Raw genomic sequence first — 211,144 nt, 5'->3', positions numbered from 1 at the left:
TTAGTAAGTGATTGATTTAGCTTATTTATCCATTTGTACTTTCATTTAGGTATAAAGATGGCAGCGGTTGCCGACCTGTATACGAGCTTGCTCTAAAAATTTCAGTCCCGTTAATTTTTTTCTTCACCCTAGTTTTTACCGCTTTGGTTTGCAAGTTAAAGTATAGGCACGATAAAAAAACTAGAAAGACTAGCACTAATAAAATTTCAAGTCGAAAGAAAATATTTCTTAATGTTATTTTTACTCGACCTTAAGCAACATTACTCTGTTTATCTTCTTTTTTTATTATATTTAATGTTATTGTTATTTAATTGTTTTATTTCTATTGTTTTTTTTTATTTAACGTCCGATATTGCCTCATTTTTTTATTGTGTACTGATTTCGAAACTGTTGAAGTTTTTATCGTTTTTGTTATTAAAAATTTTAAAAATCATTTTAATTTTATAAATAACAACAACAAGAAGCGATGTCATTCCGAGAAAAGGTTGTAATCTCCTTTGTCTGAAAAATAGCAACCTAATTATGAGATCATAAAGACAATTGGTGACGTATAAACGCTTTAACGTGCAATTAGCTAAGGCAAGTGACTAAAGCTTTATTTTAAATGCCGCCAGGTTTTCCTGGCCGCGACCTTTCTGTTTGTCGCAATTTAAATTTCGTGCAACATTAAGTAAACTACTGTTTCTTTCGAGCGATTTCGTGAACTAAACTAGAAATTTGTTAAAATTCCGCGGAAGTGCTAGCCAGCCTGCAATTAGACCTTGTTGCGTTGGCCTCAAGACATGTAATTGCGGTTTTGAGGCTATTGTTTTAGATAGTAACCAACATTCAAAATGGACAGGTAGCCATATATACAATTAATAGCAACCAAAAAGCACCTGCCTAGTTTTGTTTACGAAAAAGATGAACATACCTGTTAATATCATTTCTCCTTTTTGTGGAAGCTCTTTCAATTAAACTTTTTCATTGTTGTAAAACTCTATCTGAGGTTATTCTTTTTACAACGAATAGGCTATATACCTAACTCTGTAACACTAACAGCTGTTTGGCTAAAATACGCACACGGGTAGCCAGAAAGCGCTTCTAAAGTTGTTTTTCAAGAGAAAACTGCATTCCATCCTTAAGCCAGAATTAGTTACGCCTCGCCTCGCGTATTCCCTGCTTGATCGTGCCACAGCTACATAGCAAGTTATAAGCTATATTTATATTATAATGTATTTAAAATACGACCCTAGAAACAATATTTTATATAACTAAATGTTAAATTAGTTGGCTATAAATGACCTTATTGCCTTAGTAAAAATCACCATAATTTTTTTACAAAGTTAAAAGTGTTTTATATATTTTTTAAACACAAAATGAAATTTGATTAATAATGAATACGAATCTACCTAAAGCATTATTAGGCACCATTTGATATATTTTATTCATTCTAAATAGAAAAACATGTAAAATAGATAGACATGTACTCTTTTTATATATATCTTTATCCTCGATGTGGAAAGGTTGACCGCACGACTTAAACATAAGAGTAACGTTAGTTACTCCGAAGTTACTTTGGCAGTTTGGGGTATTGTAGATTATAATTGTTCGATAATTAAACTTCTGATTAAGTTTTGGCTCAGCAGAAGTTTATAAAGTTTATAATGCCTCACTCAAGAGCGCTACAGCATGAGAGTGGTGGGAATTGAACCCACGAACTCATGTGGGGAGCAGGTGCTCTTACCACCACACCACGCTGCCATTTGTGACCATAAGCAATTTTTTTCCCTTTTTAACTTGAAATGCTGCCTGAACAATATTACAAAACGTTACACAATTTCAGCACGCCTGGGTCATGATACTATTCACATGATACAAAAAATGAAATTTTACATCGAATAAAACAGCAACAAAAACAGTTCTAAATAATATGATGGGCATAAGATGAGCTCAAAAACAATTTTACATTCACAACTGACAATGTATAATGTTATTAACTGGTACTTTGCCCCAGTTCGTTTTGTGCATTTGCATGTTCATTCACAACAATAAGATTTCCATTCTCCGTTGCTGTTAGTGACTTTGATTTTTCGGCCACGTGGTTATTTGGTAAGCTTGCAGTCTCAGACGAGCTACATTCACTGTTTTCACCAGAAGCATGCTTGTTTTCAAATAATATATCATTATCCTGACGATTTATCTCGTGTTCATATTCCTAATAAAATTTAAATTAAAACAAATTAGAAAAAAAACAATAAAAAATACTTATTGGTAATTTTGTATTAGTTTCACTATTTCACCTTTTTCAAAAATCAAAATATAAAATTAATACTTCTCTATTTAACTGCTGGACCTCTACAGCAAGATTCAAGTTATAAAAGTCATTTGTCCGAGCAATAATTTTGTTAAACATTTGAGTTAACTCGGTAAAAGATGGTCGAGAATGGGCTCGCCACTTCCAGCATTTTGTCATAATTGAAAACCTGAAAATTATTAAAAAGCAAATAACTTAAATTCACAACAAACATACCTTAAAAAATCAATTCACGAGTATGTATCACACTACACGCCTTAAAAAACGTGCACTCTAGAAAGTAAGTGATTTTGTATAAACAAACATTGAGTTCATGTTTATAAATGTTTCTGTTTTCGACATTAACGATTTTGCTTTAATTAAAAACAATCGTGATCTTGTAATAACAAACCTACCTACTTATGTTTTACGTTTATAGAATTTGTTTACATTAGAGTCTGTTAACGAGCCAAGTTAAATAACATTTTTTGTTTAACATTATTTGTAAAGTTTATCAGGTATTTATTTTCTTACATTTTAACTGAGCACGTGCTCGGCCGTTCCATTCGATATCCTCCTTTTAATTTATCCAACAAATCCTCCCCCGAAACTCCAGGATGTGGCATGCAACCCAACGTCACCATCTCGTACATTAAATTCCCGAACGACCACCTATGACGTCATAATAAAATTATATTATTAAGATAATAACAAACATGTCTCTTATGCTAAAAAAAAATTAAAACTTACACGTCACTCTTGCTGGTAATAGGAACTTTGCCGTTCATCATTCTCTCTGGACTAATCCATTTAAACGGAACTAAACGTTCTGTTTGACCCTGGATAACACCGTATCTATAATAAACATAAACAATTATATATGTTATATTACACTTCGATTACCTGGTCAAGCTTAAACAGTTTATCTAAAAAACAAAAGACAAACCTATACACGTCATTAGCGAGTCCGAAGTCGGAGATTTTACATATTAGATTTTCGCCAACTAAAATATTTCTAGCTGCCAAGTCACCGTGAATTATTCGAGTTTTTGTCAAATATTCCATTCCAAGCGCCACCTGTCGAGCCATTTGACACAACGATTTTTCGGTCACGTGATAAGCTGGGTCGTTCAAGCATTTTGATGGCTAAATAAACACCAATCAAAACATAACAAAACAAGAAAATATAAAATAATTTAACAACTCTTACCTCTCTTGCGTCCCATAAAAAGTGAAGTAGGTCACCATATTTCAGAAACTCAGTGACCAGCAAAACTGGTTTTTGTGTGGTACAACAACCAATCACACCAAGTACATTTTGATGGTCTCCAACATTTAACATAAAACCAATTTCGGCAAGAAATTCCATTAAGTCAGCCTTTTCGTCTAAACCATCTGAAATATTTACATGTAAAATTGTTTGATGAAAGTTTTTACATAATATTGCAGCATTTTATAATTTTAAACGCTTACCTTTCACTGTTTTAATTGCCACAGAAACTCCCATTTCTGTATATTCGTTGCCTTCAACCAAATGCGTGCTAGCACTGTCTAAAAACGTTCCATGATATACAACACCGTAATTTCCTCTGCCTATAATGTCCCCAATAGTTATTTTTGATCTTTCTAATTCCCATTTGTCACCAAAGGTCGGCTTGCAAACATTCTATTAAAGGTTTTTATACATAATTTGTGCTTTGAAAATTATACAGTATTTCTATGTTGAGATTGGCATACCTAAAGAACCTAGATCTACCTTGTACTTAATGTTATTTTATCGACTTACCGAAAGTAAATTCATTTCTGTGCCATCTGGCAGGTTGTAAATAAGAGTATCGTTTGAAACAAACTGGGACCATTTGATATCGTGTTTGTACGCTCTGTACAGTCGTATCCTCCATGCAACATATGTAAGAATTAGCAAGACTACGATGATGACTGGTATTACTATTTTAATAACTTTGCTTGCAATATTTTCACAGCCATCATAACTAAAATATAAAAAATGTAACCCTTTATTACATCTTTAAAAAATACCTATTATTTGAAATCTGTGTAAGGCTTGATTTATCTTTGCATACAAAATTGAATTAACTTTTATATGCTTTTCATAGGGTTATATCTATAAATGCGCGACAGTTTTTATTTACCCATTTCCACTGAAACCTTCAGGGCACGCGCATGTAGCGTTAAGGGAAGGTGCAGGGTTGTCAATACAAACTGCGTGTTGTCCGCAAGTTGAAATATTTTGATCGCAGTAGTTAATATCCGTACAGCCAGTTCCATACAAAAAGCCTGCAAAACCAAAAAAATTATTTTTTTAGATATTTTTGCTATTTACAATCATTATTTGAACTTAGAAATGTCTAGATTTATTTTCGTGTGTATATAAAAAAAATATTAGCCCGCAAATCGCTTACACTTTATCCTTTTTTGAAAAAAGATAAAGGTTCATTAGAGCTATTTTAGTTAACCAAACTCACAGACTATCAGTTTATACCCCAAAATAGATGGGGATTTACAAACAAAGAGAAATCAAAAACGTTTAAAAAGCACAACAAAGACCGCTTTATTTTAAACTTACGCGTAGTGGTATTTTCTCCATTTCCAGTAAAGCCTTGTGTACAATTACAAGTTGCATTTAATTTTTTCGAACTAGCCACGTCCATTGTAGTACAAGTGGCGTCAACGTCGCAATAATTCCATTTCGGGTCACATGCATTAATTGCTAAGTAAACAAATCATGTTAATGTTAGACCTCCGCGTTTTTAGGTTTGGTCACTAAGTTGATTTATAAACTGAGTAAACATAAACGCAAATAAACACAAAAAACATGTAATATTGTTTGTAATACTAATTAAGTGTATTATTTTTAACTCTGTGTATTTGTTGCATTTGGGAATTCTATGCTAACGATTTCCTTCATGTGCCTTAAAACTGAGCAAAACAATACCTGGAATTACAAATCTAACACTAGTACGACAAGCTCCCTCGTTACATCTGTAAAGATCACTTTTAACACTATCATAATAGGAAGTAATTTGAAGGTCGTAGGTTTGAGATGGATATAGTTGAGTTATAGTTGCCCGATAAATTGTTGTCACGTTGTCGCAATCTGCAGTATTACCAGGTGGCGTATAGGGCTCAGAAACTTGATTCTAAAATAATACTCGGTCATATAGGCCCAATTATGTTTTCCAATGTTTTTGTATCAACGTTAAAACAAATACTTTTTTGCATAAATGTAGCTTACAGTAACATAAGCAGGCAAGAAATCACCCTCCAGGCCAACAAGTTCTGTTCTAGGATACAAATAAAAAGATAGCAAACCATCAGAATTTACAGGTGGTAACCAGGATACTGAAATATTAACAGTCCCTTCGTCAAAGTCTATCCCAGTAGGTTCGCTTAATGTAATATTTCTTGCCAAAATATGTGGTATTTCTAGGTCTAAAAATCCAATGTTAGGAATAGCGTTAACATTTTTTCTAATAACCCTGTTCAAACAATCCCACTTTTTTAAGTTTGTATAAACATTTTTCTCAACAAAACTTACCGCAGCAAAGTCGGGTAGCTTCTGCAAGGTTATTGGTATGATGTACCAACGAACTTATGCAATCAGTGTGTCCTTCAGATACAAAGTTGTGCCTTTCGTCTGGAGGTCCACGATGTACAGAATCCCTAAACAAAATATTAATTTTCGATAACCAAAAATTTTTATTTTTTTTTAATGTATTAGTATGAAAAATGCAATATTTACATATATTTAAAAAAAAACAATTTTTTCATCTTATATTGTGATCAATATTGTAGCACTTACCTGTAGTATGGATATATATGAACAACATAAAATGTGTGAAAATCAACATTAAATTGCAGAAATCGGATATCCTAAATTTAAACAAGGCCTTACTATTACTTAAATAATAAAAAAAACTATATCTAACTGTTACAATTATTTTATTTAAATTTTTTTTAAATTAAAAAATAATTAAAATAAAATGAACGCTTACGCTTGGCACGGAAACATATTTTAGATCCTCTAAGTAATAATTTCCTGTTCCTTTACAAGTACTCGAAACTAAATCACAGTCGATGTCACAAAAACATTGTGATGACGTCACAAGGTCACTGCACAGAGAAGTATTGTTGGTACAAGATGACGCATTAGGAGAACGTACCCAAAAGTGATCGTACCTGTAACAATAGAAACATGGATATAAATTTTTTTTAAATTTTTTTTATTTTAATTCAATAAAGTAATTCTGTTTCTTACAGTGGCAGCTAAATTCTAGCATGGAACATAATAAAAACAACTACGTTTAATATGATTTTATTCACATTTTTAATTTTTTTTTTCTGATGTCTTACGAGCCTATAGCTAATTTCTCTCGTACGGCATTTGCTATTGCTTTCTCGTACTTCAAGGTCCTGGCGAATCCTCTCTTGCACTTTACGGTTCTAGTTAATTTTCTCTTGTACTAGCAGTCATGGCTAATTCTCTCTCGTACCTCATGGTCGTTCCCTAATTCATTTTCGTACCTTACTAATTCTCGTTCGTACCTTACAGTTCTCGCAAATTCTCTTTCGTACCTAACAATCCTAAGTTTTTTTCGAAAACCGTGAAGTACAAGTAATTTCAATATCGTTTAAAAAGTAACCATACCCTCCATTGCAAATGTTTGTTGGAAAAAGTGATGGTGGCATGGGAAACAACGATTCTGCAACATGTACGAGAAATCCATCCAATTCCAAACCTACAAAACAGAGTTAACATAAGTTTATTTTTCGTACTAAATACCAAAATCAGTAACGTAGAATTTTTCAAAAAATCAAGTTTATTTTTTAGTTTATAGTAGTTCAAGCTTACCATCTGGAACAGTTACATTCCATCTTATGTTTAAAATAAGTTGCATGTCAAGCCCTTCCGATGTGTTGTTAGTCAAAACAGCATTGTACTCGTTTGTATAGTCATAAACTATCGCCTCCCGAATTAGTTCGCCAACTAAAGCCAAACACAAAACAAACACAATAATTTTAATCGAATTAAGAATGTATCAAAAATTTATTAAAAACAAAACACACTTTAACCCTAGATATTGTAATAAATTTTATTTTCCAAAAACCGAATAGTAAATAAACTTGCCACGACACTGTCGCAATCGTCTGGTGGCACGTCGAAGTCTTATCAGAGGTGACTGCATTGCGTAGTTGTCCGTGAAAAATTTTGCATAATCTAAAAAAAAATAAACTTTAATATTATGTTTTATACCATATTTTTAACCAACTTTACACGTTCCATTATAAATAAATAATCTTTGTAGACACATGAAATTTTGCAAACCCATTGTAATTTTATGATTTTTTTATTAATATTGACATTTTTGCCTTGTTTTGTCAATGACCATTTATTTTAACCGTTCTGATAAATTAAGGTTCCCCAAGTTTTACAGCATTATTACGCTAAACTATAATTTTAACTCAGTTGGCACCTGGCACATCAAAAATGATAGTTCGTAGTATGAACACAACTAACAAAACTTTGCGCACCCCAACCTTTGATTTTTATATTAATTTTAGCCAAATCGGGATATGTCATTGCTTTATAAACACAATTTATCACCTATATTACCATTGCATAATTTTGATGCTTCGGTTTTAGAATAAGTTTCCACTAATTTCTCTGATGCCATTGCAAAGCAGGATTCTGACGGTTCAATCAATAACATGTTTTTCTTTGCTTGGTAGTTGACGTATTTTCTGTTTTCATATAAACATTTTGTGATAAGCAACACAATCAATAATTAAATAATAAGTTATTTTTCTGCATAGTCTGTTTGTATTTTTTTTTTCTATTTAGTCAATATCATTTTCTGAATTTGTATTTTTTTCAAACGTAAAAATCAAAAAAATACCTGTAGTAAACGTATATATAAAACTGGTAATTTTCCTCAAATTCGACGTTAAATTGCAAATTTCGCGTAGTCTGAAAATACAATTAAAAGTAAGAAACTGTGATATTTTTAAATACATTTGTTTGACTTAATAACATAAATGTTAATTGTGTGTTAATAACAGAAAAATTAAAAAAAAACGTTTAACCAACTCACACTTTGAACTGACGAAAACCCATTTTCTTTCATAAAAAAGTTATTTGTTCCCAGGCAGTCTGCGTCGTGTATGACATCATAAAGACAATGCGATGACGTCACATAATCGTCACAGTTTGTTGACTTTTTCGAACACGCCATACCATCAGTAGAATTGACCCAGAACGATGACGACCTAAAAGTTAACAAACAAAACGAATTAAAAATAAATACAATTTCATTGGAAAAATATTTATTTAAATTTTCAGGTTATTTTTGACTTATAAAAAAATTTCTATTAAACCTATTTACCCAGTGTCACAAATGTTGCCTGGTTCAATAGCAGGTAATGATTGATCATCCTTATCGCCTTTTAATAACACCAAAAATCCGTCGATTTTAGAACCTTTAGTATGGATAATAATATAATTATAACACAAACATATATTTTAACTTTTAATTAAGTAAAAACAATTAGTTTAAAAAAATAATTTTCTTTATTGGAAGTTAACCAAAATATAATTTGCATACCAAACTGTTTAGGTGTTTTTTTTATTTTAAAATTTCTATGAAGTTAAGTTTAATAATGTAATTCAGAATTTACAATTTCCGATTCAACCTTATAAATTTTTAACTACCAGGTAATTTAAACAGCAGTATCCGGTGCTGTTGATGTTATAGAAAAATATCAGACACATACAAATTTTACAACACTACGTAAAAACTTAAACATTAATTAAGCTAACATAATATTCTCTAATTTTTTGTAGTTTAACCTTCGGGTACTAATAGTTTCCAAGAGACTTTTAGTTTTGGTTGAATTGTTTGATGGTCAATGTTAACTGAGTACTCATATGTTATTTCCTCAATATTTGCCTTTGGAAGAATTCCTAAATTAAACAAAATTAATGATTTTATGTTTTTAAGGTTTTCTTTTACTAGTATAGTTTCTTTAAGTTTATTTAAAATTGTTGTAAGTATATTATTTATAGTTACCTTGTTTGCAAAGGGATAGCTCTGCGTAAACATTACTTAAAGAAAAAACAATCACCAACAAGAATGCGATCTTCATATTTTTTTGTTACCTTTTTTTGTTAAAAACTTTAATTTACGAAATTTTTATGACTATTTTGTTAAACTTAACATAATCCTAAATAAACAAAAAAACATTTAAAGAAAACATATTTTATTAAAATCATATATATAACTTGAACAGTATAAGCGGGCTATTTATTCCAGCTGTCTAAATAAAACCTTAAAAATGCTTTTTTTAAATTTAAATACAATCTATTTGCCAATAAAGTTTGTTAAAGTTAAAATACAAATGTACCACTTAACAAATCTTTCTTACTTGAGAGAAACCAAAGAATCGTGGGTTTGCAATTATATGTTGACTTTTTTACACTACATGCGCAAATCGTTCTACTTCGCTTAACTTAAAAATTTTTATTCAGCTGTAATCCATCAACAGAACAAAAAAAAGTTTAATGTGCTCTCCCGCTTGCGCATGGTATTGTAACGTACAACTCGGATAACCGGCAAAATGAACAAAGAAATGACGTAAATTCAGCTTAACTGAATAACAAAAATTTTGCGAAAGATTTTGAAAAACATAACCCGACACAACCTTGGAATTGGGTTTATACAATGTAGTACAGTATATATACGAATTTATATCTTAAAAATAACGTTGTTTCTAAAATAAAAAAAATTTGATTTTGCTAAAACAATTATTAATAATAAATATTGACGTTAGGTAAATGTTTAAATATTTTTTTTTAGATTAATTCGCAAAATAAATATATTTTACGAACCTAAGAATACCAATTGCTAAATCGATTATCTTTATATAATGGAGAACCGCCATCTAACCGCTTAAGGTAGATTTCATACAATTAAAAAATTCCAAATAACAAATCAGTAAAATTGTTTATTTATTTTCTAAAAAAACATCATTGTTTTTCAAAAATTTGGTTTTAAATCAGACAACGAATTTAGTCAAGCGTAAGGAACAAAAATTTTATGCCACAACATCGTGATATGTAATAGCGTTTATGACGTCATGAGGACTGTTAAGAATTTTACCCCCATTGGCAAAAACGTTTTGTTTTGATCAAGAAATCTTTAAAAGTCAATATAAAATCAAATTTTTAAATTTTTACCCTTCGCTATATTTATTTATATTTATCACCAAAATCTGCAAACATTTTTGACCATTTTAAAGAAGTTTTGTGGTTCGTAAAACGTGTAACCCCGCTTAACAATTATATATGGTTCAGAAGACAATCATAGAGCGCGTATCAACAAAATTTACAAATTGTTTTATTAATACCGCAAAACGTGCTTTGCCGTAGGCTAGCGAAAATATTAAACAACCATTTTGAATAACTTAATTGGAATTTTGACATCGGTTTTACATTTTTTTAACATTATTTTTGTTATCAGTGTTTAACTTAAAATTAAAAATGATGAGAGATCATAAGACACTTACTTATATTTTCAATACCTTATGTTTTGTAACTCGTGGTATTTTTTGTGATAAACGGTAATACAATTCTGTCCTGTTTGCGCAAAACAACTATGGTAAAGGTAAAGTAGTTTTTATCGATTCTAGCATTTTCGTTAAAATACTATTTTGTTACTAATAGTAATTTCCTACAAACTTAAAATGCCTTTCCACCTGATTCTTTCTATTTGGGTATTAAATTACTGTTCATTTTTTAATTCTTGGTTGTTGCATGTGCGAATTAAAAAAAAACGATCTTCAACACAAAAATTAACTAATACTATTTCAACTTGTCACATATAGCACATGTTATCCGAATGTGATTTACCACAAAACAGTTCAACCGCAAAGTGAAAGATACCGCAGATAAAAGTTATTATAGTCACAGAGTAAACTCCGATGACGTCAGAACCCGTTTTGGCCATTTTTGTCACAAAAATAGTAGATTAGTTTACCCATTCACGAACTTAAAAAGCTTGAATTAAAAATAAAAAATAGAAAATAGTAAATTTTAATGTTACTGTGTACATGGCTGTAGTATAACAGTCCTGACTTAACAAGTATCTTGCCATACCTAGTTTAAATCAATAAAACAGCCTTAAAATATAAGAACTTAGCAATTATATGCAATACAAATAATTTAAATAACCACTACCAAATCGGCAACAAAATCTCTTTGACTTATCATCGTTACATAACACATTTTAAAGTTTTATAAATACTACTGCTTGATTTTGTGCGACCAATAGTTTCAATTACCTAGCGTTCCACGTATGCCCGCGGCCACTAGCTCTTTTACTTACATCAAATAATTTTGTCATGTTTTCGTTTACCTAAATTCGCATACTATAATTAGTTTCTGTTAATTGGGCGATCTAGCTTGAAAACACGGACACGACATAAGCTATTAAAGGTATATTAACAAAAGACGTATTATTAAGTAGTGTTCGTTCCGTAGTTTTTGTCTAGGTTAAAGATTATGCAACGGCCTAAACAAGTCCACGTGTTTTCACCCCAAGACCCAAATTAAAAAATTGAAAAAAAAAACATCACAAAATTGCATACCATCATTTCTTGTAAATTAAGTGGCATTTTTTGTTTCTATAAAACAAACAATTTAACTATGGTATTATGCACAGTACTATACAGAATCTTTTAGTTTCAAAGTACGGATCTGGTTGACAATAGCCTGTACATCCAAATAAGCAAATGAAAAAATGTTAAATGTTATTATTATATTAACCAAAATAGGTCCTAACTAATTTTAACCTTAAACACCTCTTATTAAACTGAACAAACAATTTTAAATTATCAATCGTCTTTCGTTGATATTTAAGACCCAAGGGTTTTGTATTACCAGTAACTATAGCTTAATATTAATTTAATAGATTTATGTTTCTTGGCACCCTTTAATTTTTTTATGCTACTTTAGGGTGAGAGTTTTTTTTAATTTTATTAAGTGAAGGAAAGCTGTCGTAACGTGTTAAAAAAATACAATAACGCCAAAATTGAGATGGCGTAATGTGGCATTAGTGCGGTGCAAACCCAAAACCTTTTGGCTCGTTGTTTAACGCCATGACTGGTTTAACCCGCTTTCGGAAACCCCCAATTATTAAACGCAGGTAAAAAACGGAACCCAGTAGTAACGACAAGCGCCTTACAATAACAATAAATCTTTTGTTTCTATCGTAGTATACAATGACCTCATTCTCAAAAGTGTTGTATTTTTTCCGGTGCTTTTCGATTTTTAACGCATTGTCGTAGGCTTACTCTTTTAAATGTGATAGAGAGAACATACCAAGAGAACCCATCAAAAAGTATTGGTTTGATAAGTATAATTATTAGTATTTAAGATAATGCAAAGTGTTAAAACTAATTTTTAATTTAAACTTAGCCTTTATTTTTGGTGATTATAGTTAAAATGAGATCTAAATAGCAGTTTATATTTGTTAGCAACCTCATATTGACAAAAACAAGTAGCTAATTTTTTAATTGCACGGTTTTGTCAAACATGCCAAATAAACAGCAAAGCATTTTATTTCTTGAAGATTTTTTTTAATAGTTTGTTTCGCTGTTTAAACAATGTGTTAACTATATTTAAATTTGTTTCTGTATAATGAGGTGGTTATCTGTAAAGACAAATATACACACGCAGCATAGCAAAAAAAAGCAAATAAAAATTTAAAAAGCAATCACTATTTTGTTCCCTTGTCCACTTGCAGCCTGGTAGTATGTAATTTTTTAACGATAACTACGTAAATTTGCTTTGTGAGCTACTTAGATGTAAAAACACTTTAAGTGCTTGGCAAATGCGCAAAATTTTAGGTGGTATATTTTTACCTACATTTTTATAATAACTTTTTTTATTTAAATATAAACAAGTTTTATTTTAAAAGTTAATGATATTTAAACTGCTCTAAAAATATGTATACTAATCCAAAAGTAAGATGCCAGCCCCCAAAACCACTGGATGCCAAATATTATTGCAAGATCATCAAAAATAAGGTAAATCGAAATTAATCAATAATAAGTAAATTAAAGTAAGTTATCTTAGTTTAAAAAAGGATTAAATTACCAAAATTTTAAAAAAACTTGATAGCTAACAAAGGGGTTTTAATAACTATATATCTGCATATTGAAAATATTATTTAGAGTCTTGGAGTAAACATTACTTTGAAATCAACTCAAAATGTTTCGAGTGCAATTCCAAACAATGTAGTCTTTGTGGTAGATGTTAGCTCCAGCATGGACATGATATCTGGTACAACAACACGACTTAAACGAGTTCAAGTATAAAATCTTTGCAAATTAAAAGTATGGGCTTCTTTTAAGAAACAAAATTCTGTTTTAGACCTTTGCTAAGTCGATGATTTATCATTTAAGAAATCAGGACTACTTTGCTCTAGTGACTTTTGGGACATTTTCTACAACAGTTCTACAATCAACTTTAATGAATGAAAGTGGAAAAGTATGTTAATTTAGACTTTCAAAGAAACAAACGTAGGCCTAAATGTATACTATTTTGCAAATTACGCAATTACTATTCTAACCAGACAATTTAATTTCAGCAACTTGCAAAAAATGCGATAGACGGCCTGGTAGCCAATGGTTGCACGCATTTGAGTGCTGGACTCTTTTCGGCTTTGGATATCAACAAATAGTAAATAAAACTAAATAATATATCTATCATAAAGTCACGGTAGTCTATAATAACAAAATGTTTTGGTGTGTAATAACTGTTTCACGCATATTTTTTGTTAATAGTTCTCCAACAAACCTTAGAGACTACATTGTGTTATTTACTGACGGCGAAGCAAACGAAGGAATACTGGATGCCGATGTCCTAATTGCAAGATACAAAAACAAAGCAAGTGAATTATGCCGAGAAACTAAATGTCCTTTGTCAGTAATGGCAATCGAGAATTGTCCCTCCAGTCTTTTGGACAAGGTTTTTTATTAATTTTCAGAAAAGATAAACTGTTAAAAAAATAATAATAAAGTTGTGATTTATTAAATTGCGTTTGCTTAAATTTTTATAAGGTTTAATAAGTTATTTTTTGTTGGTTAACTATTAACTAACACAATAACTGTTTATAATTTTACATTAAAAATTGTAGTTGGCTGATCAATTGGGGAGTGACGCACTTTTTGTTATTGAAGAAAACAAAGATTTTGAAAAGGATTTGCACATTCCAATAGAACTAAGGCATTTTTTTTATCCTGACATTTTAAGTTTATTTAAATTATAAGTTATTTGTCATTAGTATGTAGAACTGTTAATCTATAATAAGTTTCACACATACATGTTTCTTAAATTAAAGTTATAGCCTTTACACACATATATTTTTTAACGTTAGTATTGGCCTAGGCTACACATATATAGTCCCTAAACACCTTTTAAATATAACTCTGTATTGACAGAAAGTCATCTCAGTTGGTGGACATAAGTCTAAAAATATCTTGCTTGCAGGATGATGTTGTTATCAAAAAACGACCACAAAAATTTCTTCAGGTGTTGTATACATAAGCCTGTAATTTTTTTTGAAAACATCTGCAAAGAACCTTATGTTTTTAGAATACCAACGTCGTGGATGGAGATATAGTTGGGTTAATATATTTTATGCATCATATTCCAAAGGAGACCGAAAAGAATTTCTACATCGTGTTGGGGTTGCCATGTGACATTGAAGAGGTAAAATTTTAAATATTAATATGATAGGGTTGTGTAAGCTAAACATAAACACATGGTAAACAATGTGGCATTTACGCAACGGTTTCAAAATGACAACACATTAGAGGGAACCAATCTCATACCAAAAAAGGATAACTATTTCAGCTTGTTTACTAAGCTTAAACAAAGTTTTGTTTACCCTAAATTAGAATAAATTTAAAAAAAACTTTTATAAAAATTTTGATTAAAACAGCAAGATGGGTTTGAGGTCCTTAAAATCGAAAGATCATACAAGAACAGTAATAATCAGTACGAAGAAATAACTGATTATGTTGAGATCAACTTGAGAACGATCAAGGAAGTTGTTGAAATGTCAGAAGGAGTCGCACCAAACTTAACAGGTAATCTTGGTAACGGATAAAAATATAATGCACACCTGGGTTGTAAAGTTTAAAACGTCATCAGTGTTTGCATTTTTAGTAAAAATTTTTTAAATTTATGAAATGTAGATGAAATTATGTCAACAACATGTGCTTATTCAATCGTGGACAGCGAAGTCAGAAACGAGATCTTTGATGTAAAAAAGGCTTTCATCAAAGTGACACAAGAAGAATGTAGATCTCTGACTGTTAATGCTTTACAAAAAACAAAAACCTCTAATGGTATATTGCCCATTTTTAAAACTGTTTATAATAACTTAGCTAAGTTTTTTTTAAAGTAAATATAGACTATACTTAAGCTTTATAATTTAGATTTGGTCTTGATTGACAATACTCAACAACAAATTGTTGCACTTAAACAATTAGTAGTAAACTTTGTTGGAAATGGCAACAAGACTGATTTGCAAATGTTTGATGGAAAAATAGAGTTATGTCTACAATCTCTCACTATTTGCAGAGCACGAAAACTAAGCAATCAAGGTCAAGGGTAGGTTTTGTACATCAGTGTTTTACCAATATTTATTTGTAATAGCGGTCTAAATTTGTTTATTAGTAAATCTCTTGAAAAATACAAGTATTCTAAACTAATTAACAATTATATAGGGTTACAGCTGCAACCCAGCACAATTCTATCTTGTCTTCTGTCGAAACTGAATCACCGACAGCACCAAGCGTTTTTGGCCCAAATTTTGTTCAGCCATCTTTGTCTAAAACTTTGCAAAAAAATCTCGGCTTAATCGTAAGTTGATTTTTAATTAAGTGTAATTAATTTAAAAAGAAAGTTTATGGAGCTTTAAAGATTACAACAATTGTTATTCTAATTTTCTTTAAATAGCAAAAGGTAATGTCCGTTGAAGTAAAGATAGAATCGGAAATAAAGGAGCTTGGCGATAATGAAAAAGAACTGGAAACAATCAACAACCAAATGAACGACGGTGAAAATTCTGGCATATCAAGATCAAAAAGGTTTAGCTTGTTGCGAAAAATCGCAGTTTTAAAGATTTCGATTGAAACGGCAAGGAAAGATATTGAAAATATAAGACATTAGTGATTTGTGTAGAAAATTTCCTTTGGATTTAAACTATGTTGTACATAAATAATTAGTTACTTCATTATTTGTATATAAATGATTTGTTACTGGATACCATGTTAAATCTTAATAAAGAATAATCTTGTTATACGATTACTTTTACTTAAATTTTCTGTACAACTTTTATTAAACTAGATTTCTCGTATCTATATTAAGAATCGTACATATTTAGTTGTTCAGCATAACGAATTAATTGCCTAAAGGTATACATAAAAATCAACATTTTTCATTTCTTATATTCTTATACAAATCAAATAAATACAATTTATTTTACTAAGAGATTTGTAGGCAGTTTACTAAAGTTAGTCAAAGTTGAACAACATACAAGATGCAATCAAATTCAAATTACTGGTCCATCAATGGTACTTTCTGGGTAAGGTAGTATTTTTAAAAAAAATAAAAAATTACTTGTAAAATAAACTAAAAACCACTGGCAAATACAAATTTAAAGTTATGTTGACTTTAAATTTGTCAGTTGCTTACATGCCTAGTCATTTCATGCCTGGTCATTTACTAATAAAAGTTTCCATATTGCCTACAGTTGGTTAGTTTAAAAACCATTTTATTTGGTAAAGTACAGTTCATTAATAAAAAAAGTACTGGTTTGATAAGTATTAGTAAGTATTTAATAATTAAAATAAAATATATTTTTTGGTTATTATATTTAAAAAGATCTAAATAATTATATTTAAAAAGGATCTAAATAGCGGAACTATATTTAAATTCGTTTCTGCATTACACAATTGTTATCTGTACAATCATATATAACCACGCAGTGTTACCAACACAAATACTACAAACTTAAATTTAATTTAGTTATGACTATTAACTAAATAGATAAACGATAGACAATAATTAATTAAAATAAATAAAATAAATAAAAATTTGCACTTTCTTTTTACCACAAAATTTTTACATTTAAAAGCAAATAAAACTTCAAAAACCAATCTATGTTTTATTCCCTTGTCCGCTCGCGACCAGGCAGTTGTATGTAAATTTTTAACAATAAACTTACCGAAAGTGTAAATTTGCTTTGTGAGCTACTGCGCTACAAAAACAGTTTGAGTGCTCGGCAAATGTAAAAAATTCTAGGTGTGGTAAACAGATAAAATATTTAAAATTTTAGTTATAAATATTTTTACCGTTTTTCTAATATGTGTTTTATTTGATGTTTGATATAAATATTAACTTGTTTTATTTAAATGAACGATAGTATTTACGTTTAAGAAAAAATTGATTCAAGAAAAAAAATTATGTATACTTCTCCAAAAGTAAAATGCCAGCCCCAAAAACCACTGGATGCCAAATATTATTGCAAGATCATCAAAAATACGGTATATTAAAATTTATAAATTAATAAGTAAATTAAAGTTGTTTATCTTAATTTGAAATTAGTGTAAATCACCAAAATTAAAAAAAAAATGGAAACTAACAAAGAAGTATTAAAAACTCCATAGTCTGTTGAATAAAAATATAATTTAGAGTCTTGGAGTAAACATTACTTTGAAATCGAATCAAAATGTTACCAGTGCAATTCCGAACAACGTCGTCTTTGTGGTGGATGTTAGCACCAGCATGGATATAGCATCTGGAACAACAACACGACTTAAACGAGTTCAAGTATAAAATCTTAATTTTATGGTTTCACTTAGCAAATTATAAGTATAGAAGCTTTTTTTAAGAAACAAAATTCTGTTTTAGACCTTTGCCAAGTCGATGATTCATCATCTTAAAAATCAGGACTACTTTGCACTGGTGACTTTTGGCGCTGTTTCCACAACTGTTCTACAATCAACTTTAATGAATGAAAATGGAAAAGTATGTTAATTAAGATTTCCAAAGTAACGATCGTAAATATTATTCTACTTTGCAAATTATGCAATTATTATACTAACCAGATAATTTAATTTCAGCAATTTGCAACAAATGCGATAGACAACCTGGTAGCCAATGGTTGCACACATTTAAGTGCTGGACTCTTTTCGGCTTTGGATATCATCAAATAGTAAATAAAACAAAATAATATAAAATAACGAAATGCATTGGTGTGTGATCACTGTTTTATGCATATTTTTTGTATAAATAGTGCCCCCACGAACCTTAGAGACTATATGGTGTTATTTACTGACGGCGAAGCAAACCAAGGAATACTGAACGCGGATGTACTTGTTTCGCAGTACAAAAACAAAGCAAGTCAATTATGCCGAGAAACTGAATGTCCTTTGTCAGTTATGGCAATCGAAAATTGTCCCTCCAGTCTTTTGGACAAGGTTTATTACCAACTTTAAGAGTAGATAAACTTTTAAAGAGATAACAATGAAGTCGTGATTAATTAAATTTTGTTTGCTAAGATTTTTATTAAATTTTAGACGCTATCTTTATCGTCGGTTAAATATTAACTAACACAATAACTATTTATAATTTTACATTAAAAATTGTAGTTGGCTGATCAATTGGGGAGTGACGCACTTTTTGTTATTGAAGAAAACAAAGACTTTGAAAAGGATTTGCACATTCCAATTGAATTAAGGTATTTTTTCTTAACACAGTACTTTAAGTTTAATTAATAGTTATTTAAAATTGAAATGTTCAAATGTTAATCACTGTATTTGTATTTTTTCAACATAAAAAATAAGTAATAGCCAAAACATATATATTTCTTAAACATTAGTAATGGCAAATACATGTTTATTTCTTGCACACCTTTTAAAAATAACTTTTTAACGACAGAAAGTCATCTCAGTTGGTGGACATAAGTCTAAAAATATCTTGCTTGCAGGATGATGTTGTCATCAAAAAACGACCACAAAAATTTCTTCAGGTATTGCTTATGCTTACTTAATTTCATTTTTATTTAACTTCTATAACAGTTGAATTATTAATGCAACATTAGTTAAAGTAGGGATCTTTATGTTTTTAGAATACCAACGTTATGGATGGAGATATAGTTGGGTTAGAATATTTTATGCATCACATTCCAAAGGATACCGAAAAGAATTTCTATATCGTGTTAGGGTTACCACGTAACATTGAAGAGGTAAAATTTTAAATATTATTATGATAAGCTTTGTGTAAGCTAAACATAAACACCTGGTGAACAATGTGGCATTTACGCAACGGTTTCTATATGACAAAACCTGACAGGGAACCAAAGGCATATATAAAAAAAGATAAATATTTAAGCTTGTTTACTAAGCTTAAACAAAATTTTGTTTGCCCTGAATTAAAATGAATTTAAAAAAAACATTTTTTTAATTAAAACAGCAAGATGGGTTTGAGGTCCTCAAAATCGAAAGATCATACAAGAACAGTAATAATCAGTACGAAGAAATAACTGATTATGTTGAGATCAACTTGAAAACGATCAAAGAAGTTGTTGAAATGTCAGAAGGAGTGGCACCAAACTTAACAGGTAATCTTGCTAACAAATAAAAATATATTACACACCTGGGTTGTAAAAATTTTATCTGTGTTTGCATTTTTAATGAAAAATTTCTTGAACTTTATGATATTATAAAGAAGCGGTTTTGTTAACGTAGATGAAGTGATGTCAACAACATGTGCTTATTCGATCGTGGACAACGAAGTCAAGAACGAGATTTTTGATGTAAAAAAGGCTTTCATTAAAGTGACCCAGGAAGAATGTAGATCTCTGACCGTTGATACTTTACAAGAAACAAAAACTTCTAGTGGTATATCGTATATATTTAAAACTGTTCGTTATAATATAACTAAGATTTTTTTTTATAATATAGCCTTTACTTAAGCTTTATGATTTAGATTCGGCCTTGATTGACAATACTCAACAACAAATTGTTGCACTTAAACAATTAGTGGTAAACTTTGTTGGCAATGGCAACCAGGCTGATTTGCAAATGTTTGATAGAAAAATGGAGTTATGTCAACAATCTCTCATTATTTGCAGAGCACGAAAACTGAGCACTCAGGGCCAAGGGTAGATTTGTATTTTAGTGTTTTCTTCTGTAATTGCGATCTTAATTTGGTAATCACTGCATTACTTGAAAAACACAAGTATTCTTAACTAATTACCAATATTATAGGGTCACAGCTGCAACACAGCACAATGCTATTCTATCTTCTGTTGAAACCGAGTTACCAACAGCACCAAGCGTTTTTGGACCAGATTTTGTTCAGCCAACTCTGTCTAAAACTTTACAAAAAACTCTGGGCTTAATCGTAAGTTGATTTTGAATTAAGTATATATATATTGAAAAAAACGTTTTGGGAGCTTTAAAGGTTACAAAGGTTGGTTATTCTAATTTTCTTTAAATAGCAAAAGGTAATGTCCGTTGATGCAAAGATAGAATCGGAAATAAATGAGCTTGACGACAACGAAAAGAAACTGGAAAAAATCAACAACCAAATGAACGACGGTGAAAATTCTGGCATTTCAAGATCAAAAAGGTTTAGCTTGTTGCGAAAAATCGCAGCTTTAAAAATCTCAATCGAAACGGCAAGGAAAGATATTGAAAATATAAGGCATTAGTGATTTGTGTAGCAAACTCGCTTCGGTTATAAACCATGTTGTACATAAATAAGTAGTTACTTCATTATTTGTTTATAAATGATTTGTTACTTGATACCATGATAAATCTTAATAAAGAAATAATCTTGTTATACGAATACTTCTACATAAACTTTCTGTACAACTTTTATTAAACTAGATTTCTCGTATCTATATTAAGAATCGTACATATTTAGTTGTTCAGCATAACGAATTAATTGCCTAAAGGTATACATAAAAATCAACATTTTTCATTTCTTATATTCTTATACAAATCAAATAAATACAATTTATTTTACTAAGAGATTTGTAGGCAGTTTACTAAAGTTAGTCAAAGTTGAACAACATACAAGATGCAATCAAATTCAAATTACTGGTCCATCAATGGTACTTTCTGGGTAAGGTAGTATTTTTAAAAAAAATAAAAAATTACTTGTAAAATAAACTAAAAACCACTGGCAAATACAAATTTAAAGTTATGTTGACTTTAAATTTGTCAGTTGCTTACATGCCTAGTCATTTCATGCCTGGTCATTTACTAATAAAAGTTTCCATATTGCCTACAGTTGGTTAGTTTAAAAACCATTTTATTTGGTAAAGTACAGTTCATTAATAAAAAAAGTACTGGTTTGATAAGTATTAGTAAGTATTTAATAATTAAAATAAAATATATTTTTTGGTTATTATATTTAAAAAGATCTAAATAATTATATTTAAAAAGGATCTAAATAGCGGAACTATATTTAAATTCGTTTCTGCATTACACAATTGTTATCTGTACAATCATATATAACCACGCAGTGTTACCAACACAAATACTACAAACTTAAATTTAATTTAGTTATGACTATTAACTAAATAGATAAACGATAGACAATAATTAATTAAAATAAATAAAATAAATAAAAATTTGCACTTTCTTTTTACCACAAAATTTTTACATTTAAAAGCAAATAAAACTTCAAAAACCAATCTATGTTTTATTCCCTTGTCCGCTCGCGACCAGGCAGTTGTATGTAAATTTTTAACAATAAACTTACCGAAAGTGTAAATTTGCTTTGTGAGCTACTGCGCCACAAAAACAGTTTGAGTGCTCGGCAAATGTAAAAAATTCTAGGTGTGGTAAACAGAAAAAATATTTAAAATTTTAATTATAAATATTTTTACCGTTTTTCTAATATGTGTTTTATTTGATGTTTGATATAAATATTAACTTGTTTTATTTAAATGAACGATAGTATTTACGTTTAAGAAAAAATTTATTCAAGAAAAAAAATTATGTATACTTCTCCAAAAGTAAAATGCCAGCCCCCAAAACCACTGGATGCCAAATATTATTGCAAGATCATCAAAAATACGGTAGATTAAAACTAATAAATTAATAAGTAAATTAAAGTTGTTTATCTTAATTTGAAATTAGTTTAAATCACCAAAATTTAAAAAAATGGAAACTAACAAAGAAGTATTAAAAACTCCATAGTCTGTTGAATAAAAATATAATTTAGAGTCTTGGAGTAAACATTACTTTGAAATCGAATCAAAATGTTACCAGTGCAATTCCGAACAACGTCGTCTTTGTGGTGGATGTTAGCACCAGCATGGATATAGCATCTGGAACAACAACACGACTTAAACGAGTTCAAGTATAAAATCTTAATTTTATGGTTTCACTTAGCAAATTATAAGTATAGAAGCTTTTTTTAAGAAACAAAATTCTGTTTTAGACCTTTGCCAAGTCGATGATTCATCATCTTAAAAATCAGGACTACTTTGCACTGGTGACTTTTGGCGCTGTTTCCACAACTGTTCTACAATCAACTTTAATGAAGGAAAATGGAAAAGTATGTTAATTAAGATTTCCAAAGTAACGATCGTAAATATTATTCTACTTTGCAAATTATGCAATTATTATCTTAACCAGATAATTAAATTTCAGCAATTTGCAACAAATGCGATAGACAACCTGGTAGCCAATGGTTGCACACATTTAAGTGCTGGACTCTTTTCGGCTTTGGATATCATCAAATAGTAAATAAAACAAAATAATATAAAATAACGAAATGCATTGGTGTGTGATAACTGTTTTATGCATATTTTTTGTATAAATAGTGCCCCCACGAACCTTAGAGACTATATGGTGTTATTTACTGACGGCGAAGCAAACCAAGGAATACTGAACGCGGATGTACTTGTTTCGCAGTACAAAAACAAAGCAAGTCAATTATGCCGAGAAACTGAATGTCCTTTGTCAGTTATGGCGATCGAAAATTGTCCCTCCAGTCTTTTGGACAAGGTTTATTACCAACTTTAAGAGTAGATAAACTTTTAAAGAGATAACAATGAAGTCGTGATTAATTAAATTTTGTTTGCTAAGATTTTTATTAAATTTTAGACGCTATCTTTTTCGTCGGTTAAATATTAACTAACACAATAACTATTTATAATTTTACATTAAAAATTGTAGTTGGCTGATCAATTGGGCAGTGACGCGCTTTTTGTTATTGAAGAAAACAAAGATTTCGAAAAGGATTTGCACATTCCAATTGAATTAAGGTATTTTTTCTTAACACGGTACTTTAAGTTTAATTAATAGTTATTTAAAATTGAAATGTACAAATGTTATTAACTGTATTTGTATTTTTTCAACATAAAATATAAGTAATAGCCAAAACATATATATTTCTTAAACATTAATAATGGCAAATACATGTTTATTTCTTGCACACCTTTTAAAAATAACTTTTTAACGACAGAAAGTCATCTCAGTTGGTGGACATAAGTCTAAAAATATCTTGCTTGCATGATGTTGTCATCAAAAAACGACCACAAAAATTTCTTCAGGTATTGCCTATGCTTACTGAACTTCATTTTTATTTAACTTCTATAACAGTTGAATTATTAATGCAACATTAGTTAAAGTAGGGATCTTTATGTTTTTAGAATACCAACGTTATGGATGGAGATATAGTTGGGTTAGAATATTTTATGCATCACATTCCAAAGGATACTGAAAAGAATTTCTACATCGTGTTAGGGTTACCATGTAACATTGAAGAGGTATGTTGTCATCAAAAAACGACCACAAAAATTTCTTCAGGTATTGCCTATGCTTACTGAACTTCATTTTTATTTAACTTCTATAACAGTTGAATTATTAATGCAACATTAGTTAAAGTAGGGATCTTTATGTTTTTAGAATACCAACGTTATGGATGGAGATATAGTTGGGTTAGAATATTTTATGCATCACATTCCAAAGGATACTGAAAAGAATTTCTACATCGTGTTAGGGTTACCATGTAACATTGAAGAGGTAAAATTTTAAATATTATTATGATAAGCTTTGTGTAAGCTAAACATAAACACCTGGTGAACAATGTGGCATTTACGCAACGGTTTCTATATGACAAAACCTGACAGGGAACCAAAGGCATATATAAAAAAAGATAAATATTTAAGCTTGTTTACTAAGCTTAAACAAAGTTTTGTTTGCCCTGAATTAAAATGAATTTAAAAAAAACATTTTTTTAATTAAAACAGCAAGATGGGTTTGAGGTCCTCAAAATCGAAAGATCATACAAAAACAATAATAATCAGTACGAAGAAATAACTGATTATGTTGAGATCAACTTGAAAACGATCAAAGAAGTTGTTGAAATGTCAGAAGGAGTGGCACCAAACTTAACAGGTAATCTTGCTAATAAATAAAAATATATTACACACCTGGGTTGTAAAAATTTTATCTGTGTTTGCATTTTTAATGAAAAAATTCTTGAACTTTATGATATTATAAAGAAGCGGTTTTGTTAACGTAGATGAAGTGATGTCAACAACATGTGCTTATTCGATCGTGGACAACGAAGTCAAGAACGAGATTTTTGATGTAAAAAAGGCTTTCATTAAAGTGACCCAGGAAGAATGTAGATCTCTGACCGTTGATGCTTTACAAGAAACAAAAACTTCTAGTGGTATATCGTATATATTTAAAACTGTTCGTTATAATATAACTAAGATTTTTTTTAATAATATAGCCTATACTTAAGCTTTATGATTTAGATTCGGCCTTGATTGACAATACTCAACAACAAATTGTTGCACTTAAACAGTTAGTGGTAAACTTTGTTGGCAATGGCAACCAAGCTGATTTGCAAATGTTTGATAGAAAAATGGAGTTATGTCAACAATCTCTCACTATTTGCAGAGCACGAAAACTGAGCACACAGGGCCAAGGGTAGATTTGTATTTTAATGTTTTGCTTCTGTAATCGCGATCTTAATTTGGTAATCACTGCATTACTTAAAAAACACAAGTATTCTTAACCAATTACCAATATTATAGGGTCACAGCTGCAACACAGCACAATGCTATTCTATCTTCTGTTGAAACCGAGTTACCAACAGCACCAAGCGTTTTTGGACCAGATTTTGTTCAGCCAACTCTGTCTAAAACTTTACAAAAAACTCTGGGCTTAATCGTAAGTTGATTTTGAATTAAGTATATATAAATTGAAAAAAACGTTTTGGGAGCTTTAAAGGTTACAAAGGTTGGTTATTCTAATTTTCTTTAAATAGCAAAAGGTAATGTCCGTTGATGCAAAGATAGAATCGGAAATAAAGGAGCTTGACGACAACGAAAAGAAACTGGAAACAATCAACAACCAAATGAACGACGGTGAAAATTCTGGCATTTCAAGATCAAAAAGGTTTAGCTTGTTGCGAAAAATCGCAGCTTTAAAAATCTCAATCGAAACGGCAAGGAAAGATATTGAAAATATTAGGCATTAGTGATTTCGCTTCGGTTATAAACAATGTTGTACATAAATAAGTAGTTACTTGATTATACCGGCATGTTAAAATCTAATATAGAAATAATTTTTTCATACAAATACTCCTACTTAAACTTTCTGTACAGCTTTCAATAAAAAAGATTTGCAGCATGAATATTAAGCAACAATTTTTTTAGTTAATTTAGTTGTTCAAAGCAAATTTAGTTGTTAAGCATAACGGATCGATTGCTTAAATGTAAATATATATATATATATATATATATATATAATATATATATATCAACATTCTTCATTTCTTATACAAATTAAATAAACACAAAAATAAAAATTAAGTTTTGAAGAGATCTGTAGGCAGTTTACAGAAGTTAGTCAGAAGTTTTACCACAAACAAGATACAAATTAGGTTTATGTTCCGAAAACAGTACTTAGTGGGTGATGTTGTATTAACTTCAAACAAAAACTAATTTGTAAAAAAAAACTGGAGACCACTGGCAAATAGTGATATTGACTTTAAATTTGTCAGTTGCCTATCTGGTCATTTCTTTATTAAATTTTCTTTATACCCTATGGTTCGTTAATTTAAAAAAACTTTTTATTTGGTATATTACACTTTATTGACAATAAATTACCAACACACTTATTTGAAAGCGTTTAATTTCATTATTCAAACCATTTGATCAACCATTATTTTAAGTTTAAGGTATATAACCTAAGAAATAATAGATGTTATGGAACTTTTACAGGAAAAAAAGCTCACCTTTCTTATGCACGAGAGAACTAAAGGCTTGCAAAAAAAGATGAAAATTAAATGCAATCATGACTTTAAACATAATAAAAACAAATCACTTAAATTGCAGTTTTGAATATAGATATATATATATAATAGTAGATTAATCTTTGCATGAAAGTTATTGTACCACAGCTGTTTTAATCCCACACATGATTTGTGCAATGACTGAGGGCCTTAAGACAAAAATATTTATAATGTTAAATAAAATCATAAAAAGTTGTTTAAAATCTATACAGTGCTTTAATTTCATACTTACATTGCATTCAATCGCAGTCTGTTTGTTTTTACACCAATAAGAAGGACCAAAAGTACAGTGGTTTACTCCAAGCATTTTTTGTGCTTCAGGGCACAACTTCAAGTGCTGAAATAAATTTAAAATTAGTATAGTTCCAAAATCTAACACTTAACAAGACTGTTTTTGATAAATTTGTAATACTTGAAAAAGTATACATTACCAAACACATGTAGTCAGGATCATCAATGTTGGCAAGCAAACTCAAAATTTCTGGAGTATATTCTTTTACCAAGTCGATGCACTAGAAAAAAACAAATAAAGTTGGTTGTCTTATTGCTCATTTATTCTTAACATATATAGCTAACTATATAGATTATAGAATTTTTTTTTAAATTCAACTTAACAAGATTTTTTTTGTACCATATCATGGAGCTGTCCTTTAACCTTGTCACAAACTGTTTCTAATTCTTTTAAAACTTCCTCTTTGGTGGAGTTAGCAGTTAACACTTTCGATAACTCCTCAAACACAAAGTGGCAAGCTTCACATTCTAAGCTGTCTTTTGACAGACTTTTTACCTGGTTATCAAGGGTTTTAAAATATTAATTTAAAGTTTGCAGCACATTGGTCAAGCATAAACTTTTCAAGTAAAATGTATTAAAAATGCTTTAAATCTATAAATGTTAATTTTAATTCTAATTTAAATAAGAAAATCAAATTTTTAAAATTAAAAATTATTTTATGATAAAAACTAAACCAATTAATTATAATTCGGATAACTTAAACAATATTACAACCTTTGTGGTACAAGCTTTTAGTTCTGTACATAATTTTTCTGGAGCAATTTGTTGTAATAATAACTTGACAAGAGCATCACCGTTGTCGTGAATAAAACTATCACATTCAGTTTTTAAGGAACTTGGTAACACATTACAGATACCTTCTACAGCTTTAACAATTTCAGCCTGAACATGAAGTAATTAAAATGCCAAAATTTTATAGTTTTTGTAATATTATTTGTTTTATTTGTGTAAATATATAACAGTTTAAACATTCTTCAAGTACCTATACAATTAAAATAATTCAAAATTTAATGTGTTTGTGCAAATAAATATTTCAAACCTCGGTGGAATTTTTACTGATGATTTTGTCCAGTTCTTGTACAATGAATTCACATAACACACATGTGCTGTCAGCACCAACATAACTCTTTAAATAAAAAATAATTTAAGTTAAATTAAAAAAAAATCATAACTCTTTTTATATCGTCACTTAACATATTTTATAACTAACCTTGGGACATAATCCTAATTCTGTGCACAACTCTTTTGGTGTAATTCCATTTGTTAAAAGCTCAATGATAAGTTGGCCATATTGTTCAACCAACTGGGAACATTCACTTTTAATGGAAGAAGGTAGAATAGAACAAACTTTTTCAACTGCTGCAATTATTTCAGCCTGATATTTTTTTTAAATAAAAGTTTTAAAAAGCTCAATTAAAAAATAAGGTCACATGTAAACAATATTTTGGATCAAAATATTTTTATTAAAAGATTAAATGTATTTTCTTGCTGTTTTTTTACAATCTATTTAATTAGAAATAAATATAGCACAAACTCTATTTATTCAAACAAAAGTTTTGTAATTGTTGCAAGTGCAAATTATATATTAAATTTAGTCATACAAAACATAAAAGAAAATACCTCTGTGCTATTTTTTTCTAACAAATTGTCTAGAACTCCAACAATTTCCGAACATAACGCACAATTATCAGCAGAAACAGCATTAAATATATAATTGAATATATGCTGTACAAAAAAACAAAATTAATATTACAGCTTACAGTAAAGATAAATAATATAGCCTTTAGTGTGCTATTTAATCTGACCTTGTATGAAGTACACAATTTTAATGCTTTGCAAATTTCCTGGGGAGGAAGTTTATTTACAAGAAGACTAATAATTGCTGGACCATACTGCTCAATTAAAGTATCACATTCCTCTTCAACAGAAGATGGCAGAAGACCACAAACTTTCTCTAATGCCGCTTCAATTTCAGCCTAATGATAAGTTTACACTAACATGTTATTAGCTGGACATAAGCTTAAAGTAATATTTAGTTGTAGTTATTTAACTTTTTTTATTGTTTAGATCAATTAAATTGTTTTTTTTCTTACCTCTGTGCTACCTTCTTCTATTAAATTTTCCAAAACACCAACAACTTCAGTACACAATGAGCAAGTATCAGCAGAAACAGTTACCTGAAGAACATGTATTGTAAAACATTGCCATAAAAATAACTTTTTTTTTAAAAGTAAATTATTTTAAATGAACAACATATTTAAATTAGAAAAAGTTACCTTTGTATTGGAACACAATCCTAATTTTGAGCACACTTCTGTAGGAGTAATATCATTTGCCAAAAGATCAACAATTACTGGTCCATATTCAGTGATTAACTGATCACATTCACTTTTAATTGAAGCTGGTAAAACATTGCAAACTTTTTCCAAAGCTTCTTCTATTTCAGACTAACAATTTTTTTAAATAAAATAATATTTATTACCAACCAGATCATAACATGTTAATTCTAACACATTTTCTTTTATTTTGACCAGTAAAAACATACTTTTTTAATGTTTAAAAATGTTAAATCTGTAACACTTTTTTAACATTTAAATTTTACAATCTATTGTAAAAAATGTGTTTTAATAAAGTGCAAAATTTTTGATGCTCCGCAATATTTAAAATATAAAGTTATTTTTTATCAATTAATATACATAGAAGTCAGAAATAAAATTACCTCTGTGCTATTTTTCTGTAACCAGCTGTCCAAAACTTTAACAACATCCATACAAACAGTGCAAGGTATAGATGATTCAATTTTCTATTAAAAACAAAAAGTATAACTAGTTTTATTAAAAAATCGCTTTCATTTTATGTTTTGCAATGCCCAATAAAATGTCAATAATTGTAAAGCTATCGTAATCTAAGTTTAAAAACCACAAATAATATGTAAAATAGAATTAAAAATGTTAATTTTACGAAAAAAAATACTGCTCAACTGACCTTGTATGAATGACACAATTTTAATGCTTTGCATAACTCCTGAGGAGGAAGTTTACTAACTAGAAGGCTAATAATTTCTGGACCATATTGCTCAATTAAAGTATCACATTCCTCTTTAATGGAAGATGGCAGAAGACCACAAACTTTCTCTAAAGCGGCTTCAATTTCAGCCTAATAATAAAATAGGTAAGCATAATATTTTGATTTGTAACATGTTAAAGCTAGACATAAATTAAAGTATTAATTATTTGCAGTTATTTAAATTTTTTATCGTATAGATCAGAAAACATCAGTTTAGCAATTTAAACTAATTTTGTTTTTTTCTCACCTCTGTACTACCTTCTTCTATTAAATTTTCCAAAACACCAACAACTTCAGTACATAATGGGCAAGTATCAGCAGAAACAGTAACCTGAAAAACATATTTTGTAAAACATAGCCAAATTGCTAACAATAACATTGTTTTTTTAAATAAATTATTTTGAATAAACAACATATTTAAATTTAAAAAATAACCTTTGTATTGGAACACAAGCTTAATTTTGAGCACACTTCTGTCGGAGTAATTTCATTTGCCAAAAGCTCAACAATTACTGGTCCATATTCAGTGACTAACTGCTCACATTCAGTTTTGATTGAAGATGGTAAAACATTGCAAACTTTTTCCAAAGCTTCTTCTATTTCAGACTAACAAATTTTGTAAATAAAATAATATTTATCACCAAACGGATCATAACATGTTAAATCTAACACATTTTTCTTTTATTTATCCCAATAAAAACGTCTTTTTTAAATATTTAAAAATGTTAAACCTTATAACACTTTTTTAACATTTAAATTTTACAATCTATTGTAAAAAATGTGTTTTTATAAGTGCAAAATTTTTAAAGTTATTTTTTATCAATTAATATACATAGAAGTCATAAATAAAATTACCTCTGTGCTATTTTTCTGTAACCAGCTGTCCAAAACTTTAACAACATCCATACAAACAGTGCAAGGTATAGATGATTCAATTTTCTATTAAAAAAAAGTATAACTAGTTTATTAACAAAATGGCTTTCATTTTATGTTTTGCAATGCTCAATAAAATGTCAATAATTGTAAAGCTATCATAACCTAAGTTTAAAAACCACAAATAATATGTAAAATAGAATTAAAAATGTTATTTTTACGAAAAAAAATACTGCTCAACTGACCTTGTATGAATGACACAATTTTAATGCTTTGCATAACTCCTGAGGAGGAAGTTTACTAACTAGAAGGCTAATAATTTCTGGACCATATTGCTCAATTAAAGTATCACATTCCTCTTTAATGGAAGATGGCAGTAGACCACAAACTTTCTCTAATGCCGCTTCAATTTCAGCCTAATAAGAATTTGATTACTAAAAAGTTTATAGCTGGACATATGTTTAGAATTATAATTATTTACAATTATCTCTAACTTTTCTTATTGTGTAATCACAAAACCTTATTTCAGCAACTTCAAGCTTTTTTTTCTTACCTCTGTGCTACTTTCTTCTATCAAGTTTTCCAAAACTCCAACAACTTCAGTACATAATGAACAAGTATCAGCAGAAACAGTTACCTGCAAAATATTTTAAATTTTGTTAGTGATAACCGTTTAGCAACTTATTTTGCATAAAAAATATTCTGAAATAAAAATTTTACCTTTGTGTTGGAACACAAGCCTAATTTCGAGCACACTTCTGTAGGAGTAATGTCATTTGCCAAAAGATCAATAATTGCTGGTCCATATTCAGAAACCAACTGATCACATTCAGTTTTAATTGAAGCTGGCAGAACATTGCAAACTTTTTCCAAAGCTTCTTGAATTTCAGCCTACCATTCAAAAAAACTATTAAGATCAGACTAGGTTAAGTTATTACATTTTGTCTCAAAAATTTTAGGTTTAACCTTTGGTTGCAGTTAAACTTGTAGGTGTGCAAAAACGTATTTTTATATGAAAACATATTCTATCTATCAATATAAATGACAGTCATAAATCAAATTACCTCTGTGCTATTTTTCTGTAACCAACTGTCCAAAACTTTAACAACATCCATACAAACAGTGCAGGGTATGGATGATTCAATTGGCTAAAAATAACAAAAAAGAATTATTAGAAAAAGGGCTTTGGTTAAAATGCATATTAAATTTTAATTTTTTTTCGTAAATATGGCCAATTCAAAGTTATTTGATGTGTATGAAGAGTCATGCATATACTTATTTAATCATTTGCCTTGTTTTTGTACTTCACCCAAACTTATATTATATTGAATAACTTTCTTTTTCATGGAAAAATTTTTTTAAATAGATTGTAGGATAAGCAAAACATTAAAATATATAAATAGTCTATTTAAAATCCACACAGAAAGAATAAAAATCAATTAAAAGTGTTTTATTTTTACCTTTTTAATGGTTACTTTTGATTCGCAAAGAAGGAGAGTCGAACAAATAATACCAGATTCCACCTCATTGATAATCATGTCAATAACTTCATCACCGTATTTTTCAACAAAGTCTTTGCATTCTTGTGAGATATCTGCGGGCAAGTATGAACAAACCTTTTCTAAAGCCTTTTCAGCAGCAGCCTGAATGTAAAAAATTTTTTGAGAAATTGGTTTGAACAATATTGACAAATCAAAAAAAAAAAAAGTTGACACAAAAAAATTTTAAGTGTACATGAATTTATTTACCGCTGTTGTATTTCCTTCTAGCATTTTGTCAAGTTCATGAACAACTATTTTGCAAACAGTACATGTAACTGGATTGTTTACCTATTAAAATAAATATTGCACAAAAGAATTTAAGAATCACAAATTTAGAAGTTAAAAAATTTTCTTTTATTTTTGTTTTAATTTTTAGTTACCTCAACTTTTGGGATTTCTTCAACAACAACCTTCTTGGGAATTTGAGGAATTCTGATTTTGTAAAAGTCACAAAAATACAACGTAGAACAAATTTGTTCAGCATCCTAAAAACATGGCAAAAAAGTTTAAAAAAATTGTTTTTAATTTATACACGACACCATTTTTTTTCCTTTATTTTGCTTACAGTTAAATGCAAAGAGTTTATTAAAAACTTAAATAAGCTACTAAAGTAACATGAACACATTCAAGTAAATTTAGAAAAAAGATAATAATAAAAACCCACTTAAACAAAACACATATACTTATAGGCCTATTAAAATATAATAACTTGTCATATAAACTTATTTAGAACTAATCAAAATTTACAATTTTATAAAGACATTATCAAAAAAATGCTTTTAATTAAAAACTTAATCTATGATAAAAAAAAATTATTCCAAAATCTTTATAAACTACAAATTTACAACAACTGTATGCCAGTAAAAATACCCACATTTTCAGCAATAAGATTCCATAATTGTGGCAGATAGTCTTTCACAAAAGCAGTGCACTAATGTAGGTTTAAGCATTAGAACTATTTAAAACACCATTTATCTTAGCTTAATTGAATTACACCAAATCAAATCACAATTGCTAAAGGGCAACATGCCGTAATAAATATGAAATCAAGAACGAAAATTAATTGACACACAAAAAAGGAATTACTTTTTGAACAAATATTTGACTACCATAATTATTATTAAATTTTGCAAATGCGATTACACCATAAAAAATAAAATTTAACTAAAATTAACAAAATAAAACCTAATTAAAATTAACATATTTTTATCAAATCAACACAAAACAAATCTATCTAAATAAAAAACAGAAACATTTACAAAAAGTTAATACCCAGACAAAATAAAAACTAGTTATCTATTTTTAATACCACTTTTAGTTTTAGTATAATTTATGGTTGCTAACAAATTTTTCTAAATTTTAACTTGCAAGGAGTCCTACTTACAAGCACATAATAATCCTTACTTGACAATAATCAAAAAAAATAACTGCTGAAGTATATTTTAAGTATATAAACCCTTAGAATGTCTTATTAAAAAAATGTAAAAATTAATGACATTAAACAATTAAATCAATTAGAAAAATCATTAATTACTTACTGCTTGTGGAATGGTCGTGATTAGTTGATTAACAAGCTTGGTTAAAGCATCTTTACACTAGAAATAATTTCGAACACAAATTGTTTAATTATTCGAACACAAAACTTCAAAATTCACAAATTATTTTAAATCAATTGTAAAAAACACAATTTATTTAAAAAAAATTTTAAATTAAGTTAAAAATTTAGTTACAAATTGTACACATGTAATTTTAACAACTGGAAAAAATTAAAACCTCGGATTTCAAAAAAAATGGATATTGATTGCAGTATTGATCAACCAATTGAACAGCTAAATTATCCTTTAAAACATAAAATTTAAAAAATTAATATTTTTAAAATTGATTTTTGAAAGCGTAAGATAAATTATGTTTATGGTCTACCAATTTTTCATAATCTGATCCAAGATTATTACACTGATCAGCTATTAACGAATTCAATTGATCCTAGTAAAAAATACTAAGTTAACAAAAAGTTTTTCTAATGGATGTTTCAAAGAAAAAGGTATTTTAAAAAGATTTAAACCTATAACTTACCAGTAATTAAGTCGAAAACCGACAAATAAATATATATAAAAAAAAACTGAAAAATACAGTTTTTTTATTCTGTTTGGCATTTTACAGATATAAACACTAGCCCAGAAAGCTTTACTTACGATAGTTGATTGGTTGTTTTGAATAATCTCCTGCCAATCTTGAAAGAAAGCTGTACAATGTGTACATACATCATCACCTACATTAGCCTTCAAAAGCTTTAAAATAAAAAAAAAATTTATTTTTTTAGAAGACAAAATATATATAAACCCAAAATTTATTTGTTATAACTTTTAACAATATATATGATATTAAATATTTTTATTTTTTATTGGACTTACAGACTGTGGTGAAGACGTACACATAAGAATTGTTGTACAAATTGTATTCACATCCTTAAAAAATTAATTATTCATTAAAAAACAATCAAGAATTTTAACTTAGCTTATGAGTATTTAAAATATTTATTATCATTGCTTTCAATTAAAACATTATATTAAATTTTACATAAAAAATTTTTTAAATTACTACAAAATCTGATAAATAATTAAAGTAGTTGAATTAAAATCAAGATATGTTTACTAGTTATGAAATATTATTTTTTTAGAAAACATTCTTTAAAAGTTATAAAACTCCATTAAAATTGTTTAATTCTAGTAAAATTATTTTTCTTTATTATACATATTGAAAAAATGTATATAACTATTTTAAATTTTTCGAAATTTCAAACCAAAAAATAAAGTAAATTCAATTTTAAAATAATTAACTTGAAATTCAATTTCAAACCACATATAATCATAATTAAAACACAGCTATTCAAGTTCCTCATTGCTGTTTGTGCTGACTTACATTTTCAGCAATGGCTTGAACAACTGATGGCACTACTTGATCCACTGCTTTTTTACACTTATAAAATAAATTTAACATTTAAATTTTAACATTGAAAATTACTTACAAGATTTTCAAATTGTGGAAGAAGATTTTCAACCACTTTGGAAATTTGCATCTTACACTAAATAAAACAGTGCATTATATTTATTAAAAAAAATCAAATAACAAATAGATAAATTTAAAACAAATTAAAATAATATTTAAGTTTTCGTAAACAAATTTCAATTATTTTTACAATACGAAGTAAACTTGATATACCAAATCGGCAATTTCTGGTCCTAGTTGGTCACATTGGTCTTTAATCAAGTCTGTTAATTCACTCTAAATATAAAATTAAAACTTGATTTATTTTAGATAAAAGTGTCTGCCATATCTAAACCTTGAATAAAGTTCCCTTTAAAAATTAAATTAAAAAAAATCAAATATACAAATAAAAAGATGACATAAAATCAAAATATTACAGATTTCTTTTTATATTTTAGTCAAATTACAACAAAAATGTCAAGCCTCCATACCACAATAGTTTGATTATTTCGTGCAATATCTTGAAGATCTTTCATAAAGTTTGTGCAATCAGTGCAGTACTTGCTACTATCTTCTAAGTTCTAAATTAGAAATTATATCAGAAATAAATAATTAAAACAGTGTAGGCGAGAAAATTAATACAGAGCATCATAACAATAGTACACTACATTAAATCTTACACAAAAAATATTTGTTTATTGTATCATTAAAAAAAATATATTTTAGTTATTTTTGTAAAAGAAATTCTGTTTTTAGCAACCGTGAATACCTCTTCAAGTGTAGTTGTAATTTCATTTGTTGCTTCTACCTCAGAATTACAGAAATAGATCTCCGTGCACACTTCTTCAGGTGACTAAAAAGAAATAAATAATTTATAATACATTATAATCAAATTTAAACAAAAATAATATTACGAAAACTATATGAGCTTTCCAGTGTCTGCATGAATTGAAACACCCTATTAGATTTATTTTTATTTACGTGTTGACAGATACTTACTGTTTCAGCAATAAGTTGCCAAAAATCAGGTAGATATTTAGAAGCCAGGTTCTCGCACTGATTTATAAAGTAGATGTTTGTGTTGTGTGTTTAATTATTATTTTAAATTGTGTTTTTTTAAATCAATTAATTTTTATTAAACACATTTGAAGCATTAAAATTTACAAAAACTAATTTGTGGTTGATTAAATTTAATCTTTTGCAAAAATTTATTTGAAACTTGTAATTTTTTTGAAAATATTCAAATTAATTTTGCTTAATTTACATAAAACCTTGTAATTGAATTTAAATTTTAACTCTTTCGTCAAAAAGTATTTGATATATCAAAATCAGAATTACAAAATAGATGTTACAACACATTAGTTTTAAAACCCAGTATTTGTTAAATTAATATTTGCACGACGTGCAAAAATAATTATGCTTACTAATCAGTAAAAAAATTGCATTTAACGACAAACCAGTCTTTTTAAACTAACAATTGTTGTTTGCAATCAATATTTAAAAGTACTTGGTAAATATACTTTGCGCCAATTATTATAATTTATTGCAATTGATTCCAAAGTATAATGTATATACATTCTTTATAAATGTATTAGCAAATATGCATTTAAATTTTGAAGGACAGTTTACATTGAAATGCTTATCGCAATTCGCACCTAATGTTTAAATAAGATTATTTGATTTACCCACCTCATGTGCGATCCGATTTAGGCAATTTTCAATCACTATTGACACATAATGAACACACTGTTTAAATAAAATCATGTGAATTAAACAATCAATTTGCTGCTGTTGCAGAATTGCAAAAAAACTTTGTGAAAAATTCCATCAACAATTAATAAAAATAAGTTTAACTTAATTGACAAAAACTAGATGTTTTTAAACTTATATTCACATAAACTTTAATAAATATTTTTTAATCTTTTGTTAATCAATTTTAATTTAATTACAAATTAAGTTACCTCCTTTTGCAAATCAGAAGGTTTCTGAAGACAGTAAAGGGCAGCCATCTTTTTAACGATGTCATGCTAAATTAGGTAATCATCAAAAAATTAATAAATGATAATTAGTCAAAATTTAGGTCTCTGTAAAACCAATTACATTTCAAATAAGCAAATGGTTAAATTTCAACCAAAATCGTAACGAAATTAATTTCGATCAAAAATCGAACAGGAATTATAGGCTGCAAAACACAATTGAGTTTTGTTTTTATGTGTTATATACCATGCTCTCCAGACCCTCTAGTTGTTTGCATTCAGATAAAACTAACTTGTTTAATGCATCCTATGTGATAATGTTTAAAAGTAAAAAAAATATATACTTTTTATTAATTTAAAATCGGGTTTTTAACAAACTTCCAATTTTTAATCTTGTCAATTTATTTTATACACCAAACAAAAACAATTTTAACCATCCATCAATATTACTTAGTTTGAAAAATTAAAAACTTACTATAATCGATTTATTATTTTTGATTATGTCCTGCCAATCCGCGAAAAAGTTTTTGCAATCCGTACACATATTATTTCCATCTTGAACCTTTAATAAACATCAAATATTGGTCACTTGTCAGTTTAACAAAATCCAAAAAGATTATTTATATACAAATTTCAAAAATGTCTTGGCAAAAATCTTGACAGAAGCATAAAATTAAAGAAAAAATAATAATAATAACATGATACCATTTACAGTAAGTTTAAAGTTTTTAAAGTTCCGGATGCATTAATAGTTTACAAAAAATAAACAACTGGACAATTTTGAGTCATAAGAACACAAAGAATATTTAAAGTATCATGTTGCTTATACAATAAATAAATGAATATACTTACCATGATGTTACTTCCTGAATTGCACATCATAATAGTAGTGCAAATTGTATCAATACTCTAAACAAAAATACAAGGAAATTGTATTAAAAAACAAATAAAATTTATGTAGGCTATAAAATAATAAGTTAAATTACAAACATTGCTCAAAAAAATTAGTCAAAACTCAAAATTTTTTCGTTCAAGGCTAATATGCATAATTCACATAACATTACTTTTCAGAGCTTTATTGCAAAAGTATTGTATAATTAAAAATAATCATTTTTAGATTAAATTAAATTTAAGATTCGGCATTTTGTCATATAAGATTACATCAGGTGACTTAAATGAGTCATTTCAATTGTTGGCAATTCATCAAAAAGCAGTCATGTTTTTTTTCCAAAAAATAAAGCTAACTGTAAGGATTTAAACAACAACAATTACGTAACCATTACAAAAATTAAGGCCCTTCTCCAAACTAAACTTAGCATTACCTTAAAAAAAAAATTTGTAAAATCAAATCAAAAATAATCAGAGCCAACATTAAAATTTTTTTAAGTTTTATAAGTAGCAAAAAAACGTTATTCATTTATTGCAATTGATACAAAAAAATGCTTTCCATTTTCACATACAAGCCAATCACAACCCAGAACAAGTTTGTTTAAATAACATTATTATGGCAAAATCTTCAATAAATTAAATTAGAGAAGGAAATCAACAAATTAAATGAAAAAAAACAAATTTAAATTTAAATTCAATTCTTAATAAATTGCATAAAAAAATTTTGTTTTGCAATAGCAGTCAATCAATTAGTGGCATTTAATTGCAATAAAAGTATTACAATTATTTAATTTTAACTCTTACGGTTGATGACAGTGTATCTAACAAAGTTGGTAATAGTTTGTCAACAGTAGCATCGCACTAAAATGATAAAAATAAAGATAAAACATGATAGTTTCAGTTTAACTCACTTCATCTGTCTGGAGATTATGAAGCATGGTGTAAGTAGCCTGCTGGAGTTTAGTCTGGCACTAAGATTTAACAATTACAAATTAAAAGAAAAATAATAGTGGTTTGTATACGCCAAAAGCATAATATATTTATTGTAGGTAACATTGATCAATTACATGGATATAATAACCTAAATAAAACTGAAAGTTCAAGTGAGATTTGATATTAATCATGCAAACTTCCTTGTTTTTTGTATTTTTTTTCTGAAGTTAGACTAATTAGTTGTGTTTTTTTATATAAGGTTTAATATAAACATAACTGTACACATTTTCAAAGTTAAAAGTAGTCACGTTAAAATATTTTACAATATAACCCATTGCTTTTTTTGTGTTGCAATATCATAAAAATCTAAAAAGTACCTATTTCAAAACTTTTTACCGATGTTTAATTAGATTAGCACACCAAAAAGGGAACCAGTAGCTAGCTGGCTGGCTGGCTGCTTTGTGTAAATAAGTCTGTTCATGTGATATTAAATTACAACTATGACGTAAAAGACAGTTTGCACTTTGGTATTTAAATTACAAATTAAATTCAAAATGGTCATATGAAACTTTTTAGTTTCGTTTTTTGATGGGTTTAATTTTTTAGAAACAACCTCTTATTTTATACATAAGTAAATATTTATATAATTTCATATAGAAACTAACCACTTCTGAGAGTCCAGGTCCCAAACTTTTACACTCCATTTTGATTAAATTCTCCCATTCTTTCTGTTGAATGTCAATAAAAAACAGAAAACAATATTAGCTTCAAGATATTAAAATTTACGATTAAGGAACCTACCTACACAAACATTACTTCTTTATATTTTTAAACAAGCGCTCTTTAGTTTTATTTGTTAAATGGTAACCAGAAAAGATGATTTTATTGATAACTAAAAGTTTTATAATTACCACAATTGATTGGTTATTCATAATCACGCTTTGAACATCTCCCATGAAGGCGTGGCAATGTGCACAATAACTACTGCCAACCTAAAAAAATGTTGAGAAAAAGACCAAGTAATTTCAGAAAAAAGAATTTTTAATGTCATATATCACTACCATTACCTACAAGCTACTTAAAAAACTAACCGCTTTTGATGGCTTAGAAACATCATCTATAAGTTGTACAGAAGCTACAGGCAACATGTTTTTTTCATATGCCTCCTAAAAATGAGGTTTTTAACATTCAATAAATAAATATATATACACAACTTACATAAATTACCAAAAAAGTGTAAATATACACCAAACATTGTATATATACATAAAAACTGCATTTTAGTTTTGAAATAAATTGTACCTTGACCATTCCTGGAAGTTGTTTTGCCATAATGTCAATAAGATCGTTTCTGGTATCCTCAGAAGTACATAATCCCATCGCTGAGCAAACGACATCACTATCAGCAAGCTAAAAATAAATCTTAGGTATATTAAAATTGAAATAACACAATAAATTTTAGTATAATGCATGATGAGTAGTTTGTAGGCTTATCCAGAGCAAAGATTTTCGTTATAATTTTTTTTGATAAAATTTGTTAAAAAAGGATTTATCCCTATGTCTTGATTGTGAATATAATTAATTACAGCATATACTTTTCATTTGCATAATTATTTTTTTAGTAAACCATAATAAAATATTGGTGTACTCACCATCATTAACAGTTCATCATAAATTAGATCAAAATCAGCATCAACAAGTTTCGTACACTAAACAAAAAAACACAAAACATTAGGAAAAAACTTATAATAAAACATATGGGGTTTTTACTAGTTGATTACCATGAAAAGATCAAATTTTGTAGATATGCATACAATGACAAAAATAAATAACCATTGGCATATCACAAAACCATTTCCGTTGTCACCGAGTTATCTCAAGTTAATACAATGGTTTTAAAAAATTTGCACATTGTTGGTATGTTATTTTAAGTTTCATTTTATACAATAAAATATTACTTCAGATGATAATGTAGAAACAGGGATTTCGGTACAAATTTTCGACAAAGCAGCTTTGATTTCTGGTTTAGTTCCTTGTTTTTTCAAGTAATTATCGACCATTTCCATACCCTCTTTGCAAATCTCACATACTTCATCATTCTAAAAGAAGATTTATATTAACTCTATAAAATCTGTATTAAGAGAGAAAGTTAATACTTAAAAGCAAATAGAAAACTGAGAAAACACAGTTAATCAAGTATAATGATACTAGTATTATTATTAGATAATTTTTGTTTGAAAGATTTGAGTTTAAACAAAAAAATACTTGTATAGGTTTGGTCCAGACTTGCTGTTTACAGTGTTGAATGGTATTGCATGTTTTGGCAGCACTGATATCTTTGCACCAATAACTTGGACCCCATGTACATTTGTCAACACCAACTAATACTCCTCCTTCAACTAAATTAAAATTAAAACTATTTTCAATATACTTAAAAAAAAAAAAAATTGATGGTTGGGAATTTGTCTGCATCTGCTTGCACAGGACATTATGCTTCTAGTAAGGTTAACACTGATGATCATTTATGACCCAATATACAATCACTTGGTAAATTTAATTACCAACATTTTAATGACATAACCAGTTTATTAAATTTATATGGCTTATTTTGTAATATAAAAAAAGAAACCTTTAATCTGAGTCAATCAAGAGTTTTATTAGGTTCACTCTTTAGTGCTTTAAATTATTTAGCTGCAACTTTATTATACCACAAACATCAAATTGTCGAAGATAGTTTTTAAGTTAAATATTGTAAAACAAAACAATTTCAACCAACCTTGGTAAGTTGCAAGTGCAAGTAGTAGAATGGCCCCAAAAAACTTCATAATATCTTTGTAACTATATACTCTTTAAAAAAAAAGCTAAAATATTAACAGTTATTATTATACTGGTAATATGGTAATATCTGGTTACGTAACAAGATGGTTTAGCTAAGTTTAAAATAAAAATACATTCTATCTGCGTATTTTTGTTGCATAAAGTGAATCCCTACTGAATTTGACACGTGTAAACATTACACATTTTAGGCACAGGTGAAATACTAAACAAAATCACATCTGTAACACACTTTACGTTTTACATAAAATACAAAAACAAAAATATTTATATACAATAAATTTTCCGGTTCAGTAAGTTTATTACACGGCGTAACAAAATCAGCATAAGTTCATTTTATTAATCTACAATATTTACTTGGGTTTATTATACCTAATAAATTGTTTATTTTAAAAATTTTTGATATTTTATAGACTAACTTTTATAAAGGTCACCTAATAATAGTCCATTTTTACAAATTTTATTATGAAAAAATAACTTCAAAGTATACAAGAAGGTGGTACCCCGTGTAAATTAACATTGCAACACTACTGCTCTATAATAAACTTAGTTGAATCTATCATGTGACCAAAACAAAGAAAAATTGCACCCAGAAAAATAAAAAACAATTTTTGCTTAGTAAACAATATTTAAACTAGATTTACATGATAAATAAAATATATATTGAAATCATTTGAGCATTATTAAAATTAATCTTTAATAATAAATAAAGATATGCATAAACAACACTTAATTAAAATTAAATTTAAAATTTTTAAAATTAAATTTTAATAAACAAATAGAAATTTAATTGAATTAACAAAGCTCATTGTGTTGTGTTTTTATGACTAAAGCACCATCTAATAATAAATAACAAAACAATTTTGTTTAATTTTTAATTTACTAAAACAAAAGTTATGCTGACTCAAAATTAACGGCTTATAAGACATTAAAATATATAATAAATATAATGACGATAACAACATGTTTTAAAATCTAAGATTTCGAACCATTTAAACGGTTTTACGCGTTCAATATTTTTTTGTTACATTTTTGTATTTATTTTTTAATCTTTACATCATATGTGTAGGATTTCACATCCTAAAAAATCAACATCAGATTTTTTCCACGCAATTAAAAAAAGTTTAATTTGTAATTTAGTGGTAAATATATTTAAAAAGTATTACCTTATGGTCTAAATAAAGACAAAAATTTTTTCTAAATAAAGACAAAAAAAAATCCAAAATTTAGTTAAAAAATAAATGCAACAACTGTCGTTAAGTGGCGCCAATGAGTGATTAGAGACGCAGGATATCTGTCACACAAAACATACACGTTAATGCAATTTAAACCCCTAAGAAATCTCAATACTTAAATAGTTTATATTTTTAAATGTTGTGTTAAACATACAAGAAAAATTATAAAAAAAAAAAACATTAAGATAAATATTGATCGTAACGTTTTTTTTATTTAAAAAAAGCCGAAATATCCTTTGCCAATCAAAATAGTAAAAATCGTTACGAAAAATGTCCGCCCCTTTCTTTAATTATGTTAATATAATGTTTCATCTGACCCCAGAAAAGAAAGGTGGAAAGCCAAAGCCATTAGCAGCGAGGCATGTGATTTCATCACGCTTGGAGGGACGTGTATTGTCCCTAAATTGATCATACGCCAGTACTATCGACAATCTTCATTTCCAACTGAGCCGCGTTAGAAGAAGTTATCATAATTTAAAAATCAAACGTGTTGATATTTAAACAGGTTAGAGCCAGCATTAATAGTACATAAATGTTAAAGAATCCGAAGTTAGGACTTACTCTCTTAGTTTAAAAATGAAACTGTTCGAGTATTTTACTGGATTTTTAATATTTTTATATTCGCTGATGCAAATTCCATTATCTTCAAGTCAAAGATCATGTCGAAATGGTAAGTTGTTCTATTTAACGAGCTTTTAGATTTTAAATAATGTTTTTATACAAAAATTATAGTAAACTACTACTTTAATTATATTTTGAATCAAATTTAAATGTATACATATCCCCAGAGTGTGGGTGTTTGTTTAGAAAGTGTGCTAAGTTAAAAAGACCTCCTTTTTGTAAAATATCTCTTTGTTGTGTAATTGTTAATGTTTGTATAGCAATATCGAAAGTTTAAAAACACCTTAAAGGGATTATGTTTTGACAAGAGATAACAAAACGGTTCTAATAAGAACTTTGGCAGGTTAACCATAAAACTGATTGATGTTTTACTTTGTAGTGCACAAGTTATTTTTTTGTTGATGAAATTTATGAAAATAGAAAATCTGTTTTTCTAGCAAATGCAAGTTTTATCCAAGATTCAATTGTAAACGTAACGACAACTTACTCCACTGAGCTATTTTCCGGGGGAGTAAATTTATTTGTAACGGTTACCTGGTCCATAAAAAAAGATGACGGTATAAAAAACATAAAAACTCAAATAAGTATATAACTTGTCGTAAAAATACTTGACTTTTAACTACTTTGGTTAATTTAATGCCATTTTTTTGATGCTTTTATTAATTATAAAACCATTATGTTTAAGATTTTGAACTAGACGGCGTTTTAGTTCGACTACGTGAATCGCAAAGCGCTTTCGGCGAAAATGTTATTTTACCAACAGACACATGCAATCCCGAGTTAGTAACTTAAATAAAACATAACCGGTATATTTTAAAGGGTGAGTACAATAGTCAGTGTTATCTATGATTAACACAATATCTTTATTTATTAGAAACGATTTTTATGTCACAACTACAAGTTTATCGTCCTGCAAGCTATTACCCAATTGCAACCCGACGACAACAACCACTGGTGCAACAACATGCATATGCGATACTGATAATTGTGACGTCACCCCTGACTTGGGATGCAGAGGACTTCGTTCCATGATTGCGCTTAACTTTATCTCGGTTCCAGCAGTAAGATGGTTTTTATTTTTAAACAATTCTCACTACTATATATTTCAAAAAAAATAATATTTTTTAGAATTCTGGTACCTTGAAGTATCAAATTGCTTTCCACCAGGAATACAGATTGGAAATGCACGCCTACTACAGGTACAATAAAATTTAATTTAATATACTAACAACTGATTCTAATAGACGTAGTTTTATGTAGAAATGTCGTCTCCTTTTCACCTATCAATGTCAACGTGGAAAACCCAAGTGGTTGTATAGAATTAGTGGAAACAAACAACAACAAGACTAACACAGAAGCCGCTCAGATATGCTGTGGTAAATACTTTTATATATCTAAAAGACATAAATAGACTTAGTAAATTATTTTTTTAATATATAATATTTTAAAGTTATTTATATTTTTAAACTTTTTCACAGAGGCCGGAATTCTACACACTACTGCTCGAAATATAAGTTTTGTGGTTGGTTACCCCAACTTACAAAATGACACAGTAAATGGAACTGTGCTCTGGCTACCTCCCATAACTCGATCAGGCCTCTTGGAAATGAAATTTGGTATATCTAGTAATGACGCAACTACTGTGCCTACAACGGGGGTAAAAAAACATTTTTACTAAAAATTTATTTATTAGTCAGCCATTTTTATATTTCTTGCATTTTAGTTTAAAATTCATGCATTTTAGCTGTCATGGTAAACTGGGAAAAAATGTTTAAATTTTGCATTTAGTCTATAAAAATATTGTGCTACACTAGCTGTGAATTGTAATTTATTTGGTATATTTCATTTTTTATAGGTTGTGGAACGCTACTTACTCAACTTAACCGACGTATCGAATAATCAATGTGACGTCATACGTTACGGGTATAGAGTGGCAGTTGGCGAATTAATTCCAGAAGTAAGTTACCAAGTCACAATAAGAGCGCGTTATAACAACACAAACTGTCCAACTACTAATTGTATTCGGAACGAAATTATAACACCAGGTAAACATGGTGCAAGAATATAAATTGTAATCTAGTTTTCCTTTGCAAACTCTTTCTAACAGACTTGTGTTCTATTTTGTTGTATAGAAATTGATTCCTGTGATCCCATGTTCCATCTGTGCGATTTGAACGCAAATTGCACGAGGCAAAGTCTACCAACAACAATAGGTGTGAGTTTAAACGTTACTTGTACGTGTACATCTGGGTACCAAGGAAACGGGTATACCAATTTATCGGGTATTTATTTGTTAAGCTGTATTTTATCCAAAACAAAAGTAAACTATAACATTATTATTGTATGCCTTAGAGATAAACTAAATACTATTTAAAACAAGGAAAACAAATTTGACATTTTACCTAGCTGTCCTTGGAACTGGATGTCAAGAAATTAATTCTTGTGCTGATCCGAACTTATGTCACCAAAACGCACAATGTATAGACAACAAGGCACCATCAGTCGGTTTTTCCTGCCGCTGTTTAGATGGCTATTATGGAAACGGGTAAAATCTACTAAAACGTTTTGTTATGTACCTTATTTGCATTTACAAAAGTTTCTTTTCGTTTTGAAAATTATTTATGTAAGGTTGATTTGCTTCATTTACATATTGATAAATACAAAACACCACCGTTAGAGTAGGCGTTTTACGTAAACCGCCGGTTAGCAGTGACTAAGCTTTTATTTATAACGACTTTGACACGTGAAATCGTGGGTCAATAATTATATTAGATCTGACTTAAAAAATGTAATTCAACACTACTACTAATGAGTGTTTTCAAGTAAAAAGTAAATAAATAATAAAAACTGGTTTCCAAGATTTATATAAATAGCTTTGAACGGTCTGGTTAGAAAAATGTAATTTCACAAATCACCCAATGCTATATAACTTGTTTGTATTACTTTAAAATTGGTTTAGCCTGCTTTATTTTTTTACAATAGATTTGACTGCAATTCAAGCCTTGTCCTTGGAATAGCAATAGCTGTTCCATTGTTCGTTATTCTTATTTTGGTTCTTGTAATTGGAGCTTGGAAATACAGAATTTACAGAATTCGTCAAAATGAACTCACATGGACTCAGTTTTTAGCTAATAAAGACCTCGTAATTCAAAACTTTCTTGAAGATTATCATAAACAGGTTTGCACAACTACATAAAACAAAGTTTAAAATATTTTGACAGCATATAACAAAAACATGAAAACGTCTTTATGGCTCTAAATGTATCAGCTTTAAAATAAATGCATTAAATAAATTAATATGATTTTTATTTCAAAAAAATATTTACTTATAGAAAATGTTTCGTTTTCAGATAAAAACTGCTTCCACGTTTGGCGATAAATGGGAATTGGATAGAAACCACATTGACCTAACTGGAGTTATAGGAAGAGGAAATTCTGGGATAGTTCACAAAGGGGTTTATACACCAAACACAAACCCTACGCTTGATGTTAAAGAAACTGTAGCAGTTAAACAACCAAAAGGTTTACTTTTTAAAAACCAAAACCCTTTTTTATTTAATTAATTAATAAATTTATACAATATCAACCACAAATAAAAAATGTTATGTTTTAGATGGCCCCGACGACGGCCAGCAGTTGTTAGATTTTATGAGCGAAATCAGCTTCATGTTAAACATTGGTTCCCATCCAAATGTGTTGGGGGTAGTTGGCTGCTGCACGAAAGAGAAGCCTGTATTGCTGGTCACAGAATATTTAAAATATGGCGACCTTAGACATTTCTTATTAGACTCACGTGAGGTAAGAATTGGCCAATAACGAATTTAGAGATTTTTTAAAGGTTAATTTTTTTATATAGCTATTTAACTTTTTTATTAATTATTTTAGCCATCTAAATCCTTGAACGACCCGGCTTATCACGTGACCGAAAAGTCGTTGTGTCAAATGGCTCGACAGGTGGCGCTTGGAATGGAATATTTAACAAAAACTCGAATAATTCACGGTGACTTGGCAGCCAGAAACATTTTGGTGGGCGAAAATCTTGTTTGTAAAATCTCCGACTTCGGGCTCGCTAATGATGTGTATAGGTAATACTTTAAATAAAAAATATTTTTTTGGTATATTACAAAGCCTATTTTATTTTAGATATGGTATAATCAAGAACAGAGTAGAACGCCTAGTTCCGTTTAAATGGATAAGTCCCGAAAGAATGATGGGAGGAAAAGTTCCGATAACCAGCAAGAGTGACGTGTAAGTTAATTTTTTTGTTATATTTTAGCATAAGAGACATGTTTGTTATCATCTTAATAATATGATTTTTATTATGACGTCATAGGTGGTCGTTCGGGAATTTAATGTACGAGATGGTGACGTTGGGTTGCATGCCACATCCGGGAGTATCAGCTGAAGATTTGTTGGATAAATTGAAAGGAGGGTATCGAATGGAACGACCGAGCACGTGCTCAGTTCAATTGTGAGTTGTTTAAGTATAAACTTTTAGCTTTTTAGGCCATATATATATATATATATAGGTAAAACATTTTGTTAAAAGGCTGTTGGTTAAAAATGGCACACGTTGCTCGAAAATATGAATATATTTCCTTATAACAAAAACCTTCAAAACAAAACAAACAAAGTGCCATTTAAAAACAAGTATACGTTTTGGCAGAAATGCCAAGTGTTTAAAATAACAAATAGGAAGGTAAATCGATTATTTCAAACCGGCGACAAAATATTATTATATCGCCACTCGCCAGATTGTTTTGTATAAACGCAATAAATAGGATTGTATTGTAAATCGCTCTAACCACCTATGTCCCATACAATCGGTTACTATATTGGTTCATTAGATGTTTTAATTTAAAACACAAAACTTGTCCAAACTTTATAATATAAACAATTTCAACCGTTAAAGGATTTACATCTAACAAAAGTTGATACCGGTATCACGATATACCGTAATTCCATTAGGCTAGATACAGCGCAAATGAGGGGTTAAATTTCCCACGTTTTTAACAAATAGTTATTCTCTTTCACTTACAGGTATTCCATTATGTCGAAATGCTGGAAATGGAAAGACTGGTCTCGGCCTTCCTTTTCTCAATTAGGAAAACTGCTCGAAGTTGCTGCAAAACGAGCAAAAGATGAAGGTTCCCTCGAATTTGTGGAGGTCAACGGCAACACAAGACTATGACGTCATAAAAAACGATTAAAACTTTTACCAACTTGTAAAGAATTAACCAACCGAGTATTGCCCCTTTATTTTATTTTTTATACCCATATTCTCTAATTTCCGTGCTTGCCCCGTGTTAAAATTGTAGCATTTGTTTAAATATGAGTTGTAAGCTATCTGAATTGCGAACTTTCTAAATACAAGCGAAAACATGAAAGAATGTTTTGTCACGACTGCGTTGAAGCTCATTAAACCAAATCAAAACTTTTACAGCCTAGAAACAACTTGCACGGGCCAGTGAAATATGTGGGTAACTAAGTGTATGGATAACAAGATGTGCTAAGCCTATACTAATTACATAAACATTTATTTAAACATCATTCTACTTGAAAAAATATTATTCAACTTAATACAATAAGATCTTTTTTTACATGTTAAGAATATAGATTTGTAACTATTCTTTGTATTCTCTGTTAGGAGGTTGTCATTTTTTAGTGTTTAACTTTAAAAGTTGCAATTTTGACGAGATTTATTTTTGTATGCTTTTAGAGCTCTCTATGGCCATCTACAGCCGAAATTACAACTCTACACAGTATTAAAATATATAAAAGCTTTAAAGCTTGCAGTGAGTTTAAGATATTAACTAGCATAAAATCTATTTTTATAGGTACAGTATAGGTGATATTAAAAATATATATAAAAATAAAAAGTTTAAAAAAACTTTAACCAATCTAGTATTCTTAACATAAATTTTCAAATCTAGCCTAAAAATACCAAATTTTAGGCACAAAAACTAATTTCTGTCCTAAAATGAAATGTTAGCTTACGAACCAACAATATTACGCATCGGGTAGCACGATCCTGATTGGATAAGTTTGAGCCAATAAGGAGTCGGGTGGATACTTGTTTTTAGTAAGAATAACCAATGAGAAAGACTCTACTCTGTGATGTTGAAAGTTAGATCCTTGGTAGTCTGCATGATCGGTTTTCTGTACTAACCTCATATACCTAATTTGAAATTTTTTAAATGGCATTAATGTTTTTTTTAACTATAGTATATTCATTCATGTTTTTGGTAGGTTATCCAATATTTGCTAATAAAACAATTTGGTAGCAGCCTATGTAATAATATTGCTTAGAGCATAAAAGTAATAGAAAAATATGGCATGGGCCTAACTGCTATTAATAAATATGGCATAGGACTAACTGCTAATAATAAAGTTAATGGCCTAAACTACAGCTCTAAGCAATATTTTACTATTAATAGATTTTGTTGAATTTATCTAACAACATAAAAGTAATACAAAAAATATAGCATACGGCTAAGTGCTCTTAATAAATTTTAAAATTTTAAATATTTGGCACAGAACAACTATTTATTTTCTTACTTTTCCTCTGATAATAAACTTTTGTCCATAATTTCTGTCATAAGATTCGGTAAAACTTGATCGAAAAGATCAGAAATTGTTTCAAACATGTCAACGTCCATCATATCTATTACAAGTGGCTTTCCAAATCTCCAAATCAAAAAAGTTAAATAATATTTTTTATTCGGATTTTTTTAATGCCAAATTTGGATTTAAATTCATGAAAAATGTAGCTTTATTTGGGCTAATTAAAAGCAGTTGATAAAACATACCTAATAGCACCAAGAAGACTTAACCTTAGCGTTTCAGTTTTCATGTCGTTGGGATTAAGAGCGCACAAGTAATTAGTATCCCTGTATTTAAGAAATAATCCACTCTGGCCGACGGGGTCAATTAATAATGGCCATTTTCCCGATTCTTTAATTCGGCAGCCAACATCACGCATCAGGACCTCGTCAAGTTCTCGAATGTTACATCTTATCCCAGGTAAATCGTCCTCACTTTTACCTATCATTGTGTTGTGCATGTTATAACACTATATTACTAAATTGTTTTATACAAAACTATTATATTATTTTAAGCTATGCGAACTATTGACCAAACAATAGCCATTCTCAGTACTTTGTGATGCCAGGGTTGGACCATATATCAATTGGTATTGGCTATAAAGATACTTCTATATACACCCTGTATATATTAGTATCTCTATGGTATTAGCATTAGCTGTATCATCAATAGAGTTAGTTAAAATGCACTTGGCTCAAAAACACGAAAATTAGAGAAAGTTTGTAATTTACCTTCATGCACCTTTTCTCTTAGTTTAAGTCTGGCTTGTTCTAAACATTCCTTTGCTTTCATGGCATTTATCTTCGCTATTTCTAAATCTTCCTCGGCTTGATGAACAGCCTTACAGGATGTACAACATAAAGTTTAACACAAAAAAATTTTAAAAACTTACCAAATTTTTTTTATTGATAGTGATTGAAGTAACTAAGGAATACATACAGCCAGAGTAACATCGAGCTTTTCAAAACCCTCTTGTACAGCAGTATCATGAACATACAAAGCCTTTTCCAATTCATTGTAGGCGCATTGTAACATTTTCTGCATTACTGAGTATTCCTTTGTTACTTCATCCAGTTCACCTTGCAGCCTGGCAAAAAACAAAATAATAATTTAAAATTTTTATTCCTTCAAAAAAAATAATAATTTAGTTCATTTAAAAGTAATATTAATTTTACTGATTAGTTTCCGCTTCTTTTTTCTTTCTTGATTCTTGGTCTCTTCTTTCTTTTTCCTCTTCCATTTTTTCCAACATAGATTCTGTGATTGTTATGTCCCAACTAACTAAAGTTTCAGCTATTTCCGGTATAGAGGCAACCTAACGAAAATTTTTTTTTATTAAAGTTCACTGATATCCCATTTAATAGCAATAAAAATATTTTAAAATTACAAATTTTGTACGTGTTCAGGTGTATTGGCATCTTGTGCAAATATTCTTGGATCAGCTCCATATTGAAGTAAGCTCTGTACTGCAGCCAAGTGGCCACCAAATGCTGCTCTATATAACGGTGTTCGACCCCATGCACCTATGCTATTAGGATCTGCACCTAAAGTTATATTAAAACAGCTAAGTAAAACAAAAACAATTTTCCTAACCCTTTTATACTAGTAATTAAAATGAATTAAAAAAACATTTAAAAACACTAAATTAATTAAAATAATATAGATGGTTTTTCTCAATTAAGCATATTTGCTACCTCTTAGAATAAGAAATGTAATAGAATCCACACTCCCACCACCTCCTGCTTCAGAAAGTGGAGTGTTCTCATTCGAATCCCGACATTCCACAACTGCCATTTGATGCATTTTCCTCGTTATTTTACCAATCTCATCTGTTGGTACTCCATTTTTTGTGTCTAACTCATCAACCTTAAAAAATATCAAAAAATATTTATTTAAATGCATGAGATGTTAAAATAGTTTGAATCACAACCTAAGCATTTAAAGCTAAAAAATTTAAGAATTCTATTACCTATTATGTACATCAAAAAAACTTAAAACACAAAAAAAACGAAAATCATGGTTACCTCTTTTAAAACTGACTCCATTTCATCTATGTCACCATCAAAAGAAGCCTCAAGCATTCTCTTTCTTCTTTTTATCTCTTCCCTTTTTCTCCTTCTCTCTTCCTCCTCCCTTTGAAATTGTTTTTCAGCTTCTTCCTGTTGTTGTTTTACCATAGCAACATAAGCCTAAGATAATATAGCCTATTTAAAAATAATAAATTTATTAGAATTTTACTTTTTAGTAAACTCAGGGTTTAGTAAACAAAAATAGAAACTTTAATTTTTGGAATTCGATACTATGCCTTTTTTTATATCTTTATCCTTGATGTCAAAAGGTCAACTGCACGACGTAATCAGATAGTCCGACCCAGTCTTGAATTGCTGTTGGCAGTTGGGATGTTATAGATTACAATTGCCTAATAATTGAACTGCTAATTAAGTACTGGCTCAGCAGGAGTTCATACCATTTTTAGCACCTTACTCAAGGGTGCTACAGCAAAGGAAATTGAACCCACAACCTTATGCGGTGTGTGCATACAGCTTTAATCTAAAATTAATAAAATTTAAATAATGAAATACTTCACGCTGAATTTTTTCCATTGTCTTTTCATATTCCTCTTTCTTGGCTTTTAACTTTTTTAATGCCAATTTAGATAAATATCTGTAACACAAATTTAGGCTAATCACAAATGTACTCGAAAATGAATTGAATAAATGTTATATGTAAAAATATAAATTTTTGAGTAGACCAATTACCTTCTTATATACTTTTGTAGAACAACAGCAGCTATTTCTTGAGGCGTCGGACCCTTTTTTACTTCTTTTTTTGGAACATCTTTACCACCTTTTACAGGTTTTTTGTTTTGTGACACAGATACAGGTTTTTTGCCAGTTGCTGCTAAACTTGGACGTTTAATAAACTTTTTAAAGTTTGTTTAACAAATAGTTTGATTTTGTTAATTAGTTAAATCAAGTTTTATAAAAAAAATAATTCATTTTTTGCCATTTTTGTTATGACATAATCATATTGTCAGAGTTACTTTTTTGAGCTATTTACCTGTTGTGGATCCAGATTTTCTAACAGCAGCAGTAGTTTTTGCAGTCCCTCTTGCAGGTACTACACGTTTTGGGGGCATGGTAATTGCAATCGGCAGATTGGTAAAAATAACTAGTAACTTTTTTATTTTTTGAAAAACATCTGAAACATAAAATATATATAAAACATTAAGTAATAAAAAGTTTACATACCTATATATCTTTTTGAAACAAACATAAATAAGACAATTTTTGCAATTAAGTGAGGCATAACATACAGCAAAAACACCAAAACCATTACGAAAATGCATTATACAACCGCGCGTTAAAAATCGCTGTTGACAACCACTTACTAATTTCAACAACAGTTATCATTAGTATTAGACAAGTGCCTTACCAAAAACCTTAACAAAACGTTTTTGCCAATAACCTGGACTGATTTTGCAACCCTAAAGTATTGTGTTAATTATTTATTAGAGTAAAAAATATATTTAATAAAAAAAAACGCCCCAAAAAGTCGACCGTATTTGACAATTTATTTAATTTAATGTGATTGATAAAAAAAACACAGTTTAAATTTTAAATTTTATAAGTTTGTAATCGAATAAAGTTTCATGTTAGAAATAAGTGCCAGCGCTTTTCCAAATTGTAATGCCATTTTCATATTAATAATTAATGACCTATCACCTGAAACGGTTTCGATTAAATCAGATTTAATACAATTTAAACTATTTCGCAACTTAAAACTGAATTTCAATATCGCAACCAGAATAATTTCATTATTAAACGATTTATTGATTTAATAAATGAATAAAAAAAAATTAAAAACGCCACGCTGTTGCGTGCACCACTGAAATTTTTACGTTTAGAGGATGTAGTTAGTCAGATATATTTTAAATAAAAATCATTTTTATGTAAATCGATAATCAAAAATATTCAACATGAAATTCAAGAAAAAAAAGTTGTACAAAACTTATAACATGAGATTTTCGTGTAATGTCATAAATATTAATCCCGTATTTTTATGTAATCGATGTTGTTTTAGTCTTATCAAATCCTTTGGGACAACGCGAATAATACAGCCATCAACTTTATATTTCTTAATTAAAATCCCTGAAAAAAGCAAATGCATTCAACGAAATAAAAAAATGAAATGAATCTCTGATTTGTATCAAAAATCAATAGAAGGCGATCAAATAAAGTGTTGCAATCAAATATGTGGACAAGACACTGTCATTTTTAAAAGAGAAAACAGTAACTTAAGGTGCGGTGAGCTATAAAGTACTTTAGTTCGCAGAAGAATATTTGCGTGAAGTTCACGCAAGACCTTTATTTACCCTGTCGTAGTGAGAGCTGCAATTTACTTTAAATAAAAAAAACGTTTTGTTTCGTTAGACTGTTAGAGGTCTAAAAGCAAAATACAGACTTTAAACAAAACAAAAAAAAAATATTTTTAGGCTAATATATTTACAAAAGGAAAAACTGAAATGAAATATTTAAAGTTTTCTAAGGATCAACGTAAGATAATCTTACTAACATTAATTTTCGTCACTGTGCCAGTTTTAACAAAACCAAATGTCGTTCAGAAAGGTGAATGAATAAAAATTAAATTTATTTTATTAAAACAAGCTACGATATTTAACTACTGAAATTAGTAACAATGTTAATGTAACTAGAAATTTAACCGTAAAGTGTATACAGTCGTGAATACGTAATAAAAATTTAAACTAAAATTAACACTTCGAACAAATAATAAAATCACTTAATACAAATTATTTGTGCAGATCTTCCTGTCGAAAAGTGTGAAATCGTAAAACAACCAAGTTTAGAGCAGAATGGTATGTTCAAAAAAGAAAGAACGGTAAAATGTGCTTGCAGATTTGGAAAAGTGGCAGGAACTCATTTGGAAGAGCCTGCATGTGTAGCAGGTATTTGTTGTTTTTAAGTTAATATTAAATAAATAAATACTTTTCCATGTGTTTATTGACTTTTGACTTTCGCTACACATTTGAAGTTCTGAGTATTATCACATATTAGCGCACAAAAAGCCGAAGCCTCGATGGCGCAGTAGGCAGCGCGTGAGTCTCATAATCTCAAGGTCGTGAGTTCGATCCTCACTCGGGGCACATTTTTAGATAATTTTTGTATTTATTTTTTAGAGTTCATTTTCTATTACCGTTTATGGTGCGATATGGAACCGTGTCTAAAAAACGAAGCATGTGTTGTTTTGTCAAATAAAAGTGGTTGGTCTTGCACAGATGGAGAAAAGACCAAACTTACTTATGTTAAAGAGAAACCTACTTATAAATAAAACTAGTCGTCGTACAAACAGCCCGGCATACTACTATTAATGTGGGCATGCACAGTAATAAATAATAGAAACCGTTCTATAAATTGTTGTTTAAATTGCAATTATTTTACATAAAAACAACATTTGCGCAACAATTTTTTTAACTCAAACTAGAAATTAGTTGGTTGGTTGTTTCTATGAACATTGGTTATTCGCATACCAATAAATTAAAAATAAAATTCATAATTTATTTTCTGTAATGCTTAACTACAGCTTTACATGCCTGAACAACTTATAAGTAAGTTTTCCTACTTTATCATGTTTTGTTTAATTGCATTAAATATAGCACTTACATATATTGAAAGAACAAGTTTGAAATTGGTTTTATTTTATTTAAATACAATTGTGGTCAGAAAGAATTGTAAAAGTTTTTCCATAAGACTGGGGGTAGCAAGGTCTTCACATTTACAGCAAAGTGAATGATAATCCATTTCCGTGGCAACAACAGTAATGCTCATTTGATCACTATACTACATAAGATGCATGAAATTAACTTCGGGATAAAATAATTTTATTCAGTCTGAATCATAAGCTTCTTGGGATACATCTGGTACATCTGAGATGACAACAGATTCATCTTTAACTGATTCTTTTAGTCTCTCTCTAATAATTTCAGCAATGGCTCGTTGGGTTCTCCTTTCAAGGCGTTCGAGTTTGGGTTTAATATCCCTCTTTAAATCCCAATCTGGCTTTCGAGGAGCAAGATTAAATATATCAACATCATCAGTTATCATTGGCATTGGTGCTTCACCTTCTAATTGGTCCTTTAAAATACATTTATGATTAAGTTAATTTTCACAAACATTTGTTTATATATTGCAAAGTATAAGAAAAAAAAACTAAGAGACATTTCTTTATATTTTATAACTAACATTCCCAACTATGTTTGTAAATACATTATTCATGAGTTTATCAGTCCTTTTACATGGCTTCTTATAAGGTAGATTTTAGTTTTTGTATCTAATCAAAGGTTAATATTAGATTAGTTAGCAAAAAAGATAAAAGTTTCACAGTAAATGTTGGCAAAATAAAATGTTTATGTTATAACAGACAAAAAAGAACTGTTTTTTAATCATAAGAAAATGTTTGAAGAATTTCCTGACATTATATTTACTAAAAACCAAGGGGTCTCTATTAGTTTCGCACGCCCTACATAAACAGGGTGTGTAACCGAAATACGGCACATGTAATTAAACAAAGAGATTGCATAAATTAAACCCTTACCCTAACCCTCACATATTTAGTTTACCCATTAACACATCTGACTCGTAAAGCGGACTAAGTTATACTCATTAAAACATATTTCAACTAATTTTTAATGTCTGGTTGAACAATTGCCATACTTAGGTTATAACGCCTTGTTAAATTCGGGCGTGCGAAAGTAATAGAGATCCAAACCAAGTATTTAATTAATTTATGTCTGTATGTTAACAACTTCTGAACTTAAAAATTAAACCTCCATGTCAATCACCTTTATATGTTCTTCAATAACACCTGGTTTCGAATCATCCAATTTCTTCTCCTTCATATCCTCTGTAATAGGTTGATAATTTCTTAACTTAAGATCAGGTTTTGGAAGTTCACCTTTATCAGTTCGTTTAGCGGAAGGTGCATCGTGTGGTTTATCACGTTGTTCTCTTAATATTTTAAGTCTTTCTTTTCTCTTTTTTGCTTCCTCTTCAAGGTTTCCTATTCCCATTATGTTTAAGTTACCGGTTACACCAAGCTAATAGATAGTTCAGCAATTATAATTAAAAAAAGAAACCTTTTTCAGTATATTTAAACAATACAATATTAACTTAAATTGCCTATTTGTCTTACTGTGTAGCAATTACAGCACCACCACCTTTCTGCCAGAAAGTTGGCAGAGAGTAGCAGAGAATTTTGCTTGGGCGGATAATTATAAAAAATAGTGATTCCAAATATTTTATAATCGTACAATACAAAAAATAACGAGGTAAAATAGCCCCTTTAAAGGGAACAAATTAAAACCAAACCTAATATAGAATAAGTTGGCAAAGTTCTTAACACTTTAAAATTAAAATAAAATTAAACAAAACATTAAAAAACTGTTAAAAACAGGAGTAAACTTTGGTACTGAACTGAAATACGTGTTATTACTAACGTCACAAATTGGGAGTTTTGACAACTTACCTATCATGTCGCTCCAATTTATTTTTGATATTTTGTGGAGGACAACGTACCCAACCACGACATATCTTCAAAAAAGTAAACAAAATATTAGAAAGTGGTCAAATGCAGGTGTAAACTTTGTATTTTCGTAATATACGCTATATAAGTGACGTCACAAATCGGGGGTTTTGATAACTTACCTATCATGTCGCTCCAATTTATTTTTGATATTTTGTAAAGAACAACGCACTTAATTACCACATATCTTCAAAAAAGTGAACAAAATATTAGAAAGTGGTTAAATACAAGTGTTAACTTTGTATTTTCGTAATATACGCTATATAAGTGACGTCACAAATCGGGGGTTTTGACAACTTACCTAGCATGTCGCTCCAATTTATTTTTGATATTTTGTAAAGAACAACGCACTTTATTACCACATATCTTCAAAAAAGTGAACAAAATATTAGAAAGTGGTCAAATGCAGGTGTAAACTTTGTATCTTCGTAATATACGCTATATAAGTGACGTCACAAATCAGGGGTTTTGACAACTTACCTATCATGTCGCTCCAATTTATTTTTGATATTTTGTAAGGAACAACGCACCCAACCACGACATACCTTCAAAAAAGTGAACAAAATATTAGAAAGTTGTCAAATACAGGTGTATACTTTGTATTTTCGTAATATACGCTATATAAGTGACGTCACAAATCGGGGGTTTTGACAACTTACCTATCATGTCGCTTAAATTTATTTTTGATATTTTGTGAAAAACAACGTACCCAACAACGACATCGTTTCAAAAAAGTGAACAAAATATTAGAAAGTGGTCAAATGCAGGTGTAAACTTTGTATTTTCATAATATACGCTATATAAGTGACGTCACAAATCGGGGGTTTTGACAACTTACCTATCATGTCGCTTCAATTTATTTTTGATATTTTGTAAGGAACAACGCACCCAACCACGACATACCTTCAAAAAAGTGAACAAAATATTAGAAAGTGGTCAAATACAGGTGTATACTTTGTATTTTCGTAATATACGCTATAGAAGTGACGTCACAAATCGGGGGTTTTGACAACTTACCTAGCATGTCGCTTCAATTTATTTTTGATATTTTGTGAAAAACAACGTACCCAACAACGACATTGTTTCAAAAAAGTGAACAAAATATTAGAAAGTGGTCAAATGCAGGTGTAAACTTTGTATTTTCATAATATACGCTATATAAGTGACGTCACAAATCGGGGGTTTTGACAACTTACCTATCATGTCGCTTCAATTTATTTTTGATATTTTGTAAGGAACAACGCACCCAACCACGACATACCTTCAAAAAAGTGAACAAAATATTAGAAAGTGGTCAAATACAAGTGTATACTTTGTATTTTCGTAATATACGCTATATAAGTGACGTCACAAATCGGGGGTTTTGACAACTTACCTAGCCAGTCGCTTCAATTTATTTTTGATATTTTGTGAAAAACAACGTACCCAACAACGACATCGTTTCAAAAAAGTGAACAAAATATTAGAAAGTGGTCAAATGCAGGTGTAAACTTTGTATTTTCGTAATATACGCTATATAAGTGACGTCACAAATCGGGAGTTTTGACAACTTACCTATCATGTCGCTTCAATTTATTTTTGATATTTTGTAAGGAACAACGCACCCAACCACGACATACCTTCAAAAAAGTGAACAAAATATTAGAAAGTGGTCAAATACAGGTGTATACTTTGTATTTTCGTAATATACGCTGTATAAGTGACGTCACAAATCGGGGGTTTTGACAACTTACCTAGCATGTCGCTTCAATTTATTTTTGGTATTTTGTGAAAAACATCGTACCCAACAACTACATATTTTCAAAAAAGAGAACAAAATATTAGAAAGTGGTCAAATGCAGGTGTAAACTTTGTATTTTCATAATATACGCTATATAAGTGACGTCACAAATCGGGGGTTTTCACAACTTACCTATCATGTCGCTTCAATTTATTTTTGATGTTTTGTAAAGAACAACGCACTTAATTACCACATATCTTCAAAAAAGTGAACAAAATATTAGAAAGTAGTCAAATACAGGTGTTAACTTTGTATTCTCGTAATATACGCTATATAAGTGACGTCACAAATCGGAGGTTTCGACAACTTACCTATCTTGTCGCTTCAATTTATTTTTGATATTTTGTAAAGAACAACGCACTTAATTACGACATACCTTCAAAAAAGTGAACAAAATATTAGAAAGTGGTCAAATACAGGTGTAAACTTTGTATTTTCGTAATATACGCTATATAAGTGACGTCACAAATCGGGGGTTTTGACAACTTACCTAGCATGTCGCTCCAATTCTTTTTTTATATTTGGTGGAGGACAACCTACCCAACCACGACATATTTTTAAAAAAGTGAACAAAATATTAGAAAGTGGTCAAATGCAGGTGTAAACTTTGTATTTTCGTAATATACGCTATATAAGTGACGTCACAAATCGGGGATTTTGACAACTTACCTATCATGTCGCTCCAATTTATTTTTGATATTTTGTAAGGAAAAACGTACCCAACCACGGCATACCTTTAAAAAAGTGAACAAAATATTAGAAAGTGGTCAAATACAGGTGTAAACTTTGTGTTTTCGTAATATACGCTATATATGTGACGTCACAAATCGGGTGTTTTAACAACTTACCTATCATGTCGCTCCAATTTATTTTTTATATTTTTGAGGACAACGTACCCAACAACGACATTCCAAAATATATTAACATAAAATGTTCATTCCACAATTTTGGAAAAAATTTGCAATTTTGTAAAGTGTCATCCTAATTAAATATAATTTTTCCAAATTTTAAAGGGTGTTTTAATAATTTAATTCTATTTAAAATAGCTAAGTAAGAAAAATTATCCACATGCACTAAAGAAGTTAAATAGGCATCGACGACGTATTTTGAAAACCAACAGATGTTGTAATTAATGTAATATTGCATTATTTTATTATGCATATCATTGGAGTGATAATAAATTATTGTTGCCAAGTCAAGCCAATGTATATTTTGATTATCAACATTTTTAAAAGCGATATCACAAAAATTGGTAACTTTAAAAAAGTATCGTATAGACCAATTAGATTCGTAATATTTTAAATGTCAGCATGTATCATCTCAATTGTTTTAATTTTTAATTGGTTTATGGAGTGTTTTTGTAATAAATTTTGTTAATCTACCGATGGTAAAGGCCGTGAATTTGATGACGTATTTTCAAATTTTAGCCTTTTCGCTGATTCGTGTAAAATCCCTTGTTTCTGCGTTTTTGCTTTTTAAATGAAGAAACCACCAACAGCGTCATTTTAAATGGGGACTTCTTTTTTGCTTTAAAGGTTGTGTTTTTGCATATGTTTTATTTTCCTTAATAAGTTTCCTACCCATTTTTAAATTAATGAATTCGCTTGAAAACTGTTTTCGGTTTCAATAATTTCTTTATGATATTGCTTTACGAAATGGTCCAAACCAGAACTACGTTTACAATAAAGATTTGTTTATTTAAGTTCCTTAAAATCTTGTTCTATTAAACTTAGAGTAAGGTTGTTGGTTAAAACCGATTGTAAAGAACAGTCTAGCATACTTTTAACAAGTGTGATTATCAAAATTGGAGCGACATAATAGGTAAGTTGTCAAAACCCCCGATTTGTGACGTCACTTCTATAGCGTATATTACGAAAATACAAAGTTTACACCTGTATTTGACCACTTTCTAATATTTTGTTCCCTTTTTTGAAAATATGTCGTGGTTGGGTGCGTTGTTCCTTACAAAATATCAAAAATAAATTGGAGCGACATGATAGGTAAGTTGTCAAAATCCCCGATTTGTGACGTCACTTATATAGCGTATATTACGAAAATACAAAGTTAACACCTGTATTTGACCATTTTCTAATATTTTGTTCACTTTTTTAAAGATATGTGGTAATTAAGTGCGTTGTTCTTTACAAAATATCAAAAATAAATTGACGCGACATGATAGGTAAGTTGTCAAAACCCCCGATTTGTGACGTCACTTATATAGCGTATATTACGAAAATACAAAGTTTACACCTGCATTTGACCACTTTCTAATATTTTGTTCACTTTTTTAAAAATATGTCGTTGTTAGGTACGTTGTCCTCCACAAAATATCAAAAATAAATTGGAGCGACATGATAGGTAAGTTGTCAAAACCCCCGATTTGTGACGTCACTTATATAGTGTTACAAGATAAGTTTGATAGTCTCGTAATTTAGCCTAACGTTTAGGTGGCGATATAATAAAGGTCCTAATTGTATTAAACCCTCACCCTTAACTGTTTAGTAGGACGAGACGATCTCCCTAATTTAGTAAAGCCTAGGATACCCCGCTTTAACGGTCCACCGTAAAAACCAAGTTAGCTAACTCTGTTATTTATATTAACATGTACGGTAGGTGTGTAAACTTACTTTTAATATTCGATAAAAACTACTAAAACAATACTTGCAATAAAAACATAAGAGTAATAAAACAGTATAAAAACAACACAACTACACCTAACCGCACCCAAGTCAGCACTAACCTTTTGGTAGGCGCTACATACAACATTCGGCGCTACATTTCCGTTTAGGGCAAGAAATCCTGATAAGGTTAATTAATTAGATATACTAGGGCATATACAGACTATCAGGTGTCAGGAGCCACTGACGCATGACAAAACATATATGTTACAATAGCGTATATTACGAAAATACCAAGTTTACACCTGTATTTGACCAGTTTCTGATATTTTGTTCAATTTTTTGAAAATATGTCGTTGTTGGGTGCGTTGTTCCTTACAAAATATCAAAAATAAATTGGAGCGACATGATAGGTAAGTTGTCGAAACCCCCGATTTGTGACGTCACTTATATAGCGTATATTACGAAAACACAAAGTTTACACTTGTATTTGACCACTTTCTAATATTTTGTTCACTTTTTTGAAAATATGTCGTGGTTGGGAGCGTTGTTCCTTACAAAATATCAAAAATAAATTGGAGCGACATGATAGGTAAGTTGTCAAAACCCCCGATTTGTGACGTCTCTTATATAGCGTATATTACGAAAATACAAAGTTAACACCTGTATTTGACCACTTTCTAATATTTTGTTCAATTTTTTGAAAATATGTCGTTGTTGGGTGCGTTGTTCCTTACAAAATATCAAAAATAAATTGGAGCGACATGATAGGTAAGTTGTCAAAACCCCCGATTTGTGACGTCACTTATATAGCGTATATTACGAAAACACAAAGTTTACACTTGTATTTGACCACTTTTTAATAGTTTGTTCACTTTTTTGAAGATATGTGGTAATTAAGTGCGTTGTTCTTTACAAAATATCAAAAATAAATTGACGCGACATGATAGGTAAGTTGTCACAACCCCCGATTTGTGACGTCACTTATATAGCGTAAATTACGAAAATACAAAGTTTACACCTGCATTTGACCACTTTCTAATATTTTGTTCACTTTTTTAAAAATATGTCGTTGTTGTGTACGTTGTCCTTCACAAAATATCAAAAATAAATTGGAGCGACATGGTAGGTAAGTTGTCAAAACCCCCGATTGGTGACGTCACTTATATAGCGTATATTACGAAAATACAAAGTTAACACCTGCATTTGACCACTTTCTAATATTTTGTTCACTTTTTGGAAGATATGTGGTAATAAAGTGCGTTGTTCTTTACAAAATATCAAAAATAAATTGAAGCGACATGCTAGGTAAGTTGTTAAAACCCCCGATTTGTGACGTCACTTGTATAGCGTATATTACGAAAATACAAAGTTAACACCTGTATTTAACCACTTTCTAATATTTTGTTCACTTTTTTGAAGATATGTGGTAATTAAATGCGTTGTTCTTTACAAAATATCAAAAATAAATTGGAGCGACATGATAGGTAAGTTGTCAAAACCCTCGATTTGTGACGTCACTTATATAGCGTATATTACGAAAACACAAAGTTTACACCTGTATTTGACGACTTTCTAATATTTTGTTCACTTTTTTGAAGATATGTCGTGGTTGGGTGCTTTGTTCCTTACAAAATATCAAAAATAAATTGAAGCGACATGCTAGGTAAGTTGTCAAAACCCCCGATTTGTGACGTCACTTATATAGCTTATATTACGAAAATACAAAGTTTACACCTGCATTTGACCACTTTCTAATATTTTGTTCACTTTTTTTAAAGATATATCGTGGTTGGGTACGTTGTCCTCCACAAAATATCAAAAATAAATTGGAGCGACATGATAGGTAAGTTGTCAAAACCCCCGATTTGTGACGTCACTTATATAGCGTATATTACGAAAACACAAAGTTTACACCTGTATTTGATGACTTTCTAATATTTTGTTTACTTTTTTGAAGGTATGTCGTTGTTGGATACGTTGTCCTCCACCAAATATAAAAAAAGAATTGAAGCGACATAATAGGTAAGTTGTCAAAACCCCCGATTTGTGACGTCACTTATATAGCGTATATTACGAAAATACAAAGTTTACACCTGTATTTGACCACTTTCTAATATTTTGTTCACTTTTTTGAAGATATGTCGTTGTTGGGTACGTTGCCCTCCACAAAATATCAAAAATAAATTGAAGCGACATGATAGGTAAGTTGTCAAAACCCCCGATTTGTGACGTCACTTATATAGCGTATATTACGAAAATACAAAGTTTACACCTGTATTTGACCACTTTCTAATATTTTGTTCACTTTTTTAAAAATATGTCGTGGTTGGGTACGTTGTCCTCCACAAAATATCAAAAATAAATTGGAGCGACATGATAGGTAAGTTGTCAAAACTCCCGATTTGTGACGTCACTTATATAGCGTATATTACGAAAACACAAAGTTTACACCTGTATTTGACCGCTTTCTAATATTTTGTTCACTTTTTTGAAGGTATGTCGTGGTTGGGTAGGTTGTCCTCCACCAAATATAAAAAAAGAATTGAAGCGACATGATAGGTAAGTTGTCAAAACCCCCGATTTGTGACGTCAGTAATAACACGTATTTCAGTTCAGTACAAAAGTTTACCCCTGCTTTTAACAATTTTTTAATGTTTTGTTTAATTTAATTTTAATTTTAAAGTGTTAATAACCTTGCTAACTTGTTCTATATTAGGTTTGGTTTTAATTTTTTTCCTTTGAAGGGGCTATTTTATCCCGTTATTTTTTGTATTGTATGATTATAAAATCTTTGGAATCACTGTTTTTTATAATTATCCGCCTAAGCAAAATTCTCTGCTACTCTCTGCCAGCTCTCTGGCAGAAAGGTGGTGGTATTACAGCATTACTAACACAGAAGAAAAAAATTAAAATATGGTTCGAACAAAAGTTGTAACAGAAAATGACATGTTCAATAATTGTTAAAATAGTATTAAAATATTATAAATTGTCGTTTAAATTAACGTTGTAAATTCTAATATGTATACATAAATAACTTCTTTTTATTTAATAAATTGTAAGGTTAAATTTTTTATTACAAGTATAAATTATCAAAGGTATTAAAAAACAATAAAAAAATTTTGTTACATGCAAATATAAATAATAACATATTGTTTAAAAATTAAAACAACCATATTTATTCAACATATTTATTCAATAAAATTCGGGTTGATTGGAGGTGGGTTGTTATAACTACAGACCGAGTTTATCTCCTCTTGCTTTTTAATGTTCATGTAATGGTGCTTTTGGAGATTAGTCACATTTTCTGGTATTGGAGGAAGGGGTCTATTCAGGCAGGGATATATACTATTAACCTAAGATACAAATGTCACATAAGTTACTCTCTAACACAATTAATAAACTTCTAAAAAAACTATAGATAAAACACCTACCGTTTTATTTTCTGTAGATTTGTGATCGTAAATCAATGAATTTAAACTTAATTTACTTTGCCTTTGATTCATTTCACTTTTTGTAACTGAATATGGATGAATTTTTGGGGGATAACATCTTATTTTAATAATAAAAATAGTGGCAAGTATCACAATGAATAAGGGGATTATGCTTCCAACAATTATTTTGATATTGTGCCTTGTTTGTACTTCTGAAAAAATGAACATAATTTTTTTAATTAAACAACAATATCAAAAATAAAAGAGTAGCCTATAAATATTTTCTCATACTTGTTTTTGTTGGTTTTGATAAAGCAACATATGGAAACTTTATTTCATAACAGCTAGGCAAGTTTGGTTGAACAGTTTTACGCTCAGTTGAATAATGAAGAACCTTATTTTCCGGATAACAGGGAGGTGCACTAAGCAAAAATAAAAACATGAACTAGGCTAAATATTAACTTTTATAAATACAAAAAAAAATTGTAAATTTATTATAACCTATAAAAAACATATTGTACCATGTTTACCTTTTACTATCAAATCTGTTTTCACAAGTAAGATAGTGGGGATTTCTGGTTCCACAGGGGCATTCACAAAACATGCCTGTCCATTGCTTAGTACATGTTCCCTTCTACATTATATGAATACATTGTATAAATATTTAAAGAAGACACATTCGATTTAATTTACAAATAGACCGATTCATATTGGTAGAAGGTAATAAAATTAATTACAAATTTAGCAGCACAGGAGCATCTAGTTCCAATGGCTGATTGACAGTCTGTGGTATTTTTTTGCTTGTTTCTTACTATCAAATGTGCGTTTGTTCCCCCAACCGTGGTCATATGAAAGAAATAGCATTGAGATGAGCCGGTGTACGCTTTGAATGGCATCTTTTTGCTATTTACCTAAAAATTGAATGGGGGGGTATCAGAGTAAATTATTAAGTTATTTTCATCCTTTCGTACGTATTAGTTAACGATTAAAGGGATACCTTTAAATTTATCATACCATGTATGTACGTTGAATAACTGAGCCGTGATCGACATTTGAGCAATTATTTGTAAGCAGTGCTTGCTCTGCAACTAAAACGTTTGCCACCTCTGGTTCCAGCTCGGTGACATGCCTCACAACATAATCCACAGTTTCTGATGGTGAAAATTCTTCAGAAAATATAACGTATCCTGCTGAATCGATTAGTATGCATCTGAAACATTAAGTTTTTTTGTAATATTCACATTTATGTATTTTAAAAACAAGAGTTCCTATTAAGAAAGATTATTATTTAAGTAAGACCAACTTGTAATTTTTAGTTTGGTTGCAGACTGGATAGATTATGGAAAGAATTGTTTGAAAATAAGAAAACAAAATGTCACTTCCTGCAACCCCTATAATTTCTTCCGTGATAGGCTGTTGATTTGACTCGTTGGCATGATTTCTAAAAAAATAAATTAGTTTAGATGAACTCCAAAAATCTTTACACAATATAAATTCAATTTTGTTAAAAAAATGTTTTCTTTGTATAGTTTAAACTTTTTTTACAATAAAATAAAAATTCTAAAAAATCTTTTAGCTTACCTTTTTTCTAATAACGCATGACTCATAGTTAAAATAAGTACACCCGTCGAAGCCAAATAAGGAGGTGTTATAACAGTAACATTTTTATTTGCAATTGCATGCTCATACCTAGAACAAAACATCATTTCAGTAAAATTAAATTCGAAAAACTGTTCTACCAACATTTACCAAAAAAAAATACCAAGGTCTTAAGACGGGATCAAAGCCTTTGGGCATCTCAACTCCAGGATAGATACGAAATAATCCCTCTTTTGTTCCAATATATCTCCAAGCAATATGTTCTTCCAGTGCGTTATTTTCGTCAATGTTATTCCATAGTTCATCGGCATACTGGGTGGCAACCACAATGGCTCGAACTCCGCTCTAGATAAAAACGTTTCAAAATAGATATACAACACTTAGTTTTCTGCAAAGTCTTAATTATGGTTTAATAACAAAATGATGCATCATGTTTTAGTAATATCGCTATATCATTTCATCTTCTTAGTAACCGGTACTACCTATTTGAACTTTTTTATTCTTCAAAATATATAAACTCACTTTAATTAGTTGTGTGTTAGCGCCTTTTCCAGTCATATAGTTAACTATTTCCAAAACATCTTGTTTGGTTTCATTTATCTGTGAACGATAAACGGGATCGAAAAATGATCGGTCGGATAAAAACACTGTACTTTGATCTAATTAAAACAAAACTTATTAATTGTGTACATTAAAAAAAAGGTTGTTTAAAACATAATAAAAAACACCTTAATTTAAATGCTGGTGATATACACAACAGTCGATTTATAAAAAAAACTTGCCCATTGCTGAATAAACGTAAATATGTCGACAAGGTTTGTTAGGAGGTATCACGTCCAGTCTGTGGTACAAAAAAGAACTTGCATTAGCTGGCCCCTGTGGTGCCAATTTCGACAGCTTGTCACCAACTGCTAGAACTACACACATCGAAAATTTGGTGTTTGGAATCTTACAAGAAAAAGTTACGTTACATTTAAGTTTAGTGGTTGGCAAATATAAGTTATGTATTCATAGCTGCAAATTGTAAAGTGGTAATTATAAGATTCGCTTACATGTTTCCAATAGTAGGTTGAGAGAACTTTTTCTTGCTTTACTCCATATTTTCTACTGTCTCCTTGTTGTAAAAATCTCGTCGCTAAGTAAGTTTTAGTTCCAGATTTGCCACTGATATAATATTTAAAATTCAATATACATAAATAATCGTTTGTTTTAATTTAACGGCTTTTTTACACAATACCTTTTCATAGATTCGAATATTGATAAAAATTCCAAATCTCTTTCAAAAGTAGTAGCTTCAACAAACACCGGGTATTTAGAATTGACATATGGAAATAGGGGGTGCTTTATGACCAAACCTAACAAAATTTACAAAATAAATAAAGTTGTTTTTAATAAAAAAGTTAAAAGTAACTTCAATTCTTTGATTCTACCTGTCTCGTCCAAAACAAATGAATACGAGATTTGGTTATGTTTAAAATATGAATCGGCAAACAATTCTTCAATCGTTACATCGACTGCGACAGCTCCAACAAAACTTCCTCGAACATAAACAGGCAAACTTGCGGTGATCATTAACCCTTGAACAAAAAAAGACCTTTACTTGTTACACCTTACATGTTTAGAAATTAACTGTTAGTTGTCTGTTTATAAATAATACCTAACCCCCAACTATCAAGATATGGCACCGTCCAGATTGGCTGATTGTGTTGCGGATTGTGATTTGCAAAATAACTAAAGTACGAAGCCATTTCTACCCTCAATTTAGTAGACTCAGTTATATGAATAAAATGTCCCCTCTACAAAATATACCATACGTTTAAAAGAATTAAAAAAGGACGTTTTATACCGTTTTTAGTAGTGGGTCGTTGAGGCTATCTTTGTGAACTATAAAGCATTAGTTTAGAAAGAAGCCTCAGTATGGGTTAAAAAGGCAATTAATAGAATAATTTAAATAAAATTACCTTTATGTCCTTTGATACATCAAAGATTCCATGTGATTCAAAGTTTTGAGTAGCCATGTCGTTTAAAATTTGAAAATCTAAACAACAACAAAAAACAATAACGATACAGTTGTTAAAGTATGTATTTTGCATGAACTAATTTTTACCCGCTTGCCCAATACCATATGTCATGATTACAACAGAATTATTGACTTTTGCATTTCTTTCTTTGATTGTTGTTAATATTTGTGCACCGCTATCTTCGTTTGATCCATCCGACATAAATAAAATGACTCGGTCTAAAAACAAAGATTTTTAATTGCAAATTAAACACACAAAAGGTAAAAAAAAAATATCGTTTTTTTTTTATTTACAAGTTTTATTAGGCAAATTTATCGTTGCATTTCGCAATTACCACACCAGCATTTTTGATAAATGAAAACAAAAAGTAAAGTTATGCATCAGTTTTTAATTTCTTTTTAGAATATTTGATAAACAGCTATGTTGTGGCAAAGCATGCCCTATGGCTATATCATGTGACTCTATTATCACCACCTTGATCAAAAACTAATAATTTAAATAGTTTAGAAAACGCAAAATATTAAAATAAACTTGTTTTTATCTCGTCAGACAATTTACGTATTATATTTTAATTTTTTTAAAGTAAAATATTTACTCACCTTCGTTATTATTTTTAGAACTTTCCAAATAATCAAAAGCTTTATTTAAAGCAGGAGTGTAAAGAGTTTTACTACCTAAAAATAATTTCACAGATAAACTTTTTTGGATTTAAAATCTAATACATTATGAAAAACGGAAAAAATAAAACAATGTTATTTACCACTTGCTTTTAGCCCGCTAATAAAATTCTTCACTTTTTCTTGATTTTGTGGTATTGCCTGGGCCAGCGAGTATTCAAAACAGGAAGAGCGAATAGTTTGTACGTCATTAGAAAATCCCAAAGCGGCAAACTTAAAATACAAACATTTAAAAAATGGCAAGAAAAAAATGAGTCCAGATTAACTAAAATCGGTAAAAAATTACACAATTATACCTGGTCCTTAGGGTTCAAGGTATCTACGACCATCTTTGCTGCTTCTTTCGCGACGTCGATTAAACTATTCGAGCCCTTTTTAGTGGACATGGAAGAACTTGTGTCAACCAAAATAACAATTTGCCGAGGGCCAGGAACATTTGTTTGAACATACCAGGGCCTAAAAAAAACAACAGACCGATTAGTTAGTTATATGCAAATTAAAGTGTTTTTAATTGCGCAACCAATTTAAACGTTTGCGCATGTTATTATCAAAACAAACCAATGACTAACAACACAAAAGTATTTTTGATTTCAAGCTTATATTTTACCATGCGAAATTTTAAATATTATTTAAGTTATTCCACAAACCGAAATCTGTTGTCGTAGCAACCGCATGATTCTTCATGCTGCGCGGGAAATGAAGTTGTTACCCCTTCTTCACTTCCAAAATATTGCCATTTTAAGGCAGGTAAATTATGTAGGTTATGCAGACATGCTTTTAAAAACTTGGTGTTGAGATGACTTGCATTGGATGATGCATAGTTGGAAATTTTTTTGCAAATATTGTTTACATTTACCTGAATTAACCAATAACTCAACGGTTGTTTAAATGATATAACAATCAAAGGGCTAATTAAACGTGATAATAAACCAACAATATGAATTAAAATTTCGTGTGTTATGTTTGGTTATTAATTCTTAATTGCATAAATTTTTAAAAATTTGTAATCAATAAAACAGAGGTAAAAATTGTTTTACTCAATTAAACACTGTGTAATATACCGGTTTTATGAATTCAGTGTTATGATGCAGTTTATTCTTATTGAGTTCGCAACAATTCTGTACTTTGTATTCTGATTGCATTTTGTTGTATGTGTTAGTGACTACACTTTTCAAATTTTGTACTACAGCAATTCGCTCTTGAAAGTTTGATTCAAGTAAGGATATTTCCTGCAAAGCATTAAATTTAGACGATTTTATACAAAAAAAAGAAAAAAACTTAAATTTAAAAATGAAAACATAAGCGATTTATATCGAGCTTTGCGTAAATGATGTAATTAAGCCACTGGCAAAAAATTTCCCGTGTGGTAATGGAAAATAACCAAATATTTTTTGACTTATCGCAACAAAATATTAGTAATTTACAACAACAGTTAAATCAATTTTATGTTTTTAATTTAATTTAAAAATTTACCGTGTCAAGCAATGTCTGGCCATCTAATTTTTCGTCGACAAATTCCAAAGTATCAAAATGTTCCTAAAAGATGCAAAAGTCATTTATTGTACATTGTTGGTTTTTTGATATTTTTTGTGAAACGGTTTCTTACCTGTATTTGCAAGTATCTGGTAGTTTTTTCAGCAAATTTCGGGAAAGTAAATTCGTTAATTTTTGGTACGTTTGATCCATCAACATATACTAAAATAAAAATCAGCAAGAAAACTTTATACACAAAATTATTCATCTTACTTATCCAGAAAACAGGATTTTTTTTACTATTTCAAAACAAATCCAAGTCTAGCTTCTTCAACTAATTATACAAATATCAAGTACACTCCTTATTTATGTATAATCCCACGCGTACTGCACGTAAGGCCTTAGGCTTTATCGATTCATGAAACTTAAACACAATGTCATTCATCCAAGAAAACATGAGCGAAACTCTTTTTTTAAAGCTTTTCTTTTTTGTATCTTTCAGTTGATTTTTAACCTTTAATTTAAGTTATACTTCTAAAATTTTCCTACATAGAACATTTAAATACTGTTAGATTTTCTTGTATAGGCCAAGGTAAGTTTAAGCGAAAGGCATTCGTAAACTACATTTTTTTCAAGGTTTAGTTATTCTGTTAAAACAAATTACCTTAAAAAGTATATCTAATTAACACTTTATTTAATACTTTGAACACCCTTAAAATATAACAACCTTCACATACGTATGTTTTATTTAATTATATTTGCAAACTAAAAATGTTTCAATATCGTTGTATTTCAAAGTGAAGAGCAGAAAACATTACATAATTACATTCGAGAGGCGGCGCAAAAAATAAATAATTACAACTGTTTACTGGATATACAGAAAACTAAATCAAAAAGATTGCTCATTTTAATTTTTTTTTTCAAGTAAAAGTTGGAACATTGAAATTTAATTCAGCCTAATTTAAAATTAAGTCAAAATTATAATTTATATTTAATTTTTCTTATGGAACATTAAGTTATATTTCCCCTTGAAATTATAAAGCAACACTGCTTCAAAGTTCATAAAGTAAGCAAGTAAATTGTAACAACGAGTTCATTTTAGTAAATGGCACTTCATTTTTGTTTGCCAATAACTAATTTTTTTATCATATTCATTTTTTTAAACAACACAAACTGCAGAAACAAATATATATAACCCAAACTTGTTTTACTAATTATATATTGACTGAAATTACAATACAACAACAAACGCAAATCGAAATAAATAAAATCAAAATTCACAGCATGCACATGGCACACATTTCTGACAGACTTTCAAGCTATAAAGTTTTGTTAAAAAAACTCATTCTGTAAAAAAACTGTTTAAATCCTGAAAGTTACACCCCATGTGGGCAGTGGTCTTCCACAAGGGCAGACAGTTGTTCAATTTTATCATTTTTGTCCTCAATTTTCTTAGAAATTTGTTTGTTGTTGGCCTTATCTTGTCTGTCAGACTGAGAAATCTCATTGACATGATTTGAGTCGCCGTTTACGAGTTTTGCTTTCGGTTCTTCGGATAATTTTTCGTTTTGGATTTTCTTTTCAGTCTGGGTAGAAAAAACAGCAGCTCGTGGAAAGAGATCTGCAAATTTCGCTCGAAATTCTTCAACAGTTTCATCAGAGACAACACCAAAGTCAAGTTTGGATTTTGAATTTAATGCAAGGAATATAGATTCACATACCTAACAAAAAATGACAATATCAAAAACAAATTTAGAATAAAATTCTTTAATAATACTACAAGTTTATCTCTAATATATTGTCTGAAATAAATGCCAAACCTTATTTAAATAATTTAAGAACTTACCTTCAAATGAACTTTTGAAAAATCTTTACTAAAATTGTAGAGTTGTTTAAGAGCTTCTGATTGGCAAGCATTGTTTAAATAATACATTGCTTTACAACCTGGATTTATGAATTTAAAAACAAAATTTATTTTAAATTACCATTTTAAAATGTATTATTATAAATAAATACATAACCACAACATACCAGCATATAGGTGGGGCAAAGACTTTGAATTCTCCTTCAAGAAATTCTCATTGAATTCAAGTGCTGTTAGGCCGTTCGAAATTTGATTAATTTGTTTAGCAATGACTTCATTTACGGGTTGTGGTAGATCAGTACTATCTTCAACTAAAATATTGTAATATATCAAATTAAAAAAAATAATAAAAAATATAATCATAAACAATTTTATAACGTTTTTTGTTGGAAAAATTGCAAGGTATTTTTATATGAATTAACTATATCAATAAAATGCAAGTTAATTTGTATAAAAATATAACAAAATTTATCTAACTAAATTAGCATAGCCAGCCTACTTTTTATTAAACCTAATTCACCTTTTTTAAGAAAATGCACTTTGCACAAATGAAATTCAGCCTGATCACCCTCTGACTCCAGTTTCATGCCTCGTAAAAGCGACCTTAACATAAGAAGCAACTTTCCTTTTCTCTCAGCAATTTGAAAGGCAAACAAATGGGTTTCCAGTGATTTGGAACAGTGTAATTCAAGAGGAAGTAAAAATCTCATTGCTTCTTTAAGCGGGTCCTCTACCTAAAGCAAAAAAATTAAAGATTAAACATTAGTATGTGCACTATAATAAATAATTGAAAATAATTTATACTTACTGCAATCAATTTTTTTTTCTTTGGAAATAATTTATACTTACTGCAATCAATTTTTCTGGTTGAAATTCAACAACTTTTTTTGAGTCAACCTCATCATCTGCTTTGTTATTTTTGTTTTGTCTAAAAAGTTACAAAACATAAATCATTTCAACCTTTTTCAACCAGCAATTATTTAAAAAAAACATATTTTTAAATTTACCTTTTCTTCCCAGCTTTGTCCAATTCTTGTTTCTTTTTCTCGTCTTGTGCTGCCTTCTTTCTTTCTAGCCTTCTTTGTTTGTTTCTCAATTTTTTAAGTTCAGCTCCAGTCATGCCTGCCTCTCTTTCTTCAGCTTCTCTGTCTCCTTTCTTATGTGGGTCATCATGTAATTGTAAATAAACCTAAAAATTAAAGCAAGATTTTAAAGTTTTTTTTTCGACAGTGTCAATTTAAAGTTTTTGTTCAATCTTGAAAAAAATACTTTTATTGCAATTCTGGCTGCTTGAAAATAGAACTTATGAGAACGCAACGAATCCTCTAACTTCAGCATTTTAATGTAAGATCTTAATGTCATTTTTCTCATACAATATTGATGGAAATCAAATTGATCTTCGATAATTTCACTAAAATGCTAAAAAGAAAAAAAAATATTATCATTTTATAATAATTGTGATACCAAACTTTTTTTAAATTTTAGTCCATTTCATGTATCATTCCCTAGATACAATTACCTAAATAACCTATTAATTTATGCTACGATGTATTTACCCGATCTATTTCATGACATTTCTTGAGGGCCTCCCCATATCTATGCTGACCTGCATGTGTTGCTGCACATTCCACCTCATACCACATACACTGCATCTCTCTCAGGTATTCATCCACACTTACATTCTCCTAATTTATAAACATTTAAAAAAAAATAAAACAAGAATAAATTTAAACAATGCTTTAACAAATACTGATAAAAATAAAATGATCTATAAATTCTGAATTATTAATAAATATATTTTTTTAATAAGCATAAAACAAAAACTTCATTTGTTAATTTGGATTTTTTATAAGCAACAAGTAGTTATTGTTTTTTATTAAAATTTATATTACATACCCTGGTAAACTTTGCAGCAATATCACTTGCTTCTGTGATCATGTCGTTTCTTATCATATAACAAGCACACTTGCAGTTCACAAATCTATCTGCTGTGTCTAATGACTGAGCCTCATCCATACTCTCCACTGCACCAGCTATATCACCCATATGCTAGAAAATTAAAAGTTTGAATATAATAAATATATGTAGTAGTGATAACTTGAACATACTAATTTATAAATAAAACATTTTAATTTTCAGTTGAAAAAAAATCGAAATCATAAAGTGTTAATTTCTTAACATTTTTGTATTGCCTTATTGTAGTACTACATAAAAATAAAGCTAATGTTTATATTTTTAAATATATTTAATTTTTGCATTTCATTTACAAAAAAATAAGAATAAAGCGCCTTACCTTCAGGACTTTAGCTTTAAGAATGTACAAATCCACTAAAGTTGGTGTATGCTCCAATGCTTCATTCAGTATTTGTAAAGCATTGTCATATTCACCAAGGGTGTCGTAATGTTGTGCTAGGAAATATCTCACCCATAGTATTGCTGTTGGTGGTTCAGTTTCATTGTCTAAAAATATTTTAAAAGTGAAATGCAATTGTATTTTAACATTTATTTATATACTCAATTTTATTTTATTTATACCATATCGATGGTTTATGTATTGTACTAAAGTAAAGTATATACATTGAATAGTATGGAAATATCATATTATGTTGTTAATAATTTACTCCCCACCAAGTTAGATTGTTTAATGTCAGCAAGCAAATAGCCAACCATGACCATTAAAAAAATTTATTCATTTCAAAATTACTCATTTTTATCCATAGTTTATGTGTATATATACTACAGAATGAATAAAAATTACCAGTTTCCGCAAGTTTTGAAAATTTTTCTATTGATTGAAGATATCCTTGCATAATTTCATAAATAATTTTAACTTTTTCGGGATCTTTGTACAAAAATTTGAGACTAGTAAAAAGAGTTGGAACTGCCCGTTTAAGTTGGGCCCTCATGACTTGGTCAACTAATGTGCAGAAGAGTTCACCTTTAAAACAAATGCACAAAAATATCAGTTTAAAAAAATTTGGGCCTAATAATAAAACTAAATACACAGTGATTACTAATTGCATGTGTTATTTTAATTCCAAAATCACTAACAAAACGGTTGCATAAATGTAACAAACCTTGAGTAAATTTTAAAGGAATTAGTTTTGGAGAGTCTGCTTTGGGAAATAATTTCGAAACAGCTTGATAAATTTGCAATTTTTCTTCTTGATTTGACACTTTGGTAACTACTTCTAATTTTTCATAATACCTTAATTAATATTAATTGCATGTTTATTAAATTATCTGTTAAAATTATTTTAAATAAAGTGGACTTTTAAAAATATTTTATTTACTTTTGATTTTAAATATTATTTACTTGTGTGGATTAAAAAAAATAAATGTTTTATTAATGTGGGTTTTTAAAAATGTTATTTACTTATGATTTTCAGGATTCCTGTAAATTAAATCAGTAAAAATTTCTTCTGCTTCATTTGTTCTACCAAGTTGTAGCAACAAATTACCTAAACATAAATGCAAATTTGTTATTAGAAACACATTTAAAAAACTAGTTAGAAATATAAATATAGAAGAGACTAAAAAGCAAAAATAACCTTTAGATTCTTGCCAGGTAAGTTTGTCGACAATTTTTTCTTTATTTTTTTCGAGATGGTCAAGTGCATTTTGATGTAAGGAAGCTTCACAGAGAATCTCAACTTGATAAAGAAGAAGCTCACTTTGCTCAAAAACAGCATCATTAGACTAAAGACATTCATTTTTATTAATCTTGGAAGGAAATTAGGTATATATATATATAAATAATTTATTTATTATTGTCTTTTTATGTGTATCCAAACAAAACATCAAAAAAATTATATATACTAAGCATGTAAATATAATACACTTTTCTTTAATGTTGTTACATTTAAGATGACTTAATTTACTTGATTTTGTGTTTTATTAAATTCCTCAAGTACTCTAAAAGCCACCATATAATCCTTGAGAAGATGATTGGAGATAGCATAACCAATCCAAGAAGCTCTTTGAGCTGGCTTTAACTGCAACAAAGCATATCGAGTATCCTGTAATGCAAGACATAAAATTCACATATATATAAATAAAATAAATTTAATTAATATTAAACATACTGCAATGTCAAACTTATAAAATCCTACTTAATTTTTAACAAAATGTAAAATTAAGTGTTTTTAAAATGTCATGGCAATCCCCTATCAAATAAAAGCACACGAAGTTTGTGGGTAATTATGATTTATTTCTGAATCTATAAAAAACAGCAACTTTACCCTATAACCTTCTAGATCTCTCATATGAACTTGTAACATAGATAAATCCCTTAATATATGAAGATTATCCTGTCAAATTAAAAAAAAAAACAATAATAAAACTTAATTTTTATTTTTTTAAACTTATATCCGTAGATAGTTAAATAACAAATATGAACAATAAATTAACCTTGTCCCATCTAAGTGCATTTCTGTAACACTTGATTGCTTCGTCATATTTTTTTTCAGATCGCTGCAACAATCCATACACATGCCAACACACATGCGACTTCAAATCATTTTTTAATCCACGTTTAACTAATTCGTAAGCTTCCTCTTTTTTGCCAACACAATTTAAGGTTAAACCTTTCATGGCCAAAGTTTCTAAAAATATGAAGAATTGGTTATAAATTTACTTTATTTGATATATTTCAAAAATTAGGATATTTTTTGCATAACACAATTATAAATTATATCTACTAAGAACATGTATAAACTTGATAGTTCCCTAAACACGATTTGTAAACAAACTTGTCCTTAAATTTAATACAAAAAATGTATCAAGTTAAACAGGAAGCATTAGGTGGTGAACAGGTAAACAACAAAATTAAAATTTTACTTAAAAAACTTTTGCATTTTTCTCAATAGCAAAATATAATATCAAAACCAATTTAAGGAACTAAAATATTTTTCTTTTCGTCTAAAATAGTATTAATCCCAAAAATTAAGTTTTATTATTTTATGTTGTTACCTCCATGTTCTGAATATTTCGGATTTGACAAAATCTGCTTAGCAAACTTTAAACCATTTTTGTATTGCTTCTGCTCATAGCATTTCTATTTAAAAAAAATAAAGTATATATTTACTTTCCAAAAAAGATAAACAAAAAATTACAGAACCAATTTTAATTTTAATAAAATTTACCAAAATCCTGTTAAACAGGGTCTTTTCCTTGGGTGGTAATGGCTGACTGGTGGGCATTTCCGTGTTTTAATTTTACGTTAAAAATAAAATAATCCAATGGCTTATAATCAGTGACCAGAATTTTGATTTTAATGCAAAATTTAACGGACCACGATTCTATTTCTCTATAATTTATATTGCCTAAAATGTAATTTTAACATAGTTACTAAATGCACAAAAAATGCCTTGATAAATCTTTAAATATTCCAAGAAACAAGAGTTTCGCAAAAGTGCTAAAACGGCAGATGCGTGCTTCACTCATTCATAACTTCTCGTTGAGAGTGACTGATGTAATTTTATATTATATGATTTTTATGTTACAAATTTTATTTACGAATATCAATAACTTTTATAGCAATTAAATTTAAAAAGAAAATTTAAATATTTATCTAAAATAAAATTATGAAAGTTACTTTACCTACAAATTAAGTATAAAAATGTTGGTTTGAAAAAAATTTGTTTGCTTAGAAAAGTTAAGTAACCACTCGGCCATAACATTTTGCCGTAAACTGTCACCATTGCGATTGGCATGATAAAGTTTTTTTGAAGTATTGAGTGTGAGTGACTCGCGAGTAGAGTAAGTTTCTACTTTAGTTTATTATTATACTTTGTGGCTGTGTCGCTTTGCCGGGTCGCAGAGTTGTATTCTATTATTGCATTGTATTAAGGGTTTATTTAATTTTTTTTATATAAAAAAATTTAGGCTACGTATATTTAATTTTTTTCTTTGCTGCTTTGGTTACAGTATTCAGGTATTGTCAAAGTATATATATAAACAAATGTAGTTTAACACGTGACCGGAAATAAAATTAGAAGATCAAAATGGGTCTTAGAAATGCATTACAGGTATAGGAAAAAACACGAACATCCTGTTTTACAAGAATTCCTTACGTCTGTACGTAGAAATCTAAAAATTTCACCGGAATTCCATTTTAATAATATTTTAACATTTTTACGCGCAGTTTTTTTCGTGTAGTGTTGTTATTAAATAGAGATATAATTAAAATAAAAGTAAAAAAGAAATAAAATAATAAAAAAATGTCTAAAATGTTGTTTACTAAACATTATTACGTCATAAAACACATTGTTGTATGAATGAAAATTGGGGACAAACTTAAATAATACTCAGGGCATGCGACAATTTTTTATTTTTAACAAAAATTTTTGCGTATAAAAGTGTCAAAATATTAGTATAATAAAATTCTGGTTAAATTTTTAGGTGTCCGTGTTAGAAATTCTTCAAATAATCAAAATAATCGTGTTTTTTCCTATACCTGTAATGCATTTTTGAGACCCATTTTGGCCTCCATGGATCCGAAAAATGATGTAACAATCCAGTTGAATCAGTTGTACTACTTGTGTTTATATATATACTTTGGGTATTGTAATTTAAAACTGACAGTATATGTTTATTAATTTATTGTATTTATTTAACAGCCACCAGGTATTTATAATTTTCTATAGGCAGATACCCCAAATCTTTTAAAAAAAATGACACCACCTGCAGTTGGAGAAAAGTCTAGCGAGGCTGCAGATCAAGCAATATGGGACAATGCTGAGGAGGAGATTGGAGAAGAGGTTCTAAAAATGGGAACAAACGAAATTGCAAGTCGAACAAAGTTGCTGGACAATGAGATTAAAATAATGAAGAGTGAAACAATGCGAATTTCCCATGAACTTCAATCCATGAAAGACAAAATAAAGGAAAATGCAGAAAAAATTAAAGTTAACAAGACCCTACCTTACTTAGTTTCAAATGTCATTGAACTTTTGGATGTTGATCCTGATGAACAAGCAGAAGAAGATGGAAGCAATATTGATCTTGATTCCCAACGCAAAGGAAAATGTGCTGTTATTAAAACTTCAACAAGGCAAACTTATTTTCTGCCCATTATCGGATTGGTTGAGGCTGAGGATATGGTTCCAGGTGACCTTGTTGGTGTAAATAAAGATTCTTATTTAATCTTGGAGAAACTTCCAACCGAGTATGACTCAAGAGTAAAAGCAATGGAGGTTGATGAGCGACCTACAGAGCAATACTCTGATATTGGTGGGCTTGACAAACAAATTCAAGAGTTAATAGAGGCTGTTGTATTACCAATGACTCACAAAGATAGATTTGAAGCTATTGGTATCCAACCACCAAAAGGAGTTCTTATGTATGGGCCACCTGGTACTGGCAAAACCTTGCTTGCTCGTGCCTGTGCTGCTCAAACAAAATCAACATTTTTAAAGCTAGCTGGACCACAATTGGTACAAATGTTTATTGGAGATGGGGCTAAATTGGTAAGAGATGCATTTGCTTTAGCTAAAGAGCGAAAACCAGCTATTATTTTTATTGATGAACTGGATGCAATTGGAACGAAAAGATTTGACAGTGAGAAAGCTGGAGATCGTGAAGTACAGCGTACTATGTTAGAATTACTTAACCAACTTGATGGGTTTGAACCTAATAATGATATTAAAGTAATTGCTGCTACCAACAGAGTTGATATTTTAGATCCTGCTTTGCTTAGATCTGGTCGTCTTGACCGTAAAATTGAATTCCCTGTTCCGAATGAAGAGGCGAGAGCTCGCATTCTGCAAATTCATTCCAGGAAAATGAATGTAAGTCCGGACGTTAATTATGAGGAGTTGGCAAGATGCACTGATGATTTTAATGGAGCACAACTTAAAGCTGTTTGTGTTGAAGCTGGTATGATTGCTTTAAGAAGGGAAGCCATTGACTTAACCCATGAAGATTACATGGAAGGAATTCTTGAAGTACAAGCAAAGAAAAAGGCAAATTTGCAATATTATGCTTAACTTTGTTTATTTTTGTATTTGTATAATTTAAAGTTCCTGAAAATATTTCTTACAACAAAAGTTCTAAAATTGTTATTGAGTTTTTTATCAGTAGTGTGCTTAGCAACAAAAGTAATATTTTTATTGTAAATTTTTAAACTCTACAACTTGACATATCTCTTGGTTTAATAGTATAGTTTTAATCATTTATCAAACTGTATTTCACTTTGTATTAAAAACCAACCATTTTTTGTTTCTATTAGAAATTAGAATCCAATAGGTTATTTGTGTGGCTAAAATGACAGCATTTGAAAATCTTGGTGTTATTCCTGAAATAGGAAAGGTCGTAAATGAGTTAGGTTGGCAGCTTCCTACTGACATCCAGGTGGAATCGATTCCACTGATTTTGGGAGGAGGAGATGTTTTGATGGCTGCTGAAACAGGATCGGGTAAAACTGCTGCTTTCAGTATTCCTGTCATTCAGATTGTCTATGAATCTTATCAAAATGCATCAGGTCATAAAGCTTCTGGTGATAAATCAGGTGATGGTATATTCGGAAAATGGCAGATGAACCAATATGACCGTGGTCCCTCTTTTTCAATTGCCCCAGATGGATTGTTATGCCAGTGCAGAGAATTGCGAGATTGGCATGGTGTAAGATCAACCAAGGCCGTCACTAGGGGAAAGTACTATTATGAAGCACACTGCAAGGATGAGGGATTAAATAGAATTGGATGGGCATTTCAAGGAGCTGACTTAAACTTGGGCACTGATAAACTCGGGTATGGCTTTGGAGGTACAGGTAAAAAATCTAATAATCGCCAGTTCGATACTTATGGCGAACCGTTCACCATGCATGATATTATTGGTTGTTACTTGGATATGGATGAGGGATTAATTAGTTTTTCGAAAAATGGAAAGGATTTGGGACATGCATTTGATATTCCCGCTCACCAACGTAATAAACCAATTTTTGCTGCATGTGTTCTAAAAAATGCTGAGATTAAGTTTAACTTTGGTTTAGAACCATTTAAGTATACATTACCACCGGGTTATATTGCACTTGCTGATGCGCCAGATAAAAACATGATGAATAGCAACAGAACTGGCTCAGCATCCAAAAGAAAAAAGAAAGCTAACAATGCCCCTTATGCTATTATAATGGAGCCTTCACGTGAACTAGCAGAACAAACTTGCAACATTATAACAAAACTGAAAAAATATGTAGAAAATCCAATAATATCAGAAGTTTTGGTGGTTGGAGGCACTCCAGCAGGAGAACAACTTAAACAAATTCAAAATGGTGTTGATATTTTAATTGGTACGCCGGGACGCATCGATGATTTCATGTCGACTGAAAAAATCGATTTGGGACAAGTTAAGTTTTTGGTTCTCGATGAATGTGATGGGTTGTTGTCAGCAGGAAATGGAGATTTAATTAAACGCCTTCATGCTAAAATACCGAACATTACAAGTGAGGGAAAGCGTCTACAAGTTATTGTTTGTTCTGCAACTTTACATAGTTTTGAAGTTAAAAATTTGTCACAGCGCATTATGCACTTTCCGATGTGGGTCGACTTGAAAGGTGAAGATTCTGTTCCTGAAACAGTTCACCATGTGGTTGTTCCTGTTAATCCTAGAACAGATCCAAGGTGGATGGGTTTAAGGAAACATATTTCAACTGACAATGTTCATGTTAACGATAATGTTGGCAGCCGGGCTCCAGAATCAAAAGAAAAATGGTCGGAAGGAATAAAAATTCTTAAAGGAGAATACTGCTTGTATGCAATCCGTGAGCATAATATGGAACAGAGCATAATTTTTTGTCGGACAAAACTAGATTGCGATAATATGGAGAAATATTTTGAAATAAATGGGGGAGGTCCAACAAATCCTGGACATCAGTTTTCTTGTGTTTGTTTACACAGTGACAGGAAACCTCATGAAAGACGTGGGAATTTGGAAAAGTTTAAAAATGGAGAAGTTCGGCATTTGATTTGTACAGATGTTGCTGCCAGAGGAATTGACATTAAAGGTGTACCACATGTAATAAATGTAACATTGCCTGACGATAAACAAAACTATGTGCATAGAATTGGTAGAGTAGGAAGAGCTGAAAGAATGGGCCTAGCCATATCTTTAGTTGCTACTAAGCACCAGGAAAAAGTTTGGTATCACAGCAATTGTAATACCAGAGGTCGCGGGTGTTATAATACAGACTTGACCAATTATGGAGGATGTTGTATATGGTATGATGAAGGCTCATTATTAGGTGAAATCGAAGGACATCTAAAATTAACAATCGAACAAATATCGCCGAAAATGGAGGTACCTGTAAACGAGTTTGACGGAAAGGTAACTTATGGAAGCAAAAAATTGAATAATTCCGGTCAAATGTACAAAGGTCATGCTGATGTACTTGCACCAACTGTTCAAGAACTACAGGACCTTGAACGCTCCGTTCAAACTTCCTTTTTAAGATTTTCAAGTAATTCCGCCAAATTGTTTTAATGCTTTATCTTCTTTCATATTAATTTGGTGCTAAATTGTAGAATATTTAAATTTTAGATAAATTTAGGTAATTAACTATTTTGGTTGTATTAAAGGTGCCTTAGTGTTAGCCAACTTTATTAATAAAGCAGCTCACTTAGTAAAATAAAAAAGAGTTCTTTTAAATTTTTTAAACATTAAGATATTTATTAAACATTACGATATTTATTCTCTTATTAATAAATCTTGTACCTATCTGCCTATAAATTCTTTCAAAAAAGTAAAGTTTTTGTTTTCGGAAAAATTTAAGTTTATGTCATTCCATCATGTCGAATATTCATTTTAAAACAGTGTTAATCATTTTTTTGATATTTTGCTACTAGAATGTAACCTACATTATTAAACAAATCAAGTACTGTGTTATGCTGTTCACATCTCAAGGTCACTCAAGCAATCTTCTAAATATTCTCAATTTATACCGCTTAAATGGAAGTGCATTCTGTGATGTTACTATTTTTGTTAAAAGTGAGAAATTTAAAGTTCACAAAGCTGTGCTAGTTGGAACTAGTGAATATTTTCGTGACAAGTTTAATAACAGTAAAAGTAAGTGTTAAAGTTGACATTTAGTTTTATTTTACTTCATAAATATTTTTATAAAAAATTTCTAATGCATTTTATTTTATTCAATATTAAGGGTTTATTTAAATTACAGGTGATAGCGTTGTACCATCGTTCAATTCCTTTTCAGTTGAAACTTTTCGCAAAGTTTTAGATTTTATCTACACATCTACAATCGAGTTAAAACCAGAAACGGTTTTAAATATTATTGAAATTGCAAGTGAACTGTGTATTCCTGATCTGATGGCGGCATGTGATGTTTATTTAAAAAAGTAAGTTGTCCTTTTTATAAAGGTTTTTACTAGCTTACTTTTATTTAAAATAATATTGTATATAGTGTATTGTACCATAAAATAGTTTTAGTAAGCCAAGCGTGGTCTATTTTTAGTAACAATTAATTTTTTTAGAATTCGTCCACCACCCAAACCCAGAAATCAAGTAATTGAAGGTGATTATTAAAATTATACCTTACATTTTAAATTGAATTAAGATGAATGACCAGTAATTCACTGTCCTTGATATTTTTATCTAACCCCATATTTAATTACTGTATTAATTTTGTTCTTGTTTTATTAATTTAAAGAATGCAAATTTTTGATTTAAATTGTATTTCTTTACCCACTGTGCAATGCTGTTTTATTGTATATATAAAAAGCTGTTATTGTATATAAAAAAAAGCAACATTTTAAAATTAAAATGAACATAGTTAATTTTTGTCTTATTTTTTCAGTTTGGATTTTTCCCAATACTGTCAAACAAGAACAAATTGAGATAAATGAAATTAAGACCGGTGAACAAGCAATGTAAGTATTTGCCGCAGGAATTTTTAAATCATTATTATTATTAAAATATTTTAAAGATTTTTAAGACTATAACAAAATACACAGGAAATCATTGATGTGATTTTGTAAAAGTATGTTACATTATTTTTTGTAGAAAAAGTGAATTTAATTTTGCTGATGAACAAGAAAAGTATAAACTGAAATTAACTCACAGCAATACAGGTGAGTTAAAATTGTTATGTAAAGTATTTTTATATCGTATAAACCTTTTTATTAGCTTTATAAATAAAAATATTCATAATAAGACAAACTTTTTCAACAAACTATTATTTAAAAAAACTTATTTTTCAGACGATGATTTTACTTGTTTGACTTGCACATTAAAGTTTTCATCTAAAGATGGGCTGCAAAGACATGTAAGAACTAAACACCCACACCGACCGCCTAATAACAAACACCAATGCCATTTATGTCCATATTCTACTCAATCAGCCTCTTATTTAGCCAAGCACAATCTTACGCATTTAAAAATCCGAAACTTTCAGTGCAAACTTTGTTTTAAATCATTTGTTCACAAGCAAAGCTTAACAACTCATATGTTAACTCATATTGGCAAAAAACCTTACAAATGTAAGCAATGTAAATGGAGCTTTGTGACCTCTGGAAAATTACTCTCACATACAAGAGCTGTACATGACAAAGTGAGGGAGTTTGTATGTGTTGTTTGTGGTTCTAAATTTTCAAGATCATCAACTTTAAACCGACACATGTGCACACATACAGGAAACTACCCTTTTGCATGCAAGTACTGTAACAAATCGTTTGTTGTGGCGGGTACCTTAAAAAAACATGAGCTTGCTCATACTGATGAAAAACCAAAGGTGGGCACTAAACCGTTAATGCGTTAATCGTTAATTAACAAAGTTAAATTTTTCGATAAAATTTAACTTTTAAGTTAACTTTAAAAATCGTTAACGGACCTGTTAACTTTCGTTAAATTGTGCTTCCGTTAAATTAAATCCGTTAATTTAATATTTTTACAAGTTTACCATGGTAATATAAAAGTATATATGTTTTATTTTGCCGTTTATTGGGTTTAATCGTTTCAATTTTAAAGGATGTATCGACGATGTATTGACTGACGTATAAACGATGTATTGACGACGATGACGATGTATTGAAATTTTAAACGATGCAGTTTTAAAACGTCATTTAAACTTACGTTCGTGTAGTTGGAATATCAACTAAGATAAAAACTGCTGTTTTTTAAAATAGGGTCGTTTCTTTGTTTGTTTTATTTAAATTTTAACGTTAACGTTTATCGATAACTACCGTTACATTTTGTTTCAATTAACTTATTAACGTTAACGAAGTTAATATACTATGTAACGAATTGCCACTTAACGAAGTTACTTTCTCGGTTAACTGTGCCCACCTTTGTGAAAAACCTTATTCAAGTAAGAAGTGTCCTTCTGCATTTCTCGTTGAATCTTCGCTTTTAGACCATGATATTAGAAAGCACACTAAATAATTTTCCAATAAATGTAAAACTTGTAAGAAGGGATTTTTAGCCTTGAAGACTATGTTTTATTTAATTCTTATTTATTTATGCAGTTTAAAAATAGAAACCATTCTGGTGTTTATTTTGTGATAAAATTTTAGTTATTTGATATCTATCTCTATGTAACCTTTTTGTTTTGCACTTATCTATTTTCAAAATACAATGCAATAAAGATTTATAAATTTACTTGTATGTACATTGCCACCCCTGTCTTTCTGTTAGAGAGCAACCTAGCCCCACTAAAGAACTAAAATTATATCTCACAATGTATTAAATATTTTTACAAGGTCCTTAACACTCAAACTTTAAAAAATAACAAAACACTTAAAGTATTTAAACATAAGTGTAAATTGTCGTACTAACTTAATACAATTGCAACCAATATGTCGCAAATAGGGTGATTTGGCAACTATCTTAGCTAGCGGTTAGGATAAGAGGAATTGGTAAAAAATTTAATAAGTGTTAAACTAATTGGGTTAGTTGGTTATTTAGGCCTACGGTGTAAGATTTGGAATAAGTTTCTCTAACTATATATACCATACCCCAACTTTCAAAAGTAAAGAGGCATTCAAATCAGTGGATATGCCTGCTATGCTCGAAACACATATCTATTAACCTAACTTTCTGATTGCCCTCTATTTCACCATTGCATTATAGGTTTTTAAAGTAACCGGTACGATAGTAATTTAAAAAACTGTAAAAAATATATGTTGAGGACATATATGGCACGGGCATATTGAGCATATCGCGGTTATCGGGCATATTGCGTATATCAGACATATTGAGCTTACCGTGCCGGGTCGACTGAAAATGAGGGAATGGAAATTGAAGGAACGGAAAATGAAGGAACGGAAAATGAAGGAACCGGAAAATGAAGGGACGGAAAATGAAGGAACCGGAAAATGAAGGAACGGAAAATGAAGGAACCGGAAAATGAAGGAACGGAAAATGAAGGAAACGGAAAATGAAGGAACCGGAAAATAAAGGAAAGCAAAAAAGGAGAGGGCGGAATCTTAAATACTAAAACGCGGAAATACCGTTGACTGTTTATTTAGGATTACTGTCATTTATTCGAGAACTGATGAGCGATAATGAGTTAATTTTTATTACCCCAGCATACCCTAACTCTCTTCTATAAAATGCCCGTTTATTTCTAAAATAATATTGACTTAAATACAAATAAACAGTCAACGGTATTTCCGCGTTTTATTTTTTTAAGATTCCGCCTCTCCTTTTTTCACTTTCCTTCAATTTCCGTTCCTTCATTTTCCGGTTCCTTCATTTTCCGTTCCTTCATTTTCCGGTTCCTTCATTTTTCGTTCCTTTATTTTCCGGTTCCTTAATTTTCCGTTCCTTCATTTTCCGGTTCCTTCATTTTCCATTTCTTCATTTTCCGTTCCTTCAATTTCCATTCCCTCATTTTCAGTCGACCCACCGTGCCTATACATTTTCGAGATACTGTTTTTTAGAAACATTCCTTGCTGTGTTGCAAGTTTGCACGGGCTGTTTTGTTTATTGGCAGGACAAAAATCTCCCAACAGTTATGGAAGAAGTAGATCAGATAATATTACATTCTTTGGCCAATATTGGCTGGTAAGTCTGTAAGTGGTTACTAGAAATAACAACAAAAAAAAACTATTAATTTTTATCAAGCAGTAATTTTTACCTATCTCAATTTAACTTTGTGGTGTAAATATGCCATACATTCTAATTTATTATGTATAATTGCATATCTAAAATATTTATGTATTATTATTTTGTTAGTGAATTTGCTTCTGGAATGGAAAGTTTAAAACAACTTAACACTGAAAATGTTATTGAAGGAACAGTGAAATGCTTAAAAATAATAAATCCTGAGTTCAAGATGTCCCATATATTCCCACCAGGTAATTAGTGGAATAAATGCTATGTGAACAATGTTGTATTCAGTAAATTTTACTTATTTTCTAGGTATGTCAGCACGATTTCGTGTTGGAACAGCCATTGCCCAAGAATGCCAAAATGCAGGTTACAGAGGAAGTATGGGTTACCAAACTTTTCTGTATTCGTCGGAAATAGATATTAGAAAAATTTTTATGTTTCTCGTGGAGAAACTTCCAAGGAAAGAAGGAGTAAAAGAAGATGCAGGTTTAAATATTGTTCGCATTTTTTTAGTTATGTTGCCGAGTGGGTGTTCATAATTTTTGTGTCAAAAACTTTGTATTTATTTGCTAAACTTTTAATTTAATAAAACTATAAAATGGTTGTTGTAGGATCAGATTCAGTTCTTAACAAACGCATTGGTCAAGTTTTAAGGGAGCATTGTGCAAAGGCATGGATGCCTTTTTACTGCACCCCCAGAAAAAACAATGGTGTTTTGTTTCGAACACAATCTTTACAAATTCCAACATATGATAAGAAAGCAGCTGAAAATTCTGGTAACAAATAAAAATGGGTTATCGATTTTTTTATTTTGTGCACTTAAACAAACACTTCACAAAAATTTTTGTTGTAATGTTTACAAAAAAGTTAAAAATAAATTATTATACTTTGTTATTTAATTTTCATATTTACAGAAGAGTCAAATGTTTTATTTGTTCACCACCAAATTACCAACAAAGAAACACTAACCCCTAGTTTGTTGGAATTAAATGTACACCAAGTATCCAACAAAATTTTAGAGCAAACATCTAAAAAGGTTTATTTTTTATAATCAGGATTTAATTTATGGTTTTAGGGGAAATAAATGTAATTGAACATGCTGCGGGTAATAGTTTACAAACATTACACTCTTTATTTTTGTTAAGTTGATTAAAATAACTAATCTTAGCTTAAATTAAAATATTTTTTTTCAATAATTGTAGAATGTAAAAAACATGAAATTTGATTCGTATTGGTGGCAACAACCAAATTTAGTAGGTTCGAATTCAATTTCAGGTAATTGTACTAATTCAAATCATTCACAGTTAACTTTTATGGCAGGCTATACTTTCACATTCTAAAACGCTGTTTATTTCCTAAAATTATTATTCTTTTGTAGAACCAGTTTCATTTTCTTCAAGTTTGGAAGATGTTATTTCTTCAATTACTGGACAAACTCAACAAGCCAAAAATTCAAGATTTTTAAATGCGAAGAAACTTCAATTTACAAAGGTACAACAAGTGTATTTTTGTTGCATTTACATAAGTCAATTATTGCGTGAAGTCGTGTTTTGTTTTAAATAAAATGAATACATATTACATTATGATAAAACTGTACTTCTACAGCCAGTAATAACTTAATAACTTGTTTAGAGCGAACCTGTTTTGACTGTGAAAGTAACTAAGAGACCGACTATTGCAAAAAAACCACAACATTTACTTAAATCTGAAAAAATGAATGACAAAATGGATAAAATACAAGCAATACAAAATCAGACTTCCAATCTTGTGAATGGTGATATAGCAACAGAGGAGGTAAATATTGCTAAAAATTAAATGTATAAAAAGGACTTTTCCAAAAAAAGTTGTAATAAATAATAGCTAAATGTAATTGTAAGGATGAGGTTGTTTCTGTTGAAATGGAGGAAGAAAAGTTTGCAAGGGAAGAAGAAGCTCTTCAGGATTTGATTGAAGCCACAGAAAACAAACAAGAAAATTTTAAAGAACAAATTAAGATGGTCCAAACTTCAATACAGCAGGTATATTGCCCAAATTTTCTTTAATATAAAACTTTATGGGTAAAGTTATTAGGTGTTATTTTTTTTAGAAAAGGTGTTTGTTGTTAATATTTTATTCTAATTACTATTATAAATCTTGACCATTTTAGATGAAACTTGAAATTGGTGACCTTGAAGCTTTAAATACCAATCTCAAGGAAAGTATTATTATTAAAGAGAAAACAGTTAAACTGTTGCCAAATGCAGAGGAAAATATTGAGAAGTTACAAGTATGTTTTTCTCATTTTAACATTGTTTATTATTATGTCTCTATTACATCACATGAATAATTACTATTTTACTTCACTTTTAAGAATTTGATCGAATCAAATAAAGAGAGATTGGTTGGTTTGGGGAAGATGTGGGAAGAACGTAAGATACCCATGATTGAAGAAATACAAACTCTGAAGGACAAATTTAATGTTTCAGAAGTATGTTCTAACATTAAATAAAATTTTTATGTTTAGTTTGTGTATATTTTTTATTTACTTTGTATGACGAAAATGTAAAAAATAATCCTATATTTAAATATGTAAGTAACTTATTAATTACTATAGTTTTAAACTATTTTATTTTATAGAACTTTCTTTGTTTAATAAAATAGAATAAAAGTGTTTATTTTTTAAAATTTTAGGTTGATGTTGATCTTAAAATGGAGGAAATAAAAATACTGAGAAGAAGAATGAAGGAGACAAGTGAAGAAACAAAAAAGAAAGAGCAGACTATAAAACAACTGGTATTTTATGTTCATAACAAATGCTTAAAATATTTTTTTTATATCTTAAAAACATTGCAACGCTAATCCAGCAAAATTTATTTTGTTAGTAAGTTAGTATTTTATGTTTAGAAAACCGAGTTGAGTTCTATGACCCAGGATATCTCTCGTCAATCGTATACTTGCAGGATTCTTGAGATAGTTGCCAGTATTCACAAACAGCAAGATGAAATTCGTAGAGTGATAAATGATATCAACAACATGCAAAAAATTATAAATCAACAGCGAGGCAGAATAGACAGAACCTTCACTGCTGCTGATGAAATTATGTTTAAGGTAAGTCTTTAATTTTATAAAAATATCTTCTAAATGGTTCATTTTTTTTAAATCACAGAAGACCAATTCTGTAATATAGAAATAAAAATGTTTTATTAACAGGATGCCAAGACTGATGATGGAGTTAGGCAAGCTTACAAATATCTTGTTGCTCTTCATGATAGCTGCACTGATCTTCTTCAAACTGTAACTGATACTGGAAGCATTATCAGAGAAATTCGAGAATTGGAGGACCAGGTTTGTCACCTTAAACTGACATATTATATTTATGTTGGTCAGGTAAAGTGATTTATAATACATTATTAATTAATGTTTTTTTTAGGTTGATATCGAATTAAACAAAAATGCAGAAGAAAATCTAAAGAAGATTGTAAAAGATTACAAAGAAATGAAAAAAGAAAATTCTGACTTAATAAAACAAATCAAAAGTCAAAAATAATTCAAGCCATATTTGCTATTCATCTGTATTTGTTATCCAATTACTTTTTTATTATTCACAAGCTCAAAGTAATGATACTAATTGGGGTTAAAATTTATGATTTTGGCTTTTGTCACTTGATCATAATTAACAATCATCTAATTTACAAATAAGCCTTATAAATTCAAAAAAAGGTGCTAGTAGCTGTAATGGTTTGGTCATCATATTAAATTATTTCAATATACCTTTATATTTTTAATTTGTTTTTAAATTTACTATTTCGCCATTTTTATAAGTGCAATAAATATATAACTAATCAAATAGTATTTTAAATTTTTATAGAAGCTTGAGCAGTTTTTCAATAAGTAAATTTTCTCCTAAAATTACCAAATTGAATTAAGTCCTGATGCTTGTTTAACCTAGTTGAAGAGGTTACCTCACATCAGCATTTTTTTTAAATACCTTTGGCAAAAATAAGTATTTATATTCTTTATATATATTTTAGGTTTTAAATAGTATTGGCTAACTTAAAAACCCAATTGACAATGCTAAAAAGTTTTTTTTAAATCCTAATAGTTATGGAAAAAAAATTGACAACTCTTTATTTTTGTCAACTAGTTTTGTAAACTAGTGCATACTCCTTTTACTAATTTTGAAGCGTTAAACAAAATGTCATTGCGCAAAGATATATTAAAGAACAAGTTACCCCCAATAATAGCAGGTCCATCGTTACCTCAATCAAATAGAAAGTAAGTATTTTTGATAAACTTTAAAATAATTAGTCTGTTAGGTACAGAATGGACAAACTGAAATTAACAGGCAGACAGGCTAATTATTTAACCGGCAGCGTGGTGTAGTGGTGAGAACTGTTGCTACACCACACATGTGGTCGTGGGTTCAATCCCCACTGATCTCATGCTGTAGCTCCCTTAAGTAAGGCGCTAAAAACGGTATGAACTCCTGCTGAGCCAGCACTTAATTCAGCAGCATAGTTACCGGGCAATTATAGTCTCTATAATATCCCAGTCTGGAAAGTAGGGCAACGTGCACGCACAAGATTTTTTTCATTAAAAAAAATGTACGCCTGGAATTAGCGTTTTGCACGCCTGGTGTCTTAAAAAAATGTGCACGCACAGTACTGACGCCTAACTGCCTAAAACACGCTAACATATGTCACGCGTGCACGCCTAGACTGGAAATTTTGGTACGCATGCACGCACGGTCACACATTTTTTTACGCTGGCACACACGAGATCTCGTCGAAAACTGCCCTACTTTCTATGTTTAAGTCGCGCATTCGACTTTCCCACATCGAGGATAAAGATATATACAAAAAAAAAAAAATTTTTAAAAGTACAGAAAGTAATAATACCGAATGACGATTTGCGGAATCGTGTGGTGTCTGAACATTAAAATAATTTGCTGGACAAGACGGAATTTTTGTACTTTGCTGTAGTATGCAGGAAAAAAAATCGGATATGTAAATATACACATTCTAACACTATTATTTTTTTAGCTTTCAAGGTAGAAAAAAAGATTATTCTTTAAAACCTTGGGAAGAATTTTTTAACGGTAGTCGAAATATAGAAGTTGGAAATAATAGTTTTAATATATATGAGCGTGGAAACAGTGGAGTTTTGATTGTACTTTTACATGGGGGGGGATTTTCTGGATTAACCTGGGCATTATTTTGTGTAAGTTAGTTAATATTACCAGTTTTTGTTTAAAATCCCTAATGTAAATATATATACATATAATCATTTACAAAATTGTATATTATTTTATTAGAAAAGTATTGCATCACTGCTAACTTGCCATTGTGTTGCCATTGATTTAAGAGGTCATGGATTGTCCAAAACAGAAGATGATTCTGACCTATCTGCTCATACTCTAGCCTGGTAATTAAGCGGTAGGAATATTAATTGTTTGTAAATGTTTTTAACTCAATCAAATTTTAATTCTAAAAATCAAGATATAAATAAATTTTTGTCTATTAAAATAAGACTCAATGTCTAAATTGCAGTTGTTGTTTTATTTACAGTGATGTGTGTGAAGTTATCGATGCTCTTGATTTAAATGAGAAAGTTGTGTTGGTTGGTCATAGTATGGGTGGAGCTATAGCTGTTCATGCTTCCTCCCTAGATAGAATCAATCGCTTAGCTGGGTTAATTGTTATTGATGTAGTAGAAGGTAAAAATAACTTGAATGCCTTATCAATTAGTATAACAATCCACATTTTAGTTCGTAAATTATTAAAAAAAATATGCTATACATATATATAAATTCCTTAAATTTTATTTTTTATACATACAGAAGGCAGAACTAAACTAAACATATATATGTTGGTTAATAACCATAGTTATCCTACCTATAATTTGGGCAATATTTTTGCTGTCATTTATTTTTACAGCTTTGGTATCTTGGTAATAATACTGTTGCATGTTTATTTTAGGAACTGCGTTAGATTCCTTGCATATGATGCACAGTATTATTTCAAACAGACCTGTCATGTTTAGATCGATCGAACATGCCAATGAATGGTGGTAAGTATTATAAATATATTTTTTTCTCAAAACTTAAAATTAAGTATCTCTCTTGCATTTCATTAATGTATGAATAGAAAACTAATTGGTTTAGTTAACTTTTGTGAAATAAGCTATAAATTTTTTTTGTATATATTATATTGTTAAAAATGAGTAAAACATTTTATTTTTTGTAGTGTTAAATCTGGTTACATCAGAAACCTTGAATCTGCTCGAGTTTCAATGATCGGCCAATTAATAAAGTAAGTATTTTCATAACTTTTTTGATAAATTTATTTAAATTTTTCATGCACCAGTAACAGTTACAAGTTTACCTATACAACAATTTAATGGTGCGGTAGAAAATAAACATTTTTTTAAAACAATATTTCGTTTTGAATTTTGGCATAGATATTAAATATTTATACACAATGATTATGTTATAAGATGTTTATAAAACATGAAATGAGCCAGAACAACATTTAATTTAAAAATTAGTGTATGGTCTTTTATATTACATCATGCACATACAAAAGAAAAAGTTTTTTACATAAGAGTTGACGTGTAACTATGCATCAATTGCGAGTTAAAATAAATAGTTCAAAAATAAGTAAAATTAAAATAAAAATGTATTAAAAAAGGTAAACGATAAAAAGATAATAATATTTAAATTTTAAAACATTTGTTATAACTATGTACCGTAAATCCGCGAAGGCAAATTTATTTTGCCTTTACAAAATAAGTGCATGGCAGGATGCTAAAATACTGCTATTTGCAACTTTGTACGAGATTTATATAAAATCTCCCATTTAACATTGTTCAAGTTTTAAGTAATTTTTGTATAAGCCAAAAGTCTTTATAAAAATAAACTATTTAGAAATTTAAGTAGTTTATATATATATATAATAGTTGTCTTTTAACTTAAATTCTGATTCACTGGCAGGATAAATTAGAGAATTTTGTAAGAGTATCCAATTTCAATTCTCCCTTCTTTTGATTAGCAGTTTTCTTACTCTTTTCCGTTTCTTCAACCTCTTCCTTTATTTGTTCGGGGTGATTATAAACCGCGTGGTTTTCGACCCACGCTTTAATATTTTCAATGTCCATTCCGTTAAATTGAGGGTGTAGTTCATTGTGAGAATAAGAATCATAGAAATTGATCGGGGTTGACGAAGTTGAGGGAACCCCAGATGAGCGCTTGCTTCCTGTCGAAGTTAAATCAGTGGAAATACTTCTAAAAATTTTCTGCGGTACATCTGTGCCGCCTGGACATCGTCGGTTCAGCATTTCGCGATGCCATTGTCCAGTTTTGGTCTTTAATTCGCTGCAAAAACAATTTTATAATCAGATTATCTATAACAAAAAAGATGCAGGGTATTTTAAAGGGTAAAATAAGCCTTTTAAATAAAAATTTATTTATTTTATTTCGGTTTTTCATGCATTAATGATATACAAAAAAATATTACAATATTGCGACGGAAAATAATGTGTTTTGTATATGTTTTAAGTAATGTCTTTAAAAACTATTAAACTTTAGAAATGATTTAAGTGATAAATATAAATACCATTCAGCCTTTACACTTCTTTGATCAGTCATTCTCTCCAATTGGACTCTCACTGCAAGCTGCAACACCCTTCTTTCCTCTAATTCTCTAACAACATTGTTCCTTTGCAATACCTAGAAATTACATAACAAACTTATACCCAGCTCTCCTTATGCTAAAAATATTTTCTTAGGGTATTTTTCTCTTACCTTTAAAATTGTGGCCTTCTCCCAATCTTCAATTTCATCCAAATTTATCATTGGTACTGGTGCATACATTTTAATATTACAATTTTAATTAAAATGCCTAATTTTGATTTTACTTTTTCTAGAACACAGGAACCATATCATAATAAATTTTCTCTTTTTGTCACAAATTGCTTACTTCTCAGAAATCGACTGTCTGGCATCGAAACTAAATTTTACATGTTTTCGTAATTTAAAATAAATGCAAATGAAATTACACTTATTCTGTGTAATTAGACTTCAAAGTATGATGCGTCAATTATTTAGTTTATGTACATACAGTTAATCATCTTTTACGTCCATAACTATCATGATTTTTAAATAAACATAGACATTGTGTTTTAAAATACATTTTGGGTCAGTTCTTGATTTATTGTTATGTTTCATACCATATACGTAGTCATTTAAAATGTTAAATATTGTTTACTAAACTTTAAAAGATCACACTGAACCTAAACCAGGATACTGTTTTATATACATAGCATCGTTGGTCAAATTTAACATATAAAACAAATTTATTTAAAAACCTTGAAGATTAATATTTTTTATAACTGTAATTTAACATTTAAAAATATTGACTCAAAAGTTTCTAACAGTTGCAAATTTTTTTTAGAGAAAATCTAAAAAGTCCAACCAATATTTCAACTTCAAATAATTCAAGTTTAACTAGCATAAGTGAAGAACCAAAGCCTTCCACTGATAACAAAAATCAAAGGTAATTATTTTATGCTGCTCTGTGTAAAATGGATTTAAAAACCCCTTGTCATTTATCTAATAAATCAAAATTTACATTTTATTGTTTAATTTATTTAATAAAATTAAAAGGTAAATATTAATTAAACTGTTGCGTAACCAAAGTAATTAATAAAACTCGCCAAATGGTTTTATAATTTCCTGTCTAATAAATTAACTGACGATAGCTTACCTTTAAACGTGCATAAATACATTATACCTCTACCCCTATTATATTAACACTATTGGCTTTACTAAATAAAACAATACAAACTTACGCGAGAAATTTTTTATTTACTCATTTGCCCTGAGGTGATTTTTTGCACTTTCTTTTGTAAAGCGGTTATTTTGTTATTATTTAAAAAATTTTATGACTAAAAGTCATATTTAATAGAAAATATACTAAACTAGGTCAATTAGAAAAAAATTGACAATAAAACAAAATTTTTAAGTTTCGTTTAATCACAATTCCATTGAATTAAAAAACACTGTGTCAACAAGGGTGCTTTAAACCAACTGTACCCCACCCAACAGCGGAAAGTTTGATATTTATATAACCTTCTTCACCATTTCCTCTATATAGGTACACACTTTTTTTCAATTAATTACCAGGCACGAGTTGACATGTACCGGTAATTGTATTTGTAAATACAACCGCTAAATAAAGTCGCTTTTAATATCAACTGTCTGTTTAATATATAGACTTTACACCCTCCTGGTTTTCGTAAAAAAATCGTGAAAGTCTATTCATTACACTGTCAGGGTGACTCGACTAGTTTATCACGATTGAGACATAAATTTTCTAAAAATTTGAGAATTAAAAATAAATTAAGTTCTTTTTACTGCCTCTTGTAACGTCATTTCACATTTCATTGACGCCTATCCAGACCCCTAATTGAATTTTTATAGATTTTTAAAACCCTGGTTTAGATTGTAAAATTTAAAATTTTTTTAACATTCGATATATACATTGAAATATTTGTTTAGCAATATACAAAAAAGCAACATTGTTTATATTATAAATATTGCACATGATTAATTAGTTTTCCTGAGTTTTGTCATTACAAAAAAAAATTTTTGAATAAAAATCTTTTTTTAAGCATGACAGAATTAACCCAAATAGATTAAGTTAGTTGCTTATGTCTTGTCTAACCTACTTTTTTATTTTATATCTTTTTAATTTATGAACCGCTTAGCTTACTTGTTTCATATTTACTTTTTAATCAAACATATATACCTTTAATAAAAAAACTAAGTTGTAGAATAAACCTGCATTTTAATTTAACTTTCAATTCTTGAGTTTGTTTTGTTATCTTATATCTTATGACCTAACACGCAGAGTGAAATGAAAAAAATGGCGTCATTAAAAAAAGTGTGTGGTTTGCATTATTCTTTTAATCCTGGAATTGCCCAAATTCCTTTATGTGATTGTGCAGAGTTATTTTTAGTTGTGTCGTGTACTGGTTTTTTGGTTATTTATATTATGACACTATTGCAGCAATACCATGATGATGATATAGCATTTTATGAGTTGGTGGTATTAATTCTGGCCATATTAGGTCATTAAAATTCCTGTGTGGTATAATAAAACAGTTTTTCAATTTTTTTTGAATATACCCTTATGCCACAAAAAAATTTTTTTCAAAGATAATTTTTTTTCAATTTTAAAGCCCACAAGAGTCGTCTTACACCTGGAGAATTGACTTGGCAAAAACTGAAAAATATTGGGAAGGCTGGTTTAAAGGATTATCACAACTCTATTTATCCATTCCAGTTCCTAAAGTGTTAATGTTAGCAGGTATAATAAAGTTATTTTAATATTTTTTTACAATTTTAAGACATGGTTGGTTATTTACATAAGAGTTAAATATTTTGTTTCATTAATTACACTAATGGCATTTTTTTAAAGAATTTGTTCCAGAAAATATGATGTTTAGTTGTTTATTAACTTATTAAATGCCATTAAATTGTTTTGGGGCCTGATACAGTAAGTCTATCAATCAAAAACCATTAAATAAATAGAGAGAGGAACTCAGTATCGCAATTTCCCTGAATAATTTCCTCACACTAAACCAATCAATTAATTTAATAATAAATAATCATTAAATAAATGCATTGTGGTACCTAATGATATATGGGACAAATGTAGAAATTTATTAAACACTTCCCCCCCATCCCCTATGAATGACATCATTTTTGTTATGAATAAATCTTGTATTTTAACAGGAACAAATCGTTTAGATAAAGACCTCACCATCGGGCAAATGCAGGGCAGGTTTCAAATGGTGGTAGGTTCATTATTTAAACTTATTTACCCTACTACACAGCCTCATTAGGCCAGTTTTATTTAAATTAATCTTATATGTCCAAATCACATTAGTTATATAAGCAAATTAGCTAATTCGGAATTTTATGTATAAGCCTGAATCTAAATGCATTTTTTATATTTTTATTGATAATGATTTTCTGTCAACTTTTATGCTCTCAATATTATAGATAGTTTACATTTTATATAACCTTGTGAGTTTACATAATGACATAAACACTAGTATGTAAGTTTTTTTTAAAGGTATTGCCAAAAAGTGGACATGCCGTTCATGAAGATGTCCCTGATAAGGTTGCTGAAGCAATTTCCACTTTTCTTAAAAGACATAAAATTGTTACATAAGTTTGTTTTTATTTTAGGTATTGCATAAGAATCTTGATTATTTCTTGTTTTAAAATAAAAAAATGATTTCTAAAATTTATTAAGGGCAATATTAAAGGACTAGAAAAAATAGTAGACATCAATTATAAATAGGAAATAAATACTTAATGAAGGAAATTGGGCATTCGATTTATAAAAACAGTGTACTGTTTCGAATGCACTGTTTTGTGAGAAATGTTTTAAAAATATATTTGGTAGGGCTTTAGTTAAAGAATATTACTTGGTTTTTAAGTAAAATCAGTTACAAACAATTTTTGTTTCCATTTAAAAATTTTGTAAGTTCTTGACTAAACTTATAGGCTGGAAATCCAACCACATTGTTATAATCTCCATCAATTTTTTTAACCAGCATTGCACCTAAACCTTGAATACCATATGCCCCAGCTTTGTTTCTAAAAAAATATATTAACTAAGTTAAATTGGTCAAAATAAAATCTTATATTACAAAGCCTGATAAAAAATGCTTTTTATGTTTGAAATGACATTTTTATGTTCAAAATATTTTCTACTTACAATGGTTCAGTGCTTTCCACATAACTGTTTATTTGATCTGATGACAATTTTCCAAACTCAACAAGTGTAGTTTCTTCAAATACAATCTCACCAAATTTACTATTCTGGACATAGATGACTGCAACTCCAGTACACACCTTATGTGTTTGGCCGCTTAAGGAGTGTAATGTTGATTTGGCAATATCTGCTTTATGAGGTTTACCTATAATTTTTCCATTGTGTATCTATTGATTTATTGTGAATATAGTTTATAACCATGTTAAAAATGGTAATATTTAAATCTTGTTAATGGATTATATTCAATTGTATTTAATTCAATAAAAAAGAATACAATTTTAGGGTTTAGTTTAAAAAAAGGTCCTTACTATAACAGTATCAGCTCCAATTACGATAACATTTTCATCAGAATTTCTGTGAAGTTCTGCCACAGCAATAGCTTTACTGTGGGCAACAAGTTTAACATAATCAGTTGGATTAGAAAAAGATTGTTTGTCAACTGTTTCCTCGTCAAATGGAGAAGGTTGGATTTGAAAGGAAATTTTCTAGAGACATGTAATAAAAGTATCAAGAGATGTATAGTAGTAGTTACTAGTTATGACATCATCTATTTTGTAATCTTAAGTACTTGTTACACTTGCAGGGCCCTATTTGTACCATGTTACAGTAACAATATATCAAACATTGTAATGTTAAAAAATAGAAACCGACTTTATATATTTTTAAACAATCCTTTAACATTATTACTAGTCAAATAATGTGTTTTCTAAGCTCTTAATATCTGAATTATAATTTTAAGTTTGAGACTAGAACTTACAAGTTGCTCTAAAATTTTCCTTCTTTGGGGTGACGAACTTGCCAACACAACTTTTATTCCAGAAAGAAGCTCTTTTATTGGTGAAATCATGTCTTACATATAAATTTAGTTTAATTACTGTAAACAGACAAGATTAAAAAAATATCAAATTGTTGTGATATTTAAGAAAAAAATACGTGACATATACACGATTGGACTGGTTGACAATTACATACACGTGGGTATCGTGGTGCATAAAAATAATTTAAAATCAACAACCTAAGGTAAAACCCCAAATAACCCTTAAAATTTTAGAAAAGACGTCTTCCTGAGTTAAATTGTTGTTTTAACTTGTTTAGGAATTAGTTTAGGGAAAGCCCCAAAATGTATTTGTTTATTTTATTTTAAATAAAAAAACAATAGATACGTTTCAGGTGCCAAAAGATCAGAGATATATATTATATATTTCAATGAAAAAAAGATTAATGGGATACATTTACCTAGCTTCTTTTTCTAAAATAAAACTTTACCTAATTTAAAATTGATCGAGACAAAAATTAATCCAAACTTCTTGATTTACTTTATAAATAAATACTCTTTCTGAATTTTAATTCATTTACATTTTAAATTAAATTATTATATACAAAAAAAACTTAACAAATTTGTTGGTAATCAAAGAACAATATACAAATGTCAATACAAATATAGTTATATGCATGCAATAATTTAAATCTTCAAGTGTTCCAAATTGGCTTCATTGCGAAATAGACACGATCGAATAAAAACTGCTTAGTTTTTCTGTACTCAGTATCAGTTTTATGTATCCAATCCAGCAAACCAATTGTTCCAAAACATTGATTGAACCTTGAGCAAAAAGTAATACTCTAGCTAGACTACTTCATTGTTACACATGTATTTAATACAGTATTAACTTACTTATTTTTCGATATAAAGGTAGATATAAAAATTACCTAAAATGATGAAAATCGTGAAATTCTGGTGAAGGAAATCCAGGTAAATGATAACCACTGTGGTGGATTGTTGACACAAATGATGCAATTGTAAACCAAATCCACGACGTGGACAAATGACACCCAAGCACAATAGGAGAGACCAAGATGGGTAGCATATTGACAAGCTAAATGTACATACATAGAATTAGTTTTAATTGTTGTCTCTTAGGTGCTATTGTTGTACCAAATGTTAAAGAAAGACAATTCAATAGCTAACAAATTGTTAATTAATATTAATTAATTGTTTACCACGTGTTCAACTGGATGTGCATATACAACTGCAAGGCTGATTGGAGCAACCCATTCGTGATGTAACTTATGAAATCTTTTGTAAAATACTGGATGGTGCATTAACCTTAAAACGTTAAAATGCGCTTGGTAAAATAAAGCCTCACTACGTGTTAGTCCAAATATAATAATGCAACTACAGACTACCTGTGGAAATAATAAAATCCAAACTCTTGTACGATAACCAAGATGGCAAATTCGATCAAAAATATTTTAAAAGTTGGCAGATCTTCAGTCTTATAAGTCATTCCGAACCAAGTAGTAGCTGGGTAACTTAATAATATCATCACAGAGGAAATCGCCTGATTTACGTTAACCACTTTGATACATTTGTCAAACAATTTTTTGTTTACCTTAAATGAAATTATAAAAAAACGTTTACAAGTGTACCCACTTAGATATATAAACAACAGATTATAGTTACTACCCCATTTTACCGGTATATTTTTGTCTTGTTGGATCTTATATTTGTGTAAAAACTTTGGTTTTCCAGTAAGGTCCAAATAGATGAAAAATGCGTTCGTTAACCAAAAACTAATGGCAAGTGTTGCCATTGTACCTTAATGAAACATGAAAAAAGGCTAAACTATAGTTTTAAAATAAAAATCATAAACTAACTTCAGTTATGTATTAAGTATAAATGGAATACAGAACATTGTTGGATTTTACTACTTACCCAATGTAAATAAAAGAAAATGATTGTATCCAAAAAGTTTAAGCACATACTCCCATATTCCGCTATAGTACACCCCAATTGTTTTTATAATACTAAAAAAATACAAAACCGTTAAAACCACATGCAATTCAATAGAATTTAATAATTTATGATTGCAAAACCCACCTTGGTATAATGTTAAACTTCCAGCCAGCAAACCCTATAGTAGACCATAACAATATTACTAACAAATTCATTTTAATTTATATTAAATTTAAAATTTTATACTATTATGCAATTAAATATTAAAAACTCAAATATATATGTAATAACTTTATTGCAAGCCCTTTTGTAAGTTGATTACATTGCGTTTAGCATACTTTACGATTAAATGAATAATTGACCTTCGATCCTGCTCAACCATTACTTTGTTTGGTTAAGAATCTAAATATTTACATTCCTGTGTTAAAATGTAACTTGTTTATCAAACTAATATCTTTGAAAAATATGATACAAAAGCAAAATATCTGTTTTATTAGTCAAGATTTTTGGCATATTTTGTTTAGGACTAACTTTAAACAAAAAATATACCTTAACTCTAAGAAGCATTTGTGTTTTTACTGCTAAGCAATTAAATAAAACAAAATTTAGGCTTATTGCAACACCACTTTTATTTTTCTAATCCTTATTGCACCATTACTACATACAGCCTTTTTTAAAGCAAAGTTTAAAACAAGCACCAAAAATAATTCAGATAACATAAAAATTATGTTTAAATGTTGCGATTATAGAAAATCCTTTTAAAATTTAATTTAACTTGATTTCTCATCTGGAAATTGTTGGGATATTGGCGTAAAACCGTAATACGTTTTATGACGCTTGGCTTGTACAGACTTCTTGAACTGAACATCAGTTTTGTGAAACGAGTCCAACAATCCATTTGTGCCAAAACATTCGGTAAATCTGAAAAAGAAAGAAATACATTTTGCTCACAAAGCGATTCTTGCTAATAACATAATATTTGTTTTATAACAATATATTACATTGTCATAAAACAACGGGCATATATCTATTTGTAGAGTAATTATATATTGTAATGCTTAATAACAACGTTTTAAAAATACTAAAGCTTACTTTAAATGATGATAGTCATGAAATTGTGGGGATGACATCACTGGAAAATGATAGTTGCAATGATGCAAACAAGTTTCGAACTGAGCTAGAATAAGCCACGCCCATGTTGTACTGATATGAGCTCCAACTACAATTGGTCCAACTAGTAATGGAAGTGCATTGGACACCTTTAATCCAATAAAAAGTTTAAAGATATTATAAATTTTGTAATTAATGACAAGTTTTTTAAAGATTTAATATGATAATATGTGACGACATTTTTTATGTAATAAATTATGTTATTTCATTATTTGTTATATAGCTTTGTTAATTACAAAACAAAGACAGTTGGCAAAAGCAAAGGTATGTCAAACAACTTACAATATGTTCCAACGGATGTGCATACGACGCGGCAATACTTATCGGAGCTATCCAATCATGGTGCATTTTATGAACATGTTTGTAGATCATCGGGTGATGAAACATTCTGAAACATATGTTACAGGCCGAAATATTACTTCATTTATTTGAATGCAAGAACAATTCTATATTAATTTTGTGTTGATGTCAAAGTTGATCATGTAATTGAGTAATGTTCAATGCATTTATTATGGAAATAAACATATGTTAAACTTATCATGCTTAGGCATTTTTACCTGTGCGAATAATAAAATATAAACTCGTCAATTAAAACAAATGCGACAAGGTGTAGAAAAGCGACTGGTGGGGACGGTAGAGGGTTGTTAGCGCTCATTCCTTTCCATTTCATCAAAGGATAAAGCATAAATATCATTGCACATGACATTAGTTCGTTTCTGTAGGCCACAAAACAACAGTGCAGAAATCTTTTGAATTCCACCTTAAATAAAAAATGTATGTTTAACTAAATGCGGGAAACCATTAAGTTTATTTAAAAATTAAAATGCATGAATAAATGAACTATTTTTTCATAATATGTTGGCTAACCGGTTTGTTTTTATCCTGCTGAATTTTGTATTTGTGCAAAAATTTAGGAGCCCCTGTTGAATCCAAAATCATAAAAGGAAAATTGACCGTGCAGAATGCAAGAAATAAAACCAACGAAGTACCTGTAATATATTTATTTTTAAAGCTATTTATTTGCTCGCAGGACGATTAATAATTGTCCAACTATCGTGTTTACTTTATTGTTTTATTTGCCTTTAAAGCACTTTTATATTTGCTTAACTATACAGTCTTATAAATTATTACAAAAGGGTTAGATTATCAAAAAAATAAATTTACTTTTTTAAATTTCTTACCGAATGTCATTACCCAATATTCATCGTTTCCAAATAAATTTAAAATAGAACTCCACTTGTCTTCAAAGTAATTGTGGATATTATTAATATATTCCATGTTTAACACTTTTTTGTTTCACTAAAAATTTAAAATAAAGCATTTTTTATAGCTAACACAATAATACTGTATGTCAAATAAGCTTAAACAAGTAATTCTCAAAAAATGCTTATCATAAAACACTTTTAATCAAAAAATAAATACCGTATACTGCTATGAGAATGTTAGCTAACTTCTATAAGCCTTAGCCTATGTTTTTGTTTTAACTTTTTTGTTTACCAAGTCCATAAAACGGCCGTCTTTTATTTAACGAAGCGACCTATATGTTTACTGTTAGACATACTTTTTATATCATTTCATCAAAAAATTTCTCTGTGTAAAATTAAAACTTAACAAATTTGTTTAATTGTTTTACCAACTTCAGATTGTCAATTTCACGTTATATTAATGTTTTCTTTCGTAATACTTTAATTTTTTCTTGTTTTTTTTATACTTAAGGTGATAGGATTTACATTTACATTGGAGAACGGTGTGCCTGACCGTTAACGTCGGGCTTAAAAGCGATTATGGTAATGGTGCGGCTCGAACCCGAAACTATTCGGCTCGTAATCGATTTTATAACCACTATACCACATTACTTTAATAAACTTAAATATATATTTTTAATAAGCTTAAATTAAATAAGTATATTTTTAGATAATTTTTTAGTTTTAGGAAATTTGCTAGCATGAATTTAAAAAAAATCATTCGTTGTATTCTTATATTTTTATGGTATTTAAACTTGACATGAGTTTCCTTTATAAAGGTCAGGCATTTAACAAATAAAATATACTGTAAAAGTTTTCTCTGGGGCTTAAAAAAGACGAAACCTGATATTTGAAAACGTTATTTAAAACATTGTATTTTTGTAAAAAAGTGTAAACCTGTTTTAGAGTTAGCCATTGTGCTAAGGTTGCATTAATTTAAATATAGTCTACGACTTCCTTAATGAGTTGTCATAACTGTAGATCAAAAAAATACGATTTACGTCAAAGTAATTAGAATTTAAATAAGGTTGTCTGCGTTGGTAAATTATCAAAGGTATAAGAGGTGAAACTGTTTTTAACGTTGTACATTGATTTAATTAAATTCGTGTTAGAGATGTTTAGACAGGAAGTACTTACAAAAGGCAACGTTGCCATTTTCACCAAGGCAGTAAAAAAACGATTTTAAAAAGCGTTTGTGTTAATATATATATATATAACTGTGCACATCGTTTTGCTATCGTTAACTAACGTTCTCAATTCCACAAACATGAAATACGTTAAATATCAAAGTGCTCAGTATTCAAGTACAGCGGCAAGTTTTAACACAACTGAAAGTAATGAATTGTGTCAGATTCGAAGAACTCCAATTTTTCTGTTTTTCTCGGTGTTACCCTCGATGGCATTAATTATAAATGGTTTTGTATTGTTGGCAATTATTCTACATCGTCAGAAGTTACGCCAAAATAATGTGTACTTGCACGTTGGGAGCACGTTGTTGGCGAACGTTGTCTTTGCCCTGCTTGGTCTTTATCAAATACTAAGTTTGTACTTTGCATTGGATGGCTATGCCGATAGGGAATCTTTGCATCGCCAAGGTGTCGTTAGAGAAGATATTCGGACTTGGTGGGCATTTTACAGGTAATTTTCTTAAAGTATACACATGTTGTGTAAAATTAATAAAGCATGTACTTTTTACTTTTATTTTAGGGCTATGCTGACGTCCATGTTTCTTGTCATGTGTGGTAATATCGGAATACTTGTTTCTGCGATTCGTGACTCAATTCATGCACCTTTACTTTTTGGAACTCACTCTTTAAAGTTATCATTAAAAAATCATACCGAAGTTGACGAAGGAAAAGAGTTAGCCAAATTGCTTGCTGGTGAGATTTATAAAAATTTCAAGATAATAACTACTTTTTTAGATTAACATATTTTAACTTTATACAAAGAGTAAAACTTTACTAAGTATGACTGAAATAAAATCTGATAATTTGTAGGTTTTGATCGCAAAAAGAGAACGCAGCTGGCTTGGATAAAAATTGCTGTTGTTTGGATTGTACCGCTCTTATATGTGGTCAGTGCACCTTTAGGTTGGAGTTGTGCCTGGGTATGCACGTGTCTGTCTGGCTGCTATCCTGTTCACGATCTTGGTAGTTTAACTCGAGTATGTTCCCGGGTATGGCCGCCTATGAGACATGACTGGATGGTTGTAAGCGAAGTGGCCTGGTTTCTTTGCTGCTTGGCTGTTATCACTATTTTGTGGAGGGCTATTCGAGATACAAAACGGCATTTTAGATATTGCCAAGACAGGTAACTTGTTTGTTTAGAAAAATAAGAAAGTATTTTTTTTCTTATAAACCTTTTTTAAAGTGTTTTTTGGTTGAGGGGTTGAACATTTTTTTCCCCAATATTTTGGAATTAAATATTATTTATATTTGTGTTTGTAGAGCTTCAAAAAGATTCCAAACGCTTTCTTCGTCCAAAGTTGAGGAGTGTGTTGAAAGTACAAACGAGGCTGATATAGGACATGTTGATATAATTTGTGTAGACACTAAATCTGTTTGTGATTTAAAATCAACAAGACATAGATCGATGGTTCGATCAAGACAAGTATTGGTAATGCAGTTATATTATTAACAAGCTTTTGCATTAACTTATATACTCGGCCTAACCTGAATATATTAAATACCTAGGTTAGGACGTTAAGCAGCTTACAATATCTTATTGCTATCACAACGCTCTTTGTGTTTTCTACCGCCCCAGCAGTCACATTGATGTTTATTGACTATTTATCCAACGAAAACCCAAGCCTGGTGTTCGGTAACGGATGTTTGTGTATTTCGTTCACGTACACTTGGGTGACCCCATTTCTACTTGCTAAATGTCTTAGTGGGATAAGGTAGGTACGATTGAAAATACTTATCCAAGCATTCAAAATAAATACGCGTTCTTTTTTTATAATCAAAAATCTGATAAAAATGGAACTATATTTTAGGGCTTCGATGACTGCCTTGTTGCTTCGTATTTGTAATTCATCACATGTTGTCTCACAAAAGGGAACTGTCAAAGTGTCATCATTTTAAAACAACAACGCATATGTATATAACTGGAAGTAGCTATATGGATAGCAATGTATATAATAAAACTTACACCTGTTATCGGTGTTTTTCCACATAAACAAATTTACTTCTAAAATAAAAATTATAATAAAACTTAATGTGTATTTTAGAGAGTTCAGATGTTATAAACAAAAATCTTTTTTTGTATTTTATTGCGTATTTTATTTTGTGTATTGGCAGCAATTAAAGATTGTGAAAATAATTTTTTTACGCCGAGGATAAACTAATATAAAAATAAAAATGCTGTTTTGAGATTACAATTTTGATATCTGGCGGAAAAAAATTGTATAGCCTTTCTGTCAGTAAATGTCTGCCAGCGTCACTCAGACAGTCTGACCCTCTTTGCGGTTTGACAGACCTCAAAATTAGCCAATCAATATCTGTAATAAAGATGTTTCGTTTAAGTGTAAACAGTCTGACAATAGTTAAAGGGTGCTTTTTATAAAGTAGATATGCTTATGTAAACATAAAATTATAATCAGATACTGAGATATTCTGTATACCGACTGTGACTGGCGTATGACCTTTCTGCCTTTCCAATATTAATTATAAATTAATTTTTGCAGTCTGTCAGTTTTGCACTTGTTTACTCACTAAATTGTATTTTCACTTAATCAGTATTATTTTGTTTTTTTGTTAATAAACAGTTTGATCTGTTGGTTTAAGTGTGTAATATCATTGAAAGTTAAACACTAACGACTAAACAGCTAGATCTGCAATTTGTTGGCAGAGCTCCTAGACGCTGTTGGGAGTAATGGATGTTGGAAATGTGAGAATACTTTATCATTTGCAAATACACAAATATTAATCACAAAAAAACTTTTTAAAGAATAATAATAAATTATTTTACTGTTTTATTACGTTTGTTTACAAGATTTTATTATACAGCTAAACGTTGAAGATGTTCAACAACTTAAGGCAGAGAAAAAAGAGTTAATTAATAATATAAATAATGAGAACAATTCAATTGATGCTTGGAATAGGTAGTTAATAGTAATCAATATTTTTTAAACAACTGTTTATATATATTAATTATTTTACTAAAATGGTTTTCGTTTAGATATTTAAAATGGACCTTAAAGCATTTTCAAAAAAACAAAGAATATGAAGAAATTCTTACTAAGTTTATTTCAAATTTTATTGGTATTGATATGTACAAGTAAGTAGGCTATATAAAAAATATTAGCACAGTATTAAGTACTAGATGAATGCATTTTTTAAACCTTAAAAAGTAAGGCTCCTAACAAATTATCCTTATTTAACTAGTAATTAACTGTTTTTAATTAATTGTTTTTTTTTTATAGAAATGATCCAAGGTATGTTAATGCATGGTTGAATATGGCTGAAGTAAAAAATGACATCAGTATGTTCCCTTACATGAAAAGTCAGGGTATTGGTGTTAAATGTGCTACTTTTTATGCTGCATGGGCAGATGCCTGTGAAAAGATTGGAAAAACAGAAAAAGCATATCAAATTTATGTTAAAGCCGAAAAACATTTGGCAGAACCCATGGAACTCCTAACTCAGTTAAAAAGGTATTTTTTGTGAGTTAGCTCCCATTTAAAAAATATAAATTTTGAATTATTTAATGTTTTGAACATAAGCAGCAGTGTATACACAAAAGCGTTTTGGTTGTTAAACAATAGAAAACTTGACATCAAAAATCTGTTTAGATTGTTTCATGAAAGAACACAAGAAAAACAGCAATCAGAAAAAACTAAGGACATGTAAGTAATTGAAAAAAATTTGATGTGCCAGTTTATGGAAAATAAAAAAAAATTACAAATTTTGTTATTATGCAGAGGCTATTTATAAATATAAATTGCTTTATTTTTTTCTGCCTTATTTGTGTCCTTTATTAATTCTGTTCATTTGTATAGGCCCTTTAATCTGCATGTTACTAGTATTTCAAAATTATAACATTGAACAATTTTGCATTTGCAGAGAGCAACGCACACCTCTTTCAACTGTTGTGAGTCAAGTCAATCCAACTCTTGATAAACAAAAACTAGGTTTGTCTCACAAAAATTTAAACTAAAATTGTGATATACATTTCTGCCTAGTAATTGTTATTAGTGTATACATTTAAAAGTTTAAATTGCTTTGATATTGAATGTGAAATGATGTAAATAATATGTTGTTGTTTGTTTTTATCATAACTTTTACTAATGGTGTTATACTAATTTCTGCCTTCACAATATTTCAGTTGATGGGTATGCTTCTGATAAACAAACAGAAGTAAATAAAGAAAACTTATTTGAAAATCAATTTGAGAATCAGGTAACGATTTTAATGAAGTAAACTTTTTCATTATTTACTTTTACTTTATTTTTTATGTAATAGAAATTTAATTTTTTTAACAATTATTTTTTATTCTTAACAGAACCATCAAGTTAAATCGTTAGTTAAACAGCAAAATAAAATAAATCAAAGTAATAATAAAAATGCCCACCAAACCGAGAAAAAGGGTAAATATATATAAATTTTACCTAAACCAAACAGAATAAAAAGTGTTTTTGTTAAAACTTGTTTGAATTTAATCCTTACCGAAAATCAAAAAAAAAAAAAATTAATCTAAATTATTTTATCAGGATCAGGTTTTAAACCTGAGATCGAGAACTTTTTATCGTGCGAACAAAATGTTGGTCAGTTTTCAGAAGAACACAAAAGAATTGGTGAAATTCATGGTGGGGAAAATCCAAACAATGTAATCTAATACAGAATTTTTTTTATTTTTAAGTGTTAATTTCTTATTCAAACTAAAAAATCAAATGATAATTTAAAGTCTGCTTAGTAACTAATTATGTGTATATCAATAAGAATTTTTATTACATATATATATACATTTTTTGTTTGGTTTATTTAAACTAAAAGGTATATACTTAAAATATTTAGTTACAATAAAAATTGTTTAAATTTAGATTCGTCATTACCCTGTTAACAAAGTTTACTCAAAGTTTGGTGTATTTTCCTTAGAAGAGATTTGGGCTGCTCGATTTTATAAGAAAAGAAAAGAAGACTTAAGAAAAAGTGGTTGGTTTCATTATTAAAAGATTGCAAATATTTGTTCTCCAAGTTAAAAGTTATTCTCTATTCGTAAAATTAAACAGTTTTTTTACAGCTTTTCAGTTTTCTTACAGAAATAAAAATTTTGTAATTTTTATGCAGAGGAAGAGGCTTTTGAAAAAGAGAAATTGTTGTGGAAAGAAGAGAAAGAGAGAGAATGGCAAGAGAAAGAGGCCGAAATGAAAAAACAACTAGAAAAAAGAGAAAAACAAATGCATCAACTTTTAAACTTAATCAAGGAAAAAAATGTAGAGGTATGTTTATGATTTTAATAATATTATTTTTTTAGAACTGTCAAGAAATAATTTTTAAATTTCTTTAATAAATTTAACAAACTCAATTAAAATGTTTTGTTTCGTTCGCATTAGTGTGTTACATGACTTTGACTTAGTTACTAAATCAAATTAATTTTTCTATTTTTAAAAAAAGAATGAAGTTGAAAGTCCACAAGTTAACTGTGCAGATATGACGATAATGGTTAGTTCTGTTTGTGAAAAACTAAAATCCCAACAACAGGATGTAAGTATAGAATAATGTTTTTCCTATGTTAATCAACAAAAATCTTATAAGGTTTGGTTTGTTGCATTTGAAATAAAAGAAGTACAACTTTATAGGTTATTTATAGAGTAATGTTTAGTACTCTTATAATGTGGATCTATTGCAAATCTTTGTGTTTTATCAATGGTGTAACCTTGCTGGTTGAGTTTTGAGCTCATACATATGTGAGATTAATTTTTATTTTTCTTGTAGCATTTATTTAAAGCTGAAGAAGACAATCAAAGTGTACACAGTAATTACGGTAAGTTGAAGAATTGTTTAAATTTTTTTTATAATATATTTAGTAAGAAATTAAGTTTAGTAAGGGATTCTCTATCATTTTGTTATAAAATATAACAATTTAAGTTTAATTTATTCGTTTTGGGGTTAGTATTAATTATTTAGAATTTTCTTATTTTTTATTTAGTGGAAACTGTTAGGCCTCCACTACTTGAAGAAAAAAGCCAAATGCATTCCACCAAATTTGATTCAAGTTCTTATAACCAATCTCGAAATTATTCCAAACTAAGTCAACCATCCCCACTCACCAAAAATGCAAACTGTAATTGCACCTCGGTTACTAGGCAGAAATAAAGTTCTTTAGATAGACCAACTATAAAATTATTTACAAAAGCTAACTTTATTTAACAACTTTTGATTCTCAGATTACAATTTTATCAGACCATGTTTTTGAATCTCGTTTTTTTTTATTAAGGTGAGATTTCTGCCATGTTTCATCAACCGATATCCAGCTTTTTGGATGAAAATAGCAAAACATCAACTACCGTAAATAGGGAAGAATCCTCGACTAAATCCCCACCTCCAAAAAACACAGCTCCTTTCACAATATTTCATGATAATGATAATGAGAAACAAAATGATGTAAAAACTTCTGGGTTTCATATCCATCATGACCCCCCACCTAAAAAGAAAAACTTTTGTTTTCTAAGAGATAATGTTAATGACAAGTACATACGTTTAATTGATTTTAAAATTTTTAATTAAACAGAAAAATTTATTTTTTTGAATACCACTTTTTTGTTTTAGCTCTACTGCTAAAGATCATGAAAATGGATATTCTAAAATTCAGGTAAGTTAACATTACAAAATCAAAATAAACTCACTTTTTACAAAGCTACCTAAATAGCTAAAAGTTAATCAACTCAAGATTATTTAAATAAAATTTGCCCCATTTTAGTTCGGTACTGATATTGGTGATGGTAATGAAAACGAACCAGAATTTTTAAATGACTTTGTTGTTGCTGGTGGCCAGGGAGATTTTGCAACACTTCAAAATTCAGTTTTCACCCCTGGCTTGTTTAAAGGTAAAACAACATTTTTTTTAATTAAATACTTGTAAAATTAAGAGGTAACTTTTTTTAAAAAACATTTGTTAATATTTTTTTAGAAAATGGCAACTCGGTGTTCACCAAATTGCAAAGAAGCTCTGAAGAAACAATTTTAATGGATTTTAAACCGGACAACAACAAAATCTCTGCGGAAAGCACCTCATATTGGCCACAACCACTGACAAACAAATTAAAACTTGAGGACACTTGTCCTGCTGATGAAAATCAAGAACCAGGGTCAGCAAAAAAACTAAGGTACCAGTTAATTTCTACTATATATATATTTTATGTGTATTTGTAGTTTGGTTATTTATGTTATGTCATTAAAATCACAACTCAAAACAAACTTTGTTATAATTTTCTGTGGTTCTTAGTCCTATTCTGGAGGCCAGCAATGAATCAGACAAATCTGATAAATCAAAAAGTCGAATTGATCATGAAACACATAACAGTGTGGCTTTTTCAAATGCAAAATCATTTATTTATCCTTCAAGTGTTGCTAGAAAACCTTTGAAGGATATTTTAGCAACCACTTATAAACCACTGCAAGAAAGTGTGGGACATTCAATGTTGCCAGGTATATAATTAATTTAAAACTGTTTAATAAGATTTACTTTTTTACAATGCATTACATCAAAAAATAATAACATTAATATTCTGAACCTTCTATTATTTTGTGTAAACGGTAGATGGTAGTAAATATGAAAAAATTTAAAAATCTTTTTTGTTAAGATAACTCCTCTGTGGTCAAACCCAACAATTCAAAACCACATTTTCCTACATTCCATGAAGAGAATGCTACCCAAAGTACCAAAGTTGAAATAAAAAACGGCACTTTTCAATGTCCACTCTTATCAGATTTAACCGACACAACCAAAACTAATTTTGGTTTTCAACAAGAAATGAGTTTAAATCGATTGGAATCTATGGGTTTGGATTTAACAAATGAAGTAGAATTGCTAAGTATAGACATCGAGGAAAATACAGGTTTGTTTTATAAACTGTGGTTTATAATAATATCAGTTATTTAGGTTAGGTAACCAAAAAGTTATTTAACCTACGTATTTCAAGAAAAATAAATTAGGCAAAAATTATTTAAAAGTTGTTGAGTATATTGCTTTGATATACATTCTCAATATATAACCGAATGTTGTCAATGTTTTCACTTCTAACAGATTTTGTTGTTGCTCCAATGAAATCCCTGATGTTGGAAGAGAACTCTGATGTTGGAAGAGAACTCTCCGATCAGTCTCTTCCAGAGAAACTTAATATTGTCAATGATCCATGGGAAGACAGAATCATTGAAAAGATATTAAAAGAGAGTTGTCTGTTGGAAGATACTACACAATTTGACCACAAAATGCCATTTATTAAAAAAGGAACAACCATAGATTTAGGTATGAGTAAGTTCATGTGTAGAAGAATATACCCATTTTCTAGAGTTTTTTTAATGCAATGTTTAATTATGGTTTGCATCATCAGCATAAATAAACCCAAAGCACACTAATTTTTTTACAAATTTTTCTTTGATATTACAGGAAATGATAACATGTGTACCTTATTTGAAGTAATTGGAACAGGAGGATTTGCAAAAGTTCATAAAGCTGTAAACAAAAAGACAAACAAAGAATATGCTTTAAAAGTAAGTAAAACAAACTTTTAGAATTAAAAGAGATTACTGCTAAAGTAATGTATCCTAACCAAAAAGCATCATAAACATAATCAAAAAATTGATATTTATCTAGTGTGTATTTATTTTTTATTAGTTATTTCAACATAAAAATGCGAACTGTTAGCTTTGTTGTCCATATAGATTCAACAACCTCCATTTCCCTGGGAAACATATATTACCCAAGAAACTAAAAGAAGGTTTAAAACCAAAGGTCTTGATCAGGTTATTGAACAAATTATGGATATATCAACCACAATTCTCTTCACTAACTCATCATTAATTGTATCTGATTTGCTTTCTAGTGGGACCCTACTTGTTAGTACAAGACTTTTAATTGAAATAAACAGTTCTTTAAATATTTAAAAAGCATTACATCAAAACTTATGCATTTTGTTTAATAAAAATTTTAAACCATTACTAATTGATACTCTTTTTTTGCATTTTTTATTTATTTGTAAAAATTTTTATTTATTAGTCAATTTTTATTTTTGCAATACATGATTTTTTATTAGAATTTGGTGACGAAGTGTGAAGCATCTAGAACTAAACCACGGACAAGTTATTACACTCTAACATGTGAAATTATGTCTGTAGTCCATGCACTTCATTCTGTCGGAATTATTCATGGTGATATTAAACCGGACAACTTTCTTGTTATGAATGGGTAGGTTTTTTTAAATTTATTTTTTTTTTTAGAAATATACTTAGAATAAACTTTTAAATTTATTTTTTTTATTCCTACCATTAGTAGTAAATTAAATAATGTACTATTGAATATTCCTTTAAATGACAGTTTTACACTTTGTTGAATATCTTAATTCAATTTTGTCTGTGTATTTTAATAATACTATTAATTGTAAATAAATCCTTTTGTACAATTATTTGTTTTAGACCTTATGGAATAAAACTTAAGTTAATAGATTTTGGCCGAGCAATAGACATGCAAGCATTTCCCTCCTCAACTGCATTCATCAAAAACTGTGGAACAAGTGGATTTGTGTGTTCGCAAATGGAACAAAATAAACCTTGGAACTATCATGTCAGTTAACCTATTTAACTTAATGTTTTTATTAACTTATAAACCATAAATAATTTTATGACATTGGCGTTTTTAACAAAGATATTGTATAAATTTTTATTATTTTTTTGAAAAAATAAGTTGCCAGGCTGAGAGACTTGATGTCTAAAGATAATTTTATTTACTTACATCTACACAGATTGACTTTTTTGGCATAGCTGGCACAGTGCATGTAATGTTGTTTAATTTATACATGAAAACCTGCCAAAAAGATGGTGTTTGGAGAACTATGCGCAAGCGACCAAGGTTAGTTCAAGTTTTTGAAAAATAAACTCAAATTAATATGAAATTTTACTATTTTAAGTCATTGATGCAGAAGCATGTTACTGTGTCAAAAATCAATTTTAAGTTTATGAAAAAAATTTACATTTCTAACTATTTTAAAACCACTTTTAATAAAACTTTTAAAAAATATGCTATTCTAGCAGTATTTAAGTTATAGCTTTAGGTGTTTACTAACGAAAAATATATTTACTTGTACAAGGTACTCAAGTGAAAACTATGACGTTCTTTTCTCTGCACTTCTTAACTTTAAAACACCCTCCGAAAGTTGGTGTCCTACTATTGAAGATTCCCCACTGCCATCTCTCATAAAATTATTTTCACAAAACTGAAATTGAACTCTTTTGTTTTTTTTGTATATAATTGTATATATTTGACATCATTTAGCTTTAACATTGGTTCATTTAAGCTATTGTATATCTTTTTTGAAGCCCAAATCCTTTTGTATATAAGCTCTAGCGTTTTCGTGTTAAGAAATAAAAAATAAATAAAATAAAACTGTTATAAAATATTTAGGATTTCGTTTACACCTGTAACATTTGATCTAGGAAATTAATTTCTCTAAAAATTATATAGACCTTGTACCTAAAACAAATAGTATGTAATTTAAAAAGAAAGTACAAAAAAACAATTAAGTGCTTAGTTCTTTTCATTATAATATAATGAAACCTTTATGAGGATAATTTTGTTAGTACAATTAAATACCGTAATAGTTTGTAACCGCTTGAATTAAGCAATACAATCTATGAAGACGACAAATTGTAAACAATTTTTTTAATATCGTAAAAAAAAAATTCAACGAGTTTTGTTTGTTTAAATAAAATAAGTTTTTTCAAATAAAAAAACAAAATGTTTGCTTATTTGAGTAAAAAGGTAAGTAGGTATAACACGATATTTAGACTGACTAGACTTTAATTTATTTTCTAAAAAAATAAATTCGCGCTACTTTTTGCCTTTTGGCGTAATATTTAGTAAACATTTTTTTTTATATTTATTGCAGATTGCCATTCCCAACAATGTTCCTCTACATTGTATTTCGTGGAACAAGGAGCATGGTTATATTGCATGTGGAGGTGGAGAGGGTCTATTAAAAGTAATTTTTTTCAATTTTGTCACAATTTTATTATTTCCATTCCTTCTAAACATTTTTTATTTATTTTTTTTTTATTTTGGCATTAACATACTTCCTCCTAAACATTAACATACTAAAATTGAAAGGTGATTTTTTAAATAAATTTTAACAAAAAATCTGTTATTAGGTATCATAAAATTGTTTTTGTTATAAATTGATGTGTTACACATTATCTTAAATTTTTTTTAAATCTAGGTATTGAAACTAGAAACACAACCTTCTAAAGATGCTAAAGTTCGAGGTTTAGCTGCTCCAAGTAACCTAAGTATGAACCAAACTATGGAAGGACATAGTGGTAGGTTTCCTGAAATAACATAATAAATTACTTTTTTGTATTGTTAACTGTTTTTGTACAAAAAAAAGGAAGTGATTTTGCTATTATATTCCTTTTTAGGAGCTGTAAAGGTGGTAACATGGAACAACCATTATCAAAAGTTAACAACAAGTGATGAAAAGGGGCTGATTATTGTGTGGATGATGTTTAAAGGTAACTTATTTCTTTAAACACTGAAAAAATATAAGTTTTAAAAATTGTAAAAGAGACCTATGTTTGCAAGAAGCCGAATGATAATTTATCTTTGTTCTACAATTGACAGTTTTTTTCATTTTTATGTTTTTCAATGGTCTCTTTGTTGTACATATATAAATAGATTGTAATATTAGTATTTTATGGTACAGTATTTATAATTCACTATTAAAAGTAGTCTTTGGTATAGTTTAAATGTTATTATAGTAAAAAATGTTTTTTTTATAAACTAAACCGAATATTTTGCAGGTAGTTGGTTTGAGGAGATGATAAACAATCGAAACAAATCTGTTGTAAGATCAATGTCCTGGAATGCAGATGGGTCGAAGATATGTATAGCTTATGAGGATGGAGCTGTTATTGTTGGTTCTGTGGATGGCAATCGAATATGGGGAAAGGATTTAAGAAATATGCAGCTATCTCATGTTGCCGTGAGTATTTAGTTTTACAAAACATTAACTATTAGCTCTCAGCCTATTTTAGTTTATGTTTAGTTTGCCTTTTAAAAAACTCCTAATTACATTGCATATATGATTAAATCTTGCCTAGCTGATGTTACTGAGTTAATATGAACTTAATTACTTTTAGTGGTCACCTGATGGCAAAATAATCTTGTTTGGAACAACAAGTGGAGAATTACATGTCTTTGATGGACTTGGAAATCCAATAGTCAGTTATTTGTTTATTTACATTGGTTACATTACAGCCAAAACTGCATTATTGTTTGTATATATTTAATTAAACTTGTTATGATTCTTTAGGCTATGAAAATTTTTGGTATTTTTTTTACATAAAAACTTAATTTACAAAAATCCTATTTAATATCTGCTAAATTTAAACTCAATCTTTATTTTTTTAAGGGTAAAGTGGAACTTTCATGCTTGGTAAATGTGACCGGAGCAATAAGCTTAGCTGCTGTGGATTGGTATAACGGAAGGCTAGGATATGTAGAACCTGATTGTCCTTGTTTAGCTGTGTGTTTTGATAATGGGCGGTGCCAATTAATGAGGCATGAAAGTGATGATAGTAAGTTTTAAGTTCAAATGAATTATTTTCTAGTTAAACTTTTTTCGATTTGTTAATTGATTAAAACTTTTCCTTAATTTAATGATGCTTTTTTGCTGGGGATGTTAACATGTTTATTGTTTCTGATAATCTACAGCATTAGTTTTGTGTTAAAACAACATCATAAAATTTGAAAACCAGTACAAAAATACTCTAAAACTAAAACTTATAATATCAACTTAACATTGGGGGTTTGTGTGATTATTGTTTTGTTTATTTAGAGCCAGTGTTATTGGACACTAACATATCAGCAGTGGATGCTAAATGGAATGACACTGGTTCGGTTTTGGCGATTGCAGGTTCACAACGTCTTCAACAACAAGATAAAGAAGTTAATGTGGTGTTATTTTTTAGTACTTTTGGGGAGGTTTGTAATTTTTCCTATTCTTGTTTAAAATTAAATTTAAAGATTGTATAAACTTAAAAATTAAATTCTAAACATTTTTAAAATTTGTTTGTAACAAAAAATATTAATTTATGTCCCAGCCTTTACATACCTTAAAAGTGCCTGGTCGAAATCTTACTTGTTTGGATTGGGAAAAGGGAAATTTAAGAATTTCTCTTGCTGTTGATTCCTTTATATATTTTGCTAACATAAGATCAAACTATAAGGTGATTTTTGGGATATGTGTGTAAGTGTTTAATGTGCACACGGCTGTTATTTTAGCAAATACCTAAAAAAAATTCTATTTTTTTATGTTATAGTTTAATTTTTGTTTTTATAGTGGGGTTATTGTGCCAACACAGTTGTTTATGCTTTTATGAAACCTGAAAGAATTGAAAATTGTCTAATATTCTGGGATTGGAAAAATAAGGAAAAATACGTAAAGTAAGTAAAAAAAATCAAGATTTAGGTTAATATTTATCACATAATAAACACTAAATTTTTATAGCTTAATTTTAATTGACTTACAATCATTTAATTTTACTTTTTTAGGTATGTGAAAAATCTTCTGCTACTCAATGCAAGTGGACAGTTTTGTTGCCTAGCAACCAAAGCAGAAGACGATGAACGACAATATGCGATTGTTTTGTGCAATTCCATTGGAACTCCGATGGATTCAAAGTTTATTGATTTTGGTAAATAATTTGCCATTATTTTAAGGAACTTTAGATTTTTTAATATTTTATAAAACAAAAATTTAAAAAACTGAACAAATTAACTTTAAAATGATTAGATTTTTACCTTTAATGATATTTATAACGTTTAATTTTTGTAGAACCCTTGTATATGAGCATGACAGAACATTATGTAGTTGCTGCTTCTCATGAAGCTGTTTATGTTTGGCAATTCTCAACCTCGCGATCACTCGGGTTGTCTCACGTTGTTACTTCCACCCAAAGAAAAGATAATCGGGAAAAGTAAAATTTATTTTTTAATCAGTTTTGTTATATATATATATATTTTGTAGTAGATAAAAATTTTAACAAATTTATTGATATAGACTTGTTCATATTGATGAGGAAAAAGCCCAATCTTCAACTGCAGATTCCCTTAACTTTAAAGCGGCAAAAATGGTAATTTAGATGTAATAAACAAAAAATGCTGAATATATACTTAAATTAAGTGTTTTTAAAAATAAATTTGCAAATACTTTTAGCCAACCAAAGATCAGATTTGTGCAGTTACAGCATCAGATAAAATTGTCGTAGTGGTAAGTATAAACCAATAACTTAACTGGTTCATGTATTTTGTTTACTAACTTGAGTATATATTTCTATACAGGCTCGAGAGTCGGGCACTATACACAGATATTCTTTACCCCATCTTGAGTTAACACATAGATATGCTGTTGTCTGCCAACCCAGAAAACTAGCTCTTAATTCAACTTCATCGTGAGTAACAAATTTTTAAATAAAATTTTTTTATTAAACAGAATTTAAAACAAAAATAAGTTGACAACTAAATGCTTTGCCTGTTAAACTTAATGGTGTGTTTATTTATAAATAGTATGTTATACATAATCCGGGGTGCTAGTTGTAAATACAGGTTTAGTAAATTCATAAATTGCTTTGTAGTTTAGTGAAAAGTAAGAATCAAAGTAAAATTAAATATTTTTATTTAAAGGCGAATGTCAATGATTGACAATGCAGGAATTTTGACCTTTTTTGACCTTGACGCACGAGTCACCGATGAAAATGGACAAGAAGTAAATTTATTTTGTTTTTAACAAACCTCTAATTAGTTTTATTATTTTAAGGATGTTTTAGTCACCAATAAAAAAAGTTAATCAGTTAATTTAATATTAGTAGTTTGTATCCATTTTAAGTAATTATAAATTAAAATTCTGTATAGTTTTAATAGTTTGTATTCATATTGTAGTTAATTGGAGAGCATATTAGGTTTGAGAGGAAAGATTGTTGGGATATGAAGTGGGCTGAGGACAACCCTGAACTAATCGCAATCATGGAAAAAACACGAATGTACATTTTCAGAGGATTAGACCCAGAGGTATTATTTTTAATTTAAAATTTAATTATACAGTTATTTTAAATGATTTGATTTTTTTTGGAAAAAATAAAGTTTGCTACCATAAATTACATATGTTAAATACTTTTGATGTGTTGTTAAGTATTTAAATGAGATAAACATAATTTATTTACTTTTAGGAGCCTCTGTTATGTTCTGGATATATTTGTCAGTTCAATGATCTTGAAATCAAAACTGTGTTGCTTGATGAAGTTTTTAAGGTTGTACTTTTTAGAATTTATTTAAATACTGTTTTATAAAAAAAATCTTTGGCACATTTATTAACTTACATCACATCATTGACTAAATTATAAAACTGTAATTTTGATTCACTATTTTTGCTATGACCAAGCACTAATTTAAATATATTTTGTAATATTAACAATTACCAAAAAAAATTTTTATTTAATGAAACACTTCTCTTGGTTTGTTAGGACCCGGAACATCCAAATTCTGATGATGTTATTGAAATGGAAGTTAAATCATTGAGAGACACCAGAGCACTTGCCCATACTGTTGGTATGAAAGACACGGCACAGTTTGTTGAAGATAATTCACATCCGAGATTATGGTAATGTAAAAACAGTTACAGAAATTTATCCATTTAGTACTTTGTTGTAAAAGAATATTTTAATTGAATTTCTATCAAAATTTTTTGATAATGGGTATATTTAAGTACTTTTAGTTTACTATTTTATAGATTTGTTTAATATTTATGTATTAAAATCTACATTAAAAAACATAGCCTATACTTTTTTGGTGTAGGTAAAAATAAAAAAGGTTTTCTGTACCTTAACAAAATTTTGTGTTTCTTGGTTTTCAGGCAAATGCTTGCTGAAGCTGCCTTGGATCAGCTAGACTTACCAATGGCTGAACATGCATTTGTGAGATGTAAAGATTACCAAGGAATTGGTTTGAGTAAAAAACTTTCCAAGCTACAAAGTGAGTCAATGAAGCAAGCTGAAATTGCTGCCTATTTCCGAAGGTTTGAAGAAGCTGAGAGAACGTATTTGGAAATTGACAGACGGTAATTAAAGCTACTATCATTTTGAATTGTAAGTTAAAAAATGTTTTGTGCTATTATTTGATGAAATATAAAAAATATGCATTTTTACAAATACTGCAAAATTAATAAAACTACTTTTTGTATTAGTGATTTAGCAATTGAGTTGCGAATGAACTTGGGAGATTGGTTCAGGGTTGTTCAGTTGTTGAAAACTGCCTCTGGAGGATCTGATGACAAACAATTACTTCAGGCTTGGAATGCAATTGGAGATTATTATGCTGACAGATTAAAATGGTGAATTTGTTTTTCAAAATTTAAACCAATTTAAAATGCATTTGATGTTCAGATATGTATTCAATTTAACTATTACATAATGATTTTTGTAAAAATATATATTTAAAATGTTTAATGCAGGGCGAATGCTGTTACTTACTACCTTCAAGGCAACAATCAGGAAAGATTGGCTGAGTGTTATTACATGTTGGAGGACTACGAAGGGATGACAACCTTAGTTGAAAGCTTGCCTGAAAACCATAAGTTACTACCTGTAAGTTTTTTTTAATACCCAATATTTTACTTTAAAAAAATGTTAAAATTCTAATATTAAAAAGTTGAAAAGATTAATATATCGTATTTGCTTTAAATTTAGTTTTATTGGGCTTAAATAATTAACTTATAAAATTACAAACTTTTCTAATAGGAAATGGCGATGAACTTTCGCATGGTGGGTATGTGTGAGAAAGCAGTATATGCTTACCTTAAATGTCAGAAAGTACAAGAAGCGATTGACACTTGTGTATACTTGAACCAATGGAGTCAAGCAGTCGATCTAGCACAAACTCATAATGTGGAGGTAACTGTAAATTATGTGCTGTACACCTAAAACGTATTTTAAATTGAAATTCCAAATTCTCATTTTTGTGTATGAAATTGAAATTGGCCTTCCTTTATTTTGTATAATTAAGACAAATATTATTTTTATTGCCTAACTATTTTACCAACGATTCTTGCTTTCAGGAAATAGATTCATTGTTAGCAAAATATGCTTCTCACCTACTTGAGAAGAATAACACAATACAAGCAATTGAATTGTATCGAAAAGCAAATCATTTTGTTTCTGCTGCAAAGCTGTTGTTTAAAATGGCTGAAAGTGAAGCAAAGTAAGATTTACAAAATATATTTGTTAGTTGGTGCCTAGTTTAAGTTTAAATGAGCTATCCAATAATTATACCTAAAAAGTTAGGATAATTTGGCTATTATAAATTGTGTTTGAAACTATTTATTAAAAGGAAATCAGCTTCTCCACTGCAAATGAAAAAGATTTATGTTCTTGCTGCCTTGCTTATTGAAAAACATTATGCTCTGATAAGAGGAAAAAGCAAAAAATCTATGGTAAACTTTTTAATATTATTTTTTTTCGCATTTATTTTTTTTAAATGTGCTTGTATTTCATTATTGAAAGTTGCCAATTATAGTTGAAATTTTATTATAATGTGTTACAATAAATTAAGGAGGGATCTCGAATTGATAGCTACCTTTATCAAGATGGTGAATTAAATGATTCGCAAGTTATTGATCAAGCATGGAAGGGTGCAGAAGCATATCATTACTTTCTACTAGCACAAAAACAACTCTATGATGGTTATGTTGATGCGGCAATGTGTACCGGTATTTTATGTATAAAAAATTATGTGATTTGAAGTTTGATTTTTAAATATTGCCTTTTTTAATATTTTTTGGCTTATTTTTGATACTTTTTGGCTTATTTTAAAGAGTTATTTATTTTTAGCTGAACATTTGTCAGATTATGAAGAGTTTATAGATGCAACAAAAATTTACAGTTTGTTGGCACTTTCTGCTGCTTCAAACAGAGCATTTTATATTTGTTCAAGGGCCTTTGTCAAACTTGAAACCCTGGACAGTATAAGCGAACAAGAAAGAAAATCTTATCAAGACCTCTCAATGCAAATTTTCACATTGTAAGTTGGTTTTAAATATTTGGAAAAATTTTTGAGTTTCTGTTTTATTTTATCTGTTTATTTTTAGGCATGAACCGCATGATGAAAGAAGAAAACTGGGATCCCATGATTTTAATGAGTAAGTTGCTAAAACTATGTGTATTTAAATTGTTGCTTACTCATTTTTTTTAACCACCTGTCACAAACTATTTTTTCTAGAAAATTGCCCCGGTGTTTAGTAACTGGAAGACCTATAATGAACTCCCAATTCTGGACGTGCATGACTTGTAAGAGGCAAGCTGAGGGACAAGAAATTGCAAGATATAATTTCTGTCCTTTGTGTCATACTCCAATTCAATAACCTTAATTTAGATTGCTTATTTTTTAACATTCAGAGAGTCTATTCGTAGTTTTATTGTCCATTTTATTGTGACAAAATTATTGTTTTATTATTTTTCGTTTATTTCATATTTTTATGACTTTTTTATGATGTTTGTATTGTCATTAGAACTTTATCTAAGTAAACCAATTCTGTACATCCAATTAATCTGTTTCTAATTTTTTGTATAAATTAGTATTACACTTGGTATACATTTATGATTAAATTGAATGTAGTAATTAAAGAATAGGATTCTTAAATAATTTTGTAACCCACAGAAATAACTTCATATTTTGGTTATTTTAAAACTAGGGAAGTGGTAAACAAAATATTAAAGGGAACACTATAAAGTTGAGGATAAAAAAATAGCACACTGGGTAATTTCCCCAATTTTATTATTGTCTGATAACGAAAACATTTTTTAGTAACTATATTTAAAATGAATCTAAAAAGGTTTTTGTATTTTATAAAAAAGGAATTTAAGTAAAACTTATGTAATTATAATAAATTGTTGTACTACCAGACTACACTTTTAAGATAAACGGTAATTCATATTCTGCTCCTGATGAATAAAGAAGATTTTTGGGATGATTTCTTTTACCTTGTTAAAAAGGTTACAGAATTTTTCGTTCTTAGTAACCGAATTAAAAAACTAACATTAAGTTTAAAACAAAACAATTCACTTCAAATAAGTATGTATTCCCTGCTATTTTTAACTGATGCTCCTGTGGATTTTGACATTGAAGATTTGGTTGATGAGAGAGTGTTAAACTACTGCTTCAACTTTTATAAAATAACTCAACATAATATTTGTTTCAAAATGTATAAAAATCTAAAAACCGAACACACAGACAAAGAATCTTGTTCAGAATTAAAATGCAAGGAAGAAAACATCTCCAATATTATTAATGTAATAAGCGATGATTCAAAAAAAAACTGCACAGAAATTACTTTAGATATTCAATGTTCTAAAATGCAAGCTCAGTTATTGTTAGAAAATATAAGATTCTACATTAACAGAATAAGAAATTTATCCTTATTAGAGTGTAACATTAAGTGTAGTTGCTTTGAATTTAATGATAATAGACATAGTGATAGATTTACATTAGGTTGTTGGAATGTTGATTGCTTGCTCAATAATTATTTTTCATGTTTAAAAGTAAACAAATTTGTAGATTTTAAATCTAGTAAAGTTGTAACAATAAAGTTCAAAGAAAATAAATTTAAGTTAACTGTATTAGCTTCAACAACATCTGTAGTTGAGTGTGATTATGGCATTCTTTCTTTATATGTTCATGGCCTCTTTGGAGTTCCATTAACTCTTAACGCTATTAGTATTAAAGAGCTGTCAGGTTGGAAGGATTATAATATTGCTATTCAAGAACAAATAAATGAAAAAACTTTATCATGGAAAATTACAACAACGAATGACTTACTTATGAAGCCTCACATTGCTGTGATTATAATTATTGAACCGTTTCAAATTACCCAGCCAGTTTTAAATTCATGGATCACTTTTAAACAGACTGAAACTGCTCTAGGCGAAATTTTGAAAATTAATTTTTCTCAATTAAAATCAAGCTTTCAAAATGTTTTTCAACAAATTTTACCCTGTTCAAAAGCTATTAAAAGAAAACATAGACATGATGGGGCAATAAATAGCACTGTACATGCTGTTTGTGACATTCTGACCTACAGTTCAAATATTACATTCCGTGAAACTTGCTTTTCACTGATGCACTCAACAAACACTCAAACTTTTGAGACCAATTTCTCTTCTGAACTACAATGTTATTGTGAAGGTAAACAAAGATGGAAACGGGGAACTTGCATAGAAAAAAGTAATGAAGAAGATGACTGGAATACCTTGAAAAATTTTAGTTACTAACACTGCATTTTACACTTTGTAATACAATTTAAATAACAAATGTATGTTGTGTAAATGTATGTTAACATGTGTGAGTTTTAATTTATTCTACATAATTTATATTTTACTTTACATTTTTTTTATTAGCAAACTTTCATTTTCATATATTGGCCAAATATTTATTTGTTTAAACTATTTTTTTATTAATTTTAATTTTGTATACAGTAAAAAAATATGCAAAGTAGTATTGTAAGAAAGGGAAGGGATCTTTTCATTGTTGTAAAAAACATATATCAATGTACTGGATTGCACTATGAATGTAAAAAAGGGTACTTGGCCCACTTTGTTCAACCGTATATAACATTATACTGTAAAGAAACAAACCAACATATATTTAATTCCTCTAAAAAGAATTACCTACGTTCATCATACACAAATTTTAGAACCAAGGTAAATAATTGATTTGTTTTCAATATAAAAACAAATAGGGCTGTCTTCGATCTTATTAATGATATTTGGTAATTGTAACTGTTTTTTCAACCCAGGGTACATTACCAAGATAATATTGATCTAGATACAATGTGTGGGTATTAATTTATTTTTTTATAAAAAATATTGTTATAGCGAACAGAATGAATTTATAGAATCGAACCAAAGCCCTTATGTTGTGATGTTCAGTGCTTTTTAAACTACATTATTTTTTTATATTTTCACATGTTAAGTCAAGTTTTCATGAATATGATGATGATAATGATCTGAAAAGTACCATTGATATTACAAAGAAGCAAACCTTTCCGAAAAATTTAGAACACCCACATTATAAAGATATACTAGTAAAATGTCCAAACAAGGTTGTGGTTAACATATTAAAGTATTCTATGAAATTTATGACTGAGGATCAACATGATGAAGCTTACTACAATGGAAGTGTTAGACTTAATAAACAAAGGGTTGAAAAAAGATCTGCAAAGGTAAATGTATTTATTAAATTTCTTACCTTGATAGGTTAATAATAAATACCATTTTTATTATTAGTGCAGAGAGGGTGATGTATTAGACATAGTTACAGATGTGAATGAAGATACTGTGTCGCTAAGAAGAGTTGAAATTTTGCAAATAAACACTGTGGAAAAATCCACAGCCTTACTAGTTTGGGTTAGAAGATGGAAATTACTTAAATTAAATCGAATTCAATAAAAAAAAAAAATTATAAGCAAATTTACATTTTTTTGTACTGTCTCATCTATTTTTTTCAAATAAAATCGTGTTTTTTAACGGCATTTTGTAGAATAAAAACAAATTTATATATACTATACTTGGGGCATAGGCCATTGGTAACTTTGACAATCACAAAAAAATCGTTTAAGCTATTGGTAATGTTTTTTTGGATTTGTTCTAGTTAACACGTATCTAAAATAATTTAAACGTTAGATTATAAAAAACAAAATTCGATAGCTACGATATTTCAATTTTCTTTCCACGAGAAAATATTTTCTTTGTATGAATCGTTGTGAAAAAGCGCAAAAATAAGAAAACAAACAGCATTAAAGCGTTGGGAGATTTAATTACTTACTTACTGACAGACATGCAAGTTAGTGAGGATTTAATTAAGTTACGTTTATTGAAATATTATATTAATGGCCAGTAAATTATATTTCGTTTTAATTTAATAAAGTTACGTTTATTGAAATATTATATTAATGGCCAGTAAATTATATTTCGTTACCTTGTGTATGTTTTGATGTTTGTCAATCCTGTTAATCAATGGAAATATTTTTTTATTTTATTTGAAACATCAACAGACAAACAGTAATATCTAGTCAAACAGTAATATTTTTAAAAGGCTAAACGGCTATACTAGGTGTTAAATGCAAAATATCAACTTAAACTAAATAAAAATTATAAATATGCCTATATCCTGATATCTTGGATTTTTTTTAACTATTTTTTTTCTTAAGGAATATTAGGCAAAAGCAAGTGTTTTTATGATTATCGGTTTATTAGAATGCGTAGTGTCAACAATAATATACCAACAATGGATGGAGTAATGAGACATCCCCCTTTTATGGTTCCTCCAGATTATAAAATATTTCAAATGAACAAGAGACTTCAGGAAAGAATGGAGGATTGCGATAACCAATGGTGGGATGCTTTTGCAACTGAATTTTTTGAGGACAAAGCAACATTTACTTTGTCGTTTATGCTTGAAGATGGCCCTAAGCGATATACTATTGGTCGCACCTTGATACCTAGATTCTTTCGTACAATGTTTGAAAGTGGTGTTGTTGATATGCATATTGACTTAAGGCACCCAAAAGACTTCTCGAATATGCAAACAAATAGCATTACATTAGATTGTGACCACGCTACAATGGTTATGCAACATATGAAACCTGTACCCACGAAAATCTGCTCTGATGGTCATTTTATTGTTGATTTTACTGCGGATGAATATATGAGAATTCGTTCTTGGCATTTTTCCATAAGAAATCATGTTGAATATATTCCTAAACAAATTCCACTTCACAATCCAAATCCTGCAGTCTTAGAAGATTTATGTAAGAACATAACTCGCCAAGGTCTTACATCACAAATGTTAAATTATCTTAAAATGTGTGTCATTATAGAACCGATGAAGGAGCTAATGTCCCGACAAAAAACTTTTCATATGGAACCAAGGGAATGTTTAAGGAATTGTCTTTTTCAAAAATGGCAGCGAATGCTTAATCCGCCACCTGATCCTGCCAGGGGAAGCAAAAGACAACCAAGAAAACGAAAAAACTCCACATCCACAAATGCCCCAGGCAACATTCAAAAGAAAAAGGGAATAAACATGTCGGACTCTGAAGTGTTAATGGTAACTGAACCTACTCTAATGGGAAGTGAATTTGGAGAGGATGATGAAAGAATGATAACAAGACTTGAGAACAACCAATTTGACAACCACAGCCTTCATATTAAATCAGAAGACACATCAGCCGGAAACTTTCCCAGTATTTCTTCACCTAGTGTTAACCCTGCTGGTCAGTGGCCACCGAACACAACAACATCAAATTCACAAATGCCACCAGTTTCTATTGCAGTTGCGAAATCAGAGCCATCGGAAAACACCCCAAATCCCACAACACCATTACCTACCAGCACATAGAACAAGAATTTCTAAATTAATTAATTTGTCACATGAATCTGGTAAACTTTTTCGATTGTTAAAGTAATGTTTCATTTTTTTGTTCATATGTATGTAAAAATGTAAATAATTATGTAACTTAACTTTAAGGTGGTGCTTTGTTTTCTATTTTTTGTATCACTAAATTCTTGTTATGTGTTTTGTTTATTAAGCCATCCAAGTATTATTGTATTTTTGATTTTGTTTCCTGGTGCTATTACTTTTAGAATATTTTTACAATATAATATATTTTTTGACTATCAGTGTAGACACAAAACACTTTCCAAATTGTATTTAAAAACATTATTTTGTTATTTTATAATAAAATGTCATAAATAAACCACCAACTCAAGTAAGTTTATATATTTTTAAATAAGCCAATAATCATATAGTTTCATGATCATACAGATTTGAAAAAATATACCTTATTATCCTTGCGTGCCTATTTACCTATTGGAAAACACGTAATATTATTTGCCTATTTGAAAACATGTAATATAAACTTTCAATCGTTTTGAGTAAGAATTAATTTTACAACGTACGCGAGACAGACCTGACACGCATAGGCTACAACTCTTGTTTTGCGTTGCTAAGGACCCGATAACAGAACTGCAATCTTAATGAATACAGCAACGCAGCCTTAAAATGTCTTAAAGGTTTTGTTAAACTGTTTAAGGTGTTTTGTACTAAAGAAATGAAATTTAATAAATAGTTAGTTAAATAGGTTCATGCAGTTTATAATTATTTACCGTCTCTTTTTAATAAGCTGGTCCGCTTGGCTAATATAAGTTTTACGCAGTTTCGTTTTTTAAGATTTCTGTTTTCAATTTATAAATGATTTTGATCCTCTTGTTAAATAAAATTCATTTTATTTAAGTATTTTTAAAACTAACAAATAAAAATTTTTGTAGAGGAAATACTTTTTAAATGTGTTTTTCTTATCACATGGACTTCAACTAACTGTGAAGCTTAGTGGTCCAAGATGCAAAGCAACTTAGATGATGAAAATGATGGCGATGAAGTCGGATCCCATGAAAGTCGACCAATATCGGCAATCGCTCCTCAGGTTAAAGTCCAGGAGGAGAGTCAGGTGGAAGTTACAGCGAGTCCAGCTTTTCAATGTTTGGAAGAAGTATGTTTAATTTTTTATGTTATTTGATAACAACTAGTTCTTACTTTTTTCTATTTACTTTCCTTAAAAGCCTGGGTTTTCTATTTTAACTTGTATATTTAATTGATAACATTTGATCAATTAAAAGTATAAATATCATAGCCTATACATGTATATTTTAACACAACTAGTACTATTCTCCTTTTAAATATTTGTTTTCAAGCGAATCTTTTTTAGTTGTTTGATGCTGGAAAAGTAACTGGAACAAGAATGGCTGAATTAAAAGCAAAATATACAGCAATACACGATTTATTAAAAATGTGAGATACATAACAAAGTTTAGTAAAAAAAAGATTACACAAAGAAATTATATTGTTACCTATTTGGTGTATTGGTCGATATATTAATTAGTATTTTTGTAGAACAAGAGAGTCTGAGAGTAATTTGCTCCAAGATGCCAAAAATTACACGAATGACCTCGAAAAACAAAAACAAGTCTTGGAAAAAGTGGGTTACTTTTGTTGGCACAATTATAGTTTTGTGTATTTTTTATTTATGTTTTGTTAAAAAAAAGCTTTTTTTGTTAACACTGTTATTATTTTAGGCAGACCACTTCCCTGACAACATTGACACAGAAGTTGGTAAATTAAGACAAGAACTTTTGAAACGCAACAATGAAATACAACAGATAGAAGAAAGAGAATATGAACTCCAGTATAAAATGAACTTGTATGTTGATGTCAATTTTTCAATTTCAAAAAAATTATAAAATTGTAACCCAGCACAATAATGTAAAAAACATAAATGTTATTATAGGTTACAAGAAGAGCTTAGACTTTTAAAGCGGGAGTACGAAAGAATTCCTAAGCAAGATGAGGTGGAGGCTAAAACCAGAGAAATTGAAAATCAAACTGAACAAACCAAAAAGGAAAATGCCCAAAAGATACTCGAGCTTAAAAATTTAAAGGTATATAAATTAAGTTTGTTTAATACTACATTATGTTGTAGCATGTATTAAGCTTCTAATGATAAATATACCTATTGCTATTGATTAAACCAATAAATAAAATAAAGTTAAAACTTGTATTTTTTCTAGGAAGATCTTGAGACCAAATATCGCCAGAATGCTTTGGATCGTAAAGAACTTGAAGATAAATTGGAGGAACAAGAATCGTTAAAAAATAATCTTGTTCAAATTCACGGCATTCCAAACCAAATATCAAAGGACATAGACAAAATTCAAAAACAAAAAATGTAGGCCCTATATGATTTTAAACAGTTTTCACTTTTTAAAAAAGAAATAAAATGTTTTATTTATTTTCATACTCATATTTTGTTAATTATATATTTAGAGAAATTGGCAAGCATCATGGAGATCTTGGATCAACTTGTAAGAACCTGGAATCTGAAATGAAAGTGATTGAGTTAAAACATTCTAAAATCGAAGAAGAGAAAAGAGAGGTAAACTTAAATTTCATTTAAATGCTTATTTTTTCAGTTAAACACTTTTTTAATTGTTTATAACATTACGACTTAATAGCCTACTACATTAGTATAATTTTTTACCAAACTAGTCTTTTTTTAATAAACTTATAGACAGTTGATTTTTTATTTGATTTTAGGTTGAGGATGAGTTAGATTTCCAGAGATCTTTGTTAGAAGGTAAAGAGCGAGAATACGACAAATTAATGAAAGATTTTGATTTTGAAAAGGAAAGAGAAGCAGTTTTGCTTGGTGACAGGTAATTTGCGATAATATTTATTGGTTAATTATTTTGTTTTTATTTTAAAGATTTAATTTGATCGACGTTTTTCAGAGCCGCTCTTGATTTATCATTACGTCACACTCAACTTGAAAAGAAAACTGGTCATGACACTTTAACCAGAAAGCAAAGGGAAAAAGACAGAGATCTAAGGCAGTTAAAAAAATTGGAGCAACAATTAAAGGTTGCCTCGGATGCTCAGTCACATCTGCAAACTATTCATGAAAAAATTAAAGATCAGGTAAATCAATTTTTAGCATAAAATCTCAACGTTTTATTTTAAAGCCTGTAACAAATCATGTAACATTTTTGTAGAAATTTAAATAAATCATTTTATTAAAAATTTCAAAGAAAATTATAAATTTTAGTATGACATGTTTCCCAAAGATGATGGACTTCAGGAAAAACGAAAACAACTTCAAGCTGAAGTTGTGGAGGCTAAGAGAAAAGTTGGCCATCAGGTGATTAATATTAAGCATATTATTAATTTTTTTATAATAAAACAAAATTAGTAAGTTAAATTTTTTTTAACATGATGACATTTTTTTATTGTTGTATATATAAACATGATGACATTTTTTTATTGGTGTTATCTAAATTTGCATCAAATTCAAATTACTTAACTTGTTTCTTTTAACCAAATTATTTGTAATAAATAAAAACACCAACAATTTTAGACCTTATTTTAACACAAATGTTTTAAATTTTTTTTTTTACATATTTTTATCCTTGATGTGGGGAGGTCGACTGCACAACCTAAACATAGAGTAACATCTGTTAAATATTACCACTTTTTAGATCTCCTTAACATCATTGGAACAAGTTAAAGCGGAGGATTGTACTTTAGAAATAGAAAAATTGATCAAACAACAAGAAGAGTTAAGAGCTGCAGTGGTTGATCTTACAAGGTTGGCTCAAATCAAAGCTGATGAAAAGGAACAAAAGTCAAGAGATAACAACAGAGCAGAGGTAATTTTGAGTTTTAATTTAACTTAAGTTTTATGCCAAAGTAAGAAAATTTCCTCAAGTTTTAGTTCCTACTGTCAAAATTTTAAAAGTATAAATAAAAAAAAATGTTTTGTGTATATCTTAACCCTTGATGTGGGAAGGTCGAATGTGCGACCTTAACATAGAGTAACATCAGTTACTCCGACTCAGTCTCAAGTTACCTGTGGCAGTTTGGGATATTATAGAGAATATAATTGCCTGGTAACCATGCTGCTGATTAAAGGCTGGCTCAGCAAGAGTTTATGGTGCCTTACCCAAGGGTGCTACAGCATGAGAGCAGTGGGGATTGAACCCACAACCTCATGGTGGTGTAGCAAGTGTTCTTACCACTACACTACGCTGTCGGTTTAACATTTATATTGCTGTTTATGTAATTGTAGCAAAGATTTCATCGCACCCAAGTTGAATTGAAAGGCAAAAATCTTTCAATTGGGGACCACAAGAAAAAATATGCTGAAATTCAAGTCAGGCTTCAGGAGTTTGCCAAACTTTATGATGTCATCAAGGTAGAAATAACTTTGGATATTTTAAGGTAGTTTTCAAAAGATTTTTATTGATAAAAAATTAAATTTTTTTGAAATTGTAATAGAATGAGAAAAACAAATGTGTCAACCTTATACAAGCCAGTACCCAAAAATCTGCTGAAATGAAAGAAAAAATTAAAATTCTAGCAAACGAAATTGAGATTCTTCGTACCACTGTAACCAACATTGAAAGGTAATCAAACAAATTTTGTTTCTTGAACATTTATAATGTTATTTAACTTATTGTAATTATTGGTAAATCATTGAAATGTAATTTGTTTTAGGTGTAAATTATATATAACTTTAGTATTCAACAATATCATTAAATTTATTTATGAAAAGTACCTCAATTAGTTGTACAGGTTTTTTTAAATAAACAGTATAAAAAACGATTGTTTATTTATTAAGAAATTTGCAAAAAGCTCGTCTAAAGAAAATGAACTCGCTTGTGTTGCGAGATTCGCTTCGAAACGAGAGAGCAAAAGCGATGGCACTCGAGGCTGAGTTAAACGAAAAGAGAGATCAACTTAAGATGCAGATTGGAAAACTGAACACTCTAAACAATCAGGCTGAGGAACAAATGGTTCAACTTAGAAAGAAATACGAAACCGCAGTTCAGCATAGAAATGATAGGTTGGTGGCAAAAATTTCAACAATTTTCCAAAAAATCAATTTTGTTTGATTTTGAAATTAACCTTGGTATTTATTAAATATGCCTAAATAAATCAATTTTTGTAACGGTTTAGCATCTTTAAATTTTAAAGTTTTATTTATTGTTAATGTTTGTTTTTATTCCAGAGGGGTTCAGTTAGTAGAAAGAGAGGAGGAGGTTTGCATCTTTTATGAGAAGTTTAACATCCAGGAGACGATGATAAGAAATGGAGATGTGTCTGTACAGGCGATGGATGAAGAAATAAGGTTAAAGTCAAGTTTTTAATTATTTTCAAACTTAATCTTCGCATTTAAAAAAATATTAATTTTCAATAAATGTTAATTTTTTTTTTGTATTTTGCAATTTAGATTTTTGCGCATTCAACTTTCTGAGGAACAAAGATTGATTAACCTAGGTAGAAGGAATCGGCCGAGTCTTAAACATTTAAATGATGAACTTGTCACTTTACAAATTCAGGTATATGTTACTTATTTTTAAAAATTAATCTATATTTGTCTCTTTATCTATTTCTTAATTTCATTGGCAATATATAAAAAGTACTAGGTTACAAAAAATTGTAATTTTTTTAGTTATCCCAATGTCAAGATCGGATGCGAGATTTGGAGAGAAAGTTGGAAGATCCTGATCAGCCTGGAAGAGTAAGATTGTTGCAAGGAAAAGATCCCAGTCCAGCTCAACTTCGTCAATCCATCGAAAATGTAAAAAATATTTTCTAACATTTATTAAAATTTTATAATATGTTGGTTTTAATTAATATGTTTTATTTTTAAAAATGGTTATAATGATTAGCTTGAGATAAGATTGGCTGAAAAGGAGGAAAATTTATTGGAAAGAGATTTAATTTTTGAACAAGCATCAAGATTGGCTGATCGAGTTAACAACAAAGTGGAGATTGGAAAAATGGATTCGCTTACCTTGGCTAAGAAGGTATTTTATTTTTTAACACTTAATATTTTTAGTTTAATTATAATTTAGTAATTTTCAGCTTTAAATTTTATCATGATGTTTTTTTAGGTTAATGGTTATCAATCCAGCATTAAAGATGTAACTCGAAAAATGATGAGTTTGGTTTCAGAACTGGCTATGAAACAAGCTGAATCCATGCAGTTACAACAAAAAACCAAAGTTTTGACTTCACAAGTGCAGCAGAGTTACACCAGAATGGAACAGGTGATTTTTATTTTAAACTTTGATGTCTTCAATTTGAACTTTTTATAAATGATAACGATTGTTCCAGGGTGAGCCCCCGAGTGACGAGGTTGAGGCAGAATGGGAAAAAATATTGAAGGGAGAAAAGCAAAGAGAAATGGAGGAGGTACAAAGAGCAATGGTGGGTTTTTTAAGGGCCAAATATGTGGTTAACTTCACTGCCTATGGTACGTTTAAGATTTTGCTTCTTACAAATCTTTTTGGGAATATTAGGTCGAACAAGAAGAACAACAATACCAGCTTACAGGTGGTACAACCACCACTGCAGAGCCCCGACCAAACGCCTACATACCCGACGATGAAACCGAACTTCCTATTCCCCGGCCTTACGGTGCATTGGCGCCATTTAAACCACAAGAACAGGGCTCGTCGATGCGTCATATTCGTAAACCTGTTCTGCGACCGATTGAAATCTGATTGTCACTGTATCAAGTATCCTTGTCATATTTTTAAAGTCTATAATAGTATTGTGTTGCGAATTCCGGCTGTGAAATTTGCAGTTATATATAAATAAATTCTATATAAAGCTACGTAGGCCACGCATAGATAAATTATTTTCTAGCATTACAACCATATACATATATGTGTGGGCAATTCCAGATTATAAGCCTGCCCTTAAGGCGTATAGGACATACTAAATAACCTGTTTCTATGGTGCTTTAATTTACACCGAGTTAGAAATCTTCCTCTAATTTGGGATTGAATTTAATCTACAACTCTTACAGACCTTAGCGTGAGGTTTATTTAGGTAAATAATTGCAAACATAAACGTTTATAACAATATTACAGTAATACAATTTTCGACGTTCGTTTGCAGCAAAAGCAGAATTACAATTGAAAGTTAACTAGCACGGTCGTTATGAAGAAGCATTTCTTTATAGACTTTAAAATAAAATTTTACAAGTTCGGTTGCGCTAGGACGTTTTTGGGGATCCTGTTCCAAGCATCTTTTATGAATAGGACCTAACTTTATCAATATCGTTTTTGCAACCGCATTATATTTGTCTTTTGGCAAAATAATTGCTTCACTGATTGCCGGTACTTTGTAAATGTCTGTTTTTTCGCTTATAAAAGGCTTCGGTAAGGACTGGCCCTGTTCTGAACGTTTCACCACTTTCGCTACAGCGGATTCGGGATAGAACGAAACCAGTTTCGAAATCTCTTCAGGCGACAAAAAATGTTCGTGCAGGATATTGACATTCTCGGAAACTTCGTCCTAAACAAATAATTTGGTAAAAGCAAATTAGGTATTTAAAAAGTAATTAACAACACAGCTAAGTGAAATTTTATAAATAGGCGTTAAATCAGTGATAGCAAGAATTAAACTGGAACTTTAAAATTGGTCTTTAATGATTTAAGAACCCCTTTTTAATTTAAATAATACATTAATAAAACTTATACCAACCAAATGTTGACAGTTGGCCCCATTCGTTGCATTTACTTTAGCTAGGTCGTCAAGATCAGATAATATAACTTTCCCATCTTCGGTAATTAAAAAATCGTTTAAAGTTGACTGTAGTTCGGTTGATTCACACAATACTCTTGCACCTTTGAAAAAGGATTATTTTACATTAAATAAGCAGGAGACTTAATATGTTACAAAGGGTTATGTCTATCCTTATAAAGGCTATCTATTGTTTGCCCTTATCTTTTAAGCTATTTGTTAATTTTAAGTCTACCAGTTAATACTTACCATCTGGGCGCGTGTGTAGAAAATTAAGAACCTCTAGGAATGAGATTGCAAGGTTAAGTCGCATGCGCGGATCTCTAATACTGTATTCATTACTTCGAATAAATTCAGCAAGGCTACGTCGAAAGTGCAGTTCGGTAACTATATAAGACCTTGTAAATACACTAGCAGCTCCTCTATAAAATTTTAAAAGATTAATATTTGCGCCAGTGATTTTACCTTTATCTAAAAAAACCTTTAACTTAGCTGTTGTTAATTAATAACGTACTTTGATACATTGCAGTATCCTATTAGTTGGGTAGTAAATGGGCTTTGTAGGGTTATTAGGTTTTTTAAATGTTGGTGGAATTCTTCGAGGCGACTTTTTCCTTTCTCTTCGATTGCATGCATTATAGCTACTTCAAATCCATTCCAAATACCTTTTTGGATCTGTTAATATTACATACACAATACTAATTTAAATATTTTAAACACTAACTAAATAAAAAGTTTTTTTTAGTATAGTTCACTTGTTTTATAGTTTTTTTTTATAGTAGGCTGTAGTATAAAGACATGGCGCAGATCTAATTCATACTAATGTGGCTCCTATCTGTTAACACATTATTTCAATTTACCTTTTTAGTTTTTCCCTTTTCAATATATTGCCCATTTTCTACGTCGCCATAAACTTCTTCGCATGTTAACCAGGGGTGACAATCGGTCATGTTGTTTATTTTAAAATATCTGCGCTGACACTTTGGAGTAAAATGTGGTATGACAATTGACTCCTCGGTGGTCGTTGTTTTTATAATATCTTCAAGATCCGAAAGCCCACTGTGATTCTACACAAAGTAATGTTTTATTAGTTAACCAAGTTTAATGGTTAAATAGAATATACCTAATCACTTATTTTCTTAAAAACAAGTATTTTTCTTCAAAACCCATAGCTTAGACATCAAGACATTGATAGCAAATTTAGCTATTGCTTTTAACTTTTAAAATACTATGAATTACCTGAAATAACAACTTGGCGTACGGCCCCAGCTGTACGTTGTATATATTTGTACTTCCTTGGTTAAACGGTTTTAGTTTTACAAACACAAATACTACACAGGCAAATATAATAGCGAATGCATATAGTTTTTTGTCTAAAGTCTTCGATTTTTTTCTTTTTGAAATCGTAGAATATTTAACTAATCTCATTCTTTCTAGAATTAAATTATAACACGTACATTATAGAACACTGAAATATTTTTATAGATTGATTTGTATTTAAGTTGTTTTAGATAATTTGCCTACGGCGGTTTATTTGATACGTATAATCTATTGACGAAAGAGTGACGAAACAAAATGCTTTTACACTCTGTGTTTGCGTTCTAACTAGGGTGAAGTAACTTTCAAAATAAACTTTTTTTGTATCTCAAATCTAACAAATAATTGTAAATTTTGGATTCTAAGTTACGTTGTTGGAATTTTAAAATTATTGGGTTTTCGCCATGTTGTATTAAGGATAACATGGATTAACTAACGCGTAAAATTAAAGCTAATCCAGAAGCTTTGTATGACATAAAAAAAGAAGTCAATAACATTTAAATCTCTGGTTATAAGAAAGCTTTATTTGTTAATAAAATTTAAAATCATCACAGTTATTTTTAATAGTTTTATTTCAAATAACCAAAAAGTAACAAACAAGAATATGATACAAAAAGTCATAAATAAAACTAAATTTATTTTTGAATATCATTTCAGTTAGACTATATTCACTTTAGTGTGCTAAGACGTTTTTTTATCAGCAACCCATATTTGGTATCGGTAAGTTGTAGAAGCCAAAACTCGACATTTTATGCGAGGATTATCAAAACGGCGAACTTCATATTCACAACCCTTTCGCTCAACTTTACAATTGTTTAACCAACTTGTTGGTCTTGGTTTTCTGTAAAACAATAAATATTTTCCCAAATTTTGCCCAGAGTTTTTTTTATTACAACTAATTAAATAAAGTTGTTTAAAAAATTGATGAGCAAGATGCTATGATAAGTTTAAATTTTACATATTCAAATTAAACAATCTACTGCGTTGTGTTTAAACAGCTTCGTACGTTTTGCAATCTTGCCACAACGATCGACCATGTATTGTACATCTGCAAGTTTTGCAGCCATCGTTTAAACTTTCCTGCCACTGGTAATTCTGCCTCGCCTTCTGCCAAGTACAAATACCTAAACGGCAAAAATTTGTGAATTTTTTTTTGTTACATTTACTTAAAACTATTTTCATATATAGTTTTTCTTAAATGTAAAATAAAATCATTCTCTTACTTGTTATAAGGGGATTAAAATCAATCGCAACCCGACCTAAAGTTCCTCTAAACAATATAAACAAAGCAAACACATAATAAACTGCATTCATACTGGAATGTTTGTCTTGCAAAAACACCTTCAACTAACAAACTGGTAGCATTATCTTACATGTTAACCTTGCTGCATTTTGCTTTTCGAAATTTTAGCATCAACGTGTAAAAAGGTGGAAGTTAAGGCCTGTAAAAACTTCTTTTTTTACAATGTAACATAACATTATGAATTTCTTCAACTGCAACTAATTTGGTACAAATTGTCAAAAATGTTATTTTAATTTTAATTAATCTGCAAATGACTCAACCCTTGTGAAAATATACCTAAAGCTTTTTTACGGTTGATTAAGTTTTAGTCAATCAAGGCAGATGTGAACATGCAAGGTAGGTTTAAAGTAATTCAGTGCCAATGTTGATCTGTTTACATCTAAGTGCATATTTCTAGTTAATGTTTTTTATGTTACCTATGTAAACTAGGATATATTGTTTTTTCAATTCCACTACAGTGAAGCTATGTTGCACATCTCAACTTGGCGTTGAGTGAAAATAGTTTGTAAAGCTAATTATTTATTCTAAGATATTTTTATTTCCCAATATTAAAACTGTCTTGGTATTTATTACTATAAAGGTTTTATGTAAGCAATTTGTGCACACTTTGTTTTATGCCTATATCTAAACGCCTTTGTTATGTTAAAATCGTTACATACCATGTTGTTTTATATTGTTTTTAAATTAAAGACTAGTTCCAATTGTATATATAAATATATATACCTAGAACAGTTAATGTAACAATACAACATTGTTATGGCGTAATGGCTAAAAACCAATCTTTTTAAATTCTTAAAATATTTCCAACTAAAGTTTAACAATGCATTGGAGGTATGCACTTGAAATAGTGCGATTAAAACTATACAACTGGCTAAAATTTCCATTTAAAATAATAAGAAATAATTTTAGATTTATTGTATCGTCCTCGAAAGATTGTGTTTTTGAAGTAACGGGGAATTGGATATCCCTCAGGTTCGTTTTAGTTTGTCCCTGAAATTCTTAAAATAACCAAACTAGGTAAATTCTATTGCATTTTACTAACATTGATTTATAAACAAAGCTAATTCTAAAATGTATAATTTAAAACAATATTATGCAGACCAAGCGATATATTATACTCGAGAACTGATGTTTCTTTTGTTGCGAACGAAAACGATGGTGTTAGAGTAAGCATTATAATAGCAAACATAACGTTCTTTCTATACTAAGATACATTTTTCTTAAATATTTCGTATCTTATTAGATATTTTTTGTATCTAAGGAAACACTTGCTGACATTTTCAACCACGTGTTACGAAGAACATATTCGCCAAATGATGTTGCTGGATACATCACAGTGGTACGCAGAGAGGACCGCAGGGGAACTAACTTTAAGCAAAAAACTTACGAAAGCGAAAGAAACGGGGCTGGGTGGTGGTGTGTAAAGGGAAACGGATACTTGTGGGTATTAAAAAGTTTGGAAAATCTGGGAGTAGCAAGGGCAGTCAAGGTATACTTTTTAGTTTATAGAACGGTTAAAAATTACTTAGATATTTTTCTTTTTAGGTAAAATGCATGAGGGGAATATCCGAGGAATATTGGGAGGATATGTGGTCTGACATAAGGATTGAAAAAGAAAGAACTGACTCAATGGTTCCAATTAATGGACGCCAACTTCAAATAGAAGTGCGAGATATTATCAGAGATTATAGAAAATGTTAGTATAAGGTATTTAATAAAAAAATTCTCTTAGATTTTTAAATTTATTGCGATATAAGTAACACATTTTTATTGCAAATTTAAATCGACAACATTAACGAATACAGCTGCTGTTTTTTTTCGACAGATATAAAACCGGAGTGGAATTTTGTAAGGACCCAAACCCAAGGAACAAATCGCATGAGATTGGAAGATTACGAACCATGTACCACAACTGCGAGGAACACTCGATCCTGTGCTGGAAAGGGAATTTGTTTCGGGCCAGTTTATGATTTAGGCGAGGACCCGAACACCGACGTGAACCATAGATGTCAGCGGCCATTTGAGAGCATGATTTGCCGAAAAAATCCAAAGCATTCCCCGACCTTTATTGAGATATTCGAAGGGCGACTTTACCTTTGTTATTTTTTACTCATCCTTTTTGTTTCGCTTGTTGGTAATTGTTTTCTCAAAGGTTGCGCTAAAGTTATTGAAAATATGGAAGCAGAAGCGGTCACGTGACCAACTTTTAAGCAACCCAATAAACATTTTAAATTTATTAAATAAATATTATCAATTTTATCTGACTGCAAAATTTGTGTTGTAAGCATACGTTCATAAGCCTGTAATTGAACGACGGAATCCAAGTAATCGAAATAAATACAGAGAAGGGGATATGGCACTGTACAGGAGATACAAGCAGGAAGCAATTAACTCGAATGATTCAATGTCTGCATATTTGTCGTTCGTTGCAATAGACGATGTTTCGTTAAGTTTGATCATCTCGTTTGCGATTGTCTGATTTGGCATAAATATCGATACCGCTGACGCATTAACCTGCCATGCAAGCGGGTAATAATTAATGACGTCAAGTATGCAGATGATGACGTAGAAAAGCGATGACGCCATATACAGCAACGCAGTGAGAAGTATAAAACGCCACAGAGCACTACACCGAACAAACACGTTGGCCGAGCGCTTGCGTAGCCATAGCAACCGAAGGGAACTAAACAACATAAACAACCACGTGACCACGATCACTAGAGCAGTGAAAGTCACGTGACATTTGCTAAGTGGAAAATAATATAACGAACAAATTTTTTGGCATTGTGTTTTTAAGAACTGTATGCTTTTAAACTCGTTCTTATCTTGGTGGTTTTTTGAGACGAAAATATCACTAGACGGCGTTCCAGAGTTGTTATATGCGATGTTATTGGATGACATTCTTGGTTTGGCTTCTGAAAACAACAGCGTTAGAGTTTTAATTTTGATTGGATTATTAAGGGTTCATATTTTGTTTACAATGGTCGTTTTTAGAAATTTCTAAATCAATCTTAAGACTTAAGATTGGTCTGGAAATTATGACGCTTGGTGATATCAAAATTGTTATGCCATAGGTTAAGTCATAAAACACATCATAGGCTAAATATAATTCAGTCGAGAAAGCTTACCTTGAAGCTTAAAGATTATTATTTTTAATTAAATAAATTTATTTTAAGCATCATTACCTGTAAATATAATTTCATTCCAGTTAAAGGTCAAAGGTCGGATGACGTCACCACATTCGTTCGGGCAACTTAGATAGTTTAAGAACGTATTGGAATCTCTAAATTTTAATTATAAAAGTTGGTGTCATTGCAAAGCTATATAATAAGTTTTACTTGTTTTGGCCATTGGTGATATTAGTGCATTAGTGACAACCATTTTCTTAGATAGAATTTCTGTTTTTAAAAATTATTCTTACCTTATACTCTCCGGTCGTATCAGTACGGGAATCGACCAGGCCAAAACGAAGCACAACCAAATAAAGAAAAGTGATACGATGGTGGCTTTAACACTGATCACTGAGTTACCATGACGACCAACATAAGAGTGTGAGGCTATGGCTGACGACGACCGAAAATAGGAAAACCGACGATTTCCGTTAAGGCTGTTTCCTATATTTAATTAAAGAGAGTTAGCTGTTTTTTTATTGGCCCAGATAAGTAAAATATGCAAACTTACGCGGAAGCAACAACGCAGTAAGCCGGGACATGCTCTTTTTTCGTTTCATCTTAATCTTTTTATTTTCACTTTTTTCCATTTCGTTGTCAACTTTCTTTTTTAAAGAATCTGTAAACAGCACAATACACTTTAAATGACAAAAACAACAACTTTTTTAACTACACAATTAAAGCCAAACTTTGAACAAGACATTTATGAACACGCGTTGGCTATTACTGTTGTATTTTAGGGGTTTATACAGGATTATGTTTTTTTAGGATTTTCTTTTTCCACAGTTTAGAGTCTTTTCTATAAAGAATGTTGCCATAGTGTTCTATATAGCACTATAGCACCGCCTTTTGCTGCATACAATCGTTTAGAATACAACAAGTATATTAAATACTTGCATTTAATGGAATCCGTCGGAGTCTCTTCTTTCACCGAAACAGTTGAATCGTAATGATTTAAAATTTGCTCCCTCCTCATTTTCTCCTGATCCCGACTTTGAGCAAAGTATTTTTGTTGAATACTACTGCGACCGCCAACAGATTTTCGTGTTTCCTTTAAAAGATATAAATTGTCAGTAAAGTATTAATAAATTCACGGGTTTATAAGATATTCTCATATTATTGCTTTAAATATTGTAAAATTTTAATTGCTTCAGTTGACTAGCAAAGAAAAAATTGGTCTAAAAATTCCTCGCTGATATTTTTTATATTCATTAAAAATTAAAAATGAATAAATTAAATATTTCAATCCCAAACTTCAAAAATAAATTTCAATCACCTGTGTGTTGCCGAGCGAAAGCACTCGCATCATCGTATCAAAGGCTGGCAAATTAGTTACCCCCTCGCCATTGACCGCCGTCGAATCAGATCTATGTCTTCCCATGCTTGTGGTTCGTTTGTGAAGAGCATAAGTCACAATCAGTGTATTCAAAGACGATAGAATAATAGCTGCAGACGTAAGACCTGCGTTGGTGTAGGCATTTCAGTTAAGAATGTAGGATTTAACTGCTAATTTTAATTAGGTTATGTAATAATCCTTATGCAGATATAGTTAGATAATAGCTAAATCCTATTGACGTAAGTTGAATATTAATTTGATGCAACATGACATAATATTGGGGTAAATTTGTTGATAAACAACTTATCTTTAGTGTACTTTATAGCCTTAAACGAACATTAAAACATAAATACAATGTGAGGAAACTGCAATAAATTTCAAAATCGATTAAAAGCCTATTACCGCTAAACCTTTAAGGCTGTTTTAGCTAATTAAACTAGATTTGCAAAATAGAATTTCCGCAAATGTAATCATTTAATTAAACAAAAACACAAACCCTTTTTTAACATAAAATATTAAAATTCAAAAAAGTTGATTTCTAGTTTTTCTTACCTTCGATTACCATATCACCCTCCACTTTTGAAACTAATCCAACTTGGCTTCGCCGAAGCAGTAGTGACGTCACGGTTAACGTCATAAATGATATACCGACAACAATTTGAACAGCAGTGAGACTTATAATAAACACATACAATCTCTGACGTAATCGACTGTAAGATAAAAACAATTACAAGTCTAGTCTGTGCTTTGTTATATAAGCATTCGATCTCTAGTTAATTAAACAACCAAATACAATTTAATTTAATAAAAACAAGTACATTTACATACCTGTAACTTCTTAGTATACTAAACATTGCCATAACGTTAATAAGCATAGTTAGTGCAGACAACGCCAGAACCAATATATTTAAACTCTCGCTCATATTTGCAACAAAGTCTATTAAACTGTTGTGACCACTGCATATGAGCTATTATCCTACTCGTATGGCGATTTTTTTGAACACAGCTATAATTATTTATATTTACGCAGGCAATTAATTAATCTAAATAAAACAAGTTCGAACATAAAGTCATAATTAATCTTTGTTTGGCATTGCAGATTAACTCCGTACATCCTATTTATTAATATATATATATAACTTTCGAGTCAACTGTTTTTAATATTAAAAATATATCGAAAAATAGTCAACTGATTAATTATCAATACATTATAGTTTCTTTTTACAAAAACAAGGGTCATCTAAGCACAGGGTTAATACGTAGTTCGGTAAATTAAAACTTCTGGTACGTTTAATTGTTAAAACTGGTAGCTATCAGCTGATATACACCAACGCGTTTTAAAGCAAAAACACTGCGTTATTTTGCGACAAATATATTGGTAATATGTTGTACACATGTGTGTCCTCGTAAACTTGATTTGCATTAATGTCAATACTGGTCATAAGCTAATTCCCTCTGAACAGGGCATAGATCTGTTTGAAACCTGGGCCACTGCTCCCTTAGGTATTTCGATTCTAATCGTACCTCCCAACGGACAATTAAACTTCTATAGATTCTAAATTATGTATCACGTGACTACAAAATAGCCACTATGATGTAAAACCTAAAATAAACAGCCGTTGATATTGGTTTAAATCGTTCAATATCAGCTATGCCTATATCTTGCAACTTTCTCCTTTTCTCTGCATTAATTTTTGCGAGTTTGTTTGCAATTTGCATTTTTTGAATTTAAATCTATTTAGGTCTGTGTATAGAGATGAAAATAGCCCAAGAAAACATTACGCGCATGTTTCCTGTTGATGCCTAATAGTGATGATATGTCCATTGAAACTATGACTTCCGCTCTCTCACCCACGCTGTAAATACTTTAAAACAAACTATTCTGTCTGTGGTGTGATTCCTTTCAACAACTCGATTTTAGTGCCTTTAAAAATCTTAATAGCACGCCCGAACCGCAGCATGTGGTTCTCGTATTCTTTTAGCAATTGGCACTGCGTTTAGCGGTTTCGAGAATTCCTACTAACTTTTGAAATAGTGTTTTTTTATATGCAAAAACTGCCGCTTTTAAATGAGATTACGTTCATAATTTTAAATAACAAAATTTGTCAGGTATTTTCATGTCAAAACAACGTATTTTAAATATAGGGAATTTTTTCTCTGGCCAAAAATACTTCAAAATGCCATCTCTGCTATTGGCTTGAACTATATTTAGTTTACACTGACCTTTGATCGCAATCAGACGTTCCGATAATCATACTCTCGTTCTTAATCTAACATATGGGAACAATCATTCTATTAATAATTTAAACCAAAAATCATAATTTGATTTCAGAGGGACATTGTGTTACAAGTAAACTTGGATTTGACTAGGGTGATTTCGCAACTTTCGTTTGAAAAAAATCGTTTAGCTTGTCCATTTGTGAAACACTTAAGAGATTGTTTAGCCAGATTCAATTTAAATTTTTCACTGCGGCTTTATTTCATAAATTATTTAATATAATGCGATTCGACCTTTTCCACTAAAAGAATTAATTGTGTGAAGGGGGATATCAATCACGCTAATGCACAATTGTTTAAAATATTCACATAAACAAAAGTTTGTCCTTTAAATAAAAAATTCTAAGAGTCAACCATATATTTATCAAGCATGAATACTACTTATTCTTAAATCTATATGTAATATACACCTGTGCTAATAAAATTAACTTATGCATATTTTCTACAATTAATAATATTACAATTTCCCGGACAAACTTAAATCATTATCTTTACAGTAAAGCGCTTTTACGAACTCGAGCTGTCAAATGAACTAGATCACAAGTAATGGAATTTTAGCCCAGTTCAATGCAAAAAAGTTACGATAAAAATGATACCAATATCAGGAAGCTATTGGGTGACTCGTGACATATTTAACTGCGCACCAAAAACACATAAACAAATGCTCACTACCAACTATCTGACTAATATAAATAACAGAAGGTACCATCAAGTAACATTGCCTACAAGTAAGTACTTTTTTAAATGCAAAAGAAATTGAAATGATTTTGATCTTCGACAATATCTTAAGATAAAATTTTCAAATGCCATCCGAGAATCAAAGACAATACTGTAAACATTATAAATTATTTACCTTATGCGACTAACGTTTCTTATTATAAAATAAAACCTTTTTTTCTTAAAATAGCCAAACAAAATTAAGTCATTACGTGGCATTATGTGTCTTCAATAAAGACAGATTCTATCTATAGAAAATATTTGCTTTTGGCAACCATTTAATCGGCCTTCGAGGTTTAGGAAGGGATTTATTATCACGAACCGACCGGACGATTTATAGATTTTCTAATGACGATGTAAGACCCATTGTTCCATTATAACACAAAAAATCGATTCTACTCACGTTGTAACGCATAGGCTAATTCGTTTTTTTTAAAAGATCCTACACGTAAAATCTAATTTGTTAATGACATAAAAGCAATTTGACTTTAAACTTAGTCATTTATTATTCTTACCCAAATGGCATTGTGGTACTTGTACAACTCACCGTATTAGACGTTAACAGCGGTAGCTATTGTTTATTGATAAGCACAAACGATAATGGGAAGTTATACATGGTATATCGCTAGACTAGCACGGAATCAATAGTTAATAAATTGTCGTCCTTAAATAAAGCCACCACCAATTAAAAGAAATAATAAAAAAACATAAATTTACTGGAAGTAGTTTTTTGTTAACGCATGGTCCATAAATGAAAAAGCAGATGTATTTTTAAATGCACATTTAAGTTATAACGTTTTTCAAATTACTGAATATAAACTTAAGAGAAGCTTTTGTTGTTTAGAAAATACACCTTGGTCTCCAACTTGCGGTTTATTAATTTTTTTTTAAGAAATATTAACAAAATTGCACAAGGTTTAAAACATTCCATACGTGGTATTAAATAAGCCAATTAAAAATCTGAAACTGATAAAGTAAAATCCATTTTTTATTAAAATTTTTTAAATTTTTTAATTTAAAATTCAAGTATACCCTTTTAAAAAAATCACATATTTAAATTTATAAATAAAAAAATAACATAAACTATTCGCTTAACAATTTTAGTATTAAACCAAATGTTTTGGTTCTAAGTAAAGATATTTGCTTGTAGCTGGTAAATTTTAATTTTTTAACCAATATAAAAAATGATATGACAAGCTGTCATATAAGTTCGGTCGAATTATAATTAAGTTTAGGCAATCCTCGGCCGAACGTAACACCATTTTGTAATTGATTTTCGTTGCATCAAACAAAATTAAAATTAATCCAAAGTTGGTCACGAGTTAGCGAAATTATACCACATATTGATTTAAATAACATGACCTTTAATTGACAACTATATAAAGAGTCAATGCCAAAGTAACATCTTTATTAACTTGGTCGAATTTCTACTTTATTGCCGTTGTAGAAAGCCTATAAAATTGAGGTGTTACTATCAAAGAGTTTTTTGAATTATATCATTAAATTATTAGATTCAGGTTTAATGGTGAAAGTTTGAATTTGCAATTAAAAAAGGAAAGGATGTCGGAGCAAACAACTTTGATTATTTTGGATGGTAAATGTTAAGTCATTTTATATTTATTTAAATTAAAAGTTTTTAGACCAATGTTCCCAATTATAAACAAGTGTTCTATTTATTAAATAACAAATTTGATAAAAATTTGTAAATGTAAAATGTTTTAACAGCCCCTGTCAATATGAGAAATGGTAAAATTAAATTTAAGATAAAAGTTTATATTTTTTAAATAGAAAATTGGCATGTAATATCTAATGCTCATAAATACAAAACTTTGACGATATTATTGGTTTAGACAAATAAATTTGTGTATTTTTTTGTTAGAAAGTATTTTGTTGCAATATGATATAAGATGATGATTTGTTTCATAATAATTTTTTTGTTTGTAAAATTTCTATTGTGAATCAGTGTCATAAGCTTCTGCATATAATACCAATATATATACAATGTATATAAACGTTACAAATTAACTTATTTACGCAACAATTCAATTTTCTTTTATTGTAATGGTATTAATTAATTAATACGATTATCTAAACTGCGCTTGTAAAAAGTTTAATACAGTAAACTACTACATAAAATAGCAAGTACAGATAATCCAATATCAATACAAACAAATGTTGTTATGCATATACAAAAATGACGTCATGACAAAGCTAAATCACGAGCCAGGCTTCCCGGCTTATTCGGATTCAACAAAGACGTATTGTTTATTGCCATCGTTTGTATTACAATGCAGTTTATTTTCTTGAGAAAACGAATAGATCTTAAAACAAATTGCCGATGTTTGATTTTATCGTAGTCTTAGTTTATATACATAGCAATTTAAAGTAATAATATATAACGGCTATTAAAATACTTAAAATAGTGTTTAAATTTTTGTAAGATTATAGAAATATATGATGTTACTATTTAAGGCCTATATGGCATAGAAATTTTTAATATTAAAAATAGCAATTTAAAATTTAAAAATATTTTTTGTAGTGCTTAAATGAAGTATATATAATAGGTTTAACACTAAGTTTGTAATGTGATTTCAGAAGACAGACGGGATAGTACATTTGGTTCTCATGTTGTTTGCAGTTACAAGCTTATTAATTTGACACCAAATCCATGCATGTTTGATCCAAAGTTTGGAAACATTAACTATCTAATGACAATGCCAGCTAAGAACAGGCTAAAGGGTTACCTTAGAACGTTTATTTACATGTCAGTATGTGGATTACTGTTTGTTGTTGGCGGTGGTGCCTTTTTTATACATGAGAGCATATCGATGGCAAATCAAAAAATTCCAACCAAACATGTTACTTCACAAGGCAGAGTAGGTTGATTTTGTTATTAATATCTGCTACCTAAAGTTTCATATTTTAGTACATGCAGCAAATCAGTATCTAATTGGTAAAATTTTTTTAGTAGATTATTCGTTTTTAAACGAGTAATTCAAAATTATTCATTTAGCCTTTTGCTATGTGTGTCATTTAAGCAATTTCGTTTCCTGTTTTATTTGATCTATATAAAATAACTAATGTGAATAAAAGCAAAAATGAGGGACAATTTATATTCAAATTTTAACTCGTCAATTGGTATTGCGGTAAGCTTAAGACTACTAATATATAACTAAGATAACTAGGTGATAGTTAAACTATATTATTGTTTATATAGTCACGTGACTATGTTAGACACTCAACGGAATCATATGCAAAAGAGCTAAAGATTGTAGGATTTTCTTTTCTTGGCGTTGGAGTTATTTTGTTTTTTATTGGCGCACCTATGGCATATCAATTTTGGAAAAGGTACGATATGTTTTTAAACAAAAACAATATTTAAAAGTGTAATGTTGTTATGCTGAACGCTGACATGGATATATATCGCAGATACCAACGCGCAAAGGAGATTGAAAGAGCACCAATGCTGGATCCTGCATATCAAGAACAACTAAAAAATGCATATTACACAACACCGAGGCCTGGTTTGAAAGTTCAAGTAATTATTAAAAATAGAATGAAACTGTTTTGTTAATAGATCAGGCTAATAGCATTGCTGTATTGTAGAAAATTGTGTTACACGTTGTTTTATTAATAGAAAGATTCCAAAGAAACAAACTTAAAGCAAAGTCGTCCTTCTTCAGAGTCCAAAAATAAGAATTCACCATTAAGGTTTTGGAGATTTGGAAGGAAAAAAAGTATTTCTGAAGATGCATTTAGGTAAATTTTGACAAAAGTTTAAATGTGAGTTTAAGTTTATTTAAGAGGAATTTTTATAATCACACAAAAAAACGTATTTTGTACGTTTAGAATAGCTGCACACCATCATCCTTCTTTTAACCTTGTGCCAATAGAAAGCTTAGCAGCTCTTAGTCGTATCCAACGTAAAAGATCTTCATATCAAAATATTGACTGGTGAGTAGTTCAAAAAAAATTGTTTTGCCAAAAAATCTTATAAACCCTTCCTTTTTTGTGAATTACAGCGCACCAAATATACCGGAAGCTATCCCTGAAAGTGAGGGAGAGAGTTCAAGTAACAAATCAACACCCACCACAAGAAATTCCACATTTTTCAATCGAGCTTTTGGTACAGACGAAAACGAACCAAATTCTCAGTTAAATGATGGTACGACTGGCCTTCTGGGTCAGCAAGGTTCAGATAACATTAACAACGAAGAGGAAAATTCGGAAAACGACTCTGGAAGTATTAGTGACGCTAGTGAAGAGCCAAACGATTGATTTATATGAAAAGAAGTAGAACATTTACTTATACCAACTAAAAACTTTTACCTTGCCCAACTAAATTATTTCTTAAAAAAGAAAAACAGTTCAAATATTTTTCCAACTACCTTTTTTTAAATTAGCACAAAAAAAGGTAAATCTAAATCTTTATTAACGATAAAAAGCTAGACAAAAAAGGATTATACAGTAAGCAACAAAATACTGCTCTAAACTTTAAATAACATAAATCCAGTGAGATTTATTTTGAACAAGGATATAATTGTAGTAGCTATTTGTTGTGTGATATAATTTTGAATAACTGTTTTTGGGCTGTCACAGTAAAAAAAAATGTATGTGTCAAAGTTTAAACATTAAAATAAAACTTATAACTTTTTACTTTTCTTCACACCATTGGTTTTCTTTTTTAACCTAAAGAAAAAGAATCCTGAATTAAGTAAATCACTGTTGCTGTGAATATTTTAACAGTACAATTTTATGTTACATTTAAAGTGATTGTAGTAAGACTAAAACAAGACATAAACACAAACCTGGGCTTCTTCTTCTTCTGTAAAGTCGTTCTTTATGTTAAAAGTTTTACGAATTTCTTCTGGTGATTTGCCTTTGATCATGTTCGCTACAGTCTTGCAGGTTACATCCAAAAGTCCTTTTATATCCAAATAGTTGGCAGCCTAATGTATAAGCAAATAGTTTAGTACAAACTGTTTCAATTTTTTATATTACAGAATAAACAGAGCAGAAATCACATTTTTATGACAAAGCATTTCAAATTACTTTTTGGCGAGTATGACGTTAATTTTTATTAATTACATTACTTCCCACCATTTGCAGTCTGGTTTTGCCATGACAAAGTAGAGGTAATAAATAAAAGTTATAAACTTGTGGCTACAATTTACTAGTTTAGACTTTCCTACATAATTAGTTTTTAAAACTAAAAATTTAGTCTGTTAAAATTTTTTTAAAACTAACCAAAATAAGTTCGAACAAAGTTCCTTGGTCAACTTTAAGGAACTCCTGATCCCAAACTGGTATGTCATCCGTTCTCTTCTCCTTATTTTCATCATCTTCTGGAGGAGGGGGGTCATCTTTGTGCTGCGTACACCATTGAATCACCTACATTAAACAACACATAAGAAACAATGTATAACAGAAAAAAACATGCTATTAAAAAAATTTAACTTAAGAATATATGTTATGCTTATATATATTTATAAAAATTACAACATTCTTTAGTACAGTTATTTACAAACTAAATTAACTACAAATTGGTCAACCATTTTTTTATTATGTGGTTAATACATATTTTTTTGTCTGTTAAAAAAACCTTTATCAGTTGTGGCTGGTATTGACTCTAATTGCTAGTTAAATACCTAAACAAATAAATATAAACAAACACAAAACCTTTTTAAGAATTGCAGCATTCACATTTGGTAGCGGAACTCCCTCTTCATCATCTTCATCTACTCCAAGATCCTCCAGCATTGTTTTAATAGTTACAGATTGCTTTGCAATTTCAACATCAACTTCAAATGTCTCCCCATCATGACTTTGCAGTTTGATTGTTGGCATTTTGATTTTTTTAGCCTAGTGTATTGTGGAATTTGCCTTAAATAATTAAAAGCCAGTTAATGATTAAACAACATTTAACAAAATATATATTTTTTAGCACTCGCTATAACCTTTGCTAGTTTAGTTTTAAAACGAATTTGAACTCCCTTTTTTGGAAGTCTGTTTGTTGTTATTTCTTCGTTGCCTTTTATTCCAGAACAACGGATTTCTATTTTAACAACGGTTGATGTAGTAATAATCATTATCCTCGTATTGTATAGTAACCATTTTTAGACATTTTTATCTCTACCAAAATGTTACCAACAATAAAATAAACTTTGTATGTGGCTTGACCCACTCGACCTAATGTTTTTTAATTCTTTTAAAACCAAATTGATATGTGATTCGGCTCTAATTAACATCCGCTTGGTAGAACCGCATCTCAACCGTGAAAATACTACGTTATTGACATAACATATCCACAGACTGACAGATCACGTAGAATGTTATAAATACCGTATTACACGATGAAAATAATGCCAAGATGTACAGCTTAGCTAAGTTATGTTAATATGCACGTCATAAATTTACTTATTAATTTCTTATTTATACTCATATATTAACGCATAGAGTGAGTATTTTCATGGTTTAAAATAGGTAATAGACAATTTACGACTGACTGTAAACATAATTCAGTAATTAACTGTTTAAAATCAAGTATTTATAAAGTTAACTAGTTGTCTTTTTAAACAGATAAAAGTTTAAACAGTGTAAAAAAACTAATACAGATAAATTATGGCTCAAGCTGCTGGTTGTGTAAGTAAAGTTTATCTCACCATAACTGGAATTGATCTTGTTAATCGTGATCTTGCATCAAAATCAGATCCACTATGTGTTGTTCACCTGCAAACAAAAGATTCTAAATGGAAGGAGGTATATACAATTGTATCTTGAATTTAAGAATGTGGGAGTATTTAAAATTCTCCTATAATTTATTTAAATTCTTAATTTCGGTTTGATTTTTAGATTGGAAGAACTGAGCAAATCAAAAATAATCTTAATCCAAAATTTAGCACCAAAATTGAAATAGATTATTTTTTTGAAGAAACACAAAACTTACGTTTTGGAATTTATGATATTGACAATGAAACTTCATCTTTGGATGATGACGATTTTCTTGGGGAAACAGAATGTACACTGGGACAGGTAATAAGATATCAAATATGTAATTTATACTTTTCTACTATTTATTGGTAATAAATAAGTTTTTTTTTGCAGATTGTGTCAAACAAGAATTACAAAAAAGGTCTTTTGTATAAAAACAAGAAACATGTTGGAAAAAGTCAAATAATGGTAATTTAAGGTTTTCAAATTCTTTCTTAAATTGTTATTGTTTTTAAACTTTTGCAACTTAAATTTTCTCCATGTTTTAATATGAATTTTTTAGATTGCAGCTGAAGAAATTACAGATAATCGATTTGTAACACTTAAGCTAAAAGCAACCCATTTAGATAAAAAGGTATATATAAAGTGGTTTTAATTTTAAACACTAAAAAAAATTCTATTTACTAATCAAATTACTTTAACTACATGTAATATATTTTTCTAATTGTATTTCATATTTTTAAAGGACTTTTTAGGAAAATCTGACCCATTTCTTGAAATTATGTCCCAAAATCCAGATGGTTCCTGGAAGTTAGTTCACAGGTAATATTAAAAACTTTTTTGCGTCTTGACAGTAAATTAAATGTGGAATCTATTAATAATTTATATTCACAACCCATAAAAAAGATAATTATTTTAAAATATAGAGAAAAATTTATTTATTTTTTTATTGATAGGACTGAGTATATAAAAAACAATTTAAATCCGGACTGGAAACCATTTTCTATTCCTATTCAATCTCTTATTGGTGACAATGCAGAAAACAAAATAAAGGTTTAAAAAAATATTTTTTCATTGATAAATTGTTGGTTATGAATATTTAAAAAAAAAAATTGTACATTGACTAAATAGCAAATATTTTGTGTATAAGTATTTTAATTTTAAACATGGCTATTTTTACCATATTAAGTTTGCAACTTAAATTTAGTTAACAAATTCAAATGCCCAGAAAAATTAATTAAAGTTAATTTTAAATGCAAAGCTGAGCCTAAACAAAGTTTAAATTTGGTAATAATAACTAGTTTTATATTAAATTTTAAACCTTATTTTTCCAGTTTGTTTGTTATGATTGGGATAGTGATGGCAGTCATGACTTAATTGGGGAGTTTATAACAACACTGGTAGAACTAGAAATTAAAAATGTAACTTTTTATTCACTTAGTTTAAGTTGGTTTTAAAACAATATATTTTGCTAATGTTACATGCACTGGCTTAATAAATTGTTGTTATTGTGTACAATTTATTACTATTTTTTGCTGCCAGCTGAATATTTTCATTTTTAAATAATGAACTTCAAATACCAAATGATATTTATTGCAAATCATTGCATTATTTATAACATTTACTTTTGGTTTTAGAAGGAACTTGATTTTGTAAACCCAAAAAAGAAGGCGAAGAAGTCATCTTATAAAAATTCGGGATATTTAACAGTTCAAAAATATTCGGTAATTAAATATATTTATTACCTTAATAAATTATTAACCTTAGTTCTAGGCATAGTATATTTTTTAAAAAAAAATTTTCCGTGATTATTTACTGTAATTTTTTACAAACAAATGCTAAATAAAATATTTTGTCATGTTAAAGGTTGAAAAAAAGTTCAGTTTTCTGGATTACATTTTGGGAGGTTTACAAATCAACTTTACAGTAAGATTTTTAAAAACTTGTTAAATAAGTAGTGGTTATTTAAACTTTGTAAAATTTCATTGTCCATTAAATTGGCCTAATCTGTGCACCTACAAAAATAGCTGTTTTTATTGTTTAGGTTGGAATAGATTTTACTGGTTCAAATGGCAAACCTACATCAAGAGATTCTCTTCATTTTATTAATCCACAATACCCAAATGAATATTTGAGGGCACTTTATGGTGTGGGAGGTGTACTACAAGATTATGACACGTAAGTCTTGTTTTTATTGTAATGTAACATTTTTCCTGGTGTATTTTTTATTGATGACTTACTACTGTAATAAAAAGTTTTTGGTTTATTTTTTGAATTTTGCGTTATAATATTTTTCTACAAGAAACTTAATTTTTATAACTTTCTTTTAATTGCTTTTTTGACACTTATTTATACAAATAAATTATTTAAACTGCTTATTACAGAGATAAGCTTTTTCCAGCCTTTGGATTTGGGGCAAAATTGCTTGATACAAACCAAATCTCTCATGAGTTTGCCTTGAATTTTCAACCCGACAATCCTTACTGCGCTGGTGAGTAATTTATCGCATCAAGAAAGTGACGTGGTATGAGTTACGGGATGTATGACGTAAACAGATTTTCCTGTTGGTTTCTTTTCCGTCAATTTTTCTAAATCATCCGATTACTCACCTGTTATTAGGTTTTATTATTACAAAACAACTATTAAAAAATTATTGTATTTCTATGTGTTTTCACAACTTTGTATTTTCGCAACTTTTAAAATTTAAAATATTAACAATTTCAAAAACTGAATTTTAACTAACAATGTATATATTATTTTTTTATTATAAAGATATATATACCAACTTTTCATCTTAGGTTATTGTTATTTTTTTGTATTTTATTTTAGGTATTGAAGGAATAGCAAATGCATACAAGCAATCAATATCCCGAGTTATATTGTGGGGTCCTACTAATATTTCACCAATAATCAATCATGTTGCTCAATTTGCTTATAATGCTCAACAAGTTGATTCTGTTCCAAGGGTAAGATGTTATACCAAAAACTAGACAGTACCACACTGTATTAATATAGCCATATTAAATTTATATTTAAAATGTGTGCTCTAGTGGTTAATGAATAAATTCAAACTACTTCTTACATAAATACTATGTTAAAATGAGCATTAACTTTCAACTTAGTTAAATATTTCTTTTCTAGAGTTATTTTATTCTTTTAATAATAACTGATGGTGTTATAACTGATATTGATCAAACTAGAGAGGCAATAGTAAATGCATCAAACCTTCCAATGTCAATTATCATTGTTGGAGTGGGAGAAGCTGATTTCAGGTAAATAAAATTATTTATATATTTGTCAAAATACCAAATAAATTTTAAGGAATTTCAATTTATTTTTCATAAATTATTTTTGTGTAAAAACAGTGCAATGGAAATGTTGGACGGTGATGATGGAGTGTTAAAATCTCCCAGAGGACAATCAGCAGCAAGAGACATTGTCCAATTTGTTCCGTTTAAAGACTTTAAAAAGGTAAAAAAAACTTATAGAATAATCAAAATTTTATGCAGATAATATGTGAAACAATAATAGTTTTCTATTTTTCTTCAAGAACAATGCAGGCTTGGCTAGGGCAGTTTTGGCAGAAGTTCCTTCTCAGGTTGTAACCTATTATAAGAGAAGAGATATTATCCCAGGTCACTGAAAGAATATGTTGGTTATTCATATGGGTTCACATGATTCAATTGACCAATGTCATTTCTATAAATCAAGTTTTTTTTTTTATTCCTACCTATTCTATTACTAATCTATTTTGTTTTTTTCTTTTCAAAAGTTATTCAAGTTGTATAATAAATATTTATTCAAGGTTCTTATTAAATTTAAGAAATAATATAATGATATCAGATGAGTATATTTTTTTACATGAATTTTACATTCCTATTTTTATTTTTTTGAGGATACCTATGTTTCTTAAAATTTATGTAATTTTACTTGATTACTGACTATTTTAAATAAGGTTTTTTTAACATAGCTTCAAAAGTTTTGCATTCACTCATTTGTTTCTAAGCCTGAAAAAATTTTGTTTAACAATATTTTTGACATCCACTTTTTAAACCAAATGCAGTATTAGTTCTTAATTTTCGATTGATTGTTGTTGTTCCCCTTTGTCCTTGCACTAACATTACATAAATTTCGTTGTTTGGTTAATTGTGTTGTAGTAGTTTACAAACTTTTGTTAGGTCAATAATTTAACCAAAGAGATCTGCTAAGTTAATAAAAACGCTTTTATAACTATTTTCACTAATTAGAAATCTTCAAGAATTATGGCACTATACATATTTTATTAAAAAATACAAACTGTAATAATACAAGGCAATTAATAATGGCTTTAAAAAATTGTAAAGCAAATACAAAATAAAAATTTGGAAGTTGGCTTTCAATGTATAAACACTATTAAAAAATACTTGGCTTTTTAGGTAACTAAAAATAAAAACTACAAACACTAATATGACATCACAGCTATAAGAATTATTACTAAGTATATGAACACTGGAACACAATTTAAAGCTACCAATTATATAGAATTTGTATAGAAATTAGGCAAGAAATTAATACAAAGGCATGTAGATAACATTGATATAGAAATGACATAAATTCGAAAAAAAGGCACAAAGCTAATGTTAAAAAACAAAAAGAAGAAAATTATGACAAGTTTTGCTCATATTTGTAGAAATTATAAAAATGAATCTTGCATGTGAATCCAGTCAGTTTGCCAAACCGCCTTTCGGACATCTTGGTTCATTCTTTCTCCAGTTGCTCTGGCAACCGAGATATCAAGAAGCTTGTAAATAATCATCTTGTTATAAACAGAAATTGGTAGCTCTCTGTGAGTCCAAGCTTCCCGGTGGCAGGCCTGTGAAGGAGAATACCAGCCAACAACACCATTTTTCTTGTCCTCGCAATTTTTAAGTAATTTATAAGATGATAAGATGTTGTGTCTTAATTCCGGACCTTCCTTGTCACCTATTCGAATGAGTCTTGTATTCAAGTAGATATTAGTTTGTGGGATTATTATCACAAACATAGTTATACCATCGGGGTAAACAATCAACACCTTGCTTTCGGGAAGAATTTTACTCATTTTTGGGTTAAGTTTGAGTCCAGGAAGGTTACCTGACGATAGCTTTGTTTTCTCTGTTGTACCATGCAGTACTTTTCTTCCACTTAAAAGAGAGTAAATGTGCAAACTCCCGCCAATATTACACAGCACATATTCAGATCCTGTAAACTCGTTAACTCGAGAAATAGAGAAACTACAAGCTTTTCCAGATTGAACTTTCAAGAAAATGTCTGACTTCAGTTCTATTTGAATGCTTCCTATTTTACCAAATTTAAAATTATTCAAGTCAAAATCCACAATTGTGATGTGCTTTCTAACTTTTGGTAAATGTTCATCAAACAATAGCATAAAAAATAAGCGGTTTCCGGTTAGGTCTAATACTGATTGAATTAATGTAACACTTTTGTGGGTAGCTGTTTCATAAATTCTTTGGAAATATTTAACCAAAACATTGGTATCTCGTTTCATCATGACAACGTGAAAAGTTGCACCACCAGCAGCAGTATCAATCAAGTTAGGTGGAGCATAAATTCTTGTGAAAAATTTTGGAGGTTTTTTCTGCTTATCATTCTTGTCAAGTTCGTGGGGAAATTCATCGCTGTGCCATGGAACTTGGTTGGTGATGTAACCGAGTTGTCTTAAGGCTGTTTTTCGCTCTTGTTCAACAATGTGTTTGCCCTTTACTCTACGACCCTTACTCGCCTTCTTTAATGCGATGTGATCTTCAAATACCACCTCGTCTTCCCCCCTTGGAGTTAATATTTCTTCTTCAAAAGATAGCTTATACTTTTTAAATGGAACAAACCAACCAAAGTTATTGAAGTTTTCTTGGTTATGTTTCCAATGAAATAGATTGAGATTTGAATCCAGAGAAATCATGTCGCCAGTGTTTCCAACAAAAATTATTTCGAAAATATTAGTCCTATGGTACCTGAAGAGCTCAGCTGTTATGCCCTGGGATATTTTATGTACTTTTTCCGTTTTTAGATTTGAATTTCCCAATACATGTTTTAGGGGTTTAAAATTGTGTGTTATTCCAGACATCAGACTATCAACACATCTTTGTTGCAAGACCTGTGTTAAATCGCATCTTAATATATCCCCATTGGCCAGTGTTGCCAATATATGATCCTGACTTGCAGCAGAAGAAAGAGAGTTGTCAAAGAAGCACATTGTTATTGGTGAAATAACTTTTTCATTCTCTGCCAATGGACCCTCTTGAAACAAAAAATCACCCTTTCTTGCTTCTAAAATGCAAAGGGCTGTTAGTTGTTGACACATAACACTATCTTGTGGTTGGATAATTTCTAAATGATTTAGATCACTTCTCGAAGCATATGGTGCATAAACAAGGGACCAAACTATCAAACAGCCACTTTCACTTAATGTAAGCAATCTGCAGGAATCAAAACTCCATTTAATTTGTATTATAGGATCACTTGTTTTATTAAAAAATGCCACGCAACGAACTAGTTTAGATGGCTGCCAAAGCATGTTATAAACTGTAATATCACCACGTTGAGCACCCAAGGCTAAGTAGCTGTGATCGCAATTCAAAGCTGAAACACTTATTCCCAAAGTAGGTTTTGTTGAGTATGAAAACTCTGTTGAATCTGCCGTCATGTGGGACCATAAAGCAGTTTCGTTATTCGCATAGTCATGCATTTCTTTAAGATTACCAAACTGTGATGCAATTTTTGGTATTGTTGTTTCAGATGAAATTGTTTCAGCATCATGATCCTCAATTACTGGAACAGGCACTGGTTCTACTTTCTTAGGAGCCTGAGGTGCTGGTTTTAACTCTGGCTGGTGTTCTTTAAAAGATGCTTGGGTGTGAGCCCATGTTCCTTTGTGTGTTCTTTCTCTGGTTAACTTGATGCCGCACCAGGTTTCATCTATAATTTTAGTGGTCAATTTCGATTTTGGCACTACATTGTTAACACTGTTAATAATAATATCCTCTGAAATAACAACACACATCTGGTTTAAATGCAAGCACTCTTTGCATATGTTTTCTAACATCACATGACAAACTTCCGATACTATTTCATCAAGAATAATTAAAGTTGCCTCATATTTTGTTTTTCTTAGCTGATGATCTTCCCACTGTTGGTGATCTGCCATCAGCATAGTTTGCAGTAATTTAGAATCATCCGATTTCCCGCCTTTTGATATATTATAAACATTTTCTAGGATAATGTCATCTATTATCCAATGTGCTATTTTAACTTGTTGTTTGTGGGATTTTTTAAAGCGTTCAAATGACAAGGATCTCTGAAGTTGAAGTTTGCTTTTGGTGACCTGGGTGCCATATTTCATTTTAAGGTATCTCAAATTATGTTCCATTGCTTTAATATTTTGTTCGGTTTCTGTGACCAGTTGACTAACATTTGATGGCCCTTGCAGGTCATCCTTTAGTGTGGGACTTTGTGATTTAAGCTCAATTTGTTTATCAAGAAGTTGCTGTTGTCTGTGCTGCCTGTTTTTTCTAGCAGTTTCTAATTCGTCTTTACGTTTGTGTGTGATATCATTTAAAAAATGTCGTCTTTTGATTTCGGATTCTTCGGCGCTACTTGGCCTGTTAAAGTTAACTGCCAGTTTTGCAAAATGTTCTGTTGCCTTCTTCAAAGATGCCTTTCCATATCGTGTATCTAACTCATCTTTGAGTAAAGTTCCTTCAAGTACAGATTGAACATCAACAGCTTCAATTACTGAAACCGAGGGACTGATGGTTCTTGGAAGCTCAAGGCTTAGAGATGTGGGTGATCTTATCTGAGCTGATTGCATCAACTTCATTCTGCGAAGAGCCATGAGATCTGATACAATTTTTTTCTTGTTTTGAATATGCTCAGGATCAGCATCCCATCTGCTATGATTATCTCCATATCGATGGCTGTAATTCATTTTTACAACAGCAAGCACTACAAATGCAAATATATATGTTTATTTATATTTAATTACTATTAAATAAAAATAGTACATTAGCTACTTATAGTCGGATAGTATTTAATTAATCAGCAAATAGTAATAACATTATGTAATTTAAAAATAAATAGGTGAATTGATAATTAAAATAAAATATAAAATAACTTTTGCATACCTTAATTTTAATTTTCCCTTCTTTTAAAAAAACATGACGAACATACACGAAAGAGTAACCAACGGTACTCTTGTAGTGTATTTGTCTGTTTGTTGATGTTTTGAATTATCAAAACAAACTTTTTAGCAAATACTTTTTTACTTTGAATAACTATATCCCAAACAATTTAGTTCAAATTATGGTTTAGGTTTTTAGTTGATTTTTTATATTTAAATTTACAATAAAAATTCGTTACATAAATAAAAATGTTATTTTTTGGTAATTAAATATTTTTACCAATAAAAAGTGCTTACCATCTTATTGTATTTCTTTTACTTTCACGTGTACAAAAAAAGTATTGATTTCGTTAATCATTAATTAACGCACTTAACTTTTGCGTTAAATTTTAATTTTTTAGTTAATTTTGATAATCATTATCGGTCTTGTTAAATTTCGTTACATCGTGATTTCGTTATTTTAGTTCGTTAATTTATTTTTTTCAAATAAACCGACAGACCCATGACCGAACTGCCGAAGGAGTAAATGTTTTTGTCCTACTCCTACAGCTGTTTCATTAACTTTCAATGTTTAAGTTATTTTTTCCATTGACTTCTTTTAAACGGCAGGTTTCAAAAAATTTTAAAAATTAACGTTTTTTAAGAAAATTAAAAACACTTTCTTTTTATTTGGTTTAACTAAATTGTAACGTTTACGGTTATGGCAACTTTTATTACATTTAACTTAACAATGTTACTTTTACGTTTTTTTTAAGTGTGCCAAACTATGACTGTTTAATATTATTTATTTACTTAAAGAACAGGTCTGCTGATTGGTATAATCGAGACCATGTCCTAAAACATATGTAATATACTCTTTTTCTTGATTAAAAAAAGATTAATTAATCTCAACCCAGAACCCCTTCTCTTTTTTAAACATTTAATGAAGTTAATGTTTCTCTTATAAGGATTTGCAACATACATAATTAATTTTTGTTTAAATCAGTATATATATGTAATTAATTGTCATGTTTATATACTACCATTAATCTTATTTTAAATCTTATAGCAGGCTTGTTAACTTAGTTGTTGTGAATATGAACACATTTTTATCAAGGTTGAACACACTGTTTGCTTTTAGCTTAAGCGTAACAGCAGGAGTTACCTTTGCCTGCTTTTTAACCACACATTTTCTTGACTACCAACAAGATGTTGAAATTGATCTTAATAAAATAGTCGTGTAAGTATTTTCTGATTTGCATTAATATAAAAAGACTAACATAATTAATTTTTAATGACTAAACAAATTGAACATGTTTTATTATTAGTGTTTACACAATTTTTTTGTATTGCAGGAGGAATTTAGAGGAGTTTTATGTTGGTGAACGACATGATTTGGGCAATGTTCTATTTACTTTAAAAGCCAACATGACACCAATATTTAACTGGAATTGTAAGCAGTTATTTATATATCTGTTAGCTGAATATGAGACCTCTAATAACAAACTAAACCAAGTTGTTTTATGGGATCATATAATTGAACGTGGTGACAATTCGGTTATTGATCTTAAAAAATCGACCACCAAATATCACTTTTTTGATGATGGATCATCTTTAAGGTAAATTATTTTTACCTACCAATATTATACAAACTGTATTGAGAACTTAACTTATTTAAAGTTATCTATATATTTATTTTATTAGAATAACATAAAATTATTTGTGTGATTAACAATTTTTTTATTTTATAGTGAATTTTTATTACCATAAAAAGTAATTGCTTAATTAGATATTAATGGTAAAGTAATTGTTTCAATTACTTTAATAAAGGGGCAAAGATGTGAAGTTTTCTCTTAATTGGAATGTGATACCAAATGCTGGATATTTATGGAATTTAAATAACCAAGGAGATAAAGTATTTTCTTTTCCTGATAGCTACTCAAAGTCAAGATTGTAAAAACTTGGTTTATAAATGTTTCCCTTTTAATATTCTAAATGGTGTATTATCCAAATCATACTTTTATTTGCCATAAATTTTTATTAAACACAAAATTTTAATAGGTTTAAAACCTTTAATAAAATGATAATATGATTTCTTATCATATTTTATTGCCCTGATTAACATGTTGTTAGATGTATTTATTGTTATACATATTTACTTCAATTAAGGGCAAAAATGTTAAGTTATATTAGTTTACAATTGGTGAGGAACCAATTACAAAGTAAAACATGGGTTTGTATTGGTGTGATAATAATTTTTTGGATTTGCAAATGGAATAAAAGAATAAAGAAATTGTATTTTGTACTGAAAGGCTTAGTGACTGTGTGCCCTTTTTAAGTTAAGGAGTCTATGAACATGTTAAGAGCATAATTTAATTTTTTTTTTAAAGGAAGTTATCAATTTAACACAAGAAATATTGCGTAAACTAATTTTTCCATCTTTTTTGTCCTCGATCGGCTTGCGTCACTAAATTTTACGCGTACAATAGATGGTTAAATACGCGTTTTCGCTGCTCGTTTCACGGCGCTGGCTTAGTCTAGTGGTTACTTCTAACTGAAATGCATTTTGATTGTCATCAAACGCTTCGGGCCAAAAACCCGCCCTCACACCACGGACGCCGCCCAGCGCCATTTTAGCAGAACTGGGTAAAAGTCTTCAAATTGGAATTACTATAAAATATAAGTTTTCGTAGATAAATGACGATATGTCTTTTGTAGTTTTTGCCCGAGTTCGAATCCTGACAAAGGACCTTTTTTATTAAAATTAAAAAAATTGTTAGATAATCAAAAGTATTTTTGAGAAAAATCGTAATAGTTTTGTACAAATTTTCCTTTAGAACGAAAAAAATGCTAATAATAAAGTAATTATTTTCACATAATACGCTGGTGCCAGATATTTGTATCAATCTATGATTTTATGTTGCACTCCATTGGTATGTGGTTTTGCATTACTGTTATTATTATGCAAACAGGTTAAAACATTTTTTTAGTGTAGAAATCTTCTACCTATTGTATGTATAATGGATAGATAGGAATAAAGTTATTTTATCCTCAATTTAGAAAAACAGCGCCATCACATGTTTAAAGAAACTCCAGATAAAAACGGATTTTTTACTGGTATTTAAATGTTGGTTTAAGAAATAATAATGCTGGCGGGAAATTTAAGCATGTGTTATACGCAAGTTTATTTAAAGTATAGTCGTTTTCTTGAATAATTAACACGTTGTTATATTCATGTTAATGAACAGGAATAAAACAAAAAATAGATTAATTTTTTTGTTTGAGGGAAAGAATGAATTTGTTTTGTTGCTATACGAACAGACGATTTGGCAATCCCGCCGATCCCATACCCCGATTGCCATATCCGCGATTTAGATAAATATAGTCAAAAGTAGTGAAATTGCCAGGCTGCAGTACTGCATAATCTTAAAATTTTAATTTGTATATTTTAATATCCGTTGTATTTAATTTTTTTTAAATAATCTAAAGTGCCACATCTTAAATACTTACATAGACATATTTAATAAAATTTAAAATCGATTTCACAGGTAAAAAGTATCTGATGTATAAGTTAGTAAGGAGTATTTGGATGTAGTATATTTCTCGTAAGGTTTGTCTTGATGTTACATTCAGTACATTAAAAACACAAAAAATGACCTCCATGACAGAAAAAAAATATGTTACTTTAAGAAAAAGATTGGACCATTTAGGCTACCGACAAGCTTTAGGAATTGAATCATTGCCTTTGGTGAATGTTTACAGTTTTTTTTATTTAACATACTTTATTAAATCTGTATTTTTATTTTCAATAAAAAACAATAGTTTGTACCTGCATTAAATTTAACTTAATGTGGGTTTAAAAATTTAATTTTTTTTTACTTGCACTAAATTTAACTTAATGTGGGTTTAAAAATTTTAAATCAGAAACAAAATTTAATAAATTTATTATTTTTAGGTTGAAAGGTTGTTTAGTGATTTATTGCACACCACCGACAGTTTAAAGAAATCAAAACTTGGAATAAATAAAGTTTCCAAAGAAAGCGACACAAATCTTTGTCCTGAAGATGCCATCGAGCCTTATCGAGTTGATAATGCAAGATTGGTTCAAGAAAATAATAAACTTCATTTGGATTTAGTTAAAACTAAAGAGGAACTAGATTCTTCATCAAAAAGTAAAAAAAAACATTTAAAATGTATATATATATTTTAAATTTAAAATTGCTTTTTTTATAAAAATGAGAAATTGTATATATATACTTTACTAACAGGTTTAAAATCATCTATAAGAAAACTTGAGCATGAAAATGCAGACCTTAGGTTTCTCAACTCACAATATATTCACAAAGTGCGCGCTGTTGAAAAAGAAAGTGCCTCAAAAACTGAGTCCATTCAAAAATTACAAGAAAAGAACCTACAAGCTGTAATACAAACACCAGGTATATACATTTAACAGTATATAAATTTAATCCTATGGGCCTATTGATAATCTATTTTTTGCTTTTTTCGTATATATACATACTTAATTTGAAATAAAAATACACCAGTTGAAACCAATGCTGTTTAAGGTCTATAGAAAGTAAAAAAAATACTTCAGTTTGTCGTCTATCAGCAGCCCAGTCATTTTAGTTTTAACGTTTTGTGTTTAATATTTAAGGTGGTAAAAAAAGAAATATTCCTTTTCGAAGACAACGCATGCAAATTGATTCCACATTACCAGCTCCAGAATCAACAACTTTTATTTCCAGTCAACCAGATGATCCTTATATTGCTGATCTCATGCAGGTGACTAAAATTAAGTTTTAAATTTTTTATGTGTTTTAAACAGTTAAAAAAGGACCAAAATGTAAAAGTTTAAGACCATATTGAGAAATAAATCAAACAGTAAAGGGGTACTTTTGCCATTTTCTTAGATCTTAATTGATGTTATAATTGTTTTGTTTATAGGTTGCTGACACGAAAATTCATCAGCTTTCTGCTGAATTAAAGAAACTTGAAGAAATGGAAGAACTAAATGTCAACAAAATTAAAAATTTAAGATTACAGGTAAAAATTGTAGTATTTTAGTTTTTTAAAAAGTTTATTAAATTATTGCACTTTGCCTAAAATCGGTATTATATCTATCTTGCAAACATTTTTATAACAGGTATTTAAAAAGTCAGATCTTTGGCGTTTCAGTTTAATATGTTGGAATTTCGGCTTGTTATTTTTAAATATTACTACCGGTAATAAGTACTTGAGTGGTTTAAGCGAAAGTGTTTTTTTAATATTAATAACTTTTAAAGAAGTTTTCACTAGAGAATATTTGAAGAAAAAATTTACAAATGTAAAAATATTTTTTAAATTTTAATCTTTTTAATAACAGTAAAATGCAAAATATTTATTAGAAACATTCAATTACATAAATATGCAAGGATGTTTAAAAGTAAATTTTTTTGAGATTTAAGATCAAAGCAGGCAATCCAATAACCATGTTCAAAGCTGATTAATCTTTTTTAACCGATGTCTTGAGTGTACAAGACAATAAAACTTCTGTTAGACTTGCCAAGTACTCTAAGAATTGTTAGTCAAGTGTCACTTAAAATAAGAAGGAACCAGTTGTTTTTGCCAATCGTAGAACAATTTTACCACATCTTCAGTAATGAATTAAGTATTTAGGAATCGATTTCTGTATGTTCTTACCAAAACTTCAAACGAATTATATTTATAGTAGTAAAGGAAGTTATTTTCTGATCAAAAATTGAAATAACCAGCAGTTCAGCAGTTGTTAATCAGATGTTAAAATGCATAGTTACTACTTTTTATTTATGTTTATTAAATTAAACTTTTTTTTGTTGGAACAGTACTTTTGGCTAAGTTTTTATGTTAAGACCTTTAAAAAAGCTAACAAAAACAAGATAAAAAAAAAAACTTAAAAAAATATTATAAACATGGGAAATTGGATAACAAAATTACCTACTAACAAGAAAGGTACAAATCAAAGTTTGTCAAATCATAAAAAGAAGAAGACACCACGAAAGAAAACTGAACGCCAAAAAAGACAAGCATCAAAACAATATCAACAAGCACATGAAAGGCAATATTCCCTGCCATGTACATCCTCACATCTTGAATTCTATTATCCCACAATACCCTCAAATGGAACTGCACAACAAGTTCCAAATTTTGGTTGTCATTCTTCTATGTGCACACATAACCCAAGTTTAAGTGCGTTTTCAAGAAGGCAGGACATAAGTCATTTTAATGGCACTATACATTGCCCTGGGTCAAGCCGTGCACCAACAACATGTGGTGGTTGTTGTTCTAGATTTGAAGATTCTCATCGCACCACAAGATATAGGTCAGATTGTCCAGCTTCATCATATCGTAAATCACGTGTTGCAAGCAGAAGGTCGAGCTCTTCCTCCACCCAAATGAAAAGTAACAGTAGTGATAAACGACCAGCGATGATCGTTTACAAAAATGGCAAAAACGAGAAAATCCGAATGTTAAACAAAAAGGAGGCCAGCTGACAATTAAAGAAGACTCCTGTGGTCACTCCAAAAACTGATGAAAAGACTGAAAAAGAGTCAGTAGACAGTACCAACCACAGTAGTCCAAGAATAATTAGACAAACAACTTCTATTAAAGAATCTGCCAAGGGTGAGAAAAAGGTGAAAAAGCAAAAGAATGTACCGGTGTCTGAATTGAAACCAAGACCTATCACAAAATTTATTGAGGAAGATAAAAAGACAATATTAGAAAAATTTTGGGATTCACCTCTTGGAAAAAGGTTACCTATAGGTGGTCCCATAAATTGGTTTCGCAGTCGAGCAACCTCTACTCAACCACCACAACCAAAAAGCCAGAAAATTCCCCCAAAATCCCAGTCAGCTGGTCCGAACCGTCCATTTCAGCTTTGGTTTAATTTAAAACGGCGTTTTATTTGGAAAACTGCAAGTAATCGCCGAAGATCTTCCTCTGTTCCAGATGGACAAGAAGCAGTAAGCGAAGAGGAAGCAGATGAAGCAATTTCTCCTGTGGAAGATCTTCAACATCGCTCCACTTCCCGCCAGTATGTCTGGAAAACACCAAGTACTGTTCCTCAACCAGCATCCTCTTCATTATCATCAGATAATGAGGATTTAGAGGTCATTCCTCTTTCCCCTCTACCTAACATGAAAAAGTTTCCTAACATCCAGAGCAAACGGCCTAAGTCTCCCTTCTTCTCCAGCAAATACATTTGGAGAAGTGAAAGTGTGCAGAGAGGCCTTAAACCTTCTGTAAATGGAAATGACTCTCAAACAAGATCTCTAGATGCTACAAATGCTGCAAACACGCGAAAAAGTAAAAAAAGTTTTCTTTGGAGGAGTGAAGATCAGACAGTTGGAAGAAGTGCTTGGGAGACTCCTGTAAGAAAAACATCTTCCTCAGCGAAACATTTGCTCTCTGGCTCTTCTTCTATTTTAACAAAAAATTATGTGTCACCAGGATATGACTATGACGAATATTATAACGAAGACAGCTACAGATAACACATGCTTTCTTGAATTTGCCAGTATTGTGATTGTTCTTTACAGAAAATTATTGTAGTTGTCTACACGTTACCTAGAAAATGCAAAAAAACTTTGGCCGTCTGTTGTTGCGAAATTTTAAGCAGCTAAAAAGAATAAATGGTTATTTTTTATTTAAATGTTGTGAATAAACTTAAGCCAACTGTTTGGATTTTAATTTATAACACATTGTAAATTTTTTTTTTTTTTGACTTAACTTCAACGTTATTAAAATTCAATCTAATGTTTAGTATTTACGTAATCGCTCGACCAACGGTTTAATTTTAAATTAAAAGTTTAATTCTCATTGTTTAGGAATAAAAGGGGACGTCTTGTTTTGTTTGTCACTTCGCCGTTTAAACAAAACAAATAAAATGAAAAAATTAAAGTATAACTCTTGAGTTTTCAGAGACCATTTCTTGTTTTAAAATTTATTTAAAAAAGTTATAAATTTACGTTTATTTAAAGTCCAAAACTTGACAAAATCTTGTTTTGTTAAAGACTAATAAATATATTTGACATGAGTTGAAATAACGTTAACAAGGCGTTACAACCGCAAACTGTGTAAATTTCAGGCAAAATCTAACTTAATGTTTACACAGGAATTAAATGTAAACGGTCTTCGACGATTTGGTGTTGCCTTTTTCATGTTATTTAAGAGCTTTTGTTCCAGGCATTCCATACGTTTATTACAACACATATCGAGCAACTTAACATTTACCACAGCTCTGTAGCGCTTTAATCGGCCAAGTAGTAGCCAATCAAATTGCCGGAGCCAACCGTGGCAACCCAGTTTGAATAATATCAGCTGAGCGCAGTAGCTATTGTTATATACGGCGTCGCTGACTTGCGTTTGTTGATTCAAGATCGTAGAGAGAGAAAATAAAGAAACGAAAAAGATTTTACTACGCCGCTCATTTTTCAGCAACAATAGGCTGGCGCTGTACATATCATCTACGCTCACTCATGTTAGATTTGGCATGTTCGGGCAATTTACAGGGCAATCGGTTTTCCGTTGGCAATTCGAACTGAGGCAACAAAGATTAATGACAGGTAGTTAAGCGAAAGTTGGTTGCTAAGATAGCCGAATAAAACAACTTAACTTTAGACAGAGTTTCATGTATCAAAATGCCATGCAAAAACGGCAGTGCCATATTTTAGCATGTGCAGTTCAGTTAATAGTATATTGACGTCAGCAAATATTACGACTATGTTACATTTTTAGCTAGGTTTATCGAACCAAATAAACATTTTTAAGCATGTTGTTGAAACATCCTTAAGAGGGTTGCGTAGCAAATTGTATGGTTGTAAGTCTTACATTTATCAGCGTAGTTGTCCCCTTGAGTTTTTAACCTAAAATTAGAAGAGGATAGCACGTAATTATTAGTTACGAAATAATTCATTTTTATTAGCAGTTCAAGTGTACTTAATTTAATATTAACTACATTTTTTTAACCCTCAAGACGTTTAATTTTAGCAGAAGTTTTTTTTTTGTATTTTACTAAAACTAAGATCGTGTTTATAAACACGCTGTTAGGATTTTAGAGAAAGTGGATTTAATATGGCTTACCGCTCCAGAAGCCGAAACGCGGCAAGTCCAAGGGTAAAATAAATTAATTCCTTACTTTTAGGATACTTTTTTTTATTTTTTATCATTGTGTTTATGATTTACTGCGCTTACATTGAATAAACGTTTTTTTCATACAATAGTTGCCCTTAATACCATGTTGTAAATATTCTTTGTTTACCGAGATTGACCATTGTGGCGGGATTTTCATTGATATTTTGGTATAATGCTCTGTTAAGTGGGTTATAGTGTTAATGAACTGTAAGGACTCTTATTATTAGTTTTATGGTGTAAAATTGTATTTATGCGGATTGATTGCTATAGGTTAAAAAACAACAGTTTTTTATGTAGGGTTACATTTTTCAAGTTAAATGTCTGTGTTACAGTGTTATTTGATAAATATATATCTGTAGTATATTGCATTCCACTCGAAACAAAATTAATTTTTTTAAATATATTTCAACTTTAACTTTTTATATTAGGTGGAAGGACGTGACCGTGAAATTGACAGATTGAACCGATCGTTAGAGGGCGGTAGACCTCATGACGTCGTTTCTTTGGAAGCCAAAAACAGAAGTAACGAGAGACTTATTTCGCATCTTAACCTCCAGGTATTTTTTAGTATGAATTAAACAACTGTGTCTCAAAATCTTGCTATTAAATATTTTATCTTTGCAAAAAAATTATTGTTTAAATATATTTCAGGTCGACTATCTTCAACAAACAAACACGGAGCTAGAAGATCGAATCAAGGAGCTGGAAGATGGAAAAGGAATGGCAGTTGCCGATAATCAGAGGTTGGGAAGAGAGGTCGATCGTTTGCACTCCGAACTTAGGGATATTGACCGACTTGCTCAACAATTGGAGCAGCAAAAACAGGTTCGTTCAATTTAAAAAAAGGCACAGTCAAGCTCTTATAGCTTTTAAGGAGCTGTATATAACCACACATATTAACTGACTTAACCTTAAAATTTTCCAAAATCTTTTACCCAATAAAATGATTAATATTTTAATAGGATGCAGTTGTAGCAGCAGACCGCGAGATTCACGAAGCTCAACTCGAGTTGAGACAATCGCAAAGACACGGAGAAGGAACTGAGACGAAATTACAGGACGCACATTTGGTGAGCAAACCTTTTTTATTCGGTATTTTGCATTTAAAAATCAGGTATATACAGTCGAAACATAGTTACAAATTTTAATTCTACTATTTATATTAAAACAAAATATTGCAAATGCAAATTATAAATACACGAAAAAAATAATTTTAACAAACAATGAGCATGTAAAATTGCTACCGAAGTTTATCTAATTTTGATTGAGTAAAAGAGCTATTGCCTAAATGTTTTTATCCGCATAATGTATCATCAGTTGCATTTTAAACATCGGATCCTTAACATCACGCTTTAAAGTCATATTTCTTACCGAGTTGTATCGTTCTCTTATCACATATGCTGGCCATTTGGGCTGCCTATCTCTAGTAAACAATCCCTTTCGATTTCCGTACGCTCTTGTGGTCGCCTGCGCCGTTGCAAAATCCGCAAAATTCCAGATCATTTCGCCAACAAAGTACGAGTTTTGTTGATTTCGTAATGAGTCGAAAACTTTAAAGTGTTCGTGCATTAGATCCACGAGATAGTCCTCTGTATACATTAGTGAGGGATCTGCGTGAAATCCAGCTATGGCGCCTGCTCCCCACTCCATGTGAATAATAGGCTTGCCCGGACGTGTCTAGTAAAAAACAGATGTTATATACTGATAATGTATACGCGCAACGATATGCATTTTTGATGCTGTTTCGCTAGTGTATTTTACCTGGTGCCACATCTCCGCGTAGTTTTTTAATCTCCCTTGTATTACTTCAGTATGTCCGGGGTCGTTATACCAACCCTCGTATTTGTTAAAACTAACAACATCAACGTACGGGGTAGCGAGGTCTTGGTTGTACGGCGCGTTACATACAAACGTAACCGGCCTATGCGTATCCAGAGCCCTTGTGGCTTCAATTACGGTCTATAATTAAATAAATAAACATTCTACTTAGAATTGTATTTTACCTTTTTTGAATAAAGTGCTGAAGTATACACTTAAATATATTGTTACTATTACAATTGCCCTTACCTTGAAATATGGACCAGCCTCTGCTAACTGTGAAGACGGTTCGTTGGCAACTGACCACATTACAACCGAAGGATGGTTTCTATCCCTTGTCACCAACTCATTCATTACCGCGAGATGGTGCTGCAGAGTAGCATTCACAAAATTATTAACTTTTCGCATTCCAACGGCCGGGCATTCATCGATAACGACAATACCTCTCTCGTCGCAAAGTTGCATGATTTCTTCCGAGTAGGGGTAATGACTGGTTCGAAATGAGTTGGCACCGAGCCAGTCTAGTAGGTTAAAATCTTTGATGACCATTGTCCAATCGAATCCCTTACCCCTTACATTCCAATCTTCGTGCTTGCCTACTCCCACGAAGTAAAATTGTCTACCGTTTATTTTAAATTCTGTTCCCTCCACTTGTACAGTTCGTATTCCAACTTTTAATCTAGACAAATAAAAAAATAATATTGTTGGTCTAAAAACTATATTTGTAGCTACTAATGCCCACCTTTTTTTAACCAACCACTTAATTTTTTATTCACCTATACACATCCTCAGCTGCTGTTTTACTTTTATCCGAGCCAATTTCTATAGCATGTACTTCCAAGGTATATAAATATGCCACATCATCGCCATTCATGCCAACTGGCCACCAAAGCCTGGCATGCTCAACAGTCAAAACTCCTGTTTCCCCGACACCACTCGCAACCACTGTGCCCTTTTTGTCCAGTAGTTTTACTGATACATTGAAACTAGCTTGCAAATTGGCAGAGGATATACTAATTGTATAATGGATGTGCCCAATAACCCCCTCTAACTGGTTAAACGTAGATATCTCGCTTATTTTTGTAGCAGGTGTTGTGTATATTTTAACAGGTCGATGAATGCCTGCGTAGTTAAAGAAATCAAACTGATACTCCTGCAGAAATACAAGCACAATGTTTAGCACGTGCATTAAATTACTAAGCTTTTATTAAGTAAGGCACAATGGCTTTTTATCACAAATCAGTTTGCAATTTTTGATCAAATGATGTCAAAAAAATTGGGACACTAACCTGGGTTGAAAACCCTTCTGGGTAACCCTGTTGTCCGACGTAATGATTGATTGTCCCCGGAGGTAAAGTGTTTGGGGTTAAGGTGTTGTTGACTGCGATCGTAACTCTGTTTAACCCGCCGTATTTAAGGCGACTTGTGACGTCGCATTCGAAAGGAAGATGCCCGCCTGCGTGAGTGGTTACCTTTTACCACGAGAAATTTAAAAAAAATTAATTATAGATTAATTTTATGTTAAATATTTTTATATATTAACAGAGTAACTTTTTTTAATTATATGTGTAAAGGTCCTTGCGTTACATACTTTTGCATTGCTAAAATGAAATAAATTCCACTTACTAAATGCAATATCCAAAATTAAACCCCATTTTCTTAAAATAACCTAAGGATTTAACAAGGCGATTAATGATTAACCTGTACGCCATTGATCCACACAACTGAGTTATATTGTGCACTACCAACTCGCAACCAAACAAGGACGTTGTCAGATGACCACTGGCTTGCTACGAAAAATGTCCGATCATACCTGCAAAAAATTGTGAATAAACAACTGTTTTGCAATAGAAATATTAGCATAAAAAGTTACATGGTGTTAGCAATTTACCCCTACATTAGTATTCTTGGTTTTTTATACTTCACACTAACCATGCCCATCCGACAAAATCTCGGATGGTTTTGTTTTGCGTGACGTCATTGTAACTTGCTGGTACCGGCATATCAATCACGTAACCCGTTTCCTCTAAATTCGATTCCCACCAACTTTGTTGGAAACCCTGGTCGTGTTCGTCGATGCGAAACGACCACCGACCGCTCAAATCTTTTACTTCTCTCGATTCTGAATCTTGTGGATACAGTAGCGCAGTGACGTCACGAGGTAGAGTGATGACGTAACATGCCAGCGCCACTGTCACGTATTTATAAGTTATCATGCTGCTACTTCCTGTGGTAATAAAAAACTAACTTGGGTTTTATATTCTTTACCTAAAAAACACTAAACTACATGTAATTTTTGTTTTTATGCGTTTTTATAGAGTTTAACTGTCGTACCTAAACTAATTTATGTTTAATATGTTTTGCTGCACAACTCATTGCAAAATGGACTTTGTTCTTATTTCCTTGCCTAATAATACTCTGCGAATATAGTACACAAAGCAAAAAAATTTAATATAAAAAATGAGAGAGCCTTTTATTTACATTACATGCTATCGCCCCAATGTTATATCTCTCTTTTTTCATTTTATAGCGCGAACATACTCACTTGAAAATAGCAACAAAAATGAACTAAATAACATAGTAAAAATTATTCCTTTTTTAAGTTATATTTAGGTATATATATCAAATAAAATTAGCAAGTGACTAATACTCATCCATTAATTAGCGATCGATCTATACTCAATCATTTTTATTTTAATGGTTACATTTGTTTAATTAGGCTAGAGACCGTCTTATGAATGAAAATGCCGAACTCGCTTCTGAACTTGAAGCAGCAAAACTCGATGTGGAAAGACTTCAGGATTTACTTGATAAAATCCAAGCTGATAAAAGACTTTTAAGTGATAAAATACAGGGTCTTTCAGCAAAAGGTTTGTGTAAAGTTTTTTTTCTATTTTAAATTGTTAAGTCTATAGCTGACATTAAAGGCATATACATAACCTACACCAAACTTTTTTACAAAAATCTCGAAATTTTTAATTTCTTTATAACAGAAAAGAAATTGATTTTGGAATTGGAAAGTTATCGAACAAGTCCTTCCAGAGCGAGGAAACGGGACAAATCGCCAAGTAAATTAGACTCGTTTGTACGAACATTGGAGCAGGAAAGAGATTACTATAGGGGAGAATGTGACACCCTACAAGCTATGCTACGGGTAAAATTGACATTATCCATTTTAAGGAGTTAAAAAAAAGCAATCATATTCTAATGGTCTCTATACACTTAAAAAGCAATGATATATTAATGGTCCTATATAATACTTACAAAGTATACGAATTTTAAGTTTAAGTAATTGCCAGAAGGCAAATTGCTTTTATATTCTTTGTATAACTTGGTTTTAAACAATATAAGTTACCTATAAATTAAATTAAAATAAGCCAAAAATTCCAATAATAAACTTTGTAAATTATTGTAGGAACACAAAGGCAAACGAAGTCGGGCAAGTAGTCCCAGATCAAAAAGTCCTAGCAGAACCCCAACAAGAAAGGTAACAAAAATATTCAATTATTTTTGATGTTTTAATTTATTATTATGGTAATTCCGATTTGTGCTATTTTCCGTCCTTTTTTAAACAAAAAACTAAATGATAACAAAGTTACCTGACGACCGACCAGCCCTCAAAACCCGATTAACCGAAGTAGAAAACGAACGAGATTTCTACAAGCGCGAACACAGCCTTCTAAAGGCAATCACTAGCAGTCGTCAGAGCCTGGCAACTTCCAAATTATCGGATTTGTCATTAATGGTGGGAATGTTGGGTAGGGCATGTCAGAAATTGTTGTGGTTCTGATCATATGCGAGATTATTCATATTTGCATGAAGAAATTAAAGTGCTACCCTGAATTTGCACTTTGCATATTTTAAATTAAAACTCTTAAAGCAATCAGAAGATTACTTTTTGTTGTAACGATACAATTTAAAACCAAGTCGAATTTGTATATGTTGCTTAATTTATCATTTTAATTCAAACAGGGAATATTCAAACTTGAATAATTACTTACAGTATAATTCAATATTTATCTAACTATTGAAGACGATTTAAATTCACGCTGTTTTTTGTCCGAGCATGTCTTCACGTGTTTTTTATTCAGTTTGCATTCCTACTTTTCTCTAAAATATATTGTTGTAATTTTACCTAAAATTGCATTTTTTCATCACTGTTTAATATTTTAATTATTTTTCTGTGCAATTAATTGCGCATTGCAATTTATTCAAAGTTTGTAAATTAAATAAGTAAACCTGATAATATAGAATTGTTTAAGTGTGTATGTTGTCCAATTATAACTGACTTCATTTTAAACTTTTAAAAATGCCATATTTCTGTCCAATTCGAAATTCTTACATATTTATTTTTTCAACAGAATGGTGGAGAGGGGAATGATTACAAACAATTATTACGCGAAAGGGATGAACTTCAATCAATGTTAAACAAGTTTGAGAGGCATATGGCTGAAATTCAAGCCAATGTCAAAGTACTCACACAAGAGAGGGACAAAACCAACATTTTATACGAACAGGTAGATAGTTTTGATTTAAATAACTAATGCTAGGTTTATTGGGGGACGAAGGACGAATCTATGTAGTTTTTATGTTAATAAATGAAAAAAAATGCTATTACCTAACTAATTAAAATTCGCATTTGCTTAAAAATGAATGTTGGAATGTTGTAAAATGTTGTTAATAAGTTGCCTATTCCATTAACTGTTGTGTTTTAAGAAACGTATTTTTTATGCAAACCTTGGTATACCTTTTTAGTGAATAATGTTTAAACTTTACCATTTCGTGTACTTCATTTTAGAGTAATGAGGAATTGCAGAGACTAAGACGTGAATATGTAAGATCACCCAAATCACCAAAAGCCTCGCTTACCGCACAGGCAATATTAAGAAGAGTGGAAAATGATAGAGATACTGCAATAGCTGATTTGAGAAGAATGACGACCGAGAGAGACAGTTTGAGAGAAAGATTAAAGGTTGTTAAAATTTTTACAAACCAAACACTTTTTTATGAGTTATTTTTTTTACAGAACATATGAATTGCAAAAAAAAAATATTTATTTTTTGGGTATTAGTTTTTAATTGGCAATTATGATAGTAAAAATATATTTTTTTTAATATATAACGTAATAATTTTTTACGTTAATTGTGACGTCATAGATCCAACAAGAACAATCAATCTCCGAACGATCTAGGTTAGAACAGAGAGCTGAAGATTTAGAAAACAGAGCAAGAGCTTTGGGTCAAGAAAAAATGGATTTGCAAGTTTGTACAATTTTATTTATATCCATATAGTTTTTTGTTTTTTTTTCTGTAATTTTTGTAAATTGATAATTCTTAAATTTCAAATTGTTACATTTAACTTTTACTCAGAGTCGGGTCGATTCTCTTAAAGACGTGAACTTGGCACAAGAAGATGATATTAAAACATTAAGAATTAAAATTCAACAACTCGAAGATGAATACGAAGCTACCAGAGTTGAACTAGAAGATGTTAAGTAAGTAAAAGCATTCGAATTTATATCTTTTTTTCCATTTATTTGCAATGTCAAAATTTTTTTTTTTTTTTATTTTACAAAAACGAGAAAATTTTTTTCAATTTGTAATATTTTTATAATTTTTTTGCCTAGAAATTTTTAAATTTTATTTTTGTATGTTTTTAGATCATTGAAAACACAAATTGATATTTCGCTTGAAACTGCACAGAGAAATAGTCAACGTAAATCAACTGATTTAGCATTGGCAGAAGACAGAGTCAGGACACTTGAAGTAAGCAAAACTTTATAATTTTGTCAAAAACTGTTGTTTAAAATATTAAAAACATAAGTTAATAAATAAAAAAGGAAATTTAACACTAATGAAAATTAAAATGAAACACTTAAATGCAACTTCATGCTTCATGTAAATACCCCATGTACTATAATTAGATTTTTTTTTAGAACCGTGTAAGCGAATTGCTGGACGCTGCTGCAAAACAATCAGAAGATATGAATGGTATGAGAGCGACCACGACTGCTCTCGATCGTGAAAAAGATGCTTTACAATCAGCACTTGACGAACGAACAGAAAGGGCAGCTGCGTTGGACGACCAACTAACTAGAAGGGAGAGAGATATTTCAGACATGAGGGTGTCCATTGGCGACCTGGAGGTAAAAAAAAAATTAAGTGGATTGTATATAAAAAAAGGTTTTATTCTTGCATACTAAATTAATTTTCTTTTTTATGAAATTTTAAGAAAATTTTATTTCTGTAAAAAAAGAGTGACAAAGTGGTGTCAGCAAAAATAAGTTTATATTCTTGCTTGCAATATTTTTTAATATGTTAAAATTAATTTCCTTTTGTTGTAGGCGAAATTAGATCGAGCTGGGGACGATCTAGCAAGTAGTGAACGTGAAGTTCGAAGTTTAAGAAGACAACTCGACACAACACAAAACGATTTGGGGGAAGCTACAAGGGGAAAAGACAGCGGACTGCGGGAAAACAGAAGGTAAACTAAAGACACGAGGATTTTGTTATTAGTAATTTTATTATAAAAATCTAAAATTAATTCAAGTTGTAAAAAATTGATTTTTTTAATATTTTAAGACTTCAAGATGATTTGTCAACACTAACCCGAGAGAATCAGGATATCAATATGGAGTTGGATGAAGCGATGAGGGATCGGGATGATCTAAAAAAGAGGGTTCAGGATAACTCCTCCCACATCTCAGCTTTGGAGGGATCACTTGCTTCCAAGGTACCTGAATAATTTTTCACAAAACATTTTTTGTTTTTAATTTTTTTTTTTTACTTTTTTATTTTGCATTTTTGATTTTAATTTAAATAAAAAATTAAAATCTTAGGAGCGTGAATTACAAGATGTACTGGATCAATATCGTAAGGTTTCATCCGAACGGGATACAGTGGAGAGTAGATACAGGGTGACTAACGAGGAATCTCAAACATTGAGAGGAGAATTAATTGCATCCGATACCGAGAGAAAAAGACTCACTGATAAAATCGTTTCATTGGAAAGAGAAATTTCAGATCATTTACATGTAAGGGCAGTTTTTCAACTTTTTTAACTTTGCTACATAATAATTCAAATGAAACATTACTCAGTATTAATATTATTTAGTTTTTATTATGAACATGTTTAAAATATATCCTAGTTTCGAGTACGATAAGTCGAGGTATATAAATTCTTCTTAGTATTTATTTAATTTTAATATCTTCTTCATCTTCTCAAGGCTCAGCAATCTTATGAAGCTCAAATTTCGAGTCTCACCTCGACCGTGGCCAACCTTGAATCGGACTTTGATCGACTTCGAAGTGATCGAATGAATTTACAATCCGACCTCGGATCTGTGAGGGACCTCAATGCTAAACTCGATTCTGGAAAGGAACAACTAGCAAGACAACTTTCAACGAAAAACGTTGAATTTGAACAAGTAATTTGTGAATTTTAAAATGTTTTAGAGAAAATTTTCGTAAAGTTAAAGGGGAACTTATGTTAAAGTTAAAAAGGGACTTGTGTTGTCGTTAAAAAGGGAACCTATTATGTAATTGTAGCAGATCTTATATTGTAGTTTTAATGGTTTAAATTTGTCATAAAACCTAATTATATTAAACATTAGTTGCTACTCTCAGTTACAATCAAGTTACGAGGATCTCAACCGTGAGTTAGAAATTGTTCACAAACATCTCGAAACGGAGAGAGTTGGAAACAAAAACTTGGAGGAACTGGTTTCAGGAGCTCGGGAGAAGGAATTTCAAGCTCAACTTGATGCCCAAGAGCAAAAGTCGGAGGGACAACTCTTAAGAGACAAACTTGCGCTAAATGAAAGCAAATTGTAAGTTTTTTTTGTATATTCTTTGCACTTGAAGTTTTACTGAATAAACTTTCTACTTTTTAGGCAAAGTATGGGTCGTGAAGTTTCCTCGTTGAGAGATCGGGCATCACAACTTGATGCTGAGTTAGAAGTTGCTAAACGGCATTTAACCAACGAGAGATATGAAAGGTTGGGTTATTTCTAAAAACAACTATTTTTAGTAATATAGTGCTGTTTTTATTCTGCATTATAAAAATAATTTGATTCTGACATTAACAGGGAAAGGGCGGTTCAGGAGTTACGACGTCACGGGCTTCCCTCCCCGGGACTTTCCCGTTTAAGTCGACCCAGGTCCCCCACTTCACGACCCCGTTCGAATAGCCCCAGTCGGGTTTCGTTTTTAGACGACGGCAGATAATTAAAAAATTTCGAAAAAATATGTCTAAAGAACCCGAGCTTAAGGAATTGTAGGTTTACATACTAGCAAGATAACCAAGACTTGTAAACATCCTGATTCAATTATTAATATTGTTTATTTACACACTGTAAATATATTTTAAAGGGTATTAGTACTATAGGATCGAAAGTTGCCAAATATTATGATATCAGTTAGCTTTTTTTCCCTACAAACTCACATTTTTTAGCATAAACAATTTATTATGTGTTGTATTCGATTTTAATTCGTTACCAAATCGTTCCAAATTGGCGCCTTGCCTTATATGCATGTTGTTAGTATTTCTTATACTTATACCTTCTAAGTAGAAGGCAATGCAAAATAATAGGCAAATTTAAATTGCTATACTAAAGCTAAACAACTCATATTTTAATGCAGTTTAGCCTTCCAAGTTTTTGTAACTTTTTGTTTGTGTTTTAATAAGTTTGTATCATCTAGCCGCGGTTTGTTACTTGTAGATTTCTGTGACATTTGTTTGTTGTTTTATGTGTATTTGAAGCGCTCGTCTATTTTTGTTTTTGTTTTGATTAGTTTCAAAAATGTTTAACTCTTGTTACGACTTGATGTCGATGTTGCATAAATAAATTTATATTCTTATGTTAAGTGCCTTATTGTAAATAACCTTAGGTAACTTTAAGTGCAATTTAACTATAAACAAAGTAATCAAAAAAGTATTTATTTTTGTAGTATCACAGGCAAGTTATAAAAAAACATAAGAAGTACAAAATGTTTTTAAATTTCCGGGTGAGTAGAAGGAGAAAGGCTTTGCGGTTTTTCGACTTTTTTCTGCTTCACCCTGCGATTTTGAAACCAGATTTTAACTTGTTTTTCCGATAAGTTCAAAACTCGGGCGATTTGAATTCTTCGTAGCCGAGTTAGGTACATATCTTCGTGAAATTCTCGCTCCAGTTCGACCAGTTGATGTCCTGTAAAAGCGGTTCTCATTCGCTTTTTATCAAGGCCATCAAAGTCATCAATATGCGTCGGAGAAGGGTCATTTCGATCCTGGTTTGGTGAATTAGTTGGCGTAAATTGCTTTGTTAATTCGTCGTTAGAAGATTTGTTTTGAAAAGTTGGCGAATGTTGGTAAAGTTGGGGCGTTGTTTGTTGGTAAGGAGACTGCGCATGATTTTGAAAATGTTGAAAGTTCGCTGCATTGGGTAAAGCCATGTTGTTACTTTTCCATTGTGCCAACATGGAGAATGTAGCAAGTGCTGCGGTAGCCCGATCTCTCCAGTCAAAAGTTGCTTGATTCTGTTGTTGTCCATAGATCGGAAATAAATGTTGACGGTTAGAATAAAGTGGGTTTAAGGGTATGGTATTTTCTGACAAGTGTGTCGGCGTTGGATTGTTATAACTTTGACCAAGGTGAAGTGGGGGTAAATTTGGCATTGAAAGCGATTGATGTTGTCGATACTGCTCATTATGTTTCAATTCATTCTATTTAATAACAAAGTAGCTTTAATAACGTATTATTTGCAACGTATTATTTGCCAAATTTAAAGTTAGATAATACAGAACAATAAATATAGAATAATTATTGAAATGAAAATAAATTTAAGTTTAACTCCTTAAATATAATGATTCTGTTAATAATAGAAAGATTAACTTGGGCCTACCGTTAACATGTATGTTGGACTACATCGACTTGAAGTAGAAGAATTTTCGTCACTGTCGCAATTATTTCGTTGAGAATTTTCCGTTTTCCGTTCCATCAAAGATTCAATCGAAAACGAATTTCTTTGTTTTTGTAAAACTTCTTTTTTTATCAAAATTGCATTAGAAGCCATTGTTGTTAAGCTTTAAATTTAAAAAAATATTTAAATCTTCTATTTAAAAGTAAAAAAAAAAATTACTAACAATAAAAATACTTTTATTTTTAAAACTATTTGTATTCTTTTGAGTCTAGACTGACATAGCGATAAATTTTATAAATTGTTTAACAAAATTTTCGTTTTTGCCCTGATACAACCTTATGTATTCACTATAATAACATACTTTATTGCATTATTATTAAATTAAGTTAAAGTAATATTTTATTTATTGTTTTTCACATGCTATTTTTCGGAACCCGTTTGCCTCGTATAAGTAAAAAATAATGAGCGTGAAATCGCAAAGCAAGTGTATTTCTAGCCTGAATTAATCCCTCTTTTTTCGCAATCATTTACACATACAAATAAGCGATAATGATCGCTTTGAATTATTGCGACGCAAAACGGCGATCAATTAGGCACGATACGGGATCAGCGACCGCTCAATCGGATTACAACTGCAATGAAACCCGGCTCCGAGTTCTAATCCCCGTCGATATTAGCTGTTGAAATGCATGGGAAAATTCCTCAGCTATTCCCACTCGTATCCTGACTTCAGCGTGATCACGTGACTAACGCTCAGCTTGTTATAGGTATTACGAGGAAAGCGTGACGTCATGTAGCAGTTCATTGTTTGCCTCGCTCCGGAATCGATTTCGAACGACAAGTGCGACAAAGTTGTGGTCGATATCTTTCTTGTCGGCTTGACTCCATTGTTTCAAGCAAAGTCCTGCTTTTACTTAGTTGTATTGATCTCGACATCCGTCTAAATAAACGACATGTTTATGGCAAATTCACACGATTGCTTAAGTTATACATTGCTTAATAACTGGATGGTAATACCACCCCAAGCTTAAATATCCGTCAAAAACAAACAATATAATTGCATAACTAGGATTATTATATGAATATCCCGTAGCGACCTTTTAAATATATTTGATTAATATTTTTGATTGGTGTAATACTTCTTTCTTTTTTTAAAAAAGTAGGATTTGTATTTAATTAAGTTCGAGGCAAAATAATTTAAAATATTCGTGTTGTTGATTTATATTCATGTTTGATAAAAAAATTATTCTGTTATGATTTTCAACACGTATTGGTATATAATTAAAAAATAACAAAATTTTGTGTAGAATATGGGTTAATATACTCTTATTAATGACTAACAAAGCAAAATATAATTGAAGTAATCATGTTATTCTGGTTCATTAAATCATTTGAAATCTCGTCTTTATTCTCTAACAAAAGAAATATCAAATCAACATATTTAATGAGATTTACGTAAAGAATTTACATCAATTAATTTATTATTAAATTCCGTTAGATTAGAAACATATTTGTACTTTTTTAAGTGTAGGCAGGCCCAAGTATAACGTTTTAGTTTAGTTCAGTTTAGTTTCTTTACGAAAAAAATGTTTTTTTGCATTGTTTGTTTATACGTATGCCTGTAACTAACTTGAAAACAAAAAAATATTTATTTAATTACAAAATAAATGTTTTCGGGTTAGCCGTAATTGCTTTAACATTATTCGTATTTAATTTTCCAATCAACAGCAATTGCGTATGGTTTGACATTTACTTTGTATAAATATTTATTGTTCTACTTTATATATTGATGTAAAAATCTATTAATAGCCATTTATATTTCTTCTCTTTTAGGTTCTAAAATTTTTTGATTAAATGTAACTTTCTATGCATCTTACTTATCGGCGTCCAATTGTGCTATGTTTTTGTAACTTTGTAGACGTCGGCGCCATGGCTTAGTGGTAAAGCGCCTGTCTAGTAAACAGGAGATCCGGGGTTCGATCCCCCGTGGTGCCTACTTTTAATTTATTTTTACAAAATGTTTAATTTTTATAGCTTTATATTAAAAAAAAAAACTTATTTAGTCCACGAGAAATATTTAAAATACATTTTTTATATTGGTATGGAATGTTTATTGCCATAAATAATGCCACAGGAAAAGCCTCAAACGAAAATTAAAACGCCATGGTTTACTAAAATACAAAGTTTAAATTGGTGCAATATTTAATAACCTATTTTACATACAATATAGTTGGTTGCATAAATACTTGAGTAACTGAATAAATAATTTAAACACTAAGAAATGCTAGTTTATGGATAAAGTCGTATTACATTCCATAGTTTGTCTGATTGATCGTCACTTGAATTTCGTGTAAACTGAATCCGATCGCTTGGTAGATCGTTATGTGTTTGCATGAACTCTATTCGTTCGGGTATAATGACATAATCTTTTATAAAATCGGGTTGAGGAATATCGTCGGCGTCTTTGTACTTTTCTGTAACTTGTTTGAAATTTTCCAAAAATGTCTTCCAATCCCCGTCTTTGACTGGTAGGCTAGTTGTCGGTGATGCCGAAACTCCAATTTTGACTTCTTTTGGTACTGCTGAAAAACCACCTTCGTTGGGAACTTTATCAACTTTTTGAACCTTGCCTTCAATTCTTACAGTACGTTGAACTTCGCACCAGTAAAAACTGGCACAGGCATAAGGATTTTCTTCTAATTGCTGCACTTTGTTGGCAGTAACCGTGGTTGAAAAATAAAAACCAACTTCATCGAATCCACCAAGACTGACTATTCGAGCGTAGGGCCTGCCCGACAGAGAAGCTGTCGATAAGGTCATGCTAAAAGGTTCCTTTACACCATGCCCAAAAGATTCCTGAAACCACAAACCAAACAGTTCCATTGGTTTTAATTCTTTATAACCATCGTCACCTAGAATGTTTTTTAGTTTATTAGATTCATCGTTTTCGTTTTCTTTTTTATTTGTTTGCATCATTTGTCCCATACTTAAAAACACTGAAATAAAATTAAAAGTTTAGGTTAATCGTAACCATTAAAATAAATGAGTTTTGCAAGGTATCTTGTATTAAAAACCGCCAGCAAGCTATGTTAACTCATTATCTTGTTAGTTTTTATACTAGGCCACAATTTACTAATTTTCAAGCGCACATTGAATGAAGTATTAATTTCCTTACAGTAAACGAACTACCTTTCTCTCTATTCCACTTACATTGTGTATTTATGTTTTCCACACAATACAAAAATGTTTGTCTACTTCTAGTTATCCCAAGCTTTGTAGCGTGTCTAGCTAGTTAAATTGTTTTCGAAAGCATATGCTTCGTAACACGCCTTTCTCTAAAATACTTATCCGGTATTTAATCATTTTTGACACTTGCATTTTGTTTACTCAATAAAGTAAACTAACAAATTACAAACATACGTTTTCTTCCCCATTAGTTTAAAAAATATTGGGCAAATTAAGTGGAAACAAGTAAAGTTCTACAAAATTAATAACCATAATTATTAACGTAATTTTCATAACTCGTGTGGGCGCGGCAAAATGCAAATATTTCAAAGGTTGTGTTTATATACTATAAGTGTATATTTAATCACCTTCGCTGATGGCAGGATGGTCGACTGGGTTTGGTTTTAAACTTGTTTTCAGACCTACTGGGCTTGAAACGTTACGTCGTATTGTTTGTCTTATTACTCATTGTGTATATAAAGCACAAACCGTATATTTTGTTTTTTGTTTTGAACGTTTTGGTGTTTTTTTGCAAAACTACTGCTAAGCAATAATTGTTATCGTCGTAGGTTTCAGACCAATATTACCTTTTTTGGTCTTAGCTTGATAACTTTAGTATATACCTATCGTTTTTTTTTGTTTCTACATTATTTTTTGTCGTAAATTAAAAAACTTGACTCTAACTTTTGGTTTTCAATTTATAAAACAATTGACACTGGCCCAAAAATACATAAAAGCATATAAGCTAGTATTTTTGTGTTGCTGTTGTCAAGTATTTCGTTAACACCTTTTCGTCATACGAACTCGTTTTACCTTTTTGTTTTTCTGTCTCAAGCTAACCGAAGGAAGTTGAGTTGCGCTAGCGTTTCAATATACCCGCAACCGTTCAAACATGTAAAACCAAAGCGCAATTTGCTATTTTAAAACCGTTTTCTGGCGCCATTTGCTGTACAGCAATAATCTGTTTTAATTTATATATATTGTTTTGTAGGTTAACGTGAAGTTGATACTTAATTGAAAGTGAAGTTTTACTACATTCAACCAATTTAAATTTAACCTAATACATAGGTAATAAAATGCGAAGCGCAGTCCGACTTCCCCTCTGTCCAAACAATAACTTTTCTGACATAAACTAGTCATGTCTTGCCGACTCACGCAATTACTTAGAACTAAAAGTGGGGTCAAGCGAGTGTTTACCAAAACGAGCCGCTTTAAGATGTTTTGAATTTATCCTCGCATAACGACTTCTTTACCTTAACGTTCGGTAGTTTTTTTACTCTAGCTCAGTCTTGACTGCTTTACAGTGAATTTTTAGTTGTTAGATTAGTGAAAGATCACATTTAGAACTTTAATTCTTCAATGTAATTGTCTTTAATTACAGCCTGACTGGTACTGCTAACCTAATTTTGGTCATTTCACAAATTTGTTTGTATTGTTTCATTTTAAATTTGATTAATTTTGATTTTAAAGGTGAATATGTAGATATAGTGTCATTTTGCTTTAATTAATTAACAATAAATTTTCAATATACTACATTGAAGTTGGATATTAACTGAACATGGTCAAGAATAACAATAACATAACAATCAAGTTAACAGGACAAACAGGAAAAACCTGGAAAACGTTGTCAGCAAATTTAAAACTGAGTAATGTTCAACTAGCAAAATTTTTGTTACAATTATACAACCAAAGCCTTAATTCTAAAAATGCTTCCAGTATTCCGCAGACCCATTCATCCATGGTACTTTCGCAATTAAATCAGCAACGTTTGAATTATGCCAACAGTTGTGACCTTAGCATAGTTAAATCTAAAATTCAGAATACTGATTCTATATGCCAAAATTATTTGTTTAAAGCTCATAGTTGTGTTTTGGCCGCTGTTTTGGGAAAGACATTTGAGAAAAAAATGGACGAAATAAAAACCTTGCAAAATGCTCAACATCTAAACAAAAGTTTGGAGGGTAAAGATTTTAATAATAATTTAAATAAAGAAAATGTTAAAAAGCTGTTAACTTTACAAACACCACCTGGTTTTGAACACCTTATTGAATATTGCTATTTGGGCTCTTTTACAACTGCTAGTCTAACATGTGAAGAATTAAGTTCAATAGTACAATCCATAGCAAAAATGGTTTCTCCTGGTGACATCCAAAAAAAAATGCTTTCTGATATTTCCAATATTATAAATAAATCCTCAAGCAATGTAGAAGTAAGTCATGAATCTCAAATGCAGGATATTGATAATGCAAGTTGCACTCAAAAGTCCCTCGAGTGTGCTGAAAAAAATCTCATTAGTGAAGATTGTGTTGTTGTTTTAAAAGACATAGAAAATGACAAAAGTAACAAAATGCCTATCAAAGAAAAAAATAAAGAAAATGTAAACAAAATTGTGGATAAGCAAAAAAAACAAGAAGTAAAAAGAGTAAAACCTGTATATGATGAAGATGATTTCGTTTGGTTTAAAGATGATGAGGAATCTGAACAGGATGAAGTAGAAAAAAGCGAAGACGAATATGATCCGGAAGATGATGTTCCTTCACAATGGACCTGTGAAGTATGTGATGAAGAATTCAAGTCACAGCGTTTAATGGACAAGCATATAAAAACTGAGCATGTGGAAGAAATATCAGATGATGAAAAGTTTTCTCCAAAAATAAAGAAGAGTAAAAGAAAATCAGTTCGCAAATCCCGATACTCGGATGAGGATTATGATGTTGAGCTGGATTACGATGCAAAAAAGGAAAAACCTATCATAGGAATGTGTTGTGACCAGTCTTTTACTCTAATATGTAGTATTGGTGCCCATTTACTAGATATCCACACCCAATTATTTTTTGATTGCATGTGTTGCAAAAAATTTATCAAAATAGAACAACTTTTTATTCACTTTCAATCAACCCACAACTTACCAAAATTTACGAGTCTAAGTTTAGAAGATGCGAGTATTAGTGAGAATAATATTTTGCCAATATTTATGGAGGCAAGCTTAGAAAATGATTCAACTACTTTGAATCATTCAACTGAGGCAGATGTTTGTACTTATGAGAATGCAACTGAGCCTCAAACTGTAACGAACTGGGATTCAAATGTCACTTGTGGATGTTGTGTAAAAAGTTTTTCGATTTTGAAGTATGTTCAACATTTGCAGGACCAATTCAGAGATGGTAAGAAAGTGTTGAAGTCCCTCACCCTACCCATGATGGTACACAGTATATATAAGTGCTTTTATTTTCAATGTAATATATGTACTGAAAATGGTGGTAACGTAGAAAAGCCAATACGCATTTCCACCTTGCTTAAAACCCATGTGCACCAATACCATCTTAAAAACTCAACTGGTGATGAAATGCAGCCATGTCCTGATTGTGAAAAAATGATTTTAAAGTGTAAACTTAAACAGCATATAAACATGATTCACAACAAAAATTCTGCCAATTACAAAAACCGCACTCAAAAAATACCATGCGACATATGTGGCAAGTTAATTGTAAAGAAGCGATTAAATAAGCATCGAAAGGAACACGGTACTCGCTTTCCATGTCCACACTGCAATAAAGTATTTAGTCGGCAATCAAATTTAAGAGTTCATATAAGAATTCACACTGGGGAGAAACCATTCGTTTGTGATATTTGTGGCAAAGGTTTTCATCAGTATGTTGAGCTAAGGCTTCACAATAAAACACACAACAAACAAGGAGAAAAAACAAGAAAATCTAAAACTAAAAACGAAATCACTGATGATGATGCATTATACGGAATGTTGACTCAAGGGGAATTAAATGGAGAACAAGTTCAGAGTTATCCAAATGAAGGGTCTTTATTTGACAGTGGACAACAATATATTAATCTTTAAATATTCATAATATATACCATTATGGTATATACAGCATGAAATTTCACAAACTTGTGTTTCTAGCTAATTTTTTTTAAGTTTTAATGATCCGAATAATTTTGGTACACGTTTGTTGTATTTTCAACTAATTCATTCTATTTTGTAGTTGTTCTTTCAACTTGTATTTTTTCTTTTTGCTTTTTTAGATAACCTAACCTAGGTAACTATTAGAATCCCTTATTAGGGAAAATTATGAGTGACTATCAAAAAGTTAAAACATCAAAGTTAGTTTTCAAAGGAGAAAAGCGAAAAAAGTAAAGTAAAATACATTTCACCCAAAACACCTGCATCTATCTCTTTATGGAGCTAATAACATTTTATTATTTCTTGCAGGCCAAAGAAAAACAAGAAACATAAAAAGCGAAAAGTTGAAGATGTTGAAAGTAAGTTGAAAAAGGAAGAATTTGAAAAAGATATGAAATCACATGGAGGGTGGTGGTTTGCCTCTAAAATTGAAGAATTTAAAGGTAGTTTTTATTTTAAATTTCACGAATTTTCTTTCTATGTAATGTTTTTTTTTTGGTTGTATTACCTACATGTTAAATATATATTTATATTTCGATATCAGTTTTTTAAAAAAGATTTTGGTCAAACATTTAGGCACAATCGCACTTGAAATGGGGGTAAATGTTTATATATGTGCAATGGATAATGGGGGTTTTACTCTTGGTGCTCCAAGACCAGAGGGTGAAGGCCCCGACTTACCTGAACAATTGACCGGGGTTGTTATCTCTGATTCAAAGTGAGTAAATTGGTGTGTTTTATGGAATAATAAAATTAAAAAAAAATTATTACTTAAGTTTTGATTATGTTGAATAGAATTGCATTAAAGACAGGCTTTGGAAAATATTTATGTGTTGATCGTCACAATAAAGTAATGGGAATAAGTGATGCTATAAGTGCAAAAGAACAGTGGGAGCCAGTGTTTCAAGAGGTAAAATATTAGCATACACGTTTCCTTACAGAATTAGATATATTGATTATGTCTTGTTTTGTAAAATAAAACTTTAATGTGGTATGATCAAAGTTATTTTCATTTGTTGAACGTGTACTTCTATTCACGTACAGAATATTACTTTAAATTTTTACGTACCATTATTACAGTATACACAATTGAATTTTCAAGTAATGTTTTTTTTTAATTTTAGGGAAAAGTAGCATTAATGGCACCCAACGGCTGTTTTGTAACTTGTAGTGTAGAAGGTGATATTGAAGCAACAAGCAGAAGTGCTGGACCTGATGAAATTATTAAGGTATAAACGCAGCTTCTTATTAATTGTCTAACCCAATTAAACCGTTGAGTTGATAAAATGATAATAACATTGTGATTGCAAAGCAACCAGTATATGCAAACATAGTTTTGTATTATTTTAAAATTCGTACTGTCTATGCAAAATGGAATTTTTAACCAATGATTATTTTAAAAATCCTTGTAAGAAAAAATAAATTTATTTCTTAAAATAAATCCAAACAAATAATTTCTTTTATTTTGTTGTTTATAGATTCGCTCCAATGCCGAAAGGGAAAGTGAAAAGGAAGATGAAAGTATTCCGAAAGAGGAAAGAACAGCAACCAACTTAAAAGAATGTGAAGTTAATTATGTGAAAAAGTTTCAAAGTTGGCAGGTATTTTAATTAGTTTTTTTTTATAACTTAAAACTCACTAATAATTATTACAACTATTTTATAAGGACCACAAACTGCGGTTGACAACTGAAGATCAATCTAAGCTAGATGATGCGAAAAACAGTGGGACTTTACATGGGGCATTATTGGACAGGTACCATTTTTATATATTACCAAAAAAATAATTACGGTTTTATTTTTAACTTTTGATATTTTATTAATATACTTGTCAAAATTTAGGAGAGCAAAAATGAAATCTGACAGATATTGTATGTAAGCAAGAAAAAAGAACAAGTGGTTAAAAGAGCTACATGACTTAATTGCTTTCATGTATTTACATGTTAAATTGAGCATACTACAATGAGAAGTGCGTTACAGTTTTTGGTTCTAGTTTGTAAGATGTCTAAGGCAGTAGTAAAAAATTTTTTTTTTTAATGTTAATAAAATAAAAATTATGTACTGCAAAAAATATAATAAAAATACAGGTTATTAATGTATGCAATAGTAGATCCTAATTAAATAAATATTTTTAAATAATAGTTTTAAAATTAACAAGCCTAATTGATTAAATAAATAACTTTACAAAAAATGGTCAGTTTAAAAATTTATCTTGATTTACAACATTTCTAACTATACTTAAAAATGAATATATGTATATTGGAATAAAACAAAAACATGGGGATTTATTTTACACCAACATAAGTCACTGCTTTTCCACTTTTTTTTAACATTTCTGTTAGATCATCCACTGACAAAGTGGATGTTATTTGAACAAGTTTATTATCTAAATCCACATTAAAATTTGTACCTGAAGTAAAACGATATTGTTACAATAAAACTACGGAACAAAATGTAAAAAAACTTACAATATTCCAAAAATTTACAATAAAACTACGAAAAAAAATGTTAGGCCCACTTACTATTACTAATTGAACAAAAATAATGCATAGAATGGTCACAATTCACATAACTTTTTGACTTTATTAAATCATATTTTTTTCAAGTTAGTTTAATGCAAGAATTTTAAAAACAACTGACCTTCTCCCAATTTTTTACTTAATATTCTTGTAACAGCTCCTGAACAACCACTGCAAGTCATCTCAACTTGAAATTCATGAGTCTGTTAACAAAAATAAGATATATTTAAAAAAGTTTAGTAGTTATTAAGATGTTAAATAATATTTAAAAAATAAATTTTAAATACATGGCTCAAGTTATTTAATTATGCATCAAATATTTTCAAACCTGCATTTTAATTTTCTTAGTATACGATATTGTTTTCACTTTAACCAAATTGTCAACAAACCACAATACCTTTGAACATGCAAGTTGTTACTAAATTGTGTTTTTTTGTAAGCCACGTGTCGGTGTAGAAGTAGGGCAATTACTTATAAAGGTGGTGTATGTGCCTAGCAACAAAAAGCTTAAAAACTAGCAAAACATTAAGATAAATAAGAAATAGTTTCTATTGTGAAACTACAAAATTGTGGTACGTCAAGTATTCTTAAGTACATATTGGCGAATAAAGTTAAATTCTCTGTTCGGTCTTGCGAAATAAAATCACATTTCTAGAATTCCGAAGAACATGACAGAAATATTGAGAAAGTGCGCTCTGGCGAATTTGTGGCTAAAAACTCTATTGTGTGAACAACGAGTCTATACAAGTTACAAAAAAATGTGCTGGTAAAGGTAAACAGTAAAAAGTTGGGGTTTTATAATATTTAACGTGGGCGGTAAGTGTATTACCACTGCTACTCAGCTAGTGCTGGTTTATAAATTGTTTTTTTTTTGTGATATGACGTAAACGACTTTTCCGCAGTCTGGCAGTACAAAACAAAAGCGAACTACTGAACTAGCCGACTTTTTGACTACTGAACTTATTTAACAACAGAAAAAGGGAACTAGTTTGTTTGTAAAATTTGCCGCATGTTACAAATAAGTACAAAAGGCCAAACTGAGAGGGTATATTTTTAGGGACATGAAGACATGATTTTAGCTTTGTAAGTTTTATTTAAAAAACTAAATTCCATTTTATAGCACAAACTTGACAATGTTATACACTTATGTTATATTTGTCAGCTTGTAAGTAAGTTTGGGTACCATAGGTAAGAGACTTTAAAATTTTAGGGTTTGATCTGTTTAAAGCCAACCTGAAATGTATTTAATTGTCCAACTGCATAATAAATGTATACTTTATGTGAACATAAATATAGTTGTTAACATGCTGGGTTATAATGAGTAGCCTACCATCTTATTGTAATATTATGTAAATTGAATTAAGTTAAATAAATATACTTTTAACTTTTGTTGTACAGGTGACGGGCTCTAGGCCTAGTGTTATCAATAGAATAATACTAAAATAATAAGTGGTAATTGCAATTAAACATAATGTTAACCTAAATTTTAATCATGATGCGACAAACCAGACATGTTGTGGAGGATTATATCTTGTTTAAAGTTCAATCAACAAACAATAATTTAAGCCAGTTTCCTCATACCCAACCTACTGCCCTTAACATTGCAGTTCGCTCAGTGGCCAACCGATGTGAAAAACGGTATTCTGAAGTGTTTCCCGATTTGCTACATGAAATGAGAACAATAAATATGGACTCCTCGAAAATTGATCACATTTTCACCAGAATCTGCAAAGATCTTTTTCATTTACAGGAGATTAAAAACAATGATCTTGGTAATAACTCACAAACACATTTAAAACAACTTGCAACTAATCATTTTGATGATCTCAAATGGGGTCACGTTATGGCACTTTTTGTGTTTGCTGGAATTTTATCCATTCGGGCAGTTGAGCTTGAAGCGATAGGACAAGTAGATGTGATTGTTAACTGGGTCAGTAATTTTATGAACACTAATCTAATAGAATGGATAGAGGCGCAAGGTGGATGGGAGAACCTTGTCGAATGGAGCAATATGAATGAAAAGCAACTACAAGAAGAAATTGACCAAACTGATTCTGGTTTTGCCAGTAAAGTAATAGGAGTTGGTGTAATAGCTGCCTGCATAGGACTCGGTACAATTATGTTATCAAGAAAATAGATTTAATAAGATAAATTTAATTTAATCTGCAATAAATTATATATTTTATAAACTTGCTAAACTATTACTTTCAGGTTTTTAAATAACAAGAACATAAATTTTACCTCCATGCTTTGTGTAACTTGTTTTAGCCAATGCTCTAAAAACATCACCATTAAGAATTTATATGTAATTGATATAATATGTTTAACCTGAAATTTTCTTGGGTATATTTCTTTATCCTCATAAACAAAATACACTAGTTTTAGCAATTATACTGCCCCCCCATTTGATTTTTCTAAAATGCATACAATTTGAAATTAAATAGCCTACTAAGATATGATGTTCTCATTTCGTTCATAGTTCTTGTTTGTTTGCTTCAATATGAAATAATTTTATTTTTGTATGTGAATACAATCTTCAATCAGTGTTATTAGTATCTGTTGTCACAGTATGTACTATGTACTTAATTTTTTCTGTACCCACTGATTGTAATATAAGCTGTGTACATATTTTTATAAAAACTTATAGTTTTTAAAACAAAAGATTCTTAATTCACTTAGTTCTATAAGGTATTTGCATGTATTTTAAAATGTACTGGTAACCTAAACATGTATTTGCTTGTTTTATTTTATTAATACATATTTAGCATGTCTGATATGGTTTTGTACATATATTTAACTATAACATAATTGATTTTTGCTTGGATGAAACAGCCACATTAGTTGTGTTGTATACTTTCTATATTTGATCATTTAAAAACAATTTAGGGCAATACAAATGCCCCTAACATATATTACTTCATATTTAACAAACTTAGTTTGCACTTACGTTATCTCGATTTTAACTTGTTTTATATAGTTGTTGCTGTTTATTTGTAACAACACTAAGGCAACGTAATAAACATTATTGTTCTTTCTCTAATTGTAGAATCATTAAATAGGTACCTTACAGGAATATGGCAAAGGTTGAATTACCGAAGTTAGATACCAATCTTGTGATAAGTGTAGTTGCAAGCATGGCTTGTGGGATTTTAGTGGGTTGGTTTTTAAAACCAAAATCAGTTGCCCAAGCTTCGATAACAGATACTGATGGGGAAGAAACCAGTGAAGAAGAAATAGATGGGGAAGAAAGTTCACAAGAATATAAAATGGTGATTGTTGTTAGGCAGGATTTGAAAATGGGAAAAGGAAAAATCGGAGCACAGTGCTCACATGCTGCAGTTGGAGCCTACAAAAAGCTTTTTGAACAAAATAAACCTTTGTTAAAAATCTGGGAATACAATGGTCAACCTAAAATTGTTTTAAAGTGTCAAGATGAAGAACAGTTATTAGCACTGTACCATGAAGCCAAAGCAGCAAACTTGACCACCGCGATGATTCAGGATGCTGGTCGAACCCAAATTAGTCCAGGGTCGCGCACAGTTCTTGGTGTGGGACCAGGTCCACAAAACATTGTGGATAAAGTGACTGGTCATCTTAAACTACTGTAATAATATTTCTGTTAAGTTGTTTTAATTTTTAGTGTTCTGTTAATTTTGGTTATGTTAGGTTTAGGTTGTTTGTTTTGTTCAAAACAATTTGTACATCAGCCAGTCTGCAGGAAATGGTTTTCTTCTTACAAAATGGTCTTGGTGGTTCGTCAGGATATATCGATGACTAAAGGCAAAATGGGAGCCCAGTGTTCACATGCAGCTGTGGCTAGTTTCGAATTGGGGAATGCAATAAATAAAAAACTTTGGAAACTTAATGGACAGGCAAAAATTGTTTTACAATGTGACAGTGAAAAATCCTTATTAGAAATATACAAACAAGCAAAAAGTAATAAACTGCCGGCATCATTAATATGTGATGCAGGTCGGACACAATTAGACCCTGGTACTTACACTGTTGTTGGTATTGGGCCAGCCTCAACTGAAGATATTGATAATATAACTGGCCATTTAAAACTCTTTTAGATTAAAATTAATCATTTTTTACCTGTTCCCAGTAATCTTTTTCTGCTGTGTAACATTAAAAGTTTGTTAATCTTAATATTTATTGTTGCAATTGGAGCTTTGTTTTTAAAATAAATTTAAAAAAATTGAAGTAGAACATTTTATTTTACGTATCAATTTTAAAAGTTTAGCAGTTAGCAGATCATTTTTTAAAATGTGTGTAAATCCAAACTTATTTGCAAACAAAGCTTTGTTATTCAAACTTTCCACCCCCAGGATAAATTGGTTCTTTAGGCATAAAGCGCTGAAGCCATTCAAATGTTTTTCTATGTGGGAATTTTTTAAGTGGGGCCAATATCCGGCCTATATCTTGGGGTATGAATTCGTATATAGGGTGAACCATATCTGTAGGTAATAATAAAAACTGATACATAAAAAACACATTACTAAGCATAGCATAAAAACTGTTTTTAATTTATTACTGTACCTAATGTTTTGTGGTATGTATCCTGTACACTTGCGTCCCATCTAGTTTGAAAAAATCGTAATGAAGCTGGAACCAATGCGGACTCATATTTTTGATAAAAGTCCTTCGTTAAAAAATACCTTTGCCGCAATGATAAACTAATAACAAATAATTTTTTTTTAATGTCTAACTAAAACTGTATGCTAAAAAATAATACAAACTTCAAATACAATAAAAATAATTTACCAAGGTAAATCTCTTTGCTCTTCGCTATAATCGACTTCACCTTGTTGTTGAAATAAAAGAAAAACCATTCTGTGGTAACCCGTTCCTTTTGCAGGAATTGGGGGCAAGTAGTCGATTAATGTTTGGCCAGCCGAAATCTTATTTCCCGGTATATTCCCACTAGAAATGAATTGTTTTTATTATCTGTAGCAAGCGAATTTGATTTTATATATTTTTGGTAATTACATTAGCCAATGAATGTATTCTTTTTCGTTGTTTTCTAAATTTCCATCTGGATTTGTAAGAAGCAATGTCCATAACTTGTCTTCATCACTTTTAAAGGTAATTTCGGGAGGTTTGGTAGCCTTTAAGACGAAATAGAAAAAAAAATTTTAGTAAAAGATCTCAAATAAGTAAATTTAAATATAAATATCTGAAAAAAATTATACCTCTTCGGGTGAAACTTCATTTCCATAATAAACAGGATTTATTGTGTTTGTTTCGGTGATATAATCCACATTCATTTGCACACACGGGTAAAAATGTCCATGCTCAAACAAATCAGCAAAAATTCCATAATAATGAGCAATACTGTTTATATCCTTTATTCCCTCATAGCCTTTTTCCCACTCCTCTGTTAACTCCTGGACATCCAGTGTTACTAGATTAAATAAATTATTTTGGGGTTATCAAGGTTTCCCAAAATCAAGTTAATAAAAAACTGCCTTACATGTTCGCTCTCTTGTAGCCTTTTCCATTTCTGGGTTGTTTTTAATTTGTTTTATTATCTTTTTTTTGTTATTTGGACTGGTTCGGGAGTGGGTGAGCCTAAACCCAATGTTGACAAATTTTGGTTTATCTGTAAAACAAAGTGTTGTTAGAAAACCCGTTCAAAGAAAATGTCGAGTTAAAAAATCTGAATATTTACTAAAATAGTCCTTCCATATTTGGGCCATGGTTTCGGGAGTAGGTGAGGAAAACTGGAACTGCCTTTGTCGCTCGGCTTCTTCAATATAGCTTTAAAAAAGTCAGAAGTGTATAAAATTTTAATTAACACCATAACATCCATAAAATGGTAAAAAGGGTATAGTTACCTGTTTAAACTGCCATAACGAGGTAAATCAAATCTGTCGAAATATTTTTCATTGGGATTTGGGGTCTCTGGATTTTCATATTTTTCCAAGCCTCGATATGGTGATCTTACTTTATGCAAAACTGCATCTGACACTTTTTCATCAAAGCTTTCTTTGACACCTTTATCTTAAAATGTGCAAAAATCTTTTTAACAATTACAAGAACGTTTATATATACTTAATAATTAAGCAATTGTCAAACCTTTATCGTTAACATCTTTGGGCTTTAGGCGATAGCCACAACGCACATGCCTTTGAAGGTTGAGGTGTGAATCCTTAAGATAAATTGAAAAAATATGTTTTGTTGCTTTTCTGGCTAAAGCCATAATGATTTACTTTTATTGAAAATTTAACTTTCGGTAACTAGAAATACATTCTCGGGTTAACGTTACGCATGAATATGCACGAAATACTTCTACATAGCATGTTGTCGTATTTATTAACAAGTATACTATTTCAAACCATGCTGTAAAATTTAATTTAAACTTGGTCTTTCAACTTGTCAAAACAAGGTTCGTATGTAGAATACGGAATGTGAATGTAAGCGTGAATAAATGGCAATAAACATGAGAAACAAACTCATGTTAAAATTCATTAATGTTACTTACATAGTCTTTACTACAACGTGCTGGCTAAGCCTACTGAAATAACTAACATATTAAATTTACAATCACTCTAACAGGTTTGCCTTGAATTAGACTTTAGAATATATTAAAATAAGTTTTTACTTAGTATAATGGGTGTTTACAATCACCTACTTTCTCTTAAATTAAAAACGTTTTTGGCCTTCATTTGTGGTATTATTGTAATTTCCATATTTTTCACCTATGAAGCTGTTGAAAAATACGAGTTTCACAAAGTACCAAGAGAAAGTATGTTGATACAAAAAGAGTGCATTAATCAGGTTTTAACAACTTTTAAAAATCACAAAATTCCCATGATCTTGTTTGATATAAAAATCCTTCCTGAACTATTTCAAGCAAGGCCCAAAACTTGGCGTGAGTCTGATCATGAATGCAAGACATTATGCAAGTACCATCCTGAGGACAAAAATGTTGTAACATTTGCCATTGAAGGTGCAAGGCTTATTGATAAAGAAGGAATCCTTTTAAAAAATTTAGAACAAATAGGCTTTGTTGTACATGTAACGTATGCACCGGATCCAAGGTTGCATGCCAACTCATACAAAGAGTTAATTCCGACCTACATTTGGCTTGCATACAGGGACCATGTTGTTCATATTGCAGTCTTACATGAAAGGCCTGGCAACTATGTGTGGGGTGGGCAAGTAACTGATAAAGATTGGCATGAGACAGTAGAGGCTCTTACTCCTGCACTTACTGGAGGTTGGCACAGTATGGATGCAATTGGACCACAGTTTCCAAGGTATGCTCAAGCATTTGATAAAAGTATGAGGTTTCTAGGTTTACCCTTAGATATAGATGGCCATCGTGTTACTGTTCCTTATCATATAAAAAATTTTTTGGCTGAATATAGAAATTCTCATTTTAAGGAATGTGATTATTATGGTGCTGAAACCTTTAAAAAGGTACATAATTTAAAACCTAGCAATAACTCAAAAGTTATAAATGTTATTGAAAATGCAAAAAAGATCCTGGATAGCATGAAAATTTGTTTTTGGCTAACTGATGAAACTTGTTTAGAATATTTTAGACAATGTGACATCCCAGAAACAAGTAATGAAATAAGTTTTGGCATTTGGGGACATGACTTTAGTCATGAAATCATAAGTACTTATGAAAATAAAGGCTTTAAGTTAATTTACAAACTTGGAAAACAAAATGACAGCCTTGAACTACTATTTAAAACAAAAAACAATGTCAAATTAAATTTATTGTTCTTTTACAAAGAAAAGGATTATTTCTGGAATGGTGGCACTGTAGTCAAAGATGGAAGAAAATATATTTTTAAATATAAGCCTTTTGATTTATGCTGGTCAGATCTGGCAAATATAAAAATCCGCATTCCATGTAATACTCAAACCCATGTTGAAGAACATTATGGCCACAAATGGAGACAACTTCATGAACATTGGATGTGGAATGTGGACCCTCCAAATGTTGAAACAAATGGAAAGTGGGATAAACAGGAATTAAAAGAAGTTGTACAGGTCTTTGAAACTAACAAACTTGTTAAAGAGGAAAATGCTCCTGAAAAAGGACCAGTTTAAGAGTCAATCAATAAGGATAATATTGTGGAATTTTGCTGGAACATAAAAAAATCATTACCATTTGATAAGTTGTAAAATTACCGAAACACTTAAATTAGAGTACTCAAGTTAAACTAACTGTAAATATATTACATTTGTTATTGCCAAAAGATAGGCGAAATAGCTATTATTTTTTTGTTTTTAAATCTTGAAATAAACCATTCAATTTTCAAAAGTTTTATTTTTAAAACAAAATTGGATTAACACAACAAAAAAACAGTTTCAAAATAAATAATGTAACGATAGACTAGGTCTAACTTTTAACTTTTATACAGTATACATGCAAAAGCATATCAAAAACATCAAAATTATTTTACATGAACTTAAACGTGAAACATTGTTACTGTTTAAAGTAAACTTAACATGGTTAAACAGCAATCATAGTAATACAGCACTTATACACCAACCATTTGGTATAAACTAAAGCTAGTTTTAAGGATTAAAGTATTTGAGACAAAGAATATCTCCAACCTCACTAACAGCTTCAAGCGAGTTGTTAATTTGAGTTAAACTTAGTGCAGAGCTCATGCAAAATCGAACTCTGCTTTCAGCTAATGGTGTAGAAGGATAGCCTGCAACAACTACACCGAATCCCTTAGCTAACATTTCTCTTGTAAAAGCTCCAATGTGTGTTGGTAGATAAGCTAATAATGGTATTACTGGCGAGTCATCTGAACCGAAGATTAGAAAACCATCTTTTTTTAGCCTATCGCGAAAAATTCTGGTGTTTTCTGCTAGCTTCCTAATTCTCATTTCACCTTCTTTACTAGCAATAAGTCGAAGACTTGAAATAGCCTGTTGAGCTACTGGTGGTGACATTGCTGCTGCATAAGTTGCAGCATGAGAATTTTGCCTAAGATATTCAATTATACTTCGTTTGCCTGCTATATACCCTCCACATGCACCAAAACTTTTAGTAAATGTGCCCATTAAAACATCCACATCATTTGGATCAATATTAAAATAATCTGTTACACCTCGAGCATGTTTTCCAAGTGCTCCAATGCTGTGTGCTTCATCTAAATACAAATAAGCTTTGTATTTATTTTTAAGTCTAATGACTTCGGGTAGGTTTACAATTGTTCCCTCCATGCTGTAAACTCCTTCAACAATAATTAAGATTTTTTTCCATGGCCTGTGAGTGCGTGGTTGTCCTTCTACAATAAGTTTTCTGAGCATTCTTTCAAGATCATTCATGTCATTGTGCTTGAAAACTTGAATTATTGCACCAGATATTTTACAACCCAATGCTAAAGATGCATGATTACAATTATCACTTAAAACTAAGCAGCCCTTTTCAACAAAACAAGGAATATTCATGGAGTTGGTAGCAAATCCCATTCCAAATGTGATGCAGTCTTCAACACCTAAAAACTTAGCCATCGTACGTTCTAGTGTTTCATGAATTTTTAAGTTTCCTACTTCAGTTCTTGAACTACAAACCCCTACTCCCAAGCTATTAGCAGCTTCTATAGCATTTTCTGCACACTCACCTTTATTTTCAGCAAATCCCAGGTAGTTGTAAGAGCCTAAATTGACAACGTTTCGAAGTATTTTGCCTGTGTAGCCTAACATTTCACCAGCTTGATTAAAATCACGCTCAATAACATCAATTAATGGCCCAGGTGAGGTACATATAGGCCGATAAATCACATCCCGAACACGATTGACCACATTTCTAACAAAAAAACTTTCAAATGTAATGTAAAGCCCAACAAAATCTTTCATGTTATCCAGTTCCCGTTTATCAACGCTAGGCTTTTTGAACACATATTTTTTGGCAAAATCTCGTAAAAAACTAAACCAAATTATGATGGAGAACCCAATGTAGTTTAAAATGTACACCCACATAGGAGGATTGACTGTTAAATTTTGACATTTTTGTTGCTTAGATTCTTTTTTGCTGTCTCCCTTTTCATTCATTGCAAATCATAAAAATTTAGGCTATTCAAAAGTATAACTTAAATCTAGAAATTGTATTTGTCGTTATGGTTTAACAAAAGCCTGAACAAAACCAATTTAAATAATACTGGTTTACGTGATGTTAAGTTTTGAAAATATGCACAATGCCTACTATTGTTATGCCACAGTAAATTATTCATTTAATAATCATACACTGATCGAATATTCATTAAACAAACCAAAGATAACTAAACAATAATTAGTTAGAGTTAAATCTACATTTTAAATAGCAACATATCAACAACATATTAAAATTTTAGAAGATTTATTTAATAACAACAAAATTAATGAAACCTTTTGAAATTTTGAATATGTTGTTGTTATTACTATTCTGTATGTTGCTATTTAAAATGAAGATCCAACTTGTAAATGATCCAATTATTTGAAACATACTGTTTAGTTAATTGATTTCTTCGCTTTTTTTCGTTGCATTAATGTAATATTTTAAAAGTTTTACATTTTGATCGGCACATATCTAGTTTAAAGTAATTAAGATTTAAAGTTAAATCGTAAATGCCTAAGAGAAATTCGTTAATTGTTTTTAAGAGAAACATTTCATCTTTTAACCATATCTTGAAAGGCGCCCGCGTTGATTAAATTCACGCCAAGATTGCAATTTTCGGCCCCGGGTTTGCAAGAAGCGTAGGGAATTCTAGAAACTATAACACGTGGCTCTTTTTTGTCTAGACCGCGTAGTAAAAGGTTCTTAAAATCTATGCTTAGTTTATATCGAGTTAAATCGTCAATTTTCGATGTTTTTTGCCACAATTCTACAACAAAATCAAAAGAGTATAGTTATTATGACGTCATACTCAAGTGCAAACCAACTAGAAAGCGGAAGTTCAAGAATTAATCGACAATTTATATTTTATGATGTCATAAAAAGTCAAGAAAAATGACATCTAGAATTGGAAATCAAAATCAATTTTAACTTCAGAGGTCTTATACGGTAAAATTAGTTTTGAAGTTTTTATTAAAGTTAATTTTTGTTTAGAATTTTATGAAATTTTGCTTCGTTGTTTAAAAATGATTGAACCTTTAGTTAAATTAAGAGTTTATTTTTTATATAATTTGTAACATATAAAACAAAGTTAACTCAAAAATGCCCAAATTGGCTGGTGCTGTTATTAAACTTTTTTAAATATTTTTAGTGGTTAATTTTTTTACTATTTTGTTAAAATAATTTAATTTTTGCAGACAATGTTTCGACAAAAGTTCGCGCAGTAGAAAATGACTGACTGGTGGTCAGTGACGTGGAATGTGAAGTATACCATGACGTTATAGTGATTTGGAAATTCTTTTAATTATTGTAAGTTCACTTAAATTTAGTTTTGTTAAAAAAAAAAAAATCTACGATTAACTTAAATTTTTTTAATTATTTTTATTTTTTGTTGCAGTGATAAGTCAACGTCACTTTTATGTTCATCTTGTCACCAGAAAGTGACGTCATCGCTAATAACGTCACATCTGATAAGATTAGAGCCGGAATTGAAACTGCAGTGTTTTACCACTCTATGCTGAAGGTAAATTTTTTTCAAAAATTTTACATAAAAATTTGATATTTAAATTTATTATAGAATTTTGATGTCAGAGTTTTTGTATATGACGTGTTATTTATATATATATATATGACATAACTTATCTGACTTAAAATATTTTTTGCATCTGTATAGCCTTATCTAATATAACTTTTAACTTGATTTATAATTTGTATTAGCACATTTTTTAAATTTTATTTACGTTTAGAAATCCGAAAAAATGATGTCGCTTTTTTCAATCTTGGTTACTATTGTTCCTATCTAAGAATGACGATTTTGGATTCAACAATTATTACGTCACGCATTGTCAATGTGACGTAGAATTGGATCATTATTAAATGATCTGAAAACAAAGACATTGAGATGAGATATAGATTTTTTGATTTTGATTACTAATTTTGAGGTCTTAAAGTACTAGAATTGGACAGAATTGTATGCAATATCTTTCTCTTCTCCCAGTGTATTTTTATTTTGCGGACTGTCCCAAACCTAGATTTACCCATTTCGCTTCGTGGGTCGGTCGAAGTTTGGGATCAAACAGTCAATGAGCTGATGCGTTCCCGGCGGCCATTATCCCCAATACCATTGTTAGGTCCCCTTAGGTGTCCCATGTGTCAGTACTAGTCTGTGTTTTGACCCTTAAGGTCAGCAGAACCACGTATCGCCAAATGGTCGTCCGGGTTGTCCCATGTTGTAAATGGTCGTCCGGGTTTGTCCCGGGTTTGTCCCATGCCATATCATAATTACATTTTTAACATAAACAACGCACAGCTCATCTGATAGGTTTAAAAACGCACCGAACAATTAAATGTGGGAGGCTTAACCCCAACAGCCAGGGACTAAACTTTAACTAAAGAAGCAACACGCTTGGGGGTGCAGCAGAGTTAATTATAATTAAAGAGTTTCGCGCTAATTAAATACCGGCATCTATAAACCCCGGTTTTCTACTTTCTATCAATTATTTTCTTCCTTAGTGAGCATGGTGCGTTTTACTCGTGGGTAGTATATAGCGCCATGCTTAGTCCGCAGAATTGTAATTTATTAGCTCGTGAAAATGGAAATTTACTTCGCAGGGTAGAAGGAGCTTGGATCATGGATGGAACATAATTAAGAGTTGAGTAAAAATAATTGAAACCTAAAACTTGAACCCAATTCTATTAAATATTTTGCCATGTATTTTTTGGTGTAACGTCATATTGTAAATGTTTATTAAATGCCATATATCACATACTAGTTTCAAGTTAAAAAAAAAAAAAATTGTAATATAAAACAACTCGGGACCTTTAAATTTAAAATTTTATGTAATCGTAGGTAATTTTAACGGCTTAGTTATTAAGTGTTTGGTTAATTTGTGATTATTTAAGGTTATTGTTAACTTGTTTAAAACTTAGAACCTAAAACCAAAATATTTTTCTCTTCCAATTCTTTATTGTACTTGTATTAGGACAAAAACTAAGACAAAAACTAAAATCGCGATGTTAAAATTTAAAGCAGTCTAGTTTTAAAAAAAAATGTAACTTTGCTGGAGTTGGGTAAACCACAAAGTTATTAACATTGCCTTAAAGTTAAACAATAGAAAGGTTAATTAATTGTCAGTTTGCTCGGTATAGTTTTCTTCTTTCGTTCTGGTAAAAGAAGAAATAGAACCAAATATACATGGTAAGTTAAAAACACAAATATTGTTCGTTGCCATCTCTCTTCCACTTTTTCTCTAACCGTATTTATTTTTACAGGTTCTAATTATATATATTTACAGGCTATAAACTAACACCTAATTATATTTTTTACAGCCTTTTACAGCTTTTCCCATGCTGTACTCTTGGACTCTTTATCTTTTAGCATAAAGTTAGCCTAATTTACTTAAACGGTTTAGTACTGTAAGATCAAAAACAGTTTCCTACTATACCGAGCATTAGAAATTGGTGGCGCGCACCCTCGAACTTAGTTTAAATTGGGGTTTGGAAAAAAAATTGGCTGATTACTAAATTAAAGGCTTTTGTTTGGGATTTTTTAGGTGTCTTACTTTTCCAAGGTACCTTTAAAATCCCATCGTTTGCCTTCTCATTGGGTAAAATAACCTGTTGCTTTCTGGTTGACCTTGACGTGGTGCAATGGCTTATTACCAACGAACCAGAGTTTATCGACATAAATACATAAAAAATGAAGTCATTACCGTATTTTAATATAACAATCGTTGATATAAATTACTTCTGCCTTCACCATTTTTTACATTTTACTTTTTTAATAGTAACTACCAGGCACTAAACATTTTAAAAATGATGTCACGCAATTAAAAAATTAAAAAAAAAAACAATATTTTTTCCAATACAGAAAAATAGTTTAGTTGGGTAATTTAAAATAATAACAACTTTAAACCGAAATTTTAAGATTTAATTAATCGGACAGTTACCTATTTTTCGAAAAAATGTTAAAAATAAAAAAACGAACGATAACAATACGCCTTAAAATCTTAGATTTAAAAACGTCAAAACAGAAAAAATAAAAACTTATTTAAAGTTAATAACTCAAAGGGCATTACACTACGCAACCACAAAAGTTGACGTAAACTTAACATTGCCTTAAACTGTAAACAAAGTCACGTGGTTTGGTTTGTTTTGATTTTTTCTCAAACCCTTCATTTGTAACAAGGCGTTTAAAGTAAGAGATCATGTTTTTTTAAGTTAAAAGTTGGATTAGATTTATTAAATAGGTTTAAATTACTTTTAGTTTTGTTGGTATACAAAGAAATGTAAACAATAAAAATACAAAGATATCTTTGTGGTTTACAATTGAGTTTTATATTTTAAAATAACGTCTTTAGTACATTATAAATCTTATGTTAAACTATTTTCTTTTTTGCCGAATTAATATATTATATGTCCGAATTAATATATTAGAAGTCAAGTTGACCTTCATATTAAATGGACTAAATTTTCACTCTAAAAACTCTGTATTTTTAAAGGCAAGGTTTACAATATTTGATTTTTGTGTAAATTTTAATACTTTAAAAAAAACTTGAATATAAATACTTATATGTTTCGAATAAATAAAAAAAAATAAGTAAAAAAATAAAGATTTTAAATCAAAAACTAACTTTATTAAAAGAAGCACAGTAGGCTAAGGAACAAACTTTTAAAATATTTTAAAATATACTTTACATTTTAAAAAATTATGACACTTTTATTAGAACTTATTTATTTTTTTCAAAACAGGGATTCACATATATTATTATGACCGCACAGGTCTAATTAATATTCAAGATAAAAAATTCACGACAAAACGCATTAAAACAAAAGTAACAGTGTTTTTATATTTTGTATTTAGATCCATGACATCGTCCTTCAAATTGCAGAAAACTATTGCTGTAGCTATCATTCTTTTCATGAATAAACGTTTCACAACGTACCTTAAAATTAAATATTTAATTTTGTATATTTAAAAGTATTTTTATCGTCTTGTTTTTTTTGTAATTTTTTACTCGCTGTTCGATGTATATACAAAATTGTACCTGTTTGAATATAACTTCAATAGCTTGGTGGTGAGGTGTCAGTTCACAAATCTGAAATTTCAGGTTCGATTCCGATTTTGGTTAGTTTTATATTACGATATTTGGTTGTTTGTTTATCAAAAATTAAAGATCGATTTTAAAGATAAAAATTTACTATAATGTATATCCTAATAATAGCAACCTAAAATCATATTTAATAAACAATAAAAAAATTTACTTTTTAATCTGGTTTCTTGTTATAAATACTATCTGCATATTTCGTCAAAATTTTAAAGCCTAATATCTATTTTTGATTTTGTTAAACAATCAAAGATTTAAAAATAATAAACATATAAAAAATAATTTTTTTAATTTTTTTTGTTGGTATTACATATGCTATTAACCGAATTGAAAGATTTTTACTATTCTTTAATTTTTAATTAACAAAAATAAATAATTTACAACTACATTATTAAAAAAAATTAAAATAAAAAAAAATGATTTTATAATTAACATCAAAATTAAGCTTAAAGATTATAGTTTTTAACTTTGTTTTAATAAAATTAAAAGGCTAAAAGTGTTATTAATGCGATTACAATATTCCAATATCAAATTTCCAACTTATTTTGTAAATTAAACAAAAATATAATTAATTGCAAAGCCATATGACATAGCCCAACCTAATAATATACAAAATAAAAATTAGCTCAAACTTTTGTTTTACTGAAAATTTTTGCAAAAAGTTTTACCTTGAATGTTAGTTAGGCCAATGCGCGTCTAATGAAATATAAAGTTTTTTTGTAAAAACGTTATTTGGTTTTGTGCAGAATAAAAATTTGCTGAAACTTTTGTTTTACTGAAAATTTTTGCGAAATGTTTTATCTTAAATGTTAGTTAGGCCAATGCGCGTATAATAAAATATAAAATTTTAGGTTTTGAGATTTCATAAAATTTTAATAAAAATGTCATAACTTTTATGAATATTAATATTTAAAAAAAATATTTTGTGAACACGTTAATTGGACCTGTGCAGTTCTAACAGAGCAATTATTTTTTGATTTAAAATATTTTATTTTTTTCAAAAAATTTATATGCAATATCATAGGCCAAAAATATCATGTGACCTTTAAACCCCCAAAAAAATTAGCTCTAACTTTTGTTCTAATGAAAATTTATGCAAAATGTTTTATCTTGAATGTTAGTTACGCCAATGCACGTCTACTTAAATATAAAATTTTAGGTTTTAAGATTTCATAAATTTTTAATAAAAGTGTCATAACTTTTATGAATATTAATATTTTCGAAAAATATTTTGTGAACATGTTAATTGGACCTGTGCAGTTCTCACGAAGCAATTATTTTTAAATTTAAAATTTTTTATTTTATTTTTTTTAATTTATATGCAATATCATTGGCCAAAAATATTACGTGACCTAATTAAACCCAAAATAAATTAGCTCTAACTTTTGTTCTAATGAAAATTTTTGCAAAATGTTTTATCTTAAATGTTAGTTACACGAATGCGCGTCTACTTAAATATAAAATTTTAGGTTTTGAGATTTCATAAAATTTCAATAAAAGTGTCATAACTTTTATGAATATTAATATTTTCGAAAAATATTTGGTAAACACGTTAATTGGACTTGTGCACTTCTAACAAAGCAATTATTTTTTAATTTTAAATTTTTTATTTTTTTCAAAAAATGTATATGCAATATCATTGGCCAAAAATATCACGTGTCCTAATTAAACCTAAAATAAAAATTAGTTTTAACTTTTTTTCTAATAAATATTTTTGCGAAATGTTTTATCTTGAATGTTAGTTAGGCCAATGTTCGTCTACTTAAATATAAACTTTTAGGTTTTGAGATTTCATAAAATTTTAATAAAAATGTCAGAACTTTTATGAATATTAATATTTTCAAAAAATATTTTGTAAACACGTTAATTGGACTTGTGCAATTCTAACAGAGCAATTATTTTTTGATTTAAAATTTGTTATTTTTTAAAAAAAATTTATATGCAATATTATTGGCCAAAAATATCACGTGACCTAATTAAACCCAAAATAAATTAGCTCTAACTTTTGTTCTAATAAAAATTTTTGCAAAATGTTTTATCTTGAATGTTAGTTACGTCAATGCGCATCTAGTTAAATATAAAATTTTAGGTTTTGAGATTTCATAAAATTTTAATAAGAGTGTCATAACTTTTATGAATATCAATATTTTCATAAAATATTTTGTGAACACGTTAATGGGACCTGTGCAGTTCTCACGAAGCAATTATTTTTTGATTTAAAATTTTTTATTTTTATTTTCGAAAAATATTTTGTGAACACGTTAATTGGACCTGTGCAGTTCTCACGAAGCAATTATTTTTTAATTTAAAATTTTTTATTTTTTCAAAAAAAATATATGCAATATCATTGGCCAAAAATATCACGTGACCTAATTAAACCCAAAATAAATTAGCTCTAACTTTTGTTCTAATAAAAATTTTTGCGAAATGTTTTA

At 29.8% G+C, this 211,144-nt stretch overlaps 41 protein-coding genes, 2 non-coding genes and 1 pseudogene across 49 annotated transcripts; 26 read left to right on the top strand and 18 right to left on the bottom strand.

Moving 5' to 3' along the window:
- Window positions 1-1,835: 1,835 nt before the first annotated feature.
- On the bottom strand, window positions 1,836-9,510 carry LOC145744177 (uncharacterized). Its single transcript, XM_082562291.1, has 24 exons — window positions 9,361-9,510; window positions 9,141-9,254; window positions 8,677-8,770; window positions 8,386-8,560; window positions 8,191-8,261; window positions 7,908-8,035; window positions 7,422-7,511; window positions 7,146-7,280; window positions 6,942-7,032; window positions 6,289-6,472; window positions 6,096-6,166; window positions 5,832-5,956; window positions 5,529-5,725; window positions 5,229-5,433; window positions 4,860-5,003; window positions 4,426-4,570; window positions 4,062-4,266; window positions 3,749-3,941; window positions 3,486-3,670; window positions 3,222-3,421; window positions 3,026-3,130; window positions 2,810-2,947; window positions 2,315-2,465; window positions 1,836-2,197 (listed from the first exon to the last, which is right to left on the bottom strand). Exons 1-24 carry the CDS (start codon window positions 9,434-9,436, stop codon window positions 1,976-1,978), a joined length of 3,444 nt encoding a protein of 1,147 aa, XP_082418417.1. The 5' UTR covers window positions 9,437-9,510; the 3' UTR covers window positions 1,836-1,975.
- Window positions 9,511-13,251: 3,741 nt separating this feature from the next.
- On the top strand, window positions 13,252-16,648 carry LOC145744429 (uncharacterized). The gene is made up of 13 exons (XM_082562308.1): window positions 13,252-13,375; window positions 13,523-13,660; window positions 13,722-13,838; window positions 13,939-14,030; window positions 14,135-14,318; window positions 14,488-14,576; window positions 14,792-14,882; window positions 14,946-15,062; window positions 15,295-15,442; window positions 15,551-15,703; window positions 15,794-15,968; window positions 16,085-16,220; window positions 16,317-16,648. Exons 1-13 carry the CDS (start codon window positions 13,295-13,297, stop codon window positions 16,527-16,529), a joined length of 1,734 nt encoding a protein of 577 aa, XP_082418434.1. The 5' UTR covers window positions 13,252-13,294; the 3' UTR covers window positions 16,530-16,648.
- Window positions 16,649-26,477: 9,829 nt separating this feature from the next.
- Window positions 26,478-42,131, bottom strand: LOC145744127 (uncharacterized). The gene is made up of 45 exons (XM_082562244.1): window positions 42,027-42,131; window positions 41,516-41,649; window positions 41,209-41,349; window positions 40,903-40,959; window positions 40,553-40,660; window positions 40,342-40,416; window positions 40,162-40,242; window positions 39,916-39,978; window positions 39,229-39,288; window positions 38,282-38,338; window positions 37,905-37,991; window positions 37,677-37,736; window positions 37,415-37,480; window positions 37,143-37,199; window positions 36,223-36,306; window positions 35,945-36,034; window positions 35,688-35,750; window positions 35,494-35,550; window positions 34,880-34,933; window positions 34,661-34,756; window positions 34,242-34,307; window positions 34,007-34,063; window positions 32,849-32,953; window positions 32,676-32,756; window positions 32,388-32,570; window positions 31,992-32,075; window positions 31,648-31,818; window positions 31,481-31,564; window positions 31,173-31,343; window positions 30,910-30,993; window positions 30,490-30,660; window positions 30,302-30,385; window positions 29,974-30,144; window positions 29,708-29,791; window positions 29,265-29,435; window positions 29,082-29,165; window positions 28,794-28,964; window positions 28,609-28,713; window positions 28,199-28,363; window positions 28,028-28,114; window positions 27,703-27,870; window positions 27,328-27,483; window positions 27,128-27,208; window positions 26,929-27,033; window positions 26,478-26,845 (listed from the first exon to the last, which is right to left on the bottom strand). The coding sequence occupies exons 1-45, from the start codon at window positions 42,073-42,075 to the stop codon at window positions 26,810-26,812; spliced, it is 4,464 nt and encodes a 1,487-aa protein (XP_082418370.1). The 5' UTR covers window positions 42,076-42,131; the 3' UTR covers window positions 26,478-26,809.
- A 1,648-nt stretch (window positions 42,132-43,779) lies between these two features.
- Window positions 43,780-49,424, top strand: LOC145744306 (uncharacterized). 2 transcript variants are annotated; one of them, XM_082562299.1, is made up of 17 exons: window positions 43,780-43,990; window positions 44,379-44,498; window positions 44,627-44,720; window positions 44,816-45,002; window positions 45,070-45,140; window positions 45,202-45,317; window positions 45,420-45,598; window positions 45,797-45,986; window positions 46,074-46,223; window positions 46,348-46,486; window positions 46,924-47,119; window positions 47,292-47,463; window positions 47,555-47,739; window positions 47,827-48,026; window positions 48,085-48,189; window positions 48,275-48,412; window positions 48,982-49,424. In XM_082562299.1, the coding sequence occupies exons 1-17, from the start codon at window positions 43,897-43,899 to the stop codon at window positions 49,130-49,132; spliced, it is 2,487 nt and encodes an 828-aa protein (XP_082418425.1). In that variant the 5' UTR covers window positions 43,780-43,896; the 3' UTR covers window positions 49,133-49,424. The 2 variants fall into 2 exon arrangements, with proteins under 2 accessions (XP_082418425.1, XP_082418426.1); XM_082562300.1 differs by lacking the exons at window positions 44,379-44,498; window positions 44,627-44,720 and having other exon boundaries at window positions 43,858-43,990.
- Window positions 49,425-49,497: 73 nt separating this feature from the next.
- Window positions 49,498-53,743, bottom strand: LOC145744462 (IQ motif and ankyrin repeat domain-containing protein 1-like). Of its 5 annotated transcripts, XM_082562313.1 has the most exons (13): window positions 53,605-53,740; window positions 53,304-53,445; window positions 53,127-53,208; window positions 52,569-52,733; window positions 52,239-52,410; window positions 51,943-52,088; window positions 51,720-51,859; window positions 51,484-51,631; window positions 51,276-51,384; window positions 50,751-50,985; window positions 50,500-50,628; window positions 49,943-50,119; window positions 49,498-49,696 (listed from the first exon to the last, which is right to left on the bottom strand). In XM_082562313.1, the coding sequence occupies exons 1-12, from the start codon at window positions 53,681-53,683 to the stop codon at window positions 49,951-49,953; spliced, it is 1,716 nt and encodes a 571-aa protein (XP_082418439.1). In that variant the 5' UTR covers window positions 53,684-53,740; the 3' UTR covers window positions 49,498-49,696; window positions 49,943-49,950. The 5 variants fall into 5 exon arrangements, with proteins under 5 accessions (XP_082418439.1, XP_082418456.1, XP_082418436.1 ...); XM_082562330.1 differs by having other exon boundaries at window positions 49,498-50,119; window positions 53,304-53,450; window positions 53,605-53,743; XM_082562310.1 differs by having other exon boundaries at window positions 49,498-50,119.
- Window positions 53,744-55,635: 1,892 nt separating this feature from the next.
- Trnam-cau (transfer RNA methionine (anticodon CAU)) lies at window positions 55,636-55,708 on the top strand. The gene has a single exon. It is a non-coding gene; the product is annotated as a tRNA-Met (tRNA).
- A 514-nt stretch (window positions 55,709-56,222) lies between these two features.
- Window positions 56,223-57,780, bottom strand: LOC145744976 (coiled-coil domain-containing protein 12-like). Its single transcript, XM_082562962.1, has 2 exons — window positions 57,404-57,780; window positions 56,223-56,696 (listed from the first exon to the last, which is right to left on the bottom strand). Exons 1-2 carry the CDS (start codon window positions 57,629-57,631, stop codon window positions 56,448-56,450), a joined length of 477 nt encoding a protein of 158 aa, XP_082419088.1. The 5' UTR covers window positions 57,632-57,780; the 3' UTR covers window positions 56,223-56,447.
- A 7,952-nt stretch (window positions 57,781-65,732) lies between these two features.
- LOC145763921 (VWFA and cache domain-containing protein 1-like) lies at window positions 65,733-72,013 on the bottom strand. The gene is made up of 24 exons (XM_082575484.1): window positions 71,879-72,013; window positions 71,746-71,808; window positions 71,334-71,501; window positions 70,920-71,128; window positions 70,569-70,728; window positions 70,356-70,485; window positions 70,195-70,269; window positions 69,682-69,813; window positions 69,536-69,612; window positions 69,232-69,370; window positions 69,005-69,151; window positions 68,812-68,929; window positions 68,627-68,738; window positions 68,357-68,522; window positions 68,097-68,233; window positions 67,738-67,919; window positions 67,557-67,664; window positions 67,279-67,416; window positions 66,990-67,185; window positions 66,713-66,886; window positions 66,506-66,609; window positions 66,267-66,397; window positions 65,976-66,187; window positions 65,733-65,897 (listed from the first exon to the last, which is right to left on the bottom strand). The coding sequence occupies exons 1-24, from the start codon at window positions 72,011-72,013 to the stop codon at window positions 65,733-65,735; spliced, it is 3,378 nt and encodes a 1,125-aa protein (XP_082431610.1).
- Window positions 72,014-72,492: 479 nt separating this feature from the next.
- LOC145744257 (N-alpha-acetyltransferase 15, NatA auxiliary subunit-like) lies at window positions 72,493-78,929 on the bottom strand. The gene is made up of 19 exons (XM_082562296.1): window positions 78,754-78,929; window positions 78,581-78,665; window positions 78,020-78,213; window positions 77,851-77,919; window positions 77,491-77,628; window positions 77,161-77,308; window positions 76,986-77,070; window positions 76,687-76,817; window positions 76,368-76,547; window positions 75,903-76,069; window positions 75,506-75,658; window positions 75,166-75,294; window positions 74,879-75,028; window positions 74,617-74,798; window positions 74,459-74,537; window positions 74,130-74,343; window positions 73,777-73,920; window positions 73,592-73,689; window positions 72,493-73,466 (listed from the first exon to the last, which is right to left on the bottom strand). The coding sequence occupies exons 1-19, from the start codon at window positions 78,808-78,810 to the stop codon at window positions 73,122-73,124; spliced, it is 2,748 nt and encodes a 915-aa protein (XP_082418422.1). The 5' UTR covers window positions 78,811-78,929; the 3' UTR covers window positions 72,493-73,121.
- Window positions 78,930-80,233: 1,304 nt separating this feature from the next.
- On the top strand, window positions 80,234-81,823 carry LOC145744583 (26S proteasome regulatory subunit 6A-B). Its single transcript, XM_082562464.1, has one exon. The coding sequence runs from the start codon at window positions 80,284-80,286 to the stop codon at window positions 81,595-81,597; it is 1,314 nt and encodes a 437-aa protein (XP_082418590.1). The 5' UTR covers window positions 80,234-80,283; the 3' UTR covers window positions 81,598-81,823.
- A 38-nt stretch (window positions 81,824-81,861) lies between these two features.
- LOC145744364 (ATP-dependent RNA helicase DDX1-like) lies at window positions 81,862-84,132 on the top strand. Its single transcript, XM_082562304.1, has one exon. It carries the CDS (start codon window positions 81,875-81,877, stop codon window positions 84,086-84,088), a length of 2,214 nt encoding a protein of 737 aa, XP_082418430.1. The 5' UTR covers window positions 81,862-81,874; the 3' UTR covers window positions 84,089-84,132.
- A 353-nt stretch (window positions 84,133-84,485) lies between these two features.
- Window positions 84,486-87,214, top strand: LOC145744616 (uncharacterized). The gene is made up of 6 exons (XM_082562513.1): window positions 84,486-84,670; window positions 84,780-84,957; window positions 85,093-85,133; window positions 85,416-85,488; window positions 85,622-85,689; window positions 85,819-87,214. Exons 1-6 carry the CDS (start codon window positions 84,490-84,492, stop codon window positions 86,373-86,375), a joined length of 1,098 nt encoding a protein of 365 aa, XP_082418639.1. The 5' UTR covers window positions 84,486-84,489; the 3' UTR covers window positions 86,376-87,214.
- Window positions 87,215-88,423: 1,209 nt separating this feature from the next.
- LOC145744397 (coiled-coil domain-containing protein 22 homolog) lies at window positions 88,424-92,478 on the top strand. The gene is made up of 15 exons (XM_082562306.1): window positions 88,424-88,621; window positions 88,793-88,914; window positions 88,979-89,155; window positions 89,281-89,445; window positions 89,584-89,705; window positions 89,872-89,944; window positions 90,048-90,160; window positions 90,302-90,463; window positions 90,547-90,687; window positions 90,816-90,935; window positions 91,020-91,136; window positions 91,340-91,441; window positions 91,553-91,756; window positions 91,859-91,993; window positions 92,079-92,478. Exons 1-15 carry the CDS (start codon window positions 88,572-88,574, stop codon window positions 92,193-92,195), a joined length of 1,920 nt encoding a protein of 639 aa, XP_082418432.1. The 5' UTR covers window positions 88,424-88,571; the 3' UTR covers window positions 92,196-92,478.
- A 341-nt stretch (window positions 92,479-92,819) lies between these two features.
- Window positions 92,820-100,156, top strand: LOC145744653 (protein phosphatase methylesterase 1-like). The gene is made up of 10 exons (XM_082562561.1): window positions 92,820-92,923; window positions 93,691-93,868; window positions 93,963-94,072; window positions 94,216-94,364; window positions 94,627-94,717; window positions 94,894-94,959; window positions 97,099-97,200; window positions 98,888-99,015; window positions 99,444-99,505; window positions 99,787-100,156. Exons 1-10 carry the CDS (start codon window positions 92,844-92,846, stop codon window positions 99,883-99,885), a joined length of 1,065 nt encoding a protein of 354 aa, XP_082418687.1. The 5' UTR covers window positions 92,820-92,843; the 3' UTR covers window positions 99,886-100,156.
- LOC145744892 (uncharacterized) lies at window positions 94,993-96,612 on the bottom strand. The gene is made up of 3 exons (XM_082562862.1): window positions 96,450-96,612; window positions 96,262-96,374; window positions 94,993-96,020 (listed from the first exon to the last, which is right to left on the bottom strand). The coding sequence occupies exons 1-3, from the start codon at window positions 96,516-96,518 to the stop codon at window positions 95,630-95,632; spliced, it is 573 nt and encodes a 190-aa protein (XP_082418988.1). The 5' UTR covers window positions 96,519-96,612; the 3' UTR covers window positions 94,993-95,629.
- Window positions 99,888-101,370, bottom strand: LOC145744831 (dTTP/UTP pyrophosphatase-like). The gene is made up of 4 exons (XM_082562788.1): window positions 101,252-101,370; window positions 100,803-100,979; window positions 100,438-100,661; window positions 99,888-100,316 (listed from the first exon to the last, which is right to left on the bottom strand). The coding sequence occupies exons 1-4, from the start codon at window positions 101,339-101,341 to the stop codon at window positions 100,166-100,168; spliced, it is 642 nt and encodes a 213-aa protein (XP_082418914.1). The 5' UTR covers window positions 101,342-101,370; the 3' UTR covers window positions 99,888-100,165.
- Window positions 101,371-101,964: 594 nt separating this feature from the next.
- Window positions 101,965-105,676, bottom strand: LOC145763913 (uncharacterized). Its single transcript, XM_082575471.1, has 13 exons — window positions 105,580-105,676; window positions 105,266-105,387; window positions 104,956-105,158; window positions 104,681-104,786; window positions 104,321-104,487; window positions 104,004-104,149; window positions 103,373-103,406; window positions 103,208-103,299; window positions 102,969-103,090; window positions 102,679-102,884; window positions 102,493-102,598; window positions 102,202-102,368; window positions 101,965-102,094 (listed from the first exon to the last, which is right to left on the bottom strand). Exons 1-13 carry the CDS (start codon window positions 105,674-105,676, stop codon window positions 101,965-101,967), a joined length of 1,698 nt encoding a protein of 565 aa, XP_082431597.1.
- Window positions 105,677-106,697: 1,021 nt separating this feature from the next.
- LOC145744572 (uncharacterized) lies at window positions 106,698-108,972 on the top strand. The gene is made up of 6 exons (XM_082562452.1): window positions 106,698-107,280; window positions 107,350-107,522; window positions 107,640-107,952; window positions 108,090-108,258; window positions 108,336-108,541; window positions 108,638-108,972. The coding sequence occupies exons 1-6, from the start codon at window positions 106,910-106,912 to the stop codon at window positions 108,723-108,725; spliced, it is 1,320 nt and encodes a 439-aa protein (XP_082418578.1). The 5' UTR covers window positions 106,698-106,909; the 3' UTR covers window positions 108,726-108,972.
- A 435-nt stretch (window positions 108,973-109,407) lies between these two features.
- Window positions 109,408-117,177, top strand: LOC145744164 (uncharacterized). The gene is made up of 27 exons (XM_082562287.1): window positions 109,408-109,530; window positions 109,650-109,744; window positions 109,822-109,920; window positions 110,066-110,296; window positions 110,435-110,488; window positions 110,706-110,773; window positions 110,968-111,041; window positions 111,145-111,229; window positions 111,353-111,468; window positions 111,683-111,794; window positions 111,930-112,081; window positions 112,257-112,346; window positions 112,578-112,626; window positions 112,792-112,926; window positions 113,080-113,332; window positions 113,412-113,454; window positions 113,563-113,689; window positions 113,773-113,968; window positions 114,088-114,290; window positions 114,446-114,700; window positions 114,889-115,110; window positions 115,252-115,355; window positions 115,527-115,700; window positions 115,898-116,049; window positions 116,277-116,424; window positions 116,603-116,709; window positions 116,948-117,177. Exons 1-27 carry the CDS (start codon window positions 109,516-109,518, stop codon window positions 117,075-117,077), a joined length of 3,489 nt encoding a protein of 1,162 aa, XP_082418413.1. The 5' UTR covers window positions 109,408-109,515; the 3' UTR covers window positions 117,078-117,177.
- Window positions 117,178-117,503: 326 nt separating this feature from the next.
- On the top strand, window positions 117,504-125,439 carry LOC145744154 (WD repeat-containing protein 35-like). The gene is made up of 29 exons (XM_082562275.1): window positions 117,504-117,618; window positions 117,746-117,838; window positions 118,073-118,172; window positions 118,272-118,364; window positions 118,653-118,834; window positions 118,992-119,072; window positions 119,264-119,429; window positions 119,690-119,835; window positions 119,955-120,080; window positions 120,194-120,297; window positions 120,406-120,548; window positions 120,689-120,830; window positions 120,914-120,986; window positions 121,070-121,123; window positions 121,195-121,304; window positions 121,537-121,618; window positions 121,792-121,920; window positions 122,079-122,159; window positions 122,373-122,509; window positions 122,762-122,965; window positions 123,092-123,238; window positions 123,359-123,491; window positions 123,645-123,797; window positions 123,962-124,104; window positions 124,234-124,336; window positions 124,456-124,612; window positions 124,734-124,923; window positions 124,991-125,041; window positions 125,122-125,439. Exons 1-29 carry the CDS (start codon window positions 117,595-117,597, stop codon window positions 125,261-125,263), a joined length of 3,489 nt encoding a protein of 1,162 aa, XP_082418401.1. The 5' UTR covers window positions 117,504-117,594; the 3' UTR covers window positions 125,264-125,439.
- Window positions 125,440-125,888: 449 nt separating this feature from the next.
- Window positions 125,889-128,415, top strand: LOC145744851 (uncharacterized). Its single transcript, XM_082562812.1, has 3 exons — window positions 125,889-127,598; window positions 127,871-128,119; window positions 128,184-128,415. The coding sequence occupies exons 1-3, from the start codon at window positions 127,383-127,385 to the stop codon at window positions 128,343-128,345; spliced, it is 627 nt and encodes a 208-aa protein (XP_082418938.1). The 5' UTR covers window positions 125,889-127,382; the 3' UTR covers window positions 128,346-128,415.
- Window positions 128,416-129,111: 696 nt separating this feature from the next.
- On the top strand, window positions 129,112-130,618 carry LOC145744606 (LIM domain-binding protein 2-like). The gene has a single exon (XM_082562501.1). The coding sequence runs from the start codon at window positions 129,154-129,156 to the stop codon at window positions 130,294-130,296; it is 1,143 nt and encodes a 380-aa protein (XP_082418627.1). The 5' UTR covers window positions 129,112-129,153; the 3' UTR covers window positions 130,297-130,618.
- A 614-nt stretch (window positions 130,619-131,232) lies between these two features.
- LOC145744209 (coiled-coil domain-containing protein 146-like) lies at window positions 131,233-137,151 on the top strand. Its single transcript, XM_082562293.1, has 21 exons — window positions 131,233-131,446; window positions 131,663-131,745; window positions 131,848-131,932; window positions 132,030-132,154; window positions 132,242-132,392; window positions 132,522-132,679; window positions 132,778-132,886; window positions 133,048-133,166; window positions 133,242-133,428; window positions 133,556-133,648; window positions 133,986-134,156; window positions 134,576-134,701; window positions 134,785-134,912; window positions 135,128-135,352; window positions 135,518-135,637; window positions 135,740-135,848; window positions 135,962-136,090; window positions 136,182-136,319; window positions 136,407-136,562; window positions 136,630-136,722; window positions 136,815-137,151. Exons 1-21 carry the CDS (start codon window positions 131,297-131,299, stop codon window positions 137,016-137,018), a joined length of 2,859 nt encoding a protein of 952 aa, XP_082418419.1. The 5' UTR covers window positions 131,233-131,296; the 3' UTR covers window positions 137,019-137,151.
- A 193-nt stretch (window positions 137,152-137,344) lies between these two features.
- Window positions 137,345-139,494, bottom strand: LOC145744598 (protein O-mannose kinase-like). Its single transcript, XM_082562489.1, has 6 exons — window positions 139,285-139,494; window positions 138,906-139,112; window positions 138,560-138,720; window positions 138,295-138,467; window positions 138,007-138,149; window positions 137,345-137,817 (listed from the first exon to the last, which is right to left on the bottom strand). The coding sequence occupies exons 1-6, from the start codon at window positions 139,471-139,473 to the stop codon at window positions 137,443-137,445; spliced, it is 1,248 nt and encodes a 415-aa protein (XP_082418615.1). The 5' UTR covers window positions 139,474-139,494; the 3' UTR covers window positions 137,345-137,442.
- A 1,991-nt stretch (window positions 139,495-141,485) lies between these two features.
- On the top strand, window positions 141,486-142,971 carry LOC145763903 (uncharacterized). Its single transcript, XM_082575460.1, has 5 exons — window positions 141,486-141,637; window positions 141,765-141,831; window positions 141,927-142,154; window positions 142,211-142,361; window positions 142,491-142,971. Exons 1-5 carry the CDS (start codon window positions 141,486-141,488, stop codon window positions 142,862-142,864), a joined length of 972 nt encoding a protein of 323 aa, XP_082431586.1. The 3' UTR covers window positions 142,865-142,971.
- LOC145744500 (uncharacterized) lies at window positions 142,421-147,920 on the bottom strand. Its single transcript, XM_082562350.1, has 8 exons — window positions 146,000-147,920; window positions 145,724-145,881; window positions 145,112-145,296; window positions 144,733-144,886; window positions 144,347-144,454; window positions 144,087-144,279; window positions 143,851-143,948; window positions 142,421-143,580 (listed from the first exon to the last, which is right to left on the bottom strand). Exons 1-8 carry the CDS (start codon window positions 146,092-146,094, stop codon window positions 142,958-142,960), a joined length of 1,614 nt encoding a protein of 537 aa, XP_082418476.1. The 5' UTR covers window positions 146,095-147,920; the 3' UTR covers window positions 142,421-142,957.
- Window positions 147,921-149,725: 1,805 nt separating this feature from the next.
- LOC145763893 (uncharacterized) lies at window positions 149,726-152,821 on the top strand. Its single transcript, XM_082575449.1, has 7 exons — window positions 149,726-149,759; window positions 150,761-151,041; window positions 151,383-151,513; window positions 151,595-151,703; window positions 151,803-151,924; window positions 152,015-152,119; window positions 152,188-152,821. Exons 1-7 carry the CDS (start codon window positions 149,726-149,728, stop codon window positions 152,441-152,443), a joined length of 1,038 nt encoding a protein of 345 aa, XP_082431575.1. The 3' UTR covers window positions 152,444-152,821.
- On the bottom strand, window positions 152,581-154,206 carry LOC145744959 (S-phase kinase-associated protein 1). Its single transcript, XM_082562938.1, has 5 exons — window positions 154,123-154,206; window positions 153,845-154,048; window positions 153,413-153,556; window positions 152,974-153,114; window positions 152,581-152,854 (listed from the first exon to the last, which is right to left on the bottom strand). The coding sequence occupies exons 2-5, from the start codon at window positions 154,010-154,012 to the stop codon at window positions 152,819-152,821; spliced, it is 489 nt and encodes a 162-aa protein (XP_082419064.1). The 5' UTR covers window positions 154,013-154,048; window positions 154,123-154,206; the 3' UTR covers window positions 152,581-152,818.
- A 543-nt stretch (window positions 154,207-154,749) lies between these two features.
- On the top strand, window positions 154,750-159,258 carry LOC145744509 (copine-3-like). The gene is made up of 15 exons (XM_082562363.1): window positions 154,750-154,924; window positions 155,018-155,197; window positions 155,270-155,344; window positions 155,439-155,510; window positions 155,622-155,698; window positions 155,833-155,929; window positions 156,211-156,297; window positions 156,514-156,600; window positions 156,743-156,802; window positions 156,921-157,054; window positions 157,261-157,367; window positions 157,706-157,842; window positions 158,018-158,148; window positions 158,242-158,347; window positions 158,427-159,258. Exons 1-15 carry the CDS (start codon window positions 154,787-154,789, stop codon window positions 158,517-158,519), a joined length of 1,581 nt encoding a protein of 526 aa, XP_082418489.1. The 5' UTR covers window positions 154,750-154,786; the 3' UTR covers window positions 158,520-159,258.
- Window positions 159,143-163,125, bottom strand: LOC145744193 (uncharacterized). Its single transcript, XM_082562292.1, has 2 exons — window positions 163,036-163,125; window positions 159,143-162,856 (listed from the first exon to the last, which is right to left on the bottom strand). The coding sequence occupies exon 2, from the start codon at window positions 162,837-162,839 to the stop codon at window positions 159,549-159,551; it is 3,291 nt and encodes a 1,096-aa protein (XP_082418418.1). The 5' UTR covers window positions 162,840-162,856; window positions 163,036-163,125; the 3' UTR covers window positions 159,143-159,548.
- A 926-nt stretch (window positions 163,126-164,051) lies between these two features.
- On the top strand, window positions 164,052-165,308 carry LOC145744921 (signal peptidase complex subunit 3-like). Its single transcript, XM_082562896.1, has 3 exons — window positions 164,052-164,250; window positions 164,366-164,629; window positions 164,841-165,308. Exons 1-3 carry the CDS (start codon window positions 164,108-164,110, stop codon window positions 164,965-164,967), a joined length of 534 nt encoding a protein of 177 aa, XP_082419022.1. The 5' UTR covers window positions 164,052-164,107; the 3' UTR covers window positions 164,968-165,308.
- Window positions 165,309-166,566: 1,258 nt separating this feature from the next.
- Window positions 166,567-182,836, top strand: LOC145744138 (centrosomal protein of 135 kDa-like). Of its 2 annotated transcripts, XM_082562255.1 has the most exons (24): window positions 166,567-166,758; window positions 166,966-167,182; window positions 167,279-167,446; window positions 167,665-167,792; window positions 167,955-168,053; window positions 172,589-172,717; window positions 172,812-172,985; window positions 173,123-173,230; window positions 176,698-176,848; window positions 176,972-177,132; window positions 177,394-177,465; window positions 178,340-178,495; window positions 178,777-178,950; window positions 179,135-179,239; window positions 179,348-179,472; window positions 179,638-179,743; window positions 179,914-180,123; window positions 180,322-180,461; window positions 180,560-180,710; window positions 180,817-181,011; window positions 181,204-181,404; window positions 181,604-181,806; window positions 181,870-181,974; window positions 182,065-182,836. In XM_082562255.1, the coding sequence occupies exons 1-24, from the start codon at window positions 166,663-166,665 to the stop codon at window positions 182,201-182,203; spliced, it is 3,513 nt and encodes a 1,170-aa protein (XP_082418381.1). In that variant the 5' UTR covers window positions 166,567-166,662; the 3' UTR covers window positions 182,204-182,836. The 2 variants fall into 2 exon arrangements, with proteins under 2 accessions (XP_082418381.1, XP_082418389.1); XM_082562263.1 differs by lacking the exons at window positions 166,567-166,758; window positions 166,966-167,182; window positions 167,279-167,446; window positions 167,665-167,792; window positions 167,955-168,053 and adding an exon at window positions 171,932-172,142.
- Window positions 173,445-176,194, bottom strand: LOC145763680 (beta-glucuronidase-like). Its single transcript, XM_082575184.1, has 7 exons — window positions 175,911-176,194; window positions 175,680-175,791; window positions 175,268-175,450; window positions 174,755-175,131; window positions 174,228-174,657; window positions 173,922-174,119; window positions 173,445-173,837 (listed from the first exon to the last, which is right to left on the bottom strand). The coding sequence occupies exons 1-7, from the start codon at window positions 176,192-176,194 to the stop codon at window positions 173,445-173,447; spliced, it is 1,977 nt and encodes a 658-aa protein (XP_082431310.1).
- A 2,963-nt stretch (window positions 182,837-185,799) lies between the features above and the next one.
- Trnat-agu (transfer RNA threonine (anticodon AGU)) lies at window positions 185,800-185,871 on the top strand. Its single transcript has one exon. It is a non-coding gene; the product is annotated as a tRNA-Thr (tRNA).
- Window positions 185,872-185,970: 99 nt separating this feature from the next.
- LOC145744813 (pyridoxine/pyridoxamine 5'-phosphate oxidase-like) lies at window positions 185,971-187,315 on the bottom strand. The gene is made up of 2 exons (XM_082562766.1): window positions 187,087-187,315; window positions 185,971-186,872 (listed from the first exon to the last, which is right to left on the bottom strand). The coding sequence occupies exon 2, from the start codon at window positions 186,859-186,861 to the stop codon at window positions 186,166-186,168; it is 696 nt and encodes a 231-aa protein (XP_082418892.1). The 5' UTR covers window positions 186,862-186,872; window positions 187,087-187,315; the 3' UTR covers window positions 185,971-186,165.
- Window positions 187,316-188,577: 1,262 nt separating this feature from the next.
- LOC145744348 (uncharacterized) lies at window positions 188,578-191,074 on the top strand. Its single transcript, XM_082562303.1, has one exon. It carries the CDS (start codon window positions 188,660-188,662, stop codon window positions 190,952-190,954), a length of 2,295 nt encoding a protein of 764 aa, XP_082418429.1. The 5' UTR covers window positions 188,578-188,659; the 3' UTR covers window positions 190,955-191,074.
- Window positions 191,075-191,137: 63 nt separating this feature from the next.
- On the top strand, window positions 191,138-193,401 carry LOC145744795 (protein FRG1-like). The gene is made up of 8 exons (XM_082562744.1): window positions 191,138-191,247; window positions 191,327-191,460; window positions 191,594-191,735; window positions 191,813-191,927; window positions 192,142-192,246; window positions 192,496-192,618; window positions 192,684-192,772; window positions 192,859-193,401. The coding sequence occupies exons 1-8, from the start codon at window positions 191,186-191,188 to the stop codon at window positions 192,893-192,895; spliced, it is 807 nt and encodes a 268-aa protein (XP_082418870.1). The 5' UTR covers window positions 191,138-191,185; the 3' UTR covers window positions 192,896-193,401.
- On the bottom strand, window positions 192,611-193,944 carry LOC145745018 (copper transport protein ATOX1-like). The gene is made up of 3 exons (XM_082563007.1): window positions 193,864-193,944; window positions 193,657-193,738; window positions 192,611-193,426 (listed from the first exon to the last, which is right to left on the bottom strand). The coding sequence occupies exons 1-3, from the start codon at window positions 193,867-193,869 to the stop codon at window positions 193,302-193,304; spliced, it is 213 nt and encodes a 70-aa protein (XP_082419133.1). The 5' UTR covers window positions 193,870-193,944; the 3' UTR covers window positions 192,611-193,301.
- A 655-nt stretch (window positions 193,945-194,599) lies between these two features.
- Window positions 194,600-196,557, top strand: LOC145744824 (bcl-2-like protein 1). The gene is made up of 2 exons (XM_082562778.1): window positions 194,600-194,618; window positions 194,934-196,557. The coding sequence occupies exon 2, from the start codon at window positions 195,028-195,030 to the stop codon at window positions 195,670-195,672; it is 645 nt and encodes a 214-aa protein (XP_082418904.1). The 5' UTR covers window positions 194,600-194,618; window positions 194,934-195,027; the 3' UTR covers window positions 195,673-196,557.
- A 50-nt stretch (window positions 196,558-196,607) lies between these two features.
- On the top strand, window positions 196,608-197,283 carry LOC145744930 (peptidyl-tRNA hydrolase 2, mitochondrial-like). Its single transcript, XM_082562907.1, has one exon. The coding sequence runs from the start codon at window positions 196,610-196,612 to the stop codon at window positions 197,141-197,143; it is 534 nt and encodes a 177-aa protein (XP_082419033.1). The 5' UTR covers window positions 196,608-196,609; the 3' UTR covers window positions 197,144-197,283.
- On the top strand, window positions 197,276-197,608 carry LOC145763886 (peptidyl-tRNA hydrolase 2, mitochondrial-like). The gene has a single exon (XM_082575438.1). The coding sequence runs from the start codon at window positions 197,276-197,278 to the stop codon at window positions 197,606-197,608; it is 333 nt and encodes a 110-aa protein (XP_082431564.1).
- Window positions 197,609-197,676: 68 nt separating this feature from the next.
- Window positions 197,677-199,779, bottom strand: LOC145744591 (large ribosomal subunit protein mL38-like). Its single transcript, XM_082562477.1, has 9 exons — window positions 199,614-199,779; window positions 199,373-199,538; window positions 199,207-199,295; window positions 199,009-199,137; window positions 198,728-198,939; window positions 198,525-198,643; window positions 198,300-198,458; window positions 198,075-198,211; window positions 197,677-197,992 (listed from the first exon to the last, which is right to left on the bottom strand). Exons 1-9 carry the CDS (start codon window positions 199,735-199,737, stop codon window positions 197,841-197,843), a joined length of 1,287 nt encoding a protein of 428 aa, XP_082418603.1. The 5' UTR covers window positions 199,738-199,779; the 3' UTR covers window positions 197,677-197,840.
- Window positions 199,780-200,147: 368 nt separating this feature from the next.
- Window positions 200,148-201,602, top strand: LOC145763878 (ribitol-5-phosphate transferase FKTN-like). The gene has a single exon (XM_082575423.1). It carries the CDS (start codon window positions 200,148-200,150, stop codon window positions 201,600-201,602), a length of 1,455 nt encoding a protein of 484 aa, XP_082431549.1.
- Window positions 201,603-202,073: 471 nt separating this feature from the next.
- Window positions 202,074-203,564, bottom strand: LOC145763869 (serine palmitoyltransferase 2 pseudogene; annotated as a pseudogene).
- Window positions 203,565-211,144: the final 7,580 nt, after the last annotated feature.

Source organism: Corella eumyota, chromosome 1, assembly GCF_963082875.1.
Source record: "Corella eumyota chromosome 1, kaCorEumy4.1, whole genome shotgun sequence".
Taxonomy (NCBI): Eukaryota; Metazoa; Chordata; class Ascidiacea; order Phlebobranchia; family Corellidae; genus Corella; species Corella eumyota.
This window is presented reverse-complemented; position numbering and strand designations above follow the sequence as displayed.

What these genes read in the sequence shown, in the direction of transcription:
- LOC145744177 (XM_082562291.1), bottom strand. Translation starts at nt 9,436, where the DNA reads ATGAAGATCGCATTCTTGTTGGTGATTGTTTTTTCTTTAAGTAATGTT. An exon ending in TATATATACGTTTACTACAG is followed by an intron (nt 8,036 to 8,190) that starts GTATTTTTTTGA and finishes ATATGAAAACAG; the next exon opens with AAAATACGTCAACTACCAAG. An exon ending in CTCGCTAATGACGTGTATAG is followed by an intron (nt 3,131 to 3,221) that starts GTTTGTCTTTTG and finishes TGTTTATTATAG; the next exon opens with ATACGGTGTTATCCAGGGTC.
- LOC145744429 (XM_082562308.1), top strand. Translation starts at nt 13,295, where the DNA reads ATGTATACTAATCCAAAAGTAAGATGCCAGCCCCCAAAACCACTGGAT. An exon ending in CTAAGCAATCAAGGTCAAGG is followed by an intron (nt 15,969 to 16,084) that starts GTAGGTTTTGTA and finishes ACAATTATATAG; the next exon opens with GGTTACAGCTGCAACCCAGC. An exon ending in AAAAAAATCTCGGCTTAATC is followed by an intron (nt 16,221 to 16,316) that starts GTAAGTTGATTT and finishes TTCTTTAAATAG; the next exon opens with CAAAAGGTAATGTCCGTTGA.
- LOC145744127 (XM_082562244.1), bottom strand. Translation starts at nt 42,075, where the DNA reads ATGAAGTTTTTTGGGGCCATTCTACTACTTGCACTTGCAACTTACCAA. An exon ending in TGAATAACCAATCAATTGTG is followed by an intron (nt 39,979 to 40,161) that starts GTAATTATAAAA and finishes GACATTCAACAG; the next exon opens with AAAGAATGGGAGAATTTAAT. An exon ending in GTACGTCTTCACCACAGTCT is followed by an intron (nt 34,757 to 34,879) that starts GTAAGTCCAATA and finishes TTTATTTTAAAG; the next exon opens with CTTTTGAAGGCTAATGTAGG.
- LOC145744306 (XM_082562299.1), top strand. Translation starts at nt 43,897, where the DNA reads ATGAAACTGTTCGAGTATTTTACTGGATTTTTAATATTTTTATATTCG. An exon ending in GAAATGCACGCCTACTACAG is followed by an intron (nt 45,141 to 45,201) that starts GTACAATAAAAT and finishes AGTTTTATGTAG; the next exon opens with AAATGTCGTCTCCTTTTCAC. An exon ending in AGCACGTGCTCAGTTCAATT is followed by an intron (nt 48,413 to 48,981) that starts GTGAGTTGTTTA and finishes TTTCACTTACAG; the next exon opens with GTATTCCATTATGTCGAAAT.
- LOC145744462 (XM_082562310.1), bottom strand. Translation starts at nt 53,683, where the DNA reads ATGCCCCCAAAACGTGTAGTACCTGCAAGAGGGACTGCAAAAACTACT. An exon ending in ATGCCAATACACCTGAACAC is followed by an intron (nt 51,860 to 51,942) that starts GTACAAAATTTG and finishes AATTTTCGTTAG; the next exon opens with GTTGCCTCTATACCGGAAAT. An exon ending in AGTCTTCTTGGTGCTATTAG is followed by an intron (nt 50,629 to 50,750) that starts GTATGTTTTATC and finishes TTTGATTTGGAG; the next exon opens with ATTTGGAAAGCCACTTGTAA.
- LOC145744976 (XM_082562962.1), bottom strand. Translation starts at nt 57,631, where the DNA reads ATGGGAATAGGAAACCTTGAAGAGGAAGCAAAAAAGAGAAAAGAAAGA. An exon ending in TTATTGAAGAACATATAAAG is followed by an intron (nt 56,697 to 57,403) that starts GTGATTGACATG and finishes TGTATTTTAAAG; the next exon opens with GACCAATTAGAAGGTGAAGC.
- LOC145763921 (XM_082575484.1), bottom strand. Translation starts at nt 72,013, where the DNA reads ATGAATAATTTTGTGTATAAAGTTTTCTTGCTGATTTTTATTTTAGTA. An exon ending in ATATTCGAATCTATGAAAAG is followed by an intron (nt 68,739 to 68,811) that starts GTATTGTGTAAA and finishes ATATTATATCAG; the next exon opens with TGGCAAATCTGGAACTAAAA. An exon ending in AACCAAACTAAAAATTACAA is followed by an intron (nt 67,186 to 67,278) that starts GTTGGTCTTACT and finishes TTAATGTTTCAG; the next exon opens with ATGCATACTAATCGATTCAG.
- LOC145744257 (XM_082562296.1), bottom strand. Translation starts at nt 78,810, where the DNA reads ATGCCCACCAGTCAGCCATTACCACCCAAGGAAAAGACCCTGTTTAAC. An exon ending in TTAATAAAACACAAAATCAA is followed by an intron (nt 77,309 to 77,490) that starts GTAAATTAAGTC and finishes GAATGTCTTTAG; the next exon opens with TCTAATGATGCTGTTTTTGA. An exon ending in CAGCCAGAATTGCAATAAAA is followed by an intron (nt 74,799 to 74,878) that starts GTATTTTTTTCA and finishes TTTAATTTTTAG; the next exon opens with GTTTATTTACAATTACATGA.
- LOC145744583 (XM_082562464.1), top strand. Translation starts at nt 80,284, where the DNA reads ATGACACCACCTGCAGTTGGAGAAAAGTCTAGCGAGGCTGCAGATCAA.
- LOC145744364 (XM_082562304.1), top strand. Translation starts at nt 81,875, where the DNA reads ATGACAGCATTTGAAAATCTTGGTGTTATTCCTGAAATAGGAAAGGTC.
- LOC145744616 (XM_082562513.1), top strand. Translation starts at nt 84,490, where the DNA reads ATGCTGTTCACATCTCAAGGTCACTCAAGCAATCTTCTAAATATTCTC. An exon ending in CAAGTTTAATAACAGTAAAA is followed by an intron (nt 84,671 to 84,779) that starts GTAAGTGTTAAA and finishes TTTAAATTACAG; the next exon opens with GTGATAGCGTTGTACCATCG. An exon ending in TGTGATGTTTATTTAAAAAA is followed by an intron (nt 84,958 to 85,092) that starts GTAAGTTGTCCT and finishes TAATTTTTTTAG; the next exon opens with AATTCGTCCACCACCCAAAC.
- LOC145744397 (XM_082562306.1), top strand. Translation starts at nt 88,572, where the DNA reads ATGGAAGAAGTAGATCAGATAATATTACATTCTTTGGCCAATATTGGC. An exon ending in AGAAACTTCAATTTACAAAG is followed by an intron (nt 90,161 to 90,301) that starts GTACAACAAGTG and finishes TAACTTGTTTAG; the next exon opens with AGCGAACCTGTTTTGACTGT. An exon ending in ACAAATTTAATGTTTCAGAA is followed by an intron (nt 91,137 to 91,339) that starts GTATGTTCTAAC and finishes TTAAAATTTTAG; the next exon opens with GTTGATGTTGATCTTAAAAT.
- LOC145744653 (XM_082562561.1), top strand. Translation starts at nt 92,844, where the DNA reads ATGTCATTGCGCAAAGATATATTAAAGAACAAGTTACCCCCAATAATA. An exon ending in TAAAGTGTTAATGTTAGCAG is followed by an intron (nt 99,016 to 99,443) that starts GTATAATAAAGT and finishes GTATTTTAACAG; the next exon opens with GAACAAATCGTTTAGATAAA. An exon ending in AGGGCAGGTTTCAAATGGTG is followed by an intron (nt 99,506 to 99,786) that starts GTAGGTTCATTA and finishes TTTTTTTTAAAG; the next exon opens with GTATTGCCAAAAAGTGGACA.
- LOC145744892 (XM_082562862.1), bottom strand. Translation starts at nt 96,518, where the DNA reads ATGTATGCACCAGTACCAATGATAAATTTGGATGAAATTGAAGATTGG. An exon ending in AGAAGGCCACAATTTTAAAG is followed by an intron (nt 96,375 to 96,449) that starts GTAAGAGAAAAA and finishes TGTAATTTCTAG; the next exon opens with GTATTGCAAAGGAACAATGT. An exon ending in AGAAGTGTAAAGGCTGAATG is followed by an intron (nt 96,021 to 96,261) that starts GTATTTATATTT and finishes TTGTTTTTGCAG; the next exon opens with CGAATTAAAGACCAAAACTG.
- LOC145744831 (XM_082562788.1), bottom strand. Translation starts at nt 101,341, where the DNA reads ATGATTTCACCAATAAAAGAGCTTCTTTCTGGAATAAAAGTTGTGTTG. An exon ending in GGAAAATTTTAGAGCAACTT is followed by an intron (nt 100,980 to 101,251) that starts GTAAGTTCTAGT and finishes ACATGTCTCTAG; the next exon opens with AAAATTTCCTTTCAAATCCA. An exon ending in GTGGAAAGCACTGAACCATT is followed by an intron (nt 100,317 to 100,437) that starts GTAAGTAGAAAA and finishes ATATTTTTTTAG; the next exon opens with AAACAAAGCTGGGGCATATG.
- LOC145763913 (XM_082575471.1), bottom strand. Translation starts at nt 105,676, where the DNA reads ATGGAATATATTAATAATATCCACAATTACTTTGAAGACAAGTGGAGT. An exon ending in AGCAGGATAAAAACAAACCG is followed by an intron (nt 105,159 to 105,265) that starts GTTAGCCAACAT and finishes TTTTTATTTAAG; the next exon opens with GTGGAATTCAAAAGATTTCT. An exon ending in AAGTTTAACATTATACCAAG is followed by an intron (nt 103,300 to 103,372) that starts GTGGGTTTTGCA and finishes GTATTTTTTTAG; the next exon opens with TATTATAAAAACAATTGGGG.
- LOC145744572 (XM_082562452.1), top strand. Translation starts at nt 106,910, where the DNA reads ATGAAATACGTTAAATATCAAAGTGCTCAGTATTCAAGTACAGCGGCA. An exon ending in GTTAGCCAAATTGCTTGCTG is followed by an intron (nt 107,523 to 107,639) that starts GTGAGATTTATA and finishes GATAATTTGTAG; the next exon opens with GTTTTGATCGCAAAAAGAGA. An exon ending in TTTAGATATTGCCAAGACAG is followed by an intron (nt 107,953 to 108,089) that starts GTAACTTGTTTG and finishes TTGTGTTTGTAG; the next exon opens with AGCTTCAAAAAGATTCCAAA.
- LOC145744164 (XM_082562287.1), top strand. An exon ending in AGACATCGAGGAAAATACAG is followed by an intron (nt 114,701 to 114,888) that starts GTTTGTTTTATA and finishes CACTTCTAACAG; the next exon opens with ATTTTGTTGTTGCTCCAATG. An exon ending in ACTATGCGCAAGCGACCAAG is followed by an intron (nt 116,710 to 116,947) that starts GTTAGTTCAAGT and finishes TACTTGTACAAG; the next exon opens with GTACTCAAGTGAAAACTATG.
- LOC145744154 (XM_082562275.1), top strand. Translation starts at nt 117,595, where the DNA reads ATGTTTGCTTATTTGAGTAAAAAG. An exon ending in TGCAGCTATCTCATGTTGCC is followed by an intron (nt 118,835 to 118,991) that starts GTGAGTATTTAG and finishes AATTACTTTTAG; the next exon opens with TGGTCACCTGATGGCAAAAT. An exon ending in ACTTTAAAGCGGCAAAAATG is followed by an intron (nt 120,987 to 121,069) that starts GTAATTTAGATG and finishes AAATACTTTTAG; the next exon opens with CCAACCAAAGATCAGATTTG.
- LOC145744851 (XM_082562812.1), top strand. Translation starts at nt 127,383, where the DNA reads ATGCAAAGTAGTATTGTAAGAAAGGGAAGGGATCTTTTCATTGTTGTA. An exon ending in ACACAAATTTTAGAACCAAG is followed by an intron (nt 127,599 to 127,870) that starts GTAAATAATTGA and finishes TCACATGTTAAG; the next exon opens with TCAAGTTTTCATGAATATGA. An exon ending in TTGAAAAAAGATCTGCAAAG is followed by an intron (nt 128,120 to 128,183) that starts GTAAATGTATTT and finishes TTTTATTATTAG; the next exon opens with TGCAGAGAGGGTGATGTATT.
- LOC145744606 (XM_082562501.1), top strand. Translation starts at nt 129,154, where the DNA reads ATGCGTAGTGTCAACAATAATATACCAACAATGGATGGAGTAATGAGA.
- LOC145744209 (XM_082562293.1), top strand. Translation starts at nt 131,297, where the DNA reads ATGCAAAGCAACTTAGATGATGAAAATGATGGCGATGAAGTCGGATCC. An exon ending in ACTGTAACCAACATTGAAAG is followed by an intron (nt 134,913 to 135,127) that starts GTAATCAAACAA and finishes TTATTTATTAAG; the next exon opens with AAATTTGCAAAAAGCTCGTC. An exon ending in GCGATGGATGAAGAAATAAG is followed by an intron (nt 135,638 to 135,739) that starts GTTAAAGTCAAG and finishes TTTGCAATTTAG; the next exon opens with ATTTTTGCGCATTCAACTTT.
- LOC145744598 (XM_082562489.1), bottom strand. Translation starts at nt 139,473, where the DNA reads ATGAGATTAGTTAAATATTCTACGATTTCAAAAAGAAAAAAATCGAAG. An exon ending in AAAAGGGAAAAACTAAAAAG is followed by an intron (nt 138,721 to 138,905) that starts GTAAATTGAAAT and finishes TAATATTAACAG; the next exon opens with ATCCAAAAAGGTATTTGGAA. An exon ending in GGATACTGCAATGTATCAAA is followed by an intron (nt 138,468 to 138,559) that starts GTACGTTATTAA and finishes AAAATTTTATAG; the next exon opens with AGGAGCTGCTAGTGTATTTA.
- LOC145763903 (XM_082575460.1), top strand. Translation starts at nt 141,486, where the DNA reads ATGCATTGGAGGTATGCACTTGAAATAGTGCGATTAAAACTATACAAC. An exon ending in GGGAATTGGATATCCCTCAG is followed by an intron (nt 141,638 to 141,764) that starts GTTCGTTTTAGT and finishes AATATTATGCAG; the next exon opens with ACCAAGCGATATATTATACT. An exon ending in ACGAAAACGATGGTGTTAGA is followed by an intron (nt 141,832 to 141,926) that starts GTAAGCATTATA and finishes TTTGTATCTAAG; the next exon opens with GAAACACTTGCTGACATTTT.
- LOC145744500 (XM_082562350.1), bottom strand. Translation starts at nt 146,094, where the DNA reads ATGAGCGAGAGTTTAAATATATTGGTTCTGGCGTTGTCTGCACTAACT. An exon ending in AGTATACTAAGAAGTTACAG is followed by an intron (nt 145,882 to 145,999) that starts GTATGTAAATGT and finishes TTTATCTTACAG; the next exon opens with TCGATTACGTCAGAGATTGT. An exon ending in GAATGAAATTATATTTACAG is followed by an intron (nt 143,581 to 143,850) that starts GTAATGATGCTT and finishes TGTTGTTTTCAG; the next exon opens with AAGCCAAACCAAGAATGTCA.
- LOC145763893 (XM_082575449.1), top strand. Translation starts at nt 149,726, where the DNA reads ATGTCGGAGCAAACAACTTTGATTATTTTGGATG. An exon ending in AACTTTGATTATTTTGGATG is followed by an intron (nt 149,760 to 150,760) that starts GTAAATGTTAAG and finishes ATGTGATTTCAG; the next exon opens with AAGACAGACGGGATAGTACA. An exon ending in GCATATCAATTTTGGAAAAG is followed by an intron (nt 151,514 to 151,594) that starts GTACGATATGTT and finishes TATATATCGCAG; the next exon opens with ATACCAACGCGCAAAGGAGA.
- LOC145744959 (XM_082562938.1), bottom strand. Translation starts at nt 154,012, where the DNA reads ATGCCAACAATCAAACTGCAAAGTCATGATGGGGAGACATTTGAAGTT. An exon ending in CTTTGTTCGAACTTATTTTG is followed by an intron (nt 153,115 to 153,412) that starts GTTAGTTTTAAA and finishes CTTATACATTAG; the next exon opens with GCTGCCAACTATTTGGATAT. An exon ending in CAGAAGAAGAAGAAGCCCAG is followed by an intron (nt 152,855 to 152,973) that starts GTTTGTGTTTAT and finishes CTTTTTCTTTAG; the next exon opens with GTTAAAAAAGAAAACCAATG.
- LOC145744509 (XM_082562363.1), top strand. Translation starts at nt 154,787, where the DNA reads ATGGCTCAAGCTGCTGGTTGTGTAAGTAAAGTTTATCTCACCATAACT. An exon ending in TAGAACTAGAAATTAAAAAT is followed by an intron (nt 156,298 to 156,513) that starts GTAACTTTTTAT and finishes TTTTGGTTTTAG; the next exon opens with AAGGAACTTGATTTTGTAAA. An exon ending in TAACAGTTCAAAAATATTCG is followed by an intron (nt 156,601 to 156,742) that starts GTAATTAAATAT and finishes GTCATGTTAAAG; the next exon opens with GTTGAAAAAAAGTTCAGTTT.
- LOC145744193 (XM_082562292.1), bottom strand. Translation starts at nt 162,839, where the DNA reads ATGAATTACAGCCATCGATATGGAGATAATCATAGCAGATGGGATGCT.
- LOC145744921 (XM_082562896.1), top strand. Translation starts at nt 164,108, where the DNA reads ATGAACACATTTTTATCAAGGTTGAACACACTGTTTGCTTTTAGCTTA. An exon ending in GATCTTAATAAAATAGTCGT is followed by an intron (nt 164,251 to 164,365) that starts GTAAGTATTTTC and finishes TTTGTATTGCAG; the next exon opens with GAGGAATTTAGAGGAGTTTT. An exon ending in GATGATGGATCATCTTTAAG is followed by an intron (nt 164,630 to 164,840) that starts GTAAATTATTTT and finishes ACTTTAATAAAG; the next exon opens with GGGCAAAGATGTGAAGTTTT.
- LOC145744138 (XM_082562255.1), top strand. Translation starts at nt 166,663, where the DNA reads ATGACCTCCATGACAGAAAAAAAATATGTTACTTTAAGAAAAAGATTG. An exon ending in AGCTGTAATACAAACACCAG is followed by an intron (nt 167,447 to 167,664) that starts GTATATACATTT and finishes TTAATATTTAAG; the next exon opens with GTGGTAAAAAAAGAAATATT. An exon ending in TTTCGCATCTTAACCTCCAG is followed by an intron (nt 172,718 to 172,811) that starts GTATTTTTTAGT and finishes AATATATTTCAG; the next exon opens with GTCGACTATCTTCAACAAAC.
- LOC145763680 (XM_082575184.1), bottom strand. Translation starts at nt 176,194, where the DNA reads ATGATAACTTATAAATACGTGACAGTGGCGCTGGCATGTTACGTCATC. An exon ending in CAGAAGGGTTTTCAACCCAG is followed by an intron (nt 175,132 to 175,267) that starts GTTAGTGTCCCA and finishes GTATTTCTGCAG; the next exon opens with GAGTATCAGTTTGATTTCTT. An exon ending in ACGCGGAGATGTGGCACCAG is followed by an intron (nt 173,838 to 173,921) that starts GTAAAATACACT and finishes GTTTTTTACTAG; the next exon opens with ACACGTCCGGGCAAGCCTAT.
- LOC145744813 (XM_082562766.1), bottom strand. Translation starts at nt 186,861, where the DNA reads ATGGGACAAATGATGCAAACAAATAAAAAAGAAAACGAAAACGATGAA.
- LOC145744348 (XM_082562303.1), top strand. Translation starts at nt 188,660, where the DNA reads ATGGTCAAGAATAACAATAACATAACAATCAAGTTAACAGGACAAACA.
- LOC145744795 (XM_082562744.1), top strand. Translation starts at nt 191,186, where the DNA reads ATGAGTGACTATCAAAAAGTTAAAACATCAAAGTTAGTTTTCAAAGGA. An exon ending in GACCTGATGAAATTATTAAG is followed by an intron (nt 192,247 to 192,495) that starts GTATAAACGCAG and finishes TGTTGTTTATAG; the next exon opens with ATTCGCTCCAATGCCGAAAG. An exon ending in CATGGGGCATTATTGGACAG is followed by an intron (nt 192,773 to 192,858) that starts GTACCATTTTTA and finishes GTCAAAATTTAG; the next exon opens with GAGAGCAAAAATGAAATCTG.
- LOC145745018 (XM_082563007.1), bottom strand. An exon ending in AAGTAAAAAATTGGGAGAAG is followed by an intron (nt 193,427 to 193,656) that starts GTCAGTTGTTTT and finishes GTTTTACTTCAG; the next exon opens with GTACAAATTTTAATGTGGAT.
- LOC145744824 (XM_082562778.1), top strand. Translation starts at nt 195,028, where the DNA reads ATGATGCGACAAACCAGACATGTTGTGGAGGATTATATCTTGTTTAAA.
- LOC145744930 (XM_082562907.1), top strand. Translation starts at nt 196,610, where the DNA reads ATGGCAAAGGTTGAATTACCGAAGTTAGATACCAATCTTGTGATAAGT.
- LOC145763886 (XM_082575438.1), top strand. Translation starts at nt 197,276, where the DNA reads ATGGTCTTGGTGGTTCGTCAGGATATATCGATGACTAAAGGCAAAATG.
- LOC145744591 (XM_082562477.1), bottom strand. Translation starts at nt 199,737, where the DNA reads ATGGCTTTAGCCAGAAAAGCAACAAAACATATTTTTTCAATTTATCTT. An exon ending in AATATGGAAGGACTATTTTA is followed by an intron (nt 199,138 to 199,206) that starts GTAAATATTCAG and finishes TTTGTTTTACAG; the next exon opens with ATAAACCAAAATTTGTCAAC. An exon ending in GAATACATTCATTGGCTAAT is followed by an intron (nt 198,459 to 198,524) that starts GTAATTACCAAA and finishes ATTCATTTCTAG; the next exon opens with TGGGAATATACCGGGAAATA.
- LOC145763878 (XM_082575423.1), top strand. Translation starts at nt 200,148, where the DNA reads ATGGGTGTTTACAATCACCTACTTTCTCTTAAATTAAAAACGTTTTTG.